We start from the raw sequence: 288,358 nt of genomic DNA, 5'->3' as shown, positions 1-288,358 counted from the left end.
GCAAGCCGTTCCACAGGACTACATCCAGCATCTCTACGCCGGCCGAAGTGGCCGTGCGGTTAAAGGCGCTGCAGTCTGGAACCGCAAGACCGCTACGGTCGCAGGTTCGAATCCTGCCTCGGGCATGGGTGTTTGTGATGTCCTTAGGTTAGTTAGGTTTAACTAGTTCTAAGTTCTAGGGGACTAATGACCTCAGCAGTTGAGTCCCATAGTGCTCAGAGCCATTTGAACCAGCATCTCTACGATCGTCTCCATGGGAGAATAGCAGCCTGCATTGCTGTGCGAAAGGTGGATATACACTGTACTAGTGCCGACATTGTGCATGCTCTGTTGCCTGTGTCTATGTGCCTGTGGTTCTGTCAGTGTGATCATGTGATGTATCTGACCCCAGGAATGTGTCAATAAAGTTTCCCCTTCCTGGGACAATGAATTCACGGTGTTCTTATATCAATTTCCAGGAGTGTATGTGGGCCATCCCAGGCATAGACAGGAACACATGCGAATATCTCTTTAACATCAGGAAGAACGTCGAGTGGACTGACTGAAGCATTATCTCACCGGTCACTGCCCGTACGTTACGTATCTATACAAAATCGAAAGATGTATGAATGGTAGTTGCGCCTATGGCAATGTGGGCATGCGAGGACACACACTGTGAGACAACGCGCTCTCTACAGGACACAATGGGTAATGGCTGTTCGGCAGTTAGGATGTTGGATTGCAAAGCAGCACTGAGGTGGAAGTCAATCTGGTACATCTTGGACGTAACTGCAACTACAGTATCCAGGAAGGCCAAAGAAAAACTTCATGAGGCAGTCACACATCATCGTCCTACTATCCTTACTAGAGAGTATAATCTACATATCGGTGACCACTGACTGAAACGGTCTCTCAAGAACGCGCGTTGGTGCAAACTATCACGAAATTGTGTATTCTAAGACCAGCTCCCTGGATAGTGAAACAGCTCGTTATAGTGGAAACGCTGCTAACGTGCTGCCCTACTCGCAAGGAACGAGCGGACAATGGCTGATGATCGAGGTTATATGAGGGCGAATTCCGTAAATGTGACACTCACCTACAGTTAAATTCACCACAAAAGATGAACAGAAACAGAACAGATTCTGTAGAACTAACGAAAATAATAGTAGTTCGCTAACTGATTAATGATTTTATTGTAATTTACTCGTCGTAAAAAGTATGAGTAGTATTAGCGTTTTTGTAGCAATTGCATTTTTATTACGGAATAAATTATTTATTAAGTATCAGAAATAAATAGTTAATATAGCGTGTGTATTTATCATTATCCACGAAGATGTGTATTGTATGGCCTACGTTTGCTTCTCAGGTAATATGGTGTAACTCTGAAGAAAAAATACAGATAAATTTGAAGCAGTACACAGATGTGCAGTTTATAATGAAATTTCAGGCAGTTCACTGACAATCTCCGACTAGCATTCAGGCCAAAAACGTGTACTTATTGTAAGCCGATATTTTACGTTCTTCAACTTAACTGAAAGCACTGTCATACCTTTAAAACGGTTATGTGGGATCTCGCTTGCGAGCGATCTCGGGTGATCATCAAAATCGTATTGAGCTGTTTGTGTGCTTGCAGTGGTGTTCGATTAGTGAAGATTGTATCCCATGAGCTTCGATTCAATTTGTTTAACGGTAAGTGACACCATTTTATAGCGAGACTTTCAGTGAAGTAGTACTGAGACTTACCGACTTGCCAGTCTATCATCCAGAGTTGACTGTATGCATGTTACGACTCACAACCGGCAGAGAAGAAGACCAGTAGGGACAAAGAGACAGCTTGACAAGGCACTAAGTAGCCATGTCTTTACCAGCTGTTCGCGGCAGTACTCCACACACAGTGATTCCTGAGGAAAAACTCGCATTGGCAGCATGTCCGACGTAGTATAGTCTCACGCCAGGAAAATTCCATACGTATCATTGTTATTAAGCGTTTAGTAAGGCAGTGGGATATTATTTTTAAAAGGAGCCAATACAGTGTCACCTGCCACATGTTTACAATTTCTTCTGAAACTACCTGTGTAGGTGTCAAGTGTAAGAATGAAGAAGTTAGTTCCGATAAATACGAATAGGACTGAATTCGACATAGAATGAATAAAGGATCATAAAACTACAATAAGCATACAGCCTTACATGGAATAATTACAACAAAAGAAGTATTTCCATCAATTCCAAATGAAGACACTATAGTCAGTAACCTTACCAGAGGCCAAGTATGCCTCAGAAACAACAGTAATCAAGAGAAGAACGGAAATAAAAGGAGATAAAAAAAAAGACACGAAAATACTGAGATCGGTCCACGGGGCGATTCAGAAAGGGAGCATGTGTAAAATGAAACCGACAAAAGAGCTGTACGAACAGCTACAAACAAAACCTGGAAAAGAAGAGCGAAGTCGCTTGGACACATACATAGTATGAACTGACAAAACAGATTGACCAAGAAGATTTTTACCACAATGATCACTAGTATAGTGAAAATCAACTGAAATATAAAACCATGGAGGACGTTAAGAAACAGAACATCTCCACAGAATACATAACAGGCACGAAAAAAATTCAGGGAAAAAAATCGGAAAACAGAAATTTAGCTAATGTTCAAAGAGAAGAAAATAGGAAAGAACATGCAGGCAAGAAGAAGAAGATGCACATTGAATATATGAGAGATTTTTGGAAAGACAAAATCAAAAGACGGAATAAAATGATATGAAAATTGATGGTGTTTTAGCGTTAGGACAATTAACAATAGTAATAATAATAATAATAATAATAAATTGACAGCGCCTAGTTGGTTTTCATCAAAAATTCTAGAGCAATAACCTAAATAGTAATGACTCTTTTGGTATAAAAATGACATGTTAATGCTGTATCCCACAGATCCAGTGATAATGATGTCGCAGAAGCATACATGGTCCCCTCAACAGACTCACACTGTGTGTTCCTTTTAACGACACGAGAGGGGCGCTGTGTTCGGTGCCATGCCTCTCGCCACCGACGTAACCGTTCCAGCCGCCTGTATCACTAACCCTTAATAACACAGAGATTCCTATCACTGTCACCCAGCCTAGAGCCTCGCTCTTTGCCGACGCAACTCTCTTCCTACGGACTTTCTTGGGCTGCGGTTTGGATTCAGGTTCTCACCATCTGTTCTTGTATGTTCTTCAACATTCGTTAGCAAACAGGGTAACGTTAGTCTACGTAACGAGAGTTCTTAGTTACTTCAGGATTATCTGTTTACTGCCTCATCCGGTGTAACAGTGCCCAACAAAGTTGTAGAGGAAAATTTTCTGCATGTTTAAGCCAATGTAATAATGGTCTGAAGTCGGTGATCTAATAAAAATCGTGAGTCCAAGCGTTATGACCACCAACTTGATAGCGTGCTCGTCCATCTTTGCAAGGTAATAAAGCTGGAAGTATGAGGCGCAAGATGTCTCCGTGCAGGCTACGGTATTCTGCGAATTACGGGCCGATGTTTTGTGGGTGCGGAGCTGTCGCTTAAGAGAGTCGCACATGTGTTTCATCGGGTTTACATCAGAAGAATCCGGTAACCAAGGTATCAACGTGAGGTGACTGTCACCCTCCAAAATCCAGTATTGAGCTTGGCGTGGCTCCTGTTCGTGCCATCTCTTATTTAACATCATGTTTTGGCCGCAGTGCCACCTAGTTATGTTAATTTTCCATTACTGGTGTCACTGATTTGCTGCTTTGCCTGTACGTGAGGGGCAGCAGCAGAGCTTATCAATTTAAGCCCTGCAGTATTATACGTTATCTTGTCGGTGGGTCCGCTAACTGTCGGTCGGTTGGGTTGTCGTCGGATCGTGAATGTTTGTAACCACTGCCTGTCTCAATTAAGCGAGCGTTAGTGTTTACATTACAGGGCGCCCCTCGAACATTTGGGCGCCCTCGTGTGTACTGCCTTATTTCTTAAAATTTGTTCTTGTGGTTTGTACTTGTATGGCTTCTAGTTGATTTTGCTTTAAATTGGAGTTGTTTTACCATTAAGGTCTTCAGCCTAGTTTACTGTTTTACGTAAGCCCTTTAGCATTTAAGCCCTTCAGCCGATTTTGAGTTTAAGCTGTCCGTTCTTAAGGCTTTCAGCCTAAATTAAAGAATTGTTTCACGTAAGGACTTTGGTATCTTTTTAAAAAATTAATGTTTTGGAATTTTTAAGTGTTTTGAATTTAACTTGTTTGCTTCAGCCTAACTAAAGAACTGGTTTAAGATCAGGCTTGCCTTTTAAATTTCTAATTATGTTTACGTTTTAACTTGTTTGCCTTCGGCAGTTTTTTAAAATTTAAATGTAGTTATGTCCCAAAGATTGCAGCTGCGTATTTAAACAACTTTTTTGGGCTCTTGCAATGTTTGATCAAGTAATAAAGTTGTATGTTCGATTGTAACTGACAGCCCCTTATTTTGGCCCCTTTCCACCATTAATTCTATCTTTCCTGTCCAGCAGGTTAAGCAGAGCATCTCAAGTATAGCACGATTCTGAGCTTATGTCTCAAATGGTATTCTGTCAGGTACCATCGCCGGTCAGGGAAGCCTTCAAGCGTGGAGGGATGCAAGTCGCGGTAATAGCGTTGACATAGTTCACAGTCATCATGATGCCTTCGATTAACACCACAGGTACCGTTTTAGCCTTGGTGAATGTCAACAGCGTAATATCTGTCCCACCTTTTACAACTAGGTACCGCGCGGAGTGGCCAAGCGGTCAGGGGTGCCTTGTCATTGACTGCGCGGCCCCTCCCGCCGCAGTTTCGAGTCCTCCCTCGAGAATGGGTGTGTGTGTTGTTCTTAGTGTAAGTTAGTTTAAGTAGTGTGTAAGACTGGGGACCGATGACCACAGCTGTTCGGTTAAAAAAAAAAGTAGGTGACATGGTCCCACTAATCCGCTTTCAAACATCGATTATCTCGAATGAATTTCCAGTCTACAGTAGAGTGTGCGCTGATATGAAACTTCCTGGCACATTAAAACTGTGTGCAGGGCCGAGACTCGAAATCGGGCCTATGCCTGGTCCCGAGTTCGAGTCTCGGTCCTGCACACTCTTTTAATCTACCAGGCAGTTTCATCGATGATCTACATCTACATACATACTCCGCAGTCAGTGCATGGTGCATGGCGGAATGTACCCTAAATCACTACTAGTCATTTCTTTTCCTTTTTCACTCGCAAATACAGGTGGGAATAAACGACTATCGTTACGCTTCCTCATGAGCCCTAGTTTCTCGTATCTTATCTTTGTGGTACTTGCGCCAAATGTATGTTGGCGGCTGTAGAATTGTTCTGCAGTAAGCTTCAAATATCGCTTCTCTATATTTTCTCAATAGCGTTCCTCGAAAAGAGCGTCGCCTTCCCCTCCACGGATTCCCATTTGAGTTCCCGAAACATCTCCGTAATACTCGCATGTCGTTCACACCTATCGGTAACAAATCTAACAGCCTGCACCTGAACTGCTTCGTTGTCTTCCTTTTTAATACTGCCCAATGCGAATCCCAAAAAGTCGAGCAGAACTCAAGAATAGATCGGACAAGCGTCCTACATGCGGTCTCCTTTACATATGAAGCACCCATTCCAAAAATTCTACCAATAAACCGAAGCTGACCATACGTCTTTCCTACCACACTCCTCACTTCCTCATTCGATTTCAAATCGCTTTGCAACGTCACGCCCAAATATTTAAACAATTTGACTGTCAAGTGAGGCACTACTAATGCTGTATCAGAACATTACGGATTCGTTTTTCCCATTCACCCGAATTAACTTACATTTTTCTACATTTACAGATAGCAGCCATTGATCAAACCAACCAGAAATTTTGTTTCGTTTAAGTCATGTACGGTCACCCCACGTCAAAGGATCACCAGCAAACAATCACAGATTGCTGCGCAGCCCGATTGCCATATTGTTTATGTATATAGAAAATAATAGCGGCCCTATCACACTTACATGAGGCAATCCTGACGATACCCTTGTATCTGGTGAACGCTCGCCATTGATGACTACATAGCGGCTCTGATCCCGTATTCTTTGGAATAGTAATCGACGACGTCGTTGAATCAACATGGGAAGAGGTAGGGATTATCTTCTGCAGACCCCGGAGTTCAATAATGTGAGCTGAACGGTGTGTTGCGAATTACTTGTGCCCACAACAACATCGTACTCTGTCGTCAGGGCTCCCACAGATCGCCGTGTGTCCTGCTTTACACATAGGCAAACTGTCTGACCTCCACACCTTCTCTTACTGAGGTGAGGACGCCCAACGTCTTCTCTCCTGTTTCTGGTTTCATCGCTCTTCAACCACTTTCCACAGACTGACGACAGTAGCACTCGAACAGCCGACCAGCATCACCTTTCCCGAGAAACTTGTACGCAAAAGTTGGGCGGCACCAGTGTATCTCTGTCAAAGCAGCTTATCTTAGTGAACAACCTCATTTGCTGCCGTATCACCGCTGGAGTTATTCGCTTTGAGCCTCTGCTCCACTTACATACTTTTCTAACGGCGTCGCATGCCCACAGTGCCACCGTGAGGCATGGGTTTCCGCAGAGTGCGCGGGTCATAACGTTTTCGCTCATCAGTGAAGTACACGATGTGACTCAGTTCCGTTAGGATTGCTTGCGGGAAATTCCATATTGCAGTGCTATCTCGTGGCGATTTGTGGCATTACGATGCTTGAAGTTTCAACAACAATCGTGTAGAAGGTCAACGTGCACCACATGTCCTGGCCGCGAATGTAACAGTACGTCTCTGACACTTGTCGGAAGATGGTGGTGGAGTAGCGCGGCAAAAACAAGTTTTTTGAGTCTTCCGCCGTTTGTGGCCGAGAATTCATCGAATTCGGCCCAAAACCCGAGACGCATGCTCACGATCGTTCCTCCACGACAACGCCCCAACCAACAAAGTGAAGGTTGTTACGAGTTTTTGGACAGCAGATCGCTCACAATCCTGGATTACCAGCCATATTCGCCGGAATTATCTCCACACGACTTGTCGTTATCCCTGAATTGACGCTGGCAAAGAAAAAACGCAATTGCTATGAAACTGATGACATACAAGAAGACTGTACTACAGTCTTAAATGCAATTAAAAAAAAAGTACTTTAAAACGTCCCCTTAGAAAAATTATACATGACTGTGTTTAAACTGACACAATATTTTTAGCGCAACGCAATCTGACTTTCAAAAATCCCTACAAAAGAATGGCCCTGACTAACATTAACCTATACCTTTCACAAATCACTTACCTCACAAAAATCTTCGTTACTCGAACTACTGCAATACAGCGAGCGCCACTACTGCCAGCTAAATAAAAGATTCAAACTACGGAAGGCACTAACTACTGATAGGCATAGTTAGCAAATGAAAGATTTTAATAGAGAACAAACAATGTATTTACGTTAATAGTGTTGAAAAATCGTAATATACATAGCAGTTCATGACATCCAGTCTTACAAATTTCAAAACTCCGCCATCTCTCTCCCCACATCCACCACTGCTGGCGGCTCATCTCCAACTGCGCAACGCTGCGCGCTGTTCACATCCTGCTGCCGCTGCCCAACACTACAATGGCAGACAACAAAGCAAACTAGCCACAGACTGCACACAGCACAGCCAGTGAGTCTCATACCGAGCGCTACGTAACGTTGCCAATAAGAAAACATAAACAGCCTACTTACAACTTTAGTGTCTGTTTCAGAACACTTCTAAAATGATTTTGGTTATGTGTTGCTTCAGGGGGAGACCACTTTGAATAAATACTGAATTTTTGTGTATAGAGTGAAGAGCCAAAGAAATTGGTACACCAACCTAGTATCGTGTAGGGCCCCCGCGAGCACACAGACGTGCCGCAGCATGGCATGGCATGGATTCCACTAATGTCTGAAGTAGTGCTGGAGAGAACTGATGCCATGGATCCTGAAGGGCTGTCCATAAATCCGTAAGAGTACGACGGGGTGGAGTTATCTTCTTAACAGTACGTTGTAAGGCATCAAAGATATGCTCAGTGATGCTCATGTCGGGGAAGTTTGGTGGCCAACTGAAGTGTTTAAACTCAGAAGAGTGTTCCTGGAGGCAATCTGTACAAATTCTGGATGTGTGGTGTGTCGCATTGTCCTGGTGGAATTGTCCAAGTCCGTCGGAATGAACAATTCACATGAATGGATGCAGATGATCAGACAGCATCCTTACGTACGTGTCTCCTGTCAGAGTTGTATCTACACATATCAGGGGTGCCATATTACTTCGACTGCACACGCCACACACCAATACAGAGCCTCCACCAGCTTGAACAGTCCCCTTCCGACATGCAGGATTCATGGATTCATGAGGTTGTCTCTATACCCGTACACGTCCCTCCACTCGATACAGTTTGAAACGAAACTCGTTTGACCAGCAACATGTTTCCAGTCATCAATAGTTCAATGTCGGTGTTGGTAGGTCCAGATGAGGTGTAAAGCTACCCTAACAATGTTGCCATAATTAAAAGCAATAACAGCATGACTGATCCCCGACTTTAGTGTCTTCATTTCAACAAAAACATTCTTTAGTAAGCGAGTCAAGATTATTGAACGACTCATCGGGGTTTTGAGTCTAACCAATTCTTCTTCAGTAATTCAGGATAAGGCAGGTATCTGTAAAAAGGTTTTATGATATCCATGAGTGCTGCTGGGATGGAATGTTTATGGGTGTATGAACTGTTTTAATACTGAGCATTGCGGAAATTGCACCATGAAGAAGGTTCAGAAGGGCAAAGATGGTGTACTAGTTTTTCATCAGTTGACGGCCTGTGGAAGAAGGTAGCCTATACTGCCTGCTTTATTTTCAACAAATCGTCAGTATTATTTCTAATGACCATCCCATGTTACTGCTGTAGTCCACCAATCATTTTGTCTGTTATGGTTTTACTATCAGAAAATTTTTGTCTCTCAAACTTTGTTTCAACTTCCTCAACTTGATGTCCTCCCTCTTCTGGACATGACCAAACATTCCAGTTTTGTGATAATCTTCTCACCATAACGCTGAGCGGTTACTACACTGTTATATGCTTTTGAGTCTCCATCAACTAAGAACTTAGTGTAAGACACTCCCCTTTCCTTCACAGATCGATTAAAAATTTCCAATAGCTGCAGAGGTCTCCTTATCACTACTTGTTCCTTATTAATTTATGTCACAGATACGCCCTTCTTCATTCCCTGATCTTCACTTATAACAATGTTTGGTTAAAATATGGAAATCTATTACCTTTCCAGTATCCACAATGGTCACTGTAGCAACGAAATTCTTCAGCAGCTTCGTTTGCAACACCCTTCATGCAACAGATTCCACAGCAGCTCCAATAAATCCTGCATACTGGTCGATTTTACAAGATGGGCGTGGCATATTCATCACGGCACACATTGTTTCTGCTGCAATGTGTCCTTCGCCAGTAGCTCTCAATCCATAAAAGAACCTAACATTTACTTCAAAATAATTATCTTTACACTTAGCAGAATTCCAAAACGAATGGGTATATTTACAACTGGCACAATTAATGATACGTTTCCTGGCTAGTTCATTTCATACCTCACTGTCTTCATGTAAACTAACTGGCCCTCCACATATTTTACAACGCACACATTCACCTAACACCCTTGTTAGAATGTGTAAATATATCAGAATATAACCTAATCTACCATTTACATCACTTTGTTTTGAGAAACCTGTGTATCAGAACTTTTTATTTCAATCTTCGAAGCACTAATGGGTGTGTCTCTACATAATGACGAGTTTGTCTGTGATTCATTGTCTGTAACTTCACACGCCACACGTTGAAAATAATGCTTCCCTTTATTCGAAAATGTTTTACCATAAGACCCACGTTTCATAAAAAAAAACTTCGTTTTTGCGTCATATTTTACTTTTCGAGAAAATTACCAATCTATTCGTCACTCTTCCTCGGAAAAACGTTAGCACTTCGACATACAACGCGTGTTTATACTATGAAACAATACGATACTGTTTTTTACAGTGCTGTCAAGACAAACACGTAATTCAACCATTGTAACACAGCAATCCACAGACTTGTATATAAAAACTACTGACTTTATTAGATCTTGAAGAAATGCAGGTAATAGCTTTAACATTTTCAACCGGTGTAGATTACATATAAAAAATAAAATAAAATACTGCCAATGTTATTTTATATATATATATATATAATTATATTCGGAAAATAGCATATTTTAAAGTGATATAAAAATCCGGAAACATGAATATTTTTTTTTCTTTCTAACTCCCATTAAATCTTGATAATCTCCCACTGCAGCAGTAGTAACCGATCTAAGAACTGCGCGAGGTACTGGTTGTCTTATAGAGGCGTTGCCCACTGCAGCGCCATATTCTGCCTGTTTACATGTCTCTGTATTACAATACGCATACCTCTACCACTCTCTTTGGCGCTTCAGTGTATAATCCATTGCTTTTAGTTTTCATATCCACAGTCCTAATGGAACTAGGATATACTGCAGATGTTAGCAACATCAACAAGCAACGCCTCATGTAAGTAAGTAGGAATATGGAAACTAACGAAGCTTGTGTGTGTGCATGTGTGCGTGTGTGTGTGCTCGCGCGCTCGGGTGTGTGGAGTGAACTGAGTGTGTAGGTGAAGGGGATGAGACGGAAACGGCAATGTCGAGAGGCGACGTGGACGCTGAATCATTAGTGCGCAGTTCTCTCGGCTGATAATGGCGCTATACGGGGGAATTGCGACGTCTTGAGTGCCGTGTAAAACGCGGGAATTAATTGTCAGTGCAGCAGCAACGACGACAGGTGCCCGTGGTGGCGCAGCGAGTTATGAAGCCGTGGCTGCAAGTTTAATGAGGAACCCGGCAGCCTGATCCGGTTAGTGGCTCTCAGCTCAGTCCCGTAGCTCCAGGTACCTTCATCAAGAGGCACCTAGCCGTACGTCGCTGTACGACCTCCTGGAGTCCACGAGAGACAGTGCTGCCACTGACGTTCATTTTTTTTTTTTTTTTTGGTAGTACAGGTGCAGAAACGACAATGAAACGCCCTTTCGGTAAAACCTTGAAGCTAGTTGTAAAGAAATAATTTCTTGATACCGGCTCAAAATTCTCTCTCTCTCTCTCTCTCTCTCCTATTCTTCGATATATCAGTACCAATTCTAAAACAATTCACTTTAAAGAAAAATTGCTATATTTGCTTTGAACCAAAGTATTTCCTTGCCTGTTAGCTCCAGTCTGGCTACCTGCGTATAAATCAGTTGCTGATACTTTTCGCTGATAGTGTAAATTATACATGCTATGGTGCGTTCACTGCTTCCAACTGAAAACACCTACGTATAATAAAGGGGGACCTGTGTGCTTATGTATGTTCCGTTTCTCCTCCTAATCTACCAATTTGATTTCCACAAATTTGGTAGACTTATCGCTTACTGTAGGGGAAAGAACCACCTCCGTGTTAAAGGGGTGAATAGTATCGTAGCTCTGGACACGCAAAAAGCCAGACATTATTTGAAAATTGAGAATGGGAACACCTGGTGGTTTGCAGCAAACTTTACACACAATTTCCCCTCCCTTCGTTTCCCCGGCAAAATAAAGAAAGGAGAAAAATTTTCGCTTTTTATGCTGGAAAACAGTCGCATCAGGCATGACCTTCTGATTTATTACATCTTTACTAATAATTATATTCGCAACACGTTTTGCAGACAGTATTCACATAGACGTCTGAATATAACTACTAAAACCTATGTTCTATGATACGTAGTTCAAGAGAAATGACGTCACAAACACTGAGGTTGTTGAAAAGCTTCCACGCCGTGTATGACATTTTATTTTATTTACTGTATTACTAACACTGTTCGCAACAGGCTTCGCAGACAGCATCCAAATATGTCACTGGATGTACAGTCGTGGACAAAACGAGCGAGACCCCTCGCCTTTTCGTTATGCTGATCCACACGGCTTTAAAGTCTGCTACACAGCATAACAGGCAAGGCGACGAAGTGCTACCAACATACTATGCACAGGCGTGAAATTGACAAACTATCTGAACTTTTTTAGACTGTTTTCCATAATTTGTAAGACTATATTAATGCTGATTAGTGTGTTAAATACAACACGTAAATATAAGACAGAACTGAAAGAAGTAACGCTAATTGGTATGAACTGGACAAATAAAAATGAATTTCAACTTATCGAGATGACTTAACTGTTTCAGTAAGACAAAGAACCCCAGATCGTTACGAAGTAGCAAAATAATATCCGCATTCGGCCGCGAAACGGTCTGTGTCAACGTTCAGACCAGTCATACTGGATTACCGTTGCTGACCTACCATGAAAGTGTGCAAATTTAGCAATGCGTGAAGATTCATAACGAAATTCAGTTAAAAATCATTCAGTGCCACGCTTAAGTCAATTCCATTATTGACAGAAGCGGTAAAAGTAGGCAGTAACATGTATGAAATTCTACAAGAGTGTCATATTGACATCCACAGAGCGCCAGTACAGAATAAAGGTAGCGATAAAACGTATTGGGTGCGCGAGAATTTCTTAAAATTGCTTTACTGATATTCTACCTGCCTCCATAGAGATTAGAACCGAAAACAAATCAGACCTTCCTTTCACTATGCTAGCAGACAACCCAGGTAAACAGCCCTCTATTATTACCCCAGACATGAACAAGCAGGCAATTTCGCAATGAAAATCTGCAGTTTCTGTTGCATAGAGCTTTCTGGACTCAAAAACATGAATTTTGTTCCTTTATGTCACCACTTATGTGACAATCATTCGGGATGATTATCGAAATAACAAATTACTGTTATTAGAGAGTAAATTTTGTAGGATAATTCTGCACCACCCCAGGAAATAAACGGCTACATAGCTGCCAAACGTATTCTGCATTTTTTCGAATTCTCCACTAGACTCGCCACAGACAGAAAACGTTCATTAGCCGAAGTGTTTCTTAAGCTAGCTAGCAATGAGAATGTTCGCAGTTCTAAAACGCGGTGGCATTAATACTGGGATGTGAATTACCACGTGTATAGGCAAATACATTCTATTTGCATTCCTGTAAACGTGATTTGGATCGAAAACGTTGCTACGATTAATATGCTTATGTATCGACAGCAACTAGAACATTTCGAATAAAGAGTAGCGGGTGTTATTTATGCGGCCCTCATCTTCAGTGTTTTCGTTGTTAGGATTTCGTCACCTAAACCGGTAAAAACGGAACCCTACTAGTCTCACTTTCTTGACCGTCTGTCGGTCTACCCAACCCTTAAAACCCGTTTACCTCCAGAACGGATGGACATAATAAGTGGAAATGTATCGCACTTCTTGCGGTAACCGGTCCCTTGGTGGAGTAAAAAAGTGAGCTTCTATGTCAACGCAATCAAAAGATACGACGGTTTATGTAAAGAAAATTTACACGAAAGGACAAAAAATGGCTTCAAGAACTGTGCGACCTAACTGCTTAGGTCATCAGCCCCTACACCTAGAACTACTTAAACCTAGCTAGCCTAAGGGCATCACAGACATCCATGGCCGAGGTAGAATTCCAACCTGCGACTGAAGCAGCCGTGCGGTTCGTCACTAAAGCGCCTGGGCCCGCATCTCGTGGTCATGCGGTAGCGTTCTCGCTTCCCACGCCCGGGTTCCCGGGTTCGATTCCCGGCGGGGTCAGGGATTTTCTCTGCCTCGTGATGGCTGGGTGTTGTGTGCTGTCCTTAGGTTAGTTAGGTTTAAGTAGTTCTAAGTTCTAGGGGACTGATGACCATAGATGTTAAGTCCCATAGTGCTCAGAGCCATTTTTTTTAAAGCGCCTGGAACCGCTCGGCCACCGCAACCCGGCGAAACCCTACTCACCTCATGTATAATGATAATGTATACTGTCTAGCTAGGATAAACTGTATTCGCCAGCAACTCAGATCGTTTGATCAGGGAACTTTTACGAAGCTACATTCAAACTTTTTTCGAAGTCGTCTGCAATATCCATTTATAAACACCCTAGGAACGTCGTATGCGATATCCACTTCTGAAGACGCTGGCAGATACTGCAGTACTATAACAAGTAGGTGGGAATTTATTGTTATTGGTCCACGCATGACACTTTATTTCAATATCAATTTAACGCGCCTAGGTATTTGTATATGGCTGAAACTATTGAACAAGAAGTAAATAAACAGCAAACAACTTCGATGTTTAAATCAAATGAAAGTCACATGTCGTATTTAAAACATAATTTCGTTGTTACATCTACATGACTACATCAACAGGATTTCTTGGCAATCCGGACTTACGTGCCTGGCAGAAGGTTAGGGTTATTTCTCTACCGTCCCACTCATTAACAGTGTGCGGGAAAAAGGACCACTTAAATTTTTTCTTGCGAGCCTTGAATTACATTATTACTATGGTTTCTTCCTGTGTAAGTTCCCGAGGAAATACCCTGATCTTGCTGAAACTTCGCTCAGTGAAAGCGGGGACAAAATAAGCGAACACGTGTCTCGGCTTATCTGCTTACACTCTACCGCTTCTGAGAAAACGACGGTCAAAGTGTTCAATGAGTTGTTGCTATAGTGTAGATACCTCTTAGCGGGTAAGGATTCAACTGAAGCGGTGGCTCTGCGGCTACCATAGCGACTTCGGAACTTTGCGCTGCGAGTTCGAAACCCGGTATTTCGCCGGCCGCGGTGGTCTCGCGGTTCTAGGCGCGCAGTCCGGAACCGTGTGACTGCTACGGTCGCAGGTTCGAATCCTGCCTCGGGCATGGATGTGTGTGATGTCCTTAGGTTAGTTAGGTTTAAGTAGTTCTAAGTTCTAGGGGACTTATGACCACAGCAGTTGAGTCCCATAGTGCTCAGAGACATTTTTGAACCCGGTATTTCCTTTTTTTTTCCCTCACTCTCTGAATTATCTACGAATGTTTATTCCAATTTATGATGAAACACTGTTGTCGTTATTCGTCAGTTAATTTACTGTGTAAAGAAATAAGTTAAAAAGGGAACACACAGTGCGTAGTGGGGCCATCACTCTGTTGTAGAAATAATTCAGAAGCCAAGATCGCTTAAATATTGTTTACTGGATAATCGGTTTCAACACACTAAAGGTGCCATCATCGGATCTGAATGTAGATTAACATTTATAAAATATTTGGTTATAACGATACATGAGGCAGCCCAGATGATTTTAGATCAGCTTGTCTCATTCGTTTATTACTTTTTAATTCATTAATTACACATAAAGTTAATTGGCGAATAATGACAACATTATTTCAACACAGAAAAAAACATTCGTAGATAATTCTGATAGAGAGGCAGGAAAATAAAATAATAAACAACCCAATATGGTCTCGAACACGGGAATCAATGTTAAGAAGGAACGACGGTAGCCACTGAGCCACCGCTTCAATTGCGTTCTCGGCTGCAGAAGGTATCTACACTAGAGCAACAGCGCGTTGATAACTTTGACCGTATTTTTCTTGGAAACGGTCGAGTGTCTGCAGATAAGCCGAAACACATGTTCGCTTATTTTGTCCTCTCCTTCACTGAGCAAAGTTTCGGGACAATCAGCCTACGACATTTGGCGAGTTCCCCTCGCTCGTCGAGTCGCTTCTTACGCCCGGCGAGAATTATGTATGCCTCCGAGTAAACTGCGCCACCTGGAAACACGGCGAGCGGGGATAAACACGTTTTCCTTCTTATAAGGCAACCTTCTACAGATAAAATTCACGAAATGTTCTTCAGGTTGCCTCAGATATTTCAGAAATGTTTCTTGCGTCAGGCCTGACGCATATGCAAAACGTAAACATTTCATTTCATGTAATATTTATCAGGATAAGACATGACAAGACTGGACCAGTCCCTTCTGAGAAAAATTAGAGATTCTAAGTTGCTCCACTATGTAATGACACGGATACGGGCTTGCGATCTCTCTTTTATGCCATCGATTTCCGTGTTACACATACTTGGCCACTGCGTTGCGGCTGCCATCTTGGAGGAGGCAGTCTGTTTCCTGCCAGCGCTGTTTCCGCAGCCAATATTAACCGCGACGAATCATTCAGTCAACGCTAAATGGCCCATCTGGCTGAGGCAGACAAGGGCGCTATAATACAACTCAATGCAGAGGGATCTTCAAATGCCGACATAGCAAGAACTATGGGTTTTCACAAGTCGACGGTAGCCAGGTGGATCAGACGAAAGGAAGAGAGTGGTAACCTGAATGGGAGGCCTCATGGCCGTCGCCGCAAAACAACAGCAGCTCAGGATCAGCAGATACGCCGTTTCAGTGAGAACCATCCATTTGTCAACGCACGACAAATCAGCAAATTCATGACGCTTGGAATGAGTTACTTGAATCTCCTAGTTCTGTGGCTCGAGTTGTGGGCTCAATGCCCAACAGACTTCCAGCTGTTGTGGAAGCCAAAGGAGGCTATACGCGATTTTTTTTTACAGAATTATATTTTATATAATTTCAAGTAAACGCAGTAAGTGGAATGGGGACAAACAAATTAATTCACAGCAAGATATGTAATATTTAATTTGATAAGAGAAGAAATACTCACCTTATATATTCATTCAGTTTCTATAAAATACGTGACACACGTGTGTATGCAAGAAGGGTACAAAACAGTTCAGCACAAAATAAAAATATTGAGGAGAAGCTCGCCGATGAAGACGTAATTGCAGAACAAAGGTTGGGCTAGAAGGAGAGGTAAGGAGGCCCGAAAAAGCAGAGCAAAATCAAATACCCAATAGACTTTGAGTCGTTGTCGCAGCAAATGGCGGTTGGTATATGCGATTCGGAGCAACTGTACAAGAATAGTTTTATTTACTGATTTTTGAGGCTTTACTTTGTGACGGCTAAACAGTGCTGCATCATGAGACCCACAATTTTTCCACATGTGGCTAAACATCAGAGCTGAAAAAGTTTTGAGAGGTACCGAAGTTCTCTGGAAGAGTAAAGTGTTTTAGACAAGAAGATGATTTTTAGTTCATTTCATTTTAACCATTCACACTATGCTTTGACATTCTAATCTTTGATTTCATTTTATTATTATGTATCTTTCCTTCAGTGAAAGTCAACGGTAGTGAGTTTCAAGATATGAAGAATAACTGGAAGTTTTTAATTTGTGGAATAGCGTATTTAGATCAGGAACCTAATCCAACTGCCTTTAATTTTATTCTCACGGATGACATTGGGACAGTAAATAACAAGAGAAATAACAAAACTCTCAGAATCAATATATAGAATTCAAGTGTCCAGTGGATTCAAAAGTTTGCTATAATAGCGATTAATTGCTTTTACAGACTCCTTCATGCCTACGTTTCCTATCTGACAATGTTTGAAACTAGGACTAACAAGGTAAACAATTTTTCCACAAATTGTCAAATTGGAAGTCGGAGAGCCAGTTACATAAATTACGATGACAACAAACGTTTTTCAAGTAAACTGATCACAGGAGGCATCCAACGCATTTATTGTGAGTTACATGCACAGTATGTAAACTGGCAACGCCACCAACACACAATACCACTAACAAGGGAACTTCCCCATCGCACCGCCCTCAGATTTAGTAATAAGTTGATACAGTGGATAGGCCTTGAAAAACTGAACACAGATCAATCGAGAAAACAGGAAGAAGTTGTGTGGAACTATGAAAAAAATAAGCAAAATATACAAACTGAGTAGTCCATGCGCAAGATAGGAACATCAAGGATAGGGTGAGCTCAGGAGCGCCGTGATCCCGTGGTTAGCGTAAGCAGCTGCGGAACGAGAGGTCCTTCCTTCAAATTTTCCCTCGAGTGAAAAGTTTAATTTTTATTTTCAGACAATTATTATCTGTCCGTCCGTCCGTCCGATGCGAGGTAATCGCGCCGTAGTATGATGACGCTACACCTAAACAAACATCGAAAGACATGACGTCAGTCGACTACAGCGCACGGAAGAGAGAGTATTCCTGCTAACGAGGCTCCCTGGCTGGCAGTTAACGGTTCGCTACTTTGGACGAGGGTGTATTAAATACGTGAGATGCATTGCGTGGGCAATATGAATCCAGCAAAAATAGCTCGTGACTTCAATAACAATGTCAATGAATATTTTCCGAACAGTAAGGCATCGGAAAGTTCCTTAAGGGATCGAACGATTATCGAACATCTGTATGATTATTTCCTACATTTGTTGATAAACAGTACGTGTGGTGATGATTGTCTGAAAATAAAAAAATCAAACAACTCACCCGACGGAAGACTTGAACCAACGACCTCTCGTTCTGCAGCTCCTCACGCTAACCACGCGACAACGGCGCTCCCGAGCTCAAGCTATCCTTGATGTTGCTTATCATACGCATGGACTACTCAGTTTGTTAAGTTTGATTATATTTTTCATAGGTCCACACAACTTCTTCCTGTTTTCTCGAATGATCTGTGTTCAGTTTTCAAGGCCTATCTACTGTGTCAACTTATAACTAAATCTGAGGAGGGTGCGATGGGAAGGTTCCCTTGTTAGCTATGAAACAACTGTAGCAAAACGGAGCATCCTCGTTATCCATGTGATGGATAAGACGACTAATTCGCAACATAAATGTCAATGTAAGCATCAGTTTCTGTTGGAACGTGCTTCCCGGACCAAATAACATACATTTCCTACGTCTTCAATGCGAATCATGTAGCAAATGTAATTTAAAGGACATAAAAATATCGAGTGAATTTACTAACATAATTATGAACCACTTGAATTTGCATTCAACAGGCAATGTTCAGAAGTCTGGTGCAGGAGTACTGCATGCTCTAATTCAAAACAACAAAAATCAACGGAGTAACTATTATTGAACGTCATCAGGTCACTCATCGAGCATTCCTATGCAGAACTGTTACTGGTGACGTGTTATGATGCCTTTAGCGTTAACTTCCTAAGAAGAAATGAAAGGCTGAGCCCCACCAAAAGACGTAAACTCGAGGAGAGAGTAGTGTGAACAAAATATTTTACATCTGATAAATCCAAAAGTGTGTTTTGGGCTACGAATTCTGCCCCCAGGGTGTGTGCAACACAGCTGGAATTTGTTGCCAACAACTGAGACACCTTTCGGTCACAGTGTAAGAAAATCGAGCAACAAAACTACATCACCTGTACTACTGCATGATAACGCACTATGTTGATTTGAGAAACAAAACTATCCAGGAGATTGATAGGAAAGTCGTCTCTCAGTCACTTGTATTGATAGGGAAGTCCTCTCTCAAGCACTTATCCCTCTCGTCATATATTTGTAAAATTTTACCTTTCCCACTCTTGATCGATCAACCGTCAAGGCAATTCATTTCTAGACGAAAATACTGTTTAAACTACTCTGAATTAACGACATCGTTAGAAACAGTAGGTTTCTACAGGCGTAGAATTTGTAAACAACTTTAGCATTGTCATATCGTTTTAGATATCGTGAAAGAAAATTCTGCTGCTAATTAATTTCTCTTTGATAATTACTGTTGCGTTTAGTAAACTAATGGAAAATGCAATTAAAATATTCACTGTACTAATACAAATTAAATTCAGCTTACTACAGAAACATCACGACGGAAGTCTATCTTAATAAAGCATTAAGTTTCTGTGAGACGATTGAGCCTATTTTAACACGAATTAGTAGGATATTACAGACTTTACACTTCGAAAAGATCTGTATTTATTTCATTTCCTGTACCATTCGTAAGTATTATCAAAATGTGACATTTCATAGATAAAATTATGTGTTCACAACAACAACAAAAATGTCGTCAGAAAACAAAAGTGGCGTTATGAATCTGGCAGTACCGTAAGGTTTTCGCTCTGACACTAAGAGTTACTGAAAGTAGCAAGACGAATTTTGCTCGAGCGTTGTCTTACGAGTCCCTTATTAAGTTTTTATCTGCCTGCTTGTAGATGTGCTACAAAAGAATTAAAAATCTGGCTTTCAGCAACTCTCGAAAGGCGAACAAAAGCAGCTTGCACCTGGTTACTAAGCATGTTACCTGGGAACTGGTTTTTTCTTAAAGTGGGAAGACATCCTTTTGTGGTTCAATTGGCAAATGTCAGTCAGACGTGTGACGTTAGTCTAACCGTTTCGGTGTGTTGAATTTGTACCAATGATTTTTCTACAGGTTTTTTCTGTCCCAAATAGAGAGTTGAAGTCTCCCATTAGTATCTTCACATCATCTTGGTGAATTTTGCTCATGGTATTTTCGAGTGTGTTCCAGAATTTTTCAACATTGTCGGTGTTTTTCTTATTTTCGATGTTGGTGGGTTCAAATGGTTCAAATGGCTCTGAGCACTATGGGACTTAACTGCTGTGGTAGCGGTCGCGCGGTTCCAGACTGTAGCGCCTAGAACCTCTCGGACACTCCGGCCGTCGATGTTGGTGGGGACACGTGCATTGATGAGTGTATATGTTTTACTGGGGCTCTGAATGACCATAGTCATAAGTCGCTTGTTGACGGGCCAGCCGCGGTGGCCGAGCGGTTCTTGGCTCTTCAGTCCGGAACCGCGCGACTGCTACGGTCGTAGGTTCGAATCCAGCCTTGGGTATGAATTTGTGTGATGTCCTTAGATTAGTTAGGTATAAGTAGTTCTAAGTTCTACGAGACTGATGACCTCCACTGTTACGTCCCATAGTGCTCAGAGCCATTGGAACCTTTTGATTGTCGATCGGTGTGATTTCATTGACAGAGTTGATAGATCGGTGTTCGAGAAATGCAATGCCGAAGATTGGTACGCCTTTCGCTACCTTTTGTTGTATTCTGCTCTTGAAGATGCAATGGTTTCCCTAATGCACGGTTTCATTGTCAGTTAGCCGTGGTTCTTGAAGTGCAAGGATGAGAATTTTTTGTCGGTCCATTTCTTTTGTGAGATTATTTAGTTTTCGTGTTTGGATCAAGGTATCAATGTTTACTTTTAAATGCATGTTTTTTGCTTGTAGGGAAATTTACCAGAGATCTTCGATATTCTCTGTCGTGCTAACCTGGACTCCCCAGAATCCGAAAATCCAACTGCCGCCTGTCAACAGCCGGGTTGTGTACCACCTGGGATAAAGTTGACTTTGCTTGCATAGTTTACGTTTGCTTGTGTTTCATTGGTTGTGCTTGTGTGATACCAGGACCGGACAGGACCAGAGGGTGTTGAAGCCTTTGAAAGCAAATATTTTCAGCCAAGCTCATTGAGCTAACAGACGGTGACCAGAGTAGCGGTGATTTTCACTCAGACGTGTCTGGATTTTGCGTTCAACGGATTGAGTAGCCGTTCAGGATTGTGTTAGTATTTGGTTCACCCCTAGTATTTGATTTCCTCGGTGCCACCCATATGGGGGAGGGTTTCCACTATCCGCCACACACGATTATTATTATTATTATTATTGTCATTATGTCTCAGCAAATCCGATATGGTGTATCTTCCCACCACTGAAATAGATGTGTATTGCTCGATTCAGTATTTCCATCACTTAAATGTGGTTTATAATTACGTTACATTGCTACTAGTAGCCATTTTATCACTTTTTATTAGACAGTTGCTACCTGTTACTCCATCATAGGAATTTATGTGCGAAGCATTGTTGCAATACAGACGTTCAAATTATCCGATTTCTGTAATTTCATTTCGATACCTGATCGTTCTAATCGGATTCAGCCAGGTAGTCTTAATGTGGATATCCGACCACGACTGTCATCATATGTTAGACTGTGTAAACCACATTCTTTATCGGACTGTTGAATATAGATCACTTATCTATGACAGGACTTGAATTCTTAAACACTGTGGAAAATAATAATCCGATGTGCTTATTACAAATACGTTATTTCAATATAAATATGTGAACTAACGAGATAACAGTTTATTTACAGGAGCAGAACTAAAGTTCAAATGTTCAAATGTGTGTGAAATCGTATGGGACTTAACTGCTAAGGTCATCAGTACCTAAGCTTACACACTACTTAACCTAAATCATCCTAAGGGCAAACACACACACCCATGCCCGAGGGAGGACTCGAACCTCCGCCGGGATCAGCCACGCAGCTCATGACTGCAGCGCCCCTGACCGCTCGGCTAATCCCGCGCGGCTACTAAAAGTATGCTCGTCCACAAAACCCATGTGGACAATTATCTGATAATCGGTCAAGCTTTGCTTTGTCGCAGCTTTTTAGGATACAAGTCCATTTACTTTCAGGGGTCTCCTTACAATTCTTGCAATGCAAGGTAATTGAAAAATCTCATCCACTCGACGCCAACTGAGGAACTGACTGGTGCATCTGTTGTTCAACACACAGTAGTTGTCACCCTCACTGGAATCAATGAGTGTGTGCGTGTGTGTGTGTGTGTGTGTGTGTGTGTTTGTGTGTGTGTGTGTGTGTGTGTGTGTGTGTGTGAGTTTTCGTGTTCATGCTCAATCTGAATCAATACTATTAACATTAGACAGACAACCGGCTATAAATATTGCATCAAATATGACTGTAAAGTATGTTAATGCGATGGGAAGTTACAAACTGAATTTTCACCCAACCCACGTCCTGCATATTACGTTAAGTAAGATGTATTAACTCCATAGTATCGTTAGCAGAGAGTGCGCTCTTGTTGTCGAGGCCTGCGACAAGCGCAGCTATCAGCAGTGCCCAATGCCGCCGCGATTTGTTTATGTTGGCTGAGCGTGGACACTGCAGCAGATGCTTCGTCATAAACAGAAAGAAATCACCTTGGCTCTGACTGCAGTGAGCGGATATCACTGCCTGCGTGTTCTTATAGTAACCAACGTGAGACTCTACTCACAGGTGCCATGGAGCAATTGCAACGAGTATCATGTCATTAGTCATGAGAATATTAACCAGTGATGAAATGTCCACTCTATTTGAATCCTAAGCAAATAGGAACCTTCTCACAAAGGAATGTGAGGTGATATCAAAATTTATCCAACATACAAAAATTAACTGCTGGACTTTCATGTATGCAGTAGTAGCACACAAGGAAATATTATGTCTTGGAAGCGTATATTTCATTTCCTCTTGTCATATTAACGTCCTTGTTTTAGAATGAAGTGAGAAAATTAACACGAAAAACTTAAGTTCCTGAGAAGCATATAAGTCATTTACTCTTCTCATATCATAGCTTTTGTTTTAGTATGAGGTAAAAAAATAAACAGTTTACGGCTCTGAAACATAATATGACACCAGATTCTTATCGTAGGCGCTATCGGAAACGCAAAAAGCAGGGAGCTGTCCATTCTTTTGTCCTAAAGTCTGTTTCCTTTCATGCATTACTCACGCTAGGAGGTTCTTATTTAAGGACTTGTGGGCATCAAGTTCTTCAGCAGAACAAGCCTTATGTTATTGTGCTAATTACGGCATGGAAAAAATGCAAAAAAGACGAGTTCCCCTAGAGCAGTGAGGATATTTGCACATGTCTGTATTCAGCAATGACTGCCAGCTGCCACAGCACTTCACAGAATCCTTGCGGCAGGCAACATAACTGTGCGTGCACTTCAGACTTCATTCAGTAAGACGTCAGGAGATGGTTGGAAACGTCTAATTAACGTTGCTTTCCGAGTCGTATTCAATCCAGAATGAGGTGTTATTAAGGTAGTTGAACGTTCTAGCAATTACACTTCTATAATTCCCATATGAGCATTCCGATAGCCAAAAGAACCCGTTAGTGTGAAAACATCTGGAACTGCATTAACATCAAACTGCGAGAACTCGAGACAATACGTGGACTCTTCTCTTCGCTAGGTGACCTATTAATGGTATTTAGGATTCTCTCCGTCCTAGGCGTAATGGAAATGGAACTTCAGAGGCGCTTTCCGATATTCTTGACAAACATGAGAAACTTGTAATCACTGCGAGTTACAACTGCGTGATGATAATGGTTCAGGTTGTCAGTAGTTGTGGTGGTGTTATGCTGTCAAACAGCTTACAGCAACGTTAATGGTGGCGCTCATAATTTAGCGCTGACTACCTACTTATGTAGAGATAGTGTTGTGGCGTCGTCGCTTGACTTTATTTGGCCTCAGCTTGAGTAATCCAACTTAAACGAACATAGTACTACATTCGCGGGCTGCTAATGATACAGTATGACTACAGAGATCATCGTGCGGATATTACATTAATTCTGCAATGAATTGCTTAAAAAATATTACCCTCAGCTATGCAGGTGGAATGACTCATTACGCAGGTACTCTATGTTGCACTTGGTTAAGTGATTAGTTCGCTGCAATCCTGCTTCTACTGCTTGTAAATACTTGTATACTTCAAAAATGGTTAAAATGGCTCTGGGCGCTATGGGACTTAACGTCTGAGGTCATCAGTCCGCTAGAACTTAGAACTACTTAAACCTAACTAACCTAAGGACATCAGACACGTCCATTCCCGAAACTGGAGTCGAACCTGAGACCGTAACTGTCGCGGGGTTCCAGACTGTAGCGCCTAGAACCGCTCGGCCACACTGGCCGGCATACTTGTATACTGACCATACGTTATTTGACTAAATATGAACTACAATCTAATTCGCATGTATATGACATGGGTTAGCGCCGGCACAAAGGTATGACTAAGGATTGGATGCCGTTGGAGTCCCGTTATTTTGATGGCAAGACAAAAGTTCGCAAATCACCTCTATCGCCTCAAAAAATATCGAAGGACCGACGTCCACACTGTCACAGCGCGTTGAAATACAGCAACGACGGCAGATGAAAATTTGTGACCGACTGAGCTTCGAACCTAGACCTCCTGCTTACTTGACAGACGTGCTGACCACTGCACTATTTTTTTTAAAAAAAAGTTTGAGAAGACTTTCCGCACCAGGTAGGCGGAGGCAAAGAGGGCAGGGGTCGAAAATCCGAGGCCTGGCCACAATGCCTCCCCCATACCTGTCACTGAGCAGCTGCATTATTCACATGTATTCCATGTTTGCTACTAATATATTCCTTTAAATTGTAGAACAAAATTGAAGTAGTAATTAAGGTAAAATAAATTACAGATTGTCGCCTCCAATGGCGTGCGTTCCTTGTGGAACATAACTTATAACAGTGAACAGGGTGACGGAAAAATACATAACAAACATTCATTCAGAAATATATTCACAATTTAAGTTATTATGCACTGGGTGCATATGAGGTCTGTACGGAAGCCATATATTTTTCAACAAATGAAAAAAATTTCGGAGCCGGAGGGGTTTTGCCAAATTAGAACAGTTCTGATTTTAGAACCAACGTAAAGGAATATTCCAGGAATAAAAAAAAGTGGAAGAATAGTGTTCTTCTTCTAATAAAAAAAACTGTCCACCTCTCCGTAGCCCACATAAAACAATAGATAAAAAAATTTGAAACCGTTCGTTATATTTGTTATTCTTCTTCAGCGTAAAATGTTATTCTGCAATATAAAACATGTACTCTTCTAAGTTCTAAGTTTATACCCAGAAGCCACGAATAACTGTTATTCTTTGTGGACGGGTAACTTTTCCAGTCGGGTTGTAAAGCTTCAAAATGGTTCAAATGGTTCTGAGCACTATGGGACTTAACTTCTGTGGTCATCAGTCCCCTAGAACTTACAACTACTTAAACCTAACTAACCTAAGGACATCACACACATCCATGACCGAGGCAGGATTCGAACCTGCGACCGTAGCAGTCCCGCGGTTCCGGACTACGCGCCTAGAACCACTAGACCACCGCGGCCGGCTGTAAAGCTTCAGTTACCGGTATATGACTTTCTGCGGTTCTGTTGATAGTGCTAATTTATTCCTAGTCCAGTTCCAAATTCTGAGTCTATTTTCACATAAGAAGGTGTGCGCTACAGTTTCTACAAGCCAACATTTGTCGCAGTAAGGAGATGGTCTCAATTTGATTTTTCATAACCGTTCCGCTGTGGGTATGGTTTCGTTTACAACGTCGCACCATGCGGCACTGACTCTACTTGGTAGAATTTTATTGTTGATATTTTTCCAGACGTTCCTCCAGTTTTTTGTAGGTCAGTGTAGACGATGTCTGGTAATATAATCATAGACGGTTCTAGTGTTGGTCTGTTATGGTGGAAGTCTTATACAGCCTTAATCGCCATAGTACTTTCGGACGTAATCACTGCAGTCAGAGCCAAGGTGATTTCTTTCTGTTTATGGCGAAGCATCTGCTGCAGTGTCCACGCTCAGCCAACATAAACAAATCGCGGCGGCATTGGGCACTGCTGATCGCTGCGCTTGTCGCAGGCCTCGACAACAAGAGCGCACTCTCTGCTAACGATACTATGGAGTTAATACATCTTACTTAACGTAATATGCAGGACGTGGGTTGGGTGAAAATTCAGTTTGTAACTTCCCATCGCATTAACATACTTTACAGTCATATTTGATGCAATATTTATAGCCGGTTGTCTGTCTAATGTTAATAGTATTGATTCAGATTGAGCATGAACACGAAAACTCACTCACACACACACACACACACACACACACACACACAAACACACACACACACACACACACACACACGCACACACTCATTGATTCCAGTGAGGGTGACAACTACTGTGTGTTGAACAACAGATGCACCAGTCAGTTCCTCAGTTGGCGTCGAGTGGATGAGATTTTTCAATTACCTTGCATTGCAAGAATTGTAAGGAGACCCCTGAAAGTAAATGGACTTGTATCCTAAAAAGCTGCGACAAAGCAAAGCTTGACCGATTATCAGATAATTGTCCACATGGGTTTTGTGGACGAGCATACTTTTAGTAGCCGCGCGGGATTAGCCGAGCGGTCAGGGGCGCTGTAGTCATGAGCTGCGTGGCTGATCCCGGCGGAGGTTCGAGTCCTCCCTCGGGCATGGGTGTGTGTGTTTGCCCTTAGGATGATTTAGGTTAAGTAGTGTGTAAGCTTAGGTACTGATGACCTTAGCAGTTAAGTCCCATACGATTTCACACACATTTGAACATTTGAACTTTAGTTCTGCTCCTGTAAATAAACTGTTATCTCGTTAGTTCACATATTTATATTGAAATAACGTATTTGTAATAAGCACATCGGATTATTATTTTCCACAGTGTTTAAGAATTCAGGTCCTGTCATAGATAAGTGATCTATATTCAACAGTCCGATAAAGAATGTGGTTTACACAGTCTAACATATGATGACAGTCGTGGTCGGATATCCACATTAAGACTACCTGGCTGAATCCGATTAGAACGATCAGGTATCGAAATGAAATTACAGAAATCGGATAATTTGAACGTCTGTATTGCAACAATGCTTCGCACATAAATTCCTATGATGGAGTAACAGGTAGCAACTGTCTAATAAAAAGTGATAAAATGGCTACTAGTAGCAATGTAACGTAATTATAAACCACATTTAAGTGATGGAAATACTGAATCGAACAATACACATCTATTTCAGTGGTGGGAAGATACACCATATCGGATTTGCTGAGACATAATGACAATAATAATAATAATAATAATAATCGTGTGTGGCGGATAGTGGAAACCCTCCCCCATATGGGTGGCACCGAGGAAATCAAATACTAGGGGTGAACCAAATACTAACACAATCCTGAACGGCTACTCAATCCGTTGAACGCAAAATCCAGACACGTCTGAGTGAAAATCACCGCTACTCTGGTCACCGTCTGTTAGCTCAATGAGCTTGGCTGAAAATATTTGCTTTCAAAGGCTTCAACACCCTCTGGTCCTGTCCGGTCCTGGTATCACCCAAGCACAACCAATGAAACACAAGCAAACGTAAACTATGCAAGCAAAGTCAACTTTATCCCAGGTGGTACACAACCCGGCTGTCGACAGGCGGCAGTAGGATTTTCGGATTCTGGGGAGTCCAGGTTAGCACGACAGAGAATATCGAAGATCTCTGGTAAATTTCCCTACAAGCAAAAAACATGCATTTAAAAGTAAACATCGATACCTTGATCCAAACACGAAAACTAAATAATCTCACAAAAGAAATGGACCGACAAAAAATTCTCATCCTTGCACTTCAAGAACCACGACTAACTGACAATGAAACCGTGCATTAGGAAAACCATTGCATCTTCAAGAGCAGAATACAACAAAAGGTAGCGAAAGGCGTACCAATCTTCGGCATTGCATTTCTCGAACTCCGATCTATCAACTCTGTCAAAGAAATCACACCGATCGACAATCAAAAGGTTCCAATGGCTCTGAGCACTATGGGACGCAACAGTGGAGGTCATCAGTCTCGTAGAACTTAGAACTACTTATACCTAACTAATCTAAGGACATCACACAAATTCATGCCCAAGGCTGGAGTCGAACCTACGACCGTAGCAGTCGCGCGGTTCCGGACTGAAGAGCCAAGAACCGCTCGGCCACCGCGGCTGGCCCGTCAACAAGCGACTTATGACTATGGTCATTCAGAGCCCCAGTAAAACATATACACTCATCAATGCACGTGTCCCCACCAACATCGACGGCCGGAGTGTCCGAGAGGTTCTAGGCGCTACAGTCTGGAACCGCGCGACCGCTACCACAGCAGTTAAGTCCCATAGTGCTCAGAGCCATTTGAACCATTTGAACCCACCAACATCGAAAATAAGAAAAACACCGACAATGTTGAAAAATTCTGGAACACACTCGAAAATACCATGAGCAAAATTCACCAAGATGATGTGAAGATACTAATGGGAGACTTCAACTCTCTATTTGGGACAGAAAAAACCCGTAGAAAAATCATTGGTACAAATTCAACACACCGAAACGGTTAGACTAACGTCACACGTCTGACTGACATTTGCCAATTGAACCACAAAAGGATGTCTTCCCACTTTAAGAAAAAACCAGTTCCCAGGTAACATGCTTAGTAACCAGGTGCAAGCTGCTTTTGTTCGCCTTTCGAGAGTTGCTGAAAGCCAGATTTTTAATTCTTTTGTAGCACATCTACAAGCAGGCAGATAAAAACTTAATAAGGGACTCGTAAGACAACGCTCGAGCAAAATTCGTCTTGCTACTTTCAGTAACTCTTAGTGTCAGAGCGAAAACCTTACGGTACTGCCAGATTCATAACGCCACTTTTGTTTTCTGACGACATTTTTGTTGTTGTTGTGAACACATAATTTTATCTATGAAATGTCACATTTTGATAATACTTACGAATGGTACAGGAAATGAAATAAATACAGATCTTTTCGAAGTGTAAAGTCTGTAATATCCTACTAATTCGTGTTAAAATAGGCTCAATCGTCTCACAGAAACTTAATGCTTTATTAAGATAGACTTCCGTCGTGATGTTTCTGTAGTAAGCTGAATTTAATTTGTATTAGTACAGTGAATATTTTAATTGCATTTTCCATTAGTTTACTAAACGCAACAGTAATTATCAAAGAGAAATTAATTAGCAGCAGAATTTTCTTTCACGATATCTAAAACGATATGACAATGCTAAAGTTGTTTACAAATTCTACGCCTGTAGAAACCTACTGTTTCTAACGATGTCGTTAATTCAGAGTAGTTTAAACAGTATTTTCGTCTAGAAATGAATTGCCTTGACGGTTGATCGATCAAGAGTGGGAAAGGTAAAATTTTACAAACATATGACGAGAGGGATAAGTGCTTGAGAGAGGACTTCCCTATCAATACAAGTGCCTGAGAGACGACTTTCCTATCAATCTCCTGGATAGTTATGTTTCTCAAATCAACATAGTGCGTTATCATGCAGTAGCACAGGTGATGTAGTTTTGTTGCTCGATTTTCTTACACTGTGACCGAAAGGTGTCTCAGTTGTTGGCAACAAATTCCAGCTGTTTTGCACACACCCTGGGGGCAGAATTCGTAGCCCAAAACACACTTTTGGATTTATCAGATGTAAAATATTATGTTCACACTACTCTTTCCTCGAGTTTACGTCTTTTGGTGGGGCTCAGCCTTTCATTTCTTCTTAGGAAGTTAACGATAAAGGCATCATAACACGTCACCAGTAACAGTACTGCATAGGAATGCTCGATGAGTGACCTGATGACGTTCAATAATAGTCACTCCGTTGATTTTTGTTGTTTCGAATTAGAGCACGCAGTACTCCTACACCACACTTCTGAACTTTGCCTGTTGAATGCAAATGTCGCATGATGGTAAAATGGTAATCTATCACATATATCAGCAGTCGAGACTTCCTTAATGTGGAAAATCATTCATGCCAGAACGATCTTTGTTAAAACACCAATATCTTTTTCTGGCGTATTTTTCCCAAAAGCACTCGCTCCAAACACAGTTCAAATCTTTCTAGCTGCCTCCTCTGCATTCACCCCTCTGTTATACCAAAAGTAAACGTTATGTTGCAGATGCTACACCTACTTCCACTTGGGACTCAACTTTGCAATGCTTAACTGTATTTCATGATTGTCAAGTATGCAAAATCCAGTTCTTAACTGCAAGTCGATAACTAGAACCTCAAATTCGAAAATGACAGTTGATACATACACTGAAAGCGCGGCGCTGCGTTCACATGGGCGGCCCCGGATTTCAGGCAGCGGGTGGCGTCTGGCGGGTGGCCGGTAGCCGCTGCAGCGCGAGGAAACTCTCGAGAGTAAGCTGTTATGATCGCGTCGCATCCACGAGCTGTCCTGCGGAGTTGTTTCTGGAATACTTGTTATTGCTGGTGGGTAGAATGTTTAGCGAATTATCTTCGATACTCAATCAGACTCATAACTTTAGACCGAAGTGTGATATTGAAATAAAGTGTCATGCATGGACCAATAACAATAAATTCCCACCTACTTGTTATAGTACTGCAGTATCTGCCAGCGTCTTCAGAAGTGGATATCGCATACGACGTTCCTAGGGTGTTTATAAATGGATATTGCAGACGACTTCGAACAAAGTTCGAATGTAGCTTCGTAAAAGTTCCGTGATCAAACGATCAGAGTTGCTGGCGAATACAGTTTATCCTCACTAGACAGTATACATTATCATTATACATGAGGTGAGTAGGGTTTCGCCGGGTGCGGTGGCCGAGCGGTTCCAGGCGCTTCAGTCACGATCCGGACGGCTGCTTCAGTCGCAGGCTGGAATCCTACCTCGGGCATAGATGTCTGTGATGCCCTTAGGCTAGCTAGGTTTAAGTAGTTCCAGGTCTAGGGACTGATGACCTAAGCAGTTAGGTCGCATAGTTCTTGAAGCCATTTTTTGACGTTTCGCGTAAATTTTCTTTACATAAACCGTCGTATCTTTAGATTGCGTTGACATAGAAGCTCACTTTTTTACACCACCAAGGGACCGGTTACAGCAAGAAGTGCGATACATTTCCGCTTATTATGTCCATCCGTTCTGGAGGTAAACTGGTTTTAAGGGTTGGGTAGACCGATAGACGGTCAAGAAAGTGAGACTAGTAGGGTTCCGTTTTTACCGATTTAAGTGACGAAATCCTAACAACGAAATCAGCTACGACAGCTACTGAAGATAAGGGCCGCATAAATAACACCCGCTACTCTTTATTCGAAATATTCTAGTTGCAGTCGATACATCAGCATATTAATCGTAGCTACGCTTTCGATCCAAGTCACGTTTACAGGAATGCAAATAGAATCCATTTGCCTATACACGTGGTAATTCACATCCCAGTATTAATGCCACCGCGTTTTAGAAGTACGAACATTCCCATTGCTAGCTAGCTTAAGAAACACTTCGGCTAATGAACGTTTTCTGGCTGTGGCGAGTCTAGAGGAGAATTCGAAACAGTGTAGAATACGTTTGGCAGCTATGCAGCCGTTTATTTCCTGGGGTGGTGCAGAATTATCCTACAAAATTTACTCTCTAATAACAGTAATTTGTTATTTCGATAATCATCCCGAATGATTGTCACATAAGTGGTGACATAAAGGAACAAAATTCATGTTTTTGAGTCCAGAAAGCTCTATGCAACAGAAACTGCAGATTTTCATTGCGAAATTGCCGGCATGTTCATGTCTGGGGTAATAATAGAGGGCTGTTTGCCTAGGTTGTCTGCTTGCATAGTGAAAGGAAGGTCTGATTTGTTTTCGGTTCTAATCTCTATGGAGGCAGGTAGAATATCAGTAAAGCAATTTTAAGAAATTCTCGCGCCCCCAATACGTTTTATCGCTACCTTTATTCTGTACTGGCGCTCTGTGGATGTCAATATGACTCTCTTGTAGAATTTCATACATGTTACTGCCTACTTTTACCGCTTCTGTCAATAATGGAATTGACTTAAGTGTGGCACTGAATGATGTTTAAGTGAATTTTGTTATGAATCTTCACGCATTGCTAAATTTGCACACTTTCATGGTAGGTCAGCAATGGTAATCCAGTATGACTGGTCTGAACGTTGACACAGACCGTTTCGCGGCCGAATGCGGATAATATTTTGCTACTTCGTAACGGTCTGGGGTTCTTCGTTTTACTGAAACAGTTATGTTATCTGGATAAGTTGAAATTCATTTTTATTCGTCCGTTTCATACAAATTAGCGTTTCTTCTTTCAGTTCTGTCTTATATTTACGTGTTGTATTTAACACACTAATCAGCATTAATATAGTCTTACAAATTATGGAAAACAGTCTAAAAAAGTTCAGATAGTTTGTCAATTTCACGCCTGTGCATAGTATGTTGGTAGCACTTCGTCGCCTTGCCTGTTATGCTGTGTAGCAGACTTTAAAGCCGTGCGGATCAGCATAACGAAAAGGCGAGGGGTCTCGCTCGTTTTGTCCACGACTGTACCAGCAAAATTATATTGTTGTATGACACACACTTCAGGAGATATGAAGTTACAAAAATTGGGCTGTGTGAAACCGAAATTGTACGTGGAAATTCACTAGAGACACAGGTGAAATATATGTAGAAATATGAGTGAAATGTATTCACTATGTGTGACAAGAACGTAAGCGAGGGCATCTGTGGCTAAAAATTTCCTTCTGAATCCGTGGGTAGATTTCAGTGAAACTTGGTACACGTCTTACTTACCGTCTTCAAAGGAATACTATCGGCGTAAGAATCAGTAACCTCGTCTTGGCGTGGGGGTGATAACGTGAGAGGAAAACGCGGAGGATAAAACGAACAGACAGAGAGGGGCAAGTAGGAGGTAGGCACAGATAGGGAAGAGTAGGAGATTAACAAAGAGAGGAAGTAGGAGAAGATGAACAGAGAGAGAGGAGGGCGAAGGTGGATACGTACAGAGGGGACAAGAACAGATGGACTGAGAGGGGAGTAGCAGATGAACATGGTGGGAGGAGCAGAAGGACAGGAAGAGACGCGGGGTGAGATTGACAGAAGGAGAACGTGGAAAGAGAGAGTGGGAAGAAGATGTGGGCAGAGAGAGGGTCAGGAGCATGGGGAAAGAGAGAAGTGAAAGGAGGCTATGGAATAATAGAAGACTGGAGTAACTAGATGTGGGGTACTCAGCTAATATAATACACAGGTTTATATTATCAGTATCCCTTTGCTCGCCCTTGTTATCAACGAAGTTTTCCGGGAGGGCATGACTCTTATTTTTTGCATGTCATTTTTCTCTCTTTTTTATACGATATGTAGTTTTACCCGTTGTGGAACGTTCGTCACTCAACTGCAAAAATATAAAATCACACGAAAAATTACGGTGTCGCTATTCCTGCTATTTCATTTGTTGTTATACATTAATGTACTTTTAGGTACTACATTCCCTTATATTTCTACTTCATACATTAGATGTCCCAAAATTACCGTCTTCATTATCTTTTTCGGGCGGTGATAGCAATCACATAACGATTTTTAAGGGGTGTCATTTTCACTTTAATAATATTTCATTTACTTTTTCAATTTTTATGTGTTACTTTTATAACTAAAGTACTCTCAACAGTCAAAAACAACAATGATATCCATTACAAAGTTCTTTTGCAGTTAACCATATATTCACTTTCATTTACCCTTGTAACGGTAAGTACACGAATAAGCGATAACTGAGTCCGCTTACAAACTGCATGCACATAAAATCACACATGACAGCGCTTCTGATGACAATTTACGAAATTTGCTTATAGTCTGCTTCGTTGTTTTCGAGTCTCCGAGATAAATCATATAGTGATACGGCTGACTCATCCACAAGAGGAACAAACATCGGCAGTGTGACTGAAGTGAAAACGAGAAGAGGTTTCGTATGTAAAAAATAAGAGTATACTGAAAACTGAACTTCATAAAAGAGCCGTCACGTAACCTGAAAACAGGTGGTTGATGCGGGCAAAATAGTTGACCCAAGAAGCTGATGATGTGTCAACAAACCATTTTTGTCTCCTGGACAAGGATTTCAGCTTGCGACAGAACAAACATACATCACCAACAACCGAGGCGAAAGAAGTAAACACACCATCACGTGATCTCTCAGTTACTGTAGGTGCAATGGATCACTAGTGAGTCCAGGGTATGGTGCAGAATTGGTGTCTACATTTCGCGCACAATATTTCGGTAACAGACCCAACCGTCTTCTTAAGAATCTGGTTGGAGTGCGCACAGCGAATATGAAAATCACAAAAACTCTCAAGAGCTCGCAGAAATATTTTGCATGAAATGTAAACAAAAGGTCATCAGAATTCCCAGAAACACATTGATAAACACAGCCCTAACTCTGGCAAGCTTCTATAACATCAGCGAAGCTACCCTGCACTCACCGGACTTAAACACACCTGTAGTTGGCACTATTAGCAACAGAAGCACTTAGGCTGTGGACGATCCTTCCTATCCTTATTAATACCGTCGATTAGCCCTCACTATCATACTGGGTCACACTCGTACATCCTGCTGCCCTTGTAGATACATCAATGAAACAAACTCATGATGTGATTAATAGCCATTCAAGACTCTTTCGATTCCGTTCGTGTATAAACGGTGGAGTAATAATACAGGCTGCGCTTCACTGTTGGAATGAAGTGTATTTTTTAAATTTTTTATTTATTTATTTCTGAGTCATCTATCTTGTGTATCGTTTAATGCTGCGCACCACGGATTACTCCTCAGCTCCAACTCTTTCACATCAGAGTTGAAAGTTAACCCCGTGGGGCTGTTATATATAATGATTGAGTATGTGTAACACACCCATTCGCTGGTTGTACCAAGGACCAATTTGGCTCACTTACACCACAGAGTGCACAAGGATACCAAACGTCCAGTCTGGTAAACCAAAAACGAATAAGTGTGCCCCCAGCAAACGAGCAGTCCGAGATGTTTGAAGTCACACTGTCGGTACAGTAAGAACCTCACTACAGGCTCTCTAGTCTAACTACACGCAAGTGAAGTCAGTCTGCCCGCATCTCGTGGTCGTGCGGTAGCGTTCTCGCTTCCCACGCCCGGGTTCCCGGGTTCGATTCCCGGCGGGGTCAGGGATTTTCTCTGCCTCGTGATGGCTGGGTGTTGTGTGCTGTCCTTAGGTTAGTTAGGTTTAAGTAGTTCTAAGTTCTAGGGGACTTATGACCACAGCAGTTGAGTCCCATAGTGCTCAGAGCCATTTGAACCATTTGAAGTCAGTCTCAGGACAGGCCCCAAGCACCAACCACACATGCCAGAGCTTCGACCAGAAGTTCTCTATCGGAGCAAAGTCCAGCATCCAAGAGCTTCAAACCTCTTCAGAAACGAAAAAATGCATTTTCCCGCAAAGTGCACGAACGACACCGCTTTCACGCAGTCTTGAGCCAATCATGGGGCTCTAGAGGCACTAAATATCCCCTCCCATACGACAGCACAACCTCATGTCAAATCAGGACAAGAGTTATGAAACCTGCGTCTCTGAAAAAAAAAAAGGAAACTGCCAATTAATGTTTTTTTTTTAAGTTTTCGAGGAGGTGGAAGATATTTTTCTCCAAAGTCACGTTGCTTCCCACGGTAACAAGTGAACAGATATAATCTTAAACATCTTTATCTAAATTGCGTGTGTCTTGGAACTTGTTAGTCCTAGCTGGGAGGTGTAATAAAGATTCTATCTCTAAACATTTCTCAGACGCTGGAGTAACTTATACATCCGAGGTAACAATGGATGTGGGTCACAGGCCTATTTGCAGCATTGGCGAATACGAAAACTTGTGAAATTTTATTACGCGTGGCTCTGCACACAATGCCCAGTTTACAACTACACAGTGTAGACACATCCCTTCAGTCTGTCGCTCCCAGCCCAGCCTTCCACCGGTGCCAGTGCAGGTATCACAGCATTATTCTGCTGGAGACCTGTCCTAATGTGGGGCTGCTCTGCCTGCGATGTACAGCTCTGGATCTGTCCAGCAAGATTTAGTGAGGGATGGGCTCGCCACCAATTGCTTTCAACTCCAAACTTGCCATTCCAATGAGCTAAGAAGCATAAAAATACTTCATGCTTTTAGTGCCCTACCAGACTCCATCAATATCTGTTCAGGCTGTTAATGTTCTAGAATCTCACTCAAGATGTGTCAGGATGTAATGAAATTTTAAATAATTTTCTGTATACGAAAGACGAGGGCTAGTAGAAATCCTTGGGTGACAGCAGAAATACTGAATTTAATTGATGAAGGATAAAAATGCAGTATATGAAGCAGGCAAAAAGGAATACAAACGTCTCAGAAATGAGATCGACAGGAAGTGCAAAATGGCTAAGCAGGCATGGCTAGAGGACAAATGTAAGGATGTAGAGGCTTACCTCACTAAAGATAGATACTGCCTACAGGAAAATTAAAGAGACCTTTGGAGAAAAGAAAACCACTTGTAAGAATATCAAGGGCTCAGACGGAAACCCAGTTCTAAGCAAAGAAGAGAAAGCAGAAAGGTGGAAGGAGTATATAGAGGGACTATACAAGGGCGATGTTCTTGAGGACAATTTTATGGAAATGGAAGAGGATGTAGATGAAGATGAAATGGGAGATATGATACTGCTTGAAGAATTTGATAGAGCACTGAAAGACCTAAGTCGAAACAAGGCCCCGGGAGTAGACAACATTCCATTAGAACTACTGACAGCCTTGGGAGAGCCAGTCCTGACAAAACTCTACCATCTGGTGAGCAAAATGTATGAGACAGGCGAAATACCCTCAGACTTCAAGAAGAATATAAAAATTCCAATCCCAAAGAAAGCAGGCGTTGACAGATGTGAAAATTAGCGAACTGTCAGTTTAATAAGTCACGGCTGCAAATTCTAACGCGAATTCTGTACAGACGAATGGAGAGACTGGTAGAAGCCGACCTCGGGGAAGATCAGTTTGGATTCCGTTGAAATATGGGAACACTTGAGGCAATACTGACCCTACGACTTATCTTAGAAGCTAGATTAAGAAAAGGCAATCCTAAGTTTCTCGCATTTGTAGACTTGGAGAAAGCTTTTGACAATGTTGACTGGAATAATCTCTCAAATTCGAAAGGTGGCAGGGGTAAAATACAAGGAGCGAAAGGCTATTTACAATTTGTACAGAAACCAGATGGCAGTTATAAGAGTCGAGGGACATGAAAGGGAAGCAGTGGTTGGGAAGTGAGTGAGACAGGGCTGTACCCTCTCCCCGATGTAATTCAATCTGTATATTGAGCTAGCAGTAAAGGAAACAAAAGAAAAATACGGGTAGGTATTAAAATCCATGGAGAAGAAATAAAAACTTTAAGGGTCGCCGGTGACACTGTAATTCTGTCAGATGCAGCAAAGGACTTGGAAGAGCAGTTGAACGGAATGGACAGTGTCTTGAAGGGAGGATGTAAAATGAACATCAACAAAAGCTAAACGAGGATAATGGAATGTAGTCGAATTAAGTCAGGCGATGCTGAGGGAATTAGATTAGGAAATGAGACACTTAAAGTAGTAAAGGAGTTTTGCTATTTGGGGAGCAAAGTAATTGAAGATGGTCGAAGCAGAAAGGATATAAAATGTAGACTGGCAATGGCAATGAAAGCGTTTCTGATGAAGAGAAAATTGTTAACTTCGAGTATAGATTTAAATGTCAGGAAGTCGTTTCTGAAAGTATTTGTTTGAAGTGTAGCCATGTATGGAAGTGAAACATGGACGATAAATAGTTTGGACAAGAAGAGAATAGAAGCCTTCGAGATTTGGTGCTACAGAAGAATACTGAAGATTAGATGGGGAGATCAGATAACTAATGAGGAAATACTGAATAGGATTGGGGAGAAGAGGAGTTTGTGGCACAACTTGACAAGAAGATGTGATCGGTTGTTAGGACATGTTCTGAGTCATCAATGGATCACCAATTTAGTATTGGAGGGCAGCGTGGAGGGTAAAAATCGTAGAGGGAGACCAAGAGATGAATACACTAAACAGATTCAGAAGGATGTAGGCTGCAGTACGTATTGGGAGATGAAGAAGCTTGCGCAGCATAGAGTAGCATGGAGAGCTGCATCAAACCAGTCTCAGGGCTGAAGACCACAGCAGCAGATACGAAAAGCAGGTGAGAGAGTAACTGGTCCTCTCCCAGAGTAGCACTTGCACCCTATGTCCTCAATTATTTGACATATGTATCCCTATCTCTCTCTTCCTCTGCATCTTCCTCTAGTACCATAGAAGATATTTCCTGATGTGTTAACAGATATCTTATCATCCTATCCCTTCTTCCTCTTGGCGCCGCGCGGGATTAACCGAGCAGTCTAGGGCGCTGCAGTCGTGGACTGTGCCGCTGGTCCCGGTGGAGGTTCGAGTCCTCCCTCGGGAATGGGTGTGTGTGTTTGTCCTTAGGATAATTTAGCTTAAGTAGTGTGTAAGCTTAGGGACTGATGACCTTAGCCGTTAAGTCCCATAAGATTTCAGACACATTTGATCATTCTTCTTGGTGTTGTCCACATGGTCCTCTCCTTGCCAGTTTTGTGTAGAACACCATCATTCCTTATGTTATCAGTCCACCTAGTTTTCAACATTCTTCTGTAGCAACACATCTCAGATGTTTCTACTCTATACTGTTTCTGTTTTGCCACACTCAGTGTCCCACAGCTTACAAATACAAACTTTAAACATAAATGCTCAGGAATTTCTTCTTCAAATTAAGACCTATGTATGAGGCTCGTAGATACTCCTTAGCCAGCAGTACGATATTAGCGAGTGTTAGTGTGGTTCTGATGGTCTCGTTGCTCCATCTGTCATGGGTTATTTTGCTGCTTAGATAGCAGAATTCCTTAACTAAGTTTCTCGCCGTTCTCATCTGTGCTACTTCTCATTACTTTCGCATTTCTTCGATTTACTGTCAATCTATATTCTGTACTAATTAGACTGTTCATTTCATTCAATAGTTATTGTGATTCTTCTTCACTTTCACTCAGGATAGTAATCTCATCAGCTAATCTAAACATTGATGTCCTTTCACTCTGAATTTGAATCCCACTCTTGATTCCTTATTGTATTTGCATCGCTGCTTCTTCCACGTGTAGACTGAACATAGGGGCGAAAGACTACATCCCTGTCACAGCGCTTTTTAATCCGTGCACTTTGTTCTTGGTCTTCCACTCTCATTTTCCCTCCTGGTTCTTGTACATATTGTACATTACCCATATTTTCCTGCAGCTAACCTCTGTTTTTCGGAGGTTTTCGAATATCTTGCACCATTCGGCACTGTCGAAAGTAATTCGGAAAAACCATGGAAAATCAAAATCGTCAAGTCTGCCGAATTCGAAATCAGCGAAGCCATGTAAACGAATAAACGAGATCCTATGTATCCTATATATAACAGGATCTCCTGCCACCCGCGATCAGCCTGAAGTGGCTTGCGAAGTCATCCATGTGATAATTTAGATGTGCTGTATATTGTGGGGAGTAGCGACCATACAACACTTCGTTGGAGGACACCAAAACTTACGTTCATATCTGACGATTTCGCCCCACAAGGAGCGACCTGTTGAGTTATATATGCTAGGAACTTCATAATTCATTGTGAAAACATTTTCTATACTCCGTAAGTTTGTATTTCAGTCACCAAGTTAACGTGTCTTTATTTTCCTTTAGCCTTGCTTCCATTACCAACCGTAACGTAACAATTGCCTCTCTGGAGCCTTTACGTTCCCTAAAGCCCAACTAAGAGTCATCTAATATATCCTGAATTTAATTTTCCACTCTTCTGTGTATTACATTGCTTCTCGGTACTATCAATTTATGTCGTTCCTAAGTGACTTTTGTTTCATTCCTACGTGATTTATTTTCCCTGAACACTTTTTTTATACTTCCTTGTTTCGTCGATCAAGCTGAAGTATTTGAGCAACCTGTATACTTGGGCTTCTAAGTTGTTTGTGCTATAATTCTCGTACATGACGACTCTTGCAATTTTGCTAACTGTGTGTATGATGTTTATCCGAAAAGTCTAATGATATATCGCCAGTCTCACACATTCTACATACCTAAATGAATAATCCTCGTGATCTTAGAAATTCTGATGGAATGTTATCTTTTCCTTCTGTCTTATTTATTTTTAAATCTTTGAAAGCCCTTCCAAATTCTGTTTTAATATTGGATCTCCATCTCTTCTACATCGCCTCCTGTTTCTTCTTCTATCACGTCATCAGATACGTCCTCCCCTTCATAAAGACCCTGAGTCTACTCTCTCCACCTGTCTGCTCTCTCGTTCACTTTTAACAGTGGATTTCCCATTGCACTCTTAATGCTACCGCCCTTGCTTTTAATTTCACCGAATGTTGCACCGACTTCTCTATAATCTGAGTCAGTCATTCCGACAATCATTTCTTTTTACATTGCTTCACATTTTTCATGTATCCATTTCGTCTTAGCTTCTCGGTACTATCTATATATTTCGTTCCTAAGTGACTTTTGTTTCATTCCTACGTGATTTTTTTCCCTGAACACTTTTTTTATACTTCCTTGTTTCGTCGATCAAGCTGAAGTATTTCTTCTGTGCCCATGGTGTCTTCATAGTTATCTTTCTTGTGCCTACATTTCTCTCCAACTTATGTGATGGCCCTTTTTAGAGATGACCATCCGTCTTCCAATGAAATGTTAATTGCTTTGTGGTTTGTTGCACTGTGTATTGTTAGTGTATGTGTGTACGTGAAATGAAATGTAATGCTCTGATCACACACAGACTAATTTCGTCGCGTCCTGTATTTCATGATTTAGGGTGATCTGGAAAGGATTATTGTCATTAATATTAGTATAATTTTGACGTGTTGACTGATGTTAACCCCGTCTCATTGGTTACTGGTTCGTAGAATTCTCCTCACCGTCGCGCCGACCTTACCCCGTAAAAGCTGAAACTTTCTCATAGATATTAATAATGATTCTTAGTTGAGTCTCATCTAGTAAATAATCTTCGGCGAAAACCCGTTTATTGTTCTTTGATGAGAATAATACTTTCGTACTAATGCAATTACACTTAATTAAATTAATATTCCATCCAGCCATTTCCTTTTTACAATCACCAAGCCCAGAACAGAAGAAGACCTCATAACCTCAGTCATTACTACTGTGTACAGAGATCATGATTGATCAGATATAATATTTAACCATTGTCCGCTACTGTGAGCGCAGTCATTAAGTAATGTCTTTGCTTGTCACTCTCGTTACATGGTTTTTACACACAAACACACGGTACAGAAATGATATATTACTTACGCCCCCCAGGAATACAGCAGAATGAAGACACAAATTGATGTTGAACATCTGCATCCATAGTCTTACACTCATATCTCAGATGGATATTGGGAAATAGTTTTTTTTTTTTACACTACCATCACTAGGAAATATCATGAAGTATGTTTCACTTTTTTTTAGTTTCTTTGATTATTTATCAGAAGAACTACTAATCAGTAATCATGTATATCACACTAATCGTTGACATAAGTATTATTTGATTCGACAAAAAGAACATTGAGCGCAGTTAGCTACATCTTTGCTCTTACCTGAAGATGAAGATTCAAATGGTGTTGTATGGTGAACAACTGCAACGTTCCACTGCAGTTCTCAAATCCGGAAAACACTACCCAAGGCTGTCCGCAGCTCGTGGTCGTGCGGTAGCGTTCTCGCTTCCCACGCCCGGGTTCCCTGGTTCGATTCCTGGCGGAATTGGGGATTTTCTCTGCCTCGTGATGACGGGGTGTTGTGTGCTGTCTTTAGGTTAGTTAGGTTTAAGTAGTTCTAAGTTCTAGGGGACTGATGACCATAGATGTTTAGTCCCATGGTGCTCAGAGCCATTTGAGCCACTACCCTAGGTTATTACTTACCTCTTCATTCGAGCACGGATGAACAGAAAACCGCATCGAGGCTTTTAGCAATAAGAGCTGCAATATTTATCAATGTGTTTTTAACATGTGTTATTGACTTTTAATAAAGGTAACATAAATACTGACTGTTGTAGCGGAATTCCGCTTTATGTAAGACACCCTTGTAGTTCTGTTTTCTCCAGACATGTTTTGGCTATTTTTTATGCTATATTCTTTCCGCTAAACTGTTACATTGTGTGTAGAGGAATGGTCTTAGCTTTTTGGGGTCTACCTCCCATCAGGTAGAAACAGAAAAGTTTGGTGTCTGGATAGCTTGAAGATGGGACATGGAACAATCGTAATATGGTACAAGAACTAGGAAACTCTGTAATTGGTGCCTCTAAGTTTTTTATCTACGTTCCCTTCTCACATGGCGAATCTGTGTTACTTAAATTTCAGTCTTTATTCCTGATCTAGCAGCTTAGCCAAAATGAATCGGTATGTTGCATCTGGTCTCCACAATTTAGCGAAAGTCTTAGGACACAAAATGCTTTCAACAGCTCTATGGTACAAAATGTTGGTCAGAGTTAATGTCCGCGAACTGCAACACACACCACTCGTGAAAGGGTAGTGGTCTACACCGTTACATCACATTGTAGTTTGGTCAAACAGACTTGATCACATAGCCTGATACTTATTGAGCGCTCATAATGGATCGCATTAAATTATATAGTATTATACTCTGCAAAAAATTAAAGAATAGATCCTAAAATTTTCTAATGTCTCTGAATAAGGTTCACACGTATGGTAATATGTCTCTGAACGTCATTGTACACACATAGTTCTTAGCAAAATATTGGCCAGTGATAAAACATTCAGTTTGAATATTTCTAGATTAAAGATAGTCCCTCATTCATTTTATCTACACGCATTATCTATAACTGATGTATTTAAGATAAACTGTAATGCATTTCTTTACAGTAGATACTTGCTTTCTATGGACTGTACCTTCATTTTTATATGCTCATATCTACATCTACTGACTCTGCCTATTGGGATGGATTTTTCCAATCTAAAGAACTTTAAAAAGGGCAATGTAGAGCCCAAGGTATTGAAAAAATCATCATCCATTGACTTAACTTTCGTTAATATTTAAACTTACTTACTCACTAAAGCTGATGTACGCTGAGATCTGGTGAACAGTGTGTGTACTGCTGTAAGAGCCTTCAGTGAGAATATTCTGAGGCTACTACCCTTAGACTAAGAAGAAAACATAATTATATACATATATACATACATAATTATATACATACATACATACATACATACATTAGTTGTTACCCTGCAAGTTTTACTTAAAACTACGTACATATTATTCACAACACAACAATAACAATGATAATAATAATTGTAGGTCATAGCAATGTAAAGCTCAAGTACTGTATGTTTTGCATTTTCTGGTTAAGAAAAATTGAATTCATACAGGAAAAAATTGTGACTAAAGAAAACTTTTCATTACCTTTCAAAATTAAAAATTCGGTTTCTGACAGGATCAGTCTCTGGGATAATAATGCTTTAAGTCCTGGTGTGGGTACACTCCTTTCACCTTCCCACTAGTAGGATAAAACAGTACATGTGCGCTGGTATTTGGTATACGATTATCTGAAAGAATGCCGAGTACATTGGTTGCAATTTCTTGTTCATCCTCCTGATGACGATGACTTGAGGTGACGTCTTCAACGCACTTTTATGCTGCAGGTGACACTTCTGTCCTCCTCAGTTGTCCGTCGCAGTATAGATGTTTTTTTCCTTTCATGGGCCTTGGTAATAATTGCAGCTAATGCTAATCGAACTTTGGCCTCCTTAGACTTTTCGGTATTTTGTATCTCTATTGGACAATTTATCTACTCATTATTTTCCATCTCATTAAACAGCATTTCTGCTGATGTAGCTTTTGTCGAAGTCTAACATACAATGTTGTAAGATTCTTTCAATGGCTTCAACTATTCCACTCACAGTGCATCATTTGGTGGCAAAATAATGTAAATTAATTCTTGAGATGGTATGTACACCACCTAGTTCAATTACGAGTTATTTGCCTCTTCATACCTGTTAGTGTCCTGGAAAGTCCCTTGCGAATCCCGCGTTCAAAGAAGAACAGTATGTCAACATTGGTCAAACTTCTATGTCGATAATGTCCTCTTCTTCACATTGCGTTCAATGAAAACCGTGGTACAGTGCAATAAAAGCAACTACTCTGGCCATCTCAGGACCTGTTTCCTGTCGACCACGTGTGGGAAACTACAGAAAGGGAAGTGTCTCGTGCGATACGCCAACCTACATCTTTTACAGAACTACGTGGGCAGGTCAAATAGGAGTGCCAGGACGTATCCCAGGACACTATTAGCCATCTGAGAACCGCTTGTGCTGTTGATCTGTAAATGTAATTATTTCATGTACTCCTTATGCACTCTTGCAACAATAAATTCGGAGTCAACTGGAAACCCCTAAAACGGTGTACTACTGTTTTGCGATAGTGTATTATTCACACCGTATGTCAAATACAAATGAACCGAAGATACCAGTGGATGCACTGTTCTAGAGCTGTCTTAATGGCACTTTGTATCAGCTTTCGGTAATCTCATAAGCGACCTCTGTTGCTGAAAATGAAGCAGGCTTGTAAAATAGAAAGGGAATTCATGTGTAATTGTGTGGAAAACAAGGAATAACACCGTCGTCTTTACCTGCAGATGTCAACGACGCATTTACTCTCTCTAGGGCGCTTCACTTTCAACCCAAAGCACAGGCACGAGGCCTAATAGTAATGATAAGACTTCTTCTTATTTCTCTGCCTCGTGATGACTGGGTGTGATGTCCTTAGGTTAGTTAGGTTTAATTAGTTCTAAGTTCTAGGGGACTGATGACCATAGATGTTAAGTCCCATAGTGCTCAGAGCCATTTGAACCATTTGAACTTCTTCTTAAACTGTGGCATTACAGCTTATTGGGAAGCTGGTCTCTGTTAGTTATTGCGCTCGATTTGTCCATCTCTTGCAGCTCATTTTCTTCAGGTACTCCATGACTCCATCTACCCACCGTATTCTCGGTCCAAACCGTCGTCATTGACCCCAAATAATATTTAACCTACTTCCATATGAATCATTTATGCCACTGTATGACTCATTTGTGCCCATCTCAATCTGGCTAATGTCATTGTTCTTCTAATAAATAGCTCTTCCTGCCCAGTGTACAGTTCATGGCTGTTCTTTGCCCTTCATCCTTCTCTTTCTGGTTAAGTCAACGATTTTTCCTAGTAACTTTCTCACAATAGCATCTAGTCTTACACTACTTGTTAATGTTAAAGACCGACATTCTGAAGCATGTTAAGCACTCCTCTTATTAGTGTTTTATAAGTGTTTAATTTATTGAAAAAGATAATAGCCTTGCAGTGGTTGTTGCCTGGAGGTAGAATGTGCCACATTAAAACTCGGCGAGAACTTTCCAAATGATTTATTGTTTCCAACCACAGTGCCCCTGTACACCTCGGTTTGTGTCACAGGGTCCCACAATGCTGAGGAAGCACCCCAGTGGCCCATGCAAGACAGTGCTGTGTCGAGCCAGCCTTGGCCGGCCCTCTGACTTCCGATGATGTCAGGAAGGCTGCGCCAGCAGCCGATTCAGTGACCACTGCCCTTGTTGTCTCAGCTCTGCTCCGCCGGGAGCCGTAGGCCAGCCCTGCTTCTTCCTCGCTGGCATAGCTGAGATCGCGGAGGAAATAAGCGCCCACGACCGCCATCCGAATCTGGGACCCTCGCCTTGGGATGTCTCCGGCGCGGGTCGGGAGCTGAGATGACTGCCGGCCATAGTGAGCCAAAGGGTGGCCCGCCGCTGGCTGCCTGCAAACCCCATTCAGCCTCAGAGGGTCGAACCAACAACCTGCCATGGACTAGTGTGCTGGCGCCCCATCTGTTGCTGCGTGTAGCCTGGTGGTGTGACACGCCCTGCCATCCAGGAGAGCTACCACACTTCAATGAATCTCTTTAGAAAACGGCACCTATTTATACTCGGCTGTGCGCCTCTGTTTTGCTAATGCTCCACTTTGGGTCACATGTGCATAACACTTAAGTTGGCCAGTGGCCCCATTCTGCCGGTGACTTGCACCATGGAAACTGCTGTGTGTGCCCTCTCTGGCAGTTTTACACCCCTGTGGCCTCTATTGGCCTTCGCAGCTGCGGGTATTCGTAACTGCGTAACTCACTGCAATCCAGCCTGTACCTGGCTGTAACTTGTGCTAAGAACATCGCACAAAACTAACTTTCCCCATCCTATAACGTGGTGCTACTACAGCCTTAAGGAAAATAGCTTTATGCCACAAAATAACCTCGGTTCTGTACTGTACAGGGGTTGAAAAAAAAAATGGAAACATTGCGAGAAATGGATGCATCAACACAAAGGCAGGTGCTAGCCAAGCGTGCAGGTTACAATGTAGTATCTGACTATGAATGGCACCTGTGCAATACCATTAACACAGCCCTACACATGCTATTGTCAGATGCAGTCTGAACAGTGCTCCACGGAGTTGTGAGTGCATAATGTAAGAGCTAATTCAATTCGAAACTTGGCAAGCTCCTGGTGCTAGTATGGCGGGTATTTCCGAATCATTTTAGCTGAAGTATTTGTTGTTTCAAGAGGCACTATATCAACCACTGTAGCAAGTGGACAGCTAAGATAAGAAGTGAGGAAAACATTCAAATAAGTGATGACCAAAAAAGAAAAAAAAAAAAGAAAACACATAGGGGAAATCGGAAAGCATTATCCGCTAAGTCACAACGTGGACGAAATTAGTTGTGGTGATAGATGGTCACTCAAGAGGATTGTGACGGAAAACAAGGGGCAACAACAGCTGCAGGACTGACAGCACCACATTAACATGAAGGCAGCTCTGTAACTGGGGCAAGCTGGAATTCCAAAATCACTCAACAGTATTGCAGACGTCTGTAACACAGATGCGTGGTTCAGAATCTATAAAACCCGGACATAAGAGCTGCGGAGGAAAGTAATTTGATCAGATGGGTGTCGTTTTAGACTGGTTCAACGTTCTGGCCAGGTTTACATCCCAAGAGTGAATCATTGCGAGGACTCGGTGATTCTTTGGGCAGTATTATCGTGGACTTTGGGTAGCATCTGTGATTGATAATGTAAAATTCTTCGATCCCGGGTGCGAATCCTGCGGCTGCTTAAATTTTAATTAATAATCAGCATTGGTGGTCGAAGACTTCCGTCATAAGCAGTCACCCTCATTCTGCCAACAGCCTTGTCAAAGAGAGTGGACGAGCGGACAGAGTTTCAGGGCACTCTTTTGTCCCGGGGCTGGGAAACTGCGCCTGAAGGCGGAAGAATCAACAAAGATCAACGGCAGGAGGCAATGTAATCCACTGCATTAATGATACGTAAAGTGTATCCATAGGACAGGTGGCCTGTAATTGAATTATGATGATCTCTCCTTAAGCAAAAGATTCAGGAATAGTCCCACATTCGGATCTCTGGGAGGGGACTGCCAAGGGGGAGGCTAACATGAGAAAAAGATTGAATGATCAACGAAATAATAACATTCTACGAGTCGGAGCGTGGAATGTCAGAAGCTTGAACATGGTAGGGAAACTGGGAAATCAGAAAAGGGAAACGCAAAGGCTCAATCTAGATACAGCAGGGGTCAGTGAAGTGAAGTGGAAAGAAGACATGGATTTCTGGTCAGATGAGTATAGGGTAAGATCAACAGCAGCAGAAAATGGTACAACAGGAGTAGGACTCGTTATGAATAGGTAGGTAGGGCAGAGAGTGCATTACTGTGAACAGTTCTGTGATAGGGTTAATCTTATCAGAATCGACAGGTCGACATTACTGAAAGGGTAATACACTATGCAAATGGAGATGAAAATCTAATAGTCATGGGGGAATGGAATGTAATTGTAGGGGAAGGAATAGAAGAAAAGGTTACAGGAGAATGTGAGCTTTGGACAAGGAGTGGGAGAGTAGAAAGATTAATTGAGTATTGTAATAAACTTCAGCTAGTAATAGCGAATTCTCTGTTCAGGAATCACAAAAGAAGGAAGTATACTTGGAAAAGACCGTGTGATATGGGAAGATTTCAATTAGATTACATCCTTTCTTACGGGAGTGCTAGTTCTGCAAGGTTCGCAGGAGAGCTTCTGTAAAGTTTGGAAGGTAGGAGACGAGGTGCTGGCAGAAGTAAAGCTGTGAGTACCGGGCGTGAGTCGTGCTTCGGTAGCTCAGTTGGTAGAGCACTTGCCCGCGAAAGGCAAAGGTCCCGAGTTCGAGTCTCGGTCGGGCACACAGTTTTAATCTGCCAGGAAGTTTCATATCAGCGCACACTCCGCTGCAGAGTGGAAATCTCATTCTGGAAACTTCCCCCAGGCTGTGGCTAGGCCATGTCTCCGCAATATCCTTTCTTTCGGGAGTGCTAGTTCTGCAAGGTTCGCAGGAGAGCTTCTGTAAAGTTTGGAAGGTAGGAGACGAGGTGCTGGCAGAAGTAAAGCTGTGAGGACCGGGCGTGAGTCGTGCTTCGGTAGCTCAGTTGGTAGAGCACTTGCCCGCGAAAGGCAAAGGTCCCGAGTTCGAGTCTCGGTCGGGCACACAGTTTTAATCTGCCAGGAAGTTTCATATCAGCGCACACTCCGCTGCAGAGTGGAAATCTCATTCTAGATTACATCATGGTCAGACAGAGATTCCGAAATCAGATATTGGATTCCAAGACATACCAAGGAGGGGATATAGACTCAGATCACAACATAGTAGTGATGAAGATCAGGCTGAAGCTCAAGACATTAGGCAGGAAGAATAAATACGCAAAGAAGTGGGATACGGAAGCTTTAAGGAATGACGAGATACGTTTGAAGTTCTTTAAGGCTATAGATATAGCAATAAGGAATAGCTCAGTCGGCAGTATAGTTGAGGAATGGACATCCCTAAAAAGGGCGATAACAGAAGCTGGGAAGGAAAACACAGGTACGAAGAAGGTAACTGCGAAGAAACCTTGGCTAACAGAAGGAATAGTTCAATCGATCGTTGAAAGGAGGAAGTTGAAAAATGTTCTGGGCGATTCAACAATGCAGAAATACAAGTCGCTGAGGAATGAAATAAGTAGGAAGTGCAGGGCAGCTAAGACAATATGTCTGCAAAAAAATGCGAGGAAATCGAAATAGAAATGATTGTCGGTAGGACTGACTCAGTATACAGGAAAGTCAAAACAACCTTCGGTCACATTAAAAGCAAGGGTGATAACATTAAGAGTGCAAGGGGAAATCCGATGTTAAGTGCAGACGAAGGAGCGGATAGGTGGAAAGAATACATTCAAAGCCTCTGTGAGGGAAAGGATGATGTGATAGAAGAAGAAACAGGAGAGGAGTTGATTTAGAAGAGATAGGGGACCCGGTATTAGAATCAGAATTCAAAAGAGCTTTGGAGAAGATCAAACAAGGCAGATGGGATAGATAACATTCCATGAAAATTTCTAAAATCGTTAGCGGAAGCAGCAACAAAACGACTATTACGTTGGTGTGTAGAATGTATGAGTCTGGCGACATACCATCTGACTTTCGGAAAAACATCATCCACATAATTCCCAAGACTGCAAGAAATGACAAGTGCAAGTATTGTCGCACAATCAGCTTAACAGCTCAAGCATCCAATATACAGAAGAACGGAAAGGAAATTGAGGATGCGCTAGAAGATGATCAGTGTGGCCATAGGAAACGTAAACACACTAGAGAGGCCATTCTGACGTTTCAGTTAATAAAGGAAGCAAGACTGAAGAAATATCAAGACACGTTCATAGGATCTGTCGACCTGGAAAAAGCTTTCGAGAATGTAAAATGGTGCAAGATGTTCGATATTCTGAGAAAAAGTGTGGGTAAGGTATACGGAGAGACGGAGCTGTAGAAGGCAAAAACTGCAGACGAAGACAGAGACTGGAATACATCCAGCAAATAAAAGAGGACGTAGGTTGCAAGTGTTACTCTGAGATGAAGAGGTTAGCACAGGAGAGGCATTCGTAGCAAGCCGCTTGAAACCAGTCGAAAGAATGAGGACCAAAAAATAAAAAAGAAAGAAAACGTCGTGTTATTCCATAGGCCCCATGGTTACTGTTCAAGTTCGCATTACTGCTAAGGATTATGTCACAACTTTTGGCTCATAGGGTCCAACTCTTTGGTACAATGCTTATTCCACAATGGTTATGCTGTGTTCCAAGACGACAGGTGGCATCGTCCAGGGCTGATTTTGTAAGCACAAGGGTGAACTGTAGCATCCCCCTCGCCACCAAGGACACATAGAAATACTGTTGAGCTTTTGTGGTCCACTCTAGGGAGAAAGGTACGTGATCCATTTCCATTAACTTTACTTGTACATGCCACTATCCTGCAGGAAGAGCGGTACAAAATTCCACGAAAAACCATACAGCACTTCTGTTAACAAAACCGAAACGACTGGACGCTATTTTGAATGCCAATAGTTTTTCTACACCGTACTACCCTCAGTAATGTGTTCATAGCGTTCCCATACTTCTGTGCATCCCCATAAATTTCTTTTCAATTTCATAAGAGGTGTCAGATATTTAAACAGCTAAAGTGTCTCAAAAGAATAACTGGCCAAAATAATAGAGGGTGACCTGTTTTCTTTATGCTATCTCCTAGAGGACATATATTTTTGTTTTCTGTTCAGTGATACCCAAAACCAAGTGACTTTATATACTGAAGAGCCAAAGAAATTGGTACACCTGCCTACTATGGTGTAGGGCCCCCGCGAGCACGCAGAAGTTCCGCAACACGACGCGGCAGGGACTCGTCTAATGTCTAACGCAGTGCTGTAGGGAACTGACATCATGAATCCTGCAGGGCTGTCCATAAATCAGTAAGAGTACGAGGGGTTGGAGAAGTCTTATGAGCAGCACATGGTAGGGCATTAGAGATATGCTCAATAATGTTCATATCTGGGGAGTATAGCGGCCAGCGGAAGTGTTTAAACTGAGAACAGTGTTCCTGGAGTCACTATGTAGCAATTCTGGACGTGTGGTATGTCGCAATCTCATGTTGGAATTGCCCAACTCCGTCGGAATGCACAGTGGACATGAATGGACGCAGGTGATCAGACAGAATGCTTACGTAGGAGTCACCTTTCAGAGTCGTATCTAGACGTATCACGGGTCGCATACGCCCCACACCATTACAGAGCCTCCTCCACCAGCCTGAACTGTCCCGTGCTCACATCCAGGTTCCATGGGTTCATGAGGTTGTCTCCATGCCCGTACACGCCCATCCGATTGATACAATTAGAAATGAGACTCGTCCGACCAGGCAACATGTTTCCAGTCATCAACAGTGCAATGTCGGCGTTGATGGGTCCAGACGAGGTGTAAAGCTTCGTGTCGTGCAGTCGTCAATGGCTTACGAGTCGGCCTTCGGCTCCGAAATCCGATATTGATGACGTTTCGTTGAATGGTTCACACGCTGACCCTTGTTGATGGTCCAGTTGTTAGATCGGTTACTGCTTCTACAGTGTCAGGGCATAAAGATTCAAGTGAGTTTTAACATGGTGTTATAGTCGACGCGACGCACGAGCGATGGGACACAGCATCTCCGAGGTAGCGATGAAGTAGGGGATTTTCCAGTACGAACTTTTCACGAGTGTACCACGATTATCATGAATCCGGTGAAAAGTCAGATCTCCGACATGGCCGCGGCCAGAAAAAGATCCTACATGAACGGGCCCAACAACGACTGAAGAGAATCGTTCATCGTGACGGAAGTGCAACCCTTCCGCAAGTTGCTGCAGTTTCACACTAGCAATACCTCCGCCGCAGAGTGAAAATTTCATTCTGGAAACATGGCTAAGCCATTTCTCCCCAATATCCTTTCTTCCAGGCACGCTAGTCTTGCAAGTTCCGAAGGAGAGCTTCTGTGAGGTTTGGGTGGTAGGAGGCGAGATGTTGCAGTAGGTGAAGCTGTGAGGACGGATCGTCAGTCACTTATTGCCTTACATAGGCTTTGCCGGCCGCTGCCTCGTATTCTGCCTGTTTACATACATCTGTATTTGAATAAGCAGGCCTGTACCACTTTCTTTGGTGCTTCAGTGTATAACGTCGCTCTTATTATTATGGATCACAAGTAACGCATATAGGCGAAAATCGTAATACTAGTAGTGTCCTTTAACTTTTATAAATAAAATAATTGTAGTTACTGGTATCTGCAGATATTTCGGTGGATGTCTATATTGGTGCGGGTTTTTATATGCGACGTAATTATTACTGCAGATATCTGCATTCGTGAAACCGTCTAGGGACAGTCGCATCGTGTGATGTAATCGAGTTCTAGATGAGGACAGTATTACAGAATATGTACTGCCGATAACGCCCTGAGTTGCATATGGAGTTCTCGTGTAATAGTCGGAGCGCACGAGCCCCTGGCTTTGGAAGTGCCGCAGTGGCATTCGCTTAACTTATGGAGGAGTAGATAGAACTCGGAATGCGCGCCGGGCCCGCGAGCTGTTTGTTACGGTTATAGCCCCGGTGAGTTATTCGGCTGCGGCAGCGCCTTTAATTGAATCTCATACATCAGGCTCCGAGGGCGACAGACCCGATGAATTGACTTCCCATCCGAGGTTTGATTTAGGGGCGCGTTGCATGTTGCAGTTTAGCCGCCAAGGTGTGTGCAGCCGCGGCGGCTCACCAGTGGTGTGAGGGGTGGAGGGGGAGGGAGGGGGTGGGGTGGAGGAAGGCGGTCTGCGTTTGATTTAGGGCAGCTAATTACCAACAGCAGGCGCTAGAGCGCCGGACGCGGTGCGTCGTGGCGGGTCAGGGCCATGACGCCACGATATACTGACGCGTCAGGTGCTCGTCGCAGGTGGCTCAGATGGGGTGCTCTTTGGAGCAGTCCATCTACAGAGGTGCCATGTTGGGTACGTTCTCGTTGTTGTTTCGGTCTTCAGTGTGAAGACTGCTGTAGCTCAGAATGAAATTTTCATACCGCAACGATATGTGCGTTGATATGGAAGTTCCTGGCAGATGAAAACTGAGTGCCAGACAGAGACTCAAACTCAGGACCCTTGCCTTTCGCGACCAAGTGCTCTACCTACTGAGCTACCCGAGAACGATTCACTATCCGTCCTCACAGCTTCACTTACGCCAATATTTCACGTCCTACCTCCCAAACTGTGTGCCCGACCGAGACTCGAACTCGGGACCTTTGCCTTTCGCGGGCAAGTGCTGTACCATCTGAGCTACCGAAGCACGACTCACGCCCGGTCCTCACAGCTTTACTTCTGCCAGTATCTCGTCTCCTACCTTCCAAACTTTACAGAAGCTCTCCTGCGAACCTTGCAGAACCAGCACTCCTGAAAGAAAGGATACTGCGGAGGCATGGCTCAGCCACAGCCTGGGGAATGTTTCCAGAATGAGATTTTCACTCTGCAGCGGAGTGTGGGCTGATATGAAACTTCCTGGCAGATTAAAACAGTTTTAATCTGCCAGAAAGTTTCATATCAGCCCACACTCCACTGCAGAGTAAAAATCTGATTCACAGAAACTCTCCTGCGGAACTTGAAGACTAGAGTGGGTGAAAGAAAGGATATTGTGAAGAAGTGGCTTAGCCATGTTTCTAGAATGAAATTTTCACTCTGCGGCGGAGGTAGTGCTAGTGTGAAAATTCCCGGCAGATTTCTACGTTAGCCTATCTAGTGCAAAGCTCTTGAAACCTATACTGACGGGAAAAAAATTCGCAACAAGAAAGAAAGAAGAGTAATTAAATTTCGGGAATGCTTTTGTCTGGGTAGCATATGTAAGTCAGTAACATTGCAAGGCAGGTTAATGTAAGCAGGAGATTTGCCATTGCAAATGTAAAATGCTGGCACAGTAACAGACGGTGTAACCGCCAGAATGTTGAATGAGAGCATGGAAACGTGCACGCATTGTGTTCTACAGACGCCGGATGTCAGTTTGTGGAACGGCGTTTCACACCTGTTTCACTTGGATGGTCAACAGACCGACGGTTAATGCTGTTTGTAGAAGATGCTGAAGTTTTCCTCCGATGATGTCTCATATGTGCTCGATTTGAGATAGTACTACTGACTGAGCAGGCCTAGGTAACAACTCTACACTCTGTACGTAATAGTGCTGGAAAACACTCACTCGGATGCCGTTCATTAATGGCATCACAATAGGTCGAATCACCAGACTGACGAACAAATTTGCAGCCAGGGTGCTTGCGATAGCCACGATACTGCTCGCGCTGTCGTACGAGATAGCACCCCAGACCACAATTCCTGGTGTAGGTTCAGTGTGTCTAGACCACAGACATGTTGATTAGAGGCCCTGAACTGGATTCCTTCTAATTAACAGAAGGTCATCACTCGCACCATGACCGAACCAGCTTTCATGGTACAAACACATCGGACTTCCACCCTGCTCATCAATGAGCTCTCGGTTGGCACTCACGAAGTGCCAAATTGCGGTGGTTTGGGATCGGTGGAATGCACCCTAAAGGTCGTCCGAGCTGTCCTTGATGTAAGCGATATGTAACAGTTCGTTGCGTCACTGTGGTGCTAATTGCTGCTCATCATATTGCTGCTGCAAATGTAGTACGATGCGCCACACCCTTACACCGAAGACGATTGTCTTCCCTCTCGGTAGTGGCCTTCCAGAGCCCGGTCTTCCTGCGACCGAACATTCTCGTGACCACGCTGCCACCAGTCATGTACAGTGGCTACGTTTCTGTCAAGTCTTTCTGCAGTTTCACAGAAGGAACATTCAGCTTCTCGTAGCCCTATTACCCGACCTCGTTCAAACTCAGTGATATACTGATAATGGCGGCTTTATCGTCTTAAAGGCGTTCTTGACTAACATCAACTGAGCAAGCGCAATCTCAGAGGTAACTAACGCTCAAGAACGCTACAACGTGTATTTAAAGCAAACGTAATTTTCATCCTCATAATGGCACTACTAGCGCCACTCTAACGCGGCTGGTGCGAAATTTGAATAGAAATCATCTTTCAGATGTAGAAAGACGACTAGGAACTTTCATTTATGTCGCACAATGACTTCTTCTTGCTGCAGCTTCCTCCGTCAGTGTACAACCGACATATACGTGAATCTCCTTTCAGCAGTCCAGTCGTTATCTCTCCTACGATTTGTAGCCCTACACAAATCTCTCCAGCGTCAAACTGACTATTCATTGACGCCTCAGGTTGAGTCCTGTCTGCCACATCCTTCTTTTAGTCAGGCTCCGCCACAACTTTATTTTCTCCCCATTTACATTCAGTAGCTACACAATGATTATCCCGAGCTACCGATTTAACCATCTGGATCGGATGACATAGCTGTGGTATTTCACAGAGATTTTGCTAAATGTATTTCTCTACTTCTACCAGTAGTACATCGTACTACTGGAACAATGAACAGCCATTGGGAAAAAGCACTGATCATTCTCGTTTTCAGAGAGTATCGCGAAACTGATGGTCGTAAATATAGGCGTACTAGGTGACAAACCATAGATGCCAGGTTATTTATTTTGCCAGTTTTCTATCATAAATAAAAACAAAAAAATGAACTTCGTATATAGTACAATATCGATAACATTTCATTTTCATTTATTCATGATCACGCCTTTGAAAAGTACGTTGGACGCAGCTTCTTCGCGTGTCTGCAACGCGACTTTGTAAGCGTTTCTATGTCAACGTCTCTTCGCAGCTCTGCAGATGGCTATTGTTTTCGCCTACAGCTGTTTGCGTTTCGCATTTAAAAGCTGTCAAAAGCGCTGCCAGGTTTCAGGGAGTTCCTTAAGGTGAGTCGACTGTAGGAGTGTCTTAGTAAAGTACATATGTAGGGAGGTGGTTCTTACCCCACAGAGATTGGTATCTGATAGTAAGGGATACGTGTAACGAGTTTGGTTGAAATCGGTCAAGTGGTTACGAGGACATGTCGAACACACATACGCACATACATACATAAATTTTGTATATACATTTTAATGTATCCTTTGTCTGGCAGTAAATAGCAAATATAAGTGATAGAGACAAATCCGCTCAGTGATATGAGGTGCATTAGTAAAGGTTTTGTCATTCAAAGGACACACCACAAAAGCGAAAGCAGCATGTATTTGCTCATTGATGTCAAGTGCATAAGTAAAGGTTTGATATTCAAAGAACACGCCACAAAAGCAATAGCAAGATGTAAACCTCATCGTCCACTTAACTAAATGACCTGTCTGATGCTCATTTAAATTGCGAAAAATAAAATATATATTCCCACTCATCGCCTATTTTATCAGGCCGTGGATGTTGAAGAACGTTCAGTTCTTCGATAAACGCGTTGACCATGAAAAGTATTACCCTAATTGTCATTTTAAAATGTGGTATCAAAACTAATTCGGACGTCGTAAAACACGTTGCAGGTTCTCATCGAAATGAAATGTTCAAATAGTAAGACGTGGTCCCCGATGAATCTGTTAGCTTTCTATGAAGGTACGTCATCCTTTCTGAAAGGTATTCTGATAGAATAGAAAATGCACAACACGAAAACAGATGTGAGGAATCTATAGGTGATTGCATTACTGCTAGACGCTTTTGGTAACTATGCCCAGTTTGTCTGTACAGCGAAATGTAACAAGTGAGAGTGTTTAACGGGGAGAGCTTCTTCTCTCAACGAACTTCTACTGTTTAACAACTGACTGACAGTTTTTTACATATCGATGCAGTTATCAAAATTTTATTCTTTTACATAAATTGTCCTTGTCATTTTATTCTTGTTGATTTGTCTGTTTCCTTCTTATATTGCTCATGAATGGGTTTCGCAGGTTATGGTGAGAACTAATCGTTAAGAAAAAAATTCGGTACGTAGCGTCGTTTCCAACTTGATTAGCTTCGAAGTTAGCCAATCAGGCCGTTGCGCACTGAGATTCCAACGGCCCTCCAGAAGCGGTATCGCCAAACGGCTTCTAAGTTTGGTTTCCTAAAACCGAACAAGAGAGTGACATAAAAAGTTGACGTGGGACGGTAGTAAGGATGATGGCTAAGCGGCCTCGTGTGTACCGTCTACGCTATGATAACAACACCATTTGCATCTGGCAGGCCGCTTGAATTTGCCCGCTCAATGGCTTCAAGCCTAACTTCAATGATAATTAACTTGGAAACTGCGCAACATATTTGTTAACAATTATTTCTCGGTATAACGTACCCTGCAACATCCTTGCAAGATTTTCAGTCTGTTTCTGACCACGCTGTATAAATACATGGCGTAGAAGATAATGTAAGAAGTCCTATGAGCCTCTTTTAGACAATACTGTGTCTGTATGACAATTACAGTACCAAAAGACTGAAACGCCAAATGACTTACCGAAGCTCGATGCTTGTGCAAATATTGGCAGTTGACTCTGAACGTAAATAAATGTAACGAATTGCCCTTAAATAAAAGAAGACATCCATTTTTACTCGATTACTCTCTTGGTGAAAAGTCATTGGAAGAAGTAACGAATGTCAAATACCTGGGAGTAACCATCAGGACTGACTTCACGTGGAATTACCTCATAAAAAATGGAAAAATAACAAGTGCCAGGTTGAGATTCACTGGAAGCATCTTAAGAAAATCTGATTCATCTACGGAAGCAATGGCTCACAAAGCATTTGTTTGGCCGAATCTTGATTACTGTTCGTCAGTGTTACCTACTGACATTATCAAAAGTAATTGAGGAGATCCAACGAAGAACGGCACGTTTCGTCCCGGGCATCTTTTAGTAAGCGCGATGTTGTTACGGAGGTGCTCAACAAACTCCACTGGGAGACGCTACAAGAGAGACATTGCATTGTGTATTACGGATAGGGTAACTGTTGAAATACTGAGATCGTCTCCGAAGAAGAGTTGGGGAACATATTAATTATTTCCACGTGTTTCGCCAAATGAAAACGAGTAGAAAATCTAAGAAGTTAGAGATCCTACAGAAATTTTTCGACAGTCTTTCTTCCCACGCACCTTTCGCGAATGGAATAGAGGTGTAGAGTCTATCCTCGATTTTAATTTCTCTTTATTAGAAGTGGTTTCCTTGGAATTACTAGCATGTATTTTATGTTCTTGTAGTTTCGACTATTGACAGTTATTTTGCTGCGCGGGCTGCCGAAACTTATCAATTACTTTCAGTATCATTTACTGATTTAATTTCGTGATCAAATTAGTAAATGTGATACTTAAAGATCTGTAACTTCTATTTGCCCCTTGTGATTTTTTACGGATTTTATTGGTTTAATTTTGTGGTCTAGATGCAATGTCATTACCCACATACTAGCGTAAATGCACATTGCAAAGAATTTATACAGTGTTTTTAACCAGTATGTTTCCTTAATATGCAATTAATGCTTGCTTGTTGCCCAACGACAATACAACACTATTTACTGTTTAGCAACGGATAACGAAAACCTCCTGAACATAATTTAGTACTACATCCACGTCACCACACACAACATTAAAAAATAGACCAATTTACTGTGGTGAAGTTGGCATCACTACATAAACTGGTCTTCATACTGCTGTAGTGCTGCAGTTCCGTTTCTTTCCTCCGTCACACGCACGAGGTGTATGTCACCATATTCTGCACACGTCAAACCAGGCATACTGTTCCACGGCTAGCACAACAGGGCTGATACGTAGATCTCTGAAGACAGAGGTTAGGGAGAACTGAGCCATACTCATACCATCAACAGCGACTACAAATATAAATTAAAACATCTCAGCTACAATCATGATACACATTGCAACTTCGTATATTTACACTAATGTTCAAGTACACTTAGCACAATAAAAACAAATATTAGCTTAATTGGGGTAATCTACTGAAGGGACTCGTATGGAACCAACCACAGCACACCAAATGTTCTTTATACTAAAACACACCATTATTTTGAGTCTCGTTATTTAAGATTATGCGAGTCCTTCCGCCCCCTCCCTCTCCAAGAGCATGTGCTCGTATTTTATTTATGTTTCTTAAGAAAGCTTTTGAGAATAATATTAAAACTGAGGCTAAAGATAGTAGAAAATCATAAGTATCATTTTGCACTAAAGTTATGCAAGTGTGACACGTAACGACTTTTTATCTAAGGTTCGCTGTTGTTATGACCAGCTGTAAGATAACATACACTGATGCTGACGTGAGATGCTGTCAGATGTTGGACAACACTTCATGCTGGGTACCTCGTAGGGCATTTAGCAGCAGATGAAGCGATGTGTCGACAATGAAGGTGGTCAATAAACATAGACGTCTACAAAAAGATAGGTTTCTCTACACTGTGTATGAACGCCTGTCTTCACATTGTGTTACCTGGGTAACATTTACAATAATCATTTTTTTAGGTGTATTGAAACTAGTATACTCAAGCTGCAGGTTATTCCTCATTTGTATCTTTACAAATGTTATGTTTGTTTGTTGTGGTCTTCAGTCCTGAGACTGGTTTGATGCAGCTCTCCATGCTACTCTATCCTGTGCAAGCTTCTTCATCTCCCAGTACCTACTGCAACCTACATCCTTCTGAATCTGCTTAGTGTATGCATCTCTTGGTCTCCCCCTACAATTTTTACCCTCCACGCTGCCCTCCAATACTAAATTGGTGATCCCTTGATGCCTCAGAACATGTCCTACCAACCGATCCCTTCTTCTGGTCAAGTTGTGCCACAAACTCCTCTTCTCCCCAATCCTGTTCAGTACCTCCTCATTAGTTATGTGATCTACCCATCTAATCTTCAGCATTCTTCTGTAGCACCACATTTCGAAAGCTTCTATTCTCTTCTTGTCCAAACTATTTATCGTCCATGTTTCACTTCCATACATGGCTACACTCCATACAAATACTTTCAGAAAAGACTTCCTGACACTTAAATCTATACTCGATGTTAACAAATTTCTCTTCTTCAGAAACGCTTTCCTTGCCATTGCCAGTCTACATTTTATATCCTCTCTACTTCGACCATCATCAGTTATTTTGCTCCCCAAATAGCAAAACTCCTTTACTACTTTAAGTGTCTCATTTCCTAATCTAATACCCTCAACATCACCCGACTTAATTCGACTACATTCCATTATCCTCGTTTTGATTTTGTTGATGTTCATCTTATATCCTCCCTTCAAGACACCGTCCATTCCATTCAACTGCTCTTCCAAGTCCTTTGCTGTCTCTGACAGAATTACAATGTCATCGGCGAACCTCAAAGTTTTTATTTCTTCTCCATGGATTTTAATACCTACTCCGAATTTTTCTTTTGTTTCCTTTACTGCTTGCTCAATATACAGATTGAATAACATCGGGGAGAGGCTACAACCCTGTCTTACTCCCTTCCCAACCACTGCTTCCCTTTCATATCCCTCGACTCTTATAACTGCCATCTGGTTTCTGTACAAATTGTAAATAGCCTTTCGCTCCCTGTATTTTACCCCTGCCACCTTTAGAATTTGAAAGAGAGTATTCCAGTCAACATTGTCAAAAGCTTTCTCTAAGTCTACAAATGCTAGAAACGTAGGTTTGCCTTTCCTTAATCTTTCTTCTAAGATAAGTCGTAAGGTCAGTATTGCCTCACGTGTCCCAGTATTTCTACGGAATCCAAACTGATCTTCCCCGAGGTCGGCTTCTACTAGTTTTTCCATTCGTCTGTAAAGAATTCGTGTTAGTATTTTGCAGCTGTGGCTTATTAAACTGATTGTTCGGTAATTTTCACATCTGTCAACACCTGCTTTCTTTGGGATTGGAATTATTATATTCTTCTTGAAGTCTGAGGGTATTTCGCCTGTTTCATACATCTTGCTCACCAGATGGTAGAGTTTTGTCAGGACTGGCTCTCCCAGGGCCGTCAGTAGTTCCAATGGAATGTTGTCTACTCCGGGGGCCTTGTTTCGACTCAGGTCTTTCAGTGCTCTGTCAAACTCTTCGCGCAGTATCGTATCTCCCATTTCATCTTCATCTACATCCTCTTCCATTTCCATAATATTGTCCTCAAGTACATCGCCCTTGTATAGACCCTCTATATACTCCTTCCACCTTTCTGCTTTCCCTTCTTTGCTTAGAACTGGGTTTCCATCTGAGCTCTTGATGTTCATACAAGTGGTTCTCTTATCTCCAAAGGTCTCTTTAATTTTCCTGTAGGCAGTATCTATCTTACCCCTAGTAAGATAAGCCTCTACATCCTTACATTTGCCCTCTAGCCATCCCTGCTTAGCCATTTTGCACTTCCTGTCGATCTCATTTTTGAGACGTTTGTATTCCTTTTTGCCTGCTTCATTTACAGCATTTTTATATTTTCTCCTTTCATCAATTAAATTCAATATTTCTTCTGTTACCCAAGGATTTCTACTAGCCCTCGTCTTTTTACCTACTTGATACTCTGCTGCCTTCACTACTTCATCCCTCAAAGCTACCCATTCTTCTTCTACTGTATTTCTTTCCCCCATTCCTGTCAATTGTTCCCTTATGCTCTCCCTGAAACTCTGTACAACCTCTGGTTCTTTCAGTTTATCCAGGTCCCATCTCCTTAAATTCCCACCTTTTTGCAGTTTCTTCAGTTTTAATCTACAGGTCATAACCAATAGATTGTGGTCAGAGTCCACATCTGCCCCTGGAAATGTCTTACAATTTAAAACCTGGTTCCTAAATCTCTGTCTTACCATTATATAATCAATCTGATACCTTTTAGTATCTCCAGGGTTCTTCCATGTATACAACCTTCTATCATGATTCTTAAACCAAGTGTTAGCTATGATTAAATTGTGCTCTGTGCAAAATTCTACCAGGCGGCTTCCTCTTTCATTTCTTAGCCCCAATCCATATTCACCTACTATGTTTCCTTCTCTCCCTTTTCCTACACTGGAATTCCAGTCACCCATAACTATTAAATTTTCGTCTCCCTTCACAATCTGAATAATTTCTTTTATTTCATCATACATTTCTTCAATTTCTTCGTCATCTGCAGAGCTAGTTGGCATATAAACTTGTACTACTGTAGTAGGTGTGGGCTTCGTATCTATCTTGGCCACAATAATGCGTTCACTAAGCTGTTTGTAGTAGCTTACCCGCGTTCCTATTTTCCTATTCATTATTAAACCTACTCCTGCATTACCCCTATTTGACTTTGTGTTTATAACCCTGTAATCACCTGACCAGAAGTCTTGTTCCTCCTGCCACCGAACTTCACTAATTCCCACTATATCTAACTTTAACCTATCCATTTCCCTTTTCAAATTTTCTAACCTACCTGCCCGATTAAGGGACCTGACATTCCACGCTCCGATCCGTAGAACGCCAGTTTTCTTTCTCCTGATAACGACATCCTCTTGAGTAGTCCCCGCCCGGAGATCCGAATGGGGGACTATTTTACCTCCGGAATATTTTACCCAAGAGGACGCCATCATCATTTAATCATACAGTAAAGCTGCATGCCCTCGGGAAAAATTACGGCCGTAGTTTCCCCTTGCTTTCAGCCGTTCGCAGTACCAGCACAGCAAGGCCGTTTTGGTTATTGTTACAAGGCCAGATCAGTCAATCATCCAGACTGTTGCCCTTGCAGCTACTGAAAAGGCTGCTGCCCCTCTTCAGGAACCACACGTTTGTCTGGCCTCTCAACAGATACCCCTCCGTTGTGGTTGTACCTACGGTACGGCTATCTGTATCGATGAGGCACGCAAGCCTCCCCACCAACGGCAAGGTCCATGGTTCATGGGGGGGGGGGGGGGGGGGACAAATGTTATAGAAAATGCAAAATTAAAACACTTTCAAGGAAGATCATTTAAATGAGATTGAACATAATGATATTTCTAATTTATATTCGGGTTACTCAGGTAACCACATATTACCATTAGAATAGGTATGAAGTTCACAAAAAATACATTATTTTATATAACATATTGATAGCTTCATTATTTATTAGACAACCGAGTAATAATATAACAGATATAGTCATAGATATTTGGAAAATATGTCAATTCATTACCATATGTGACAGGGTAAATTACACAATATTATATAGCTACCATATTTTACTGCTTGTTACTATGAAAATCAAACTTGGAATTGTTATTTATTCACAAAGTCCATAAACTGTTGTTGTAATTCAATGCTCACCACATATTGGTTTTTAACACTACATGCAACTTCTTCTTCTTTTCGACTTTCTTTTGTTTGACTGAGATGTGCATTCAAAACAGCTACAACGATTTTCATCCGTCCAGAAGCATCTCGGTTTGGCTGAGCCTCACCTTGTTCAGGAACAAAAATTAGAGGTCCTCCTATCTTGCGCTCAATACCCGATTTCACGGAAAATTTTCTCAAGCAATTAGTGTTTCATGATCTAGATTTAATGAAAAGCACTGCCAAATGTATTTCCAGAACCAGTAGAAACAATCTGCGTCTGTGAGTGACATCATTTGCTTGACAAATAATTAAGCCATCAATATCCAGAATATTGTTAAAAAGTGTTGGAGGCCATCTCTGTGTCGTCCTTCTTGCACTGTAATGAGAACACATCCTGTCCATATTATCAACGTCTCCTTTCGTGCTGTTATAATAACGTATAACATCTGGCTTTGAAGGTGGGCCAGAAGTGGACGCATCTTAATGCATTGTGGATAACCACTGCTTTCTTCTTCCTTTGAATATATGAACACAGAGAAACGTTATATTCACTGAATCCAAATAGAGGCGACAGTTCTTGGCGTATAGATGAACGTTGATTTCTAGCGGTATATAGGGTTTGTTTCTTTTCACAGCACCAGCTATGGACAAATCCCAAGTTATCAACAGCCTTACTAATGGTAAAGTTGTGAAAAGATTGTCAGTGACTATATTTGTGGCAGTCCCTTTGAAATGGTAACATAAATCTTTTACTGCCATCTCCACTTGATTAGCTTCTCTTCCGGAAGCAGATTCACATGTATAAATTTGCCCAGTTATTGGATAAGACTTTCGCGAATCACAAATCCACCAAACCTTTAAGCCATATTTGGCTGACTTTGAGGAGATGTATTGAATGAATTTGGTCCTTCCTTTGTAAGGAAAACGCTGCTCATTAGCAGTGAGGCAATCAGAGGGAACATAGTTTTTACGAAGATTGGAATTTAGCATTACAAATATGTCAGGCATTGGAGCAGCTTCATCAATTTTCAGATGTTCAACCCTAGTGTTCACATTGTCAAAGCTTGTAAATCAGCTTATCTGTCAAGAGCTGTTGAGGAGTAAGCTTGGACGACACAATACGAATGCATTTGTTTTCCACATTTCCTCTGTGTGTTGGTTACAGAATATTACTCCAGTGTAATCAGTATACCCAAATATACACCCAATTCTTCAGTTGTCAGTGGCTTCCACAATTTTACTGCTCCTTCTGGTTTCACGTACTATTATATCATACATTTCTTCTGTTAATATACTTTTGAAGATGCCTTTTATAGAGAGAAGTTTTGTTGTGCATGTTGGACCAGCCGTCTCCGGCAAAATATTATGCTCCAGAAACATTATTAACCCAAAATGTTCCTTGTGTCATTTAGTTCCATCTTTACCACGTAGAATGATTGCCAAAGATACAGGCGCTTCATTGTTTTCGACGGTTCTGCCATTTCCATCACTATATTATCACTTGTCTCTCTTTCAACTTCAACATCACTACAAGCACCAACAGTATCTTCACTATCTCTAGCTGCAGCATCTTCTTTTCTCGGAATCCATTAGTCTGTAGAGTCCTCGTCACTGAAATCTGTAGCGTCATCCTCTTCTGTATTAACACTAGACAATAGCTTTCTACTGTACTCTTCTTCCGCTCCATAGCTTAATCTGCTGTATACAGACTCAGAGAGTTCCAGTTTGCCATGCATGAGAATCCAGAGTTGAGGTTCACAGCAGCAAAGCTTACAGCATAATGAACACTTCATAACGTTGCGCAACAATAGCCAGCAACTACTAGAATGACTTGTTGCAACTATTTAGCGTATACCAAGAGCTGAGTGTTGCCAACCGTGACAGTATGACAATAAATTAATTGGTCTACGTCGGTAACCTGGTTATAGGACTAAGTATAACTTTTTGAGTGTGAACACAAGGGTCAATAACTGAGATACACATAGCTTCGTGTAACTGTGGGTTGTTCTGAGGTGCTGAGTTATGTACAAGTGCAAGTAAGGCTCTTCGTAAAAACAAGTAGTCTTGAAGGCTAATACACTTAGACAGACCTGACTATTAGTAATGTTTTTTGGCGACAAGCAAAGTCCTTGTATTTTACTCATTGCAGTCTTCTGTTTTAATTCTGAGAAGTCTATATAGGCACTGCATCAGGGGCAAAGCTCTAATAGTAGCTGCTTAAAGCCACGCGCCGGCATATCAGAGTTGCATCGAGTAAGGTCATCATGTCAATTTAGCGTCCTCTAGTGGCGTGTATGTTTGGCGCCCCCTCCCCCTTCCCATCGGAGACCACGAGCGATGGAGGAACGATCAACCGGACAGCGCGTAGGCGACAGGTTAAGAGTGACGTCTTTCGTGTAGCTGTGAGCAGCTCGCGACGTGCCGCGTGCGATCGACGAATATCGCATCGATACGGCAAGAAGTATCGACGTTACTGTAGAAATATCGGTTGGAAAGTCAGTACTCTAAATGCATAATGCCACAATCCCACTTGCTGCAATGTGGTTGCACTGGGGAACAAGACACGAGTAGGAAACGCCTGGCTCGTAACATCGTGTTCGATTTACTCAGACGGGTGTATATGGTTTCGAGAGGTTGGTATAGTAAACACCTTAGATATATCTGTACACCGTTGACTACCATAAGTCACAGAGTTCACTCCATTTGAGCTGTCGTAATATGACTTTGCGAGGGTTTGGATGGTCCTCATACCAGACTACATGTGCGTCAATAGCTGCCTGGAGACACTGGTGCCAGTTATTGTAGGAATGTCGTAAGAGCGTCGCCTTGCTAACGAAGCAACCAGCATTCAGATCCATCTCCGCTCTATGGAATCAGGGATGAACTTTTCACACACGACCAACAAAAAGTCATAACTCGAACCCGGGCTGCGAGTAAAATCGTTTTCACTTATATTTAAGAAAAGGAGTAGGAAGGATTGTAGAAACTGCAGGAGAGTCACAGTGGTACCACACTATGTCAAGGTATATATGGAAAGATCCTGGAGAGCAGAAACCGCACTAGGGTGGAGAACAAATTGAGAGAGAAACAGCTAGGCTTCAGAATTTGGAGGTCAACTGTTGACCTCATATTTTCCGTGAGGTTCTTCCAGGAGCACCACTATGAATATGGGAAGACTTTGGTATTGCCTTTCATGGCATAAAAAAAGGCTTTGATAGTGTCTGTGGAAGAAAGGTGTGGGAACCACTAGAAAAGAAGGAAATGAAGAAAGAGATAACAAGCAGGATGGACGAGATGTACTGTGGAAGTCTGAGTTGTGTGAAAGTGAGAAATGGAAGGACGGATTGGCTACAGCAAACAACTGGTGGTAAACAGAGCAGTGCATTGTCATCTCTCCTCTCCATTGTGGTTTCGGATCATATGATGACTAAGGAGACAGAAACAAATGGAGAAGGCAAGATGAAAGCAATAGTGTTTGCAGATGACTTGAAGATCAGGGGAAACAGGGAGGAGGAGATTTGGGAACAAATGGATCCTTGGGAAGAGCCCGTGAGGCAAATGGTATGAAATTTAATGTAAACATCCTGGTTTCCACTAGAAAGAAAGATATACCAGCTACTGTAATAACGACTGGAGATGAACAGTTGGAGATGGAGGAAAGAGTCAAGTACGTGGAAAGTGTGACAGAGGAAACTCGAAGAAATGAGAAATGGATCAGTGACCGTAGGAGATAGGTAGAAACACTCCTGTGAAGTGTTAGGAGCCTAGATTGAAACTAAGACGACCCACAGAAAAGAAGAGAAGTAATGTATAGAAATTAATACATCCAAATTCTGACCTATACATACGATATCTGGGTAATGAAGAAAGGAGATTAAAGCATGAGATATGAAATTCCACAGAATTACAAAGGAGCAACAAGGAGAGAGAGAGAATGAAGAATGAAAGGGTAAGGTAAATCGTGGAGGAGGAACCGTTGCAGAGCTGGATAGAAACATCAAGGTTAAGATCGCGTGGGCACATGAAGAGAATGGAAAACGAGAGGATTCCCATGAAGATACATGAGTTCTGCAGTAAATTTTAGCTAGTAGTAGTGAATATTTCCTTCAAGAATTAAGAGAGTAAGAGGTATACTTGGAGAAGACCCGGAGACACGAGAAGATTTCCGCTGGAATACATGATTGTGAAAAGGAGATTCCAAAATCATATTTAGTACTGTAAGGCGTACCCAGCAGCAGAGACAGAGTCAGTTCATAAGAAAGTTATGTTGAATAGTAGACTGAAGTTAAAGAGAATCATACGGAAGAATCAGTGTGGAAGGAAGTCTAATACTGAAGCACTGAGGAATGATGAGAAAAGTCGGAGGTGGGCACTGTGATAAGGAATGTCAGAGTAGGTATTTCAGCTGAAGAGGAGTGGGCATTTCCAAAAAATGGCATTCACAGAAGTTGGACAGTCCTTGGGTGACGGAATAAGTACTTTAGCTGCTCGACGAAAGAAAACAAAAATGTTGAGCAGAATTCACGAATATAGAAATACAATGCACTTGGGAATAAAATACACAGGAAGTGCAGGGAACCTAAGGCGAAATGGCTTCAAGCAAAATGTTGAGAAATTATCGTCAGAAGAACTGACTCAGGATATAGAAAAATCAAAACAACCTTCAGTGAAATTAAAGGCAAAGATAGTAACATTAAGAGTGGTATGGTAATAGCACTACTAAATACAAACAAAAGAGCGGGAAGGTGAAAATAGTACATTGATCGCTGAGGAGGAGGAGGATTTATCAGATGACTTGATTGAAGAAGAAACTAGAGTCGGTAAGGAAGAGATAGTGGATCAAGAATTACAGTCAGAATTTTTTTTAAAAAAAAGAAAGAAACCTCTGAAAAACTTGAGAAAAAATAAAGCAGAAGGACATAAAATATTCTATTTCTAATCTCAATGATGGAAATGGCAACCAAATGGCTATAAAAGTTAGTGTAAACTATCTACGAGCTTTTTACTGTACCATCAGACTTTCGGAAAAAGATTATTCGGATAATTCCGAAGTTAGCAAGGGCTGATAGACGCGAGAACTCTCGTATCGACAGCTTAACAACTCATGCTTCGAGGCTAATGAAGGGAATGATATACATAGGGATGGAAAGGAAAATTGAGGATCTGTTACGTGACTTTCAGTTGTTGTTTCGGAAAGTAAACTCACTACAGAGACAGTTGTGCCTTTGCTCTTGATAATAGACGCAGTACTGAAGACAAATCCAGAAACGACATAAAGTGTTTCATTCTAGAAAAAGTGTTCGGCAATGTGAAACGGACCAAGATGCTCGCAACTTTGAGAAAAATGGGTATAAGCTACAGGAAATGACGGCTGATGTGTAAATGTAGGAGAATCGAAAGGGAATAGTAGAATTGGAAAACAAGCACGAAATGCTCGGATTACGAAGGTTGTAGCCTTTTGCCCCTGCAGTTCAACCTATGAATCTAAGAAGCGATGACAGAATAAGTTCAAGATGCTGCTTCTATACTCACCGAAAGTGAAGAGAATTGCAGTATCGGCTAATCAGTACAGACTATTGACTGAGTATAAACCGAGAAAACGTGAGAGTTACGAAAAGTAGCAGAAACGAGAATAGCAACAAAGTTAACATAAAATTTGATGATCACGAAGTATACAAAATTAAGGGATTCTGTTACCTGGGAAACAAAAAAAAGGAGAAGAAGAAGAAAGAAACAAAACATGATGGACAAAGAAATGAGGAAAGGAAGACTTAACAACCGCACTAGTACAGGCGAAAAGGGCATTCCTGTGCAAGAGGTGTCTACTGGTATGAAACATAGGACTTAACTTGAGTGTTGTGTGATGTCCTTAGGTTAGTTAGGTTTAAGTAGTTCTAAGTTCTAGGGGACTAATGACCATAGATGTTAAGTCCCATAGTGCTCAGAGCCATTTTTGAACTTAACTTGAGCAACAAGATTCTAAAAATGTATGTTCTAGCACAACACTGTACGGTAGCAAACAATAAATAGTGGCCAACCCGGAGCAGAAGATAATCGAAGCTTTTGAGATGTAGTACTACATAAGACTGTTGAAAAGCAAGTGAACTAGTAAGATGTTGAATCAGGGGTTTCTCCATAGAATCGGCGATGGAAGGAAAGTACGGAAAACACTGATAAGAAAACGAGACACGATGATAGCACATGTGTCAAGGCATCAGCGAATATTCTCCATGGTGTTAGAGGGAGCTTTAGAGGGTAAAAAATGTAAAGAAAGAAAGAGATTGGAATTCATACAATAAAAAATTACGGACGGAGAGTCTAAGTGCTACCCTGAGATGAAGAGATTGGTGAACCAGACCAGACTGAAGACCCCTCACAAAAAAAAGAAAAAACAGTCGAGATATGATATCGAGCCTGAGTGTTCGTCAAACCAGAAAACCAAATACATTTACGTGCATTCCAGTGAACACGAATGTTGTCACATTGGAAGAGGCGAGGTTAGCAGTCGTCGGACCATACTTCTCGCTTTCAGTCCGGTTCTTTCCCATTTTTATATTGCTCAGCTCACAGCAAAGGTGTAGCTGTAAGTGAAGCTGATACCAACGGCTTTTAATTTAATTCACAATCTTCGTTCGGAAACTGCATCGAAGGAACCTGCATTAATTTGCAGCAGGTGCTTCACTCTGGTTTCAAATCCGTTTTGTGGACATTTTTGTCACTTACCACTTCTTTCTCCTCTAGCAGTGTAGGTTGATATGAAAAATGCCGAGTTGCTAAGTGGTTCACGATACGCGTTAAAATGTTCGTCACCTGTAACTGTCTGCTTCAGTCAGTAAAGAGGTCAGATGAAAGCAACGGCATATCAACTCCAGCAGGACCATGTCTAGTAAAACAATGGGGTGTTCAAAATAATCTTCGTGTTGATAACTGCTTTTCCTATGACTTCAATTTGTGGCTGTTGACCCAATTACGTGGCTGCGAGCTGTACACCGTTACCTGCAGACAAGTTTGATCGTCTTCGTTGACACACCAACGAATCAGTAACCGTCATTCAGAGTTCAGGCATGGGGACACCGGAACGAAACGGCTGCTTTCTGACATCCTGTCTCAACGTCGACTCATTTCACTGTGCTGCTTCCATATAACCGATTGGCGCCATTCTTTTCAACAGACGGCTAAACCGGTTCAAGTATCATGACTACGATTCCAGTTACACGTTGTATCTCTAACGGCCTCCATGGAAAAAAATTGATTTTCAATATTCTATATAAATACTGGCCGAATTTCAAACTTTCAAATTCTCTCATAATCTACTCATTCACATGTACAATCTTGTAATAAACGACTTAACACGTAAAGACAAGTATTACAGCAAGAATATATATATATATATATATATATAATGAGGCTGCCTAACATAGGGCGCTAAAATGACTTAGATTGCATTCCTCAGTTACCTGACAATGATAGCACTTAGTAAATTCCCACGATTTTGACGCTCAAATTTTCCTAGCTAACATATTCTATAAAATAATGAAAGAAAAACGTGTAACGGTCGCTACTTTTCCGCTATTCATGCAGCAAACTTCAGCATCAGCCACGAAGTTTTCATTTATTACTTCTATATTATTACTCTATTCCCCACACAATTTGTACTCAGTGTGCACATATATCACTGAATATATCTGCAAAATTATATCATTGTACGACGCATAATTCAGGAGATATGTCATCATAAGTACAGAGATTTGAGAAAAATTAATACGGAGTGGAAATTATCTAGACAATACTCAACTAGTGTGTCACCGTGAAAGCACCTAGCGATCTCGAACAATCTTTAGACGTAATTTCAGACCTTTTCCAATTTTTTTCTCGGATACATACTTAACGTCAAATATTTAGCAAGTTAATTAATTTATAAAGCAATCAGACGTTTCAAAATGAACGAATTCAGTTTTTTAAAGAATCGAAGGTTTACTGGTACACATTGTCTGGTATACACAGCTTGAATGCCAGGACAGTTGGCGCGTTATATGACAGCCGGTATCATCGTTACACTATCTCCCCTATCCTACAGCGCTCTAAAGCGACCAAAGAGCTCTTTTAAGATGACGAGTAGTATGGTTACCAGCGCGCATAAAATTTTGTTCATACTGTGTCTATTAGTTTATAGGATTTAATTTTCACTTTCAGCTAGTTTGTAATGAAGTCGATATAAACAGGCAGTAATGAAACTGGTCTATGCTATGCTTTCTCTACTGAAGAACACGATGCACTAGATCAGTATACAACATGCCCCTATCAAACTTGACGTACTATTATTTTTTACAAATCATTTATAAATTACATGAGCTTTACATAAAGTTCACACATGTCGATATAAAGTGCATGTACAAAGAGTTTTTATAATCAAACGATATTAATTCAGAATTAACCTGAATACCACATCTTTTTACAAACAATTATTTCTAGCTGTTCAAATTTTCATTTGAAATTATCGTTGCTATTATTATTATTGTTGCTGGTGCTGTCGCTGTTACCATTAGTAGTAGTAGTAGTAATAGTAGTAGTTTGATTCTTGAAAACATGTTGTAAGTGAGAATCCTTTTTGTTGGAATGTTGACCTGGCTACTACTGGAGTAGCTGTGGACTGTAACTTCTTTGGGAAAACGTTTTGGCAGGAATCATAGAATTACGTAGGGCAAGTTGGTGTCGTGTGGCTCATTTTGGACCTCATGTTATCTGGATATGAACAGTACAGAAAATTGCTAATAAAATGTGGAAGGTTGAAACAAAGCCTGTGACATTACTGATGTGCATAGATACTCACAAAAACTCTGGAACCGATTTTACGTGCAAGAATATCATCCAATAGAAAATGCTGTGCCGAAAATGGGAACAAGTAATAATGAACATGGAACAGAAAGTAAATGATCATTTTACATTTGTTCAAATTAAATTTATGGACAATCTAGCGTTTCCTTGTATATGTTGTCGAGTTATGACAAAATGGTGCAAACAAAAGCAAAGAAGATATTAGTGAGGTCTCTCTATTCAGAAACATATTTACATAAGTACAATTTTTAGAAATAGTAAAATTGGAGGCACGTTAGCAGATGCTTCATTTTCATTCCCTTTCTTTCGTGCACAGCCGTCATCTACATTCCTGGTGAACGCCACTCTAAAACGCAGCCGGGGGCATTCTCTGTCACCAAGTCTAGAGCTCACAGTTTGCTGTTGCTAGGGTAAATAAACTGCGGCGATCGACGTGCAGGCCGACGCCTCACAATGGGTGGCCAGCAGATGGTCCACTATTTGAGTGGAGGCCGCGTTTGCTCTGTGGGACCAGGTCAGCCGCGCGTCGCTCCGCTGTGATGTGCCTGATTTGGGCCTGCTAATTGGTAGTCGCTGTCCGCCTGGCGCACTGGCAGCCGGACGTCATACCTAACTGAACCCCCTCCCCATTTCCCTCCTCCCCCTCCCTCAAACAGGGGTTGCCACACGTCACGGACATCGCTATCGACCCGATCACTGTGCCACCTACCGCCGGCTGGTCACGCACAAAGCGTTCCGTGGCTAATGACACGTAAGAGAGCTGGTCATTAGAGTGCTCTCTTGTTTATTGCTAAATTTCTGCACCGGCACAGGAGAGCAAATTGGAATTCACTTAGTGCTCAAGTAACTTCACCCAACCTAGACCACTTACCTGTAAACGTAGAGTTTAGGGCGCATGCTCTTAGTGAGCTGATTCAGCGGAAGCAGGTAAATTACCTCCAGAAAGGCATATGCTGGGCAAGATTCAGCGGAAGCAGGGTAATTACAGTCCGAAAAGGAGATGCTGGGCAATTTCTAAGACATTTTGGTGCAGAGATCGACAGAGTTGCATGAAAAGGTCTTAACGCAAGAAGAAATTGCCAGCGCTCACTTGGGAGCGACTAAGTACTGTCCGGTCACAAGATTGAACAACCATCTTTTGCAGCGCCGACCGCTGCGAGATGCACAGGAAGAGAGCAGGTGAGGCTGTGGAAGTTACCAACAGCAATGTGGAGCCAGGCAGACTCCAGTGCTTTGGCCAGCTGCGCTAGGTTTCTCGGTCGAGTATCAAAGGCGCGAACATCCCAATCGGGTGGTCCCACAGATTCTCTATGTCGATCGAATCCGCGTAGTTTGATGGCCAGGGTACTACGGTAAAATCATCCTGATGTTCCTCGAACCACGCACGTACACTGCTATCTGTGTGCCACGTGGTATTGTCCTAATGCTAGATGCCATCGTGCCGAGGGAAACAAACACTACGGAGGGGTGGACATGGTCCCGAATGATAGGTGCATATTTGTCTTGATCCTTAGTGCCCAGGGATGCCACAAAAAATTTCCCAGACCATAACGCTCCCTCCTCCTATCTGGGTTCTTTCGATGATTGTTGAAGGTCCGTAGACACCAAACGCCATTTGTCCCAAAGAGCACGAAACATGACTCATCTGGAAAGGCCACCTGTCGCCACTCAGTGCCGTATTGGAGTACATATACCAGCCCTTGTCACCGATGAACAGCCGTCAGTATGGGTGCATGAACGGGCACCTGACGCGGAGGTCCATACGCAGCAACATTCGCTGAACGATCGTTGAGGGGACACTGTTGGCTGTTGGTAGTCCCTTGGTTCATCTGGGCGGTCGGTTGCTCGACCGTAGCACATCTCTTCGTCCTTGAACATCTCTGCAGCCGTCGTTCTCAGCCGTCGTTCTCCCCTCTCATCTGTGGCCCGTGCTGTGCAACAGTTCCCCGTGCGCTGGTTTTCGATAGCGCTATTTTTTCATTGAAGATATACTCTAACCACGACATCCCGCAAACACTTTACAAACTTACTCGTTCCGAAAAAGCTTACACTTTTAGTCCGAAAGCCGATTAATATGCTCTGTTGGACATTCGATAAATCGGTAAGATTCCGAGGTACGACAACGACTGCACTGTTAACCGCGTCATCAGGCACACTCTATATACCTTCCATCCGCAGTCTATGAGCTGTGGTGGTCAAATTAAGTGGCTGGACCGTTTATACAAGGGAACTTGCGGCGGAAAGGGGGACGAGACAAGACTTCCTAAGGGTACAAAAAGTCACCTTGTGGTTTAAGCTAGTGTACCTTACTTGAAAATCAGATAAAACTCTGTTGTTATCTACTTTTTCTTTCTTTCGAGGAATTGCTTGCGTATTTCCAGTTAAGTCCCACACAGAGGCAGAATGGAAGAATGCAATTTTATTGTGAAATTACAGCATAAATGTTGAATTTATTAGGATTATAATTTGAAAACTATGACGTAAAGTGGTTTAATGGACAGTGTAGAGTAAGGAATACGGATACTTTAAAAATATATGTGAAATTCATTTCTCTCAGGATGCCGGGCATTGAAGCCAGCAGCAGGCATGCCTGTACCTCGTCCACTACTGATTAACACAATTTCTATGCGTACCTGCAATCTAAGTGCCACTGTGGATTACTTGCAACAATAAACAAAATTGATCGCCCCCTTGCAATTTTATACTTTAACAGATCGTAACACCTACAAAAATGAAGATATTTTAAAACAAATTTCACATGTGTACACCTGAGGGTGTGTGAAGTCAAGATTGGCTGTTCATCTGTAATTTATTTTATGCCAATTTGTTAATGTGTGGTCATCAGAAAGATTTTTAGTAGTTGTTTTTTGTCTGGTTGTAAAATGATTGCTTCTCCGCTTCTTCATTTGACCTTATTGAGATTGAGATCAGAGTAAGGCAATGTTTTTGCGACGATTTTCCTTCATTATTAGTCGTTCTGCACAAATTTTTCAGAGCGAATGGCTCGTTAAATTCAGTGATCAGTACTAGTCTTCGTTGTTGTTATCAGATTGATCCGTGACGATCGTCCTAAGGGGACGTTTTTCTTCGGTATGAAGAATTCTGCGAGAATTTCGAGTGGTCGAGTAGAGAAATTAGCCGTGAGAGGTCGTGGTTGGGGGAATAACGAGGAGACGAGTGAGGACGGCGGTTGCGAGAGGGAGTGGAGAGGAGTAGTGTGGACCCGCACACGGTGTGGAGACCTACCCTGGGTCACTCAGCTGGTGCTGCCTTGGTTGGCAGCGGTTGTCTTTCACTGAGATAGTCTGTGGAGCTGTGAAGCGGTGGCCTCATTTCTATTCATTCCACTGTGTACGCTGCTCGATGGGGCCAATTCCTGCGATTGGAATCGGTGATCCTGGCTGTGCATTGGACAAACCTGAGTGCAACGAATGTTAATAAAGTGGCCAGTTGGATCAAAAGATGGTAGTGACTGTTTCTCACGAATCGAGCTTAATGCTTGGAACTGTGTACTCTGGTTAAATGTCACTTTGTGGTATAGCTTGGTCAGCTGAGTTACATGATCTAAACTGTTTGCATTCTCAACTGTAAACGCCCCCTTGCCGTGTTGTTCTTGCTGTAATTACATACAATGAACCTCATTAGTGATGACTGGCAGTGGCTTAGTACATTTTTTTCATTCTTGTCAGATAACGGAATTCAACCTTGTGTCAATGCTCATGGGCCATGCACCCCTTGAAGCAAAATAAGCTTTCGGTGTGGCCAGCTATAGATCCTTAGTAATCATATAGACATAGTCTTTTTTAGTGCACTACTCCTCGGGTCCTGTAATTGGTCGCCTTTCCGTCCATGTTGTTGGACAAGCAATTCAAGTTATTTATGGCGGTCCAAATGGTCTGGGCCGATCAGTTGATGGAGTAAGGAAACAATGTTGTAACAGTATTTGTATACCTGTGATACTGCTGTGACAATGAAGAACGTGTCTGCACCTTGACCTTGGATTATTACGGATTAAGATATCTAAATAATAGCTGTGTTAAAGTTGTCACGTCTAATGACTTGTTAAAGTAGCTTACTTAATCTGTTTCCCACTTGGTGATGTGTTAAGTGCGTGCCTGGCAGTATTTTCATACATTGTGTGCGAGTGCAATAAATTAGTTTAATCACGTTTTAACCTCTATAAGTTATTACTAGCCGGTTCATGAGTGTCGATTTTGCGATTTTAACCAGTTCTGTGTCTTGAGACATGAATTGACTAATGGTTTTATTTGTGTTGGTATATTTGATGTTATAAATTTAATCAGACATTTAGTGAACGTCACTATTCGTTAGCATCAAGTTTTGATACGAATTCAGGGATCTGCTAGTGGTTCAAGATGTTGATTGTCTTAATAGTTGCTAAAAATGTGAAGCAAACATCTTACTTAAAATGCTTTTTTCTTGGATAAGCCGTGGCGGCATTAATTTTGGCGGGAATGGCGCTCCGCTGGCTCCACTGACTACTTGGGCTGCCGATATTGATCCGGACCATATGTCTGGGAGCAGTGTCTTCGGTCGAGAGGTGAGCTGTTGCTTTCGGGCGGGCCCTGGTACTGCAGTTAGCTAGACGGCACGTGGCTGGCAAGTTGTTGGTTTTGGGGGACTCCTGCTGTCTCGTACGGGCCCGAGAAGCCGCGAGTGGTAAAATCGCTCGGAGTCAAGCTTTGCTGGCTGGATTAAGGACTGATAGCGGCGAGTAGCGGAAAGAGCAGCCGACGCCGTGTGCAACATGATCAGCAAGTTCTGCAGGCTTAAAAGTTTACGGCACGTGGAAGGTCACCTGCATGAAATGCAGCCGGCCGAAGTGGCCATGCGGTTAGAGGCGCTGCAGTCTGGAACCGCGAGACCGCAACGGTCGCAGGTTCGAATCCTGCCTCGGGCATGGATGTTTGTGATGTCCTTAGGTTAGTTAGGTTTAACTAGTTCTAAGTTCTAGGGGACTGATGACCACAGCAGTTGAGTCCCATAGTGCTCAGAGCCATTTGAACCATTTGAACCATGAAATGCAGGCAATAACACCCCTGCTTGGAATTCTGGAAGTCACGGCTACTTATACCTGAGTGGAATAATCCGTTATTTTTATTGCTACTTGTTACCACAAGGCCAAGTCTGTGTTAACGTGGAATAAGACCTGTAGTATTAAGGCTCCCCCAAGTGATAGTGTGAATGGTCATCGGTCAATAAACTGATAATAATTTGTTTTTCCAAGCCGTATTCCAGGCAAGCGTACTAGCATTTTATGTTGTGAAATGAATTGAAGAAATCGAAACTGCAACATAGTCTGTGCCAAAAGCAAGGCACTTTTTATTGATGAGTATGCCCTAGTAATAGGATTTACAGGCGCTGATGATCACCTTGTTAATTTTCAAATAAATTTTAGGAGCGTTAAGCTTGTAACTTATGTGAGTAGTCACTTCCAGAGTAGTCTACATCCTAGACATTCTCGTTTGTAGCCTTATTTGGACAGATTAATGTTCCCTACTGATGTGTGTTGGCAGGGTAGTCCTGGCAGTGGACGACGCTTTCCTGTTTCCTGGGCTCTGACCAGGGACGTGTTTTCTCTCTGCTGTGGCGACACTTCCGTCGACGCCAAGACTGGCCCGCAGTCAGGCCCGTCTACCAGCAGCCTCGTGTTGGCTCAAACTAAGTGAATTTGATCGTTTGACACGTGCCACGGCCGAGAGTGTCCAATTAATTCCAGAACTCTTGATCTATTCAATATTGTGAACTTAGCGAGCACATAAACTTCAAAGCGTGTTCTGCAAGTACTAGGTTCCTTGTCACTAAATTTGATCTTTAACTACTTGTTTAAATCTTGCACCCTTATTGCTAGTTCTGGAGCTTGTTAAGTTTTAAAGCCCTTTACTGATGAGAATGAAGTGTTGAGTTTTTCCTATTTTTCGTACACAAACTGCCTCCAGTCATTGTGAAACTTCCTTGCTTGTTGCCAGCTGGGGACTGCATATTTATTTAATGGTCATTGTTAATGTTTCTACTGGTGTGTGCAGTTGGGAGTAACATTTAAATTGCACGTCTTCCCGGCTTATCTTGTATTTTGGGCAGTTGTATATTTATTTAATGGTCATAGTCAACGTTTCTGCTGTTGTGTACCAGCTGGGAGTCACATTTAAAATGTATGCCTACCCAGCTTTTCTTGTATTTTGGCGGATGGTGTATTTTATTGCTTAAGGGATTTTATTAAGGCTATAAATTATTAAGGGCTTCCCAGCAGCATCATTCATTGGGTTGACTTGCTAGCACCGAGCGGGGTGGCGCAGTGGTTAGACACTGGACTCGCATTCGGGAGGACGACGGTTCAATCCCGCGTCCGGCCATCCTGATTTAGGTTTTCCGTGATTTCCCTAAATCACTCCAGGCAAATGCCGGGATGGTTCCTCTAAAAGGGCACGGCCGCCTTCCTTCCCAATCCTTCCCTAATCCGATGAGACTGATGACCACGCTGTCTGGTCTCTTTCCCCAAACCAACCAACTTGCTAGCATTAATGTATTTTGGGTGGCTGTTGTCTATTATTTAATGTTTTACCAATGCCTGGGAATTGTTAGTGCTTTTAGTGACACTCATTGCAATTTATCTTATTCGTAAACTCAGTTTGTTTGAACCAGCTTGCAGTCGTGCCTAGCTGTTGTGACTCCTTACTCGCATTTGCTCACTTATTTATGTTCCTTGATCTTTTTAAGATGTCATTTTTAAATATATGTGAGATTTCTCAATCTGTCGAGATCTGAAAAGATTCCTTACGATTTTATTATCATAAATACATGCTATATCAAATTAATACTGCTAACTGTTAAATAAATTTTCTATTAAAATTTTTTCTATTGTGAATGGTGTTGCTGCTGTTACCTTTGGGTTCCCCTTCCACTCCACAGCCCTTTTGCGGGCCTTTATCTTTCCCCTGGCAAAATTTTTTTCACTTATAATTCCGTGCTAACAGTTGTTTGAAATTATTTTTTCAAATATTGACCAACAACTGTATCGGGCTAAAGGCTGGTGTAGCAAAGAAAACGGACTAATAATAGTATTCCTCTGCTAAAGTTGCTAAAGCATTTGTTAAAAAGAGGAGGGAAAGAAGTTTTTAATAGTGCTGCCTCTTAGAAGTTTTTTGCCTAAACAGTGATTTAACTGCAGTAAGTTCATCATGATGGATGTTTGTCTGTTAAAGTTTATGCATATACCAGTGAAGCTTATTCTATATTTTTCGGAATAATTTAAATCTATTTTCTCTATTGAACTCAGTGTCTCTACTCCAGCAGCCCTGTTCCATTAAATTCTTCTTGATTAGTCAGAAGTTTGACGAGAAGACCACTGAACTTTTTAGGCATGTCTTGACTTCCACGTATTTTATTTTTAATGGAGAATACTACGAACAAACGGAGGGAGTCGCCATGGGTAGCCCACTCTCACCGGTGGTAGCGAATATGTACATGGAGAACTTCGAGGAGGAACCCCTGTCGTCATCCGTATGGATACCCACTTGCTTTTTCTGTTACGTGGACGACACGTTCGTCATCTGGCCACATGGTATGGATAAACTCCTTGACTTCCTTACACATCTAAACTCGATACACCCCAACATCAAATTCACTATGGAGACTGAAACGGAGGGTAAATTACCTGTCCTTGACGTCTTGGTCAAGAGAAGGGCTGACGGCACCCTAGGTCATGGGGTGTATCCGAAGACAACGCACACTGATCTGTATTTGCACGCAGACAGCTGCCACCACCCTTCACAGAGGAATGGGGTACTTAAAACTGTAGTACATAGGGCGCGCACTATCTCTGACGCAGAGAGTCTACCCCAGGAATCGGAACATCTGAGAACTGTATTTCGAAAAAATGGGTACTCGGAGTGGCAGATTCAACGTGCTCTCCGCCCAACCACTGCAGCCCAACCTGTTGAGATGGATAAAGTCACGAGGGAGGAGGTAGGCACTGCATTTATTCCATACACAGGCGCACTCTCGGGGAAAATCGCCCGCATTCTGAAGAAACACCGGGTCGGAACAGTGTTTGGTCCTCCGAATAAAACCTGTGCACTGGTGGGGAGCGCCAAAGATGACCTCGGTTTGAGGAAGGCCGGCGTGTACCAGATTCCGTGTCATATGTGGCAAGTCGTATATTGGTCAGACGATGCGTACCGTCGAGGATCGATGCCGTGAACACCAGAGGCACACTCGACTGATGTATCCGAGCAAGTCGGCGGTCGCTGAACATTGTTTGTCGGCAAATCACGCTATGGAGTATGACCGCATGAGGATTCTGGTACAGACGTCGAGATACTGGGACAGCGTTGTTAGAGAGGCCATCGAAATTCGCACCAATGACCACCTCATAAACCGTGACTGTGGCTATAATCTTAGCAAGGCTTGGGAACCAGCGATTGGGTTAATCAAGAGTAAATCGAGCAAACGTATAGTTGTGACGACCACGGAGGACAGAGCCATCACACCGACGTCATCTCAGACGCCGTCGCAATCTGTTCCACCGCGCGACCGTGGCGCGGGGCGCGGACGGCGGAGGGAGCGCGCCGCGGGCGGAGGGTATTTAAATCGGCCGCCGCCGCGACCGAACCCAGTTCCCTCTGAGCAGCCATAGCGTACGGATCTCCGTGCCGGCACGTTCACAGGAGCTCAGTCCGTCAGTTCACCTGATGATGGCGACATGTATGATCGCCGAAATATTGTGCCCGTTGGACAGTATAGACCGGCAGCACACCCGTGGATATTTTGATTATCATATACGCCGGGAGAAACTCAAGAATCACAACCTCTGAGAGGTTTTCAGGGAGACGGGAAAGACGACATCAACTTCCGGGCTGGAAGGCCGGTGCAGTGGCAGCGTCTCCGGTATTACTGACAACTTATTTTACGTGCCAATCATCTACTGTGGTAAAAATATCACACGGAACGAGAAAAATTTATGAAGGAGCATTTAAAAGATGATCACGTTCAAATGTATTACAAAATGGCTGCAACAACAGGCACCAGGCTCACGTGCAAGATTTTGCACAACGGTTACCAGAATGCATTTCAGTAACAAGTTTCGAACCAAACAATAGATCGCTAGGATTGGCAGCAGTGAGACAAGGCACGAAGTACAGCAGTTTCTACCGAACGGATCTAGGATCCCTGAGCTCAACTCAGACTTTAATTCACACACTGCATGCTGACGTTGTTTCTATTTTCCTAGTTCTCTGGCTTCATCGGGTTTCCCACAAAATCGTCGTTGCTGGTCACCTGGTTAATTTCTCATTTCGTTCAACTACACGAAAGAAATTTTAAATCAACAAATAACATTGCTATTTTATTACCTGAATCTTAGACATTTGCTCCTGGTTAAGAGTTTTCAGTTTCCTTAGAATGTTTAGTTGAAAGGTGACGCAGAAGCTTTGATGGTTTCATACTCTCACATCACAATACTTCGCCGCAAATTAAACACTGAGGTTTATTCTTCGTGACAGTAAAACCATACTTCAGATAACTGTCGTCATAAAGTCTATTTTTTTCCATTTTGATTCGCCTCCGCCACTGCCACTTGTACCAGACGTACAGGGCTGTACAGATCTTTTAAGAAATTTGTCCATTTTATGCTCGTTCAGAGCGAAGTGCGAAAACATTAATCACGTCCGTATTTGCTGGCGTATTCGGACAACTGATTGTAGGGCACGAAAACGCGTGACTATGCCCCCGGTGACCCCTTCTCAGAATATAACTATATGACTGTGACCTCTTTTCACACTGAACTTCAATTCTCATCAGTATAGTATCAATAGAAAGAAAATTAAATACGTTGCCTTTCAAATCACTGGCATACTTTCATTATGGTTCAGGGGGTCGCCAGAATGTTTTTCTTGGAAGAGGGTCGCGTATTCAAAAAGGTTCAAAACACTGGTCTAGGGTCCAAATGATATGGTCACGAGCCCAGGAAAGGCGCTGCAGGCGTTGCCGTAGTGTTAGCAAACGCACTCGCGTCGGTCCTCTGCTGCTACAACCCATTGACACAAAATTGTGCCCCACTGTCCTAACGAATATGTTAGTCGCACAGCCGACATTGAATTATGAAGTTATTCCATGCAGAGCTGCTTGTCGTTTAGCACTGTCAACTCGACGCAAACTCCTCCATTCTCGGTCGTTAACTGAAGGCCCTCGGTCACTGCGTTGTCGGTGTTGAGAGGTAATGCCAGATACTTGGCAATCTCGGCACACTCTTGACACTGTGGATTTTGTAATGCTGAATTTCATAGCGATTTCCGAAATGGGATGTCCCATGCGTCTAGCTACAACTACCATTCCACGTTCAGGGTTTGTTAATTGCCGTCGTGCGGCGGTAATCACATCGGAAACATTTTGACATGAAGCACCCGAGTACAAATGACAGCTCCACCAGTAAACTTCTATTTCATACCTTGTATAAGCAATACTAGCGCTATCTCTATGTGTATATAGCTATCGCATGACATTTGTCACCTCAGCATATATCAGAAAACTAACGCTGCAAGTCATTGTTGACGACACAACGTCAGAGAACTTTCTGTCGTAGGGTGGCGAGGAAACATACGACGTTGTTAGAGGAAAGCAGCCTCCAGGAGCTCCAGAATGCGCACGACCGCCGCAGCCCTCGACACGACCACAGCATGCACGCGCGCTTGCTCCCGGCTAACCTAATTACATTAATTCCCAGTCCCCAGTGAGGCTAGGCCGCGGTCATCCGTCGCGCCAATTACAGCCGTTAGCATATTGCATTAAACGTATGGCTATTGAATAGCAACGGGGCGCTCCGCGCGATAGCAGATTACCAGAGATAGTGGCGGGGAGCGCCAGGACGCGAACCAAAAACCACCGCCGTGCGCCAATAATCGTGCCCGCAGGTCGGCGCGATAACGCCCCTTTCCGCCTCCCCTGCCGCCTACCGACACAATCAGCATTATTTAGATCGCTCCGCCCCCCAAAAGCGCGGTAGCTTTCGAATTATTCTCTCGCCATGTGGAATTTTTTTATTTTCTTTTTTTATTTTCCGCTCTGCTAATGTCGCTATATTGGACGTCACTGCAGAACAATTCATTGTATAGCTACCGAAATTTTGTGCAAACCGCGAAGCCGTAAAACTGACAGGTAGCCTAATAATTAGCAGCAGGAACTTGAGCTCTGCGCAATGCTCCCATCCCCCACTGTCACCAGCTGCGCAACTACTCGTGTATAGAGCGTAGAGCACAGCGAATCTGAGTGAAAATCGGCAAAATTAAAAGCCAGTTCCACTTAAGATTGAGCTGTGTAATTGGTCTGTAAATATTTAGGGATTCCCAACTGTTCGGTAAGAATTCGAAGAACAACATTCAGGAACATACGGTGAAGGTTCTTCAGTTACTATAAACAAGGGTGCTCAGGATCTTCCGTGTCTGCGGCTACAATAACGATCAGTCATCACTCTATGAATATCCTGTGAACACGGTTTCCTAGTTCACAGTGATAGACTGGTAACATCAGTGGTTACAGCACAGACATTATCATGGACTAGGAGAGTACCTGTACATCATTCAAGCTATCGTGCATAGCAGTAACATATCTTCAATGTTGATACAAGACATATGCTTCCATGGAAAATTTAGTACTACTGATACACAAAAATGGTTCAAATGGTTCTGAGCACTATGGGACTTAACATCTGTGGTCATCAGTCCCCTAGAACTTAGAACTACTTAAACCTAACTAACCTAAGGACGTCACACACATCCATGCCCGAGGCAGGATTCGAACCTGCGACCGTAGTAGTCGCGCGGTTCCGGACTGAGCGCCTGAACCGCTAGACCACCGCGGCCGGCAGATACACCCTAAGACTGATCAGAAAAAGTATTCCAGTCTGTGATATTTGGGACACCTTGTGGTCTGATTCCCACCACCTAACCAGGTAAAACTGGCTATGTAACTGATGACATCGCCTCCAAATATACTGTGACCAGTAAAATCACGTGACAAAAAGCAGATATTCTCTGAAAAACATGGTTGAACTGGGCAGTACTCGGAAAGTTGGCGATCAGCCCTAAGCCCATCTCACACAGAATAAGGTTTGCCCTAAAGTTTGCTAGATGGTGCGTTTGACTGGTAGCTAGCAGAGAAGCGTGATGGCTGCCTTGCATGCTGAAACTGTCACGTGATGCAAGATTAGATGTGAAATCTAGCAAGCTCGCTTGGCTGCGTGAACAACAAGGGAAGCAAGCCATTCTGTCTGCATCTTTCTCAAACAGTTAGTAGAATAAAAAAAATTAATTCTACCACTTCGTGATTCATTCATCACCTTCATAATGAACCGTCAATCATTTCGTTAATGGTCATAGTTATTGTGATATTTTGCGAGTAAGTAAACTGCTGCAAGAAATTCGAAAGTTTGTTTCTAAAACAGGGGTAGCTAAGAATTTGCGGCTGGCGCACTTTACGTCAAAGGTTGGTGCATATGAGATGTAGATAAGATATTAAATTAATTTTTAACCTCGAAGGGATTTCTCTGTCTGGCTCCAATATCGAAAAAAACGAGTGCATATAAAGCACTCTGTCCCGAACGCCAGAATGAAATATTCGTACATACCTCTTACCACATAAGCGGTTGGGATGTCGAAACAAGACATTTGCAACTGATAGCAGGCAAGAGGAGTGTATTCAGCCATATGACAGATATATGAAACTTTAATATGTAATGCAAAGTCAAACAACTACAGGCTTTTCAGCGAAAAGATGTAATTTTTAAAAATAATCGGTAGATGTTCAAACGAGAATTGGTGTGGATATTCCAGCATATAAGTGAAGTTCCTACATATTTATTTTTATACTGACAATAAATTACTGATTTGTCCTTCCCTCGTTCGCTCGGTTAATGACAATTTTTCTCAAGGTTCTGCCACAGTTTTGCTGCATTATAAAGTTATCGATATTAATATTTGTAAACTCATAGCAGAAGGTATGAGTATCTATGACTTCAAGAAAATAATGACTGTTTATAACTTTCAAGCTGTCGTTATGTAATTGTTTTTTCTAATGCTATGCTCTGATTTCTTAGAAGGAGGGGAAGGAGATGGTGTAACTTACATAACTGGTATGTTTCCAATATCTTTCATTTTTCATACTGCGCAATGATCGGTTGCAGATAAGCATTGGTGAGGGGAAAGGATGTGAGTCGATGTGAACGTCGCAAGTAATTTAATTTTACACCATTTTAAATTTGGATTTTAAACACTGCGGTATGACTGGCTGGAGATATGATGCGGAGAGGCTATTTTCTATTATTATGTTATGATCGGTTGTAAAGAGAAGTGGCTACAAAGGGCAGCTGGTCTGTTTACATCATCTTGGGATGTTTACTACTGCGCTATGTTTGCCTGGTGATAAGGAAAAAGGATGGGAGAGATGGTTTTTAATTATTCAGTTAGACAATTTGGTTGTACCAGCCATCTTGAATTTTTGTAACGGTGCACTATGGTTGGCTGGATATACAGTGGGCTTGGATTCCCACTGATAAGGATGATGACGTTTCCAATAAGGATGTTGACGTCACGAGCTCAAGGTCATCCATAATTTCCTGCTTGACATCACCCATAAGGATGATGACATAACTGATGATTTCACTTCTCAAGGTCAGGGAAAGAGGGACAGTGTACAAGTGTGCCAGGTAGTGCATACTCATACTATTCAAAACCTTTTTCCTCACTTGTAGTAACTCATCGATGCAAAACGGCGGACATGAGAAAGCCGATGGCTCGTAAACCTATAGTATGCACAGAGAGGCGTGGGCGAGATCAGGTCTAAGGTTATCTGAAGAACAGTGTCTCGTAGAGAGTCGCAAAGCTGAAATGACAAAGGGCCGGAGAGATAGCGAGGTCGACATTAGTGTGTGGAGCCATAAGATGGTTCACTTTAGACTTTGGAGACACAAAAGGACACTGGTAAACCGTAGATCTAGCGTCTTTGAGCTGTAACCAAAGTGCCATGGATTCTGGATTCGAGCTCAGTCACTGTTTAAACCCTGAACGAAAATCATTCCAAAGGCAGCCAGAGATTTTCGGTATAAAGAGTCATCCTTGTTCAACAAACAGCCCCATCGAAGACAGCGGAGAATGACAAAGAGATTACAACAACCTCTAGTCCTTTAGTGGGAATCTCCACCCAAACGGAGACAGAAGCAGAAATGTTCAATGGCATGAGGATGCTAAGTGTAAAATAAACCACTGCATCAAAAATCCATAATGCTTATCTCGAGGGCCGGCCGGTGTGGCCAAGCGGTTAAAGGCGCTACAGTCTGGAACCGCGTGACCGCTACGGTCGCAGGTTCGAATCCTGCCTCGGGCATGGATGTGTGTGATGTCCTTAGGTTAGTTAGGTTTAAGTAGTTCTAAGTTCTAGGGGACTGATGACCTTAGAAGTTAAGTCCCATAGTGCTCAGAGCCATTTGAACCTTATCTCCAGGACATGTGGCCTGTATTGAGAAAGTGATACAATGGTCTGTCTGTCAGCAAAAGATTCCGGATTAGCTCCCCATCCTCAATCCAGGAAGGAACTGCCAAAGAGGAGGTAATAATGACAAAATCACTAAATAACCAACGAAAGTATAACGGTCTTCGATTCGCATCTGGAATATCATAGATCTGAATGTGGTAGGGAAGTTACAAAATCTGGGAAGGAAAATACCAAGCTCAGTATAGATATAATGGCGATCACTGAAGTGAAATGGAAGGAAAACAAAGATTTCTGGTCAGATTAAAATAGCATAATGTCAACAGCAGCAGAAATTGATAAAGCACCAATGGGATTAATTATGGATGAAAAAGTAGGGGAGAGAAAAGGATAACAGTGAAGATCTTAGTGGTAGGAGCTGAGACTGGGGTGATGCATTTGATGCCCTTCATGCTACGGAAACTATTCCAGCCATTTATGTAGGATATTCTGAAATATATATTGCCAGCATCTTACATATATGGTAGAGAGTTGACAGTTCGATCTGCGGAGTTTTTTTTCTTTTGTTTTCAAGCAGTCGCACACTTAAAAACCGCAAAGACGTATTCATTAAACTGAAAACAATTTATCTATATAAACAACCACTCAGTGAAGTTCATTCGTATACTCCCACGATATAAATGGACAAGAAATTCCAGGAAGGTATATAGGCCGTCTGAAAACGGAAAGGCGAGCAGCACTTATGGTGGGGGAAGTTGCGTTTTCCGGAAGAATGCTACAGTTGCCATATAGGATAATTTCGTCTCTAACAGTGTAGAGCAGTGCGTATGGATTTGCGTAGATTCTGCCTATGTATACTGGGAATTTCTTTACGCTGGAAATAGCGGTTTTCGAGATATTCAAGGAAAAGTTATTTTCAAACGACCGGCCACCGCTACGCTCACCCCCTTCCATATGACTTTTAAATTCTGACACTAACACTAGATTGCCATCGCATTACCGTTCATAAATTTGCCGCTACGTGGATTTTACCCCTAATTTCCTATTGTTGCCTAGGCTGTAATGCAAGAAAGCTTGTCCTCTCGTGACCTACCTCGATAAACTGTGTGCTCTACAGACTGCCTTCACTTACACGTTCTCATGAACACTCACCCAATGAAAACATGTTGATCTGTATAGCAGATAGACTCGTAGGCTATCAGTCGCCATCCATTATGATTAATGAATTCAAACACAGACCTAAATCACCGTTGAGACACGTACTAGTATACCTCACCAAAAGTCCGCTCAAGACCAGCCGGGTTAGAGCAGTTGGTACTGCCAGAGATGCCATGTCTGTGTACTAAGTTTCGCACTTCTAAATCATTAACAAAGTTTGACATGTATTTTCCCCAACATTATATTGCCTAAATTAAGTCTGCGGTCTTCTAAGTTATTTGACATGGCCCACCACGATTTTCTCTCATGCATTAACCTCTTCTTCTCAGGGTACCACTTGCACACTTCGTCTTCAGTTAATAGTTATTTGATGTATTCCAGTCCCCCCCCCCCCCCCCACCCTCCCCGTGAACCATCGACCCTGCCGTTGGTGGGGAGGCTTACTTGCCTAAGCGATACAGTACGTAGGTGCGAACACAACGGGAGGCCAGACAGACGTGTGGTTCCTGAAGAGGGGCAGCAGCCTTTTTAGTAATTGCAGGGGCACCAGTCTGGATGATTGACTGATCTGGCCTTGTAACATTAACCAAAACGGCCTTTCTGTGCTGGTACTGCGAACGGCAGAAAGCAAGGGGAAACTACAGCCATAATTATTCCCGATATTATGCAGCTTCACTGTATGGTTAAGTTATGATGGCGTTCTCTTGGGCAAAATATTACGGAGGTAAAATAGTCCCCCATTCGAATCTCCGGCGGGAACTATTCAGGAGGGTGTCGTTATCGGGAGAAACAACACTGGCGTTCTACGAATCGGAGCGTGAAATGTCAGATCCCTTAATTGAGCAGATAGGTTAGAAAATTTAGAACGGGGAAATGGGGAGGTTAAAGTCCGATATGGTGGGAATTAGTGAAGTTCGGTGGCAGGAGAAACAAGACTTCTGGTGGGGTGAATACAGGGTTAGAAATACAAAATCATGTAGGGGTAATGCAGGAATAGGTTTAATTGTGATGTGGTCTTCATTCCTGTTGATGCAACTTTCCATGCTACTCTATCCTGCGCAGACTTCTTCATCTCAAAGTACCTACTGCAACCTACATCCTTCTGAATCTGCTTGGTGTATTCATCTCTTGGTCTCCCTCTACGATTTTTTACCCTCCACGCTGCCCTCCAATACTAAATTGGTGATCCCTTGATGCCTCAGAACATGTCCTACCAACCGATCCCTTCTTCTAGTCAAGCTGTGCCACAAACTCCTCTTCTCCCCAATCCTATTCAACACCTCCTCACTAATTATGTGATCTACCCATATAATCTTCAGCATTCTTCTGTAGCACCACATTTCGAAAGCTTCTATTCTCTTCTTGTCCAAACTATTTACCGTCTATGTTTCACTTCCATACATGGCTACACTCCAAACAAATACTTTCAGAAACGACTTCCTGACACTTAAATCTATACTCGATGTTAACAAATTTCTCTTCTTCAGAAACGCTTTCCTTCCCATTGCCAGTCTACATTTTATATCCTCTCTACTTCGACCATTTTCAGTTATTTTGCTACCCAAATAGCAAAACTCCTCTGCTACTTTAAGTGTCTCATTTCCTAATCTCATACCCTCAACATCACCCGGCTTAATTCGACTACATTCCATTATCCTTGTTTTGCTTTTGTTGATGTTCATCTTATATCCTCCCTGCAAGACACTGTCCATTCCGTTCAACTGCTCTTCCAAGTCCTTTGCTGTCTCTGACAGAATTACAATGTCATCGGCGAACCTCAAAGTTATTATTTCTTCTCCGTTGATTTTAATACATACTGCGAATTCACCTTTTTCTTCCCCTTACTGCTTACTCAAAATACAGATTGAATAACATCGGGGATAGGCTACAACCTTGTCTCACCCCCTTCCCAACCGCTGCTTCCCTTTCATGCCCCTCGACTCTTATAACTGCCATCTGGTTTCTGTACAAATTGTAAGTAGCCTTTCGCTCCCTGTATTTTACCCCTGCCACCTTCCGAATTTGAAAGATAGTATTCCAGTCAACATTGTCAAAGGAAATCAAGACGCATTCGTAGGATCTGTGGACCTGGAAGAAGCGTTCGACCATGTCAGATGGAGCAAGATGTTCGAAATTCTGAGTATAATAGGCGTAAGCCACACAGAAAGTCGGGTAGTATTAAATGCACACAAGAATCAGGAGGTAAAAATAAAGCTGGAAGACCGAGAGTGAAGTGATCAGACTAAAAAGGATATAACACAGAGATGCAATCATTCTGCCCTACTGTTCAATCTACACACGGAAGTAGCAATGACGGAAATAAAAGAAACTCTCTGGGGTGGGACTAAAAATCACGGTGCAAAAATGACAACGATAATATTCGTTGATGACTTTGCTGTCCTCAGTGAAAATGAAGGTGAATAACATGATCTGTTGAATAGAATGAACGATCTAATGAGTACATAATATGAATTCTGAGTAAACCGGAAAAAGACAAAGGTAATTTGTCGGAAATGAGAATAGCGATAAAATTGCCATCCAAATGTGTGATCACGACGTATACGAAGTTTTGGAGACACCTCTACCTTGGAAACAAGAAAACCCATCTCGGACGGATCAAAAAGAGCATACAAGAAGACTAGCAGAGGGAAAGATGACTTTCTAGAACAAGGAATGTCTACCGGTATCAAACGTGGGCCTTAATTTGAGGAAGAAACTGAGAACGTACGTTTGGAGCAGAGCATTTCTTGGTGTTGGGTCATGGGCCATGGGAGAAGAGAAAGAGAAGATAATCCGAGCATTTGAGAAGTGGTGCTACAGAACAATGTTGCAAATTATGTGAACTGATAATACAAGGAATGGGAAAATTCTGCCCAGAAACGGCGAAGAAACGAACATACAGAAAACATTGACAGGAAGAAGAGACAACATGATATGGCATCAGGGAATAGCCTCCAAGGCGCCAGAGGTAGCAATAGGGGGTAAGAATTATAGGAGAAGGCAGAGATTGGAATTTTGTTGTTGTTATTGTGGTCTTCAGTCTAGAGACTGATTTGATGCAGCTCTCCGTGCTACTCCATGATGTGCAAGCTTCTTCAACTCCAAGTACGTACTGCAACCTACATCCTTCTCAATCTGCTTACTGTTTTCATCTCTTGATCTCCTTCTACGATTTTTACCCTCCACGCTGGCCTCCAATACTAAATTGGTGATCCCTTGATGCCTCAGAATGTGTCCTACCAACCGATCCATTCTTCAAGTTAAGTTGTGTCACAAACTTCTCTTCTCTTCAGTTCTGTTCAGTACCTCACCATTCGTTACGTGATCTACCCGTCCAATCTTCAGCATTCTTCTGAAGCACCACATTTCGAAAGCTTCTATTCTCGTCTTGTCTCAACTATATTCAATTCTATACATGCCTACACTCCACACAAATACTTTTAGAAAAGACTTCCTGAGACTTAAATCTGTACTCGATGTTAACAAATTTCTCTCCTTCAGAAACGCTTTCCTTGCAATTGCCAGTCTACATTTTATATCCACTCCACTTCGAACATAATCAGTTATTTTTCTCCCCGCTTTAATTCGACTACATTCCATTATACTCGTTTTGCTTTTGTTGATATTCATCTTATATCCTTCTTTCAAGTCACTACCCATTCCGTTCAGCTGCTGTTCCAGGTCCTGTGCTGTCACTGACAAAATGAAAATGCTTTGGCAAACCTCGAACTTCTATTTCTTCTACATGGATTTTAATTCCTACGCAGAATTTTTCTTTTGTTTTATTTATTGCTTGCTCAATATACAGATTGAATAACTATTTTTCTTCGATGTTTCACTTCCATGCATGGCTACATTCCATACAAACGCTTTCAGAAACGACTTCCTGACACTTAAATCTAAACTCGATGTTAACAAATCTGTCTTCTTCAGAAACGGTTTCCTTGCCATTGCCAGTATTCATTTTATATCTTCTCTACTTCGACCATCATCAGTTATTTTGCTCCCCAAATAGCAAAACTCATCTACTACCTTAATTCTCTCATTCCCTAAACTAATTCCCTCAGCGTCACCCTACTTAATTCGACTACATTCCATTACCCTCGTTTTTCTTTTGTTGATGTTCATCTTATATCCTCCTTTCAAGACACTGTCCATTCCGTTAAACTGTTCTTCCAAGTCCTTTGTTGTCGCTGACAGAATTACAATGTCATCGACGAACGTCAAAGTTTTTATTTCTTCTCCATAGATTGTAATACCTACTCCGAATTTTTTTTTGTTTCCTTTACTGCTTGCTCATTATACAGATTGAATAACATCGGGGTTGGGCTACAACCCTGTCTCTCTCCTTTCCTTACCACATCTTCCCTTTCATGGCGCTCGGCTCTTATAACTGCCATCTGGTTCCTGCACAAATTGTATATAGAGTTTCGTTCCCTGTATTTTACCCCTGCCACCTTCAGAATTTGAAAGACAGTATTCCAGTCAACATAGTCAAAAGCTTTCTGTAAGTCTACAGATGCTAGAAACGTATGTTTGCCTTTCCTTAATTTATCGTCTAAGATAAGTCGTAGGATCAGTATTGCCTCAGATGTTCCAACACTTGTACGGAATCCAAACTGATCTTCCCGTAAGTCAGCTTCTACCAGGTTTTCCATTCGCCTGTAAAGAATTCGTGTTAGTAGTTGAAGCTGTAACTTATTACACCGATAGTTCGTCAATTTTCACACCTGTCAGCACATGCTACCTTTGGAATTGGTATTATTATATTATGCTTGAAGTCTGAGGGTATTCTCCTCTCTCATACATCTTGCTCATCAGATGGTAGAGTTTTTTCAGGGATGGTTCTCAAACGCTATCAGTAGTTCTAATGCAATGTTGTCTACTACTGGGCCGTGCTTCGAATCAGGTCTTTCAGTGCTCTGTCAAATTCTTCACGCAGTATCATATCTCCCATTTCATCTTCATCTACGTCCTCTTTCAATTCCATAAAATTGCCCTCAAGTATATCGTACATGTATAGACCCTCTATACATATACTCCTTCCACATTTCTAGTTTCCCATCATTGCTTAGAGATGGTTATCCATCTGAGCTCTTGGTATTCATACAAGTGGTTCTCCTGTAGGCAGTATCTATCTTACCTCTAATTGTATATGCTTCTACATCCTTATATTTGTCCTCTAGCCATTCCCGCTTATCCATTATGTACTGCCTGTCAATCTCATCTTTGAGACATTTCTATCCCTTTTCGTCTGATTCTTTTACTGGCTTTTTATATTTCATCCTTTCATCAATTAAACTCAATATCTCTTCTGTTACCTAAGGATTTCTACTAGCCCTCGTTGCTTTACCTACCTGATCCTCTGTTGCCTTCACTATTTCATCTCTCAGAGCTACTCATTCTTCTTCTACGGTATTTATTTCCCCCATTCTTGTCAATCGTTCCCTGATGTTCTCTCTGAAATTCACTGCAACCTCTGGTTCTTTCAGTTTATCCAGCTCCCATCTCCTTAAATGCCCACCTTATCGCAGTTTCTTCAGTTTTAATCTACAGTTCGTAACCAATTGGTTGTGGTCAGAGTCCACATCTGCCACTAAATATGTCTTACAACTTAAAACCTGGTTCCTAAATCTCTGTCGTACTATTATATAATAGATCAGAAAGCTTCCAGTGTCTCCCGGCCTCTTCCACGTATACAACGTTCTTTCATGATTAAGATATGCTCAGTGCAGATTTCTACCAGGCGGCTTCCTCTTTGATTCCTTATCCCCATTCCATATTCACCTTCTACTTTTCCTTCTCTTCATTTTCCTACTATCGAATTCCAGTCCCCCATGACTATTAAATTTCCGTCTCCCTTCACTATCTCAATTTCTTTTATCTTACCTTACATTTTTTACTCTATTCGTCATAAGCAGAGTTAGATGACATATAAATTTGTACTGTTGTTGTAGGCGTCGGCTTCTTGTCTTCTCTTGGCTACAATAATGCGTTCACTATGCTTTTCATAGTAGCTTATCCGCACTTCCATTTTATTACCTATAATTAAGAAAAAAATTGGCGTTCTACGGATCGGAGCGTGGAATGTCAGATCCCTTAATCGGGCAGGTAGGTGAGAAAATTTAAAAAGGGAAATCGATAGATTAAAGTTAGATATAGTGGGAATTAGTGAAGTTCGGTGGCCGGAGGAACAAGACTTTTGGTCAGGCGAATACGGGGTTATTAATAAAAGGTCAAATAGGGGTAACGCATGAGTAGGTTTAATAATGAGTAAAAAATAGGAATGCGGGTAAGCTACTACAAACAGCATAGTGAACGCATTATTGTGGGCAAGATTGACACGAAGCCCACGCCTACTACAGTAGTACAAGTTTATATGCCAACTAGCTCTGCAGATGACGAAGAAATTGAAAAAATGTATGATGAAATAAAAGAAATTATTCAGGTGGTGAAGGAAGACGAAAATTTAATAGTCATGGGTGACTGGAATTCGGTAGTAGGAAAAGGGAGAGAAGGAAACGTGGTAGGTGGATATGGATTGGGGGTAAGAAACGAAAGAGGAAGCCGCCTGGTAGAATTTTGCACAGAGCACAACTTAATCATAGCTAACACTTGGTGAGAGAATCATAAAAGAAGGTTGTATACATGGAAGAAGCCCGGAGATACTGACAGGTCTCTGATAAATTATATAACGGTAAGACAGAGATTTAGGAGCCAGGTTTTAAATTGTAAGACATTTTCAGGGGCAGATGTGGACGCTGATCAAAATCTATTGGTTATGAAATGCAGATTAAAAGTGAAGAAACTACAAAAATGTGGGAATCTAAGGAGATGGGACGTGGATAAACTCACTAAACAAGAGGTTGTATAGAGTTTCAGGGAGAGCATAAGGGAACTATCGACAAGAATGGGGGAAAGAAATACAGCAGAACAAGAATGGGTACCTTTGAGGGATGAAGTAGTGAAGGCAGCAGAGGATCAAGTAGGTAAAAAGACGAGGGCTAGTAGAAATCCTTGGGTGACAGAAGAAATATTGAATTTAATTGACGAAAGGAGAAAATATAAAAATGCAGTAAATGAAGCAGGCAAAAAGGAATACAAACGTCTCAAAAATGAGATCGACAGGAAGTGCAAAATGGATAAGCAGACACGGCTAGATGACAAATGTAAGGATGTAGAGGCTTATCTCACTAGGGGTAAGATAGATATTGCCTACAGGAAAATTAAAGAGGCCTTTGGAGAAAAGAGAACCACTTGTATGAATATCAAAAGCTCAGATGGAAACCCAGTTCTAAGCAAAGAAGGGAAAGCAGAAAGGTGGAAGGAGTATATAGAGGGTCTATACAAGGGCAATGTACTTGAGGGCAATGTTATAGAAATGGAAGAGGATGTAGATGAAGATGAAATGGGAGATACGATACTGCGTGAAGAGTTTGACTGAGCACTGAAAGACCTGATTCGAAAAAAGGCCCCGGGAGGAGACAACATTCTATTAGACTACTGACAGCCTTGGGAGAGCCAGTCCTGACAAAACTCTACCATCTGGTGAGCAAAATGTATGAGACAGGGAAATACCCTCAGACTTCAAGAAGAATATAATAATTCCAATCCCAAAGAAATCAGGCGTTCACAGATGTGAAAATTACCGAACTATCCGTTTAATAAGTCACGGCTGCAAAATACTAACGCGAATTCTTTACAGACGAATGGAAAAACTGGTAGAAGCCGACCTTGAGGAAGATCAGTTTGGATTCCGTAGAAATATGGTAACACGTGAGGCAATACTGACCCTACGACATATTTTAGAAGCTAGATTAAGAAAAGGGAGACCTACGTTTCTAGCATTTGTAGACTTAGAGAAAGCTTTTGACAATATTGACTGGAATACTCTCTTTCAAATTCTGAAGGTGGCAGGGGTAAAATACAGGGAGCGAAAGACTTTTTACAATTTGTACAGAAAGCAGATGGCAGTTATAAGAGTCGAGGGACATGAAAGGGAAGCATTGGTTGGGAAGGGAGTGAGACAGGGTTGTAGCCTCTCCCCGATGTTGTTCAATCTGTATATTGAGCAAGCAGTAATAAGTACTTAGGTATACATAAACGAGAAATTTTTTTACCGAACATCTCGGAAATTACTTGATCGATTTACTTCAAAGTTCTAGGCCGAATTACTTCCAATTTCTAGAGTCAGATGAAACATTGAATAAAATTAATGGGAAATTAAATGACCGAGAAATGAAATTCATCGTGGTAAACTGACTGTTATTTGTACGGTGGAAATATTCGTCTTGGATACAGTACCGTCAAATGTCATTACATCGTAGGAGGAGCAAACTATGTATTTAAATTGCACAAAATACACACATTAAAAGAGTTTTGCATCACCCCTGTTCCCAGAACTCCTGAAGATAGACGTTGACTGTGGATATTGTATCACAGACACACTCCCTTTGACTACTCAGAGATGTCACTAAACCAGCTCAGACATGTAAACAGCCATGCATAAGCAGCGCCTAGAGACGGAGGCGGTCCGACAGCCGATCATTTCCAGTCTTTCCACTAGGAAGGAGGTACACGGCACGTGTTGTCTGTAGTTCAACCATGCCTAGACGGTCAATAACGTGATTAAATCTTATCCGCATTGTTCCTTTGTGCCAGGAAGGACTCTCGACAAAAGAAGTGTCCAGGCGTCTCGGAGTGAGCCAAAGCTATGTTTTTCGAACATGGAGGAGATACAGAGAGACAGTAACTGTCGATGACATGCCTCGCTCAGACCGCCCAAGTGCTACTACTGCAGTGGATGACCGATTATAGCTCGGAGGAACCCTGACAGCAACGCCACAAAGTTGAATAATGCTTTTCATGCAACCGCAGGACGTCGTGTTACGACACAAACTGTGCGCAATGAGGTGCATGATGCGCAACTTCACTCCAGACGTCCATGGCGAAGTCCATTTTTGCAACCACGACGCCATGCAGCGCGGTACAGATGGGCCCAACAACATGACGAATGGACCGTTCAAGATTGGCATCACGTTCTCTGCACCGATGAGTGTCGCATATGACTTCAACCAAACAATCGTCGGAGACGTATTTGGAGGCAACCAGGTCAGGATGAACGCCTTAGACATACTGCCCAGCGAGTGCAGTAAAGTGGAGGTTCCTTGCTGTTTTGGGGTGGCATAATTGCGGCCGACGTACACCGCCGGTGGTCATGGAAGGCGCCGTAACGGCTGTACGATTCGTGAATGCCATCCTCCGTCCGACAGTGCAACCATATCAGAAGCATATGGGCGAGACATTCCTCTTCAAGGACGACAATCCGCGCTCCCATCGTGCGCATCTTCTCAATGACTTCCTCAGTTATAACGACATCGTTCGACTAGAGTGGCCAACATGTTCTCCAGACATGAACCCTATCGCACATGCCTGAGATAGATTGAAAAGGGCTGTTTATGGACGACGTGACACCCCCCCCCCCCCCAAACACTCTGAGGGATCTACGACGAATCGTCGTTGAGGAGTGGGACAATCTAGACCAACAGCTTGATGAGCTTGTGGATAGTATGCACGACGAATACAGACATTCATCAATGCAAGAGGAGGTGCTACTGGGTATAAGAGGTACCGGTGTGTATAGTAATCTGGACCACCACCTTTGAAGATCTTGCTGTATGGTGGTATAACATGCAGTGTGTAGTTTTCATGAGCAATAAAAAGGGCGGAAAATATGTTTATGTTGATCTCTATTCCAATTTTCTGTACAGGTTCCGGAACTCTCGTAACCGAGGTGATGGGAAAACTTATGTGATGTGTGTATTAATAAATAATTGAAATCTTTATTCATTTAGCATCTACGCATATTTTAGAGTCAAATCATTTCTTGCAGAGAATCAAATGTACTGAATTGATAAAAGTGTGTGTTTTACAGTTATATTTTAGGTACATTATGCATTTCAGATATATTACTTTAATTTAAATTTAAAAAGGAACCAAAACATGATATATTATGTAATGTTATAACTAAGCTTTTGATTTTAAATTGGTGTATATTTGCTCAAGTCAAGACCAGAAGCCTAGAATCAGATTTTTGTGAACGCCGCAGGTGAAGACGCATACATGCGTCGCATCCCGTTGACACTCAGTGATTCAAATATGCCCTTCAATTTAAAGAGACTGCCGTTTCACCTGTTACTTGCATTCGCTATGAATGTGATCAGGGTACAGGCCCAATCACTTTGTGGACTGATATTAAACACCCCATGCACGCCGGGCACTGCAGGTAGTTAGTAATATTTACGGGAGTGACTTATACAACTTCTAAAACCCAAGTGTTTTTTTTTTCATATAGGTCAAACATTTTAAATAGATTACGCTGTTTGCAATCATGAACTTAAATTCGAAAAAAATTTCTGAAATTACGTTTAAACAAATGGGAGCCAGTAGTAATCACCTGTCACAGATCGTTGTAGATGACATGATATATTATTCAGAATTCTGAGTGTTTGTTTCATGAAACAGCGTCCATTCGCGTTCATCATATCGTAAAAGAAATCCAAGATCGGTATTTTTGTATTCTTTTGAATTGCTATCTCTAATACGATGAATAACAAGCTCGGCCGGTGTGCGATAAAGGGAGTATTAATTGCAGCTTATCGTATTGGACATAGATACTCGCCTGTGTAAAACAACAAATTTGGAACCTGCGGTAAAACAACAGGCGCGAGATAATGGAGATAAGCTGCCTGCCATTGAAGAGCGCATTACATTCTCAAAAAGGCTTAGCAGTGTGCTTGAAGGGAACTGGCAGGAATTCTATAACACTACTTACAAAACTTCACTTTTGAATACTTGCGCACTCTGTAAATACTTCATAAAAAAAATAATATATGGTGTGGCATAAACGAAACTTCTGTCCTTACGGTTTCGAAATATTAGTAGCATTCAAGCTCTTAAAGGGTCATTATTAAATGGTCGAACTCATACAACTTGCTTTCATGTATCTCGGGTGAATCGTCCCCAGATTTTGGGTACTCATGCGTAAATTTAAAATTATAGGATGTCAGTGTATTGAATGAATTTCTATGTCAGTGAGATAACACAATCCTTGTAATACGAAGGAGACGAGAAGAGTTTGACAATATACAATACTGTACAATAGAATTTTTAATATGCCTATGATTACTAATCAATGGTCACAGCAAATTCTGACAATATTCCATTTGTCAACAACGGGACGCTTGTGTGTACAATAATGCCAGTATAAAAAGTACTAAATTAAATGTTGTTTTGAACAAAGGAATGACTATTTCTCTGGTGAGAAGTGAAGGGTAAGCGCTAGTCATTGTTTCTTTGCTGTAACCGTGTCAGGTTATAAACTGATTCACCTCTACTCAGGTCTCTTGTATTCGGCTTTTGGAATTCACATATCTTGTAAGCGTTTTCCCCAACATATTGGCCTTTTTGAAAGGTGGTGAAACAGCAGGCACACTGCTGAACATAACTGATACTGATGAAGATATTTTGGGAAAATGAAAATAATGTTTTGAGATGCAGCTCTTTATCTTTGTTGAAAGGCGTAGATAACACACCTTAACAGCAAATGGTAAACAGGGAAATTCTAATTTCAAAGGATAAAGCAACAGAATGGAAGACAGAAACTCTACTTCGACTGGGTCGGCATACAACATGTAATATAGTTCACCTGACCCCACAACCAATAATGCATAACACTTCTTACATTTCAAATGAGTACTCTGCTTTCAAATGGTTCCTTCCTCCATATACTGAAAACATTTATTCACCCTACTAGTTCGTTGTTGTTGGAAAAGGTAAAATCGGTAATGTTATAATTGAAAAAGGTGTCACAGGTAATGTTACCGTTACAAACTGCAAGACATGTCAGCTACAGCGCATAGGCCTTGTTTCCTTTTAGGGTATAACCGGGGGTCAAATATTCCATACACAACTTGTTTCACTGTCACAAAGTACGTGAAACTTGATACCATACTTTCTGGCTGCTTACCCATATACCTGAGGAAAGAGCAATTCCCCCTGAATCCAAACAGTTGTTCAGCCACTGTAACAAACGTATTGGGAATTGTGTAACTTACGAAATATCCCTACTCATTTCTCCCGGGAATCCTTAATACGTGCGGACTTATCTTGTCACATGGACTTCAAATCGTGTAATTCTTTATATCTTTTTAAAATTTTCTAGTGGCATTGCAGCTCTGAGAATTGGGTGATCTTTGTATGCATCTTTCAGTAGAATCATTATGTGATTTACACACCACTAATATGAACAGAATTATGGGATCATCTAGGCCAAGAACTTCTAATCTTTTATCTCCATACAAACGCGTTCCGTCAACATTAGAATGGGTGAATATCAAAATGACTGGAACTCTGCGAAAAACAAGCCTTCCATTGAACCATAACTATTGGAGACCAGCAGGATTTCTGATTACACGTGAACATTAGCTTTCACGAAGGACACAACGCTTGTATCATACACCCCAAAGAAAAAGATTCGTGTGATTCTGCAGAGGGCGCTGCAACACGATGCAAAATTTGGTGACGGCACACGACTTTAGACTACACCTCTACGAAAGAGGCCATGGGCGCACTACACGACATGGAGGCGAAATATATAGGAAACAGGAAGAAAAGCAGGTGGCCTGTTGTTTTCGCAGATGTCATCGACGTACCTACATATAATCCTTAGGTGCTATTCATGGCTACTTACCCAATGGAAAGTAAAGACCCTACAGAGAAGAAGACAGTTCCTAGAAACTCTTGGCGATCATTAATGAGGAAATGGAGACACGAGGATATGTTCGTACAGGAAATACTGCAAGAGAAGCCATCTACATGGAAAAACTGATAACAAAAGTTCAATGAAATGTGCGAATCTAAATTTTTTTTTCAAAAATACCTTACATATATAATTAAAAATTTTTAGTAATAGCTAGGCAAAGGGTAGTGTAATCAACACACACATTATTTTAATACTCGTCTATTGTATTGTGGTACTATTCTCTTAAGCAGTATGAATGATTAACACATAAACTATCCAATCCATGATATTCGAGAGTTCAGTACACAAATAAGAAAAAGTATACCTACGAAACGGAAAAAACTGGCTCCAATTTGACCCAAATTTCTTGAGATCATATGAAAAATAAACGTTGTACTAAGACTAAGAGAATACTACAGAGTAATCATGGTGAAAGGAAGTGGAATACCGAAGTAATGAGGAATGGTGAGACGCGTTTGAAGTTCGCTTTGCATATTGATACTCCGTTCATGAGTAGCAGGGCAGCCAGTTCACTTGAAGAGGAGTGGACGTCTCTAAAAAGAGCAAACAGAGTTCTTAGAAAGACAAAAATAGATATTAAGAAGGAAACAGCAAAGAAGTGTTGGACAACAGAAGAAAAACTTCAACTGCTTGTCGAAAGAAGCAAGCACAAAAATGTTCAGGGAAAGACTGAAGTCCAGCAATATAAATCCCTTAGGAATGAAATGAATTATACGATGCCGGGGATCCTAGAAGAGATGACTGTAGGAAAGATATCAAGGAATCGAAAAACAAATTATCGTTGGGAGGACCGACTCAGCTTACAGAATATCAAAACAACTTCGTATGAAGTAAAAGCAATGTTTGTAACCTTAAGAGTGAAGAGGGAATTATATTTTTAAATGTAGAGAAGAGAGCCTACAGCCATGTATAAAGCAAAATACTTGTATCATTTGAGAGAATAAGGAACTGGAGTGAATATGGAAGAGATAGGCGATCTAGTATTAGTGTCAGATTTTAAAGGCAATGTGAAAGGCTCGAGTTCGAATAAGGCAGAAGAGGTAGAATAATATGCCATCGGAATTTCTCAAACCATTGGAAGTGATAACAAAACGACTATTGAAGCATGCTTGTAGAATCTATGGGTCAGACTTTCGGAAAAATATCGTCCCCACAATTCCGAAGATAGCAAGGGCACATAGGTGCAATAACTATCGTGCAATGTGCTTAAGAGCTCATGCATTTAAACTGCTGTCGAGAATAACATACATAAGAATGGAAAAGAAACTGAGGATATGTTTGATGACAATCAGTTCGGCTTTAGGAAAGCTATGATTGAGCAAGCAGTAAAGGAAACAAAGGAAAAATTCGGAGTAGGTATTAAAATCCATGGAGAAGAAATAAAAACTTTGAGGTTCGCCGATGACAGTGTAATTCTGTCAGAGACAGCAAAAGACTTGGAAGAGCAGTTGAACGGAATGGATGGTGTCTTGAAAGGAGGATATAAGATGAACATCAACAAAAGCAAAACGAGGATAATAGAATGTAGTCGAACTAAGTCGGGTGATGCTGAGGGAATTAGATTGGGAAATGAGACACTTAAAGTAGTAAAGGAGTTTTGCTATTTGGGGAGAAAAATAACTGATCATGGTCGAAGTAGAGAGGATATAAAATGTAGACTGGCAATGGCAATGAAATCATTTCTGAAGAAGACAAATTTGTTAACATCGAATGTAGATTTAAGTGTCAGGAAGTCGTTTCTGAAAGTATTTGTATGGAGTGTAGCCATGTATGGAAGTGAAACATGGACGATAAATGGTTTGGACAAGAAGCGAATAGAAGCTTTCGAAATGTGGTGCTACAGAAGAATTCTGAAGATTAAATGGGTAGATCACATAACTAATGAGGAGGTACTGACTAGGATTGGGGAGAAGAGGAGTTTGTGGCACAACTTGACTAGAAGAAGGGATCGTTGGTAGGACATGATCTGAGGCATCAAGGGATCACCAATTTAGTATTGGAGGGCTGCGAGGAGGGTAAAAATCGTAGAGGGAGACCAAGATATGAATACACTAAGTAGATTCAGAAGGATGTAGGCTGCAGTACGCACTGGGAGATGAAGAAGCTTGACAGGATAGAGTAGCATGGAGAGCTGCATCAAACCAGTCTCAGGACTGAAGACCACAACAACAACAATATGTACTTATTGTGTACATTAGAAAATATAGGCTATGTCCATCCAAATTTCATTAGGGGATCGTGTAAAAATTTGAACTAAATTGACAAAGTACTTTCTGAGATTTTTAATAATAACCTTTCCCCTTTGTGTCTTACACAGATAACTTTTTTAAAATCAGATTACGAAATCTTAAGTAGACAGTGATCTTCCTCTTGTCTTGAAGGCAAAGAGTACAAAATTTCATCAAGACTGGTATAAAACTGTTGATAAGTATGAATTACAAACAGACAAAGCAATGGACATTCTTACATATGAAGCTTTATTATAGATCACGGTTATAACGAGGTAACAGAACGTTGTCCTACGAACTACTTGTTGTTGTCGTCCTTGTGGCATTCATAGTATAAGGTACCTTGATATTCTGATGGAAAGAATAGACATTGGAACATTTGTTGATTAGCTATTTTCTGGATTTGCTATTTTGCCCAAAATTACTATTGTGTGACCATGGTTGCCCGAAAATACAGGTTACCTCTTACAATAAATTAGCAAATGGCCACTGTTAAAAATGCTGTTTACTGGAAATAAGTAGTTCCAGACCGATAGGTTACCTTTAGACCGCTGCCACATTTAGCGTTACATTACGCTGCATATGCGATCTTCGGTACAGCCTAAAACAGCGCAAGTGAAAAGGGAACTTTTAGTAAATCGGTCCAACAATATATTATAATAACTGAGATGAATGATTTCTTTAATTGTACTTCTGGATGAACAGACATTGAAGGCGATGTACATGCCGGCCGCAATGGCCATGCGGTTCTAGGCGGTACAGTCTGGAACCGCGCTACCACTACGGTCGCAGGTTCGAATCCAGCCTCGGGCATGGATGTGTGTGATCTCCTTAGGTTAGTTAGGTTTAAGTAGTTCTAAGTTCTAGGGGACTGATGACCAAAGAAGTTAGGTCCCATAGTGCTCAGAGCCATTTCAACCATTTTGAACGATGTACGACCATCCGAAATGAATTCACTGTATGCGAATAACTCGGCCTCAGCTGTATTAGGAATGGAAGTACTACCTATTGGTGACATGTGAAAGTTTGTGCCAGACCGTGGTTCGAGCCCGCATTTCCCATTTAACGCGAGCTGTCATCTAAACCATTAGGCTATCCGTGCACAAATTTTCATGTAACCAACATACGTCTATACCTAGCACAGATGGGGCCAAGTTATTCGCGTCCAGCGACTTTATTGAGAACTCAATTCGGACGGCTGTATTTCAACGTCTGTGTTTGTTCATTCAGACATGCAAGTAAATACACTCCTGGAAATGGAAAAAAGAACACATTGACACCGGTGTGTCAGACCCACCATACTTGCTCCGGACACTGCGAGAGGGCTGTACAAGCAATGATCACACACACGGCACAGCGGACACACCAGGAACCGCGGTGTTGGCCGTCGAATGGCGCTAGCTGCGCAGCATTTGTGCACCGCCGCCGTCAGTGTCAGCCAGTTTGCCGTGGCATACGGAGCTCCATCGCAGTCTTTAACACTGGTAGCATGCCACGACAGCGTGGACGTGAACAGTATGTGCAGTTGACGGACTTTGAGCGAGGGCGTATAGTGGGCATGCGGGAGGCCGGGTGGACGTACCGCCGAATTGCTCAACACGTGGGGCGTGAGGTCTCCACAGTACATCGATGTTGTCGCCAGTGGTCGGCGGAAGGTGCACGTGCCCGTCGACCTGGGACCGGACCGCAGCGACGCACGGATGCACGCCAAGACCGTAGGATCCTACGCAGTACCGCAGGGGACCGCACCGCCACTTCCCAGCAAATTAGGGACACTGTTGCTCCTGGGGTATCGGCGAGGACCATTCGCAACCGTCTCCATGAAGCTGGGCTACGGTCCCGCACACCGTTAGGCCGTCTTCCGCTCACGCCCCAACATCGTGCAGCCCGCCTCCAGTGGTGTCGCGACAGGCGTGAATGGAGGGACGAATGGAGACGTGTCGTCTTCAGCAATGAGAGTCGCTTCTGCCTTGGTGCCAATGATGGTCGTATGCGTGTTTGGCGCCGTGCAGGTGAGCGCCACAATCAGGACTGCATACGACCGAGGCACACAGGGCCAACACCCGGCATCATGGTGTGGGGAGCGATCTCCTACACTGGCCGTACACCACTGGTGATCGTCGAGGGGACACTGAATAGTGCACGGTACATCCAGACCGTCATCGAACCCATCGTTCTACCATTCCTAGACCGGCAAGGGAACTTGCTGTTCCAACAGGACAATGCACGTCCGCATGTATCCCGTGCCACCCAACGTGCTCTAGAAGGTGTAAGTCAACTACCCTGGCCAGCAAGATCTCCGGATCTGTCCCCCATTGAGCATGTGTGGGACTGGATGAAGCGTCGTCTCACGCGGTCTGCACGTCCAGCACGAACGCTGGTCCAACTGAGGCGCCAGGTGGAAATGGCATGGCAAGCCGTTCCACAGGACTACATCCAGCATCTCTACGATCGTCTCCATGGGAGAATAGCAGCCTGCATTGCTGCGAAAGGTGGATATACACTGTACTAGTGCCGACATTGTGCATGCTCTGTTGCCTGTGTCTATGTGCCTGTGGTTCTGTCAGTGTGATCATGTGATGTATCTGACCCCAGGAATGTGTCAATAAAGTTTCCCCTTCCTGGAACAATGAATTCACGGTGTTCTTATTTCAATTTCCAGGAGTGTATTATGAGCCGAGGCTGATGAAAGAGATAAAATCGTAGGACTCGATTCCTCATAGTCTCATTCTCATTGGTGCGGGGGTGTACAGTAAAACTACGAGTATTTACTGATGAATATAGTAGTCTATGGTATAGGTATGTAGACAATGTGACTTTAAGAAAGTTTCGGTCGGTCCTCGAGGCGTGCACGGACAGCCCAATGGTTAAGGGGACCACTCGTGAAGTACGTGTATACCCTCACGGGTGAGGCCAAGTTATTTGAACTCGGAGAGTTCATTTCGAATTCAGAACTGATTTAGATTGGTGTTAGTTACACAGGGCCAGTTAAAGTGCACTGCCGCACTGAGATGCCACTGTAGGTCCGCCGGCGGAGACGTGATACACAAAGCACGGGTCTCAGTTGAGCCTCCTACACCTGGCATCCACCTGGTTGTGGCGTCTCGGCCAGCTCAGTTGCTGCGGCAAATTTCTGCCAGCATGTCTACCATCCTGGCACCGCTGCCAGTCGAACAAGGGGGCTTATGGCCGGTCCCTCGTTGGGACGCCCGCAGAGCCACCATCCGCAGCCTGCCACTCACCTATGTCTAGTGTTCTTCGAATTCCACGTGTGTGCTATGGATAGTTTTGACCTCGAATCCTTTAACTACGAGATTCAAATGAGACCAGCAATTTGAGACAGTCTCTGTCAATACTATTCAAGCTGCTACCTGAAGAAAAACGTGTTCTTCACGACTTCTAAAAAGTTTCGGGAGAAAACAATCTACTTTGGGGAAAAAATGAGCTGGGTGTTTCAAAAACATTTTATTTTATTTCGCTTAAGTTTTGTGAAAATAAGTAGACGCATGGAAAAAAATTCCAGCACCACGAACGACGGTAGGTGTATTTCTACATCAGAATAATAGTAAGTGTCGAGTGACTAGGGCCTCCCGTCGGGTAGACAGTTCGCCGGGTGCAAGTCTTTCGATATGACGCCACTTCGGCGACTTGCGCGTTTATGGGGATGAAATGATGATGATTAGAACAACAAAATGGTGCAAATGGCTCTAAACACTATGGGACTTAACATCTGAGGTCATCAGTCCCCTAGACTTAGTACTACTTAAACCTAACTAACCTAAGGATATCACACCCATCCATGCCCGAGACAGGATTCGAACCTGCGACCGTAGCAGCCGCTTGGTCCCGGACTGAAGCGCCTAGAACCGCTCGGCGAAATCGGCCGGCTGATTAGAACAACATAGCACCCAGTCCTTGAGCGGAGAAAATCCCCGACCCAGCCGGGAATCGAATCCGGTCCCTTAGGATTGACATTCTGTAGCGCTGACCACTCAGCTGCGGAGGGTGGACATTTGAAAAATGATATCTATTTAAATTTTGCGGCAGTTGCATAAGAGTGGCGCTAGCAGTACGTCTAAGAGGATGAAAATCACGTTTGCTATAAATACGCGTTGTAGCGGTCGTGAGCGATAGTTACCTTTGAGGTTGCATGTGGTAACATGATGTTAATCAACAGTGCCTTTAGGATTACAGAGACGTTCTTATCAGCACGTCACTGAGATTGAACGAGGTCGTGTAATGGGGTTACAAGAAACTTAATGTTCCTTGCGCAATATTTCAGAAAGCCTTGGCAGGAATTTTGCCATTCTACGTGACTGCTGTCAGCGGTAATCACTAGAAGCCATTGTCTCAAAAAGACCACGCTCTGGACTGCCACTCGGCAGTACCTAGAGGGAAGACCGTCGTGTTTGACGTTTGGCTGTGGCGCATCGTACTGCATCCGCAGCAGCAATTCGAGCTGCAGTTGGCACTACGAAGTATTGCAGATCGATTAGTTCCACGACAGCTCCGAAGCAAACGCCGTGTAGCGTCAATTCAATTGATCCCAACCTATCACCGTTTGTGATCAGTGGTGTCAAGCGAGAGCTCATTGGAGAGCAGAGTAAAGCTCTGTGGTTTTTTTTGAAGAAAGCCAGTTCTGCCTAGGTCCCAATTATGGCCGTGTGTTTGTCTGCGGCCTAGGCACATTGGACCTACATCTGGAGTCATGGTCTAGGGTGCGATTCCGTATGACAGGAGGCTCACATTCGTGGTTATCCCACTCACCCTGACTACAAATCTGTACCTGATTCGACCAGTTGTGCTGCTATTCCAGTTGATGCTTTTCAACTGGAGAACGTTCGCCCACATACCGCTGCTATAACCCAGCAAGCTCTACATAGTGTGACATGTTCCTTCGATCTGTTCGATCACCTGACCTGTCTCCAGGCGAGCACATATGGAACATTATCGTATAATAACTTCAGCGCTTCTGCCGGCCGCGGTGGTCTAGCGGTTCTAGGCGCTCAGTCCGGAACCGCGCGACTGCTACGGTCGCAGGTTCGAATCCTGCCTCGGGCATGGATGTGTGTGATGTCCTTAGGTTAGTTAGATTTAAGTAGTTCTAAGTTCTAGGGGACTGATGACCACAGATGTTAAGTCCCATAGTGCTCAGAGCCATTTGAACCATTTAACTTCAGCGTTGTCCACAACCAGCATTAACAGTCCCTGTATTGACGAGCAAGCGTCGACTTCCATCGCACTGACTGACCTGTGCGACGTGATGCAAGCACGTTTCAGTGCTTGTACTCAACATTCTGGATGTTACTCTCGTTGATAATCTACAAGTATTCCTCATTTGTAATGGTTTTTCTCGCACTTGCACTATGCTGTGACCTTTTAACGTTAACCACTTAAATGTGTTACCTGATGAAATGTGCTAGCGAAATTTCATTACTCTACGTTAATGATTTCCTGGCGTTGGGATTTTTTTCCCATCAGAGTTAAAGGATCTTGTTTCATAAAACACTCCGCATGTCTGCTTACACTGCAAGCACGTATCGCCCTCCACTGCCTAATTACCTAACGCATTCATTAATCTTTAGAGAAGAGGGCAAAGAATTTCTGGGTTTCTTTTCGTCGTGAACTGTATCGCAACAAATCTGTAAAGTCAGAATCAGTTGCATACGTAAGGAAAGGTAAATATAGGCATTATGATTGACTCAGGCAGGGCCTAATTTCAGCCGAGAAACACCGGAACGGCGTTCTATCACCTCCCAATGAACTTTTTTACTCACTATAACAAGTCGGCAGTGGAGATTTAAAAGAGTAGTCATGTATTAAATCGCAACGTACGTATTCTTGTATGAATGAAGAAGGGTATTCTTGCACCTAAAACTAAGCGCTGCCATCAGGTGTCGTTTCTCAAGACCTTCGCCAGCATACGAGAACTAGAAGAAATCGACGATGCACACGAAGACCAAAGTAGTCGTATGTCTAGCGGCTGCATAATGAAAAATAGAAAAAGGCAGAAGGGAAATGAAGATGGCCTGTTAATAAGGCTGCTAACAGGAAATACAAAGAAGAGGGAATTACGCAAGGGACAAGCCGAAGAGGACGAAGACAAAATGTTTCATTGCCTCCAATAAAGAACCTTCAAATTATTCCCAAAGAATACAAATTGACCAGTAAAAGGAGAATCAGAATTGCCATAAATGGAGCCTTGTAAGTAGAATAAGCCACTCCCTGTTACAGTGAAATTCAAAACACTTACTATGATGCAGTTTCAGGACGGTGGTCACTTGGATAACGTGGGAATTATCGATCCTCTATTTCCTCACCACCTGTTCCTGGTATTCCTCTCCAACCACAAGTACTTGCCAACACAAGCAAAGCACATCCTTATCCGGGAAAGCGCAGCTACGTCTCCTGTTGCAGTACCAGTAGTGGTTCCGATAAATCAGGCGCGGGAAAACTGTTTTAAGAAATAAGACCTGTAAACAAATGGGGCAGTTCTGCTACTTTTTGTCTTGGACATAAGGGGCAGTAAAAAGGAAACGAAAAATGCGAAATAAAGTAAGTAAGTTTATTATTACTTCATTACAAAACGTCGTAACTGTTAATACATTTTCCGGCTGTGAGACAGAACTGCTACTGCCTTCGTGGAAAAATGTTTGCGATGCACTTCTTCGTCCGAAGAGAATCAACAGAGGCGAATCCATTTCTTCAGGGCACCAAAATGTAGGAATCGCATGGGAAGCAATCGAGACTGTATGGAGGATGCGGAAGAGCTTCCCAGCGAAAATTCTGCAAAGTATTCGAAACAACCTCGGCTGACCACATGGGGGTTATTATACTTAAGACATGAGTAAATTGTTTCTGATTTTATATAATTAATATCAGAGCAATGTGATTAATAAATTACAACTGCTCTTCACAGCAAAGTACGAAGAACCTCGTCATCGCTCACTAAGGAGGAGTGCAGTTTTTACGGGAAGAGTTTCACGCGCCCTCGCCCACTGTGGCATCTCCCTCATCTCCTTCCCCGTTGCATAGTCGACGATGACATTCAAATAGCGTGGCTGCAGCACTTGACTCCAGACCACAGTATTCAGCTGATCTCCAAGACTTCTGTGCTCTGATTGCCCGTCCACAACTTTTGTAAAGTTATTCTGTGTTTCCACTACCTTCATAAGGATGGACCGCCTGACGAAAATAAATCTACAAAAATTAACTTACTACAAACGAAAGAGCAAAAAAAAAAAAAAATGGAAAACATGCTAAGGCTATGAAATTCTTTTTTAACTTGCCATCTTCAATCAGAATAAAGTCTAGTTTGGATTTTAATTTCCAAATAGGAATATTGTAGGCCACGATGACGACCTCCCAATAGCTACAACTGTCTCTTTAACTGTTAAACCATTTCCGTTAGGGTAACATTTTATTTACACGTTAACAAACTTGAAATCTTATTTCTAAAAAGTAAATAGGAATATCTATATAAAAACTTAATTTTGATAATAAACTTGTTTATAACTGCAATAATCAGGTAAGTTTGCAGTCAAAGAATTAAAAATTACATCATCTTAAAGAAATGACGAATATGGTAGAGTTTCGACTATGTGGCTCCCGACTCTTCCAATTTCCATATTAGACAGCCTTCACGAAGATGTAACATTGTGGCTGTACCGCAAGTGGGCGTGTGTCCCGATTCCCAAATCTTGTGGAGGTGTTTGTTGCATAATGGAAAGGGCAGAGTTCCTTCTATAACTTGCACAGCTTCGCTCGTGAAGTCAGTCATTAAAACATTTATCTTAAAAGATACACATAACTTTTGTTCTCGGATAGGGTTTTCTGCAGTAAGTTTTAAAATGTAGGCTGCGGTTGCAAAAAGTGCTTGTTTGCATTAGGAGGTCAGAAAATATGAATTTTTACCTTGTTTCCAAGACATTTATCTGGTCACTAAAAGACAGATCTGAAGTTATGAACAGTCATAACTGTTGCTTCAGCTTTTGATATGATATTTATTATCTGCAGCGGTGGGATGGTGGAGAACTCAAAGCTGGTTGCATGGCTACTGAAACTGTTTGATGTAATGGCGATGAATCTGACATCAGTGGTGCAGTGCGGCGACCATACCGTGTCAGAAACGTGCAGAGAAGGAAGTAGATAGCAGCAGGGCCAGCGTAGGCAAGTCTGGGTGTTCTGCGTTACATAGCACAACACAACCATCGCAGCATTGGGTGGCAAGATGGCCTGATGTGTGGTGGAAACAGTTCACAAAGCAGTACCTAAGCGGTAGAAGGTGGTTAGGTAGTTAGTTAGTAACATGTTCCATGAATCATTTCGCGATAGATCGTAATGATGTGGAATGACTCATTATACATTCAAATCACAAATTAATTGGCACATACTGTTACATTCTGAACATCTATATATATATATATATATATATATATATATATATATATATATATATATATATATATATATATGCCAGTTACTAATTCCTACTCATCATCTTTTACACATTACAATAACAGAAATTCCTCTACGGAGCAGAAGAAGTTGTCAAGTAGAAACTTTCTCAGTTTATCAAATTTTACTTTGCTGTCTGTCAGATATTTTATATCACTGGGTAAATGATATAAAATTTTGGTTGCACTTCTGCAGCCCTTTTTGTGCTGAAGACATCCCGTAATCACATTTCGCCTGACTGTTTTTCGATATGTTACATATTTGTTTGTATGTTCCAAATTTTTTCATATTTTCTTTACTTCCCATACGTGGAAAATCAAAGTATATAATCCAATTATTTACGAAATATTGCTGTGTAGCGACAGGGGACTGATGTGGAACGAAGATGAATGACTACTTTTTAAAGCCGTAAAGTGTATGGTTTTAGTGTTGTCACTATGTCAGAGCAATGTGTGCGAGTATGTGTGAGTGTGTGTGTGTGTGTGTGTGTGTGTGTGTGTGTCTATGAGATGAAACTAAAAAAAAATGTATTAAAGTGATGTTTTTATAGGTTGCAATATGTGTTTCGTACCATAATGCATGTTATTATTTTTTTCCATGGGAGAAGATGCCATGGTCTTTAGTCAGGAAGTGGAGGATATGTTTTATGGATTATGGAGTGCTTGCGGAAATATCATTGGGTGCAATACCCTGCTGCAAATCGTATAAAACGGAACTGTATAAAATGTTGAAGCATTTTTCGGGTGTGCAGATAGGCAGAAGACAAGTCATACATATTTATGACTTGTGGTCCTCAGCTACGTAATTTCTGAAGATGCTCGCGTTGGTGAAAAGTAAAAATGAAGACAGTTACTTGTAGCTGGTCTACAATTTCAAGCCGGCCGAAGTGGCCGAGCGGTTCTAGGCGCTTCAGTCTCGAACAGCACGACTGCTACGGTCGCAGATTCGAATCCTGCCTCGTGCATGGATGTGTGTGATGTCCTTAGGTTAGTTAGGTTTAAGTAGTTCTAAGTTCTACAGGACTGATGACCTGAGATGTTAAGTCCCATAGTGCTCAGAGCCATTTGAACCATTTTGAACTACAATTTCAGTTCCTAACAGTCTCATTTCCCCTGCAGGTGAATACTTGTGCTTGGTAAAGTTAAATCTATATTCGATGTTAGCAAATTTCTCATTTCCATATACGCTTTTCTTGATTTCTCATTTATATCATCAATCGATTTACTGTCTAAATATCAAAACTCATCTACAACTCCTAGCGTCTCACCTACTGTAATGTCCTCTGTATCACCTGGCTCAATTCGACTTTAATCCATTACCCTATTTTTGCTTTTGTTGATGTTCATCTCATATTCCGCTATCAAGACACTGCCCTTTCCGTCGACCTGCTCTTCCAAGTCATTTTACAATGTCATCGGCATTCTTTGGTCTCCGTTACTGTTTGCTCAATGTACCGATTGTATAAAATCGCTGATAGGCTAAATCCCCGTCTCACTCATTTCCCTGCTTCACTCTTGTGCCTTTCGACTCTTCTTCTGGTTTGTGTACAAATGTAAATGTAGTTTCTTTTCCTGTAATTTACCCTTGTAACCTTCATAATTTCGAAGAGTGTATTCCACCTAATGTTATCATAAACTTTCTCTAAGTCTACAAATCCTATAAATGTAGATTTGCCTTTTGTTAATCTGTCTTCTGGCGTAAGTCATTACGTCAGTACTGCCTCGCGTGTTTTTACATTTTTCCGGAATACAAACTGGTTTTCCCCGATGTCGGCTTCTGCCGGTTTTTCCATTCTTCTGAATATGGTATTAGTAGTTCTGATTGAAAGTTGTCTGCACCAGTGCCTTTTATCTACACAGATATATCGGTTGTCTGTCAAATTCTTCTCACAGTATCATATGTCCCATGCTATCTTCTTTGCTCTTTCTGTAATAGTGCCTTTAAGTTCATTCCGCTTCTACAGTCCCTCTATTTACTACTTCAACCTTGGAGCCTTCCTTTCTTTGTTTAGAGACTACTTTCCAACAAACAGTATTTATCTTTGCTATAGTTATGTATTCCTTTGCAGTTCAGCATTTGTCCTCTTGTCGTTCCTGCTTAGCCGTTTTGCACCTTCTGTCAATCTCATTTTCTATTTGTTATTTTTATATATCTCCTACCATCACTTATGTCCAGTATTTTCTGGGATATCTAAGCTTTTCTCCTAGGCCATTTATTTTTCCGGTTTTATTCTTTGCTGCATTTAGTATTTCTTCTCTGCAAACAAATAATCGGTAGTTGGCGAAGCGTCACGCTCAGTGCAATGCGTTCACGTTCCGCTCGGTTAATCGTGAGCGTCAGTGTGAATAAATGGCAAAATCACTGTACGATTCCGTGATTATTATGACCAGTCAATGTAATTGTCCGTCTTGATCGTTGGTATATGTTTATTATTTTAGAAATTCTCCTTCACGCGTTTCGACCACAGCCATCATCACTGTCTGTCAGATAAACAGAGTAACAAAAATGGTTCAAACGGCTCTAGCCACTATGGGACTTAACATCTGAGATCACCAGTCTCCCTATAGTTAGAACTACTTAAATCTAACTAACCTAAGGACACCACACACATCCATGCCCGAGGTAGGATTCGAACCTGCGACCGTAGCAGCAGCGCGGTTCCGGACTGAAGCGCCTGGAACCACACGGCCACAGCGACCGACACAGAGTAACAACTAACACTTCTAACATAATTGCTATAATGTATTGCAGAGAAAAAAATGAAGACATACCGCAATTAAAATACTAGTTTCATTGTATCTCGTCGTTTCACACCTACGACTTTAACACGACTAGTGTTGCTCAGTGAAACGGCCTGTCTTAAATAACACTTTGTGGCCGATAGGTGACGGTAAAAGCAATACGACATGACAATGTTAAATTACAATTAAATTCTAAAAATGAAACATACAGACGTAACATGAAAGCATAAAAAAAGTAACGAACTGGAATTGTCACGTTAAAATTCAAAAGAATGTCTACAAATTGAGCATGCAGTCATTTTATAAAAAACTACGTATTAAAATAATGAAAAAGACCTTGTAAGGGTTTCACCACCCTGCTGGAGCAAATGTAATTTCGATGTATTGACCACGCGCTGCCTGCGACAGAAAATATCTTTGCTGCAATAGAGTCGCAGGACAGAGCAGTCTCGGCAGTTGTTGCAGTCGCTCGCTGCTACGCTGCAGTTTTAGTCTGTCGCTCGTACAGTGCTGTTCGTAGCCATGTATTGTAAGGTAAATTTTATTACTTTTATTGGCATGCGCGTAGTTAAGTCACTTGTCTGAGATGTTAATATGAATTTTTTTCAATCTTTTTGTGAATCGTCAGCACCAGTTAACCCAGATTTGTAATATTCAATTTTTCATATAATGGATTGCAGATCTCTAACAATAATATAAAAGATTTTTACAATATAATTTTTACCAGTCAACTAATAAAGGAAGCTATAATTTTGCCTTAAGTCATTACCAGTCCCGATCCAATCATTTATTTAAATTTGAATATTTCAGAAATTTTCGGAGATCATAGTCATGTGTTCTTTAGTAATCAGACGACCAGCTGTGCAGCTATGTCAATAAGCAAAGTCAGTCTTCTTAATGATTCTGATCTCCGACAAATGTTGTCCAGTATTATTAGATAGGCCATCATTGCAGTAAGCTGTGCCCCAGCGTTTTCCAGCGACACATTCATGAGGTAAGAATTTTTTCGGTTCATTCAGACTGATTTCACAGGGCCATGGCGTAGCGCTGCTTACGTCAAAATTTATCAGTTTTCATGAGTTACGACATTAACAAAAGAATGATCATTTTTATTATTTTATACGGGAAGGTTACAACCTGTCACGTTAAAAATTCAGATTTACGTCACACATTAAGTCTACAGTAACTTCATACGAATTAATCAGTAGAAGTAAAAATGGAGAGTTATATTGGTAAAGCATTTTAGCGCGTAGATGTAACATTATGTAAGGCAGAGTTTAACGTACCTCTACTTTTTTCTGTCGGGTATGTAAAGCTATATTGCAACCTCTATTTCCCTAAGTTGACGATTTAAAATGAAATGAGTTTATGTTAAAATAAATAGCAAGACACTGACATATTGACATTGAAAGAACAGTAGGTTTGGGCACGCTCGCCATTTCGCGGCTGTTACGTTTACTTCTGGCGCTGACGCGGCAAACGTAGCTATGTGTGCGGGCGCCCACGGCTGATGCTCACGTGATGGACAACAGGCAAGCAACCTTTTCAGCTCAGGCCGCCCAAATCGCTGCACAGCTTCTGTAGTAAGTCGTCGGAAATCTCGAAGTGACAGTTCAGTCTGAAATCATTTTGTTCATTGCCCAGACGTTGTAGTTCTTTTTTACTATGAACAAAGATGTCGATTTCTTCTGGTATGTCTAAGTTGTAGCTTTTACGTGCTTCGGTGTAATATTTCTAAATTATCTTGCAAATGGCCTGCTTTATGTTTATCGCTGTTCAAATGATTACACACGGCACTCTTGTTTTTATATGTGTGCCCTCTAAATTTAACTGCGACGTTCCTGCCAGTTTGGCCAACGTAAAATTTACTATCGTCTTGGCAGTTTATTTTGTAAACCGTAGAATTCATGTAATGATTACGTTTCACGCCGATTCTACGGTGTAGCCTTGCTGCGAAAGTTCCTTTGATGCAAAATCCACGTTAATTTTTAGTCTTTTTGAAACAGTGCCCGATTCTTTCTGAGTGTCTACCACTGTACATCATTGCTACATAATTTTTGTCGCGAAAATCATTTCACAGTCACTATTTTTATATCCGTTAGCCTTCGCCATTTGCGTGAGTGTGCTAACCTCTTTCTCGATTTCATCTTTTTCAAGTGGTAGCTTAAGGAGCCTAAGGATTACTGATCTAAAGTGAGATCATTTGCATATATTCGGATGGCTACAGCTGACACTTATAATCGTATTTGTGATGGTAGTTTATCTGTATCTTCTAATTAATGTTTGCCATCTTTTTCTGCAGCTGTCAAAGACGGAAAATTCATACTCTCCTCTTTTTGGAGCCCTGCCTCTGGCTCAACTTATAGACGTTAAATTGGATTTTAGCGTGACAATTTCTATTAGCTATCTTTTTTACTTTTGTAAAATGGGTGTATGCTTAATTTGTAGATGTTAAAATGAATTTAACACTCAAAAGCCATACTGCTTTTCCGACACCTAATAGCAACAAAATGCTGCTTAAGGCAAGGAGCCTCACTGAACACTACTAGTCATGGTGCAGTTGTGTGTTGTGTGAACTGTAGAGTTACATTGTATGGAGTTTTTTAAATGTGGTATGTCTTCACATTTTTTATATACAATGTATTATTGTAATTATTGTAGAAATATTACTTCTCATTCCTTATATTTGTTAAAATCTGATGGTGGTTGTGGCGAAACACGGCGCAGAACTAAAATCAACAGAACTAACTGTCATCAACATGAGGGAGAAAGAGATCGACGCGGGTGCCATTTCGGCGCTTAAGAAAGGTCTCCGTTCCAGCGCCTCGGAGCACCCTATCTGTGATAGGGATGCTCCACCCACTCTTTATGGACTACCAAAAATCCACAAAGCGGATTCTCCTCTTCGTCCCATTGTGAACACCATTGGGTCACCCACTTACAGATTGGCAAAACACCTATCCAGCCTCCTTGCACCGCATGTGGATCGTTTGGAACTTCCCCTTAGAAAAATTATACATGACTGTGCTTAAACTGCCACACATTTTTAGCGCAACGCAATCTGACTTTCAAAAATCTCTACAAAAGAATGGCCCTGACTAACATTAACCTATATGTTTCACAAATCGCTTACCTCACAAAAATCTTGGTTACTCGAACTACTGCAATACAGCGAGCGCCACTACTGCCAGCTACATAAAAGATTCAAACTACGGAAGGCACTAACTGCTGATAGGGATAGTTAGCAAATGAAAGATTTTAATAGAGAACAAACAATGTATTTACCTTAATAGTGTTGAAAAATCATAATATACATAGCAGTTCATGACATCCAGTCTTACAAATTTCAAAACTCCGCTATTTGTCTCCCCACATCCACCACTGCTGGCGGCTCACCTCCAACTGTGCAACGCTACGCGCTGTTAACAGCCAACTGCCCAACACTACAATGGCAGACAACAATGCAAACTAGCCACAGACTTCACACAGCACAGCCAGTGATTTTCATACAGAGCGCTACGTAACGTTGCCAATAAGAAAACCTAAACAGCCTACTTACATAGCCCCCATGCTCCCCACAAAAAATTTTACAAATTGTTTTGGGCAGTGGTCAATAATGATTTGATAAAATTTTTCATAATTACAATAACAAAGAAATCAAATGCACACACTTATTGATACAATGTTGGTCAAAAGCTAAAATTTTCTCACAGTCCATAAAAACAGTCCTGATCGTTCATCACAGTAAAATAGCAGTGTTTTTCTCAATGCCTGAGCAGTAGAAGAGAATGCACATGGAAGTTGTGGATTTCCATGCAGTCTTGAAGAAGTAGTGTTGTCCTTCCAACAAAAAGACAGTGCTGACTCTTGACATGCAGACAGGTAATGGGCCACAACAGAGCAAACCCACCGCAGAGTCAGTCAAAGTTTTGAAGAATATTGGTAGGTAGGTCATCACAGAGTAGACGCACTGTAGTCCTGGTAGAGATTACGGAATTGGTGGGCCACCAGAGGAGCAGACCCACTGCAGTCCTTGTAGAAATAATGGTATTGGTGAGTCATCAAAGGTGTAGACCCACTGTAGTCCCTGTAGAGATGGCCAGCAGCCATCTGCTGCGATTGTGCAGGTGCACAATCACCATCGAAGAGTCTTGCAGACGATATAGTAAGTCCGTAACCACCACTTGTGCACTCACAAAGTTTTTGGAATTGTGCTTAGAACCAGCAATGCTGTTATCCAGTCCCTTGCTGAATTTTTAAAACACGTGCAAACACTAACAGTCCCTACTTATCACATATTGTCCATATACTATGACCAACAGAAACGTGTGCAGTGAAATGGAACTTACAAGTTACTTAATTTGATGAACTGGTGACAATTACAATTTCATAACATAAGAATACAATTACAAAGGTACAAAATACATCATTAAAGAACATAACAATACAGATAACATTTGTAGTACAGGCTTTACAAAACAATCGAAATAACATATACATCAGTGTTACAGGAATTATGACATAAGTTCATACATAAAAGATCAGAATAACTTTTGAAACATCAACTTCACACATGAGCATTAAAGCAAAACAGAATAAATAATGTCTAAACATCTTTACAAAGAAAATAACATATTATTAGAAAAATTCCACAACATATATCATATCAGCTAAACACATAAAGACAGGAAAAACACAAATATACAGGAGTACACAAACACATAGCAGAATAACATAGGAGGAAACGACAGGGTTTGTTTTCAGTGTAACATTTGGTACTGCTGTATTTTGCAAACAAAACATTTTCTTTCTCAGAGATGTCCCTTCGTTCATCATTATTCCCAAAAAGTCCTATCTATACCTGCTTTCTGTAATTTTTTCGTATAACTTCTCAATGAATTTGTGCCAATTCATCGCAACTCATTCTCTTATATAGTCTACCCCCTCTTAAACTAACTTAAATCTACTGAGCTCAGATGCTAAACTAAGGGACAAGGCAATGCAGCAGCACAAAACAATTAACACAAACAGCAATGACAAAAAATGCAGATTTGCAAAGGAAGCAGCATTATAGAAATTAGCAAAGCAATTGTAATATTACAAGTAATATAAGGCAATGTGCAGCAAACAAGAAAAATAAATCTGGCTTAGCAGAGTAACACAAATTAAAATTCAGTAGCACTATGCCTGGCAAACAGCAGCAGAAAATGCAATAACTTATATCTAAACATGACAAAGCTCAAGGAGAAAAAATATTACAGTAAAAATGGCCATGTTTAATACCTATGTCACATCTTAACACTAGAGTGATGCATCACAAAAACTTACTCTGCAAGAAAGTTACCAAATCATTAAAAAAATTATTTATGCAATTCCTGTGAAGGGAAATGTCTATTTGTGCTCTCTTTTCTAAGAAAGTATATGAGAAACGTATTCTTTACTGGGTCTGTAGACAGAAAATAGTGATAATAATACATCTATTAAATTTTATAGTAACGAATGCTGCAGTGCAGCTAGAAACTAGATATTAAAGAAAATGAGCAAATATGTACAAAGGAAGACATGAAACATCATTCATTAGCCATATGGCATTTCATAAGGTAGTAAAAAAAATTTCTCAACTAGAAAGACAGTAGTCATAATCAGGTGTATAGACATAAAATATTTCTCGTCATTTCATTAGACATTTCAGTAAATATCATAAATTAAGAGCTCCACAGTGTTATCATATGTTTTCAAGTTTGAACGTGTCGTATTTGCGATGCTTTCTACAAAGGAATGTCAATATCGAGGATAATGGCCCCCCTTTTTTTTACCTGTGCCTCTGAAAGGCACACAAAAATGGCTTTTTTCCAGGCGATTGTTGCGCAGCTGGGTGCCCACGACGCATTACGTGCAGGTGGTCACTTAACTTTCTTACCAAAATATTTACGACACCAGTTTGCACTACAGTGACAGTCTCATATACAAATAAAATTTCACAAGTCGAGAAATTACAGTAGAAAAGTGTAGAAACAAAATCCTATAAATATAACAGTGTCCAAAAAATTTTCGACACCATTGTAATACATTCACGCATGTACACACATTTCATAATTCTTAAAGTACGATTCTTGGTTTCCAGCATCCTTTTTCATATATCAGAGACCCTAACCACTGTTCATTACTCCTTACTTTATTACACATATACATATTCGTCGACACTTCTTCAATATTTCATCATAAGAAATACGTAGCATAATCAAATTCCTCATATACGGTAGCCTCATCTTATTGATCATAAACATACCTCAGCAGCATAATACATATCGTCGTCGTAATAATAACATCATAACACCTCAGTCAAATCTTGAAAACGTTGTAAGTTTCAGTAATAATTTCAAAACCTAAAGAAAATTTTCTGCTCATTTAAATAGTGTCATCTACCTCAAACGTACTATAAAAATCATGATCCCATATCAAATATATCATTCAAAGCTCTCATAGTATCACAATGGTTCCGAAAAATATGAACAGTTCACAAAGTACAGACAAAATACAATTTCATAAGTATGAAATTATCCAACTGTGTAATTGCGTAAACATGTGTCACTGATGTAGTAAAAAAAATGTTTGTCTCTCAGTTAAATGATCAGATAGCTGTGTAATTTATGTGTTAGAGAAATATGGTACCGAAGTGTAAAGTTGTATAAGCAAATACCATACTAGCTAGGGCTCCTTGTGCTCGCCAAACACATGGTACACAAAGGAAGCGTGTACCCCCCTTAGGATTAATGTAATTATACCCTCAGGTGTTACCGATTACAGGAATGGAATGAAATGTATCACAGAAAACCTTTGTATCTTTGTAAATCAAAAATCTTTAAAAATAAATGTTTTAAGTACAAAATTAATCACTCAAATACGTGTACTGTAGCGCTAAACTGTGTGTCTTGTTGTAAGATAATCTCTGTGGAAGTGTCGTAGTTATCGTCCTCCGAAAGCTAAGTTCTGCAGAAGTCAATGTACTTACCTGATCATAACCGAAAGTGAAATTCTTTGCGTATAGATATCGTAGTTATTACGTACCTTACCGTAATCAGGAAGGTACTATAATGTAACGTATTGTTGTGGTACGGAGAAGGCTGTCTCATTGTAGCTATACCACAAAAGTTACTACTAAAACATGTTTCACTTTCCAGAATAGTACAGAAGAACTGTGCAGATGTAAAACAGAAACACTGAAAAAGCAACATTGTAAATTGTCACTCATTAGTAGCGATGTGATAAAATCGTGTAGCTGTCACATAAACTAACCACAGTGTCATCTGGTATCTCACAGAAGGTACTTTAAATCCAGAATGTATTTTCAAGTAAACCAAAATGTTGCATTAAAATCTCATTAGCAGTGCCGGTATATGTGAGCCTTATAGTCGTTACGTGATCGTGCAACTAACAAACAAGAATGTACACACACAGTAACACTGTGTCGTCTGTTCACTATAACAATGCACTCGTAACTACTGTCTAAATATGTATCCTAGGTTCTAGATTGGATAGTTGACTTCAAACACTGTTGCATGTTAACAGTTTCTAAGTCTAACAAAGCATACTAGTGATGTAAAATGAAAAATTTTATGGCAAAGACTAAGTTAAAAAGCAGATTATGTCTCAATATGAGGTTTTATATGTGAAGTGTGGTGAATTCCTTTACTCTTCATAGTATTCAGAGTTTGAACTTGAATGCAATTGTCATGCGGTATACGTCGGTAAAAAATACTGGAATTTTTCTCATGGTTAGCATCTATGTTATTTTTCTCTGAGCCAGCTGGCGCACGCGGCTGCCTGTGGTGCAAGTCATTGTCTGTTTCTTTGTTGGCGCGCGTCGTTATTGGGATTTGGAGACCTAACTTCTACAAATTCACCTTGTCGAGAGGGTCCTGCTCTGTTTGAATCCCGCCAGTTCTGATGCAATTCAGGTCTGTCGTTACGATCATATCGTCTGTCGTCATGTCGGTAGATTCCATAGTTTCTTTCTTGTCGGTCACGTGGTGGAGAATTTCTCCTTGAATCGTAACTTCGCGCTGGTCCGTTGCGTCTAAAGTTATTCTGTCTCCCTTGATAATATTTATTTTGGTTCCCATATTGTCTGTTTCTCTGATTGTTTCTGTGATAGTCATTACTGCAGAGAGGTGATCTTTCCCTGTAGTTATTAGTACTCTGCCAGCGGTTGTCATATGGGTGGTGTCTGTTTTGGTCACGATTTGTGTTGTGAGAATAGCCTTGTCGTGTACAGTTATTATTTCTTTCATCACGGAATTGCGACGGATGTGACCCATAATTGTCGTGTTCCTGTTTTCATGTTCCACGATTATCTGTGTCAATTTCTAATTCTTGTAAGAGTCCCTGAAAAGCTTCAACGTCCTGCCAAAATAATATGTCGTAAATGTTTAGGTAATGTGATTAAGCAAATGCGGATGAGTTCTGAGGGGCTGTATGGGTTTGACAGGTACTGATTCTTGTGCAACATGTCTTCAAAATTTTTCACAAGACTGGAGAATTCAGATTGTTCGAAATGTTTCATCATTATGATGCTATGTTTTACTCGGTCTTGTGTAGCTTGAGACCAATACGGTGAGAGGAACGTGTCATAAAATTCTCCTTCACTGTGACAATCGTGAATGACCGATCGCATTCTTACAGCTGGTTCATTCTCTAAGTAGCCACACATAAATTCTAATCTGTGCTGCAATGACCAGTTGGGAGGAAAACAATGAGAGAATTGATGAAGCCATGCTCGTGGATGAATGTCGTTGCCAGAATTCTTAAATGTTTTGAATTTACGTGTAGTAATGAACAGCTTATAGTCAAAATCACCATGTCGGCGAGTCGCACATCGCTCATTGTTACTTCGTTTCGGCGGTTCCATCTCAAAATTCAATGCGCCTTGCCAATTTCTTTCATAATTTCCGAAGTGTCCTGCGTTATTATTTTGTGGTTGCTCCGTATTTCTATGTCCCACTTCCCGTACTGGAGTGCAACTGTCCTCTGAAATATGTAATTCTTATATTACCTGTGCCAACTGATATTGTACTTCCCGGATTTCTCTTTTGTACTGTGTATTGATTTGACTTTGATTTTGTTTGAATTTTCTAATTTGTTCATACTCTTCAGTGTCCGTGAAGGTTACAGGTCTTGTGTCATTCAGATCATCATCTACCTTTGTAGATAAGTTAGTGAACTGATCCGAAAGTTCGGCTACTTTCTCCGATAGTGTACTTATTTCCTCAGTGTGTTTTTCTGAACCAAGTTTCAGAGTATCTACTGTGTCCTTTAAGTTTTCCTGAGTTTTTGCAAGTTGCGTAACCGAATCGGTAGATACAACTGAGTCAATTTTAGCTTGCAAGGTGTCGTGATTTTCATGAACAATGGTTTGCAGGTCTTTTATGGCTGCTTCGTGATTCTGTAATGCATTTTCATGCCGCGAAAAAATAGGTTGAAAATGCTCACAAATTTGTGTTTTTACTTCATTACAGACTTTTTGACATTTCGATTCAATGTTGTGTAACTCAGTACTTAAATCTTCACCTGTTTGTTCATGTGTGGTGTCTAACTTTTGAAGCATTTGCTGTGTTTGTCTCTGATTTTGTTCCACTGTGTCTAACTTCCGAAGATTTTGTTCCATTGTGTCTAACTTTTGGAGCTTTTGCTGTGTTTGTCCCATTTGGTTCAAATGGTTCAAATGGCTCTGAGCACTATGGGACTCAACTGCTGTGGTTATCAGTCCCCTAGAACTTAGAACTACTTAAACCTAACTAACCTAAGGACATCACACACATCCATGCCCGAGGCAGGATTCGAACCTGCGACCGTAGCAGTCGCACGGTTCCGGACTGCGCGCCTAGAACCGCGAGACCACCGCGGCCGGCTGTCCCATTTGTTGTATTAATTGTAATAACAATGCACTGGTGTCGGAAACATGTTCCTCAGTGCTTTTCGGCAGTGAATTTGCACCGGCAACATTGACATTTTGACAAGCAGGATGTGTGTCTTGACTGATTTGAGAAAACGGTGAGGACCCAAAACTTGATTCTACAGTATTTGCGAGATTGTGTCCTGTCATTTCGGATTCCTGAGGCGAGCCATTGCCGACCGATCGATCGATAATGCTTCCCTGTTCACTAATTGTTTCACTGTCTACGCCATTATTTGCCGCCCGCTCCATTTCCCTATGCACAATTACCAAATCACTGGTTTGATCATTAGTTCGTCTTCACTGTCATTTCTCAGTTAACTTTGGAGCCTAGTATTACGTTTTTCACACGCCATTATTGTCACAATATTTCACACGACAACAGAGAAAAGCACAATTTGAAGAGCAAAATAAAAAAAAACACATTAACATAGCACTGAAAATAATATCTAGTTAATTGCAAGCGCAGCTGCGAAATACTTGGTGCAAATCTACACGCATGCCACAACAACAATGAAAGGCAGCAACTACAAAGGAGATTCTCTCTACAATTACGCGCTAGCAATAAACAATAGCTACACTAATTGCACAAACTACAAGAAAAAAATCAGAAGATTCCAGTGAGGTATCCTCGGCTAAGGGTCGACATATGAAACTTCCCCTTAGAAAAATTATACATGTCTGTGCTTAAACTGCCACACATTTTTTAGCGCAACGCAATCTGACTTTCAAAAATCTCTACAAAAGAATGGCCCTGACTAACATTAACCTATACATTTCACAAATCGCTTACCTCACAAAAATCTTGGTTACTCGAATTACTGCAATACAGCGAGCGCCACTACTGCCAGCTAAATAAAAGTTTCAAACTACGGAAGGCACTAACTACTGATAGGGATAGTTAGCAAATGAAAGATTTTAATAGAGAACAAACAATGTATTTACCTTAATAGTGTTGAAAAATCATAATATACATAGCAGTTCATGACATCCAGTCTTACAAATTTCAAAACTCCGCCATTTCTCTCCCCACATCCACCACTGCTGGCGGCTCACCTCCAACTGCGCAACGCTACGCGCTGTTAACGGCCAACTGCCCAACACTACAATGGCAGACAACAATGCAAACTAGCCACAGACTGCACACAGCACAGCCAGTGATATTCATACAGAGCGCTACGTAACGTTGCCAATAAGAAAACCTAAACAGCCTACTTACATAGCCCCCATGCTCCCCACAAAAAATTTTACAAATTGTTTTGGGCAGTGGCCAATAATGATTTGATAAAATTTTTCATAATTACAATAACAAAGAAATCAAATGCACACACTTATTGATACAATGTTGGTCAAAAGCTAAAATTTTCTCACAGTCCATATCAAGTTTACGTTGGAAATCGAGAGAGATGGAGCACTGCGCTTCCTTGACGTCCTCGTCCAACGGAAAATCAATGGGCACCTCAGCCACAGTGTCTATAGCAAACCGGGACACATAGATCTGGATCTGCACGCTCTCAGCCACCATCATGCGGCACAAAAACGTGGTGTTCTGAATACCCTCGTCAATCGTGCTAAAGTCGTCTCAGACGCTGAAGGTCTGCCTTCCGGGAAGAAAGGTACAGCCACGGATAGGTGTCACAGGCTATATCTGGTGTGACACGCAAGAAACACAGCAACAGAGAAGAGAACTCCACCGTAGAAGAAAGCAAGAAACTTGTGTTTTTGCCGCTCTGTATTACAGTGTCGGGAATGATTAGCCGGCTCCTGAAGAGATATAACGTTTCATCGGTGTTCAGGCCCCCAGCAAAAATTAGATAGCTCATGAGGCCGGCCTGTGAAAGACGATCTAGGGCTTAGAACGCCTGGAGTGTACAAGATACCATTTCAGTGTGGCTGTTACTACGTCGGCCAAATAATACGCACTGTGGAGCAACGCCGAACGGTACACGAGAGGTGCTTACGCCTACGCTATCCAGAAAAATCAGCCGTGGCAGAACACGTCTTAGAAAATGGACACCAAATTCTATTCGACACAACTTCTGTCGTTATGAGGACGAAGGAATGTTAGGATAGCGTTATAAAAGAAACTATTGAAATAAAAATAAAAACGTCTGACACCACCATCAACAAGGACGGTGGTTTGCAGCTCAGCACAGCCTGGGACCCGGCCACCGGGGGGTTAAACGGGGGCGACGGACGCGGGCTGAAAACATTACCATATATAGCGAGGAACAGAGCACTAGCGACGATACAGCTAGCAGGGCGCCTATACACGACGCGTCCACGGCGACACAGTAGTCATTCTTACCGCTTGACAATGACTGAGGAGAGCTCGGTCGAAAGCTCGTGTGATTTTAACCACCGGACGTGGCTGGAAGCCCAAGAAAATTTTATTAACGTTAAAGAGTATTATTAAAACAATAAAGATATAACAGCGATCAAGATCGACAGTTACAATGGCTAGTGAAAATCATCACGTACTCGTGCCGATTTTATGTCACATTGAGAGACTGATGCTAATCATTACCCGAGTGAAACGTACGCACATTGCACTGAACATGATACTTTGCCATCTACGAACCATAATTAATCAGAATAATAATTAAAATAGATATTCTTGATTTGAATTAAATGACAGATAATTTAAACGGAGAGGGTTCTTCTGCTAGGCAGAAGGTCGGAGCAGAAGAAATACGAGAACTAAAGTATCTCTCCCTATTAATCCCTAAACCTCATTCCTTTCTTGCAACTTTTTTTCCGGTCAGATATTGCACGCCGTCTGCGCTTCCGTCGTTGAAGATGGTCGATCTCGTCATCCTTTCAGTAAGATTTTGATGAGAAGGTGGCGTTTTCGTCCAGAGAATCATTAAGTTACACACAGGAACATACAGTCTAGTATTGTTGAAAAATATAAAACATTAATATACAACGTGCATGGAAAAGTTATTTACGTGCAGAATATTGACAGAAGCTCCCGTCTCTAGTCAAGTGCGTTTAATGCAATTGATACACATTATATAGAACTACTGATCAGTCGTTGCTACATTGCCGTTACGTACGCTGTTCTCGCAGGTACAGTGTGGTATTAACAGGCTGTTTCAGCGAAGTTTACCTCCCTTCCGCTCGTGAACCGAAAAAAAGTTGACTATGTGTCACACAATGGGAACTGACGTGCCACACTGCAATGACCAGATCATAGAGCTTGTTACTTTTTATTGCAGCGCAATAACTGATTAAAAACGAGTGCGGCCGGAGGGGGTGGGGTGAGAGGAACGCCCGCCAAGTTAAACAGTTCAAATTCACAGGCAATTGTTCGAACGGCCAAAACAGCCGCCGGCCGAATGTTCATTAGAGCAGTCGGGTGGGGGGGCAGAATGCAGGCAGGAAATTGGATAATTTCCTGAAAGCGGCTCGGCGCGCATGCGCACTCGCGCGGCCACCGCTGCGCCAATCAAACACCGACGGCTCATCGGTGCGTCTGAAAGCGACCGCCGCGCCGCGCGCAGCAGGACAAAACACTGTCGCTGCCCATCTGCCGCGCTAATGACGCCTCCCAACGGACTGTCCTGCCTACGCCACTGCCGGCGCAGCGCGCGCCCGCTGTATGCAGGGACGCCACTGATGGAGTGCACGGTTTGGAGTGCGATTCAGCGATTCGCTCCCAGTGCTCTGCCCGCCCCTGCTACGGCATTCCCGACTCGACGTCGTACACCTCGTGGATGAATCGGCTCTGGCGCCTCACTGATATGTTGCCAAATGCGTTACAAAAGCGCAGAGGGCGAAGCAGTGCCTTATTTCCAGAATCAACATATCAGTCTGCAGTGGAGTGTCCGCTGTTTTGAAACTTCCTGGCAGATTAAAACTGCGTGCCGGACCGGGAGTCGAACACGGGAAGCTTGAAATGCTCTTACCGACTGAAATGTCTAGGCATGACTCACGACCCGGTCTCGCAGCTCCAATGCCGCCAGTAACTCTCTCCTACATTTCAATGTTCACAGAAACTCTCTTGCTGGATGAGAATACTTCGAGGAAAGAATGTTGCTGAATAATGGCTTACGCACAGCTAACGTAGGATATTCGTGTCGCTACCATAAGCTCGTTTAGTGAATTATGCGTCACTGACGACGGGTTTCGGTTAGTAAGTCGACGAATAAATACGTTGTAACAACAGGGGTGCCGAGCAAAATTTTACCAATGTGCTACGGACTGGTGGCGTACAGCCGTTGACTTACAAGGATAGTAATCGTAAATAAAACGAGTATATTAGTTTTACTTACATAAAGTGAACTGTTTAAATATATTTAAATTTTATAATTTATCATTTAACATTGCGACGAATAAAAAGAGAACGTAAGCGCTATTGCCTTGTTTATGCATCTTGTCCCACCGACCTTCTCACTGACGCTGAGGAGTTTCTTCATATCACGGTGAATAAAAAAGTTTTGAGAACTTACCATGTAACATACGTGCCTGTTTACCCGCTGCCACTTACAAAAAACATCAGTCCGATGTCTCGAACGAGTTATGAAATAAAAAACGACGTTTGTTGTGACCACACGATTCATGAAGGGCACAGAGAGAAATGATTGCAGTGTGCACAACCATGTGGTGGATACAAAAACCAATAACTCGAGAACAAAGTAAGACATCTTTCTGCTCTCAATTTTATCTCATCAACATTCCATACACAGCAACGTAGGGCTAAATTCAACATATGCAAAGTTTATTTTTTATTTCTGTTTCACACGTCTAGTTTCGGAAGACCAGATTGAGGAGCAAATCTCCAAGGTCATGGTACGTGTCAGTACATGAAATTACAACATAAAAGTAATAACAGGTAAAATAAAATGTTTATGAACCCAAAAAAGATAAGCCATAAGTTTATGTAAGCGCAGTCACCAATATAACATAGGAATCATCTTAATTTTTCAATGAACTCCTCTACAGAATAGGATGAGTGACCCATGAGGAAACTCGTCAGTTTCGATTTGAAAGCGAATGGATTACTGCTAAAATATTTGAATTCTTGTGGTAGCTTATTGAAAATGGATGCAGCAATATACTGCACACCTTTCTGCACAAGAGTCGAGGAGCTGCGATGTAAATATAGACTTGATTTCTGCCTAGTATTAACTTAGTGAAAGATGCAAATTCTTGCTAATAAGCTGATATTGTTAACAAGAAATGACAGTAAAGAATAGATGTATATTGACAGGCCAATGTCAAAATATCCAGATTAATGAACAATGGTCGATAAGAGGTTCGCGAAGTTGCACCGTTTATTGCCCGAACCACTAGTTGCTGAGCCAGAAATAACCTCTGAGAATTAGAAGAGTTACCCCAAAATATAATACTATACGTTATAAGCGAATGAAAAGAAGCTAAGTAGACTAATTTTCATTTAGAACTAACATTTACCTCAAACACCGCTTGAATAGTGAAAATGGCAGCATTACGTCTCTGAACAAGATCCAGAAAGTGGGTTTTCCACGACAGATTACTATACATCTGAACATCTAGAAATTTGAACTGTTCAGTTTCACTTACCACATAACCACACTCTGAAATTAAAACGTCAGGTTATGTCGAATTGTTTCTTAGATACTGTAAAAACTGAATCTTACTGTGATTTAGTTCTAGTTTATTTTGTACATGCCACGAAATTATGTCTTGAACAGCACTATTTGAAACAGTACCAACGTTGCACACATCATCCTTTACAATCAAACTAGTGTCACCAGCAAACTGTAGAATCACCTGTAGTACTATAGGGCATATCATTTATATAAATAAGGAACAGGAGTGGCCCCAGCACTGATCCCTGGGGTGCCCCCCATTTAACTGTGCCCCACTCAGACCCCACATCATAACCATTCTCAACACTGTGGAGAATGACTTTTTGCTGTCTGTTATTAAAGTCAGAGGCTAACCAGTTGAGTTACTCCCCGTATTCCACAATGGTCCAACTTCTGGAGCCATATTATGTGATCAACACAATCAAATGCCTTAGTTAAATCAAAAAAGATGCCTAGCTTTCGAAACCTTTTGTTTAATCCATCAAGTACGTCACAGTGGAAAGAGAACGTAGTATTTTCAGTTGTTAAACCACTTATGAAACCGAACTGTACGTCTGACAGCAAATTATGTGACATAAAATATTCAAATTCCTCAAGGTAGTGTTACAGGCCCTTTACTATTCCTTATCTATATAAACAATCTGAACATCCGTCTTAGATTGTTTGCAGATGATGCTGTCGTTTATCGACTAGTGAAATCATCAGAAAATCAAAACAAATTGCGAAACGATTTAGAAAAGATACCTGTATAATTAAAAAACTGGCAATTGACCCTAAATAAATAAAAGTGTGAGGAAATACACACAAGCGCTAAAAGGTTGTGTGCATTTTGGGGGAAGAGACCGAACACCAAGGTCATCGGTCTCATTGGATTAGGGAAGGTTGGGAAGGAAGTTGGCCGTGCCCTCTCAAAGGAACCATCCCGTCATTTGCCTGAAGCGATCTACGGAAATCAAGGAAAACCTAAATCACGATGGCCGGACGCGGGATTGAACCGTCGTCCTCCAGAATGCGGGTCCACTGCGCCACCTCCTTCGCCATGAGCGCTAAAAGAAATCCATTGTATTTCGATTACATGATGCATCAATTCCAAAAACCGCAAATTCAACTAAATACCTGTTGTTGTTGCTGTGGTCTTCAGTCCTGAGACTGCTTTGATGCAGCTCTCCATGCTACTCTATCTTGTGCAAGCTTCTACATCTCCCAGTACCTACTGCAGACTACATCCTTCTGAATCTGCTAGGTGTATTCATCTCTTAGTCTCCATCTACGATTTTTATCCTCCTCGCTGCCTGCCAATACTAAATTGGTGATCCCTTGATGCCTCAGAACATGTCCTACCAACCGATCCCTTCTTCTAGTCAAGTTGTGCCACAAACTCCTCTTCTCCCCAATTCGGTTCAATACCTGCTCATTAGTTATGTGATCTAACTATCTAATCTTCAGCATTCTTCTGTAGCACCACATTTCGAAAGCTTTTATTCATTTGTCCGCATCTCGTGGTCGTGCGGTAGCGTTCTCGCTTCCCACGCCCGGGTTCCCGGGTTCGATTCCCGGCGGGGTCAGGGATTTTCTCTGCCTCGTGATGACTGGGTGTTGTGTGCTGTCCTTAGGTTAGTTAGGTTTAAATAGTTCTAAGTTCTAGGGGACTGATGACCATCGATGTTAAGTCCCATAGTGCTCCGAGCCATTTGAGCCATTTTTTTCTATTCATTTCCTGTCCAAACTATTTATCGTCCATGTTTTACTTCCCTACATGGCTACATTCCATCCAAATACTTTCAGAAACGACTTCCTGACACTGAAGTCTATACTCGATGTTAACAAATTTCTCTTCTTCAAAAATGCTTTCCTTGCCATTGCCAGTATACATTTTATATCCCCTCTACTTCGACCATCGTCAGTTATTTTGCTCCCCAAATAGCAAAACTCCTTTACTACCTTAAGTATCTCATTCCCTAACCTAATTCCCTCAGCATCACCCGACTTAATTCGATTACATCTCATTATCCTCGTTTTGCTTTTGTTGATGTGCATCTTATATCCTCCTTTCAAGACACTGTCCATTCGGTTCAACTGCTCTTCCAAGTCCTTTGCTGTCTCTGACAGAATTACAATGTCATCGGCAAACCTCAAACTTTTTATTTCTTCTCCATGGATTTAATACCGATTCCGAATTTTTCTTTTGTTTTCTATATCGCTTGCTCAATATACGGATTGAATAACATCGGGGAAAGGGTACTGTCCTGTCTCACTCCCTTCCCAACCACTGCTTCCCTTTCATGCCCCTCGACTCTTATAACTGCCGTCTGGTTTCTGTACAAATTGTAAATAGCCTTTCGCTCCCTGTATTTTACCCCTGCCACCTTCAGAATACCTAGGAATTACAATTACGAACAACTTAAATTAGAAGGAACACATATAAAGTGTTGTGGAGTAGGCTAACCAAAGATTGTGCTTTATTGGCTGGACACTTAGAAAATGTAACAGATCTACTAGAGTAACTGCCTACACAAAACTTGTCTGTCTTCTTTTAGAGTACTGCTTCGCGGTATAGGATTCTTACCAGATAGGATTGACGTAGTACATCGAGAAAGTTCAACGAAGGGCAGCGCGTTTTGTCTTATCACGAAATAGATGAGAGCATGTCACTGAAATTATACAGGATTTGGGATGGACATCATTAAAACAGGCGTTTATCTTTGCGGCAGAATCTTATCACGAAAGTTCAGTCACCAATTTTCTCCTCGGAATGCGAAAATATTTTTTTGATGCCGATCCACATCATAATAAAATAAGGGAAATCAGGGCTCGCACGGAAAGATAAAGGTGTTCGTTTTTACCGCGTGCTGTATGTTAGCCATACAAATGAAGCTCGATTCTAGATACAAGTACGTACACTGATCAACCAAAACACTATGACCAGTGACCTACTATTGATATAAAACCGTCTAGACGACGGTGATACCTACCGAGAAATGACTGTCGGTCAGATACATGCACGGAGCATTTAGTGTGTAGAATGGCAAAGGAGCGCAATATGTGTTAGACCGAGGGCCCATAGGCTCGGCAGGAGCATTTATGAAACTACCTGACATGTTGGCTCTTCGAAGAGTACTGAGGTTTGCTTTCTTTTTTTTTACGACGCAAAAACGACAACGGTCATATACGCCCATGTCAGAACCGTGGAACGTAAAAACGAAAAAGGAGTTAGAAACAACTACACTTTAAGCCCAATCGACGGAAGGAAAACCAGCTAGAAAAAGGTCCATAAAATAAGCTATAGAGACAAATGGAGCTCCTGAAATAAAGATTAAATGCCCTTCACCATACTTCTACGACGGATAAAGAGTAAAACGCGGTCGGCAGCCCGCGCATCGTTCGCTAAAACGGCCGATAACTCAGACGACGGGCATAAATTAGAACACAAGTGATAAAAAAATGGCATTTCATGAGGAAATGGCGAACCATCAATTGGTGATAACAATAGGAACATAATGGTGGGGGATCAGCACTTAACAAATGGCGATGGCTAAAAAAGACAGTACCCAGTACGCAACCTCTTCTCGCGGTGAGAGTGCCGAGAGGAAGTCGGCCAAGCCGCTGGGAGAGGTTTAATTCCTCGGAGCTAGTTCCCATGAAGGGAAGACCAATGGTGATGTCAAAGTGACACTGCCTGCTAACAGGTGGCAACATAGAGATCTCTGGAGGGAATGGAAGAACTAGCGGGTGGAGGTACGAGGACTGCAGCCTTGGCAGCAGCGTCAGTGGCCTCACTTCACGTCGGACCGACCACAGTGGCTCCATCAATTGTAAGCAGGTGGAAGATTTCCTGGACTCTTTGACTATGGGATGGAAGGTATACAGCCAACAGGGACTCTGAAAAGCACTGAGAGAGTCGGAGTAGATGATGCGATTGAAAAGCCTGTGTCTCTGCATGTACTGCATGGCCTGCTACAGAGCGAAGAGCTCGGCTGCAAATAGTGAGCAGTGTTACGGAAGCTGGTACCGAAAATCGTCGGTGACAATGAGGAAAACACACCCGACACCACGGTGGATCCGAGAGCCAGCAGTGTAAACAAAGGTACTATCGTTCAGTTCCGTGCTCAGATCGAGAAACTTGCCCTGATAAAGCGAATCTGGAGTAGTGTCCTAGGTGAAAACGGGCCACCGCACGAAGCCAAGGTTTCACACCCAATGGGAAAGTGGCAGATAGCATGAAGTTAAGTTGCCGCCGGAACAATAGCCGGAAACGAATACCGACACGTAACAGAGAAGAGGGGCCCGCCCCAAACTATCGATCAAAGGAGTCATTGATGAAGGAGACATAGGATGGGTGGCCAGGCATGGCAGACAAACAGCATGCGTATCCACTGAGGATAAAATCACGGCTGTATGACAACGATAGTTCTGCAACTTCTGTATAGAGACTCTGAACTGGGCTAGTGTAAAAGGCACCAGTGACCAAACAGATTCCACGATGATGGATGCTATTGAGATGGCGTAAGATGGACGGGTGTGCAGTTGCATAAATCTAGTTCTGAAATGACAAGGGACCTGCAAAAATGGAGGAGTTTGGTCCGACCCGTTCCCCAGGAAGTACCGCAGGGGACGCGTAGGACACTGAGGGACGACATATAGTGGGCGATCAGTTAACACACGTGAGAGGACCAAGAAATTTTTTTATCGAACATGAGCCAGAGGAATTTCGTAGTCTCAACGAACGGAAGAGCAACATGCCCAGATGTAATGATGATGGAAGAAACCAACTGCACTGCCAGAAATTCATACGAAAGGTTTTGTCAGTGGAAAAGCGAAAGCCACTGTCGATGCTCCACGAGTAAAGACAGTCGAGACAAAGCTGAAGATGTCGCACAAGGAGACATGTCCATGAAGAACAACAACAGGTAGCAAAATCGTCAACGTATAAGGGAGCTGAGGATGTCCAGTGGGAGACAGGCCGTAATAGGGTTAATGGTGATAAAAAAGAGGATAATGCTCAGGACGGAACCCTCACGCACACCGTTTTCCTATATAAACTATCCAATAAGGCTGAATCTAAACGTATCTTGAAAACTTGGTCTTTTAAAAATTGCTGAAGGAAACGGGGCATGCGGCCTTGGAAACCCCAAGTGTAGAGAGGGGGGGGGGGGGAGGATATCAGCTCTCCAGCAAGTGCCGTAGGATTTCTCGAGATCAAAGAAGACGCCCACATCTAGTATTTCCGCAGAAAACCATTCATGACATGGGATAACAAAGTGACAACATGGTCAATTGCAGAACAGGGCGAATCCACATTGTGCAGTGGTTAGTAAATTGTTAGATTCCAGCCACCACACAGGCTGGGCATGAATCATAAGCTCCATCACCTTGTTAACACAGGAGGTAAGAGAAATGGGTGGTAGCTAGAAGTAAGGTGTTTGTCCTTACCGGACTTAGGTATGGGTAAGACAGCGGTTTCACGCCAGCATCTGGGAAACAGGCCGTCTGCCAAGATGCGATTGTACTTATAAACCAGAAAGTGCTTGCCAACAAGAGAAAGGTTCTATAAAATCTGAATGTGAACATCGTCCAGCCCTGGGGTGGAGGATGGGGATGAAGTGAGGGAATGATCTAACACCATTATAGCAAATGCGAAATTGTAGCACTGTCGATTCTGAGAAGACAAGGCTATCACTCGAGCCTCCTCCCCTAGTTTCTGGTGGAAAAAGGCAGGGGGATAGTTGATGGAGCTCGACATCTCCACAAAATAGAGGCCCAAGGTGTTGGAGATAGCAATAGGATTCACTATGACATCAACAGCTACCGTCAGTTCAGAAATTGGGAATTAACCTTGGCCCCAGAGATCTGGGGAACTCTAAATGGAGCTATTAAATGAAATTAGGGTAGCTGTTTTCCTTTGCCGAAGAACACGACGACACTGAGGATGCAATTGTTTATAACCAATGCAGTTTGCCATCGTAGGATGATGGTTAAAATGGCGGAGAGTACGTCTCCGCTCGCGAATTGCGTCGCAGCACGCTTCAGTGTACCAAAGGACAGGGAAAAGATGCAATAAGATAAAGTGCGAGAAATGGAACATTTTTGGCAGGAAGGATAACGTTCGTAATGTATTCTAGCTGGTCATCATAACTGGGAAAATACTGTTCATCGATGGTCACCAGGGAGGAGAGAAGCCTCCAGTAGGCCCTAAAAGTTGCCATTTGGTTATGCACATAGGTGAGGTAGGAGGAAACGGATAGTACAAGGGAAATAGTCGTTCGAGTACGTGTCAGAGAGAATGGACCACTCGAGACAATTGGCAAGCTGGGCAGTCCAGAAGGAAAAGTCCCAATGGCAGTAAATATGCGAGAAGTCTGAAAGGACTGGGTGCTCCCATGTTAAGACAATCAAGGTTAAGTTCATTGAGAAGGTCACTCAAGAGGACGCCTCTTGGACAGGTACTGGGAGCACGTCAAAGGGTATGGTGCACATTAAATTCACTGAGCAACAGAAAGGGGTGAGGGAATTGTCCAGTAAGCTGGAGGAAGGCTGCCTGGTGACACCGAATAACGGAGGGGTGTAAATGGTACCAAGGGAAAAGGTGAAGTGAGGAAAGAAGATGCTAATTGCAGTAGCTTAAAACTGGGCAGTCAGGGACATGGTTTGACTGTGAACGTCATCCCAGATGAGCAGTATGACTGTCCTATGGGATGGAATGCCGTCCTCGAAGGGAACGTCAAAGCGGACTGGAAAGAAATGCGAGAGGTCAAAGCAGTTGTGAGGAAGAAGTTTTGTTTCCCGGAGGGAGTAAACAATAGCAGCAATAATTCCTCTTTGTTGGATTTAAGGCCACGAACGTTCCATTGGAGGAGAGTCATGAGAAGGAAAGGGGAGGAGGGAAAAAAATGAAGGGGCGTCTCCTCAGCAGCTGCCGTGTGCCAAACTTCGATGATTCACTGCTACAGGGTGCAGAGGCTGGAGGGCCTGCTCTATAAGATCGACAGAGGTTTCGCCATTCTCCCTCTGACATTCTGTAGAAACAATGGCAGAAAAACGGTTGGTAGTGCTCATTGGCGACACGGATGTCTGCCGGGTGAGGGTATCACGTGAAGAGGATCTCTGAACCGGCAAAGGGGAAGACCATTTGCCTTTCTTTGATTTAGTGGACGCTTTGCGGGCGGAAGATAACGATTCAGATGTCTGTGGGCTGAGGAGCACAAAAAGTCTTCACGGGCATATTCCTTTTGCCCTTACCAGCCTGTCAGTTGTGTAGAAGGTGAGTTCACCTCGTGAGGCAAAAATTTGATGGCTTGATGCACAGCAGGAAGAGGAGGAGACAGGGATGCTACCATGACACTGGGTGATTTTACAGAATGGTGCTGAATTTGGGGTCGTATGTCTGCATGGTCATGTCCTTCATGGAGCGAGATATAGCAAGAACAGTACTGTACACAGCAGATGATAAAATGCAAAGTTTCCGATTGGCCAACAACTTGCGAGCGACAGAGTAAGGCACCTTTTCCTTCACCCAGATCTCCTGGAGGCCCACTCATCAAGATACACGAGGCAATCTCGGTAAGAAGCTGCATGGTCGCTATTGCTATTGGTACAGCAGGGAAAACGAGGCAGCCTCGTGATCATTCGTACCACAGGTCAAATATTTGGCTGGATGTTGACAGGACATTCGAGTGCGGTCGTAATGATGACACTGGCGTGTGCGAACTGTGATAACTTCACAGCTTGCTTTGATCTTTGATGGAAGCACTGCTCCATCAAACTTGAGAAAATGAGTGCATGTGGGCACTAAAGACGCATCTACCTTTTTCATCACCCAATGGACTGCAATGACACCCTGATCAGAGAGGGATGTTTGGATTTCTACCTCAGTCAGACCAGCGAGTCACCTTGCTACTCGAACTAACGAATTCAGCGTTTGATGGACCTCGACACAAACAGGATAGCTGTGGAGCATCAAAGTTGCAAGCAGTTGTTGTGCTTGAGAATCAGTAGACTCTGAAAGCAAAGTGCCACTGCATAAACGAGAGCAGGGTGTCGCAGAGCTGCCAATAGCATCAACAACTTTCTGAATAACAGATTTACCATAGAAAAGGACTGACCGTTTTCAATATGCGAAACCACGAGGAATTTTGGGCAGCTGAAAGGGTCTCTAAATCTTTAGTCTCAGTCTGTTTACTTCTAGTCGACGGCGACTGTGAAGAAGATGATAGGTGCACTGCAAGAAAATCTCCCATGACTACTAGCACCTCCAATTGCGTGCTCTTTCCAACCGGAGACATACCTCAGAGGGTGGCGGATCTGCGTTAGGTGATTGTTCACATCTCAGGTCACACCTCCTGAACACCTGACAGATGGACCAATTGGCAATCTGGAAAGGTAAGAGCTCAGGCAGTCACCCGTCCCTGGGCCTGGCCTGTACCACGGGGTACATGTTAACTCTACCTGTCGACTAGGGGCTGGTAATTATGCGTTATCCAGTCCCCTGTTACGCATCATAAGCGTGCGCTGGCCTTCAGGAGAGCACAGGGAGGAAGAATAAAGAGAGGAACCTCCTCTGCGAAAGGACAGCAGAAGGGGGATGAAGAAAGGAAAAGAAACAAAGAACAGTGGAGAGACTGTTCTGATGTCAGGCTACTGAAAATGCAGAACACATTCCCAAAAAATCCCATACCCGTTCCTCTAAGGAGGGGAAAAAGAATAGGTGGAGGAAAGACGTGCATCACTGAAGGGAAAAGATATTGTAATGGCTGAGACCCCATGGTAGCCAAACACTAACCCGCCAGAGCGGCGAGCCCCCTGGGGGTGGAGTGCTGTGGTGAGTGTCTTCAACACGTGGTGAGTACAAGGTGAAAACACATCGTGGGGTTGGGCGGCCACCCCTCGTTAGAGATTTCGGTCGTTTTAGGCTGGGCAGAGTGTTAAAACAGGACAGGCGGAGAACTGTGGTGGAACTAACAACAGTCTTTAATGCTGTGCTGAAAACAATTGCGTTTGAACACACAGTTTATCGAACACAATTAACAAAAGGCCTCAGCAGCCGACGACCCACGCATGTGCCAATATCGGTAATTACTACCGAAATGGGCACGTGGCCAAAGGCACTAGACGTTGGCGCAGTGGGAGAGCACTGCATTGTCTGGTGAATCACCACACTTTCTGCATCGTACCGATCGGAGAGAGCGAAATCATCGTCTTCCATGTGAACAACTCCTTGACACATATACTGTGGGACGGAGACAAGCTGGCGGATGCTCCACTGTGCTCTGGGGAACATTCACGTGGGCATACATGCGTCCAGTGGAGCTCGAGCAAGGCACCATGATAACCGAGGACTATCGAACACTAGTTGCAGACGACGTACACCTTTTCGTGATGATCATGTTTATCGACGGCAGTGGCATTTTTCAACAAGATAATGAGCCATAGCATAAGGTCAGGAGTGTGATGGAATGGTTCGAGACACAAAATGGCGAGCTCCAATTGACGTGCTGGCCCCCCTATTTGTCAGGTCTGAACCCCATCAAACACATCTAGGATGTGATAGAACGTGGCGATGGAGTTCATCGCCCCTCCCGGAATTTACGGGATTTAGGTGACCTGTCTGTGTCGATGTGGTGCCAACAATCTCCAGCAACCTACCAAGCCCTCATTTCATCCATGCCGCGACGCGTCGCCGCAGTTATCCATGCCAAAGTTCGAAATTAGGTAGATGGTCATAATGTTCCAGCTCACCAATATATAAATCCTCGATGTTCAGCGTGATCTCAGGCAATCGAAACCATTAATAATATACTCGCAGCTGTCGAATCGAAACAATTTTTACTGAGGATGGGGAATACGTTGACACGTTGTAGGAAAGAAGTATGAATATGGAGGAGAGATTATAAAATGGTACAAGAAAAGAACAATTTGCACACTGGAAAATAAGTGGAACTACCATCACCGTTCAGATATTATCTGAAAGATTTCTTTTGAAATCCTCTCTTTCAACCACACGTGAGACTTACTAAGAAACTTCTCTAAAAAGGGTTATTTTTACAGCTTGTATAAAAAATATTGTGGAATGTCTAGAGTAGCTGGGGTGAAAGGGCGGGGTGGCAAGAGCATACTGGTCCCTAAAGCAGAAATTCACCGTTGCCCCACAGGCAGCTATACGTCATCGTCCTCTCTCTTCTATTCTGGAACATCGTGGCAGTCGGACGTTTACAGCTTGAGATACTGCGGTAAGTTACTTTAATACGTTTTCGATGTAAAATTTGTATAGTTCTGATTGAGTGTTAGGTGAACCTAAATATATGTAAAAATTAGATAAACTCGGTAGTGGAACTGGTGCCTGTAAGCTTCGAATATCCTGTTTGATCTCCCCGAATTTAGTTGTCTTTGTTACCTATGGGCTCCCGAAGAAGAAAATAGCAGAATGGGATAAAAGTGAGGTTGGTTAATGAGGTACAATTTCGCTCACCACCACTGACAAATCAACATTGAGGATTAGGCGATGTTGCGTATTCTAGGACTGTCATTGGGTGGCGCGGACACACATACTCTTAAGAGGCTAATCGTCCTAGGAACATACTACCGAAATCCCCAGACGAGAATATGAGATGCTGTTTTTGCTACATGTCGTTGCCCATTCTCACTGCGCACAGAACACACATACTGTTTCGTGGGCTTCTATATTTTGCCCACTCTACGAATTCTCCAGACATAGCACAGAGTGATTTGTATCTTTGACCTTTAATGAAGAAGTCATTACTTGACAGCAACATTTATAGTGACAACAAGGTGGTTTTCAAGGTATAACTTCTGGTGAGCAGCCAAGATTTCCAGTAAGCCAACCATCGCTGGAAAAACTAGACCGCAATGAAGGGTGAATATGGAGAGAGCGAACAATGCTATCACAAACTTTCGTGGACACAGACTCCTTTTCCCGATGTAATAACTGACACTTGTAGAGTATGTCCTGGTATTATCACGTGGGAATTTGGTAACTTCGTTAACATTAGCAGGGTAAGGTCCGTAAAGCAATGCAATTCATTTTACTATTAAGTGACTGTTCGTTGTAGCACGTTCGTGTCCCTTGGACTAAATGGCCCCGAGAGAGAACGTTCAGTGTCACAAAGGTTCCGCTGTCACCCACCGCCAAGCAATGATTGCAACACTATCGTTCATTTTGTGACACTACTCTTCTAGGCTGTATTATGACACTCGATGCAACAGACGAGCTGACAACGGTATATGATCAAGTTCTCCGCCAGACTTTGGCAAAATTTATTCTGTTATCAATCAGTAGTCATGTTTGTTGATATTGTCAACGCTGGAGACAAGACATCTGTCGTAATTTTTATATTAACACTAGTACTAGACTTCGCCGTATCCCTGGTAGTACCATGTGGGTCATTTTTGACCCACAGTAAAAAACCACCGCTTATTGGTATTTGGGTGGTGATTTGAGCGTCTTCATTTTGACAATACGTCCCTAACATGAATAATGCACGGTCAAAAAAAATTTTCAGAAGTAAATTTTTTTTATTTTCAATTTTACAGAAAAAATTCCGCAATATTTTGTCAATGGCCTTTAAAAACCATGTTATAACGTTTTTCACTATCAAAAGATTGAGGCAGAATCAAAACATATTGTTTATGTATTAATAGTACTTTTACTTTTACGAAAAAGTAAGATATGTACCAAATATTTGTGAAAGATTCGAAAATGCAGCAGGTGACTACAATGCTCTGCGTGTTTTCTTGCTTATTGCAGTCAAGGAACTAAAACATAAGAACAAATAACTTCAGCCTATAATTATAAATATTTGGAAACATTTAAGAACAATGACTCGACAGAATTGTCTAAGCAGTGATTCTCACATTCATCAAGAGTTTTTGCTCGGCAGCGTTTGCACACACACTTCGTGCACTTGAAGCATACGCTTGATGTTTTATTTCCTTAGTTGTTTTGTTGTTTGCAGGAAATCTGAATTTGACAAGACTTTCTTCTTCCATTTAGTCCAGTGCCGGTATCGAGTGCCTGAAAGGGGAGACTGACTTCTCTCTGCGGTTTGTAAGAGGCAGCAAGCTCACTTGTGACTCTGGGGATAAAGTCCTGAATTTGACAACTCCGTTCCCATATTGGCCTGCGCAGGTATCGAGTGCCTGCAAGGGGAAAGACTGGCTCCTGCCTGCAGTTTGCAGAGGGTAGCAAGCTCATTTACAATTCTGAGAGCCGCGTGGGATTAGCCGAGCGCTGCAGTTATGGACTGTGCGGCTGGTCCCGGCGGAGGTTCGAGTCCTCCCTCGGGCACGGGTGTGTGTGTTTGTCCTTAGGATAATTTAGGTTAAGTATTGTGTAAGCTTAGGGACTGATGACCTTAGTAGTTAAGTCTCATAAGATTTCACACACATTTTGAACTATTCTGAGGATAAAGTCCCGACGTGAAATCTTCTTAGAGGTAAGTAACTTAAAAATTGTGTGAGCATTGATCATGGCAAGGTCAACAACATTGTAAAAGACACGAAAAGGTCATCGGTGGATGCCAGCTCGGACACTGTAGTGTCTAGCCATTTGGTCAACTATATCGACACCATCTTTCGTTTCATTATAAAACGTCACAGTTTCTGGAAGTTTCTTCTCAGTATTCTCATTCATCTGACATGCAGCACGCATGCTACTCAGGATAGTGAAATTTTTTCGTTCTTTTTCCCTTGATATGCTGTGAGAAGGTTGTCGTCTGACTTGTAATTGTGTTGCATACAATGTGTCGTCTCCACTTCGTGCTGCAGGATGGACCTCCGTGAGTGATCTCCAAAGAGCTGCTACTACAATTGTTCCTTTTTGTTTCAGCTCAACTTCCAGTTTCACGGAAGCGAAGAAGTTGTCAGTCGTGACGATCCGTAAGGGTGACGCACCTTACATCTGCTGTTATGTAAGAGAACTGTTAGCAGTGCCCTAGACAGCAGTGTAGAAGGGGACGGGGGGAATCCCCACTGTATAATATGTTATTCTGTAGGTTCCCAGTGTGACTCCGTAGGTCTACATATGGCCAGTCCATAGAAAACGGAAAGCCGTCCTGATATAAAGTAACTTCCGACCTCCGAATATTTTTCGTTCGTTTCGGAGCCTCGACCAGAAACTACTTAGTGTCTGGAAACCGGTGTCATTGGTGTCAAGCGAAGGCTCATTGTAGGGAAGAATGCGAGGTCTATTGTGTTTTCTGATAAAAGCTGGTTCTGCCACGGTGCCAGTCATGGTCTTGTGCTGGTTAGAAGGAAGCCAGTCGAGGGCCAGCAACCAACGTGCTGCTAGACACGTTAGACATAAATCTGAATATATGGCCTGGGGTGCGATTTCGTATGACAGGAGAAGCACTCCCATGGCTATCCCACGCTATATGACTGCAGATTTGTACATCAGTCCGGTGGTTCGACCTGTTGTGCTGACATTCGTGAACAACATTACAGCGGGCGTCTTCCAACAGGATACCACTCCCCCATGTACTGCTGTTGTAAGGCAACATGCTCCACACAGTGTCGACATGTTGTCGTGGCCTGCTCGATCACTAGATCTGTCTTCAATCTAGCATATATGGGACATAATTGGACAACTCCACCGTCACCCACAACCAGTATTAACAGCGCACGTGTTGAGCGACCAAGTGCAGTAGACATGGAACTCCATCCCATAAATTGACATCCGGCACCTGTACAACAAAATGCATGCACGTTTGCAGGCTTGCATTCAAGGGTCTAGTCGTTATACCGCTTATTAATCTACTAGTATTTCACATTTACAGTGCTTACGTTGACCTGTGATCTTGCAGTGTTAATCACATAAATAATTGGTGATCAGAAAGTCAGTATAAATTTTAAAACTGAATAAATCACTGAATAATGTAGATAGAGAGGTAAAAATTGACACACATGCTTGGAATGACGTGGGGTTTTATTAGAACCAAAAAAAAATAAAAAAAATTCAAAAAAGGTCCGACAGATGATGCTTCATCTGATCAGAATACCAATAATTAGCATAAAAAAGTAAGACAAAGCCAAAATGATGTTCTTTACAGGAAATGCTCTATATGTCCACCATCATTCCTCAACAATAGCTGTAGTCGAGGAATAATTTTGTGAACGGCACTGTAAAGCATGTCCGGAGTTATGGTGAGGCATTGGCGTCGGATGTTGTCTTTCGGCATCCCTAGAGATGTCGGTCGATCACGATAGACTTGCGACTTCAGGTAATCCCAAAGCCAATAATCGCACTGACTGAGGTCTGGGGACCTGGGAGGCCAAGCATGACGAAAGTGGCGGCCGAGCACACGATCATCACCAAATGACGCGCGCAAGAGCTCTTTCACCCGTCTACCAATATGGGGTGGAGCGCCATCCTCCATAAACATCGTACGTTTCAGCAGGTGTTTATCAGCCAGGCTAGGGATGATGCGTTTCTGTAACACATCGGCGTACCTCTCACCCGTCACGGTAGCAGTTACAAAACCAGAATCACGCATTTCCTCGAAGAAAAAAGGCCCGACAACGGTAGATTTGATAAATCCAACCAATACCGTGACTTTTGCGTCGTGCAGTGGAGTTTCCACGACAGTTCTAGGATTTTCGGTAGCCCAAATTCTGCAGTTGTGGGTGTTGACAGACCCTCGGAGCGTGAAATGAGCTTCGTCGGTCCACAACACGTTACTCAACCAATCGTCATCTTCCGCCATTTTTTGAAACGCCCACACAACAAATGCCCTCCGCTTCACTAACTCGCCAGGTAACAGTTCATGATGCCGATGGATTTTGTACGGATAGCATCGGAGGGTACGCCTAAGTGCCAACCAAACAGTAGTTAATGGAATGCCGGTGCGACGTGCGACTGCATTTGAGCTGACTTCCCCGTGCATAGACGAACCCGCTAGTCTCAATTTCTTCCTGAACTGTCTCAGCAGCATTACGCCTCGTGCTCGGTCGGACACTACGCGGTCTATCGTCTAAACAACCCGTGGTTTCGAACTTCGAAATCATTCTCACCACAGCTGCATTTGTCAACGGACCTTTACCCGTTCGAATCCTCTCCCTATGGCGATAGGATCATAACGCTGAACTAGCACACTCCCCATTGTGATAATACAGCTTCACTAAAAGCGCCCTTTCAGGTAACGTCAACATGCTGCGACTGCTATCGCATCTGATTCTCTCTCTCATTACAGCTCCTTTTATACACGATTATCATGCGCAGTCACTGACGTTTAGCTGTCTAGCGCCACCTGTCGGTCATTTTGTGAACTTTGTTTTTTTTTGTTCTAATAAAACCCCATGTTATTCCAAGCATGTGTGTCAATGTTTACGTCTCTATCTACATTTAAAAAAATTCTGTGGTTTATTAAGTTTTCAAATTTATACTGACTTTTTGATCACCCGGTATGTTACCTATAGACAAGTAATCCCAAAATTTCATTACTCTACATTAATTATTGTTTGGTTGAGAGGTGGCATGAGCCTCCTCTCCTCTATCTATCTTACTCTGAGTAATTCGATTTTCCTCTCTAATTGCATGTGGTGAAAAGTCGCTAGTCCTTCACACGCGGACTTCCCACGCAGCGTTTCTCGTCACCCGGGTGGTCTGGTGACAGGCGGGTACTGCTGAACTTGAAAGGATTAAGCCAACAGGTGTGAGGGAGTCGAGTGGATGCTTTCCAGACGCCGACATTGTCATAAGAGCGGCAGCAACATGCCCACAGGGGTCTGACGGAGCGGCTGGGCTAGACATTCCGTTACTTCGCAGAAACTTACTAAAAACACTTTCTGGCGGGCTACCAGCGAGGCGTGGGAATGACTTGTGTTCCCAGGCAGTCTTAGCGGGCAAATTCCCGCGTTTTCTGCAAAATCATAACTGTGACTGGCTGGCTCAGGGGATAGCTCAGTGACGTAGCAAAATCGGCGCAGAAATTGGCGCGAAGTACCTCCATTGGTGGAATAGTAGTGCGTCGCCAATAGAGTGGAATTATCCGCCGGTCTCGAGTTGCTGATTGGCACGTTTAACCACGGCCACTGTCGTGAGGGCGGGAATGTTCTGTGTTCGGTTTGTGCAGGTACTCTCGAGAGTGTCGGCTCTCGCCTTTCGGTGGGAGTAGGTTACAAGACTGAGCTCTCGCTGCTCTGGACAGCCTGCCTTCCGTCGGCTGTCTAATATACTTCAATTTAATTGTAACTGTTTGACGAAGTTGCTGAAGTTTCTACTTAAACGTAACTTTCCGAGTACAGTTGGCAATTGAGCGTTCTGTGTACAAGCGGCCTATGTTGTCCCTCTTGAGCAGTTTTGGCTAAAGTGGACTGTATCGGAGTTACTGTGTACTTCTTTTGTTAAAATCACTCACTGTGCCGTCAGTGCTTGTGTAGCGAGCCTTCTTTGTCTCCCTCAAAAAAATGGTTCAAATGGCTCTGAGCACTATAGGACTTAACTGCTGTGGTCATCAGTCCCCTAGAACTTAGAACTACTTAAACCTAATTAACCTAAGGACATCACAAATACCCATGCCCGAGGCAGGATTCGAACCTGCGACCGCAGCGGTCGCGCGGTTCCAGACTGTAGCGCCTAGAACCGCTCGGCTGTCACCCTCAGAGGCGTATTTGTGTTGCTAGGAAGTCTTTAGTCTGGAACAACCAGACCAGGAGAATTTGTTTCGGGCTATACTCGCGGCATTATCATCACCATGATGGGACGTCGAAGCAACCAGCCATCGCCTCCAGTACGCCAGATCGTGTCCTTGCAGTTAAGAAGACAGCTTGGTAATGTATGTCCGCAGCACCGGTAGATTAGGGAATTTTGCTCTGTGATAATCAGAGCTTAGCAGAGCGCGCCTGTTCCCGTCTTTTCTTACGTGGTTCTGTCTTGGATGTTCATTGTCTGAGTTCTCACTACTGTAGTAGCAATTAATGTTGGGTTGGGTGGGTGTTTCTCTTAAGATTTGATTTGCAAGGAATTGGCTCCACATACCACTTGGTCATAAACGTCACAAGCTAGTTTATGGACAACTTCACCTTCACAACATTTATTTGAGTATCCAAATTGGTGTATTGTAATGTTTAATGTGTTTTTTTTATTTTGAGTTTAGTCATAATAAATCAAATTGTTATTTTGTACAGAACTTTCATTCTGTGAATCGGTAGAGCGACCCTTTTAGTTCTCACTATGTTAATGAAACTTTCCTTTATCTAATTAATTTCTATTCCATTAAATTACTGCAGGTGCCAAACTCTTTTCTACTCCACTTGCAGGGTCGATTACACTCAGTTCGCGTTTCTTCTTAATCCATGTGGAACAGGAGAAGTCGGAGTTAGAAAAGGGGGGGGGGGCGCTTAGAGCATCATTTTCGTATGAAGATTCTAGAAGAATTTAGTGTTAAATGCACTGCTAGTCCTGGCACCTCGCATGGTGTTGTGATTTTTTTTCCGTCAATTATCTGCATTACTTTGTGAACATAGCTTGTACTTCAGGGTACTTTCCATCTCTATTATGAGCTATTCTTTCCGGCAGCAAGATGTAGATCCTATACTTCTGCCTCTCGTTTTTGTTCTACCTGTGTCTCATTGAATGGAACGGTTAGACTTTCCAAGCATGTAGGCTCAGGTGGCTGTAGGGCTGAGCACCTCCGAAAGGGAAAAGTGAGGCCTGGGCCGCGTGCCAATGCCTCTTGCTCACGTTCCTCCCGTGTGGCCCTGCCATCGCTCCCTACACGTCCCCCGCCACCAGTACCCCCTTCACCCCACCGATCGCCGTCCTACGGCACATCTACAAAACGTACACGCGCGGGCGGGCGATGCGTGGCCGCCGGCCAGCAGGGTTGGTGGGAAGGGGCTGAAACATTGACAAGCAGGTAATTGTGACTGGACAGAGGGTCCGGCTCTAACGAGCCGCTTGTGGACCGTTGCAACGCTCCAATTGTTCGCGCAGCGCAGCGCAGCACACAGCACGACGCCGCCGCCGCCACCGCCGTCGCGCGGCCAGGGGTGGAAAGTTAACATCAGCAGTTCAGCGGACGCACCACGGGGGGTGGGAGTTGGTCGAGGGTGAACGGAGGGAGAGGTGGCCGGGTGGAGTGGGGCGGTGCGACGCCACTATTACTACTGCCGGTCCGGCTGCCGCGCCATGCGGAAAGACTGCTGAGAGGGCACGGCGCACGCGAAAATACCGAAAAAAAGAGGTAAGTCAAAACAAGAGTAGCGAAACAATGTCGCAATCACGGGACGAGCGCCGGCCGGAATACTGCCTCGTTGCGGGCAGCCTGCCATGCAGGGGCACGGCCGTTCGCCAGCACTCAGGGCCGGCCGTAATTGTGGAGGCAGGGCGGTGCACCAGTCGCTAGTTCCGTGCGACAACGGGACACGCAAGCTCAGCAACGGAGAAATTTCACTGAGGTCGGACATCGAATGAGCGGCGGAAACGAACGCATAACGTGTCCACATTTCCACTTTGACTTTCCAGGGCAGTACTATAACAATTTGAAGCAAAATTTCGTAGTCACAACTGCCAAACCGGTGATGTTTATCTGCTATAAGTAATCTAGATTCAATACGTTGCTCCGTTTCCGAGTTATTAAGCATAGAATTTAGCCATTCGTGGCGTCGCGCGCTCGCATTCAAGCGGCCTGCAAGGGGCGGTTTTGCCCAACGAGTGCTTTGTCTCGTTAGCTGAAACTTGAATTTAAGCGCGTAACGATCTGATTGGCTAACTTCAATGCTAAATAACTCGGAAACGTCGCAACCTATGGCATTTTTTCTTAACATTTATGTCTCAGTACAATCTACCCTACAACATCACGACAAGCGTAAGCGTTTCAGACATTTTCTGACTACCCTATATATATATATATATATATATATATATATATATATATATATATATATATATGTGTGTGTGTGTGTGTGTGTGTGTATGTGTGTGTGTCTGTGTGTGTGTGCGTGTGTGTGTTAGGAAGTTTTATTCTTTATTCTCGAGCAGTGGAATAACACGTCGTGGATGCTTTATGGTGTTCTAGAGCTGTTGATCACCATACCTATTGCAATTTGCAATCGCGAATGAGGCACATAATGAAAGAGTTCGAATATTTTCCATGCGTTAAAATTTCTGTGTCTTCGTAATACCGATCTCCATTCGTCACTAGAGTAAACTAGACGCGTTTTGCTCCCCGAGTGACCCTGCATTTAGAAATGTTGTTGAACTGAGCTTTTGGTGAAGAGCGGCCTTATTTCTTGCGACGCTTTTCGCAACGTTTATTCAGTATTTTAGAAGACGTAAAACTAAATGCTCACAATGAGCAGCAGCACATTTTTTTCCCATAATTTTAGATTGGAAAGGATTCTAAACATGTAACAACGTTTGAAAATACATTGCTCGAGTGCATTGTAATCGAGGTTCCTAGAGAGTGAGTTAAGACTTCGCTGATGCATTCCAGTGAAGCTGTTCATTCTCTTTGAAGGATTTGGAATTGAATCTTTACAACCAAAGTGACAATTCACTCAGTGTTATGGTAATATTTTTAGACTTAGAAGGAAGGTGGAGCACTTTATATTCTAAAAGGGCCACCATTAAGGGACATAAAGACGCAGTGATGATGAGAGAAGCGGTTTATCGACATGAAAAAGATTTCGATCTTCCCCTCTTCTTTAGAACTAATTCAACCATTCATCTGTGTCTAAATGATTGCAGTCTATACTTACGTAGTAAATACTCTTCTGTATCACTCTCGAATAGCACTTTCGCGAAAGGAACACGTAAAATATTCCTTGTAAGTTCTAATTAGCTGAATGGCTATCGGGCCGTGCGGCGACAGTTCAAGCAACTGCCACTAGTCGACGCTACAGTCGCCGAAAATTCCGAGATGCTGATGGCGGGAAATTAAAAATGTAAGATGCAGCTGGAGGGAAAATGAACAACACAGTGTAATGCAACTAGTCCAGCTGGGCTAGTGACATAATAAAAAAAAATCCCAGTTGGCCTGACTACCTCACTTGAGGAAGTGGCCACTATGGCGCTATGTTCAAAAGTATCCGAACGATCTGAATTTTAGGCCATGTTAAACAGTATCAAAATTACTTGCATTATTTATTAAAATATGTAAGGGTTGCAGCTTACAGTATTTCCATATGTATATTATTCATCAGTGCATTGTTCGTATGCATCCAGATGACCTGAATTGTGTAAATTGTCATGTACGAAAGTATCTGCATAGTCTGAATTATTTGTCAGAAAACATATTTCGTTCATTAATATATTATCGAAGGAAAAGAAAAACCCAAAAAATAAACAATCAAAAATACTCTAGAAATAAATCCAATTACAAAAATGTTACTTCCTGAACATCATAATAACAGATCTGTCTTATTTTAATTCCAAAGAAAGTTGGATTCATACGTGGTTAACTGTAGACTTTTAAGCCATTCAACACTACCTTGCATAATGGCAGATAGCAAAAATCTATAACTCCCCTTCATAATTTGTATTTATAAGGAATGTATGTTAGAACCAGTTGCTACCCGAAGTTGTAGTAGTAACTCCGGTCGTATTCCAAACACTTTTCATACACCTTTCAGCATAGCCTATGACATTTACTGTGTCTATGGCAAAAGAAATTACAGAGTTTAAATTGGTCCACTGAACAGAAGTATGTATGAATAATTCCAGAAATTCTGAATGGCTGCTTGTTGCAAATGATGCTTTGTTGCTCAATAGGTGTAAATACACTACTGGGCATTAAAATTACTACACCAAGAAGAAATTCAGATGATAAACGGGTATTCATTGGACAAATATATTATACTAGAACTGACATGTGATTACTATTTCACCCAGTTTGGGTGCATAGATCCTGAGAAATCAGTACCCAGAACAACCACCTCTGGTCGTAATAGCGGCCTTGTACAGAGCTTAGATGGCGTATACAAATACAGCTGCCCATGCAGCTTCAACACGATACCACAGTTCATCAAGAGTAGTGACTGGCGTATTGTGACGAGGAAGTTGCTCGGCCACCATTGACCAGACGTTTTCTATTGGTGAAAGATCTGAAGAATGTGCTGGCCAGGGCAGCAGTCGAACATTTGCTCTATCCACAAAGGCCCCTACAAGACCTGCAACATGCGCTCGTGCATTACCCTGCTGAAATGTAGGGTTTCGCAGGGATCGAATGAAGGTTAGAGCCACGGGTCGTAACACATCTGAAATGTAACGTCCAATGTTCAAAGTGCAGTCAATGCGAACAAGAGGTGACCGAGACGTGTAACCAATGGCACCCCATACCATCACGCCGGGTGATACGCCAGAATGGCGATCGCGAATACACGCTTCCAATGTGACTTCACAGCGATGTCGCCAAACACGGATGCGACCATCATGATGCTGTAAACAGAACCTGGATTCATCCGAAAAAATGACGTTTTGCCATTCGTGCATGCAGGTTCGTTGTTGAGTACACCATCGCTGGCACTCCTGTCTGTGATGCACCGTCAAGGGTAACCGCAGCCATGGTCTCCGAGTTGATAGTCCATGCTGCTGCAAACGTCGTCGAACTGTTCGTGCAGATAGTTGTTGTCCTGCAAACGTTCCCATCTGTTGACTCAGGGATCGAGACATGGCTGCACGATCAGTTACAGCCATGCGGATAATACGCCTGTCATCTCGACTGCTAGTGATACGAGGCCGTTGGGATCCAGCACGGCATTCCGTATTACCCTCCTGAAGCCACCGATACCATATTCTGCAAAAAGTCATTGGATTTCGACCAACGCGAGCAGCAATGTCGCGATACGATAAACCGCAATCGAGATAGGTTCAATTCGACCTTTATTAAAGTCGGAAACGTGATGGTAAGCATTTCTCCTCCTTACACGAGGCATCACAACAACGTTTCACCAGGCAACGCCGGTCAGCTGCTGTTTGTGTATGAGAAATCGGTTGGAAACTTTTCTCATGTCAGCACGTTGTAGGTGTCGCCACCGGCGCCAACCTTGTGTGAATGCTCTGTAAAGCTAATCATTTGCATATCACAGCATCTTCTTCCTGTCGGTTAAATGTTGCGTGTGTAGCACGTCATCTTCGTGGTGTAGCAATTTTAATGACCAGTAGTGTATGTACCTACACAGTTACAGTATTACTTTTCTGAAAAAAAGAAAACGAGTGATGTCTCCGAGTGCAACGCATCAGTTAGAATTTCCCTCATAGTTGCCTACAAATTAATCTGTAACAGTGCAGAACCATGGCGTCCCGAGACGTTACCCTCGGACTCCAAGACGCTTCAAACAGCGAAGTATCGACACACGTGATGAATAGGCCACAGCTGAGAAGTTCATGTGACGTTTAAGGCGGTTTAATGATGTCAGTTAAGCACCAAATTTCCGCAGAATTATGCTCAGCGCTATTGTAGATCTGTCACTGGGGGCAGGGGGAGGGGAACGATGGTCGTCACAAACCTCTTAGCTACACCCCTTCCTTTAACGCCTTTGCGCTGAAGGTCTGAACCCCCAGAGTTGAAACCACGTGTTTTTCTTATGGGTGGTCGAAGAAAACATGTCAGACACATCGCCGCTTAGATTCGATATGAAAAGTCCTCACAGGGTGCTTCAAGGGCGTGAATAAACCAACTTCTTACTCGGCACGTTAATTCCCATGAATTTTACTGTCGAAAACGAAAGTTTACATTGCGACTAGGTCTTGGATGACGCGTAATAGGTTGATTATAATGACTAGTATCACCATACATCTCATTCGCATGTGCCGATGTAGGCACTGTCTCACGAGGTGAATTTCTTGTGACTGCGACTTGCTGTTTCAGGTCAGAGATCTGCGTATTTACGACCGCACGCCAGTCACGTAAGTCACGGGTCAATATCTGTCTCACCCAAAGGAGCTCATTTAATATTATCTCACCTCAAGTCACTGGTTCAGATAAAACTTACACGTTAACGACTGCACAGCTATACGAATTTCTTTTCGTCCTTTTCAAAAATGTCGCCTTTTTTTGTAATACATTCACTGAATGCTTTGTTAACCTTTTCTTATTTAACAGACAGGGTTTGTTTATTTTCTGTTCTTGCTCTAGTGACAAACTGTTGCGTCAGTTTTGACTTATTTGTTTTCGTTGTAGCTTCTGGTCTGTAGATTGTCTTGTAGACCGAAACCGGTTGCCTGAAACAAAATTAAATATTCTGATCGATTTGGACTGTTTTTCATTAAAATATCAAGTATTATCGCTGTGGTTCCTCAATGACGTCAAAATTTATTTTGCCTCGACAGGAAAATATATTTCGAATCCTCATTCATCTCGATAAAGAGAAAAGAATAGGCTCATGTAAATATCCTTTTGAACGTAATCACGAATCTCCCTTCCAAAGCTGTTCGGCCGAGTACTTGGGAGAGTGTCTCGATCCATCATTCTACAGGCGTAGTGCATCGAAAACAACTTTCACTTACGAATCGGACACTCAGTTTTACAGATGGTTACGATAATTTTGATTGATGTTCCACCCAGTGAAGCCAACCGCCTTGCCGCAGCGGTACCACCATTTTCCGTCACATCACCGAAGATAAGCGCTATCGGGCTTGGATAGCACTTGGATGGGTGACTCTCGAGGTCTGCCGAGTGCTGCTGGCGAGCGGCTGCACTCAGCCATAGTGAGGCCAATTGAGGAGCTGCTTGACTGAGAAGTAGCGGCTCCAGTCACGAGGGCTGACAATGACCTGGAGAGCGTTGTGGTGACCATATGCCATTCCATATCCCCATCCCGTGACCTCTACCGGTTGAGGATGACACGGTGATCGGTCGGTACCGTTGGGCCTTTCGAGGCCTGTTTGGACAGAGTTTCCGTCCAGATAGACACAAAAACATTTTGTAGAGTCGCTTGAATTGTATTCTGAGTAAGATCTTACACGTAGGAAAACAGCAATAAAAGGTGTATCGTGCACGCAGAAAAAGTGCAGTAAAATGTGCACACCATTAAACCTAACGAGAGGATAATATATCAGTATTATAATTTCGGAAATTTCTTTTTGTAACAGCGCACCTTGTTAACTGTCGAACTAATTTCAAACGATGCTGACTTTTGAAAGAAGCTTGTAAAAATATGTTACTCTCTTTAATCTCAAAAATCTTAATGTTTCATTTATGTGCATAGTTAAGTAATAATAATACTATTTAAATGAAATTTTCAATTATAAACGTCTGTTCGACTCCCAAGGGAACTTTATTATGTCAAATCGTTCTTGTACGAGTAGTAACCATCCAACTACACTGTCTTTTTCCTTTGGTGCCTGGATGACCTCAGAGCACTTAGTAGCGAGGGCACAACAGAAGTGGAAGCAGAGTGAGACTGGTCTGTAGGTAGTGAAGTCGCGCAACTCATGTTCCCGTCTGCCTCGATAGCTGCCCGATCAGCACTGCGGATTACTAAGCGAAGGGCTCCCGTTCGATTCCTGACCGGGTCACAGATTTTGTCCGATCGGAGACTGAGTGTTGTCCGTAAAGTCGTATCGTCATAACTGACATTACTGTTGAGATGGCTGAATGGGCTCTGCCGAAAATTATATACATTAAAAAAAGTGGCTCTCTCATGCGTACATTTAAAGTATTTTGTAAAGAGCGACGACGATTTTATTAGTTTGTCTAGGAAGTATGTGACAAGAGTTTATTGCTTTGCTTTTTGCAAGCGCCTTATATTTCTTCTAATATTCTTTGAAAAATCAAGTTTTGCTTAGATATCTGAAGACAAGGACTATGAAATGCAAAAGTAATCGCAAAAGGATATTAGCGACATAAAATTAGCCCATGGCTGAAACAAAACTCTTGAATGAGTTTATTTTTCGCATGTCTTTTGGTAAGAGCGTAGCTCTGTATATTTTTCATATATCGTCTTCCTCAGTTTGCCATAGAGAGCACAATAGCAGTACGCCATTAAGGCCATCTTCCCACCACATAGATGATGTATTGCTCTCTCTGGCGATAGTAGGATTTTTGTTGAAGGATTTCATTTACGTCAGTTATAATTAAACTAAACTGATAGCCATATTGTAGAGCCCCACGCTCCAGCAAAACTATCATTAACTTAGACAGAGAGATGTGAGAGTAACGTGTGAGAGTTGGCACAGTTGTAGCTCGTTTCCAAATCGGATTTTTCGTGGATGCAAGAATTCCCGCACATATGTTGGGGCGATGTAACTGCGCCACCCTCACTTCGAAAACCATAGCTCCGGATAGAAGCATAGTAACCCATAATTACCCGTATTTACAGAGGGGTGAAGAAATAGTGTGACATGTTCGCCACAACAAACTACGACTACTCATCAGCTACAATGCAAGAACTTTAATTTACTCTCGCAATACAAGGTGTACGGAGACTAAAGGTCATCTCAGAGCACATACTCTGATTATGCCTGGGTACAATATACCTACATGGTTGCAATTATTATATGTTTCAACAATGCTTACACAATTACCCGATCCTATTACCTGCATCACTTTAGAAAAAAGTGTTGATTTGTTATTAATCTACCATTTCAAAAAATGTAGTCATCTGAAACGACGATGTCAATATGTCGTTTCAGTTTTGTTTTTTTTCTCAACAAAGTGCATATGTTAATAACTACCACTGATGAATATATTTAAGTGGGACTGAGTGCTTTTTAACTTGCTATGACTAACTTCACTTCTAGTGAATTCTATCTTTAACGTCCATAACTTTCAATAATAATGTCGGAATAAGTTTGTCAAACATAATCGTTACAAAGCTACTAGTTATGATTTCTGCTTGTATCAATCTTGTTTTTTAAGTAACAGCACAATAACAAAAGAAAAGCTTGTATTAAGATATTTCAGCTCATTACAAAAGAAGCAGAAAGAATTTGTCGCCTTAGAACCGGCAGCTGTCATATTTTATATTTAGCACTTTTTCCAGAGGAACATACTAACGTTAAGTTGGCCGTTGCTCTCAGCCTGACGCTGAATATTCACTGCTTGTTTGGTGGCTCTAACGAAGTTATCAAGGCTGTAACATAGGTAGGCTATGAAGTGTATTGTTTGTGCGTGTTTCGCTAGGAAAGGAAAAAATCAAATGTGTGTGAAATCTTATGGGACTTAACTGTTAAGGTCATCAGCCCCCAAGCTTACACACTACTTAACTTAAATTATCTTAAGGACAAACACACACACCCATGCCCGAGGGAGAACTCGAACCTCCGCCGGGACCAGCCGCACAGTCCATGACTGCAGCGCCGCAGACCGCTCGCCTAATCCCGCGCGGCTGGGAAAGAAAGCTGAACCTGATATCTACTAAAAGTTTCTGAATGAAATATACCATTACCTTAAACAATAGATTCAGTAGAGGCTTATGCTCGGTTACAAGTGGTCAACATTCCCATCACTGACGGGTCCTCGTTATCGTAAAATGTTGTCAGTCCAAATGGGTCATTAGAATCGGTTAAAATCTAAATTCATGGTTTGTTGCGAGTGTAAAAATTGCAGTACACTCAGCAGTATAGAATGAGATTTTCACTCTGTAGCGGAGTGTGCGCTGATATGAAACTTCCTGGCAGATTAAAACTGTGTGCACAGACCGAGACTCGAAATCGGGACCTTTGCCTTTCGCGGGAAAGTTCTCTACCATCTGAGCTACCGAAGCACGACTCACGCCCGGTCCTCACAGCTTTACTTCTGCCAGTACCTCGTCTCCTACCTTCAGGAGAGCTTCTGTAAAGTTTGGAAGGTAGGAGACGAGGTACTGGCAGAAGTAAAGCTGTGAGGACCGGGCGTGAGTCGTGCTTCGGTAGCTCAGATGATAGAGCACTTGCCCGCGAATGGCAAAGGTCCCGAGTTCGAGTCTCGGTCGGTGCACACAGTTTTAATCTGCCAGGAAGTTTCACACTCAGCAGTATAGTTCGCGTGGTGAAGTCACGGGAACAGACGCAGCTATCCACTGTAAAAGTGACTACACGTGTGTTCATAGGGGAGGATACACATGGTGCATATGTTACTAAATATTTCACTAGGAAAAAAGAGGGTGATGTTACAACCGGAAAGTAAATACAGTATTATAATGAGATGAGAAAAGAAGACGAAATGCAGTACTAGCGTGCGCCACTCTTTGGTGAAAGCTCACGGGCTGAACTGCTGTGTGAGTGGGACGGAGAGTGTGTGAACGCCTGCTCGTACGTGTACGTGTGCGTGAGTGTTGTTTGCGCAAACAACGGCGCCACTACTAGTGCGCAATCACGACGGCTACGGCAAATAACGCACTTCCGCGCCGCTCAAACACGGCCACCATTGTGAGTGCTGCCTGTTTGACCGACTTCACTTGTTACCGACCAGCCTCTGCGCGCCGCAGCTGCGGGGCTGCCTTCGGTGATGGAGTAAGCAGCGCCGTACCTGCGCCGGTACGAAACTAACAGAAGCAGCGATGTTTATCGTTCGGTGCAACGTAAATATGGACGATATCTTTCCATTCCTTTTAAAGACCTAGTAAGTAGTGGCATTTTCTTTGAATTATTTGGACGATTTTGAAAGAAGTTTTGTACACTACTGGCCATTAAAATTGCTACACCACGAAGATGACTTGCTACAGACGCGAAATTTAACCGACAGGAAGATGATGCTGTAATATGCAAATGATTAACTTTTCAGAGCATTCACACAAGGTTGGCGTCGGTGGCGACACCTACAACGTGCTGACATGAGAAAAGTTTCCAACCGATTTCTCATACACAAACAGCAGTTGACCGTCGTTGCCTCGTGAAACGTTAGTGTGATGCCTCGTGTTAGGAGGAGAAATGCGTACCATCACGTTTCCGACTTTGATAAAGATCGGATTGCAGCCTATCGTGATTGCGGTTCATCGTATCGCGACATTGCTACTCGCGTTGGTCGAGATCCAATGACTGTTAGCGGAATATGGAATCGGTGCGTTCGGGAGCGTAATACGGAACGCCGTGATGGATCCCAACGCCCTCGTAACACTAGCAGTTGAGATGACAGGCATCTAATCCGCATGGCTGTAACGGATCGTGCAGCCACGTCTCGATCCCTGAGTAAGCAGATGGGGACGTTTGCAAGACAACAACCATCTGCACTAACAGTTCGACGACGTTTGCAGCAGCATGGGCTATCAGCTCGGAGACCGTGGCTGCGGTTACCCTTGACGCTGCATCACAGACACGAGTGCCTGCGATGGTGTACTCAACAACGAACCTGGGTGCACGAATGGCAAAACGTCATTTTTTTTCGGATGAATCCAGGTTCTGTTTACAGAATCATGATGGTCGCATCCGTGTTTGGCGACATCGCGGTGAACGCTAATTGGAAGCGTGTAGTCGTCATCGCCATACTGGCGTATCACCCGGCGTGATGGTATGGGGTGCCATTGGTTACACGTCTCGATCACCTCTTGTTCGAATTGACGGTACTCTGAACAGTGGACGTTACATTTCAGATGTGTTAAGACCCGTGGCTCTACCCTTCATTCGATCCCTGCGAAACCCTACATTTCAGCAGGATAATGCACGACCGCATATTGCAGGTCCTTTACGGGGCTTTTTGGATACAGAAAATGTTCAACTGCTGCCCTGGCCAGCACATTCTCCAGATCTCTCACCAATTGGAAATGTCTGGTCAATGGTGGCCGAGCAACTGGCTCGTCACAATACACCAGTCACTACTCTTGATGAACTGCGGTATCGTGTTGAAGCTGCATGGGCTGTTGTACCTGTACACGCCATCCAAGCTCTGTTTGACTCAATGCCCAGGCGCATCAAAGCCGTTAATACAGTGAGAGGTGGTTGTTCTGGGTACTAATTTCTCAGTATCTATGCACCCATATTGCGTTAAAAAGTAATCTCATGTCAGTTCTAGTATAATATGTTTGTCCAATGAATACCCGTTTATCATCTGCATTTATTCTTGGTGTAGCAAATTTAATGGCCAGTAGTGTAATTATAGCACTACAGAGCTAATGTATGAAAGCTGCCTGCGACAATATGAATTGCATCATACAGTGGAAGTATGGAAACACTAAAAAAACTACATTTTACCATACCTAACAGGGTGTAGGAAACCCGTTGCGTTCAAGACAACTTCTAGTCGTATCGGAATTGATAAACACAGGTCTGTATGGTTTTGAAGGGAATCTTATACCATTCATTACAACAGCAAAATAGTGGCAAATTAAGGTATCGGTGGTGGACGTGGATAGCGATCATGCACTCATCTCTCCAACGTAGATCACAAAGACCCAATGACATTGAAGTCTGGTGACTGTGGTTGCAAGGAAGATGCGACAGTTCATCCTCCTGCTCACAAAACCAATCCTGGACGACCCAGGCCGTGTGGTCGTGGAACACAGCATCGTCATAAGGGAATAAACACTGTACCATGGGATGGACCCGGTCATCCAAAAGACTCATATAATCCTTAGCAGTAATGCAACCTCGCAGAGTAAGCACGTGGGTCATGGAATGCTACTAAACCCCGGCTTGTTCCACTCTTCACACGTAAACTCTACCAGAAGTAGCGAACAGTGTGAAACAAGGCTTATCCGACCAAACAACTTTTTCCCATAGCTCCGTAGTCGCGGTCTTACCGCTTTGGCATCATGTTTTCCTGTTAGGGTCATTTCCATCACCTGTGAGCGGTTTCGGAATTCCAGCACACTCTGCAATTCCGTACTTATGAAGCTGCCGTCTAGTTGTCTTGGTGCTGACAGGATTCGCGAGTGCGAGATTCGCTACTGCAGTGACTTTTGCAGCTGTCTTCCTCTTATTTTTCGTCACAACCTTCATCAGTGACTGTTCTTTACCATCACTCTACACACACTTTCGTTCCCGTTGTCACTACAGATTATGTTCTAAAGTTTTCCGTATGTAGGTTTCTAGCTACCAGCCGCGAATACATTCCTGCGCAAAACCTCTTCATTTCATTTATTTCAGAGTAGCACTTGCATCCTAGATCGTTAGTTATATGTTCTCTGTACTATCTGAAGCTCCCTCTAGTACCACAGAGACTATTCACTGATATTTTAACAGATGTCCTAAAATCGGGTTCCTTCTCCTTGTCAGTGCTTTCGGTATGTTACTCTCTTCACCCATTCTGCGGAGAACCTCTTCATTCTTTATCTTATCAGTCCACATAATTTTCAACATTATTCGGCAGCACCACGTCTCAAACGCTTCCATTGTGCTCCAAACGCATATTCTCAAATACATCTTCCTAAAATTAAGTCCTGTGTGTGTCACCAGTAGGAATGACGTCTGCCTGTACCAGTCTCATTTTTACGTCCTCCTTGCTTCATCTGTCATGGTTAGTTTTGTTTCCAAGGTAGCAGAATTCCTTAACGTCATGTAATTCGTGATCTTCAACTTTCATGTAATGTTTCTCGCTCAGGTCATTTCTACTAAATATCATTGCCTTCGTCTTTTTCTGGTTTACTTTAAATCTATATTCTGCGCTCTTTAAACTGTTTATTGCATCCAACAGATCCTGTCATTTTTGCCTCAGTTTCACTGAGGATAGCAATTTCATCATCGATTATTATCATGGATACCTTCTCCAAAGGAGACGGAGTAAATATGCCGGAATTGGAATCAAGAACTACAGCCAACATGACTAATATACAAATAGATAATGTAGAAATAGATATTTTCGGTGTATCATAGCAGCATGAATCACTTAATAAAGGCAAGTCTTCCATTCCAGATTGTATACCAATTAGAATCCGAGTACTGTGACAGAATAGCTCGGTACTTATCGATTATATAAAACGCTAGGTCAACAAAAAATCCGTACCCAAAGCCTGGAAAGTTGCACAGTTCACACCAATATTCTAGAAAGGAAGTAGGAGTAATCCATGGAATTCTAAACCCACATCACTGATGTCTATTTACAGTAGCATTTTGGAACATATACTGTGTGCACACATCATGAATTATCTCTAGGAAAATGGTATTTTGACACATAGTCAGCACAGGTTCAGAAGATGTCGTTCTTGTGAAACACATCTAGCTCTTTATTCTCAGGGAGTAATGAATGATCTCGACAGGGGATCTGTAACTGATTCAAAGATTCTAGATTTCTTAAGGATTTTGATATAGTTCCTCACAACCAACTTCTAATCAAACTGTATGACTACGCAGTATCGTCTCAGTTCTGCGACTGATTCGTGATTTCCTGTCTGAAAGATAACAGTTAGTAGTAACTGACGGAAATTCGTCGTCTTCTCCAAAGAAGACGGAGTAAATATGCCAGAATTGGAATCAAGATTTACTGCCCTGCCGCCGTTGGATAAGCAGCTGCAGCAGCAAGTCGTATACTCTTACCACACTTATTTGTTACATAGTTTAATTCTTAATTTCTTTGCGTGTTTTTGGTACTTGCATTGTTTAATTCATAAATTTCGGGCGTATTATAGTATTTGAGAGTGTAGCATAGCGTTTTAGTACCCGAATAGTGTAAAATCGCGTAGTCTCCTTCCGCCGCCGAGCAGTGTGTCAGCAGTGCGCAAGTAGCAGCATTACTGCATCTATTAGGCAATCTTGTATTTTAATAACCGTTTAAATTTTGTGTCGAATTGTTTGTGCTCTCTGTAGATTAGTTCAGACGTTCTTTGCACAACAGTTTTTAGCATGGATAGGGACTGCAACTGCTGTGTTCGGATGCAGGCTGAGTTGGCATCCATTCGCTCCCAGCTTCAGGTAGTGTAGGCTTCGGTCACACAGCTTGAGGCTGTAGCCAATGGGCATCACTGTGGGGGTCCGGATGGGGGTTTGTCGGGGACGGCCAGCTCGTCCCACGCATCGCCCGGTTGGACTAAGACTGTGGCTGCCCGGGATACTGCCCACATTGGGGCTGATCCCTCACTTGTGGTAGAGTGGGAGGTCGTCTCGAGCTGTGGCAGGGGGCGAAAGACATTCTGGAGGGCTGAACGGAAGGCCTCTCCAGTTTGTCTGACGAACCGGTTTCAGGCTCTGTCTCAGGTTTATACTGATCTTCGACAGGACATGGCTGCTTGTCCTGTTCCAGAGGTTGCCCCTCAGTCTGCAAGATCCGGGCGCTCGCAGAGGGTGGGCTTACTGGTAGTTGGGAGCTCCAACGTCAGGCGCGTAATGGGGCCCCTTAGGGGAAAAAAACCAATGTGCACTCCGTGTGCATACCGGGGGGAGTCATTCCTAATGTGGAAGGGGTCCTTCCAGATGCCATGAAGAGTACAGGGTGCACCCATCTGCAGGTGGTCGCTCATGTCGGCATCAATGATGTGTGTCGCTATGGATCGGAGGAAATCCTCTCTGGCTTCCGGCGGCTATCTGATTTGTTGAAGACTGCCAGTCTCGCTAGCGGGATGAAAGCAGGGATCACCTACTGCATCATCGTCGACAGGACTGACTGCGGACCTTTGGTACAGAGCCGAGTGGAGGGTCTGAATCAGAGGCTGAGACGGTTCTGCGACCGTGTGAGCTGCAGATTCCTCGACTTGCGCCATAGGGTGGTGGGGTTTCGGGTTCCGCTGTATAGGCCAGGAGTCCACGACACGCAGAAAGCGGCTATACGGGTAGCAGGGGTTGTGTGGCGTGGACTGGGCGGTTTTTTAAGTTAGATGGCCTCGGGCAAGTACAGAAAGGGCAACAGCCTCAAAGGGTGCGGGGCAAAGTCAGGACATGCGGGGACCAAGTAGCAATCGGTATTGTAATTGTAAACTGTCGAAGCTGCATTGGTAAAGTACCGGAACTTCAAGTGCTCATAGAAAGCACCGAAGCTGAAATCGTTATAGGTACAGAAAGCTGGCTGAAGGCAGAGATAAATTCTGCCGAAATTTTTACAAAGGCACAGACGGTTTTGAGAAAGGATAGACTGCATGCAACTGGTGGTGGCGTGTTTGTCGCTGTTAGTAGTAGTTTATCCTGTAGTGAAGTAGAATTGGATAGTTCCTGTGAATTATTATGGGTGGAGGTTACACTCAACAACCAAGCTAGGTTAATAGTTGGCTCCTTTTACCGACCTCCCGACTCAGCAGCATTAGTGGCAGAACAACTGAGAGAAAATTTGGAATACATTTCACATAAATTTTCTCAGCATGTTATAGTCTTAGGTGGAGATTTCAATTTACCAGATATAGACTGGGAAACTCAGATGTTTAGGACGGGTGGTACGGACAGAGCATCGAGTGACATTATACTGAGTGCACTATCCGAAAATTACCTCGAGCAATTAAACAGAGAACCGACTCGTGGAGATAACATCTTGGACCTACTGATAACAGACAGACCCGAACTTTTCGACTCTTTAAGTGCAGAGCAGGGAATCAGTGATCATAAGGCCGTTGCAGCATCCCTGAATGGAAGTTAATAGGAATATAAAAAAAGGGAGGAAGGTTTATCTGTTTAGCAAGAGTAATAGAAGGCAGATTTCAGACTACCTAAAAGATCAAAACGAAAATTTCTGTTCCGACACTGACAATGTTGAGGGTTTATGGAAAAAGTTCAAGGCAATCGTAAAATGCGTTTTAGACAGGTACGTGCCGAGTGAAACTGAGAGGGACGGGAAAAACCCACGGTGGTTCAACAACAAAGTTAGTAAACTACTGCGAAAGCAAAGAGAGCTTCACTCCAAGTTTAAACGCAGCCAAAACCCCTTAGACAAACAGAAGCTAAGCGATGTCAAAGTTAGTGTAAGGAGGGCTATGCGTGAAGCGTTCTGTGAATTCGAAAGTAAAATTCTATGTACCGACTTGACAGAAAATCCTAGGAAGTTCTGGTCTTACGTTAAATCAGTAAGTCGCTCGAAACAGCATGTCCAGACTCTCCGGGATGATAATGGCATTGAAACAGAGGATGACACGCATAAAGCTGAAATACTAAACACCTTTTTCCAAAGCTGTTTCACAGAGTTAGACCGCACTGCATTTCCTTCTCTAAATCCTCGCACAAACGAAAAAATGGCTGACATCGAAATAAGTGTCCAAGGAATAGAAAAGCAATTACAATCACTCAACAGAGGAAAGTCCACTGGACCTGACGGGATACCAATTCTATTCTACACAGAGTACGGGAAAGAACTTGCCCCCCTTCTAACAGCCGTGTACCGCAAGTCTCTAGAGGAACGGAGGGTTCCAAATGATTGGAAAAGAGAACAGGTAGTCCCAGTCTTCAAGTGTCTTCGAGCACATGCGCAAAACTTTAGACCTATATCTCTGACGTCGATCTGTTGTAGAATTTTAGAACATGTTTTTGCTCGCGTATCATGTCAGTTTTGGAAACCTAGAATCTACTATGTAGGAATCAACATGGATTCCGGAAACAGCGATCGTGTGAGACCCAACTCGCTTTATTTGTTCATGAGACCCAGAAAATATTAGATACAGGCTCCCAGGTAGATGCTGTTTTCCTTGACTTCCGGAAGGCGTTCGATATAGTTCCGCACTGTCGCCTGATAAAGTAAGAGCCTGCGGAATATCAGACCAGCTGTGTGGCTGGATTGAAGAGTTTTTAGCAAACAGAACACAGCATGTTGTTATCAATGGAGAGACATCTACAGACGTTAAGGTAACCTCTGGCGTGCCACGGGGGAGTGTTATCGGACCGTTGCTTTTCACAATATATATAAATGACCTAGTAGATAGTGTCGGAAGTTCCATGCGGCTTTTCGCGGATGATGCTGTAGTATACAGAGAAGATGCAGCATTAGAAAATTGTAGCGAAATGCAGGAAGATCTACAGCGGACAGGGACTAGGTGCAGGGAGTGGCAACTGACCCTTAACATAGATAAATGTAATGTATTGCGAATACATAGAAAGAAGGATCCTTTATTGTATGATTATATGATAGCGGATCAAACACTGGCAGAAGTTACTTCTGTAAAATATCTGGGAGTATGCGTGCGGAACGATTTGAAGTGGAATGATCACATAAAATTAATTGTTGGTAAGGCGGGTACCAGGTTGAGATTCATTGGGAGAGTCCTTAGAAAATGTAGTCCATCAACAAAGTGGGTGGCTTACAAAACACTCGTTCGACCTGTACTTGAGTATTGCTCATCAGTGTGGGATCCGTACCAGATGGGGTTGACGGTGGAGATAGAAAAGATCCAAAGAAGAGCGGCGCGTTTCGTCACAGGGTTATTTGGTAACCGTGATAGCGTTACGGAGATGTTAAGCAAACTCAAGTGGCAGACTCTGCAAGATAGGCGCTCTGCATCGCGGTGTAGCTTGCTCACCAGGTTTCGAGAGGGTGTGTTTCTGGATTAGGTATCGAATATATTGCTTCCCCCTACTTATACCTCCCGAGGAGATCACGAATGTAAAATTAGAGAGATTCGAGTGCGCACGGAGGCTTTCAGACAGTCGTTCTTCCCGCGAACCATACGCGACTGGAACAGAAAAGGGAGGTAATGACAGTGGTACGTAAAGTGCCCTCCGCCACACACCGTTGGGTGGCTTGCGAAGTATAAATGTAGATGTAGATGTGTGAAACTGGACTGATATCTGATTTTCCCCAAGGAAGTGATACAGGTCCTGTTCTGTTCCTAATCTATATAAACGGTTTAGGAGACAATGTGAGAAGCCATCCGATATTGTTAGGAGATGATGCTGCCATTTACCGTCTAATAAAGTGATCGGAAGGGCAAAACCAACTCTAAAATGATTTAGATAGTATATTCGTATAGTGCGAAAATTGATAATTAGCACTAAATAATGTGAGATGTGAGGTCATTACTGACAGGAATCCTTAAATTTCTGTAATATGATAAATTACGCAATCTATAGGCTTTCAATTCAGCTGCATACCTAGGAATCACAATTACGAACAAATTAAATTGGACGATCACGTGGTTAATGTGGGGAAGTTTCCCGCTCGCTGTTCGAGAGTGGAACGGTACGAAAATAGTGTGAAAGTGGTTCGATAAACCGTCTGCAGGCACGTAAGTGTGAATTGCGTGGTAATCACGTAGACGTAGATCCTGGTACCCCGAAAATTAATTCGACACCTGAACCTTTATTTTATTTCCGTCATTCCTTCTTCGATGTGTGGATTGAACATGAGGGATGAAATATTGCATCCCTGTCTTACACCCTTTTCTTGTTTTTCCAGTCTTATTGCTCCCTCTTCGTTCTTGTACATTTAGTATATTGCCAGTCTTTCGCTATAGCTTACTCCTTTGCTTTTCAGAAATTCTAACGTCTTACAACATTTTATACTGCCGAATGCTTTTTCTATGCCGACGTAACCTATGAGCGTGTCTTGAGTTTTCCTCAGCCTTGCTTCCAATGTCAAGGGCAATCAATGGACTGCCTCTCTGGTGCCTTTACCCTTCCCAAAGTAAATCTTGGCTACCATCAGCATTTGTACTCAAGCATGCCCTTCTCTCTGAGTTTCCATAGCATTCTGCAACCCCTGTATTGCAAGATTAATAATGTTCTCACTCTCCAAGCTCAAGTAGGAGACGAAAGTAGTTAACAACCGTGGGGCAAAACACCTTCCTGCACTTTCATGGTGACCTGCTTCTTCCTCTATGGCAGTACTGGTGCTAGAAGGAAATAGATGCTACTCTACTGCTCAAGGTAATACAGTCGTGGTAGAATCAGACAGCTGCTGTGAAAAGTTACTTTACTTGGATGTACTATTGTTTTTTATTATTGTTATTTATTATTATTATCAAATAAATTTCCCCTTAAGGAAAGCGCTGAAACACAATCAAATGTAATGGCATTTTTTCTCTCTCTTGCGTTTTTCTTCCTAAGAACCTGTCATATATTCACCGTGGTTCGTCTTTCTCTCTTCTGTCCACTTTTTTACTGTTTTCTTCTCTTTGGGCGTTTCTGCTTTCAGATTTTTTTGTGTGTATTTTCCCTTGTCGGTCACGTCTTCTGAGGAGGTGTTCAGTTTCTTGAGATCTTCCATGGTTTCCTTTACCCATCTGCTTTTCGCTATATTGGTTGTCACTACGTAAAACATTTTCTTGGTCAGTATATGTCCGTAGATCTCTGCCCTTCTCTTCCTAATGTGTTTGTAATCGACTCTGTCTGTTCATACAGTCCTTTTGTCAGTCTCTTTATCCAGATCCTCTCTTTCTGAACCAGCCCATATATCTTCCTCAATATTTTCCTATCTTGTTTCTCCTTCTCTTTCATTTTCTTTCTTCCCTTGATTACTGTTTTTGAGGCATACAAGGCCTCTGGTAAGACTATTGTAGAACAGTGTCTTAACTTGACACTCATCGAAATGGCTCCACCATAAGTCGGCAAATTTTTGTTGTTTTGTGATCCTTTCCTCATTAGATGTCAAGTTCAGTCCTGTTTTCTATATAAATTCTCCCAGGTATTTGAAAGTTACTACTTGTGGTATTTTCCCATACTTCGTTACTAGGGTGTGTCTGTGAGGGATTTTCTGTCCCTGCACTGCCTTTTTTCATACGAGATCTGTAGTCGTGTTTTGGCTGAGATTTCGCATAGGTTTCTAGAGCTTCTCTGGCTTCTTCTCTGTTACTTGTTATGATGGCTATGTCGTCAGCAAAAGCCAGACCTTTCATGCTTGACGGTCCTTCCCTTGTATATCTCCATCTTTAGCCCAATGACATCTTTGAGCCATGTCCTGATTATTTTCTCCAAAACCGGGTTAAATAGAATGATTCCGAGATCTCTCCCATAAACTTCATATTGGACGTTCTATTTGCTAATGTTTCCTGGATTAACTTAATCATATTGTCGTCCATCTTCATTTCTTACGGTGTGTTGAAGAGTGTTTCTCTATCTATGGAGTCGTAGGCCTTCTTGAAAACAGCGAAGATTATTGCCATGTTCTTGGACTGTCCTGTTGCCAATATTGTCCTCAGGCGCCAGATCTGCTCATTACATGATTTTACCTTTCCGAATTTCCTATTTGTGGATCTGTCTCAGGCTCTAGGCGATTTAATAGGGCTCTGACAGAATTTAGTATGTCAGAAGCAATAGTTAAATTCCTCTGTGGTTATTAGGGTCTGTTTGGTCTCCTTTCGTGCGGGGGGGGGGGGGGGGGGGAAGAAATGTATTAGCTCAGACTTTCTTTTGTCTAGTACTTTTTCTACTTACCATTGGTTTTTGATGATTCTGTGTTTTCGCGATCCAATTTCCGGATTTCCGAAATCAGCCATCTTCTCCAAGTTCTCTGTGAGTTTTCATTGATGTTATTGTTTTCACGATCTCCTCGTGCGTTGACGGTTTGTAATCGACGTTAGGTTGCGGCTTCTCGAACTCAAAAATCTTCATGGGTTTATCACAGTTAATAATATATTGAAGTATTGCGCTAGTATTTCACAGTTTTTTTCTGGTTTCTATGGAGTGTTCCATCTTGTCTTTTGAAGCATAAGCTCGATGGCTCTCCTCTCGTATTTTCTCTGATTGTTCTGTAGACATTTCATGTGTTATTTTTGTGGAAGCTCTCGCCTATCTCTTTCAATCCATTGTTTTTGTAACCTTTTTCTCCTCTATAGAATATCTTCTTGAATTCTTACCATTTTGCGGATGTTCTGTTAGTGGTAAATTTTTTCCCGAATTTTGTCTTCTTTGGCTCCGCCATATGTCATGTGCCACCCTTTGTGTTTCCTTTTCTCGGTGGTTGCCCCAATTTTATCAGTTCCTCCATTTTTTCTGATAGTTCTGACCAGTAGTTACTGTCCATTTCGTTTTCTGTTATTTGTTTCTTGTTTTGTTGTACAAACTTTCGGTCTCCTTTAGAAGTTCTGTTAATTCTCTCGATTTGTCTGTCGTTTATAAATTTCGCTTTTATTTGAAGCAGCTGATGATCGGATTCCAACCATTCTTTTCTTGTTCTTACATTCATATTCTCTCTGGTTCTTTCGTGGATATTTCTATGTGCTCCATCTGAAATTCTGCTAGGTCGCTCTTGAAGGTTTGTAGTTTCTTGTGTCGTTTCTGGAACTGCGTTGACATCATTTTCAGGTCTAAATTCCTACAGAAGTTTGTCAGGTTCTCTCCAACCTTGTTTGTCTTATTTTGGATCGTGTGTTTTCCGATTGTATCTTCGAATTTTTTTCCAGCCTATTTGAGTATTACAGTCTCCTTGTAACACATTCACTTGCTTCATGTCGATTTGATTGAAAAATGAGGCGCTAGGCATGGAACCGGCAGTGGCGGAGCCGACATATTAACACTGTGTACACATTAAAACCTCCCTGAGAGTCAGATTACCCATGTCCAACAATTGATTTCTCGTAATCATATCGATATTTTGCATGTCGTGATAGCCGCTCATTTTAACATAATATCGCATGATAATTAGTTGGAGGTCATGTTACATCATGCAATACATGTCGTACAGTTTTCATTTCGGCACAGATGCCGCAGTCGAAAATCCATTGCAGGTATTTACGACTAAAAATCACTTACTGCACGAATAGTTTCAAAGTAAATGTAAATGCGAATGTGCGTCGCCTTTTACATTCGTACATACGCACCTATCGTAAATTACTTACTACTCCGATTAAAAAACTTTTATCTCAGCACTCTCCCCCATGTTAAAGCTAGATAGCCAAATTCTACAAGCCTACCCCACCTACGACGGGAGTTCTAAAAGTAAGCTTCACATTATTATAGCAGGTCAGGTAACTTCTATTATTTTGCGACATCACATTAGAAGTGACAAAGATATATGACACTATTTTTCAGCTTTGTCACCAAGTCTCTTTAAACAACGGTTGACATGCTCTACCAACCGTGCAGTTCCTCGACAACAGAAATCCGTTCTTCGATTATGGAACCATTCGTGGACAATTGTGTTAACTTTCTTAAGATCGAAAAAAATGCGATTGTGTCGAATAAGTTCCTCGATTGCCTGGGCGCTGTCGTCCTTTCTTTCCGACCAGCAGTACTTACGTCTTGTGCAGTCTTGGTCAAATTGTGGGCACCATTTCACTTCGGCTGGACGCTTTATTACAAATCGCCCAGAATTTCACCGTGAATCGATGAGCAATTTTTCCTGTGTACTTTAACTCTGATGTATGTTTCCAGCTGTCGCACCATTTCAGTCCTACACTGTAATGCATATGTTATGTGTACGGCAGGAGAACCGTGTCAACACGAATCCCAGAACACGTACTGTTTTCTGACCATTCGCCACTCTTGTTGCGCAACTGTGTTACCGGCGGATGACATGCGTAACATGCTTTCGTAAAGCCTCTCGCAGAATACTTCTGCTCGACAATCCGTGCCCAAGCGCGTACAAGCGTACAAAAACCTCGCCACCAGCGAACTTTTGACAGCAGCGTACGATTATACACAAGTGGCACACTTTGAAAGTTGTTTTTACATTTGGCAATTTGGTTAGTTGTATTTCATCTACTCGAGAGCAACATTTTCTGCTGTCTCTAAACCCACTGCTATAGCTCCGTATGTCTACTGTGCCGTCTGCGATGGTAGTCCTTTCTGCCGACGATATCTTTGAGGCGGTGCTGCCTCAGTCAGCGAGGAGGCGAGGCGCTCAGACACTGAGAATGGTTTCCATGTTTCGGAGGGCATTTAAATCACTAACTAGTTACTGTATCCTACATGCTTTTTTAAATATATATTATGGACCCAGTTTTTAGTGTGACTGTGTTGATATCACCACATATCTCATGTCACCTTCATTGATTTGTCCCATGTGAAATCTTCGTGCTCCCGAGATCTAATAATGAAGTAAAAAGTTAAAATGAAATCTCCTATCTTTATATTATTTTCATTCCGTTTATCAGTTTAATTAAATGAATTACCATTTGTACAAAATTGTAGCAGTGAGTAGGCACGAAGCCTTACAGCCCTGATTCATATAAGAAACTATATATCCTCATGGCTCTGAGCCAATTCCTAGTTGAATAATTACTGCTCCTACTTAAAGTAACCATTCTGATACCAAGCAGTCTTTTGCATTAGTAAATTATTTACAGTGCAGTGAAAATAAGTTTTCCTCGAGATTCTCTGGAGAGCAATAACTCCCCACTCTGCCTGCGGACATTATTCAGGCTCGGTATATATCACATACGATATTCCCAGAGGCTCAGTCTTTTGTCCGTTATTATTCCGCATCTATGTAATTGATCTACCATCTAATATACGACAAGCAGAATTTGTTCTTTCTGCGGAGGACTCTGGTATTGTAGTTAATCTGATAATTTACGTAGCAACAGAACTAGCAAACAACGTTCTTAAGAGCATCATTGACTGGTTTTCTGCAAACGGTGTCACCCTCAATCTTGATGAGAAACAACGTATTCAGTTCGGCACATCTAGAGGAACTACACCAGCCATGAGTGTAACACAAGGTGAAAAAGTAAAAACTAGGGAGAAAACCTCAAAATTTTTTCTGTCCACATCCTGAAACTTCAAAAACAAGTTATTACGCCGCATTTGAATTTCACATCAGTAAGTTGACAGATTTTGCACATTTTCTTTCACTACTGCCATACGGAACAATGTCTTCATTGCTCAAACACGTGATAGAAGAATAATATGTGGTGCTCACCCATAAACACCTTGTTAGGTATTTTGACTACTGCTTCACACTGAAGTATGTTGTAAATAACCCATTGTAGTTGAAAAGCAACAGTGATGTAAGAATTACAGCACACATTCAGTGGTATAAAATACGTGCCAGACAGCAAAGCAAAACTTGATAATGAACTATAAAAATTTCTTCTTGGGAAATCATTTTGACAACTCCTCCTACACTGTACAAGAATATATGTTATTGTAATGTGTAAAAGGTGATGGACAGTAGTTACTAACTCACATCTCTATGGCTTTTCTTAACGAAAATTAAAAAAATTCTGCGTATCCACATGTAGGCATATTTAAAAAAAAATTTTAATGTGAATATAAAGTTACTCATTTTACATCGTTACAGTTTATCATGCAAATTATCCATGGAACATGAAACTAACTAGTAACATAAAAACGTAATTCTTACTGAAACTTCATGGCAGAATAAGACTGTGCCTGACCGAGACTTGAGCTCGGGACCTACGCCTTTCTTGCGCAAGTGCAGTATTTCTTACTGCTTAGTAAGAAACTTTTCCTTTCTTTTCTTGTTTAGCTTAATTATTTTACAATGTAATATGATTTCCTTCGTAACCATTTGCTGTTCCTACTTTTATGAGAGTTGTTTGCTCTCTTTCCCACCTGTTACCACTTTACAGTAGTTTCAGGATTCTAGTAGTCATTAATCTGAATGTAGTGCCGCTAGCCAGTCTCTGAGCAAAAGCTATAAGTCTTTAACAAAAACAATAAGAGTTATTGAGAAAGCCGCCACAGAGCGTACATTAGCAGCCACGGGCCAGTAGGCAAGTGGCGACATGTGGGACACAATGATAAAGTCACAAATAGATTGCAAGGCCAGAATAGCCGAGAGGAGCAATAAAGCGCACCTGATACTGGTAGCCGCAATGCGAACGGACTGACGTCACCGTAGTAGGGCAAGTCTCTTGTTATAAATGATAAGAATAGGTGCCAGGTTGTACTGAAACACATGCGCTCCAGAGGCATATAAATAAATCCGACCTTTGAGGCAGGGATTGCTTATCGTAGCTGGAGACAAGGAGCACCATCATCACGCCAGCAGCAGCCACGGGTTCGACACTAGGATGTACCTGTCGCCAGTGCTAAATCCTTCACAGGGCTTGCTGCCACAGCTCTGCCAACATGCCACCCACGCCTGCAGCCACTGACACTGAATTCCTTATAGGACTTGGAGCCGCAGCGCCAGCTGCCATCCGTGTCCTGCCAGAAGCATCTCTACATGTCGCTCTGGTGACACCGTCAGAGAGGGACCAGCATGCCTTGAAGCCGCCGAGAGAAGAAGAGCGCCATATCGTCAACAGGCATTTTGTCTGAAGGCTGCTGGCCTACTACGGGCCTGCAGTCAGCATTGCATAACGTCAGCTCAGTATCCAGGGTGAAAGCCGCCACCTGTATGTCGGTGCCAGCCAGGGAGTCATATTTGACTTGGTGAGCGATGACTGGAGTTAAGTAAGGTCACACTTTACTGTCAGCCCCGTGTCCACTTGGTCCTCCTGTACACCACTCATAACATGGAACCTTTGTGAAGTACCCTGAACCATTTCATTTCACTGATGATTGTATCAGTGCTCTTGGGCTTCCTGAAAAAGCTGGAACAGACATTTTCCTTCTTTTTTTTATTAACAGGAGATAAAGAAAACTTATGGTTCCGAGCAACTGTAACATTATTTTAAATTTCATTAGGGAGTCTATCACATACAGTTTCCTTCTGTGTCTTGTGCTTCTTTGTCATTACCTTTACACAGTTATATCTACATTTATACTCCGCAAGCCACCCAACGGTGTGTGGCGGAGGGCATAATGTCATCGACATTAATCTTTAATTCGCTTTTTTATTTAATATGATAGGCTTCTGTGGGAAGGGCCTACTCTCTAAATCATTAACAAAAATGTCGGCCAGAGTCCCCATCAACATTTCTTTCATGGTTACTAAATCCTCTTAAGAAAATAGTTGCCATTAACCTGACTTCCTGTTTAGAGGGCAATTTGCAGATTATAATACTTCTCAGTACAGATTGCATTTAACTCTATTTTGTATAGATGACTGATTTCAACAGTACCTCGTTGTCATCTTCGGATCTCACCTTTTTCAAGACTATGCCATATGAGATCCGAATATGAAGCAAAGCTCAGTTGGAACCGGTCATAAATTCAAAATAAATAGTTAAATGTGAGCTTGGCTCTGAAGTATTTCTTCAGATACTGAACATAATCGAAGCACAGTACAAGCTCTAGCATAACAGCGGCGCGTTCAGTTTCTTTGAAACGTTAGCTTCACTTCACAATTTTCTGGATGTAATTGATGTATTGCGATGTAACCAACGCCATTCGTTTCGTGACTTTTCATGTTATGTCTTGCATTAGAAATAATACGTGGTGTCCATTTAAAAATCTTAACTTTGCTTTGAAAATAACATTTGCTTATGTTTTAGAATGGTATACCAGGTATGTCATACCTGTGAAAGTCTGTTTGCCCTTGACTGATCTTTTCTATTATCATGTTTTCCTTTGTAATGGATAACATTTGAAATATTGGGATTTTGGGTATTAACCAGTCTTATCAAGAGGTGCAACGGTTACTCCAGTCGAGACCTCTATGTCCCTAACATCCTTAGAAAACTGTTAAATATCTTAATATCATATATTGGTTTATATGTGTGTGCACCTCTCAGAAGGTTTTCACGTAAGCTACTGGTTTAGTTATTTGGCCAGGACTTGTTACTAACTGCAGGTCTTATGGACTTGTTACTTCGGTGTAGCTAAATTTGCAGACGACGCTGATAGGTGGAGGGATTCATCATTTTCATTCTTTGTTTCTCTTTTCTGTATTTGAAAATAAGGGTATTACCATAATTTTTTTACATGCCATTGACTGGTATATGGTCACAGCATGCTGAAGGAATTAAATTAGGAAATGAGACACGTAAAGTAGTAAAGGAGTTTTGCTAATTAGGGAGTAAAATAACTGATGATGGTCGAAGTAGACAGGATATAAAATGTAGACTGGCAATGGCAAGGAAATCGTTTCTGAAGAAGAGAAATTTGTTAACGTCGAGTATAGATTTAAGTGCCAGGAAGTCGTTTCTGAAAGTATTTGTATGGAGTGTAGCCATGTATGGAAGTGAAACATGGACAATAACTAGTTTGGATAAGAAGAGAATAGAAGCTTTCGAAATGTGGTGCTACAGAAGAATGCTGAAGATAAGGTGGGTAGATCACGTAACTAATGAGGAGGTATCGAATAGGATTGGGGAGAAGAGAAGTTTGTGGCACAACTTGACTAGAAGAAGGGATCGGTTGGTAGGACATGTTTTGAGGCATCAAGGGATCACAAATTTAGCATTGGAGGGAAGCGTGGAGGGTAAAAATCGTAGGGGGAGACCAAGAGATGAGTACACTAAGCAGATTCAGAAGGATGTAGGTTGCAGTAGGTACTGGGAGATGAAGAAGCTTACACAGGATAGAGTAGCATGGAGAGCTGCATCAAACCAGTCTCAGGACTGAAGACCACAACAACAACATGGTCAGAGGATTTTTTTTCATTTTAGTGATGCTGTCATCTGCAAAACAGATTTGATTTTCCTGTATGTTCTCGACATGAATAATTACTACTACGTTTTCTTGATCATCTTTGGTAGTTATAGCCCTGTGACGTTCAAACTTCTTATTTAAATTTAATAATCCATATGTCTTTTGGATTCCCAGACTTAATCTGTTTCTTTCTGTGAACGGAATTTCATTTACTTTTACTGCAGTGTTCACGTTCTCATGTTTGTTAAGTTTAGGTATATCAGAATCAAATTTTATCTCAATAGTTCAATTATGTCAGTGTTCAGTTCTGGATTAATACCACAGTGAAGACTTTTGTTTGGTCGATGTTATTTCACTGTAATTTGTCGATTTTTCCCCTTTTTATAGGCTGTAAATCTTAATTCCATATCATTTCGTAATTATTTGTTGTTCATTGTCTATCAATTCAACAATCCTCAAGAAAACATGAAAATGGTAGTGATGAGAGTACAGTATCTACATGAAATTGCTATATAAATTCTAGTTAGTTACCGCTGCATTTTGCGTTTATAAGCTTCCTAAGCTCCACAAATTCATTTCTCTGTGGATGCAGATAGACACACTTTTAACACCAGTAAATATTACGTTTCATGTTCACAAAACTTTCAGATCACTAATGTCACTTAAGGCCCTTAGTAACGAATGTAGAGATACAGATACAAATGCAAATATGTCGTTTAGCGGTACACCAAAACTTGTATGCTACATAAATAACACAGCTTTAGATATATTCTTAATTTTTGAGGTACTATATTTAGATACGATCTCTTCCTTAAGCAACGCTTATTAATATCAGTATTCTTAATATATTTCATGATTTTCAGTTTCATTCTACAGCAATGGAACCTCTTTCATGACCAGAAATGTCGTTTTTCAGCCCTGAAAATATGAAATGTGTATAAGAGGATGCTATCTTTTCTTGTTTACAGGTTTGATAGTATTGATCTGTCAGCATCGCAATTTTAATTCTTTTAAAAATTGTTTTGGCTGTTGTCATTTTCACACAACATTACAATAGTGTGTATATTTAAAAATCAGCTTCATGTACATGCAGTAGGACTATTACTTCAGATTCATTGTTTCCGTCAGACGTAAAAGTAGACGCTACGCACGTGAGCTGTATGGCAGACAGCAGGTTATTGTTAGACGGCATTGGTGGAATGGTCAATTGATTCTCCATAGCATAGAGTTAAATATAAGTGTGTGGTCATGGTAATATCGTTATAGTATAAAACAATGAATGGTTATTTAAAAAAACATTGCTCCATATGTAAGAATAATCTGTCATATTCAGATCATGCGTACGCAGTACTGAGTTTCTCATGATGAAAATCATTCCAGAATGTGTGCAGCAAATTAATCAAGTTATGTATCTATACTAATGTATAAAATTGGATCATTGTTTAACTTTGTTGCGAAAAATATCGGGAACTTCTTGACTTGTTTACTTAAAATTTTTACTCATTACTCTACTAAATGTATCTCTGGTACAACAGATACTGAAAAACGACTTTCACAGGTATGACATACCTGGTATACCATTCTAAAACATAAGCAAATGTTATTTTCAAAGCAAAGTTAATATTTTTTAAGTGGACACCCCGTATTATTTCTAATGTAATACATAACATGAAAAGTCACAAAACGAATGGCGTTGGTTACATCGCAATACATCAATTATATCCAGAAAATTGCGAAGTGAAGTTAACGCTTCAAAGAAACTGAACGTGCCGCTGTTGCACATCCAGAGATGTAAGAGTAAACTGCATGTTGGTCATAAGCGCGATGTGATTGACGTAGTACGATACAACAAACGCTGTACTTACTAGTAATTACACTGTTATTAAGTGAACCGGAAACAGTACAGATATCCAATCACACATCTACGTACAACCATAATTTATCCCTCTATTAGATCCTTGAACGGTCGTTAATTACATTTAACCTGGCCGCTGATATCTGCTTTGTGTTGCCATTATCTCCATTCTAGTACGGCAGTAAAGATCAACAAAGCATGAACGAGTAAACCATTCCCTTACATTTCATTGTGTGTCTCGACATCTGTATTGTTTTCAATCTACTTAATAACGCTTTAAATACCAATAAGTAAAGCGTTTGTTGCATCGTAGTACGTCAATCACACGGCGAATACGAGCAACCTGTGGTTCACACTTGAATCTTAGGATGTGCAATACCGGCGTGTTTCATTTATTTCCAAAGTTTAAAATGGTCCTAAATGGTAGGTCGTCTACTACTCTTCACAGATCGTGGGGTCAGCAGACCTGTCCGCTCTGCAAATGGTGATCTCTGGCATCTCTGCCGAAAGAGCTTAATTTCGGGGCACGCACAAGTATTTTGGATCACTATTGCAGTAGGCAAGAGACAGTAGGGATTCGACCGTCGATGAATGGAAACATGTCAGCCCTTTGAGTGAATGACGTTTCTCCTCCACTAGGTCGCTGGTCGTCTCCACAAACTCCGTCATCGAGGAGAACGGCTGCTGGAAACGTGCAGCGCGTCACGGACACAGGCTGGTGGGAGCAGTATTACACTATGGGAGAAATTGTACAGCGTTTGAATGGTACCTGTGGTACTAATCGAAAACACGCTGACAACAGCGATCCACCTGCATCCCTTCATGCCTAATGTCTTCCCCGATGGCGATGTCATCTTTCGGCAGTATTACAGTCCGTGTCTCCGAGTCAGAATCGTGCTACAGTGGTTTGAGGAGCGTATAGTGAACTCATGCTGATGTCTCGGCCACCAAATTCGCCTCATGTACAGCCTGTCGAACCCATCTGGGTCGCTCTCTGGCTTCATCAGCGAGTACGCTAATCAGCGACCCGTTATTTACGCGAATTACAAGACATGTGGGGTAGACATATAATGCCTCATACCTCCATAAACCTACCAACAAGCTGTCGGAACCCTAATACGCTGAACGAGTTATGTATTTCGTTCAAAAGACGAACAAAGAAGCTAATCAGCAAGTAGTCGTAATGTTCTGGCCCATTATTGTAGTTGTCCACTCCTGGTAGCTGAGTGGTCAGCGCGACGGAATGTCAAACGTAACGGCCCGGGTTCGATTCCCGGCTGGTTCGGAGATTTTCTCCGCTCAGGGACTGGGTGTTGTGTTGTCCTTATCATCATCATCATTTCATCCACATCGACACACAAGTCGCCGACATGGCGTCAACTCGAAAGATTTGCACCAAGCGAACGGTCTACCCAACGGGAGGTCCTAGCCACACGGCATTTCCATTGTAGTTGATTTTGTCGATAACGTTGGAAGTAGCATCAGGATGTTTGAAGATAATGCTGATGTATTCAGACATATGCTACGCTCAAATATTATAACAAAGTACAAGAAATACTGGTAGACTGACCCATTATAGTGCGATCACACGATTGCAGAACAATCACTAGACGCAGTCCCATCCATTAAGTATCTAGGAATATGAGTATGGAGTGGCCACATATAAGTAATCGTAACTAATTTGGCTTCCAGACTGTTATTCATTAGAAGAATCCTCAGGAAGTGCAGTTCACCCGCTAAGATGGCAGCTTACGAAACTCTTGATAGAATCGAGAAGTGAATTTAGTCTGGGATCCTTACCAGATGCTGCTGATATTTATTTATTTCATTTACTTATTGGTTTCTTTAGACACATGTCCTATATAATAGGTCGTGTTTTTAAAGTTTTCAATGTTATTACATATTTTTATTGATTACACAGTTATGCCTTGGCGTAATAATAGAAATAATAATAATGATAACAGATAAAAATAGAGTCTTGGTTGAGGAGGTTTTTATTTTCAAATTTCAATGATGCTTTTCTCCTGTACTAAGCATCTTCAAATCAGGTACAATGCAAAAAGTTACAAAAATAAGTGTAGGGAAACGTCCTGATCCCATCTCATAGAAGATCGTGATCTGTGGGGAACAGTTTTTATGAAAACTGACAGGAACTGGTCACTGCACACACAACTCACAAAAATTATTAAACGATGCGAACACATCGACAAAAAGTGAATAGTTTATCAAAAAGTACAAAATCCAAATGCCTGTCAAGTGGGTTCCTGAAAAGAACTGGAATGGTGAAAGACTGCAACGAAAAAATTTTAATGTTTGATCAACTGAAATTAATTAAATTCGAAGTGGCGGCTAAGTAGACCGTGAAAATAAATACCGAAATATCCTTTAATTACCTCACTCGTTGCCACGCGTAAAGGACACCGTACGGGGCACGAACAGATGCGCGACAGAGCGTCATGGAATGGTAGCACAACAGGAACGAGCAGCCCTCCTGACAAACATAGGATGCGGAAAATCGTGGTAACCGGGTCTCGAGTGCAAGTAGTGCAGCAGAATCAGACATCTGACGTTGGGCAACATGTATGTTATCCATTAAGCAGCACCGTATTCGTCCACTGAACATGAAACAGCCATATAAATTTAAATGTGCATAATGTCTAAAATAACAGCCCAAAAATATGACTAAAGTTAACTGGCCTCTATCTTATAAAACAATTACGTCTAATGAAAAGTTGGGCATAAATTTAAAATAGCAATAATTAAATTATACCTTAAAGATAAGGAAATGAAACAAATAACAAAAGAGATATTACCTTACTTCACGATAATTTCTTTAAAACTGTAACAGTTGTCCGCAGCTCGTGGTCGTGCGGTAGCGTTCTCGCTTCCCACGCCCGGGTTCCTAGGTTCGATTCCCGGTGGGGTCAGGGACTTTCTCTGCCTCGTGATGACTGGGTGTTGTGTGCTGTCCTTAGGTTAGTTAGGTTTAAGTAATTCCAAGTTCTAGGGGACTGATGACCATAGATGTTAAGTCCCATAGTGCTCAGAGCCACTTGAACCACTTTAACTTGTAACAGTTACATCAAAAACTCACTGAATGTTGCTGCTTATCACTGAGGCCGCCGTCAACATCAAAAAACGTGCGTTTCGTGATCTCAAATTTCTCACGTAAATTGAGTTTACATTCCTGAAGAGTTGCCTAGATTGAAAGTAATGAATCAGAGGACCCCATATCTAAGAGCACAATTGTACTATTTGTTCAGTGATCAATGACATTAATAACTCACGGGACCCTGCATCAAAATTGCTTTTGCGTATTTTGGAAAAACAATTTTATTTCGGAAATAATTACTCTATTCGTAATAGGAAGTACCTCGTGGACCTACTCGTATTACACTGACATTATCTTATGGCAGGCTCCTCTCTATTGTATGGGATGAATTATTGAACTATATGAAAAAAACGTAAATTAGTTGCAAACTATGGCGTGCACTAACTTTATTCAACACTTAACGGTTTTGGGGTTATTGATAAACGCCTTTTCTTTAAATATATCACCACAAAAAGGAGTCGCATTTCCTGAGGTCCGGAGAATATGCTGGCCAATCGAGGCACATATCAGTGGCCTCTGGGTACTCCAGAGGTAGAAATGCTGTTCCCAAAGTGCTCCTCCAGGAAATCAAACACTCTCCTGCTTCGATGGGATCGAGCTCCGTCTTGCATGAATCACATCTTAGCGAAATCAGAGTCACTTTGGATAACGGGGATGAACCCATCTTCCATAACCTTCACGTACCTTTCGGTAGTCACTGTGCCATCAAGGAATGTCGTACCGATTATTCCGTGACTGAACACTGCACACCTCACAGTCACCCCATTGGGGGTGAAGAGATTTCTCGGTTGCGAAATGCGGATTCTCAGTCCCCCAAATGCGCCAATTTTTCTTTTTGACGAACCCCTCCAACTGAAAGTGGGCTTCGTCGCTAAACCAAACCGTACAGCGCATACTAGTACCCTTCATGACCCGTAACCAACCGTACAGTTTGAATGAACTAACGCAAACCATTCAAGAGTTATGACGATTTCATTTCATGTAGTTCAATAATTGTCACCCTGTATCTGGACATAAGAAATCTCCATGCAAATGTGTCTTAGACTAAACTATTTTAATTACTCGACATAATGTTTCAAGCATGGCCGCTCCGATACAGTTGAATTCATTTCAGATCGATTCCGTATTTCTGGATTTCCGGAAGGCATTTGACACTGTACCACACAAGCGGCTCGTAGTGAAATTGAGTGCTTATAGAATATCGTCTCAGTTATGTGACGGTATTTCTGATTTCCTGTCAGAGACGTCACAGTTTGTAGTAACTGGTGTAAAGTCATCGAGTAAAACAGAAGTGATTTCTGGCTTTCCCCAAGGTAGTGTTATAGGCCCTTTGCTGTTCCTTATCTATATAAACGATTTGGGAGACAATCTGAGTAGCCGCCTTCGGTTGTTTGTAGATGACGCTGATGTTTATCGACTAATAAAGTCACCAGAAGAACAAAACAAACTGCAAAACAATTTAGAAAAGATATCTGAATGGTTCGAAAAGTGGCAGTTGACCCTAAACAACGAAAAGTGTGAGGTCATAGACATGAATGCTAAAAGGAACTCATTAAACTTCGGTTACACGATAAATCTAAAAGCCGTAAACTCAACTAAATACCTGGGTATTACAGTAACGAACAACTTAAATTGGAAGGAACACACAGAAAATGTTGTGGGGAAGGCTAACCAAAGACTGCGTTTAATTGGCAGGACACTTAGAAAATTTAACATACCTACTAAGGAGACTGCCTACACTACGCTTGTCCATCCTCTTTTTGAATACTGCTGCGCGGTGTGGGATCCTTACCAGATAGGACTGACGGGGTACATCGAAAAAGTTCAAAGAAAGGCAGCACGTTTTGTATTATCGCTAAATATGGGACAGAGTGTCACAGAAATGATACAGGATTTGGGCTGGACATCATTAACAGAAAGGCGTTTTTCATTGCGACGGAATCTTCTCATGAAATTCCAATCACCTACTTTCTCCTCCGAATGCGAAAATATTTTGTTAACACCGACATACATAGGGAGGAACGATCACCAAGATAAAATAAGGGAAATCAGAGCTCGTACGGAAAGAAAGAGGTGCTCATTCTTTTGCGCGCTATACGAGACTGGAATAATAGAGAATTGTGAAGGTGGTCCGATGAACCCTCTGCCAGGCACTTAAATTAAATTTTCAGAGTATCCATTTAGATGTAGATATAGACAGAAATTATTTCGCTACTTAGAGTTCTTACTTCTCATAATAATTTCTCTATTAAGAAGGCGACAGATTAGCAATGGGCAGTTGCCTCGCAGGTTTTTTGGCCGATATTTTCGTCAGTTACGTTCAACAAAATTATTTCAGGAATATTTTAACACAGTGCTAGAAAAGTTTGGCTTACAAATCTTACGTTGACGACGTATGCATTCTTTCCAGTGATCAATCATCTGAAACACAACTTGCCAAGTAACTGCACCCGAAACTGTCATTTACATACAAAGTCACGGGTGGAATGGGTACACTAAATTACTTAGATCTCCAATTACAATTTATAAATAAAATAGTTGTTTTATGTCTACAGAAATCCAACCACTAGTGATTCCATCATGCACGCTCCATCTTGTCATCCACGGCGTTAGAAACTGAGATTTTTCAGCTTTCTGGTTGATCGCATTCTTCGTCTCCCTCTCGGTCTGCTTAGCTGCCTTATCAAATCAAATACATTCCAATTTATGAAACATTAAAATTTTTTCACTGCTATCTTCCATTGTTCAGATTTTTTTGCGGGAACAACTTAACAGGTATTAGGGATTTTCGACTTCTTGCATTGTAGATAATCTGAAGATGCTTACTACAGGCGAAATACGCCATTGAAATTTGAAAATGAAAACCTCCACAACCGAGTCTGTATTGTTATCCCTCATTTGACGCTGCTTGCTGTACCAGCCACAACGGTGGAATAGAAGAAATTTGATAATGATAATAATAATGCATGAAAGTATTATGTATCAATACCAGTATTAGTTGAGAGACTATATTTGCTACAGGTAGTGAGATGAAAGTTTAATAATAAGAATGAATGCTGGACAGACGCTGTCTACCAATAAGAGTCCTTTAAAACTAGGATCTAAGGAAGAGGGCTATAGTAGAGAGGAACATTTCGGATGAACACTATCGCCTTAAAAAAAGTATTGGTGCATTTAGATACAAATGTGAAAATGCTCCGGAATGGCACCACAGCACGGTATTAGTGTGTCTTTTTATGTGTTTGAAAACAGTCTCGAAAGAACATCCGGACTGTTTGCGGCAATGTGTTGCACTTTATGTGTTATGCATCCATCTCTTGTCTCCCAACTCCTCATCTCCATCGCCGAGGTGGAGGTGGATGTTGTAGTGAAAAAGGGCTGATGTGGTACTGTGGATTTTGCCTCAAGTGACTCTGTGGTCTTGGTTGGACATGCATATTCTGTAACGCACCGTTGGAATTCATGTATTTCACAACACTGTATACACTCGCCAGCACTCACTTATTCAGAATGACGCTAATATGGTGATGCTGTGGCTGATGAATGGGATTTTGTATTTGCGTACCCTGGCAAGTTTTTCTTTTTGATGTCAGGAACTGGTATTAGCAGCATTGTGTATTATTGTCCTTCATTCGTTGTTTCTTATTAGGTCGTAATGTGGCTGACTAGAGTACGTCTACACGACAGCCTTGTTGCTGGCACGTCGCTGATCGCCAGTTGTGCTGGGAGCCTTCACACTGCGGGTGTTCGGATCTCTAGCTGAGTGGAATAATTCCAGTGAGCGAAGCAAAAGCTATATACTATGCATCGACAGATGATAATAATTGTGGTTCGTTGATAACAAAACTGTGGTGATTGACAACGAGAGAAAAGGAGAGGTGTGAATGCACCCTTCAAATGCAGACAATCCAGGTACTTTCAGCAGTTGTAACAACAGCTCAGAAATTATTCAGACCATTTCTCAGCAAGTTACGACTGTCGTAAGAAAATTTATTTGAAATATTAGTGAACTAGAATAGTGTAATATACGAAGATTGGACTCGAAATTATTAACCTAATTTTTGTTTGTAGGCCTACTCACCCTGGGTTAAAATCTCATTAGTTTTTGTCACGTCTACTTCATGCAGATCTGTGCCTTGTAGGTTTCTGTGCTGATAATCTAACGAAAATTAGGTGAAACAGAGGAAATAGTTTCTAAAAAGAGTCACACGTAATGATGCCCATCATCAAGCAGTTACGATAATCTTTATGCACTTGGTCTCAGACAGCTTCGTGTGAAAAAACTGCTGACATAAGCGCCCACTTAAAATTATGACTTATAGTTCGTACAATAAAAGTGTCTTGAGTATTGTCGTCCCAATGATAGGATACTGGGAAAATTCAGTCGGTCTGCAAGTGATTGCTTACAAAAACCTCGCCTGACCCTTCCTAGTATCTTGTTGAATAGTATTGGAGAAATACCAATTAAGAACATCAGGAGACACTGGAAGTACACAAAGACGAGCAGAATCGATGATTACATCTTCGTTTGATCATGAGAGCGTATCATGGAAATTCAGAAAAACCTGAGCTAGAGGATGAAGTTAGACAGAAACTACCGCTCCATAGAGTATTTACAACGTTGCAAGCACCAGTATTAAGTGAGGAATCTCGGAATACATTCCATCTCCCCGCGTGTCTATCTTGCAGTGATTTCGAGGAAGAGATTAATCTAAGTACATCTTGCACAATGGTATTTAAGAGACCATTCTTTGCAGCGCTCCATGCCTTTCATATATGGTACTAGGGGAAGTACCTTATGCCACGTAGTTTACACTAGTGTGCAGAGCATGGATGAAGATGTAGAGGTAGAAGGAGATGTACACTGTGTGATAACCGCACTTGGAGGAAGAAACACGGCATTGCTAAAGTGACCATGAAGCGAGTTTCAGGTGAAGCGGCGATGCTCGCGGCACGAAACACAAACAAGCTTGATACGTTAACTTGAGCCACGCAGGTTAGCTGAACGGTCTTAGGTGCCTTGCCACGGTTCGCCAGACTTCCCCCTTCGGAGGTTCGAGTCCTCCCTCGGGCATGGGTGTATGTGTTGTCCTTAGCGTAGTTAGTCCAAGTTGCATTAAGTAGTGTGTAAGCCTAGAGACCGATGACCTCCGCAGTCTGGTCACATAGGAACTTACCACTAATTTCCGTTTCCATCACCTGGTGAGGATCGTAGCTAGCAGCGGGGCGAGCAACGATCGGTGGGCACTAAATGGACTGGTAAGGTCCAGTACATTTGTTTCATCATTGCTAGACCTCGCTTGCGATTAGCGAGGTGCCAGAAAAGGCGTTTCCTTAGTTTCAGTTGGCTCCCTTATTCCATTACAGACTCCACAGTTGAAGCCAGGTGTTGCCATATGACCACCCTGACAGAGACCCTTGTCTGTCCTGTTAAACCTGTATGGCTAAACTGGATACGGGCTGTGTCTCATTAGGTAATGTATCATTCTCTGACTGGGATTTTCATGGCCAAGCGCTAGGCATTCTTGAATGCAAAGGATAGTTGGCAGACACTTAGACCCGTTTCACTGTTTTCCCATGAATTCATTTTCAAACCCAGGAGCTGGGAGCTGGTGGCTATCCTTTGTTCTAAGATTTGTTTGACTTTCATCAAATCCCTTTTACATAACCGGCAGGAGGCTAGGTTGATTGCTAGGATCATCAGGAAGGCATCACTTGACCTGGCCCTTGTGAGTATGTGAACCGCACTCCTCTACGCACGTTGCAGGACATGCCAGTTCCGCGTGCGTAGAAGTATTTGCGCACGGATACTGGCTGCATAGCCTATTATGGACGTGAAAAAGGCATCACGATGGGTTCCCACTGCTTGCAGCGATAACTTATACTTTTCTCTTGAGGCGCGGTCAATTTTGCAATTACGTTGCTTGATTTGTTTATGACTGTCTGGGTGTGTTGGGTGAAGTTACGCATTTCGTCTAGTTGACCCAAAGCTATAGCATGACTGTTTCTCTCGTGAAAGAGCTTGCTGATTTGGCTGTAGGAGCTCTATGTAATGAACACATTTAAGGAGTATGTACGTTGTTTCCTGTGGGGCCATAGTTAATTTGATGTTCAATACTAACGCTGGTTTGGGGGACTGCTGTTGATAAATGAAATAGGAAAGATCCAGAGAATATCAGCGCATTTCGTCGTAGGCTTATTAAATAAAGGCGACTGCCTCGTGGAAGTGCTCTGTCAAATACAGACGCAGACACTACAAGAGAGGCGATGTGCATCATGGCGTGATTTCCTACTGCAATTCCGAGATTGTACTGCCCTGGAAATTTTCAACCATTTTATTACATCCTTTTACGTGTATCTCGTTAGAAGGCCATGAAAGTAAATTTGAGAGCTTTCATCTCTCTTGGGAAATAAAGATGTTACACAAAGATTTCTCCGACATACAACGTAAGATGGCTGTCGGAGCATATATATAGACGTACAGCACGCAAGGTGTCGGTTTCGACGCCCAATACACCGCCCGAAAAAAAGTTTGGGCACCCTTTTAGAGGTTTCCAATTTATTGTTGCTACTGCGCATATGGAGTATATGAAATGATTACATTTCCAAATCAATAGCACAGGCGTTTCTGAGGAACTGGGTATGGACCCATGCTGTAACGCCCCTATTAGTACGTGGTGTAGCTTCCATGAGTGGCACTGTTGTACTACTAACGCAGCACGTCTAACTCGTGTGGCTCTCTTCCGAAGGCACCATCCCGCCACCCGGGAGGCCACCGATTCACACCTTTCAAACTAGCTCAGTTGGCCCTAGGATGCATGAGGGCGTTTTCGTGGCATGGTTGGCCGCTTGCTTCACACGTTTTCACTATACTGAGCCTTCTGGCTCCCTATTAAAGGCTCGATGATGATGGAGTCTCAAACTCCCTGACAGAGCGTAGGGGGCGATGCGGGAGACCCGCACCGCTGTACTAGGCAAGGTCCTAGCGGAGGTAGTTTGCCACTGCCTTCCTCCGACCATAATGGGGATGAATGATGATGATGATGATGACGACATAACAACACCCAGTCATCTCGAGGCAGGTGAAAATCCCTCATCCAGGCGGGAATAGAACCCGGGACGTTGAAAGCATTATCAGTATATACCGTCATTGGAAGAAAATCGAAGTCGTTTCTGCAGATGTACTGACTTTTCTCCGGCAGTGTATATCCACGAAGCTTCTAGCTGTAGTCGTATGTATGTGTCACAGTGGAGCTGTGTTTGTTTCCTTGGACTTTGGAGTCCATACGAAATAGTAGGTCGAACTAATGCTGCACAATATACTAATACCATGGGTAACGCTGTGATTCCACCATTGCGATAACAATTTACTGAGGATTTAACCTTTTACCACCAGGAGCTATCTCCAATACAGCTATGGTGGAGGAGTGGTTAGCAGGACAGAACGAGGTTTCACTTCATCTATGCTTTCTAGGAGGGACAATAGGACGACAGACGATAGTTAGTTAGTTACATGTTCCATAGATCATTTGAACGATTCTTTTATCCAAATGATGTAGAACGACAGTTTAGAGCATATTTATATATGATTAGTTTCAACACTAATAAACACCACTTCTTTCTTTACTGGCTACTAGTGTTAAGTAGAAATTCGTTAGTAAAATAGAAAGAGTTGTCCAGGAGAAACGATTTTAGATTAGATTGAATACTTGCTTCACTACCTGCAAACATATTGTGTTATTGGGCAAATATTCAAAATTTCTTTTGCTACATATTGAACTCCTTTCTAAGCCACTAACAGCATTAGCAATGAGTAATAAAAGTCATTTCTCCTTCTAGTGTTGTAGGTACGGACTTCACCGTTCTAAAATTTTGATGGATTACTTATGACGAATTTCATTAGCGAATATATGTGTTGTGGCTATGCAGTTCAGCTGCCTCGCTCCTTGAGAAGGCACCGACACGATGTCTGTGGGTATCACCACATATTATTCTTCTGCTCGCTTTCGTACAATCAGTGCTTTCTTTCCAAGTAACGAGTTTCGCCAGAATATTATTCCATAACATCACTGACCGGAAATGCATGCGTAACCAGCAATAAATAAACCAACATCTGTATTTTCATCCCATATTTATTGCAGAGGCAACCAATTTGACATTCCATTATGCCATCATCAGGCCCTCTGTGGTAATATAGTTGCTAAGCGTATATTGCCGGACAAAACATCTTACAAAAGCGAACCAGCATCCGCACCGGCGTATGTAACACAGCTATACGCTCATAAAAAAATCTGATCACTGGAAATACAAACTCAGCCACTATGTTACCATAGAGGGGCTGACGATGACGTAATAGACTGCCGAAACCGGCTGCCTCTCGAATGAATCAGAGACGAAAATAGGACTGTTGGTTTAGTTATTGCTGGTTATAGAATGAGGTTTCTCATCGCGACTGGCTTTGTTCTGCGCCCGATTGCAGCCGCACTGAAAACGTACTCGTACATGCGGAGGAGAAATAAACCATGCAAGTCTTACCTGACCACACAAAGTCCGCTCCAATAGCTGAATGGTCAGTGCGTTGGAATGCCGCGCATGGGGGGCCCGGGTTGTATTCTCGGCTGGGGAGGGTGATTTTCGCTTCTCAGGGGCTGAGTGCTGTGCTGTCCTCATCATCATTCATTCCCCATTGCCGACGCGCAAGTTGCCCAATGTGGCGTCGCAATCAGTAAGACTTGCACTTGGCGGCTGAACTTCCCGACTTGGAACTCCCGGCCACTGACCCCATACGCTCATTTCCATTTTACCACACAGTGAACTTCAGAACTCTGCCTAGCTATTTGAGAGGCAGTAGCAGCAAGAGAGAGATTCATTACTCACATTATTAAATGCCCTCGATGCAAAATGCTGATGGTCGCTGAACTGGAAAGCCTTCGGAAATTATATACATGCTTTTTAGACGGAAAAATTATAATCAATGGACGAATCGTAGTATTGAGTCTGCGTTTTCCATACATTAAGGAAATTAACACAGAAAATAAAAAAAAATGTTCCGTAAACTAGTTTGGGTCGAAAATTCTGCTGTTGTTAGCTGCTTTGTTGGCTGCAGACTACGACACCGAACTGCGAAGTTATTGCTTGCTGTTATTCCCCACTTGAAACCGGATCACGACTGCAAGTGCCTTTCCCGGGTCTGATAACTTAGAAATGACGCAGAAGAGATTTTTATGCGGTTTTATAGTGTGCGTCCTTTGTGGTGTATGGTGGAATTTCTTCAATTACAGCCACAGTAACCAGTGAACTTTATTTAATGATTAGTACTGTGTACTATGGGATGTGATTGGGTCCTGCGTAGCATGACATAGTTCAGATTCCAGCCGTTGCCACATTTAGTCAAGTGATTGACAAAGTAAACTACATTATACACTCCTGTAAATGGAAAAAAGAACACATTGACACCGGTGTGTCAGACCCACCATACTTGCTCCGGACACTGCGAGAGGGCTGTACAAGCAATGATCACACGCACGGCACAGCGGACACACCAGGAACCGCGGTGTTGGCCGTCGAATGGCGCTAGCTGCGCAGCATTTGTGCACCGCCGCCGTCAGTGTCAGCCAGTTTGCCGTGGCATACGGAGCTCCATCGCAGTCTTTAACACTGGTAGCATGCCGCGACAGCGTGGACGTGAACCGTATGTGCAGTTGACGGACTTTGAGCGAGGGCGTATAGTGGGCATGCGGGAGGCCGGGTGGACGTACCGCCGAATTGCTCAACACGTGGGGCGTGAGGTCTCCACAGTACATCGATGTTGTCGCCAGTGGTCGGCGGAAGGTGCACGTGCCCGTCGACCTGGGACCGGACCGCAGCGACGCACGGATGCACGCCAAGACCGTAGGATCCTACGCAGTGCCGTAGGGGACCGCACCGCCACTTCCCAGCAAATTAGGGACACTGTTGCTCCTGGGGTATCGGCGAGGACCATTCGCAACCGTCTCCATGAAGCTGGGCTACGGTCCCGCAAACCGTTAGGCCGTCTTCCGCTCACGCCCCAACATCGTGCAGCCCGCCTCCAGTGGTGTCGCGACAGGCGTGAATGGAGGGACGAATGGAGACGTGTCGTCTTCAGCGATGAGAGTCGCTTCTGCCTTGGTGCCAATGATGGTCGTATGCGTGTTTGGCGCCGTGCAGGTGAGCGCCACAATCACGACTGCATACGACCGAGGCACACAGGGCCAACACCCGGCATCATGGTGTGGGGAGCGATCTCCTACACTGGCCGTACACCACTGGTGATCGTCGAGGGGACACTGAATAGTGCACGGTACATCCAAACCGTCATCGAACCCATCGTTCTACCATTCCTAGACCGGCAAGGGAACTTGCTGTTCCAACAGGACAATACACGTCCGCATGTATCCCGTGCCACCCAACGTGCTCTAGAAGGTGTAAGTCAACTACCCTGGCCAGCAAGATCTCCGGATCTGTCCCCCATTGAGCATGTTTGGGACTGGATGACGCGTCGTCTCACGCGGTCTGCATGTCCAGCACGAACGCTGGTCCAACTGAGGCGCCAGGTGGAAATGACATGGCAAGCCGTTCCACAGGACTACATCCAGCATCTCTACGATCGTCTCCATGGGAGAATAGCAGCCTGCATTGCTGCGAAAGGTGGATATACACTGTACTAGTGCCAACATTGTGCATGCTCTGTTACCTGTGTCTATGTGCCTGTGGTTCTGTCAGTATGATCATGTGATGTATCTGACCCCAGGAATGTGTCAATAAAGTTTCCCCTTCCTAGGACAATGAATTCACGGTGTTCTTATTTCAATTTCCAGGAGTGTATATGTATGTGACACCGGCAGTCGAAATTGTGAGGACTACAGTCGTAACATTAGAACTGAGCTTTCTTATCTGTAGCCAAGGTAGCTGACGTTCGTTTGTGGAACTACCTTAATGACAGATTAGTTACCGTTAATGTAGTATTCGTACTTGACAGTGTCTGTATAGTTCAGTGCAAATGTTCTTTAGATATGCATCGAGCTATACAGACACTGTCAAATACAGATACTGCTCTAGCTGGAATTCATGGCAACGCAACACAAACGGATGAGAAAAAGTGTGCTTCTCCATATTCGGGAAATATACTAACGGTGAGCGAGCATTATGGGCTGTAGACACTATGGAATGTGGATGTTCGAGTCAATTCGGGAGGCTTGCACGGTTAGCCGAAATGGTTAAGGCGGCCGCTAGCGATAAGTGGGATATCTGGTTTAGATTCCCTGTCCGGTACAGAACTTTATAGCAAACAACGTAAATTCAATATCGTACTCGCATTTTGCGAATACATTTCATAATACATTAGTTTGTATTAATTTCCTACCAAAATGCTTTTCTTTGCTTAAAAGGTTGCTTTTATTGATCAATGTAACAAATGTTGGTGAGCTAAAGTAATCGTCTCACAGATAATGAGTACAGGCAAATGTTCAATAGAATTGGTTTGTCTGTACATCGTTCCCTACGCATCAGTATACAGTGCGTAATTTCAGCACAATATTGTCCCCTGCAAGCATCTGTGTTAATTTCGTTCCTATAACATGTCATCGGTTCTAGATCGCTGTGCCAATTCTAGTGAAGATTGGCAATGAGTCTTTCACGATCGATATACACGGCCATAAATTTTAGCCGACGCCAACATGGAATTATGTTAGTCAGATTAATGACTTACGAATCGCTGCCCAGCTGGATAACCTATTCCGGAACGACACATAATGTGTAGCTGATAAATTACCCTGTCATTATCTGCGATGAAAAATTATGCCCATAGCGTCAGTATGTGGCAGAATGTCAACGGGGAGAGGAAAATGAACCGCGTAAAATCATGTCTCTATCAGTAACGCACTAAAGCTTTTGAGCCTTCAGGGCAATTTCGTGTACGAAAACTGAAATTTCACTAAAGTTTAATTGATATACAAATATAAGTGTTGGTCAGATGCAGGTCTACGTGAACTAAGATTAGGGCTGCTTACCTTCACAGCAGCGGTTGCCAAACTTTTCCTCCTACGAAAGACTTGAAATATACTATTACTTTGATATACCACATTGTTTATTTTGAAGATTAATAACATTTTGATAAAATGGGAAAAACTAGATTTGTTCAGTAATTACTTCTATTTTAAATAATAACTGCTTACACAGAAATCATGATAAAATTTGGAAAAATAGTTATTTCATGAAACTGTCCAATAAAAAACGCCATATTATTACTTACATTTATTTCACTTTCTGCGGAATTCAGTGTTCCGCCGAACACAGTTTGGAAACGCTGCGTAGACCTTGCCCTCATAGGGCGAAAGTTTTAGTCAATGGCTATAGTAGAATTTCTACAAATCAAAATATTTTGGATAACCGATATGGGAAGATTGTTAGTGGAGTTGGTTTACCTTCTCGTGTAACAGTTAGGAAAATTAGGAACTAGTCAGCGTTATTAGATAATTAAGACCGATGGCACATACTTGTTCAAATGGTTCAAATGGCTATGGGAACTACGGGACTGAGGTCATCAGTCCCTTAGAACTTAGAACTACTTAAACCTGACTAACCTAAGGACACCACACGCATCCATGCCCTAGGCAGGATTCGAACCTGCGACCGTAGCGGTCGCGCGATTCCGGACTGAAGCGCCTACAACCGCTCGGCCACACTGGCCGGCTGCACATACTTGTAAACGTGTAGAATTCAAATAATAAACAATTACTATCTGGCACAGGTTGTGATAGGAAGAAAGCAAGAAGCGGAACTCCATCTATTGGAGAGTTGTCGAGAGAAAGGAAAACCCAGCTAGAGATAAAGGACATTCGGCGTGTACCATTTGTGGTATAACAGGAATTCCAGTACACTAAAAATTCACATAATTGTCGTAAGCATCGCGGTAGGAATAATTATACGACAACATAAAATAGGAACTGTCAAACTAAACATAGCACAGCAGGAGAGGTGCGCTTAATTATGTTTCAAAATGGACAAAATTCTCTGATGGGTTGTTAGAGAAACCATTGGGGGTGGGGCAAGAGGGAAATATCCAATCGATTAAACCAATCGTTACTGGTCAGATGGGGCAAAAATATATTAATATTTTACATGATCTTAACAATTACATAGGTGATATATAAAAATTTTACCAGCAACTTGTGTCATAACGTAATATTTGGAGCCAAGGGGACCCCGGAAAATTATTACAGGAAATATTGGTTCTAAAATGAAAGGATTATAACTGAAACAACGTACATCAGTAATGAACTTTGTAAAGACATCTTTAATTTCGCGAATTCATTGGATAACGAGGCATCAGGCCATCACTAATTTTAGTAACTATCCCCTGTCGCCGAGGTTGCTTAGGCACGGCTGTGCAATGGCGCTCGAGACGGATGTCCATGCTATCCATGCTTCGTGCCGGCATCAGGCTCGCCGTCACCAGTCACCATCATACAACACAAACGTAACACTACTCCATGCAAGCGTCCATTGCACTCACATACACTCTAAAAATAAACACATACCACATCTCTCTGATACGCACAACGGGCCAATTTTCGTCCAAGAAAAATGCCCTTTCCAGCAGGCGGCTGGAAAACAGCAACCAACAATGACTGTGTACCCCTGTCCAATCTTTCATAGACTGTTAATACCTTACGTAAATGCCACGTGCATACAAAATGTGTAATCCTGTCTAATCATTCATAAACTATTAATACCCAACGTAAATGCCACGTGCATACAAAACATTTTAAGTGAGACATAGTGTCGTATCAAAAAACTGTTTCTCCCGGAAAAGGTCACTTAAGCGACATAACATACGACATGGATGTGTGACCTTCCCTGCAAAATGTATTGTGCCGTTAGCGGAGAGAAAATTATTATACCACTCATTTGCGTATAATTATTGATATTAGGAGGTGCAAGCACGCTACTAATACCGATTTTGATTAATTGTAACTGTGTGTAATGTAACTGAAACTATTATTTGAAGTCTATCTAGTATTAAATCCCAGAGCGTAAGGTGGATATGGCATTTAATCTGTATCTAACACTCACACGTAAATACTCTACACTGTATTTTAACATTTCCTACCTGCGTTATCATTTTGATAACTTGGTTATATCCGCCATCCAACAGCTGTTTTCCGGAAAAGAAAGAAAGCTGTTTTTAATTCACCTTACGACAATGCTCTTAAATACTAAAGTATGATAAAACGATCGCCAAGCTCTGAGTGATCTAATATTGTGTTTTGACGTGAACTTGACTGAACTACTCTGGAGCACAATTTCTTTTAGCAATACAGTTACTTGAAAATAAAGGTGGATGCAAGAATTATTGTTTCGTAAGTAGCACTATAGAATTAAGTTTGAATTTGAGATTATTTAACTACTGAAAATATTTTAAATATTTTATCTGAACCTGAAAATTATTTCAAACAAAATTAGTGTCAGCAAGAAGAAAGGCTACCAATGCAACACACTGACACACTGTTTTGGCTGAAATAGTCTGTAATAATTTTGTTACTATACAGTTCACAGACATAATCGTATCAAATGTGCGATTTATGAAATCGTATTGACACAAATCATTAATTAGAAACGAGAGATAGGAAATAGGGAAAATTAAATTTAGAGCTACTGCTGTGGATATAAAATATATCTTGTTCCAAGAAAGCACTGGTTCCCACTTGCAGTCACCCCGCTGAGTTACCCCTGAACATGTCTAATTAAATGAAGAATAAACTTCTTGCCTTGTTGCTGATATGCTGTCCTAATTAGTTGCGGCAATGAATTATGAAGATTTTATTTGCTTCTCTGAGAGTGTAAATTAGTGTGGTTCACCAGGACGCCTTCCTGAACCATTGTTCCAACTGCAGCGGAGGCTCGAAAGTTCGATACTTCAAAAGCCTGCCGGCCGTAGTGGCCGAGCGGTTCTAGGCGCTTCAGTCCGGAACCGTGTGGCTGTTACGGTCGGAAGTTGGAATCCTGCCTCGGGCATGGATGTGTGTGATGTCCTTATGTTAGTTAGGTTTAAGTAGTTCTAAGTCTAGGCGACTGATGACCATAGATGTTAAGTCCCATAGTGCTTAGAGCAATTTGAAACATTCTTTTTCAAAAGCCTGGAAATTCTCGCATCTGTCAACAATAAATTTTAGAGACTAATTATAAATGTGTAAGCAACAGCCACACCACTATATAAATGATTCGACGCACATTTAGGCACAATTTTAAAATCAAGTCTCCGAACATCAATAACACTTCTTCACTCTGTCTACTCTTCGTTACTGTGCACACCATTTGGTCGTGAAGATCATCCGATGAAGGTGCTCCAAAAAACCCAATGTGGTTATACATTGAATGAATCTTTCAAAAATGACTAACAAAACATAATTTCGTGGTAGTGTAACATTCGTTTACATTTTTATCATCGTCGTGTGTTCACATTTGAATTTCTATTAAAAACTTTTACTGAACATTCATTTATGTAGTTTCAAAGGCAGCGATATCTCCCATCATTAGAATATCGCTATTTTACGGTATATAGCTTAAAATTTGTGCCGTTTTATTACATTAGCGACAATTTTTTCTCTATACCCTCAATTATATCTTAGCACGTTGTGACGTAGAAACGAGTGCTATATCCTCGCACTAGTATGCACGGCGTGCCACGCCGGGACGATTTAAAGAGTGCTTCTTTAAAGTTTCGAGATCAGTGTTTGTTCCTCGCATAGTGGATTTGAGTCTAACTACTCGCGAAACTGTTACCATTAATGGCTGAAGTGCTTCGACGGACACATATCAAACTATTTCCTTCTACTATATTCGAAGGCTGATACCGTTGTCTCCCTTCTGTCAAATTGAAGCACACATATTTGATGCTTCCACCGCACAGCGTGCTGGAGTAGACGCACTCGGTATACTTACATCTTTGACGAGACCTCCACCTGAACACGTCATAGTCTCAATGGTTGGTCTAGAGTCCAAGCGATAGAGGCTGATCGCAAGAGGCTAGTAGCTGCATATTTCGTTCACTGCACAGTGAGTGGGGTACTAAGGAAAATTTACTCCGCTGTAAAACATTTTTAAAACAAAACGAATTCGACCACCACAAAAGCGAAGTGAGATGTATGTGTTTTGTGGATGGTCTTTGAAAATTGATCTTAGCTAACAATTTTTGTTTAACTTTCCCAGTTTTATTTGCCGTTGCAGTGTTGTCTGCCTCTGGTTATGTTCTCCACTGTAACGGTGATAGCTTGCCTTCCAGAATGGTAAAAATAGAGAGAGTCGATCTTGACGGTCAGTGACAGTTAGTGGCAGAAAAAGTGAAAATGAGATGAGTAGGGCAGAAGTGGACGCTCAAGAGAGATAAGACCATGAAAATGAAAAAAAAGAAAAAAACAGACGAATAGAGACCATACATAGACATCTGAACTCTCCCAGACCGGTAAACCCTGAGGCGCAGGTATAGGGCAGGATGCATTTTGGGCCGAAAAATTAAGCACGTGGGTACAGGGAAAAATTAAGTCCAACCCCCAGAATTTGGGCTGCCGAGCTACAGAGGAAGAAAAAGCGGTGGGAAAGAAAAATGAAAGGAGATTGTGTAAATGAGCGAGGTGACAGTGGCGGCAGAATATACTGTAAATAAATGGGACAAAAAAAAAACAGTGGAAATGAGACATATAGAGACAATGGGAGAGAGAAAGATGTTGAGTGTGAATGCTACTACAAAGAAAGTCGTGGTAAAAGGATACAGCATTTTCTGCGTTAAGAGAGTGCGCACATGTCCGCACGCCAAATTTTTTGGTGAGGAAGACAGAGTGAGCATTGAGGAAAATGGTTCCCCACTTTCCTGTCAGAGGAACTTATTCGCTTCGACAGGAGAATTCTTCAAATGGTTACATACCTTTAAATGTTTCCAAGTTTTTTGAAATAATTTAAAATGTTTTTGTAGCCAGTTCAGTGCTCTGGAAAAATGTTGAATCTGCATCATGTAGCAGGCAGTGTGCATGTCAACACTGTTCATTTATTTATTTACTTATTTTTTATTTACATGTCAACTTCCGTAGGACCAAATTGAAAGGTCATGGAACGTGTCAGTACATGAAATTAGAACTTAAAAGTAATAACAGATAAAAATAAAATGTTTATGTACCAGAAAAAAAGCCAATCCTTAAGTTTAAGTAAACGAAATCAAATATACAACAAGAATCAGCTTAATTTTTCAAGGAACACCTCGACAAAATAGAAGGAGTGACCCATGAGGAAACTTTCACTTGAAAGCGCGTGGATTACTGCAAAGATTTTTTAATTCGTTTGGTAGGTTACTGAAAATGGATACAGCAGTATACTGCACACCTTTCTGCACAAGAGTTAAGAAAGTCCGATCCGAATGCAGGTTTGATTTGTACCGAATATTAGCTGAGTGAAGGTTACTTATTCTTGGGAATAAGCTAATACTGTTAACAAGAAATAACGGTAAAGAATTTATATAGTGAGAGGCCAATGTCAAAATACCCAGACTCGTGAACAGGGGTTGACAAGAGGTTCGTGAACTTACACCGCTTATTGCCCGAACCGCCCGTTTCTGAGCCAAAAATAATCTTTTAGAATGTGAAGAGCTACCCTAAAATTTAATACCATATGTCACAACAAAATGAAAATAAGCAAAGTAGACTAATTTTCGTGTCGAACGATCACTCACTTCAGATACCGTTCGAATAGTAAATATGGCAGCATTAAGTATCTGAAAAAGAACCTGAACGTGGGCTTTCAACGACAGTGTATTATCTATGTGAACACCTAGAATTTTGAACAGTTCAGTTTCAATAATCATATGCCCATTCTGTTATATTAAAACGTTAGGTTTTGTTGAATTGTGTGTTATAAGATGTAAAAACCCTTACTGTGGTGTAGCGTTAGTTTATTGTCTACAAGCCATGAACTTGTCATGAACTGCACTATTTGAAACCGGACCAACGTTGCACACAACATCCTTTACTAACTAGCTAGTGTCAACATCAAACAGAAATATTTTAGAATTACCCATAATACTAGAGGGCATTACATTTATATAAATAAGGAACAGGAGTTGCCCCAACACTGACCCTTGGGGCACCCCCCCCCCCCCCCCCCACTTGACTGTACCCCACTCAGACTCCACATCACAGCCATTCTCAACATTATGAATAAGGACCTTTTACTGTCTGTTGCTAATGTAAGAGGTGAACCATTTGTTAGAATATAGCATTTCCAGTTGTTAAACTGTACATTTGATAACAAATCGTGTGATATAAAATGATCAATTATCACTACACACACAGCCTTTTCAGTAAATTTATCAAACACTGATGGCCTAGAAATAGGTCTAAAATTGTCTACATTATCCCTTTCTCGCATTTTCTTAATCGGCTTTACTACTGTATACTTTAATCGTACAGGAAACTGACAATTCCTAAAGGAAAAATGACAAATATGGCTAAATACAGGTCTACCGTGTCCAGCACCGTACTTCAATATTCTGATAGGCACTCCATCATCCAGAATCCTTAGTCTTCAGTGATTTAATTTTTGACTCAATCTCCCTCTTATCTTTATCTCAGAGGAGTATTTCAGACATCCATCTCGGAAAGGCATGTGCCAAGAAAGTTATATGATGCCCTGTAGAAACTGAATTTTTATTTAATTCACCAGCAATGCTCAGAAAATGATTGTTAAATACTATTCTATTTCCATACCACATACTCTCTGCCTTCCTAATAGCTTTTTTAGGCACCTCACAGTACTGTTTGTAATGGGCTGCTGTAGCTTGATTGTGACTACTTCTTACATTTGATATAACTCCCGATTAGTTCTACGTGATATTCTTACCCCACTAGTCAACCACCAGGGCTGCTTTTTATTGCTTGTACCCCGTTTAGAACGTTCTAATAGAAAGCAACCCTCAAAGAACAGAATGCCCATCTAATAATCAAGAATGAATAAAAATATTGTCTGTGGCAGTGCTGTGGAGAAAACACGGTCTGCATGAGATCATTTTTTCTCAGATTTCCCTCACAACCACATGCTAAATTAAGTCCCCAATTACAACTAATTTAGTACTATATTTGTTCAGTGCAGTGCCGTGATACGTCTATGGACTCAAATGGAACACTGTTTTTTTAAGAACACAACCACTCCCCCACCTCGCAAGGAACTCCTTGAAAAGCAGTCAGGTAATCCGTATTCTGGTATACCGGTAAAAATAAATAAATAAATCCTCTAAATTCTAAAATTATTTAAGTGGTGCTCCGACATACCAATAATTTGAGAGTCAACATCTATAAGCAGTTCACTAACTTTATCTCTAATACCTCTAATAAAAGCCAGCTATTTGCATTAATGCACGTCTTATAAATTCTTTTAGTGCCTGTTCAGCACGGGATGGTAATTCACATGTATCTGTGTTAAGCATGACGGTCATAATCCTGCGTAGATTTTATTGCTGTTTTTAAAGTGCAGCACCGAGTTCGAGTGAAATAAAATAACGTGTTTTTTTCAGGTAAATAGGTATTTACTGTCAGTTTTGATTACCAATAATTAGCTCTCTATCTTTCTGTTATACAATTGCCCCAGGCACTTTCCACCAGTTTGAATGAGAAAGTGAAATACCTAAGAAAACTAAAATGGTGTATTTTTGGATGCTTTGGTAAAGCGATATCTCTTAACATCTTTTACCTGATCCCTCCACACATGGAACGTCCATCAGTCTCTACATCATTGTACAATACAAAACCTGGACATTCCCCAATATCTCTCAAACAAAAGTATAAATAATTAACTAATCGCAACACTAAATAATCGCACAAGAGAGAAGTAGTATTGTAAGACGAAATAGGGACGATTAAATAGTGTATAGGAAGAACATACGCTCGAATACCAATGTAAACCTGCTAATGAACTGTGTGTGTCCTAAATCACTACACTGCTTAACTGCTTTTTCCTCTTTCTTGTTAATGCTAAATGGTCCATTATTTTGAAAAAATCAATCTAGGTGCTTATTCAAGTTGTGCATAACTTATCTTCATCTATATAATCTGTAAAGTAGTGGGAACTACATCAATTCACCCCTCATACTCAGGGGCAGTATTGATGTTTTTTACTACTTTATACTGTATCTTAAAAACGTACGTACGTTTTAATTACGTTTTTAAGACTTTTTGCTACAATTCGGTCGGTACATTTCTTCCTAGTACGAGTTACGTTTGTCAAAGCTGAGATCAATTAGTGTCTCTTTCAGTGAATAGATGGGGTCGTACGTGCTAACCCAACGCGTTGAAATTATTGTCTTTTGCGTTATCTTGGAAGTACTCAAGAACTAGTTTTTAACTCCTGCCGACGTAACACGATACGGTCAAGAAAACTGAGGTTGTTCTCCACTGTTTCGAAATACAGGAGTGTTCCTTAATTAACTACTTAGCCTCGACATCATCTTCAAGGTTGTTGACTTGATTCTTTTCTCCACATCATATCATACGCAACTTGTGTGGGATACTCCGTCATAGCCTTCGTCGTAATATTTGCTCGAATTAGCTGATTTCGTTGTATAGATTCATCTGATTTTCGACTCCTACTTCAGACTGATGTTTGACCTGTGATTTGTTGTTAAATGATCCGAATATCTTACGTTAGAATAGTCTCCAAGGAGTCTTTGATTACATTATTGTACAAAAGTACTTCCCTTTACTGATAATGTTGATATTTTTAGTTTTCCATATTGCACGTCCTCTTAGAGTAAACAATAAATCGCGAAATTACGCTTTTCTCAACAATATACTGTTCCCTGGAAAGGCCCAAGACGTTGTTTATCATTAGTTTGGGATGATTCGAATGAAAGATAAATAATTCCAGTATCACTTAACATGTAATAAGTTACTGTTCTCTGATAACTTTGGCAAACATCGCTATACGAAACGCATCTACTTTGCGTTCTCCATTATGATACCAATTGTTCCTTTAATTTTTAATTTTCTTTATTCTGTTAATCGAATTACTGGACCACGTACGATATAAATCAGATAATTGCTTCTATAAAATACAACGTATAACTTTACTTCGTCTGAATCATTCAACTCAGGAATCAGAATGCCACACTTAGTTTTACTCATAAGAAATTTTATATTATTATTTCACGATCAAATTAAGGATAGATTAGAGTCATAATATATAAGCCATGGTTCTCGTTTAAACTATTGATTGGAATTGTTATCTTGGCTGACAAAGTAAAATAAGAACCAAATGCACTCAATGAAAGCACATTCATCAACATACTACACTGGCAAGTTCCGTACTCCACAAAAACGTTACATTAAAGTTAACAGCATACCTATTCGAAGTAGTGATAGGGGACAGCAGGAACATGTTGAGGAAACAATATATGATTTTATATGGAAGTCTTGTAAGCATACATTCGTTCATGCATCAAGAAATAGAAATTAATTTAATTTACCACTCACGTTAAGCACTATAAGACCTACGGTATAATCAGCAGAGGACTCATAGCTCAACCCTGAGCGACTTCCAGACCACGAAACACATGAATTTCTGTACTGCGAATTGAGATATATCCAACCATAAGCAAAGAATGTAGTATAGGTATACTCTAAGGCTGAACACTTGGTTGATCACACTGCTAAGCATACAAAGAAAACCTGTCTCTTCCAAAACGAAATTCAACTTAAAACTGGAAGATTCAACTTAAAACTGGATTTCCAATACATTACTTGTGTACTTAAGGTGCGGGAAAGTAACCGAAAAAATAGTGAAGCTATGAATAAAATATGAAAATGCCCCCAAGCCACTAAAAATTCATAGTTTACATGGCTCCAAAATGAAATAATATGTGTAATAATAATAATAATAGTACCCCCATGAAGATTCTACTCAGTAACTTTAGATCTATATAATTATTGACAAGGAATTGAGATTTGGTAGACTTCGAATGAGATGTGGTCGAATACTCTGTGGTCTATAGAGAGAAAACTCGTCTCTTCCACAACAACCTGTGGAGGTTCCCAAATTTAAGCTGTTTTTTGTTGTGGAAGATACGAGTTGCTTCAACACTAAATCATTTACTTAAAGGTAAATAAGAAATAGACTCAGATCCTGCCATCTCCCATATGAAATGGAAGCTGAATAAAGCCACCTACTTTCAACCTTTGAAGTCTCATGGAAGTATAAAACTTCATCCCACTCTTGTAGCTATTGCATTTCTCGAATTATCTACGAAGCATCCGAAGGATACCTATTCTTACCCGATCCAAGCGGCACAGTGCCGAACTTTTACTCGTTTACCGTTGCTTTTATTTTTATCTAACTGGGCGCTGTATGGATTTTCGATAAATTTCCAGAAAAAAACATCAAATACGTACAAATAAAACTTCTGTACCATAAATTCATAATTACCTAACGCATACAGGTTGTTTACTTCGATTTACTTGGGAAACAGTGCTCTCAGAACGTGTCAGATTATCTGGCTGATGTTATAAGCAGTGACCTCAAGACAGGCAGAGAGAGCCAGGACAAGCTGAATGGAAGTGTGAATTACGGACAACACCAGCCGACATCCATTTTCGAGACAAGCTCGTAGCCACAACAAATACAGTGACTTGGTTTTCAATTGGTCTACCGATAATATATATTTTCGTATGGCTATTAGTAGCATGAAACAACTAGAAGCACACTGTCATCCACCATACCAACATTAACAGTTTTCTTTTACAGCTTGCAGCTGTGTGAATTTAACTACCCATCAAAGTGTCACAGGCTGTCGGCAACTGCAATCACCCAATTCGTCTTTATTATCACACCTTCTCGATCTCAGGGATATGTTAAATGAGTTATTTCCGATCTTCGATCTAAATTTGTTTTTGTGACAAAAGCTAGTGTGTTCCTTTACTTAGTGAAGGGTGGAATAAAAGGTCGTGTCTTCTTCTGAGTGTTTAAAATAACTTGAATTAAATTATTATGAAGATTTACTTTGTTCATTTATTTTATTTTATTTACTCCTTACCATCTCGTAAATTTTAATATTTTTCAGCAAATATTCGTTGTTAGTCGTCTTATTATTATGATGACATGAACCGGCCGCCATCGTTGCAGCCTTAAGTGCTCACAGCCAGCTACTGAAAACGAACGTCTTTTCATTCGACTGCTTGGTAACCAAATGCGATGCCGCTTTAGAAGCGTCATTTTACGGCAGATTTAATTCTGGCACACAAAACCATTCATTTTCACTTGGCCACGCGTCAACGTGTTGAAGATACGCCTAAAAAACAGGCTCCCCCAATTTTCGTCATTCACCTCATCATTGTCTCTACTGACTTCTGTATTCACCACAACAAATATTAACAACTTACTAACTGGAAAGAGCGATTATAATGTGAACATTTATTTCGAAAATTAACGGCTTCCGACACAATAGCTGAGAAACTGCATACGAAACTGAGAATCTTTGTATTAGCAACGGCAGCAACTACGTAAATGTGCTGGATATTTCGGAAATTTAACAAATGACGACATAGCAAACGTTATTGCTTTGAAGATCTTAACAATCAGAAAAGATAACCGGTTTTTGATCAGTCAGCGTTTGAAAACCGCGTCGCGGTACGTGTGTGGAATGAAGCATCAGTTATTTGAGAAAGAGAACTGACCGAGCGCAGGCAGGCTAGAGTGAAACGAATAATAAAATCAGCAAATCAGTAAACTACAGATGAATGTACTTAAAAAATAAATGCTACAAACAAATTCATTTGGAATAAAAGAAAAGAAAAATTCACTACTTGTTCAATGCCGATGAATTTACGCACATTTCGGTCATTTAACTTACTACGGAAAAGGACAGGAAAAAGTTGTTCATTATGATCGCACTGAATGGCTTTTCTGTTAAATAATTAGTTTCTGTCGAAACCACATAAAATACGATCGTTTATAGAGGTGCATGTTTTGACTGAATATATTTTGGAAAAATATCTCTTTTACTTACCGTATAGGCTTAAGATATATGAGATTATTATATAAGCAGTTTTCTAATTAAATAAGAATTAGCTCCACAAAGAACGCTGTTGTGCAGTATCTTTCAGTGGGCCAGAGGGTTCCACCATGAAAGGTGAACGGCAGAAACCATTTGCGGTTTGTAAACGTTTACGTTCCTTGATGCAGCTCAACTGCGAGCACAAAAACAGAGTGCAGTTTCTTCTGTTACAATTTTCCTGACTGAAATGTATGTCCGAGCATGTTCCGGCGTCGCTCCAGAGACAGAAGGTCCGTATTTGGACGACGGGATGTCCATTTCGATTTCGTGCGTGTGGCTTTATAAACAATGAAATATCGTTTATGGTCCCTGAAAATTGTACTGTTGACTTAATCTTTCGAATCAACAAATTAAAACCGTCACTAAACTAAATCGTGAATCAGAAGCAACAGACGAAGATACATAGTGATTCTGTTACTAACCGTCAGATCCCAAAGTCTATGACTAATGTTACTGAACTACTCTTTCATAATAAAGTAAGATTATATTTAAACAAATGGACGTGAGTGATAAGTTCCTTAAGGCAAATACTTGACAGTGGATCTAAATGAAGATGTAAAAGCTCTATACCTAGTTACTAAACGAAACGTAGTTAATTATCCGACTGAGACAGTTACTACGTTTATGTAACACCGTGACAGATAATTTACAAAAAAAAGGGGAACAACAGCTACCTATACTATAAGAAAATGTGAATTCTCACATCAACTTGCCTCACACGCTTAGAAAGTAGAAAGTTGATAGGTTGTATTATTAAGGTTAATATAGCAATACACTATTACTAATTAAGTTGAAAGTAATAAAGTTTTTCGATAAAAAGATACTTCTGAATAATATTTTTGAGATAAAAACTAAACACGATATTATGCGATTCTACGATTTTTCAAATGTAGAAGTACCTCTTCCACTTTTCCTAATCAGTCGAATTACGAAAAACAAATTCTTTTGTGTAAACAAACCAAAGTAGAGGGTAGGGCAGGGAAACAACCAACCTTGAAAATTAGGAGCCTTCGTAGGCGTCATGCATTATTTTTGGAAGAAATGCGATGCAAGATTTATGTAAGCATTCTCAAACTACATTAAAAATAATCAAAAATTATATTCAAAAAGCCACCTTAAATCAAGCAGATGAAACCTGAAAAACAGATATGGAGAAAAAGCTTTTTGTGCTGCAAGCATGTGTTCTACAGCTGATCAATACAATAAAGAGATAAGTAAGTTTCTTTGTTAGCTGTCTGGAAAACGTAAATATTAGATAATTTTTGTGCAAGTTATATCGTAACAAAAAGTAGAAATGGAGCATGGAACAAGACTGAGGCAAGGAGAGGACTGGACAATACTCTTCTAAGAACGAGACTGGCTGTGAACTTTCCAGCCATTCTGGGAACGAGACTTAGCGAGATCGTAACGATCATTCCAAGAACATGACTGGGCCCTTTCACGTCTTCTCTCTTAAAAAAAAACTACTATAGCTGTTGCCGACTGCCCCTTCGTTAATTGTTGCTTTTATAAAAATTGTTTTTGCTCCTTCTGGTTTATTTAATTATTTTTAATTATTATTGGCGTAACAACGCATATATGGAAAGAGTGACGTGAAATTCTTTTAACAATGCTGTGCTTTTAATTGCTTTATCATCGTTACCTTTTTTTAGCAAAATAAAATGATGGAAGTATTATTGTTCTGAATCTGGCCTACAATTTAAAGAACGATTTTTAGTAACTGCAACTCATGCTAAGTATCAATATATCTTTCCTACTTCATAATTATTCAAAGTTGAAATTAATGTCCTATGATCACTGATGTTACAGTTCGTACGATCGTTCACAAATACAAGTTTGCAGTGGATTTTATTTCTTACTAAATGCTATTTCATACCACGGCTAGCCCAAGAACATGAGACTCTCATTAAAGAAAATTACGTATTCACTATAAAATTTAGCCAGATCAGAACGGAGCACAGCAAGTTTCCTATCAGATTCTTTAGGTACATAAAGTTATTTGCACTGAAAATTATATCCTATCAGCAGCCCGCGTCAACCTGCAACACATCATAAAATCTGCTGATCTTCACTGCCAGCCTGGGAGCTAAAAGAAATAATATTATTTTTTACTATTATTTTACCGCTTCCTTGCGGTATACTCGACTATATTGTAAGTCGTTTAAATACGCCGCGGCAGCGGCTCTTCTTTCTCCACACAGCTCAGCTCCACAGATAATATTTTTATATGGCTGAAAAATATCTTAACAGGATGGGATAATAGGCAGGCACACTTTAACGTTTAAGTAATACAAGTTTTCATTTAAACAACTCTATTTAAACATTTAAATATCTTAATAATTACAGACCTGTGTACATTCACGCGCAATGGCGTCCAATTCACAATCTCGACAAAAGAATGCTATCTTCGCGCTCTCGACAATAACAGGAGATCTTTCTCTCACAGCTTTCAGATTAAGAAGCCAAAGACATTGCTTTACATCATGCCTTATATACAAATTCATTTGGTGATCTTTGTACAACATTTATCTTCTGTGTCGGTCTTATTACTCGCCGACACAGACGTTCTCAAAAATAAAAAATAAAGAAAATAATACATAATTTTACATAATGACACAATATGACACATCTAATATTTTAATTATTACATAATATATTGTCTTTGTTTATTACAAGACGTTACACTGCCCCCTGGCAGCATTTGACTAACGATGAAAATGTTCGGCAATATGCTGCCACTAACGTCTGTCTTGTTTATGGTTTATTACTTTGGTTGGAACATTCACTTTACACTACTCAGTTCTTTTACACGGTAGGTTTAATTACACTTCGTATACTGTTCTTACACTTTGCGAGGTGACCGTCAACCTAGTCCCAGGGTCATTACATTTATTTGGCTCCCCCATTCGGGCTACGTGCGATCAGAAAACCTGGGAAAACTGCGCCGGAGCCATGGTCATCTCACGAAAAGTTTAGACTCTATTCAATGTCCACATATAACAAAGGCTATTTGTGATAGCATGCTACACTTTTAGTCTCTTTGTTATCAATATACTACTTGTATTTTGGATTGTTATGAAAGTCACTTATTACGCATTTTTACAATAGTATAATGAACCGTCTTTGCACTTACTCGCGACAGTTGGTTTAAAATGTCTAGCATTCGTGCGAGTACCTTTCATTAACATGACGCAAACATATTAGATCGATACATCACTAAATCCATGAATATTGTGAGTTCGTGTTGGATAACAACAAAAAAAAAATGTTTATCACGTCATTGCGTGTCCATTAAACACCATTCATGTTAGCACATTATACATATAGTTAATAGTTCATTTGAATGACAACAATGTGGTATGGAGCTGGCGGCGCGAAGCAATTGTTGAGTAGCGTCGTCTGGAACGCCGCGTACCGACGGCCGCTGGGTTCGACGACCGGCTCTCAATAACAGTGAGGTCGTGCTAGCGTGGCGTCCAAGCAGTCGCGAACCGCGCTGAACCATTCGCTGTTGTCGGCGAGTGGCAGTGGTTTACCGCAACCGGCTGGATGGCGGCACGGCACTCGTCTCTGCTTCTCCGCATGGCTCCCCGTCGTGGCGCATGAAACAAACATTCCACAACGGTGTACTGTCTTTAAGGACACAGATTACTAGCTGTGGAAGAAGAGGCAATTTGTTAAAAGCGTTTATTGTTCAGTAAGCCGTCGCTTCACTGGTATGCACAGGATGTTTTGTCGTGATAACAGGTTTTTTGTGGCATCGTGACACTGGTATTCAGAGTTCGTCACACGCACATTGTACTACACGTTTTCACTCACTTCCACGGTTGATACACTGCCAGAGCGTCTTTCAACACGCGAAAATGGTTCGTTACACTCATACTACATGTCTCCGTTGAGCGATGTTTGTGTAAATCGTCTCCGAACGGATCAATAACTACTGTTTTTATACACTGTCTATTGTTCGTTGAGCGCTGCACTAGGACAGTCTATCACTCAACACTAGATTTATCGACGTATATATTGGTGCAGATACAACAGTCATTTTCTGTCCCTACTACACACAATATTCCGTCCTGTCCTTAAGTGTTTATGCACACAGTTTATTTTTTAACACCTTTTAACTGTTCTTTGCATAGTCACTCTGATTTACATAGCATTTATTTGTTTTCACTTTATCACAACATACTCTTCATATTGTTGCTAGGCGTATTTGGCCCTTTGTAATTTTTTTTTTTTTTTTTTATACATATTTTTTTTTTCTTAGTGTAGCTTGCCTGATTATCACCCATCTATCAAACAGATTTTACCATGTGCATGACAGCTTGACTCGGGCATATTGTTCAATAAATACTTCGTTCAGCAATAACATTTTTTTTAATGATTTTTCCTATATGACTACAGTGTAGGTTCTGCATTGTCTGACTTAACTCGCGTATCGCGTAATGAATATTCAAGGTCGTGTACCAAGTACACAGGCTTCAATTGAAGCATTGCTACATACAGAACGGAGTTTCCACGGAACGGGCTCGTTTTTAATTAGGTTCTGCTCCAGTGTCGTTCTCAAATCACTACTGGCAGCCAACATCACATTCCATCATTGTTGCCTATTGCAAAGTTAATGTCTGGCTAGTAAAGACTCTCTCTCTCAGGGTTTCTTATCCTAATACAATTACAGCAATTCCCTTACTCTATAAGATTGCATCATTAATTGCACTTACACACTACACATAGAAAATGGTTCAAGAAATTAATCCTTTATACAACAAGAAAATTGTTCATTTTTTAATAAGCACATAATATCTTAATGACTAATTGTCTGTAAACAAAATCTGTCCTGTGTAAGCTATTGCTCACTTTCTGATTCCACTTCCTCCCAACTTCATTACACACAAATTTCTTTCTAAATACTAACACACTTATATTCTAAAACACAATTAAAATCTTTTTACACCTATTACTCTTTATATGTTATGTGTCACTGAATAAATAACTTCACGTCTTTACGTGGATATAATCCTTTGATCTTCCCCGTATGGGGATGTGCTAACGAATAGCTACTAATTCCCTCCTCGACCAAGGGATGGAGTAGGTTGCACGACAGTATGTATTATGGGGTATCACCTCTATGTGATAGTGGTACCCTTTGACTATTCCTGGACGGTCGGTAAATACCATAGTATATTCCGATAGCAGCTGCGTCAACTGTTGCTTTTGCGTATCATTTAAACCTTCCGATTCGTGCACTTTAGTCTGAAATGCCTCAACATTTGTTTCGAAATTTTGATCCTCTAAATTCGGGTAATAGAGGTCTGTTGCATGTGAAAAATCATCGATGTGTAGTACCCAAGGGTTCCTACCTTTGATATCGATTCGATTACAGTACGGCACAAGTACCTCCTTCGATTTCATCATAGATAATTCAATCCTTCTACCCCTATTAATTATGCTTAGTTTCCCCACGGAGAGGTCGATCAATGCGTCCCTCTCACGGAGAAAATCTACTCCCAGAATGCAGGCCACCTTCAATCCTTTAACCACGAGGAACGAGCTCACTATGGCTTCGCCCTCCTTATAAATCTCCACCTGCACCTGGTACTTAACTGATTGACTCTGTGCACTAATGGCTCCAGACACCTTACAATTATTAACCGGGAAGGTCGGAATACTATGTCCCTTTCCCAGTGCTTTAAATAGCTCCATACTCATCACACTTACTGAGGCACCTGTGTCGATAATTATGTTTACTGCAACATCATTGATTCTAGCTTCAATAATAGCTTGCACATTTTCGTTATTATCCTTCTCACATTCGTGCGGTTCGTTCAGCAGATCTTTATCCATACTGACACCTTCGTTGTATCGCAGCATGCGTATCCCAGGTCTATTACTGTTATTACTCGAGTTGCTCTCACTCCATCCCTCGGCCGTCGATGGAGAGCATATCGAGGCCGATTCTAGTTTGTTGGATTAGTTACTTGGGAGGTACTTGGACGGCTATTGTCCGCGACCTCCACTATATGTACGTTCTGATCTGTAGGCCGCCACGGCTGCGCAATAGGCGCGTTTTGCGGTGGTGGTCTATTGTTGTCATACCGGTCACTAGCCTGTTGCTCTGGGCTTCTACACTGATTCTGTTGCCAATTTCGATTACTATCATTATAATTACTCTGCCACTGACCTCGCGCATTTTTCCAGCGGTTGGTCCCTGACATTCCGGATTCGTATCTGTCGTCAAATCGACGCTTTTTGTTATAATTTGGTTGTCCATACCCGTTTTGGCCTCTACCGTTACTACCATTTTGCGATTGTTCTTGTCGCTTGCTACCACCCCCACCATTTCTATGGTTGTGGTTCTGTGCACTACTGTTTCTGTCGTGATTACATCCTGACCCATTATTCCGCAAATGGTCGCACGCCGATTTTACATCTTCCTGTATCAAATCTATGGAATCTAGGACCGACAGGAAGTTTTCCATGTCGCTTTCTGGTACATGTATTAACTTCTCCTTGATCTGAATTGGTAAATGGGATTTGAGTAGTCTTATTATGTCTCTCGGTGATATAGGCTCGTCCCAGTAGCGTGTTTTGTTTATATATTTTTCAAAGTACCGCCTCAAATTCCCAAGACGGGGTGAGTACGGTTCGGGATTATATACCTCTTTTCTTAGTCGCTCTTGTATACACGGCGACCAATATTTCGATAAAAATGCCCTTTCAAACTGTTCGTATGTCTTGCAGCTGTCTGCTACTTCTGTAGCCCACAGTGCTGCGTCACCTTGAATGTACGACATTACGTATTGGATTTTCTGTGTTTCGTTCCATACACTGGGTAAGATATTTTTAAAGCTTTTTATAAATACTACTGGGTGTACTGATTTCCTTTCAGTAGTAAATGTTTGAAATTGTCTATTTTTAATTAAACTTTCTTCCACTAATATTTTTGAACTACAGGGGTTTGCTGCTGGGACATATGCTGGGTGCTCCGAACCGGAGCTACAGCTCTTCGCATTATCGACTACAGATTCCCCATTGTTGTATCGCATATAAGCTTGTGCGTTGCCAAAACCATGGGCTGTTGGCGACAGAGGTTCCTGTTCCACTTGTTTCCTGCTTTGTGCTAAACCCTTCTCCAGATCGGATATCCGTTTGTTAACATTCACTTGCCACTGCGGAATATCCTCACTGAGTATTTGTTTAATGGTTTGCACATCGTTCTGTACCTGACTATTTACGGCGGTACTGAACGATTCTGAATCTCTATTTGCTATTGCTGCTTCTACTTTAGACTTAATATTCGTGTCAATCTCAGTCTCCTTCACTTCTATCCATGATTTAAATTCTGTTTCAATTTTATTTGCCTGTTCATTCCACTTCTGCTCTACAAGCTGTGTGGAATCTATTTCTAGCTTTTCTACTCTGTTGGCTAAGACACCTATTTCATCTACCATGTTAGTGTTTGCTACTTGCAGGTGGGTGACCTGTTCAGTCAGCTCCTGCACGGCCTTAGGTATCGACTCGTAATTCTTTTTCATATCTGCTATCTCTTTTTTCATATTTTCTAACGATTGCACAAGTTGCTGGTCCCGCTCGGCTTGCTGGCGATCTCGCTCGGCTTGCTGGCGATCTCGCTCGGCTTGCTGGCGATCTCGCTCGGCTTGCTGGGCAAGTAAATTTTCTTCTAGCCTGCGATCTCGCTCAGCTTGCTGACGATCCCGTTCAGCTTGCTGGCGATCTCGCTCGGCTTGCTGTTGCGCAAATTTTGCCTGGTAATTTAGCACACGCTCTAATATAGCCTGAATTGCATACCCACCAGGCAGATTACCACTCTCTGGTTCCTGCTTTTCTGGTGGTGGTACAATTTCTTTATCAACATCGACTTGATGACTAGTGGGCGGTGGCACTACTTCCTGTGGCCCTGCCCCCACATTTTCGCCAGTTATATCTTCAAAGAGAGTACTAGTACTACTTGAGGCACCCGGTTCCACATTTCCTTCACTAGCTAATTGTTGTTCTTCAGTATCCATATTGCTTGGACGTTGACTACGCAACTTAACCATATTCCTAAATTGCTTACTAAAACACAAAATCTAACAGTTTTTCCCCTTGCACACAAAATACATCACTTTATATACACTACACTGCACACTAAAAATTACTATCTACATCAACTTTGTCCTGTCACAATTACTAACATCAAACTACGTACAATATACACACCACTAGCGATATGAGATTACTTCACTGGAGCTCAACTTCTACAAACAGGACAACTACACTGTAGTCTTACCTTTAGTTTCTATTATCTCGGGGTTCGGCTGCCCCCGGATTACGTAGTCGTTAGAGCTTCTCAGTACAATCAGGATCGTCTTCTCAAACTCGCTTGCAGTAGTACGTTTTGTCATGAAAGAGTGTTTGAACATTCATTAATACATAGCATAGATCATGATATACATACATTTAACACTAAATACATATACATATACACCTACATAACAATAGACACTGAAAGAAAATACATAAAATTTTATAATTGTGGCCACTGCAAATTCGGGCCCCGCGTTTTTGGGCGCCAGTTTCACGTCTTCTCTCTTAAAAAAAAACTACTATAGCTGTTGCCGACTGCCCCTTCGTTAATTGTTGCTTTTATAAAAATTGTTTTTGCTCCTTCTGGTTTATTTAATTATTTTTAATTATTATTGGCGTAACAACGCATATATGGAAAGAGTGACGTGAAATTCTTTTAACAATGCTGTGCTTTTAATTGCTTTATCATCGTTACCCTTTTTTAGCAAAATAAAATGATGGAAGTATTATTGTTCTGAATCTGGCCTACAATTTAAAGAACGATTTTTAGTAACTGCAACTCATGCTAAGTATCAATATATCTTTCCTACTTCATAATTATTCAAAGTTGAAATTAATGTCCTATGATCACTGATGTTACAGTTCGTACGATCGTTCACAAATACAAGTTTGCAGTGGATTTTATTTCTTACTAAATGCTATTTCATACCACGGCTAGCCCAAGAACATGAGACTCTCATTAAAGAAAATTACGTATTCACTATAAAATTTAGCCAGATCAGAACGGAGCACAGCAAGTTTCCTATCAGATTCTTTAGGTACATAAAGTTATTTGCACTGAAAATTATATCCTATCAGCAGCCCGCGTCAACCTGCAACACATCATAAAATCTGCTGATCTTCACTGCCAGCCTGGGAGCTAAAAGAAATAATATTATTTTTTACTATTATTTTACCGCTTCCTTGCGGTATACTCGACTATATTGTAAGTCGTTTAAATACGCCGCGGCAGCGGCTCTTCTTTCTCCACACAGCTCAGCTCCACAGATAATATTTTTATATGGCTGAAAAATATCTTAACAGGATGGGATAATAGGCAGGCACACTTTAACGTTTAAGTAATACAAGTTTTCATTTAAACAACTCTATTTAAACATTTAAATATCTTAATAATTACAGACCTGTGTACATTCACGCGCAATGGCGTCCAATTCACAATCTCGACAAAAGAATGCTATCTTCGCGCTCTCGACAATAACAGGAGATCTTTCTCTCACAGCTTTCAGATTAAGAAGCCAAAGACATTGCTTTACATCATGCCTTATATACAAATTCATTTGGTGATCTTTGTACAACATTTATCTTCTGTGTCGGTCTTATTACTCGCCGACACAGACGTTCTCAAAAATAAAAAATAAAGAAAATAATACATAATTTTACATAATGACACAATATGACACATCTAATATTTTAATTATTACATAATATATTGTCTTTGTTTATTACAAGACGTTACAGCCCGACCGTGCTGATCGTTCCAGGAACGAGAAAGGTCACGAACGTCTCATCAACAAGATTGGCCGTGATCGTTCCGATTGCTACAGGAATGAGATCGGCACCAACTATTCCTGAAGTGAGACTGGCCCTGATCAGATTAGAGACCATTGCAGGACCAAGACCAGTTCCTAGTGTTCCAGAAACGGGACTAGCCATAATGATTAAGACCTTTCCAGGAATCAGCTGGCCGTTAGAACACTCTTCATTCCAGGAATGAGACCACCCTCGCCCCTTCCAGGAATAGGACCAGCTGTGATCATTCCCATCATTCTGGGAACGAGACTGGTCACGACCCTTCCGATCATTCCAGGAACGAGAGTGACCCCCAAGTCCAGGAATGTGACTGGCCGCAACCATTTCAATTATTCCAGCAAATAGACTGGCCATGACTGTTCGATCTGGGAATGAGACCAGCAGAGACCGTTCGAAGAGAGAGTGACCCCGACCATTCCAAATGTTCTGGGAATGAGACCGACCACGATGGTTTCGATCATTTCATGAACGATAATAGCCTGGACCATTCTGATAACGAGACAGCAATGACAGGAGTAAACAGTATACGATTGTTCCTTAGAAGCTTTCCCTCGATCCTCCAGTTCACTGTAGTGAACAATTAGTTTCGTTCCATTGGTCAATAAACGACCCTGCTCTAGTGTACTTAACTCTAGGAAGGGTTGGCTGATATGTCAACATGTGTCCACGAAGTAGGCAAGGATACAGTGAGAAACTGTCGATCCTACATCTTGCACGGATCACAGATAACAAAACACATAGCTTCCCTCTTATCGTCAATTGAATAGCCTTTGAATACCATTTAAAACAATCTACATCATTTCATTTAAAAACATTCTTAAGGTCTCCTTTCACACAGGAGTGATGAGGATTATAAAAGCAATAAAATTACGACTCTCTCTGCGTATTGCAGTATGACGAAAACTTAGTTTCTGTATTTTGAAAGGCTCACAAAATAAAAGAACACTTCTAAGGTGATTCATCAAATATGCAGACAGAAAAGTTTAGATATACAGAGTATTGGAGTGTTTAAAGGCAATAAAAAACGCTTTTTTATGTAACAGAGGTGTTCTATGTCCCCCTAGGGTCCATCAAAGTCTGGAGCTAGTAACGTTCGGAGACTGTGTACAGACTGCTGTGTGGTGTAAATTTCTTTGGAGATGTTACTGAAAATGTCCGTTTACCGCAGTGCACAACTGACATCTGCGTTATAATGAGTGCCTAACATGCTAAAACCAACCCTGTGTTCCAGGATCAATACCTGGAACTTCGGCCATCTCATTTCCTCGATAAATGAAGATAACAGGAGGTCAGCAATGTCTCTAAACTAATATTCATCAAACGACAGTTTGAACACCATCTCTGAACATTACTTGCATGAACCTTCATGAACCCCTACCGGGGAAACGGTGAACCTGCGACATTTTTCTGATATACTGAAGATGTTTCTTAATCTCCTCTCAACACGTTATAACTCTGTACACGTAGTCTTTTTACACCCTACATATGTCGTGTTCGGATATGGATACTTACTTGATACCTGATTATGTGGCTGGAATATGTCGGTATTTATTTTTATTTATTTATGTAATCTGGACACATTAGGGCCTGCAGTCCCTCTGCTGCATCGTTTTTAGATCATAGTTACCCAAGAAAGAACCATAATATTACTATGGCACGTAGTAATAAGATGACATTAATGTAATTAAAACTGATACGAGTATGTTTAGAGGAAATGTGATTAAATAATACTGACTGAGAACTAACAAACACAAGTTATAACGGTTAAATACCGTCTTTTGCGACTGTGTTAAAGACTAATCAAGACTAAATGCGTTTCACTTTATTTTAAAGCATTTTCAGTAGTCACTGTAAGAACATAGTTGTTCTCATTAATTTTTTCTGGGATCAAGAACAGTTCTCATGCTTTTACTTACTGCTATAAAAGGTATTAAATATTACCGTGACCCGGTTTTCTTATCTGTTTCTTAGGCAATTTTTCAAATTTTTCTACAAGTGTGTGGCAGATTTTACCACACATCTCTTTCAGTGCACTTAATATGTTCACCTCTGCCATCTATCCATTTTGAGATCTTCGTTTTGATGTGCGGAATGCGTTCACCTTTCGTGTAGTTTTGGTGGCAGCAAGGTCGGCTGTTGCTGCTGGGTGTGTGTATGTGTGCGCGTACATTTTTATTTATTTATCGATTTTCATCTTATTTATTTAATTCGTGTGTGTGTGTGAGTGAGTGAGTGTGTGTGTGTGTGGGGGGGGGGGGGGGGGCGTGCGTGCGTGCGTGTGTGCGCGTTTGTATGTACTTGTATTTCTGTAAAGATAGCTAATATTCCAACATCTGTTTCTGTAAATTACTTCTTTACTATGGAAGGGTTATGTGTGATGTACGTTGGAGATAATGGCTACTTTATGTGATATTGTATTGTGGTGTACAGCGAGGAGCTGTTCTTTATCTACTATACGCTTTGTTAGTTTGAATGACATTGGTTGGTGCTAATAAATACTAGCCATCGTACTACTACTGTTTCTCCTGCTGCCGATATAACAATGGCAATAACTATAACGATAACAACAATAATAAAAATTAGTAATAGCGCCAGATACAAAAAGTACTTGGAATGTAAAAATTATTTCGGTCAGAGCGAATGCTGAGGAGACGATGTTTACGAACAATGCACCAGCATGATCGGTGGGGAAGAGGATGACCTCGTTGGAAACAGGCTTGTGATGTAGTAATGACTGTATGAGTGCGAACAAGGGCAAAGGTATACATCACTGTTCCTTCAGTAAATACGCCATTTACTTTCTTTTGAAGCCTAGATGTTATTCATTTCTATAACGGCGAGGAGAAAAACATTACATTCAATTGACTTACAAGACTCAGAGAAATGTTTGGTACATCGAGTGACCATGTTTCAAACTGACGTCAAAAATCGTAATGTGGTTGCAATGTACCGAAACAAGATTACGCAGCCACCGCGGTGGAAACAATACTGACGGAAGAAATCACAACAGCAAAAAATAATTCATGGAGCGTATTGAAATTTCGGGAATACATTTATCTAGGTAGCATAGTTAATTGATTACCGCTGGAAGATCACAGGTTAATGTAGGCACGATGTAAGCTATTGCAAATATGAAATTATGGTTTATTAATAACCAGTGTAACAGGCAGAATGTTGAATGCAAGCATGCATGCATTGTGTTGTACAAGTGCCGGACGTCAGTTTATGGGATGGAGTTCCATGCTTGTTACACTTGGTTGGTCAATATAGAGACGGTTAACACTGGCTGTGGATAACACTGAGGATGTCGTCCGATGGTGTCCCATGTGAACTCGACTGGAGACAGGTCTGGTGGTAGAGCAGACCAGGGCAACGTGTCGACACTCTGTAGAGAACGTGGAGTTATAGCACTGTGTAGCGAGATTTATCGTGTTGGAATCATCCCCCTGGAATGCTGTTGACGAATGGCGGCACAACAGGTCGAATGACCAGACTGATGTACATATTTGCAATCAGGGTCTTAAGGATGAACACGCGAGTGCTCTTGCTGGCATAAGAAACCGCACCCCGTAACTCCAAGTGCAGGTCCAGTGTGATTAGGACGCAAACAGGTTGCTTGCAGGCCCTCAACTGGTCTCCCTCTAACCAACACACGCCCACCAATGGCATAGAGGCAGAATCAGCTTTCATCAGAAAACACAACAGACCTCCACTTTGCCCCTCGAATAAGCTCTCGGTTGGTGGTTTGGAGTATGTGGAATGCACGCTATAGATTATCTGGCTCGCTGCTGTCCTTGAAGTAACTGTGAAACTTCCCCTTAGAAAAATTAAGAATGACAGTGCAGGAAAAGCTCTTACTTTATTTGATTTTCAAACAGCTGAGCAAAACTGAACGTACTCAGACAGTTCTCTCTTAAATTATTCTGATCATCACTAAACTGACACACAATATTTTTAGCGCAACGCAATCTGTCTTTCAATAATCCATACTAAAGAATGGCCCTGACTGACAATAACGTATACCTTTCATGAATCACTTACCTCACAAAAATCTTCGCTACTCGAACTACTGCAATACAGCGAGCGTCAATATTGCCAGCTAAATAAAAGATTCTAACTACTGAAAGCACTACTGGTAGGCATAGTTATCAAATGAAAGATTTTGATAGAGAACAAACAATGTATTTACCATAATAGGGTTGAAAAGTATATATATATATATATATATATATATATATATATATATAATTTTGTGACATCCAACTAAACAGATTTCTTTTTTCTGACGGACACACGTCCAGATCGTCCGCTCCAATCTCTGGCATCTTTCCCCCACATCCACCACTGCTGGCGGCTCACTTCCAACTGCGCAATACTACGCGCTGTTCACATCCAAACATCCAACTGCCCAACAGTATACAAGCGAATATTCCAACAATCAGTCCAACCAGCCACAGACTGCACACAGCGCAGTCAGCGATTTTCATACAGAGCACTACTTGCCGTTACCAACATAAAAACCTCAACAGCTTACTTACAACTGATTTGTGACAGTTTGTTTCGTCACTGTGGTGATAACTGCTGCTCGAATTGCTGCCGCGGATGTAGTTCGATGCGCATGAGCCATATGCCCAACGCGATGATCTTTCCTTTCAGTAGTGCCACGTGGCCTGCCGGATCCCGGTCTTCTTGTGCCCTTACGTTCTCATGAGCACTGCCGCCAGAAATCACATACAGTGGTTACAATCCTGCCAAATCTTTCTGCGATATGACAGAAGGAATCTCCACCGTCTCGTAGCCGTATGCACGACCTCGTTCAAACTCAGTGAGATGCTGACATTGGGCGCCGGCCATATGGCCGAGCGGTTTTAGGCGCTTCAGTCGGGAACCGCGCTATCGCTACGGTCTCAGGTTCGAATCTTGCCTCGGGCGTGCATGTGTGTGAGGTTTAAGTAGTTCTAAGTTCTAGGGCTGATGACCTCAGATGTTAAGTCCCATAGTGCTCAGAGCCATTTGAACCATTTTTTGCTGACATTCGGGTCCTTGTTGCCTTACAGGTATTGTTGACGGACAACTCACCACGTCCAAACTGAAGGATGACTAACGGTCACGACCGTTACAGTGTGTAATTAAAACAAACCGGATTTGTATCCTCATAGTAGGGCTGCAAGGGCCACTCTGAAGGGACTGACTGGAAATTTGAATAGATATCATATTTCAGATTCTAACAACCCTACCACAACAAATGTCAAAAATTAATTATGGTTGTAGTGTTACTCACGCTGCTAAATACTGCATTTTCGGGCAACAACAAAGTTATATTATGTGGCAGGTGTCATTAGAGCACAGTTAATAAAGTCATTTCTTGAAATGATGGATAAACTAGGTACTCATCTTTTCGTATTTCCCACGCTGGTCTCGTTGTGAACTCATGTCTCAATCGTCGAAAATCAAGGTGGTGATGATTCCAAGCTCGGACGCAAAGAGATCTAGGCGTTATTCTGCGATATTCAAAAGTTTTATAGATGTGTTTCATAAACTATTCTTGAAGATTAAACTTTTGCAAGTTAGGACAATGTTGATGTATAAAAGTAATCAGCATTCCGAATTTAAGTTACATTTCTTTTTTATTACTTTTGTTGCAATATCACGTAACTCGCTCCAATATATCACTTCACAATATAAAACATATTAATGAAAATATCTTCCTCACTGTTAAAGTTCACATTTCATAAACTGACTACAATTTGCGTCTTTTTGACATGACAACCAAAGCTTGACTCTCTAATAACCGCCTACGCGCCCACAAAATCAGAGTTACAAGTACGTCAAAGATCATAGTGACAAAAGAAAGAATACACGTAAGAATAATATCATTGCAATATATACATATCGATGTATAGTACCTCTACATTAATGAAATCAAATCTGAATGTTGTCACAGAAATATGTTAACTATTTTACAGAAACACAGCTGGTATCGAGAGGTTGAGGTGAGGTGCCGTAATGGTTACATAATTCAAGTACCATTACAAGAAATAGAAACACGACAAACAGCTTTCGTTTACGTCGCACATCTCCTTCTTTGTGTTACGATTTTTCTTCTGTCAGTGTATTTTGAATGATTTTCGTAGACGAAAATTTGTATGAGTCCAAATTGGTCGCATTTGAGCTGTCAGATAATCCGACACTCTAGCATCCGTAAGAGGCCACGAAAGGAAAAATGCGTGGCCGCAACTAATTCTCAGAGGAGTGTCGGCGCGCCGGCGGACCCGACGCCTGGAAGATGTTCCCTGGGGTGGTGGAGAGGGGCGGGGGGGGGGGGGAGGGCAGGAGGCCAGGGTCTTTGAAATTCGGGTCCGCCCTCGGGCGCTGCGGCTGCGGCCACGGCCGCCGTGCCGCACCGTACGTGATTCTTTTCCCAGTTCCGCACCGCCCTGCGCCGCGCCGCGCCGCGCCACGCCGTCTACGCGTTAAATGGCGCGTACAGTATTCGCTTGTAATGGCGCCCGGCCGCCCTACCATATTCCTCGAACGTGCGGGATGCGCCGTAGGAACTGCGGGAACCAAGAAAGGGAGCCCCAGAGGATGGCAGGCGCGGCGGCAACGGAAATCGACGGCTCTGATAGGGATTTTCTATAACGCGCGGATATTGGAACTCGTTCGTGATTGCCTGCTCGCCGGCTACAGTATAAAAGAGATTCCGCGGATGTAGTCAATTACGTTCGCGGAGACCGCGCGCCCATTTCTTCCGGTGGACGCTGCGATCCCATCGCCACTCTCTCACCCGTTCCAGAGAGTACCACGTATTTTTAACATTTCAGTCCTTGCTCGTTAATATTGACTCAGTTATTATATGTTCTCGTCGTGTTCTATAAACACCCACATCTTCTCGCCATCGGTCACAAGTTCTACTAATACATAAAAATTTAAATTTAGGTTCACACACTCTTTTAACATAACTTTCACTCTTTAAAATGTGGTTTCGTTCATTTCTCCATTTGAGAATAAATTTCACACATCAAAAAATGGATTGCATCACCTCGATTCCGAGAGTTCCTAAAACTGTATACAAAATTGGAATAGAGATAAACATTTTTATTGCTCATGATTGCTGTATATACCGGTACCTCTAATATGCAGTAGCACTTCCTCTTGCACTCATGCATGCCTGTGTTCGTCCTGGCATACTATCCACAAGTTCATAAAGGCACTCTTGGTCCAGACTGTCCCACTCCTCAACAGCGATTCAGCGTAGATACCTCAGAGAGGTTGCTGGGACATGTCGTCCATAAACAGCCCTTTTCAGTCTGTCCCAGGCATGTTCTGGAGAACATGCTCGCCACCCTGAAGGAAGTTATTCACAAGATGTGCACGATGGGGTCGCGAATTGTTGTCCATGTAGACGAATGCCTCGCCAATATGCTGCCGATATGGTTGCACTATCGGTCGGAGGATGGCGTTCACGTATCGCACAGCCGTTGCGGCGCCTTCCATTACCACCAGCGGCGTACGTCGGCTCCACATAACACCACCCCGAAACACCAGGGATCCTCCACCTTGCTGCACTCACGGGACAGTGTAGTGTTTCTAACGCGTTCAGCCTTTCCAGGTTGCTTCCAAATACGTCTCCGACGATTGTCTGGTAGAAGGCTTATGCGATAGTCATCGGTGAAGAGTAGGTGATGCCAATCCTGAACCGTCCGTTCGGCATGTAGTTGGGCCCATCTGTACCGCGCTTCATGGTGTCGTGGTTGCAGAGGTGGACCTCGCCATGGACGTCCGGAGTTAAGTTGCGCATCATGCGGCCTATTGTGCACAGTTTGAGTCGTAACACGAAGTCCTGTGGCTGCGCGAAAAGCATTATTCAACAAGGTGGCGTCGCTGTCAGGGTTCCTCCAAGTAATAATCCGTAGGAAGCGGTCATCCACTGCAGTAGTAGTCCTTGAGCGGCCTGAGCGAGTCATGTCGTCGATATTTCCTGTCTCGCTGTATCTTCTCCATGTCGGAAGAACATCGCTTTGGTTCACTCCTAGACGCCTGGACACTTCCCTTGTTCAGAGCCCTTCCTGGCACAAAGTGACAGTGCGGACGCGATCGAACCGCGTTGTTGATCGTCTAGGCACGGTTCAACTACAGACAACACGAGCCATTTACCTTCTTCCTGGTGGAATTACAGGAACTGATGGGCTGTTGGACCTCCTCCGTCTAATAGGCGCTGATCACGCATGCTTGTTTACATCTTTGGGCGGGCTTCGTGACACCTCTGAACAGTCAAAGGGACTGTGTCTGTGATACAATATCCACAGTCATCGTCTATCTTGAGGAGCTCTAGGAGCTGGGGTGATGCAAAAAATTTTTTGATGTGTATACAGAGTAACATAGCTAGATTTATCGTTTCTAATGCCTTTTTGATGCACACACTTCAATAAATTATAAATAACTATTTCAGGGTGTATGACGTTAATATTTCACTACTGCAATCACTAGAATACCGTAGGGTAGGCACAACTGAGGGCATGTGCGTAAAAACGGGCTAACCCTCAAATCCAAGAACTTTGAGATAAGTGTTGTCATCTGTTGCTCAGTGTGGAAACTATGAAAACTGACATTGGTCTTACCCCTAAATATTCTAATGTGGTCTCTGCTGCTGAGTGCGGGAAGTATCAAAACTGGCATTGGTCTTACCCCTAAATATCCTAATGTGATGTTTGTACATAGAGGGTACTCTTGAATCCAATCACATATTCATTATACTAGCTAAGTACCCGGTGGTTCCTGGTTATATACTTATTCCAATTCTCTGTTAGTCTACTCCCGCCTTCCGCTTCTGTGAGTCCTCCACCCCTTTATATCCATCGCTTCATCCCCCTTCTCTCTGTCCATCTTCTCTTCCGCCCTCTCTCAATCTGCTCCTTTCCCTTCTGTCCATTTCGTCCCCTTCAAGTTCATCACCTCCTATCCACTCTTTATATCCATCCCCTCCTTTACCCACTCCTTGCCCATCTCCTCTCCACCTGAATCTGTCAATCTCTAATTTTTGTTTTTTACTTCAATCAGCTGCTTATCCACGTGAATATAATGTTTTTCCTACAGTGATTTATTTATTGTCTACCTAAGCAAGTTTGAATACAAAAGAAGGAAATAAACAACCCATTGACCGTAGCATATAACGAGCTGAAACATGTATGGATGACAGAAATGTGTATTGGCACTGTCTTGCATCCAGTGAAACTTGGAACCCAGTTTTTCATTCCAAGCGCAGAACTTAAAAGAGCCACAACATGCAAAAGACGATTCGCTCGTTTCCCATTTTTGTTGCTATTTTCAAACAATAACAAGCTTAGCATTTCGGGTTGGTATGAATTATCACTGACACACGATATTAGCGTCAGCAGCTATTTACAAGGTAACACAAATTTACCATTTTACTGTCTAAACGTGTATGGTTGCAGCTGTTACTTGACACAAATCTCAGGCGAACTTAGTTGCATAGCCTCAGAAACGCAAAAGCAGTACATGGAGAGATGTTCACAGAGTATTGCAATTGCGCCGGTACAGTGACTGGCATAACAGCCACTTGCAGCACGTACAAATTCAGATCGATAGTCATAGGAATATACATACAAATGAACCATAGTTTTTAGAAACTTGTATCACACGGAACTGATTTTGTAGTTCCGCCTGCTGTACAGCTCAAATGAATTTCAATGCAAAGGGATGAAGATGTCGTAAGTACCGATCTCTTCCACGTCATTCCACTCTAGATAGACGTATTTCGTTCTTGTCAGTCAACATTATTCTGTACAGTAGTACGTTGTATATTATTGATGAAGGAGTCTGCTGAAGGTTAAGATTTTTCAAATGTCTCCTTACTGATAAAACTGCCATAAGTTTAAGCATTTGGTTCCCACCTCTCGATCTCTGTGGACACATTGATAAAAGCGGCTCCTGGTAAGTATAAGAGAGAATCCTGTGTAGGAATTTTGGCGAGAATATTACGTGAAATAAATATAGCGCATGTACATGCAAGAATAAATTGATAGCTGCTATGTAAAAACGAGAAGATGAGGGTTACATGTTCACATAAAGAAAGTGGATTAAAGTTTTGCATTCGAGTTTGCATGAGTCCACCTCAGGGATTATTTCATTGTGTGGGAGATGGAAGCGGTAGAAATTGGCCTTTAATTGATGTTAATGAAAGGAATTCGGAAAATGCTGGCAGGAGGGTAGGACCACTATCAGATGAAAATTAAATATATTTGACAGACGTCTAGAGCTTTGTATTGAACGTAAGCATGACATACATACGAGTATACAGAGGCCAAGAAAATCTGAGAGTATGGAACCCTCTTTTGTTACTAGCGGTACCGTATGTTCAGCAATATTTAGATTTGGCCCCCACTTCCTTTGGAACTATGTACTGAGCGTATCTCTCGAAGTTAAATTACAACGGGACGTTGTAATTACATACGAAAGGTATAATACTGCAGTCAGGATTGACTATTTAATTATCCTACTTAATTAAGAAATGTTATTGTGAAAGTATCGGACTACTCAACGCCGTGTTATAACAAAATTTCAGGTACACGCAGTTATAATACTTCACTTCTAAGTGTACAGACTGATAACAAGAAATTAGACACAAAGAGAACTGTTACGCTAGTTGGAAGTTCCACGTTTTTATTGCTGATGATGTAATATATATTAGCAGTGAATCACACAGTAACCTAGAGTCGCAGTACATATGGTAAGTGCTCATAAGATCATAAACTACAAATCACGAATTAACCAACGTAAGTATTTGCACACATCATACAGTGCAGCTCACAAATACTTTAATTTACTGCAGTAGTGGAACACTGCTTTCGTAAAGAAACTTTATACTATAGAGCCACACTTCGATCAGTAGTCGTAATACTTCATGCTGATGGGTTGTAAGAACTGTCAATAAAGGACGCGAGTTAACTGCATCGTATTTAACTCTTTAACTGCAGAACGTCGACGAAAATGTTTATCAAGGAACTGCATTTTACAAAGAAACAGAAATTAGGAAATCACACGAAGGTTTTTTCATAAAACTGTTCCCACAGCATCTGAAGATAGCCTTTGTAGGCAGCAACCGGTTATGATAGTGTCATAAAAAAGTGATTGATCTAAAAATAAAAAAATAACAATAATCTAAAACAAAACTTAGCTGAATTGTTGCTGTAACTGTCGCGGTTCAGTGGTAGGTAAACAATTCTCAAATTTTCCATCATTCCTTCCTTCGGAAAGTTATTTTCAATAGTGGCCAACCTAATCTTCAGGCATTTCCATGTATAGTCACATATGGGTGTCTTTCCACGTGCCTTTTCTGGATCGTCACAAACGCACACAGCCGTTATCACCTCTCACAGTTCAAAAATGGCTCTGAGCACTATGGGACTTAACTCCTCAGGTCATCATTCCCCTAGAACTTAGAACTACGTAAACCTAACCAACCTAAGGACATCACACACATCCATGCCCGAGGCAGCATTCGAACCAGCGACCGTAGCGGTCGCGTGGTTTCAGACTGTAGCGCCTAGAACCGCTCCAGAACAGCGGCCGGCTACCTGTAGAAATATTTATTGTTGGGTCTATAGTTGTTCTTACCCGCACGCATTCAGGTGACACGTTCGAGCTACTTTACTGACGAAGGACATTATCATTTATTTCTGTGGGAACTGAGGTTCAGTACGTACCTCAACCCTCTATCAGAATGTACGTAAATACGATGAACATACGGCGTTGTTAATATACTCCACAATAAAAATGGGGCTCGGTGAAATGTAATGCCTCTGAACTTTCTTATGTGAAATTTCTTAAAATTTTTAAATAAAACAAACTATATTAACATTGTACACATCCATTTTTCACGTCTATATTTTTGTTTCTCAACACATTCATCCTGGAGAGAACAGATTTCTCCCAACGAAAGACCAGTTTGCTGATGTCACTATAGAATGTGTTACTTTATTCCCGGAACCACAGTCTTACATTTGTTTGTACAACGTCGTCACTATAAAAGCGCAGTTCTGGGCGGTGTACTTACGTTTCGGTCGTTCACTGCAAGCTGTGTCACGTATGGTAACGTTTGTACCACTGTTTCCTCCATTAAGCCTAGTCTACACGCCGACATTGGGTTGCGCCACTCGTTGCGTGGAATGAGTTGCACGCAAGTGGTTTCGTATTTGATTGCGGACACGGTGACACCACTATACACTTCAGTTTCGTCGTTTTGTGGGTCCCTGAGTCATGTCTGAAATGAAAGTTTTGGCAGCTGCACATCGCACGAGTTGTGATGGAGTTAAAGCTTGTTGCGTGAAATCGCTGCATGAGAAAAAATAACAAACGTGTTTCGATTCGTGACTGTAAGAAGGAAAGACGTCAGCTCGGTTGCTCAGCATCCTTGCTGAAATAATTTATAATGGAAGATCCAGAACTGTTCACGTTTCTTCTAAATAGAGTTGATTATGCGATAAGGAATAAAGGTAGTGTAATGGATGAAGCACTATCGCCAGAACTGAAATTACATATCATATTGCGTGCATTAGAATCGTGAACATTCGGCGCGCTATAAGATACGGTTTTATTTGGTGATGGCGCGTTCTTATTAACACCAATAATTATTAACATTAACAGTAATAATTGGTGGTGGATAGTGTTTAACGTCCCGTCGACAACGAGGTCATTAGAGACGGAGCGCAAGCTCGGGTTAGGGAAGGATAGGGGAAGGAAATCGGCCGTGCCCTTTCCAAGGAATCATCCCGGCATTTGCCTGAAACGATTTAGGGAAATCACGGAAAACCGAAATCAGGATGGCCGGAGACCGGATTGAACCGTCGTCCTCCCGAATACGAGTCCAGTGGGCTAACCACTGCGCCACCTCGCTCGGTAACAGTAATAATTATTAACATGAGCAACAATAATTATTCGAAGCAGGCCATATTAAGAAGAGAATGGTTTGCAAACTACTGTCTTGAAGGTAGATCTGTACAGTGGCAATATTTCAAAATTCTAACCTATGTGAATGGGAAGCACTGCAGCGACGTTTTAAACAGATGAATATCGAGTAAAGAATGCAGCTTCTTGAATTTTTATAGCCTTCTCTCCTGTCGACAATATTCCTTAACAAAGAGTCGGCCAACTCGAACGATGGGATTTTAGTCTTGTAGACGAGAGCATTGACACAGCTAGAATTGCACGTGGTTGGTTCTTTCTTAATTCAGGTGTATATGTGCTCCTAACTCAATAAATTTAGCCCTGCAGCTCAGATATTGTCACACCATCTATATTATGATCGTACATGATGGTCTCAGCGGCACCAATAAGTTGCTTATTTTTGTTATCGGCGTCACAATATATATCCAGAAAGCGAACATTATTCTGCGTTCTCCACTACATATTTAAGTTTGTCTACCCTCTACGAACACACATAACCTCAAAACTCACGCAAGTAGTGTCGCCAAAGTTGGAACACGCCGAAAGTGTTTAGTTTCACCAACGAGTTGCGCAAACGAGCGGCGCGCATGCGCAGTGGCCGGTAGTGCAGTTGCCTGCAACCTAGTGTCGTCGTGTAAACTAGGCTTTACGAACACGAACAACCCACCGTCACGCATTACTGGTGTTGGTACAATCATCATCATTCACAACTTTCATTCTTTTATGCATTTAAATGGAGGGAAGTTGTCTGCAGTTAGAAACTCGATTACAGCATCTTGTTTCTCAGTCACCGACATAGCTACATTCCACACAATCTTCTTATCACATATGAGGAAACTCGATATTACATGACCGCCAAGAACTCCCGAAGGATATTGTAAAAACCATTCGAGTTTACGGGTTTTAGAGCGTCCACTGATATGTGGTTCCCCGCCGAAAGGGGGTTCTCATGAAGTTCAGAGTCTCAGACGTGAATTTTAGTTCTATAGGGAGTGTTATTCCGCTCTGTTAGAGTTCAGCAAATCATCGTAACAATATCATTTTGCAATTTCAACATTTTGTTCACGTGTGACCAGCAACATTTTCATTTCATGAATTGTGGCGATTGGTTTCGAACGGACTGGAAACTAGTTGCCAAAATATATTTACTGCCACTGTGGCAGATTTGTAGCAAACTGTACATATGCCGATTTTCACTGAAGATATAGTCTTATTTGATAAGTATAATTTAAATAATGTTTGCAGCGACCTGTTACAAAACGACCATCTTGGTTACTCTTAAACTTGAACTTCAACTTCCCGAAATAGAGATTATTTTTCTACTTTCAAGCTTTCCTGATTGTGTTACAATTGTGTCGGAGATGGCAATGCGGTGAAATCATTTGAATCGAACAGAAAGCTTCTTGAAAAGATGCTATAAAAGTATCCTTAATCAAAGTCAAACGAACGTGATGGAGTTACTTGAATTAAGAAAGGTGATGCTATAGGAATAAAATTTTAAAATTTGAGAATTTTTAGGTAAGCTGAATGTACAGACGGCATATGCTATTCGGGCAGCAAAACAACAGACGACGAAAGCAGTATAAATAATGTAAACTGTGCTAGAACTACTATTCGTAAAAGCGACAAACGTTAATATAGAATATATATTTCTGTGATAGGTATTCATTTTAGAACTAGTTTCATCTATAGTGTGATATTGTATAGAAAAGAAACGTAGTTGGTGGACAAATGGCTCTGAGCACTATGCGACTTAACTTCTGTGGTCATCAGTCGCCTAGAACTTAGAACTAATTAAACCTAACTAACCTAAGGACATCACACACACCCATGCCCGAGGCAGGATTCGAACCTGCGACCGTAGCGGTCACGCGGTTCCAGACTGAAGCGCCTTTAACCGCACGGCCACACCGGCCGGCAGATGGTGGACATTATGAACTATTACATAATAGCGGCTTTTAAAAAGTAGTGTAACAGATGCCTGCTAAAGATTGGATTGGTATGTCCGATTACTAATGAGGGGACACTGAACAGACTGGAGAAGAAAAGTGCTCTATGAAGCAACTTCAGTCAAATAAGTAATATATTGATAGAACACATCCTTAGGAATAAAGGAAAACTTAGTTTTGTTCTCGAAGGAATTGCGAGGGGTAAAAATTAGAGATACAGCCCAAGGTATGAAAACAGTACGCGGGTTAAAATCATTGTAGATTAAGACAGTTTTACGGAAATGAAGAGATTTACACATGATATACTTGCGTGTAGAGCTGCATTACATCAGTGTCTGAACGTCAGGAACAATGCTAACAGAAGTACAGGACGTTGATGCAAACTCGAGCCAGTCATCTTACAAACACAGATTGTGCGACAGGACTGAAACCCTACGAGTTACCTGAACATCTGATAATCTCTTATAGTACGAAATATTAACTAGTAGTCAGTCGTATGATAGCAGTGTCTGGTTTGTAGTGATCGCATTAGAGTTTTCTCTGTGTAAACGAATGGTAAGCGAGTTATTAATGCACCAACAGAGGCCCCTTTGTTAAGAATTTGCACTGTACATTGAAGACAATGCTCGGAATATTTATATGTACCCAGGAAGATAGGGTGAAGGTACGTCAACATTTCACTTATAGTGGATACCGGGAGTTGTTGGCATTAAGAGCAAACGAATAGCCAATCAAGTGGCTAAAATGACGCAGCATCGGCTTCCCAGAGACACACCCCTACCATACAGCGATTTTCACTGTAGTCCTCAACCAAGGAAAAACGGAAAGGACAATGTTGGCTGTTACGGAGATTCAACTTCGCACTTGGTTTCTGAAATCGGCTCTCACGACATTATAAATTGTTACTATTATCAGTCGAAGAGAAGGCCACACAAATACTGACAGAATGAAGCATTTCTTAAAATAAATGCCGTCTGAAAACTTTGATTCCTTCCTCATTGCCGAATACATCTTACAGATACTTGCGAAATGTAGAAAACATATTCACCGAAGAGCAATTTTACTGTATAATATTTTAAAAATAAAGTGTTATATTTCTTTTAGAGCAGCTCTCAGTTCCATGGACAGGTCCGATGCCAGATGTATTCGCATATCTCTATTAAACTGTCTTTGTAAATGATAACTTTAAAATTTGATGAGCTTTTTTAATGATTCATTATCTGTACGTGCTGTTCCAAGAGCAATGTCCGGTAGTCAGGGGTATGACGGGAATGGTCATTCGAAGGTAAAACTGTCTAGTAAACATGGGCTCCTAAACGCATTCCGTAAGAGCTATGAGAAGTTCTTCGTCTTCGATACTATGAAACAAATCTTGCGACTGAAAGCTCTTTGCTTCCCGTATTTTGAGAGGTGATAGTACGGACCAAATAAAGAAAAATTTTGCCAGTAAAAAAGGACTCAAAAATACATACCTTAAGATATACGAGCATTTGTTTAGTAGAATAGTTGCGTTTCACAGCATCGAAGGCGAATAAGTGCTCTTAGCATTTAAGTTATGTACTGTAGATCCCTTGTTTACTGGACATTATTTTCTTGTTTTGCTGTGTAATTGCACGTCTCAAAACACGGGAGGAGAAGAGTTTGCAGTGTCCAAGATTTGCCTGACAGTACCGCACATGAAGAATTGTTCATAGATTTAAAGGTATGGTTTTTAAATCCCATGTTTACTAGACGTTTTTGGCCTCGAATGGACGTTCTAGTCATATACCTTATTATTAAACATTCCTCCTGGGTCATCCTGTACACGTAATTCGATGTTGTATTAAACATCTTTCAGTTGTATTGTAACAGCCAAGTAGAGAATAAAGTACTTGTCGGTTAAGTATCTCTCATAACTGCGGTATATACACTCAAGCTCATAAATTAAGGATAATTGCAGAATGTGGTCCAACACAACGTGGCCCTACACAAAACTGGCGCTAATAGCATAGGCACATAGGAAACACACACGACACAGATCTGTAAGTCCACGGTATTGGTGATAAATTGAGAAAACCGTCCCAAAACACGTGTGCTACAAAACGCCACTGTTTCCTGCGCATGTACCTCGACATCAATATGGGATATGATCACTATGCACACGTACACTGGCAGCACAACGGTTTGTCATTCTCTGTATCAGGTAGTCGAGAAGATGCTGGGTTATAGTCTCCCATTCTTGCACTAGTGTCCGTCGGAGCTAGTGAACTGTCCTAGGCGTTTGAAGACGTGCAGCGAATCGTCGACCGAGAGCATCCCAGAAGTGCTAGATGGGATTTAGGTCTGGAGAACAGGTAGGCCACTCCCTTCGCCTGATATCTTCTGTTTCAAAGTACTCCTCCACGATGGCAGCTCGGTGGAGCCATGCGTTACCATCCATCAGGAGCATCAGGAGGAAGGTGGAACCAACTGCACCCGGAAAAGGCGGACACACTGGTGCAAAATTACGTCCCGATACACCTGACCTGCAGGGGTCTACGTGCACCAATCATAATCCCACCCCACATCATCAAACCACGACCTCCATCCAGTTCCCTTTCAAGGTCATTAAGGGGATGGTATCTGATTCATGGTTCACGCAAGATGAAAACCTGGTGAGACTGTTCAGACTATACCTGGACTCGTTCGTGAACATAACTTGAGACCACTGTTCCATTTACCATGTTCTGTGCTCTCGACACCAGTCTTTACGGGCTCTCCTGTGACCAGGGGTCAGTGGAATGCACCTTTCAGGTCTCTAGGCGAAAGAACCATGTCTGTTCAGTCGTCTGTAGACTGTGTGTCTGGAGACAACTGTTCCAGTGGCTGCGGTAAGGTCCCGAGCAAGGCTACCCTCAGTATTAGGTGGCCGTCTGCGGGCACTGATGGAGTGATATCGGTCTTCTTGTGGTGTTGTACAGTGTGGACGTCCCATACTGTAGCGCTTGGACTCGTTTCCTGTCTGCTGGAATCGTTGCCATAATCCTGAGATCACACTTTGTGGCACACGGAGGGCCCGTCCTACGACCTGCTGTGTTTGACCAACCTCCAGTCGTCCTAGTATTGTACCCCTCATAACGTCATCAATATGTGTTCTTTGAGCCATTTTCAACACACAGTCACCTTTAGCACTTCTAAAGGTCTGCACACTTACTCGCTGCCCTGTACTTTGACACGCACCAACACACCTCTTCGTATGTGGACTGATGCCAGCACCACCGTGCGACGACCGCAGGCCAAATGCACCGCATGATCATATTCTGAGGTGATTTAAGCCCGCAAACCGCCCATCAGAGCGTTGTTTCATCGTGTATCAGCATTATCCTTAATTTATGAGGATGAGTGTAGTTTGTTTAAGACGTCAGACAAATGTTCTGCTTATGATGTGTACGAGTTCGAATGCGATGGTAAGGAGAGGCGGGCTACAGATTGGTGTTAACACACAGAACAGAAGACTTACGTAAGATGGGTTTCTCCAAGCGTACGAAGACTCATTACAAACAATGCAGATAATGCAGCAAGGAATAGAGTTCAGTTCTCAGTGTCAGCATGGAACAGACTCTCTGAACTAAGCACAGAGAATAGTGTGAGGGCCGGCCGGAGTGGCCGAGTGGTTCTAGGCGCTACAGTCTGGAACCGCAAGACCGCTACGATCGCAGGTTCGAATCTTGCCTTGGGCATGGATGTGTGTGATGTCCTTAGGTTTGGTAGGTTTAAGTAGCTCTAAGTTCTAGGGGACTGGTGACCTCAGAAATGAAGTCGCATAGTGCTCAGAGACAATTGAACCATTCCGTAGTGTAAGAGCCGCGACTGTGGAGTACGTGCATCGCGACACGTAGCAAAGAGGCTCGAAATGTCAATGAGCTGAAAGGCTGCCGCGGGGATCTTACATGGCGGCGGCAGAGAGAGCTCGTAGTCCAGGGCCACTGAAGGTGTGCTCGGTGAGCGTACTCCATTGGGTCCGCCGTATCAAGAACGACCGCTATCGTCGTCTGACGCAAACTCGCAAATCCATCGCCATCTTTGACGCCCGTGGAGTTGTATAGGTAAGTCAGACCACAGCTTGCATCATTATCTGGCGTAATTTTATCTGTTGAAATTGATTTTACCTTAAACCACTAATAAAATATCAAACTTTTGTTTAGCCTACCTGCTGTCGACAGCTATAACATCTGTAATGGAGTCTAATGCCGTCATTCACAGGCACGGTACTTTGAAAGCCGCAAAAAGTACGCCAGTCGCGGGTTAATGTGCTAATTCCGGTCGGGGAATGGTATTCATGAGAATAGATTCCTTAAACCACATTTTCCTTAATCTGGCGATTTAGCGTGAACTGTGAGCGCTGATGACGGCGATAAGTATCGCCAGTGCTGAGGTAAGTATCTTTGGAGTTGGAAAAGTGGCATCCTTTACGCGCCCCGGAACCCTCTCACCCTCTCACCCCCTTCCATAACCCGGCCTCCCACCACGCCCCCACTTCCGGCAGCCTGCGAGGCGACTCTCCTCGCGCGTAGCAGGATTAATCAAACTGCCATGCAAATGCGGTGCTAACAGTTCGCCATTCCGCCAAGTCAAATATTTGCGCTTTTACCCCTGAGCCGCCGGCAGGCGAGTGTATAGGCAGCCGCGGGCGGAAAGAGACAGCCCGGCCCGGCAGCGGGTAGATAGCGCGCCGGAGCCACGCGGGCACAGCCGGGCCGGCCGGCCGCACGGCAGAGTACTTTGCAATGCAGAGGGCGGGCCGTGCCGCAGACCCGGCCCCACTCAGCGCCCGCTTATTGGCGGCGCAGGGGGCCGTCTGCACGCTGCTGCTGCTGCTGCCCTGATGAAGCTGACAAGACGCCGTACCAGCGCCTAATCTCCAGCTGGACGAGTCGCCTGCGTATCCCCCGCACGGTGGCCTCCCCCACTGCCAGAGCCTTTGTATCCCAGGCGGGCTCAGAGAAGCGCAGTAACGTCTCTTCTGAAATTTGACCTGTTCGGCTTCATTGTGAGATACAATTTAATAAAAACTTTATCGGCATGCATGCGACATCAGACACAACTGATAAAAAAATAAAGAATGATAATTAAATCGACAACATAACTGCAAACATCTGTTGATATACGTCATTGGGGACATGTTGAAAATGTGTGCCCCGACCGGGACTCGAACCCAGGCTCTACTGCTTACATGACAGACGCTCTATCCATCTTTTTTTTTCTCGATTTAGTTCGTTGCGTTTGGTCTAGGCGGACGTCACAAGACATCCGTTCAAGTTGATCGTTGATTATTTGACTCAGTTTTTTTTTTATTACACAGAACACATAGCCCTGTGACCGAACACGCTGAGCTACCACGTCGGCTACTGAACCACCGAGGGCACAGAGGACAGTGCGCCTGCAGGGACTTATCCTTTGCACACTCTCCGTGAGACCCACATTCCCAACATGTCCACTCCACTACATTCGTAGTGCGCCTAATACTCGTTACTCGTGGCAGATTAATCTATCAAGTCCCGTACGAGTTTCGGCATAACGTGTGCGTTCGCACGAGAGGGTCAACGGCCGGGTAGCCATATTTTAACTATATATGAAGATAGTATCTGTTCCCAAAAGAAAAGATACTACTGATGACGGTGCAGCTTCTCTGGAATGAAATGATAATTAAATCGACACGCTAGCTGCAAACAGAAGTTGATGTACATCATTGGGGACATGTTGAAAATGAGTACTCCTACCGGAACTCGAACCCGAGTTCTCCTGCTTACATCTGCCACGAGTAATGAGTGTGATGGGCAAACATCTATTAGGCGCACTATGAATTTAGTGGTGTGGATATGTTGGGAATGTGGGTCGCAGGGGTAGCGTGAAAGGGATAAGACCCTACAGGCGCACTATACTCTGTGCCCTCGGTGGCTCAGATGGATGCCGGCATGGTGGCTCTGTGTGCTCGGTCAGAGACCTGGCTGGCATCTGTAATAAAAAAAAAACTGACCGAACAAACTGAGCTACCATGCCGGCATCCATCTGAGCCACCAAGGATGTATACATAAAGGAGGAGATGAATAATGAATAGAGCGTCTGCCATGTAAGCAGGAGATCCTGGGTTCGGGTCCCGCTCAGGGCACACATTTTCAACATGTCCCCAATGATGTATATCAACGCCTGTTTGCAGCTAGGGTGTCGATTCATTCTAGAGAAGCTGCACGGTCATCAATGGTATCTGTTCTTTCGGGAACAGATACTTCTTTCATATATAAAAGTAAAAAACCTCGCGTACTATGCTTATTTTCATTTCATAACGTCATCGAGGGTCATTATATGGGCAAATATCAAACTAAGCTACATTTTCCGAATCCAAAAACGTGCAGTACGAATTATTTGTGGTGTGAACTCAAGATTGTCCTGAACAGGGCTGTTTAAGGAACTGGCGACACTACCTATTGCTTCCCAATATATTTAATCCTTAATGTGTCACTGAAAGTTCATCTCTTTTTTCTTCTTCAAACCAACAGCCCAGTTCATGCGATGAATACTAGAAACAAGAATAACTTTCACGAAGGTTTAAAGACACTTATTATGGGTCAGAAGGGTCTGCTTTATTTAACAATACACTTTTTCAATAGCATGCCAGCAGCCACAAAAAGTTTTACTAATAATATAAGTTCAGTTTAAGAAGAGTAAAATACATATTGCTGGACACCTCCTCCTACTGAATCGCTGGATTTTTTAGCAGAAAGGACTATGTTATTAATAATATCACAAAAAGTGAATATAGCTTCCAGTCTGACTTGTGTACAAATTTTGTGCAATGATGCGATCATTGTAAATAAGTGCTATCAACTTTTAATCACTTAATTTTTTTATTTGATGATGTGTGGATACAATAGCCTAAGAATTATCATATGCACCTAAGTGTATTGAACATTTCATAATTGATGACCGTTTTTACATCCTTTTAAATGTACATACGCTGAAGCTTGCTTTTTTTTTTTGCGTATTCCACACCCACGAGGTCAGTTTAATTGGGTATTGTGGAAGATACATTACCATAACTGCTCTTATTTATCCCAGAAATATCCTCACTATGACTCAACTGGAACGAAATATACATCTAATGTACTACAATCTACGTTCCAAAACGCCGAGCATTAAAAGAGGGATTTTTAGGTCCTCATACCTTACGTTCTATTGTTGATAGAAAGGTAGGGTCAAGTGTTTTCTATAGCCCACGACCTGTTTGATAGGACTAATGGAGGCACCATTGGCTCATGGCAGTTATTCAGAAAAAGCCAAAAAAGGTTTTTTCTATACCTTCACCGTCATCAGCAGACCAAAATAAAGCCAATTATTTCTAGACGATATACACAACTTGTGAGTGTAAGTTTTACGACATATTCCTAAGATCCCTTTCAGGCTTTATAATTTTCTTGTCTTTATCCGTTTACAAGATACAGAGATTCAAATTTACGTTACTTATACTTGTAAAATCCGGTGTGAGACGAAAATGTTTACAAAGCTAGGTACCACGGAGAAACGTGCTATTAAATGTCTCCGTTATCACCTACGAATCCCATGTTGAAGTTCTGAAGCACATGCAAAATATTTTTGAACGTAAAATCCGATATGACGTGTAAAATTAGTTTGGAGTTATTTTCATTTTAAATCAGTTGTTGTTGTTGTTGTGGTCTTCAGTCCTGAGACTGGTTTGATGCAGCTCTCCATGCTACTCTATCCTGTGCAAGCTTCTTCATCTCCCATTACCTACTGCAACCTACATCCTTTTTAATCTGCTTAGTATATTCATCTCTTGGTCTCCCTCTACGATTTTTACCCTCCACGCTGCCCTCCAGTACTAAATTGGTGATCCCTTGATGCCTCAGAACATGTCCTACCAACTGATCCCTTCTTCTAGTCAAGTTGTGCAACAAACTTCTCCCCATTCCTATTCAATACCTCCTCATTAGTTATGTGATCTACCCATCTAATCTTCAGCATTCTTCTGAAGCACCACATTTCGAAAACTTCTCTTCTCTTCTTGTATAAGCTATCTATCGTCCATGTTTCACTTCCATACATGGCCACACTCCATACAAATACTTTCAGAAATGACTTCCTGACACTTAAATCTATATTCGATGTTAACAAATTTCTCTTCTTCAGAAACGCTTTACTTGCCATTGCCAGTCCACATTTTATATCCTCTCTACTTCGACCATCATCAGTTATTTTGCTCCCCAAATAGCAAAACTCCTTTACTGCTTCAAGTGTCTCATTTCCTAATCTAATTCCCTCAGCATCACCCGACTTAATTCGACTACATTCCATTATCCTCGTCTTGCTTCTGTTGATGTTCATCTTATATCCTCCTTTCAAGACACTATACATTCGGTTCAACTGCTCTTCCAAGTCCTTTGCTGTCTCTGACTGAATTACAATGTCATCGGCAAACCTCAAACTTCTAATTACTTCTCCATGGATTTTAATACCTACTCCGAATTTTTCTTTTGTTTCCTTCACTGCTTCCTCAATATAAAGAGTGAATAACATAGAGGACAGGCTACAACCATGTCTCACTCCCTTCCTATCCACTGCTTCTCTTTCATGTCCCCCAACTCTTATAACTGCCATCTGGTTTCTGTACAAATTGTAAATGGTCCTTCGCTCCCTGTATTTTACCCCTGCCACCTTCAGAATTTGAAAGAGAGTATTCCAGTCAACATTGTCAAACGCTTTCTCTAAGTCTACAAATGCTAGAAACGTAGGTTTGCCTTTCCTTAATCTAGCTTCTAAGATAAGTCGTAGGGTCAGTATTGCCTCACGTGTTCCAATATTTCTGCGGAATCCAAACTGATCTTTCCCGAGGTCGGCTTCTACTAGTTTTTCCATTCGTCTGTAAAGAATTCGCATTAGTATTGTCCACCTGTGGCTTATTAAACTGATTGTTCGGTAATTTCCACATCTGTCAACACCTGCCTTCTTTGGGATTGGAATTATTATATTCTTCTTGAAGTCTGAGGGTATTTCGCCTGTCTCATACATCTTGCTCACCAGATGGTAGAGTTTTGTCAGGACTGGCTCTCCCAAGGCCGTCAGTAGTTGTAATGGAATGTTGTCTACTCTCGTGGCCTTGTTTCGACTCAGATCTTTCAGCGCTCTGTCAAACTCTTCACGCAGTATCATATCTCCCATTTCATCTTCATCTACATCCTCTTCCATTTCCATAATATTGTCCTCAAGTACATCCCCCTTGTAGAGACCCTGTATATACTCCTTCCACTTTTCTGCTTTCCCTTCTTTACTTAGAACTGGGTTTCCATCTGAGCTCTTGATATTCATACAAGTGCTTCTCTTTTCTCGAAAGGTCACTTTAATTTTCCTGTAGGCAGTATCTATCTTACCCCTAGTGAGAGGAGCCTCTACATCCTTATATTTGTCCTCTAGCCAACCCTGCTTAGCCATTTTGCAATTCCTGTCAATCTCATTTTTGAGACGTTTGTATTCCTTTTTACCTGCCTCATTTATTGCATATTTATATTTCCTCCTTTCATCAATTAAATTCAATATTTCTTCGTTACCCAAGGAGTTCTACTAGCCCTTGTCTTTTTACCTACTTGATCCTCTGCTACCTTCACTATTTCATCTCTCAAAGCTACCCATTCTTCTTCTACCGTATTTCTTTCCTTCATTCTTGTTAATTGTTCCCTAATGCTCTCTCTGAAGCTCTCTACAGCCTCTGGATCTTTCAGTTTACCTAGGTCCCATCTCCTTAAATTCCCACCTTTCTGCAGTTTCTTCAGTTTTAATCTACAGTTCATAACCAATAGATTATGGTCAGAGTCCACATCTGCACTTGGAAATGTCTTACAATTTAAAACCTGGTTCCTAAATCTCTTTCTTACCATTACATAATCTATCTGAAACCTGTCAGTATCTCGAGGATTCTTCCATGTATACAGCCTGCTTTTATGATTATTGAACCAAGTGTTAGCTATGATGAAGTTGTTCTCTGTGCAAAATTCTAGCAGGCGGCTCCCTCTTTCATTTCTTAGCCCCAATCCTTATTCACCTACAACGTTTCCTTCTCTCCCTCTTCCTACTACCGGATTCCAGTCACCCATCACTATTAAATTTTCGTCTGCCTTCACTATCTGAATAAATTATTTGATTTCATTGTACATTTCTTCAATTTCTTCGTCATCTGCAGAGCTAATTTTCATATAAACTTTTAATACCGTAGTAGGCGTGGGCTTCGTGTCTGTCTTGGCCACAATAATGCGTTCACTATGCTATTTGTAGTAGCTTATCCGCACTCCTATTTTCCTATTCATTATTAAAGTTACTCCTCCATTACCCCTATTTGATTTTGTATTTATGATTCTGTATTCGCCTGACCAAAAGTCTTGTTCCTCCTGCCACCGAACGTCACTAGTTTCCACTATATCTAACTTTAACCTATCCATTGCCATTTTTAAGTTTTCTAACCTAGCTGCCCGATTAACGGATCTGACATTCCACGCTCCGATTCGTAGAACGCCAGTTTTCTTGCTCCTGATGACGACATCCTCATGAGTAGTCCCCGCCCGGAGATCCGAATGGGGGACTATTTTACCTCCGGAATATTTTTACCCAAGGGGATGCCATCATCATTTAACCATACAGTAAAGCTGCATGCCCCCCTGAAAAATTACGGCTGTAGTTTCCCCTTGCTTTCAGCCGTTCGCAGTACCAGCACAGCAAGGCCGTTTTGGTTAGTGTTACAAGGCCAGATCAGTCAGACATCCAGACTGTTGCCGCTGCAACTACTCAAAAGGCTGCTGCCCCTCTTCAGGAACCACACGTTTGTCTGGCCTCTCAACAGATACCCCTCCGTTGTGGTTGCACCTACGGTACGGCTATCTGTATCGCAAGCCTCCCTACCAACGGCAAGGTCCATGGTTCACGGGGGGAATAAACTATACAAATTTTGCTGGCCAATACATTTCTTCTCATGTCAATTACATGCCCTCCTGCAGCAGGCAAAAGAAGGGAATCAGGGGAGAAACGCTACTGTTGAAGTAAAAAAAATGCGCGTAAGTTCCTCTTTTTTTAAAAGACTCTGACAGAAAAGTGGGGCAGTAGCAGTCTCATCCACCTTCCTCAGCACCTTCAAAAATTTTCACAAAATTTGGCATGCGAACGTATTTGCGCTTTTTTGTGCTGATAGAGAAGGCAGTGTCAGAGGCGAAGAGAGGGAAAAGTAACAAATACTGTAAGAAAATACAATCCTGGAAATGGAAAAAAGAACACATTGACACCGGTGTGTCAGACCCACCATACTTGCTCCGGACACTGCGAGAGGGCTGTACAAGCAATGATCACACGCACGGCACAGCGGACACACCAGGAACCGCGGTGTTGGCCGTCGAATGGCGCTAGCTGCGCAGCATTTGTGCACCGCCGCCGTCAGTGTCAGCCAGTTTGCCGTGGCATACGGAGCTCCATCGCAGTCTTTAACACTGGTAGCATGCCGCGACAGCGTGGACGTGAACCGTATGTGCAGTTGACGGACTTTGAGCGAGGGCGTATAGTGGGCATGCGGGAGGCCGGGTGGACGTACCGCCGAATTGCTCAACACGTGGGGCGTGAGGTCTCCACAGTACATCGATGTTGTCGCCAGTGGTCGGCGGAAGGTGCACGTGCCCGTCGACCTGGGACCGGACCGCAGCGACGCACGGATGCACGCCAAGACCGTAGGATCCTACGCAGTGCCGTAGGGGACCGCACCGCCACTTCCCAGCAAATTAGGGACACTGTTGCTCCTGGGGTATCGGCGAGGACCATTCGCAACCGTCTCCATGAAGCTGGGCTACGGTCCCGCACACCGTTAGGCCGTCTTCCGCTCACGCCCCAACATCGTGCAGCCCGCCTCCAGTGGTGTCGCGACAGGCGTGAATGGAGGGACGAATGGAGACGTGTCGTCTTCAGCGATGAGAGTCGCTTCTGCCTTGGTGCCAATGATGGTCGTATGCGTGTTTGGCGCCGTGCAGGTGAGCGCCACAATCAGGACTGCATACGACCGAGGCACACAGGGCCAACACCCGGCATCATGGTGTGGGGAGCGATCTCCTACACTGGCCGTACACCACTGGTGATCGTCGAGGGGACACTGAATAGTGCACGGTACATCCAAACCGTCATCGAACCCATCGTTCTACCATTCCTAGACCAGCAAGGGAACTTGCTGTTCCAACAGGACAATGCACGTCCGCATGTATCCCGTGCCACCCAACGTGCTCTAGAAGGTGTAAGTCAACTACCCTGGCCAGCAAGATCTCCGGATCTGTCCCCCATTGAGCATGTTTGGGACTGGATGAAGCGTCGTCTCACGCGGTCTGCACGTCCAGCACGAACGCTGGTCCAACTGAGGCGCCAGGTGGAAATGGCATGGCAAGCCGTTCCACAGGACTACATCCAGCATCTCTACGACCGTCTCCATGGGAGAATAGCATCCTGCATTGCTGCGAAAGGTGGATATACACTGTACTAGTGCCGACATTGTGCATGCTCTGTTGCCTGTGTCTATGTGCCTGTGGTTCTGTCAGTGTGATCATGTGATGTATCTGACCCCAGGAATGTGTCAATAAAGTTTCCCCTTCCTGGGGCAATGAATTCACGGTGTTCTTATTTCAATTTCCAGGAGTGTAAATAGTGGTTTTGTTATAGGCAGATCTAAAGAGTCATTGGCAATGTGAGACATAAAGAGGGCCACGGTGATAGTGCAACATAGTTGACAGTGTCAGAACAGCGGTAGGAAAAGACCGGTGGGAGACAGTGCCAGAGGGGGAGGGGGGAGCGGAGGAATAAAGAGAAAGTGAAAGTGGGCGAGAGCCAGTTATAATGAGGGAGAGAGTATATGACAATGACAATGACGTAGAGATATAGTGACAGTGAGAAGATACAGCAACAGTAGGAAGGACGTAATGAGAAAAAAGCAGTAAGAGAGGGCAAGAAGGAGACAGTGACAATGAGAGGAGACTGTAGTAGTTGGACAGAACGAAGAGAACTGTAACTGTGACGCAGGAAACAATGACAGAGAAGCACAAAGAGATAATGACAATGAGTTGGGCTGAGAAAGAGCAACTGGGATTGGATGGGTATGAACGACTTACAGAAATGGACTAGTCGGTGTGAATAAATTACAATAAGGGGGCTTATGGAAGTTTGAACTGAGTCGCATGTCTCAAAAAGCGCGAGTGTGTGCGCATGCCAAAATTTTTGGGAAAAGATTTAATGGTGCTGTGGAAGGTAAAATGAGGCAGTTAGTACTCAACTTTTCAGTCAAACAGAAATATATTCGAATTTTTTTCTGCTGCGACAGGAGCATATTTCCAGTTGTACGCGTAAAGTCCTAGACGACTCTTAACTATACACTATCTAATCCAAAGTATCCAGAAAGTGACGTGTAAAGCGGAACTGACCACTATAAGTGTCCAGAGGGGAAGTGCCCGTATAAAAGGAGGTGGGCAGTAATGTGATCTCAGAGTCTTCCGGGGTGGAATGACTCAATAAAATCTTCTGTTTTCAGGCCTCGTCAGTTTCAATAGAATTCTCGAGCTTTCGATGGCTAGTTCCTCCTGACAACGAGGGCGGAGCTAGCCATCGAAAGGTCTAGAATTTTATTAGAATTGACACGCCTTGAAAACCGAGAAGATTTTATGCAGTAATGTGGTGTCAGTAGAGAATCAATAACAGGATTATGCGTCGGTCATGAGAACTCAGTGACTTCGATGGCAGACCAGTAATTTTACGATACCTGTGTAACAAATCCATCACGGACATTTGAATCCTTCTAAGCAGACCAAATTAACTGTTGGTGGTATAGTTGTGAAGTGGAAACACAAAGGATTAACGACAGCTAAACTAAAAGAAGGCACATCTTACGTGCTGCCATATACAGACCGTCAAGCAATGTAATTGTTAAAAATTACACGAAATTTTGAAGTTGCAGCAGAGCCATCGACGTACCTCCGTGGATGTCAGAGAGACCTTTACCGGGTGACCTTACCTAAGATCAGATCACTTTCCTTAGAATCAAGTGAACTTAGCTACAGGCGCCAGGCAACAGATAACTAGTTTAATTATTAAACTGGAACGACCCCAGAATACTTGAAAAACGGGTACTTTAACTCACAAGGTGACAAAATATTTTCATCAAACTAATGAATGAAAAACTGTCACTATAAGCCCTATTTAATACAATTAGCTGAAGACTTCAAGTTAAACACATGGGCTCAAGGGTATAAAATCATTACGTTCATTAAATGATAGGACCAGTTACAATGGAATTAAAATATCAGGCCTTGATAAAGTCAGATAATGAGGCTGAGGCGAATATATTAAAGGATTAAGTTACCAGAAGTCGCACATTGATTGCTGAATGTTGATAAGTGAGGAAAGAAATACGGGAAGAATCATACATGCACGTACTATCTTGAATCAACTCATGTTGAGTTCGACATTGCTAATAAATATACATGGGTTTCAATTATAAAAATCCTAACGTCTATCTGGAAATTCCGCACACATCCTATCATTTGATTTGCGAGTGCTGCAGTGCTCACCATACTTAGCATTACCGGTGCCTGTGGTGGCTGAAAATCCCAAGGCATGTGGCCTGCACAAAAGGCTGCTCTCCCTCAGATTCTGGAATCGAAATCCTTTCCTCTGCTGGATAATCCTCTGTCGAGTCTCGGACGGAAGTAATTTCCATACAGCGCTCCCACCAAGGAGCTGAATTTTTACTGTTTTCTGATTGTGAGCCTTATGCATGATTTTTGGTACCAATTACAGTGATTCTACCGAGTTGTGACCAGTCAGGTCTGTTATAATAGTGCAACAATGTCGCTTCCGTATTTAGATTTAAGGTAATTAACCAGTCGAAAAAAAAATGGTTCTGAGCACTATGGGACTCAACTGCTGAGGTCATAAGTCCCCTAGAACTTAGAACTACTTAAACCTAACTAACCTAAGGACAACACAAACAGCCATGCCCGAGGCAGGATTCGAACCTGCGACCGTAGCAGTCGCGCGGTTCCAGATTGTAGCGCCAGAACCGCTCGGCCACCAGCGGCCGGCTTAACCAGTCGTCTGGGCTTTTAGAGCTGAAGTTCAGAACCAAGCACCTTCTAACTCGCTTCATCTCTTCTGTTTCGCGTTTTAGCCAACCAGGCTTCCCCATGCACACACAGCGATTTCAGTTCTCCTATTCCAGAAATTATTTATGGTATCCAACGTCAGATGCTCTTGTTGTTTTTTACCTGTGTCAACAACGAGGCAATTAACTTGGTGCCGGTCAAAAGGCTGCAAGTGCCGCGTTTTTAAACACAAATGAGACCCTACCTTGCACTGACGCAGCCTCCCCCCCCCCCCCCCACCAAAAAAAAAATCACTGAATTCTCGTGGCACGTCTCTTTGGCACCAGTGGACTGCCTATGCTAAAAATACTGTACAACTTTCCGCAGTTTAGGATCCAAGACAGAGGATGCCTCTCCAGCAAAGCTTGGCCCTCACGCCATATACTGGTCCCAAGTTGCTACCTCTTATCCTACTTTCCTTGGGGTGTGTCCTCTGCAAAAGCCTGCGGCCCCTCTTAAGGGTCAGATCCTGACTCTCTCTGCCCTGCTTAATTGGTATCTGCTCAGCTCGCACTACATTTAAATAGACTTCTAGAAGAAAAATTTAATGTGATAAAATAGTAATTAGGTATGGCAATAACTGGGCAATGGCCTTGCCGCAGTGGATACACTGGTTCCCGTGAGATCACCGAAGTTAAGCGCTGTCGGGCGTGGTCGGCACTTAGATTGGTGACCATGCAGGCCGCCATGCGCTGTTGCCGTATTTCGGGGTGCACTCAGCCTCGTGATGCAAATTGAGGAGCTACTCGACCGAATAGTAGCGGCTTCGGTCAAGAATACCATCATAACGATCGGGAGAGCGGTTTGCTGAGCCCATGCCCCTCCTATCCGCATCCTCCACTGAGGATGACACAGCGGTGGGATGGTCCCGGTAGGCCACTCGTTGCCTGACGACGGAGTGCTTTTTATGGCAATTACTGACATCAGCACTAATCACGCTTATACTCTTATAACTATCTCGGGGATGAGTTAGATGGGCTGGATTTATTATTTGTTAGAGTCTGATTAAGGAACATGGCAGTGTCAACAAAACATGTAAGCGGAATGAATCTTTCGTGAGTTTCAAAGTGGTACTAGCCATCCAACTAGTACAATGGCTGCATGAAAGGAGTCAGAAATATTGCTTAAGCTAACATTTTCGTAGTGAATGTTAAGCCATGCTCGTGGAGACGTAAAGAATGATGCCAGTGCAGACTGATGAAACACACTATATCCTGTGGCAGTCCAGTGGAAGGCTTTCTATTTGGACGAAGCTATCTGCCGTCATGTATAGCATTGAGGAAGTGGTGTAACGGTGTGAGGTGTTTTCATGCTTGGGATATGTTCCCTTTATTTCGCGTTAAGGAAACGCTTCATGCGGAAGGTTATGATACATTTTACAGAGTTGTGTACCGCGTACGGTCAAGGAAGATTTCGGTGACGATAACTGTTGGTAACAGCATGACAATGCATTCTGTAATACAGCATTGCTACGACTAAACAGTTTGTGGGCAGTAACATTCCGAAAATGAACTGTCCTGCCTACTTTGGAATGAATTAGAACGCCTGGTTCGCTTCACGCCCCACCGTCCAACTTTCCCCATTTCGGCTTTTGACGAAAAATGTGCTCCTATTCTTCCACGGACATTCAGACAGCTCGTTGAATGTCTCCTCACCAAAGCCCAAGGCGTCATAGAGGCAAAGGGTTGACACACCAGTATAAAAGTCCATTAACAAGTGTCTGCATACGTTTGCTCAGACTGTGCGTCCCTACTCTACATACTTCCAAACCAAACATGTATTTTGATTTTAATTTTTGTATCAAGCTGTCAAGGTTGCCGCCTAACGGCCACCTTAGACAAACCTCGAAATGATAAAAAATCATTACACAGAATGCCTAGGCTGCAGACTGAGGGGGGGGGGGGTTAGTCTTAAGCAGTAAGTAGGTTTCCGACAATTATAAACAAGTTAGACTCCAGTATTACTGAGATTAAGACGCTTACAAGGTAAGACTGATAGAGAAAACAGGAAACACTGCAAGAAGATCTGCGCATTTCGTTACGGGTTAGTTTCGTAAGCGAGGAAGAACCTGGGAGATGCTTATCGAACACAAGTAGCAGACTCATCAAGAAGAGCATGGTGCTCCACGGTATAGTGTACCATTAAAGTTCATTGGGCGTCAACGCGTTCGATTCTCGTACGTATATTTCGTGGAAAGACTACAAATCTAAAATTGATGCAACTTTTCTCATACGGTGACACCTTTCGGAAATGGAACATCAAAGAATGTAGCGACAGTGGACATTGAGTCATTTGTGCGCTTTAAGTATGAAGATGCATTCCTGTGTTTTATAAAAACAATGTCCTAATGTACTGCAGCCATAGTGGCATCGTCAAATGTTAAATGCAAAATCAGCACCAAAAAGCCACTATGGCTGCAGTACATTAGGACATTGTTTTTATAATTCACAGGTATGCCTCTTCATAGTTAAGGCGCAAAAATGTATATATATATATATATATATGTCAGTAGTACTTTTCATTATGATCTATTTATTGTTTAGAAGCTGTAGCCAATCTGCGAGTGTATTTATGTTTTTCCCATATTTTTTGCTACAGAACTGAAGATGGTCATTATAGACTGAAACCGGTAATCTGTGAACAAAAGGTCTGTGACCATAGATGCAAATTAAAGGAAATTTATTCTGTATACGTGTCACTGTTTTATTCACAACAATGTCACAGCTTGGGAAAATCAGTCTTGTGAAATTATAGAACGTGCATTGTTGTGTACTGTTTTCTTCACTCCGAAGAACAATGTAGTTCCCCACGCTAGTCTGTTCTGTGCAGGTCTCTTAACATCTGAATAACTACTGCATTCTACATACATCTGAAACTGCTTAGTGTAGTCGAGGATTGGTCTCCCCTCACGTTACCCCCCCCCCCCCTCCCCCTTTCATTTCTCTCCACCACCAAATAGGCCTTTCCTTGACGCCTGAGGATGTGTCCTATCAGTCTGTCCTATAGCCAGATTGTGTCATAAGTATCTTTCCTCAGTAATTCCATTCAGACCTCCTTATTAGTTATTCGATCTACCTACCTTATCTTCACCATACTTTTGCAGCTACTCATTTCAAAAACTTCATGTTACGCTGAAACCTCACTCTGAGTAAAAAGTACACTTGACCAAAACAGAAAAAAGTTGTAGGAAGCAATTTCAAATACCTTGAACGTAGGATTTCATTACGAAATGAGATAGTACAAATCGAGTTTTCCATTTAGAATATAGGGTAGCCACTACAACATTGGACTCACATAGACAGTGTTCGGATATTCCCTTTACAAAGTTCTTGGTCTTGTAAGTACATAAAATTTTGAACAAATTTACCGTTTCCGTTGTACAACGGATTCAGTTCAAATATGTAACAGGTCCTCGTCTGCTGAGGCAAAGAGAAAAGAGTGGTTTGTGCTGTTGTGGAATAGGGTGGACAAGATGACATGTGCTACGTCACAGGTCGATTGACTTCACCTAACGTCGGCCTTGGTACAAGACTCCTCTAGAGACAAAGGAGGATCTGCTGGCACGAGTTCTGGCCACCGCACTAGAAACTGAAGAGATATCAGATTGGATGGAGAGTGTGTGCTTCATAGGTACAATGTTTGTAACGAAGTTAGTGGTCGCCGCAACGAGCCGCCGTTGTAATGCATCAATACCAATCTGTACCTACGGCAAGCTGGATTCTTTTTTGTTTCAGAATAATGTACACACGTAATGTCTAAGTGTTATTACAAAAGAACGTCTTTAAGTGATAAATAGATGTTTCGTTACGTTTTATTTCAAACTGTTACCTAATCATTGTACTTAATCAGTCCAAATTCAATTCCTCAAGCAAAAGTGGATGAGTTAGACATCTGAATTGAAACCGTCGTAGAACAGAAACGGTACGTTTCCGAATGTAGGTTCCTATTCGAAATATTGTGCACTCACTCCGCTCTATAAGTCTTAGAAGTCTGTAACGGGAATTTCCGAACACCATCGCACCTTCATTATCTTCATCCATACCTGGTTTCCACAAATCATTTTAGGTGAACAGTGGGATGGATCCATCGAAATATCATCCACTACTAACATAGCATTCAATTTTAGAGTTACAGGAAGCGTTTGCATGTCGTCTAGTGATGATGAGAGCGGATTATGCACTGGTTGCTTTAAATTAAACAAACGATATCCGTACAACTTCTACGCTCAAATCTGTGCGATTGGACAGAACGAAAGCTCCTCCCACACAGCATAAAAGCATCTAAAATAACATTAGCAGGACCAAGGAAAACGCTATCACTGGACTAGGAAACCAGATACAACAATGCTGAATCAGTTTAATCGTACACAGATTTTATAAAATCTGGCTCTGTCAACCTACGATATATTATGACATCAATTTCACGTAGACACTATTCCTTTTACACTGTTATATGAACTAGTACGTCCAAGGCCTGTAATTGTTTAATAGATGAAAAGAGTAATGCTGCATATTCATAGTGAATGAAACATTTCTCTTTCTTTCAACACTTCAGTCTTACCAGAGGTTTTATGTTGCCCGCAACGAATCCTTCGTCCGTGTAGACTTCTCCAGCTGAGAGTAGTATTCGTACTCAAATTCCTAAATTATTTATTAGACATATCCCGATATCTGTATTCCGCTACAACTGTCGCCCTACAGCTCCCTCTGATACAGTGGAAGTTGTAAACACATATCCCATCAGCCCGTCTTTCTTGTTAGTGCTCTCCATAATTTCTTTCCTTACCAATACTACGAAGAACCTCAGCCGGCCTAAGTGGCCGAGCCGTTCTAGGCGCTACAGTCTGGAACCGCGCGACCGCTACGGTCGCAGGCTCGAATCCTGCCTCGGGCACGGATGTGTATGATGTCCTTAGGTTAGTTAGCCTTAAGTAGTTCTGTTCTAGATGACTGATGACCTCAGCAGTTAAGTCCCATAGTGCTCAGAGCCATTTGAGCCATTTTTTGGAGAACCTCATTTCTTATTTTAACAGTCCACCTAATATTGAACATCCCTCAACGGCACTAAGTCTCAGAAACTTCGATTCCCTTCCTTTCCGATTTCGCACAGTCCATATTTCATTTCTAAACAATGCTGTACTCCTTGAGGTCATACTCAGAAATTTCTTCTTCGAAACGCCTATTTTTTGTACTAATAGACTTCTTTTGGTAAGGAGTGCTGTATTTGCTTGGCCTAACCTTATTTCTATATCCTGCTAGCTTGGTCCATCACTGTTATGTTGCTTCCATGACAGCAGATTTCATTAACTTCATCTACTACGTTGTCCACAATTTTGATATTAAGTTTATCACTAATTATGCTACTAATTAGTGTCTATCTTCGGTCAACCTTCAGGCCATTTTCTGTACACAGACTGTTTATTCCATTGAAAGTGTCCAGTAATTATCCTTGGCTTTCACTGATGATAGCAATATGGATAGCCAATTAGATCATTGATGTCTTCCTAAATTTTAATCATCCTCCTGAATCTTTCTCTTATTTCTGTCATTTCTCCTTCGGTATATGGGCTAAGAAGTATGAGCGAAATACTGTATCTCTGCCTACCACAGTTTTTAATACAAGCATTTCTTTCTTGGTCTTCCATTCTCATTTTTCCCTTTTGATTTTTGTGCATATTGTATGTTACCCGTCTTCCCATGTGACGTAGAAGAATTTTCCTGAGAATTTCGACCATGTTGCACCATTTTACATAATGGGACATTTTTTTATATTACGGCAAATCCTATAATCGTGTTCCGATTTTGGTTGCGTTTTGCCTCCACCTTCAAGCGCAATGTTAGACGTGCTAAAACGTCCCAATATGTTGTCATAAAATGCAGTTCGACGAAATATATATGAGACTGTGTAAAATAAGCAGAACACGTCATGTGAACGTATGGAAAAACTTATCATCAAAAGTAATTAATTTTGTGAAACTTATTAACATACCGAACGATATACGTCTGTAAACATATTATGGTAACTGTATTAATGAAAATCATTATCCATGAGTTTTTTATTTATAGAGGCGACAATGTACTCTCCCCTTCTCTTGTTCGTCGTCTCTCTTGTTCTCTGATTCTCGTAGATATGATAACAACTTACGTAGCCATATCAGGTCCGCAACCGTATATGTAATGAATTAACTGTTAAAATAATTGTTTGAAAGTGCTTATTTCAGCCTTTATTCCGTAGTTTTGTGTGCCCTGTGTCAAATATTTGCATTATTTCAGCATTCATAGCAGGCTGTCAGAAAAGCAATCAAGCAGTGGCTTATCGACCATATTGTAGCTATTAAGCGGCAAAATTCAATTTAAACCTTTTTGTTTCCAGAACCACTCATATCAGCGCAACAAATAGTAACACTTTCTTTCACAGGACTAGGCGGGCCTGACACAGCGAATATTTTCTGGTTTTTCCAAGCAGGTGGACTTGTGATATTGCCCTGGCTACATGTAACGAAGAGTCATTACAATTAATTTCTCAGTTAAATATTACAAGAGCAACTAAATGAGAACTGAAGTTCATCCGAACTGTTTTCTCTTTCATTTCGGTGAGATTTTCACGTAGAACTTTGTGTTATAATGTCTGTCTACGACGTAACATGTTTGTTAGGACATGCCACAGATGTGTGTTATACTAGTTAAGACAAAAAATACTATTAACTGCAATAATTCCTTACAAGATTCAGGGAAATAATCCACTTGAAAGTTAGAAACGGCACGTTACGTATGTAGACTTAAACTCAATGAAAATACATTAGCCGCAATTTCTATTAACAGTTGCATACCAACGCACTATTTTGCACAGGCCAATGTTGATGGGAGGGGTCAGCAACTGACCCCACTTTCTCTATCTACGATAAACCGTATGATTTAAGTATGAAATATTTTTGGTAGACTAGAATTTAAAAATATTTATTATTATTACTGGAAAAGGGCTTCTGGGACGTTTTTAATAAAAAATATTCCTTATAAAAGTCTTTAAAAAATTATAAAAATGATTTTACATTTATTTATGTTAATTTAACAACTGCAAGAGCTACTCGGATTCACATTCAGAATACTTTACGAAATGAACTACTACTTCTTTCTTGGTGTGTGCAGGGTAGATATACTTCTTGCAAGAAGTGCCAGCCATCATGTAGTTTCGGTTCTTGCTTCCGGCACGTAAGTAGCAGCGTCCTTTCTTTGCCAGATTATCCCCAGTTGCACGTGTTACTTTCCGTCGTGGCTCTGTAATTATGTTTCCTCTGCTTACAGCACTCGATGTTGATTACACTCATACCCAAAAGTTGATAACGTTTTAGTGTATTTTGAGTGTAGGCCGACAGCGTTTTGAGCTCGTCTTTTCATGTTGAGATCGCAAAGTTCCAGAACAAGATCCTTTAGGTACTTCTTTCTTCTGGAACTCTTCGTCGGGTGATTCTTTTCCCATTCCTTGCGTGTATCTTGAAATATAACATAACGAATTCTATGCTACAATGCCAATCAAGCTGCAAAACACCGCCCTTGTCCATCGACGCGTTGCTCGACGGCAGCTGTACTTTCTTACACACTTATCGATTGTAACCACTCCAGACTTTGTACAGTTGTAGAATAGGATGATGTCTGGCTTTTCTTCCGTCGCATTCATGTCGTGATGTAGCGTTGACAATACTGTAACAACCTTTCCTTTCTTATGCACATAACTGACTAAAGTGGCATCTTCACTAAACGCAAACCGGCCTGTTCCCGGTGTAACTTCTTTTTAAAGAAACATGACGCTTTTCTGTAGGAACACCGCGTTTGTCACTTCGAATAGTACCACCTATAGTTAGTTTTTCTTTCGAAAGATCGGACGCTAGTGGAAAGGAAACATTTCTTCCTGATTGTTTCAAGTCAGACATTTCAATCAACCTTCTATTTCAGAGCCACTGTTATGATCCAGCATAGGGATCCGCAGCGAAGCAGTATTTCGTATTTGAGTCACATAACATGTTAACTTCTATTCCATATTTTCCTGGTTTTGGTAGAATACTATTATAGCCTGAATGGACATCGTCCATGGAAGGTCACAATTTCTTCATCTACCGTATGTGACTCACAAGGATTATAAAACTCAACAAATTTATTAACTGTCATGTTCCATATATCCGTGATAGGAGCAAATTTGTCGATCTGTTCGAGTTAGAGCATCGTTAAAGGGTAGGCTTTTTAGTGAGAGCCTCCGTCTATGCTCCAAAAATAGTGATCGGTATATCGGAACGTTTTCTTTACTAAATATATCACTTTCGCTGTCATGGTTCTGTCTATGGATTCCACAGTTCAAAATAATTCCAATTGCTGACACAATTTATTCTCCTTCAAATGCTTTCAAATTTTTCACGAAAATATCTTCAGATGATTCCCTAACATTGCCTAACTTTCGTTGGTATGCATCGAAATGTTATCCAAGATGTTATCATCAAGGTACATGAGAATAGCTTTACCTGGTGTATCATGTTTTTTTTCCCTGGCTTTGTTCCTTCAGGGGTCCTGATTACGTCAGCAGCAAACCTCCTCCTTTGATTAACTTGATGATCTGTCTTTCGCATCATACCTCATGAATCTACAATGTCTTTTTCAATGTGATCAGTTTGTGCATTCGACCTTGGTCACCTTCTTGTTGCTAGCATATCTACAAAAATGTGAAAGCAGAACCGAACACTAGCACACAAGATACTCATCTACCGAGACAGACATCCTAATGTACTCCAAAATTTCTGCAAAAAGTAATGAAAATCAGTATGTACCCTGTTCATTTTTATCCAACTCGCTGCTGTCAGAAGCTAATTGATCTGGATTTTAGATGACCACATCTTCAGTTTCATTGCTTGAAAATTCAGATAGTCCCCCAATAAACTCATCGTCTGGATTCTCCAGCAACTTTCTTATTTTTTCATCTGTCAGTTTCATCTTTCTGTATATTCTGTCAGTATGCCACAGAGATATTAGCTTCCCCTCACCACACTGTTTACCGGTTGATTGCGGGTGGTGACGGTTGAGCTGATACACCTTCAATTACAACAGTCACTGTAACTCGACAATGAATGTGAACCAAAAGCTCTTCTTAATATCAATTGTAGTAAGAATCATTAAGATAAATGTCATGTGTGTATTAAATAAAATACTGAACACAACGGGAGTTGTAGCCCAAAAATTACGTTGGAGTCGGTTATCGAACCCTCCCGCCCATTCGTACGTAACTGTCGATGAATTTTAACTACGGCTCGCCTAAAAAGGTAAATAATAACCATAAGTAATAATTAGTAATCACTGAAACATTGTCTCATTAACAATAAGATTTTAGAGACGTAATACTAATTCACTAGAGCTTCTACCTTGCCGAAAGTCAAACTGATTGTCATCTAAGGGGCCGTAAGTTTTCTTTTCTATTGGTTTGTAAATGATTCTTGTTATCAACTGATGTTTAGCTGTTAAACAGACTGCCTGATAATCCTTCCACTGCTCTACTCGTCCAATCTTCGGGACTGTGTGGAAAATATTAACATATGTCTTCAGACTTGTAGATTATAAACACGAATTTGGTTGTTGTTTGGTTATCATATCACCCAAATATTTTAGCAATTCCGAAGGAAGGTTCTCAATATCTTCCGCTTTATTTTGTCTCTGATCTTCCAAAGCTCTGTTAAACTTTGGCTATACTGGATCCCGTATATCTTCCGCACTGATTCTCTTTTTTTCTTCTATGACGTAATTAGATAGTTCCTCCACTCTGTAGATGTCTTTAGTGTACCATTTCCACTGATCTCTCCCGTGAGTTAACTGTGGAATTCCTCTTGCATTCTTAACGTACAGGCCTTTCCATTTAATTACATTGAAGGTTGTTTTGACGTTTCTCTATGCTGAATGAGTTCTTACAATGACTACTTCTTTTCTGTTTCCATACATTTTATTCCGCAGATATTTCACCCAATGTATTACATTCCTAAGTGAGTTATACTGCTGTATTCCCATCTCTACACAAAGATTTTTGATCTTCCTTCGTTCATCGATCAAGATAAATATTTCTTATGTTACCCAAGGCTTCCCCATAGGCACCTTCTTTCACTTGAATCTTTCTGACAGTTCTTTTTAGAGATGTCCATTCTTCTTCAACTAAAATATCAGCTGTGGCATTTATTAACTCATTAGGTACAGCATCATACACAGTCCACACTCCTTCATGTTACCTCCTGTTAAATGCCTGAATAACCGCCTTTAGCTGTGTGCACGTGCAAGAATAGAGTCAAAGAGGATCTACTGTATAATGCACCGACAGGGATGTGCAGCCATGCTGACTCGAGCGCCGTGCACAGTTGCGCAACGTTTCACGGTTGAGGCTCTAAGGCACGAATGTTAGTTGACAAGGTACTGTTTCTGAAATTTTTAGTATGAGTGAAAGGAACACTTTACGGTTTCAGTGCACACTGTGATATGCAATGAAGTGGCTTTCCCTGCTATGACTATTTCTAAATGTTCTCGGGTACTCAGCAGGTTGGCGTCTTCCAAATGATGAGGTATTTCGCTATTCTGACTTGCTATTTTCTTCATGCGGTCCTGATGACTGATTTGTGTTTCACTGGGAGTCGTCATTTATACTCTCTCCCTCCCGCTGTCGAGATCATGTCAGTGTTAGGAATGCGCCACCAATGTAGAACTTAGCGGGCTTGGTGGAGGGTAATAAAATGTACTAATCAAACCCACCTGACTATCTTAGTAACTGGCAGAATGCTGAATTTAATTTCAATACCTACTCGAGTAGAAGGGTGCCGCTTTCTCCATTTACAAGGGCGGGTAGCGTGGCAACGGCCATCTGGTGTTTGTGAAACGCTGCGAGCGCCAAAAACCCAGATATTTCACAATCATGAAAAGGCAGTCAAGGACATCCTTGCTAATTCGATGTCGTTGGTACATACTGTTATTATCCAAATCAAATTTATATTGAGGTGACGTGGGAAGAAGGGTTGGTTAGCCACGAATAAAAATAACAGAACTCTAGCAACCTCCAAATGCAATTGAGAGACGCTATGTCCTCTAATAAACGGCAGTTTCAACAGCTGGAAATTTATTGCTACTGTTGTATCTGGAACCTACTGTTTAATATGAGATCACACGAAAACAGTAGTATCAGCCAAACGTCCGCCCTTACGTGTCCTGTATGATTGCTCTGTGAGCCATATTAAATATAATTCTTCTTACATATCACGAACTCACACATTTGGTCGTTTTGTATAGGTAAAAAAAGGACAAGTAATATGTATAGAAACTGTAACTTGCATTAATCAATTTTCCATTGCCATGCGTCTGCTCATAATTAAGAGAACAAAGGCTCAGGATTCAGCACTTTCATAATGCGACCAGTCGGCCACCTGTTTCGATAAACTTAGAGGACACGAGCATTAGAAATGCCAAGCCATACGTGGAAATCACTTTACCATCATGCTGAGACAACATAATGACTTGAGAACCCGGGTCTAACATCGTTCTAATAACCGTCACATTGAGATATGATACGTCTGCACACAATCAATGTCACTTCCTACCCGTGCACATTACTGTGTGTAATATTTGCGGAATAACCTGTTGCTACTCAGATGCAATTTCGGATATTCGATACACTGTCCTAAAAGTGAAAGTACTCCGAAAGCACTATATTACATCACAAAATGAACATTTTGCTCTAGCGTTCGTATACGCGGCCTACCTCTCAGGCAGCCGCTGTCGAGACTTTTCACCGAGCTTGGAGCCTCCCCCCCCCCCCCTCCCCGGAATATAGCCTTCCGTGGCCCTGAGCAACAGTGAATAAATACGCTTTTGAAAATGAAGGAAAGCATATGACTAGAGTCAAAGGAATCTGACGAGATAGGTATTTTCCTCTCTTAGCTTCTTTAGATCACAATTAAAATTAATAGTAGGCCTAATTAACCCTAGGACTATTTTAGGGCTTTGTTGTATATCTCAACCTATCGCAAAGCAGACTAGTAGGGGGATACCCTTTCGGCATCGTCATTCCGCTTTCTCTTAAGCTGTCGGGAAGATACTTCTGGAAGAATTCAGATATTTTCTGTCATTCCGCTCAAACGCCTCGGCCATATTACTCGCAGCTACTTCACTCTTACCTTCCCGCTCTGCGCCGTTTTTACCGATTGAGATAGAGAACCTTAAAAAGTACGCATGATAAAATTTAAGGTTTTAATATTTCACAAGAGAATCAAACAAAACTTGGGATGAAATTTGAACAATCTCTAGGACAAGGAATAAAATACGTGAGGCTATTTCTGGAGTTCTGTATGGGTGAGATAATAATGTTTTATGTATAGAAGTTAAAATGAAGGCTTTTTGACGTATCGAAAGTAAGAGGGAAATTGGACACAAAGAGTAACGTGATCACGACCGAGAATCAGCTGCAGCGAAATTTCACTCACAAAAAACAATCCCTCCCGCTCCCCCTTCCTCGCCACTCGCACGTAAACACAAACACACACGTTCACATACAGGGGACCCGATTGACACAGTGACTGGCTTTCCCCATCCGTGCGGTCCCAGTTCCTCTTTCTGTCCCCGGTCCGCGTTTTGTTACACACATACACACACATACACCTGGAAGGGCGTGTCTTTTGGCCGTCGCGTGTGTTAGTTTCCCGTCCGGTTCCAATAAACATCAGTCGGCGTTACTTTGAACGGGCGTGATTCACAGGCTCCATTATTCGATTGAGCCGGGCGCTATTGTTTCAAAATTGCTGATTCCGGCTGACCGGCAGCGGACGGGCTCGCAATTGCTTTCGCAGAATTGGATTAGCATTCCGGCGTTCATTTTCCTTCTCCCGTGTGTCGCCTGCGCATCACCGCTCGCCACTGCCGGCACACTGGATCGCGCGGATACAGCTTTAATTTTGCGCGGACAATTAATCTGGTCACATCGATCGCCTAGCAGTCCAGCCGCCCATCTGGTCTGCAGCCACTTTGTCTGCTATCCGCACTCGCAATTAAAATAGTAACGTAATCCTGACGATGTGACTGCCAGCCGAAACGTCACTTGTTCCACAATTGTCACAGTCAAGTACACACTGTGGAAGCTCGTCTCTTGTGTCTTGCGGTTGTGAGTACATCGGGAAAAAAGTTTTCTTTTTCCTTTTTGTAGGTTTATCAAGCTTCAGGTTGGTTTGCTGCGGCTGACCACAAATTTCTCTGTGCCAACCTCTTCATCGAAGAGTCTGATCGTGTTTTATCATTATATGCACAGCTATGCTGACAACCGCAAAGATTTCCATATCCTGTGTATTCTACACTGACTTATCAACGAAAACAGGCTCTCATTCTTCTCCCCAACCTTAACACTCTTATCTCAATAACACGTTAGAAACAACTGCCCTCATTAGTGCAAAATGGTTTTTAGGCGGTTATCCATCTGTATCGGCGAATGCGGGCTGGTTCCCCTTATTCCGTGGTGAGTAATGGCGGTGTACGTGTAGCTGAGGCGAAATAAGAGGAACCAGCCCGCATTCGCCGATACAGATGGAAAACCGCCTAAAAACCATTCTTATCAGCAACATGGACGCATGAGATGCTAATGTGATTGTGCAATAATTCATGCAATTGCCGGCTCCTGCAATTTTCGGAAAGGTGTGAATGATGTTTCCTCAAAAGCCTAATGTTATGTCGACAAGGCCATACAGTCTACACATCAACGTGAATAGTCGTTTTGCTGCCACTTCGGGAATGATTTTAGAAATTCCGATAGAATGTTATCTGTCAATTTTTCCGTATTTGATTTTAAGTCTTTCAAGTGTTGTTGTTGTTGTGGTCTTCAGTCCTGAGACTGGTTTGATGCAGCTCTCCATGCTACTCTATCCTGTGCAAGCTTCTTCATCTCCCAGTACCTACTGCAACCTACATCCTCCTGAATCTGCTTAGTGTATTGATCTCTTGGTCTCCCTCTACGATTTTTACCCTCCACGCTGCCCTCCAATGCTAAATTTGTGATCCCTTGATGCCTCAAAACATGTCCTACCAACCGATCCCTTCTTCTAGTCAAGTTGTGCCACAAACTTCTCTTCTCCCCAATCCTATTCAATACCTCCTCATTAGTTACGTGATCTACCCACCTTATCTTCAGCATTCTTCTGTAGCACCACATTTCGAAAGCTTCTATTCTCTTCTTGTCCAAACTGGTTATCGTCCATGTTTCACTTCCATACAAGTCTTTCAAAGATCTTGTAAATTCTGATCCTCACATTGGATCCCCTATCTTTGCCCTGTTTCGTCTTCTATGACGTCATCAGACATGTCCTCCCACTCAGAAAGGCCGTCAGTGTACTTATTCAACCTATTCACTCTCTCCTCTGTCTTTAACAGTGGATTTTCCAGTGACTCTTGATGTTATCGCCCTTGCTTTTACTTTTCTGTATTCTGAGTCATTGTTTCCGACCATCTTTACATTTTCGATTTCTTCTCATTTTTCATGTAACAATTTCACCTCAGCTTCCCTGCAGTTCCTATTTATTTCATTCCTACGTCACTTTCATCTCTGTATTTCTGAATTCCCCTGAATAGTTTCGTGCTTCCATTTTTCTTCGATCAACTGGAGTATTTCTTCTGTTATCCATGGTTTCTTTGCAGTTGGCTTCCCAGTACCTACGTTTTTCTCTCCAACATCTCTGACAGCCCTGTTTATAAATGTCGATTCCTTCTCAACTGAAATGCCTGCTAATCTATTCATTATTGTCGCAGCTATAGTCTCAGAGAACTTAAGTCATATCTCTTCATTCCTTCGTGCTTCTGTATCACTCTTTCTTCCTCAATGATTCTTTGTGACTAGTTCCTTCAACTTCAGGCTACTCTTCATTATTATTAAATTGTGAGCAGAGTGTATATCTTATTATGGGTACGCTTTACAATCCAGCATTCGATTTCTAAATCTCTGTCTAACCGTGATGGAGTCTGAAACCTTTCCTTAACTCCCTGTCTTTTCCTCCTCCTCTTGTGATTCTTGAATAGAATATTCGCTGTTACTAGCTGAAATTTATTGCAGAAAATTAATTTTTCTCCTTTCTCATTCCTACTACCAAGTAAATATTCTCTCGTAGCCCTTCCTTTTATTCCTTCTCCTACAACCACTTCACAATCTCCATGACTCGCAGATTTTCATCTCCCTTTACGCACTGAATTACCCGTTCAGTACCTGCGTGTACTACGTCTCTCTCTTCAACTAATGTTTGCGACGTCAGCACGTATACCTGAACTATTTTTGTCGGTGTTGATCTGCTGTCGATTGTGATGAAAACAATACTATCACAGAACTGTTGGCAGTGGCTCACTCTCTGCCCTAACTTCCTACTCATAACGAATCCTATTCCGTTATACCACTTCTTGGTGCTGATGATTTTAGCCTATGCCCATCTTTGTTTTATTTCCATTACATGTCACTTGTCTCCACTATATCCGGATTGACCCTCGGCATTTCACTTTTCAGATTTTCTAAGTTACCTACCACGTTCAAACTTCCGACACTCTACGCGTCGGCTGGTAGAACGTTATCCTATCGTTGTTTATTTAGTATTTTTATCATAGTTCCCTTCCCCTTGGGAGATCCCTCCCAGAGATCCCAATGGGGACTAGACCGGAATCTTTTGCCAATGGAGAGATAATCTTGACTCTTTTTCCATTAGAGGCCACATGTCCCATGGATACACTTTATGTGTCTGTAACTCAGCGGTTCCCGTTACCTTCTGTATCCTCATGTTGTTGATCATTTATGATACTTCCACATTTAATGGGGAGTTTCCCATCTCAGAGGCAACAGAGTTCCATGAAATTCTGTCCGCTCCTCCACTCTGTTTACATGGTCGTTGGCAGAACTAACCCTGACTTATTATGCCTAAAGTCGTCAGCCGCTATTGCTGATGACATTTTTTCAAAATTTAGGAAGTGGTGGTGGTTCGAACCGAGTACCGGGGGCATTGTGATTACAAATCAAAGACGCTACCACTTTTTTCTAATATGGTACCCAGAATATTTTCGTTTACAGGGAAAGATATTACCTTCTTTTCTTTTTTGGTGGGTGTATCTCCTTATCTAAATGCAATCTCCAAAATAAGAAAAGAAGAAACTAAAATAAAATGTACCTCTACTTGCCACCGCCACTTTGGCCCTACCATAAAAAATTAGCTAACCCTCTTCAGATGTTGCCCCTAACTGTTCCCAAACTACTCCCAAGGCGATAGGCCCGAGACGGTAATTTTATTTATTTGTATATTTATTTTTAGTACATGATTATAAAGAACAAACGTGTACAAATGATAATTCTACGGGGTGTTCAAAAAGTCTCCCCGCAGTGTCCTATGATTTTTAGCCGCGCGTGCTGCAGTATCGTTGGGCATTTATTGTTTCGTTGAAAAATATGGGACCCACAATCCGACGTCTAGAAACTGCAATCCAAACTCCTATTTCTACAGAATGAAGTGGTTCCTCATGAATACACAATGGATTTACAGTACTCCACATACGAGAATTTTACGAGTTCATGGACCCGGATAAATAAAACCACGCCTTATCAGTGAAAAAATTTCATTAAGATCATCCCTTCCATTCTGTTAAACGAAAGCTTTGAACCGTTGACAATAATGCAGTTTCTTGCCATGATCAGTATTTTTCAGTTAATGCACGACTGTCACTTTGTATGGGAAAAGTTCTAATTTTTTCCTTACAGCTGTGTGGGCCGTTCCGATCCTAACATCGATTTCCTGGGTGAGTTTTCTTACTGACTTCTTGGAACTCATGGACATATTATCGGAAATATCGAGTAGTTTATCCTCAGGCAAAACGCTAGGACGACCACTTCTCGGGGCATCTGTCACTGAAACCGTACTTCCAAATTTATTAATCAAATCTCGCACAGTATCGTGATATGATAGTGTTGCCTCCGGGAAATTAAATATTTGACGAACTGAAACTGTGTACTTGTTCGACTAAAAACAGACGTTCTTCAATGGTTCGCATTTTAACACTGACAAAACCAAAACAAACGAACAAAAGAACTAAAGGTTCACGTCAACACGTAACGACACACACCAACGATACTAATGACGCTGGCTGAGATAAATGAATCAGTGGAATGTTAGGATAGTCCACTTGAAGGGAAGTAAGCGAGGCAGACGGACAATCATACGGCACGCACGGCTAACAATCATACGGCACTGCGGTGAGACTTTTTGAACACCCCATATAATACATAATGTTACAAAAAATTTCGTTCAAAGCGTAAATTAAAATAACTTTGTACTATGCCTTGCTTTATTTCAGCTAAAAGATACTTTCTTCAAGTAACGGTGCACCTGGAGTTTTAATGACCACTGCCACTGGCGTTCTCTATCTTCTACAACATTGCCTAAAGTTTTTACTACAGGCTCATGCTGCATCACTAATGTTTGAGTGAATGCAGCGTTCCATAAATTAGCCAGTCTCTTTCCTTCTCTTCGGTATGCAAGGCATGCAGTTCAAGTCATTCCGTCTTCGATGTGATGCTGCGTGGAGCGCCACACTGAGCTGGGCATTCCACAGCCAGCGGAGGACTTACGAAACCTTAGACAACGGGCCATCCCTTTTGCAAGGTTACGCCTAGATATTTATGCGACGTGACTGCTTCTAGGAACACACTACTAATGCTGTATTCGAACGTTATGGATTTGTTTTTCGTACACATTTGCATTAACTTACATTTTTCCACATTTAGAGGTAGCTGCCATTCATTACACCACCTAGTAATTTTGTCCAAGTCATCTTGCATCATTCTACAGTCACCCAACGACGACATCCTCCCGTACACCACATCATCATCAGCCAAGTGCCGCAGATGGTAGCTCACTCGGTCCGTCAGATCATTTATGTATATAAAAGGTACAGATGTTCAATCACACTTCCTTGGACACCCCTGTCTCTGATGAGAACTCGCCGTGGAGGGCAATGTATTGGATTCTCTTATTTAATCTTCGAGCCACTCACATATCTGGCAGTATTTCGTATTCATACCTTCGTTAACAGTGTGCAGTGGGGAACAGTGCCAAGTGCTTTTCGGAAATCTAGTGATACGGAATCTGTCTGTTGACCTTCATCCATAGTTCGCAGGAAATCGTGTGAGAAAAGGGCAAGCTGAGTTTCACAGGAGCGATTCCTTCAGAAACCAAGTTGATTGGTGGACAGAAGATTTTCCCCTCTCAAGAAAATTTATTTTATTCGAATTGAGAATGTCTTTTAGAATTCTGCGGCAAACAAGTGTTAAAGACATTGTTCGATAATTTCGCAGGTCCGTTCTTTTACCCATCTTGTACACGGTAGTCACCTGCACTATTTTCCAGTCGCTTGGGAAAGGCAACTTTTACTTTCAACTCTTTCAGTTGTTTCTCTACGCCAGGTATGCTTACTACTTTACTTTTGCTTTCTTCTACTGACACACCAGATATGTCAAAGATTGACTGGATGGAAGCTTCAGACCTACTTAGCGATTTTTCGTAACACCAGAATTTTGTCGGGTTCTCGGAAAACTCTTTGGCTAAGCGATGATGGTGGTTATTGCAATCGTCACGCACCGATTTTTTTACAAATTCATGAATTCCGATTATCTTTTGCCTGTTGTTATTTGCGTGTTCTCTTTTAAACCAAGAGTGCAACAGCCTTTGCTTTCTCAACATTTTACAGATTTCCTTGTTAAACGACGTGTGTCTTTTCCGTCCTTAATCCAATTACTCGACACATTGTTCTTCATAGCACTATTAACAGTCCGTTTAAACTTTGTCAATAATTGCTCTACGTCCATAACAATTCCTTTATGTCCATCATACTGGAACTAAATTATTCGCTTCATTCTCTAAGGTGGTTGCTATCGACTGCTTATCTAGCTTATTTAGCTAGTATACTCTCCAAACCTTGACTGACCTATTAACTTTAGAAACCAATGTCACATTGACGACAATAAGTTCATTAATCCGTGCTTCTATACTGACATCGTCGGTAAGGTCAGGCCGGTTCGTAGCTACAATGTCTAAAGTATTTTCATGGTGTGTCCGCTGAGGAACTAGCTGCTCAAGACAGTTTTCGAAAAACGTGATCAAAACAAATTTGATCAAACTAACTTTAAAAGCTGTTTGCCTGTACCACCAGCAATGAATCGAGAGACTTCATTGTCTCTACTCGGTAGGTTAAAATCACCTCCAACTAATGATGTGAATATTCTCACGCTGCCAACGTAGAATTTCTTTGAACGACTAAAACTGTTGCAACGGAATCGGGTGACTGATTCAAACATCTAACAAATAACTTGATTTCATCTGGACCTGTTATAAAAGACCAAATAACTTTACTGTTACTTCAAATTCGAGTTCAATAGAGACAATATTTAAGTCAGTTGCAATGCAAACTCCCCTCCTATGGTGCCTAATTGGTCTTTTCAATATGTGTTTCATCAATCTTAAATATCTCAGAGCTTTCTATTTCGGGCGTTCTGCGAGTCGGTGCGTGGAATTCAGGCGTTTGAACGTGGCAGGAAAGCTGGAAAATCTGTAAATTGAAATGCTAAGGCTCAATCTGTAGTAGGGTCGGTAAAGTGAAATGAGAAGAACTCAAATATTTCTGATCATATGAGGACAGTAGACTGAAGAGCCAAAGAAACTGGTACACCTACCTAATACCGTGTAGGGCCTCCGCGAGCACGTAGATGTGCCGCAACACGACGTGGTATGGACTCGACAAATGTCTGAAGTAGTGCTGGAGGTAATCGACACCATCATCCCTGCAGGGCTGTCCTAAAATCGGTAAGAGTGCGAGGGGTGGAGATCTCTTCTGAATACCACCTGCGAGGAATCCCAGATATGCTCAATAATGATCATGTCTTGGTAGTTTGGTGGCCAGCGGATGTGTTCAAGCTCAGAATAGTGCCTCTGGAGCGACTCTGTAGCAATTCTGGACGTGTGGGGTGTCGCATTATCCTACAGGAATTCCCCGTCGGAATGCACAATGGACATGAATGGACACACGTGATCATACAGTACGTGTCACCTCTCAGATTCGTTTCTAGACTATCAGGGGTACCATCTCACTCCACCTGCACACGCCCCACACCATTACAGAGCCGCTACCGGCTTGAAAAGTACCCTGCTGACATACATGATCCATGGATTCTTGAGGTTCTCTCCATACCCGTACACGTCCATCCGCTCGATACAATCTGAAACGAGATTCGTCCAATCAGGCAACATGTTTCCAGTCCTCGAAAGTCCAATGTCGATGTTGACGGGCCCACGCGAGGCATAATGCTTTGTTTCGTGCAGTCATCAAGAGTACACGAGTGGGACTTCGGCTCCCAAAGCCCATATCGATGATGTTTCTTTGTATGGTTCGCACGCTGACACTTGTTGATGGCCCAGCATTGAAATCTGTAGCAGTTTGTGGGAGGGTTGCACTTCTGTGACGTTGAACGGTTATCTTTAGTCGTCGTTGATCCCGTTCTTGCAGGATCTTTTTCTTGCCGCAGTGATGATGGAGATTTGATGTTTTACAGGATTCCTGGTATTCAAATTACACTCGTTAAATGGTCGTACGGGAAAATCCTCACTCCATCGCTACCTTGGAGATTCTCTGTCCCATCGCTCGTGCGCCGACTTTAACACCACGTTCAAACTAACTTAGATCTTGATAAACTGCCGTTGTGGCAGCAGAAACCGATCTAACAACTGCGCCACACGCTTGTTGTCTTATCTAGGCATTGTCGGCCGCAGTGCCGAATTCTGCCTCTTTACGTATCACAGTATTTGTATACGCGTGCCTATACCAGTTTCTTTGACCAACAGTGTATATATCAACAGCAGCAGAAAATGGTAAATGGATGTAGGATTCGTTATGAATAGGAAGGTAAGACAAAGAGTGAGTTTCTGTGAACTGTTCATTGACAGGGTTGTCCTCATCAGAACCGACGGCAAACAGAGATAGGCGCAGTATATGAGGATATTGAACGAATAATTCTGTTCGTAAAAGGAGACAAAAATCGAATTGTCATTTGGGGTTTGAATGATGTTGTAGGGGAAGGAGTAGGAGAAAGGGTTACAGGAGAATATGGGCTCGGTTTTAGCGATGAGAGAGGAGAAAGACTATTTGAGTTCCGCAATAAATCCCAACTAGTAGCAGGGAATACTGTGTTCAAGAAACACAAAGGAGATATACATGGCAACGGCCGGAAGATACAGGATGTTTTCCGTTATATTCATCTTTGTCACGCAGAAATTCTGAAATCAGATATTAGATTGTAAAGCGTGTCCAGGGGCAGCTATAGATTATGATCACAATTCAGTAATGATGAAGAGCCGGTTGGAGTTTTTGAGATTAGTCAGGAAGATTGACTTCACATAACAGTTGGACACGGAAGTTCTAAGGAATGGAGAGATACGGTTGAAATTCTCTGAGATCTATAAATATAGCGACAGTGAAAAGCCCAGAAGGTGAAAACACGTCTTTAAAGAGGCAATCACTGAAGTAGAACAGGAAAAGGTAAGTGATGGTAACTGAGAGAAACCATAAGTATGTAAGGTGTCAGGCAAATCCAACACCTTCCATCAAAACCCTGACATGATAAGCAAATCCAGTAGTATGTCACATAGCTCCGAATAAACCGTGACATTAAATTAACCAAAGTAATAAGAGTAACGAGTGAGCAAATGGAATACCACAGACTAACACAAGAATGCCTAAATGCATGTCATACCTTCCCACCGTGAGACAGACGCAGTTCCGAGAGGAGCAACGAAAACAGAAGCCGAGAGCAGAACCGTGTTAAGCTGGAATGCCCTTCAATAAGGGACGGACACCCACGTCTCCAGCTAACCGCTAGGACCACCCCAGCCGCAAGTTTTAGCGTGAGACTTTTTCGCATCTCTGTTACGTCAGGACCACCCCCCAGCAAATGTTAAAAGATAGAGCCCACCAGAAGAACAGTATAGATCTTACAATAACACTAAAAGGAACACACCAGCTGCAAGTTTCAGCGTGAGACTTTTTCGCGTCTCTGTTACATTGCAAACTTTAAAAACATTGCCCCACCAGGAAAAGTATAACGTTTCTCATTGGATAGACAGAATTTTTGTAGGCGGAGCTTAAGGTTAACATTGAGACCCTGACTGGTCAGATGAAAACACAGCCAGATACTTTTTTTAAACCAACTTCGGTAAATTGTAGTAAGGAGAAGTTAGGAGAGAGTTGCTTCCGAGACGGCGAGGTGAGCGGAGCTGTGCTGCCCGCCGCCCCCTGACGAACACCGACAAGGTAATGAACGCACGCGATGCCATCATAACAGCGCATAAAGCTTCACTCAGAACTGCAGAGGTCTCATCTGTTACACCCTCTTTTTGCGTAATACTAGTGTCGATCGTCAATTAAAGCTCATGGTGTTCACATTTGCCACTTGAAGTAAAAATCTGAAACGCAATGATTTTTCTGTTATATAGTTATTGAGAAGCCACATCAGCCACTGTAATTTACGACAAGTTAGATAAGTAATTAAAGATAATTGAGGGTCACTGTAGACCATTTTGATAGTTTTCTCTCTTGTGAAACTTAATTTAAACCTAGATTATAGATGTGATATGGCATAGGTCATCCTTCGATCCATTGTAGAACTTGGAAACCCACTCAGGGAATATTCGTTCACATTTTTTTTGAACGCAGTTGGTTTTTATCATCCTGTATTAAAACATTTCCTTTTATCAATAGTGCAATTTATAAACAATGTTTTGTGAGTAGAATAAAATTTCCAATGGTAAACTTAACTGCTTTTTCGACGTTATTTTACCAGCGAACTATAGATAGGAAAGCCTTGAACCCCTTCCACTAAATGTAGTTAGTATTAAGATTGTTTTACAGGGAGTGCAGTGGAGCTGACACTGAAATCATTAAGTATTTGGTTATATCATCGCTAGTCTCACTGAACTCTTCTGAACTCTACATGTCATGTGTGGTCTGGCGTCTCCTTACCAGCAACAGGTCCCAGGTTCAAACTAGGGAAATTCCTAAAAAACACACTCAGAGCATCATTGCGCGAAAGTGGTAGGGAGACAGGATATAGAACAAACAGACACCACGCAGAATGTTAGAAGTAACAGAAAAAATACTTCGGTTTATCGACGAAAGAAGGAAGTACAAAAATGTTCAGGGAAAATTAGGCATACAGAAGAGCAAGTCATTTAGAAATGAAATCAAGGAAGCGCATGGAAGCTAACGAGAAGGGGCTGCAAGAAAAATGTGAATTACCAGAAAGATAAATGATTATCGACAGGACACACAGCGTACAGAAAAGTCAAAACAACCTTTCATGAGGTTAAAAGCAAGGACGGTATCATTAAGAGTGCAATTGGAACTCTACTGAGAAAGCGGGTAGCTAAAAAGAGTTCATTGAAGGCCACTGCTGGGTTGCAATTTGTCAGATGACGTGACAGAAGAAGAAGAAGAAGAAGAAAAAGGAAGAAGTCGATAAGAAAGAGATAGGGGATCCAGTGTTAGGATCATGGTTTAAAAGAGCTTTGGAAGACTTAAGATCAAATAAGTCAGAAGGGGAATATAACATTCCACTGGAATTTCTAAGAGCATGGGGCAAGTGGCAACAAAACGGCTCTTCACGCTGGTGTATTGCATATAGGAGACTCACAATATACGATCAAACGTACGGAAAAACGTCTTCCAATCAGGTCCAACAACTGCAAGAGAAAACAAGTGCAAGATTTATCGCACAGTCAGCTTAACAGCTTGTGCGTCCGCGTTGCTGACAAGAATAATATGCGTAAAAATAGAAAATAAAACTGAGAATTCGTTAGATAACGATACGTTATGATTTAGGAAGTATAAAGTCACCAGAGAGGCATTTCTGACGTTGCGGTTGGTAACTGAGGCAAGACTGAAGAAAAATGAAGCCATGTTCGTAGGGTCTGTCGACCTGGAAAAAGCGTTCTACATTGTAAAATAAACCAAGAGGCGACACTATGAACGGAAGACAATGAATGACGTGCTCAGATTAAAATGGACATAGGACAGGCTATAGTCTTGGCCCCTCCCATTCGGTCTATAGATCAAAGAAGCAATTACGGAAATAAAAGAAAGACTGAAGAGTGAGATTAAAATTTAGGGTGAAATAAAGTCAACGAGAAGATTTTCTAGTCATTGGTCAGTGAAAATAAAGAAGAATTACAGGATCTTCTGAATGGAATGAGCAGCCTAATCAACAAAGAAAATGAAATGAGTGTAAATCGAAGTAAGCCAAAAGTGGAAAAAAGATAAAAAAAAGCGGCAGAAATAAGAATAAAGACTAAGTAATTAAGATTGATGATCACAAACTAAACGAAATTGAGAAATTCTTCTACCTACTCAGCAAAGTAACCCAAGACCGACGGAGCAAGGAGGACATAAAAAGTAAACTAGCACTGGCAAAAAGAGCATTCCTGGGCAACAGAAATCTAATAGTATCAAACATCTTAATATGAGGAAGATATTTCTGGGATCTTATGTTTGGGGCACATTAGTAAGTTTTACAGATACTTGTACAATGGGAAACCGGAAAAGAAGAGAATCGAAGCATTTGAGATGTGATGTTGCAGAATAATGTTGGAAATTAGGTGGGTGGGTAAGGTAAGTAATGGGAAACTTGTTTGCAGAATCGGCGAGGAAAGAAATATATGGAAAACTTCGACAAGAAGAAGGGATAAGAATGTAGAAAATCCGTTAGAACATCAGTGAATAAATTCCATGGTATCAGAGGGAGCTGAGAGGGTAAAAATAGTAGGGGGAGGGAAGAGACTGGAATATTTCCAGCATATAATTGAGGTTGTAGTTGCAAATGTTACTCCGAGATGAAGAAGTTGGCACAGGCGAAGAATTTATGATGTCACAAGGTAGAAGGCTGATTTGACGATTCTTTTGCCTATTATTGAGAACTAAGTCCTGTGTTTTTGGATTTTGTAGTTAATGAGACCTAGATCAGTGTGTATTTAAGAAAATTCTCACATCCTGCAGGAATTTGTAATTTCATTTTGTTGACCATGTGAAAGAGATACCCTTGCTTCCCTCATGTGCACAATAGACCACTGAGCGTCTGGAGGTGTGTTTGAACTGATTAGTTACACTGGTCAACTGTGAAAATGCTTCGGAGATGAAGTAGCCGATTGTTACTAATTTCAAGGAGCTGACAAGAACATGACATTAGTTTCTGATGATTGGTTCGGGTTTCAAAGAAATACAGTATCGCCGGATTTGCCCAAGTGTGCAAAATAAGAGTTCACGACAACAGCAGTTGTCTGTTTATTTAATAAACATCCATTGTTTGGCGGTCAGCTACATCACCACTAATACCGGTAGCACTACAATACTGCCAAAGAAAATCAGCAGTGTCAACAGTGAAGTCAGTTTGGCAGGTTTGCCACTAATATAGTGGTTTCTTCAGTGGGTAAAATCTTCCTAAATTTACATTTATTATATGGTAGTTTAGGGGTTTATAAACAACTGTTATGGGTGTCAATATATTTTTTATACTGAAAATATAATAGTTTGAAGATTATTTTATCAGCATTTGGTGGTTTTGCCTGAAATTAATTAGCATTACTTTAGTTTGTATAAGAACTTCGGCAGGAAAAATATGTTGTGTAATGTTCTTGTGCAGATACAATTAGCATTTCCAGAGATGTTCATGGTGCTAGCCAAAAGTGTTCACTGTGCACAGAAAATTAATGTTTGCAACGATGTGACCCTTGACCATCAAAGAAGTAATTTCTTGAATTTCTTGGCCATCAGAAAAACAAGGCCTATCAGAAGTTGTATGTTTGTATCGTCGTAGTGAGAATTAGCACTTGCAAATGCGATCGCGGTGGCATGTTTGGCGAGTCAGTGTTTATCTATACTGACTAGAAACACGTCGCGTAAACGTGTGAACAATGCGGACAGTACTGTTGTTTGTGGTGAGCCATTATTTTCCAATGAAACACGGAACTTCACGACAATCTTAAAAAAAGCCTACAATTTCTATTTTGGTTGTAGAGTGGAAAAGAGGTGGGCACCACAATACTGTTGTAATACATGTTCTACAAACTTGCAGAAGTGGCTGCATGGCAAAATACCAACATGCTGTTTGACGTAAATTGCTGCTTTTGCATGATTCCTCAATTGGACTATCATTTATCCGAATATCCTTGCAGCTATTCACCCTGCGCCTGAAGAATTACCTGTTCCACAACCTCCCGCATCTTACTCCAGTGGTTCATCCGACAAAGAGCAAGAATTTTAAGCTTTCTGAGAGAGCAAGAAGTAGCTTCCAATCACCCGTATATCCAATTACAAAATGACTGATATATAAAGAAAAACACTTGGTGTACAAAACTTCTTCTGAATGTTTAACAGTAATATAACCCACAATGTAGCATCTATATTCTGGCTTGAGCCTTAATGCTTTGCAATGCTGTTTCATTTTCTGAATAGTTGTAAACCAGAAGATAGTAGCAATCGGATGACAATTTTTCAGAGAGACAGACGACAGGAAATAAATCTCACTAAATCTGTCCGCTTGCCATTACGCGTATCAGTAATAACAATGCACAACGGAGTACATCATGTCGATGTATACACCATCTTTTGCTTGGTGAACCGTTAATCACGTCTGCGTCAGTCCTCTACCGACGAATAAGAGAAAAGGTATAATATGTAGGCAACTCAATTTCCAAGTAGAACAACAGTATTAAACTACGAAATTCTGTACGTCTCCAATATGTACTCCATGGACTTGATCGTCTGTCGAGGAGATTATTGGCTCTGCTTTCGGTGCAAGGGGCGCAGAACGCTGTCTTTGAAGTTAACGAACTTTCGCAGGCAATTCGCCACTACGGCTAGAGGTACTTCCAGAGTTTCTTTCCGCGAAGAATGCAATAAAGCTAGCAAATTGCTCTCTTTTCGGAGAGGATAACTGCGTCTAACATGTCATTCGATTTTTGAACGACAAGGGGGAGAATGTTTACGCGGACCTAAAGCGGTGAGTAGGAGGGAGATGAATTTCGTTTTGAAGCTCACATCAAATGAGAATGGTTTGTTTTTGTTATGTCTTTGGACTCGTTCGGAATATGTTCATTAGCACCTGTATTCTTTACTATGGCCGTAACTTAAAAAGTAGAAACGGAAAACATTAACACAATGAGAGAAGCAATGCTCCTTAAGTACGCTAGAGCAGTATTGTTTTTATAAGGTGATTGAGATTCGCAACAGTAAACGTAGTGATTTATGATCTTTCTCTCTTTGTCCTTTGCCTCTCTGGTATTTCACAATTTGAATATATCTGCTCAGGTGCATTCAAGATAGCTGTTACCTCAGTATCACACGGTGTAGATTCATTTGAAACGTTGAAACGTCCCCTTTTGAAAAATTATATACGAGACTGTGCTTAACCTGACACACAATATTTTTAGCGCAATGCAATCTGACTTTCAAAAATCCCTACAAAAGAATGGCCCTGACTAACATTAACCTATACCTTTCACAAATCACTTACCTCACCAAAAATCTTCGTTACTCGAACTACTGCAAAACAGCGAGCGCCACTACTGCCAGCTAAATAAAAGATTCAAACTACGGAAGGCACTAACTACTGATAGGCATAGTTAGGAAATGAAAGATTTTAGTAGAGAGCAAACAATGTATTTACCTTAATAGTCATCAAAAGTCATAATATATATAGGAGTTCATAACATCCATTCCTACAAATATCAAAACTCCGCCATTTCTCTCCCCACATCCACCACTGCTGGCGGCTCACCTCCAACTGCGCAACGCTACGCGCTGTTCACATCCAGCTTCCGCTGCCCAACACTACAATGGCAGACAACAATGCAAACTAGCCACAGACTGCACACAGCACAGCCAGTGATTTTCATACAGAGCGCTACGTAACGTTGCCATTAAGAAAACATAAACAGCCTACTTACATAGCCCCCATGCTCCCAACAAAAAATTTTACAAATTGTTTTGGGCTGTGGCCAATATAGAATTGAAAAATCTTTTCATAATTGTAGTGAGAAAGATATCAAATGCACACACTTATTAATACAACGTTGGTCAAAAGCTAAAATTTTCTCACAGTCCATAAAGACAGTCCTGATAATTCATCACAGTAAAATTGCAGTTTTTTTTCTCAAAGTCTGAGCAGTAAAAGACAATGCACACGGAAGTAGTGGATTTCCATGCAGTCTTGAAGAAGTAGTGTTGTCCTTCCAACGGAAAGACAGTGCTGACTCTTGACATGCTGACAGGTAATGGGCCACAACAGAGCAAACCCACAGAAGAGTCATTCGACGTTTTGATGAATATTGGTAGGTAGGTCATCACAGAGTAGACCCACTGTAGTCCTGGTAGAGATTACGGTATTGGTGGGCCACCAGAGGTGCAGACCCACTGCAGTCCTTGTAGAAATAATGGTAATGGTGTGCCATCAAAGATGCAGACCCACTGTAGTCCTTGTAGAGACGGCAAGCAGCCATCTGTTGCAACTGTGCAAGTGCACAATCACCATCGAAGTGTCTTGCAGAGAATATAGCAAGCCCATAACCACCACTTGTGCACTCACAAAGTTTTTGAAATTGTCCTTAGAACCAGCAGTGCTGTTATCCAGTCCCTTGCTGAATTATTAACACACGTGCAAACACTAACAGTCCCTACTTCTCACATATTGTCCATATACTATGACCAACAGAAACGTGTGCAGTGAAATGTAACTTAATTTGAAGAACTGGTGTCTATACAATTATAACATAAGAATACAATTACAAAGGTACAAAATACATCATTAAAGAACATAACAATACAGATAACATTTGTAGTAAAACAGGCTTTACAAAAGAATAGAAATAGAGATATACATCAGTGTTACAGGAATTATGACATAAATAAATATATAAAAGATCAGAATAATTGTTGAAACATCAACTTCACACATGAGCATTAAAACAGAACAGAATTAATAATATCTAACATCTTTACAAAGTAAATAACATATTATCAATGCAAATTATATTTGAGGATAACAATATTCCTCCTCATAGTTCATGTAGCTGAGTATTAGAAAAATTCTACAACATAAGTCTTATCATATAAACATATAAAGACAGGAAGAACATAAATACACAAGGGTACACAAACACATAGTGGGATAACACAAGGAAAGGACAGAGTTTGTTTTACTGCAGTATTTTGCAAACAAAACTTTCTTTACTTCTCGGAGATCTCCCTTCGTTCTTCATTATTTCCAAAAAGTCCTATGTATACCTGCTTTCTGTACTTTACTCGTATAACCTCTCACTGCATTTCTTCAAATTCATCACAACTCATTTTCTTATATAGTCTACCCCCTCGTAAGCTTAAATCTACTGAGCTCAGATGCTAAACTAAGGGACAACGCAATGTAGCAGCACAAAACAATTAACACAAATAGCAATGACAAAAAATTCAAATTGGCAAAGCAATTGCAATATTACAACTAACATAAGGCACTGTGCAGCAAACAAGAAAAATAAATCCGTAGTAAAACTGGCTTAACAGCGTAATACAAAGTCAAATTCAGTAACACTATGCCTGGGAAACAGCAGCAGCAAATGCAATAACTTATACCTAAATATGACATAGCTCAAGCAGAAAAAATATTACAGTAAAAATGGCCATGTTTAATACCTATGTCACATCTTAACACTAGAGTGATGCATCACTGTAACTTGCTCTAGCAGACAAGTTACCAAGTCACTGACAAAAATTATGTATGCAATTCCTGTGAAGTGGAAATGTCTTTTTGTGCTCCCTCATTTTTTTGGAGTACATCCATCATAAAGTTATATTTTACTGGATCTGTAGACATAAAATATTTATATTAGTACATCCATAAAATTTTATTTTAACCAATGCTGCAGTACAGCTAGGCACTAGATATTAAACAAATTGAGCGATCTCTCAACTAGAAAGACAATAGATGTAAAAATGTTTCTCATCATTTCATTAGGCATTTTAGTAAACATAATAAATTAAGAGCTCCACAGTATAATCATATGTTTTCAAATTTGAGCGTGTCGTATTTGCGATGCTTTCTAGAAAGGAATGTCAATAGCGAGGATAATGGCCTCCCTGTTTTTTCTACCTGTGCCTCTGAAAAGGCACACATATATGGCTTTTTCTCCAGGTGTCTGAACAGCTGGGTGCCCACGACGTATTACGTGCAGGTGGTCACTTAACTTTCTTACGGAAATATTTACGACAGCAGTTTCCGCTACAGTGACAGTCTCATATAAAACTATTTCACAGGTCAAGAATTTGCGTTACAAATCTGTAGAAACAAAATCCCATTGATATAACAGTGTCCAAAAAATTTTCGTCGGCATTGTAATACATTCACGCATTTACATACATTTCATAACTCTAAAAGTACGATTCTTGGTTTCCAACAACCTTTTTCACAAACCAGAGCCCCTAACCACTACTCACTATTCCTTACCTTATTCGTCGACACTTCTTCAATATTTCATCATAACAGATACGTGGCATAATCAAATAACTCATATAGCATCAGCTTATTGATCATAAACATACCGCAACAGCATAATACACATAGTCATCGTAATAATAACATCATAACACCTCAGTCAACTCTCAAAATCGTCGTAGCTTCCTCCAATAACCTAAAAAAAATTCTCTGCTCATTTCAATAGTGTCATCTACCTCAAATGTACTTTAAAAATCATGCTCCCATACCAAATACATCATTCAAAGCTCACATAGTGTCACAATGGTTCCAAAAAAATATGAACAGTTCACAAATTACAGACGAAATACAATTTCATAAGTATGAAGTTATCCAACTGTGTAATTGCGTAAACATCTGTCACTGACGTAGTAAAAAAAAAGTTCGTCTCTCTCAGTTAAGTAATCAGATAGCTGTGTAATTCTGTGTTGGAGAAATATGGTACCGATGTGTAAAGTTGTATAAGCAAATACATATTAGCTAGGGCTCCTTGTGTTTGCCAAACACATGGTACACAAAGTAAGCGTGTACCCCCCTGAGGATGAATGTAATTATATCCTCAGGTGTTATAGATTACAGCAATGGAATAAAATGTATCACAGAAAACCTTTGTATCATTGTACTTCAAATATCTTTAAAAATAAATTATTTAAGTACAAAATTAATCACTCAAATACGTGTCCTGTAGCGCTAAATGTGCGTCTTGCTGTAAGATAATCTCTGTGGAAGTGTCGTAGTTATCGTCCTCCGAAAGCTAAGTTCTGCAGAAGCCAATGTACTTACCTCATGATACACCAAATTTCAAGTAAACCAAAATGTTGCATTAAAATCTCATTAGCAGTACTGGTAAATGTTCTAAGTGTGTGAGCCTTATAGTCGTTACGTAATCGTGCAACTAACAAGCAAGAATGTACAAATAACAACATTGTGTCGTCTGTTCACTATAACAATGCATTAATAATTCCTGTTGAAATAAGTTCTCTTGGTTCTTGTCTGGATATTTAACTTCAAACATTGTTGCATATTAACAGATTCTAAGTCTGACAAAGACTACTAGCAATGTAAAGTGAAAAGTTTTATGGCAAAGACAAAGTTAAAAAGCAGATTATCTCTCAATAAGCGGTTTTACATGTGAAGTGTAGTGCAATCCTTTACTCTTCCTAGTACACAGAGTTTCAACTTTAACGCAATTATCATGTGGTATCCGTCGGTAAAGAATACTGGAATTTTTCTCAAGGTTAGCGTGTATGCTATTTTTCCCTGAGCCAGCCGGCGCAGGTGGATGCCTGCGGTGCGAGTCATTGTCTGTTTCTTTGTTGGCGCGCGCAGTTTTTGGGATTAGGAGACCGAACTTCTACAAATTCACCTTGCCGAGAAGGCTCTGCCCTGTTTGAAGCTCGCCAGTTCTGATGCAATTCAGGTCCGTCGTTACGATTATATCGTCTGTTGTCATGTCGGTAGATTCCATAGTTTCTTTCTTGTCGGTCACATGGTGGAGAGTTTCTCCCTGAATCGTAACTGCGCTCTGGACCGTTGCATCTGAAGTTATTCTGTCTCCCTTGATAATAATTATTTTGGTTCCCATATTGCCTGTTTCTCTGATTGTCTCTGTGATAGTCATTACCGTGGAGAGGTGATCTTTCCCTGTAATTATTACTACTCTGCCAACGGTTTTCATATGGGTGGTGTCTGTTTCGGTCACGATTTACGTTGAAAGAATAGCCTTGTCGTATATTATTTCTGTCATCACGGAATTGTGACAGATGTGATCTGTAATTGTTGTACTCCTGTTTTCGCGTTCCCCGATTGTCAGTGTCAATTTCCAGTTCTTTTAACAGTCCCTGAAAAGCTTCAATCTCGTCTTTGCAACGTCCTGCCAAAATAATATGTCGTAAATGTTCAGGTAATTTGATTAAGCAAATGCGGATGAGTTCTGAGGGGCTGTATGGGTTTGACAGGTACTGATTCTTGTGCAACATGTCTTCAAAATATTTCACAAGACTGGAAAATTCAGATTGTTCGAACTGTTTCATCATTATGATGCTATGTTTTACTCGGTCTTGTGTAGTTTGAGACCAATATGCTGAGAGGAAGGCACGGTAAAATTCTCCTTCACTGTGACAATCGTGAATGACCGATCGCATTCTCACAGCTGGTTCATTCTCTAAATAGCCACACATAAATTCTAATCTGTGCTCTAATGACCAGTTGGAAGGAAAACAATGAGAGAATTGATGGAGCCACGCTTGTGGATGAATGTCATTGGCAGAATTCTTCAACGTTTTGAATTTACGTGTAGTAATGAACAGCTTATAGTCAAAATCATCGTGTCGGCGAGTAGCATATCGGTCATTGTTACGTCGTGTCGGCGGTTCCATCTCAAAATTCTGTGCACCTTGCCAATTTCTTTCATAATTTCCGAAATGCCCTGTGTTATTATTTTGTGGCTTTTCCGTATTTCTAAGTTCCTCTTCCCGTGTTGGAGCGCGAGTGTCCTCTGAAATATGAAATTTTTGTATTACTTGTGCCAACCGATCTTGTACTTCCCGGATTTCTCTTTTGTAGTGCGTATTAATTTCATCCTGATTTTCTTTGAATTTCTTAATTTGTTCATACTCTTCTGTGTCAGTGATGGCTGCAGGTCTTGTGTCATTCAGATCATCATCTACCTTTGCAGATAAATTAGTGAACTGATCCGAAAGTTCTGCTTCTTTCTCCGATAGGGTACTTATTTCCTCAGTGTGTTTTTCTGAACCAAGTTTCAGAGTGTCCATTTGTGTTGAAATCGTATCTACTGTGTACTTTAAGTTTTCTTGAGTTTTTGCAAGTTGCGTAACCGAATCGATAGATGCAACTGAGTCAATTTTAGCTTGCAAGGTGTCGTGATTTTCATGAACAATAGTTTGCAGTTCTTTTATGGCTGCTTCGTGATTCTGTATTGCATTTTCATGACGCGAAAAAGTAGGTTGGAAGTGCTCACAAATTTGTGTTTTTACGTCATTACAGACTTTTTGACATTTCGATTCGATGTTATGTAACTCAGTAGTTAAATCTTCACGTGTTTGTTCAAGCGTGGTGTCTAACTTTTGAAGATTTTGTTCCATTGTGTCTAACTTTTTAAGATTTTGTTCCACTGTGTCTAACTTTTGAAGATTTTGTTTCATTGTGTCTAACTGTTGCTGTGTTTGTCTCTGGTGTTGTTCTATTGTGTCTAACTTTTGAAGCTTTTGCTGTGTTTGTCTCTGATTTTGTTCCATTTGTTGCATTAGCTGTAATAACAATGCATTAGTGTCTGGAATCTGTTCCTCTACGCTTTTCGGCAGTGCTTTTGCATCGGCAAAATTCACAATTTGACAAACACAAAATGTGTGTTGACTTATTTGAGAAAACGGTGAGGACGCAAAACCTGAATCTACAGTATTTGCAAAATTGTGTCCTGTCATTTCGGATTCCTGAGGCGAGCTATTGCCGAGCGATCGATCGATAATGCTTCCCTGTTCACTAATTGTTTCACTGCCTACACCATTATTTGCAGCCCGCTCCGTTTCCCTACGCACAATTACCAAATTACTACTTTGAACATTAGTTAAATGGTTCAAATGGCTCTGAGCACTATGGGACTTAACATCTATGGTCATCAGTCCCCTAGAACTTAGAACTACTTAAACCTAACCAACCTAAGGACAGCACACAACACCCAGCCATCACGAGGCAGAGAAAATCCCTGACCCCGCCGGGAATCGAACCCGGGAACCCGGGCGTGGGAAGCGAGAACGCTACCGCACGACCACGAGATGCGGGCGAACATTAGTTATTTCATTACATGGTGGCGCTAACACACTGCTTTCGTCTTCACTGTCATTTCTCAGTTTACTTTGGAGCCTAGTATTACGTTATTCACACGCCATTATTGTCACAATATTTCACACGACAACACAGAAAAACACAATTTGAAGAGCAAAAATAAGAGAACACGTTAACATAGCACTGAAAATGATATCTAGTTAATTGCAAGGGCAGCTGCAAAATACTTGGTGCAAATCTACATGCATGCCACACCTGTTTTACTGTACAACAATGAAGGACTGCAACTACAAAGGAGATTCTCTCTACAATTACGTGCTAGCAATAAACAAAATCTACACTAATTACACAAACACAAGAAAAAATCAGAAGATTCCAGTGAGGTATCCTTGGCTAAGGGTCGACATATGAAACGTCCCCTTTTGAAAAATTATATACGAGACTGTGCTTAACCTGACACACAATATATTTAGCGCAACGCAATCTGACTTTCAAAAATCCCTACAAAAGAATGGCCCTGACTAACATTAACCTCTACCTTTCACAAATCACTTACCTCACCAAAAATCTTCGTTACTCGAACTACTGCAAAACAGCGAGCGCCACTACTGCCAGCTAAATAAAAGATTCAAACTACGGAAGGCACTAACTACTGATAGGCATAGTTAGGAAATGAAAGATTTTAGTAGAGAACAAACAATGTATTTACCTTAATAGTCATCAAAAGTCATAATATATATAGGAGTTCATAACATCCATTCTTACAAATATCAAAACTCCGCCATTTCTCTCCCCACATCCACCACTGCTGGCGGCTCACCTCCAACTGCGCAACGCTACGCGCTGTTCACATCCAGCTTCCGCTGCCCAACACTACAATGGCAGACAACAATGCAAACTAGCCACAGACTGCACACAGCACAGCCAGTGATTTTCATACAGAGCGCTACGTAACGTTGCCAATAAGAAAACATAAACAGCCTACTTACACATTTTGTATGTGCATTCTGAGGTCACCAAGCAGACGATGTAGTCTCGCCGCTTCGTGCCACCGTTTACGTAGTTGTGGTGCTCTACTCTTCTAAACTATCATAAAAAATCGGGTAAAACTCTCAATGTTAGGCAGTGTTGTCCTTGTACCTCAATAATCTGAACACTACTCTGGTCATCATCTGTGATCAGAGGGCCCACTACAGCCACGAATGTGGTACATGTCTAAGACTGTGCGACGTGAGTCACCGTCTTTCTCAACATAGGAGTCTTCATTATATTTTGAGGGTGGACAAATCGTTCACAGCTTTTCATCGTACTTGATTACCGAAACTCAATCTCCTTAGGTAATGTTTCACTCTCTTTTGTTTATGCATTGCTTATGTAATTGATTGTTTCAGTGCATGTGAGAGCCTACAGGAAGAAGAGACATCTTTCGTTGGAGAGTTTCTTGCTATTAACCCACGACTGTTAATTTTTATTAAATTATTCTTGGAATATTTTAGCAAGGGAGAAAATCAGCGCAGTTTTTCGCGCCTGGTTTCACACTAATATCACTATTATTAACACTGTCGCCATGGAAATAAAATACCTCAAGTCTTATTGTGGGCGTTTGGACGACGGAATACAAGTTAACGAGGAGGACGTGTTAGGCTCGATAAAAAGGTTAAAAACTAAGTTTAACTTCACCTTTACTATCTGTTGTATAACACATAAGCAATAAAAATTAACTGCACCAAAATCTACATCTACATATATCACTGTAAAGTATTCGTTCCAGAATGACTTTTATCATACAGTGCCATTTAGAAAGGAAGAACGTCTATATTCGCGATCTTACTACACGTGGACAGCAGCACTTGGTCAGACTATTATAATATACTACACACTATATTTAAACTTAAGTAGTCACAACAGCTGTAAACAGGGCCACACTGTTGCTGGTATACTGCTCTCATATATCAAGACAGAGTGGCCTCATGGCGCGTTAGGAAAAGGATCAGGTCTGTGAACTGTTCAAGACGCTTAAAATAGACTGGATTGACTATTACAGAAATGTGAGGGTCCGAAAGAATAGAAGTAGATACCAGTCTTCATAGAATGTATATGATATACATAGATTATCTATTCTATCGCGATATTCCAAGAAACTCAAGACGACATGCACGAACGTATCGCGCTTGCTTGTAATTCTCTTCAGTAGGCACCACTGGAACCAGTAAATAATTCCTTCATTCAACGAGTGCACCAGTGTACCGGTGTCCAAGGTCACCACTTTGACCACCTTTGAATGTTCTACTCCTGGGTAATGGTACGGGAGAGTCAAAGTCAGCGTAACGTTATGAATAGTACTTGCATAAAATATTTTGTGAGTATTCTATTCCTGCCAGCCTAATCCACACAGGTCGTCAATGATATTGTCGTTACTAAATAGTTGTCTGTTTAAATTTATTTCAGTGAAAGTGGATCTGTAACGTTAATTATTTCCATTGGTGCGCATACCAGATCTTAAGAGCTGGTAGTTGCCTAAAACTAACTGTCGGCGACAAAATGCAGCTGCGCGAATGCATAGAGAAATCTGCAAGAATAGTTTTTAAAAAAATGCTCTCTCTGCAACTTATTGCTATCGTAAACTCTATGAACTTTGACGAAAAACTGATTACTTTTAAACTGAAGTCGGTTCCTATGAAATTTAATTAAAGAAAAAATCTATTTTCTACACTATTTGGCTTACAGGGTAACTGCGCAAACTACTCTCGTAGCTGCAGTGTGTCTCGCTAACAGAGCTGCAAACTCTGAGATACACAAAGGTGTTATACGCTCTCTAAAAACAATTTTATCATTCTTGGCTCATTATTTATTATAATGGTTATAAATAAATAGAAAAATAATTGAGGCTTGGGAAGCGGACAACAACTTTGGGTTAACTGAACTTAACATGGATCTCATATCATTTGACTTTATAACATTTAATGAAGTTTCGAAAATAGTTAAGATTTCTCTGTAATCAAGTAACTATAATCGAAGAATTCCTAAATTAAACTTCACATGTATAATCTTTTCTTAAACAAAGTTCCAAAATCTAATTCTTAAATTCATTTCCCTCGCAAATATTCATAAATCCCAACAAAATTATGAAAAACATTATTGATCTGATATCTTATGAACCATAAATGTTGCAGCATCAAAAGACTGCGGCAAATAGAAAAAAAACTTGATCACTACCTGTAACCCATTCTTCACAACGAATATAATCATACCAATGTAAAAATCAATTATTTTTCTCTCCACAATAAATATTCGGTTGACCCATAATGTAATTTTAAAAAGTCTTGATTGCTTCTAAACCAAAACTCGCCAGTGCACATCCAACACCGAAGCTCGACTGTCTGTCCCTTCTCTCCTCTCGATCAACAGATAAATCTTTGCTGAACAGAAATCACTTATAACTCATCTCTGTCCAGCGAAGATTTCTGCTAAGGCTTCTGGCGGATGTCTAAGCAATTCAAACCGCACGAGATTGATTCCAGTATCCAAAACAAGAAGAATTCCTACGAATATTTACCTATACGCCTTTCACTGTTTCTCGGCCTCTTCGGTTACAATTTCGTATAATGATATTTGTAATTAACAGAGATTAGACAGCACAATTCGCTAACGAAGTTAAAACGTACAACAGATAATAACAAATAAAGAAATGATAATTGTAATAGCATGAAAAGATAACACGAATCACAATATTTACAAATTGTTTTGAATCGTCATGTTCAAGGACATTAATAGTCATCGACGAGCGGTTTTAAATCATTGTGCACAAGCGCACAAACAATCCATGACAATTTTTTTAAAATTATTGTACACAGGTGCACCAACGATCCCATAAACATCAGTGTGCTCAAAGGAGCAGCAAGAAAACAAATGTGGCATTATCATTCATTGTAACTGGTTGATTGTTTTACTCTGCACATAGTATGTGAGTCCACTGTTAAGAAATTTTCTACGTCACAAAGATAAAGACAGAACTTCACTGAAAAGTTTTTACACCATTTAAGAATTATGATGCCAGCGTTGAATTATATACGCGGTGTCCCATTTATCTTGACCACCCTAATTAACTGTTTGTCCAGATGCAAATTACAAAATGTTTCAAGCAAACATTCTTTGGCCGTCATGGGGAAATCAATCACCATGATTGCTTTCGTCGTAGCTTTGTATTTTACAACGATATGAACAGCGATATGACTTTCTTAAATGGCACCCTATATTTTTTATTCGGTAATTCATTTCCTCTCCTAAATACTTATTCAAAAATTTGTCACAGTGTACCATTCACTGAGACACAACGTTATTAATTACATAACAAAAAACTGACTTTGAGCCCGGGATTACAAACTCGTTCACTTGCTGGAGTTGTCAGGAAACAAATGAAAATCAAGTAAGAACATAACACAAAATTGACTATGACTCTCCTGTACCATTTCCCAGGAGCAGAACATTCAAAGGTGCTCAAAATGGTGACCTTGGACAACGATACACTGGTGCACTCGTCGAATGAAACAATTATTTGCTGCTTCCAGTGTTGTCTCCTGAAGAGTATTATAAGCAAGCATGATACGTTCGTGCATGTCCTCTGGAGTTGTATAGACAACGTCTTTAATGCATCCCCAAAGAGAAAAGTCCAGAGGATTTACATCAGGAGACCTACCAGGCCAAGTAATTATTCCAGGATTTACATCAGGAGACCTACCAGGCCAAGTAAATGTTCCTCCTCTACCAATCCATCCGACAAGATATCTTCGGTTCAGAACACTCACGTGCTCGCAAGGCATTGTGTGCTGGACATCCATCGTGTTGATGCCACATAAGCATTCCGGTTCTTAGCGGTGCTTCATCCAGAAGAGGAGGAAGAATTCATGTGTGGAAGTTGGCATACGCTGTGCCGTTTAGTCTACTATTGATGAAATAAGGGCCAATAATTGTAGTATCAAGCATCCCACACCCGACGTTAACTGTCCATTGACACTGATGTTCCACCTGTCTAAGCCATCGTGGGTTGTCACTCGACCAATAATGCATCTTCCTTGTATTTACCAGTCCTTTGTTAGAGAAGGAACATTCATTGGTAAATAGAACATTGGAAAAATGTTCGAGTTGGCGAGGATTTGCTCCTGTGCCGACTGACTGAACTGTATACGATTCTGGAAATCATTCCCATGCAATTCTTGATGTAGGTGTACGGGGTAAGGATGGAATCGGTGTCTTGTAATAATACGAAGTACACTGGTTTTTGGAATTCCAATCTCGTGTTCAAGCTGTCGTGTGCTCACATGCGGATTCATAGCAACGGAAGCGAGAACAATAACTTTGACAGTTTGGTCTGTGCGAGTGCTACGACAGTTACGTTGTCGTGGGTTGAAAGTTCCCGTTTCATGAAACGTCGTAACAAGACGAGAAAACATCCGTCGGGAAGGTGGGTTCTTGTCAGGATATCGCTCTCTGTACGGTTACGCTGCCTGCGTAGCATTTCGCCTACCTTCAACAACAACAACAACAACAATACTAAAAGAAACGTTATGTGGGTGCAATTTGTAGGAAGGACAGCCTTTTCTGTATGCCTGCTCTACACAACAGTATTTAAAAGGACTAAACTACTGTACTAAATGTACTCGTACCTAAGAAAACTGTATTGCAATTACTGTTCTGCTACCTTACATTCCCCATGGATGAGTAGCATTTCTATCTTCCATAGGTTGGTCTATATTCTAATCACACAACTCTTTAACTGACGATGGTTGATGGAATGATGGGTGGGCATTCTACTTATGTTTCCATTTGTCCCCTGTCAACGTCAGCACGTGGATGTGTTCCATTACCGCTAGTACCTGTACTAAGCGCTGGGAGCGTCCATTTCAGTTTTGTGTTATGCAGTTAATAACGTTTTTTTTTCAGTGAATGGTACATTGTAATACATTATTGAATAGATATTTAGGAGAGGAAATTAATTACCAGATAAAAAATACAGGGTGCCATAAAGAAGTCATACCATCGTTCATATCTTTGTAAAAATCAAAGCTAGAACGAAGGCAATCATGCTGATTGATGTCCCCCTGACGACTAAGGAACATTTGCTGGAAAGATTTTGTAATGTACATCTAGACAAACAATTATTTAGGGTGGTCAAGGTAAATGGGACACACTGTATATTCAGTGAAAATCAGCGTTAACCTAGGTATACCCAGTAGGGTATACGCAGCACACGACTAAAACAAACTCGTCGAAGTGTGTTTTCAAGTAAATATGTTTGGACGAATGATCAGTACATAAATATTGTATGATTTGCATCAACGTATACGTTTATTTGTAAGAAGGCTAAGATGACATTCAGAGGATGCAGTAATGTTCCATAAATATTCCATTGAGAACTCAAAGCCAGTGTCTATCAGGACAGTAATGTACTGTTCCATAGCAAGTCGGTAACGTAGCATTAGTTCCCCAGATGTGAGTGGAATAACAGTACAAATCAATCTAAGTGATCTAACATATCGTTGTTGTAGAAAAACGTCCATTCGTTGCGTCTCACAGGTAGAAGAGAATGCTTAAATTTTTCAGAGACTCAGCACAAACATAATAAACAAAAATTGTTACAAATTAGAAGACACCTGAGTTACAATAAGAATTCGAATATTCATTTGTTATCATATGGTTAGGTAAAGAAGTACCTAAAGCAACTTCCCATAAAGGATGAGTTTGGTAGTTGCAATGAAGATCAGTCCAACATATATAACTAAATTTGGAAAATCACTGTAAAGGTCGCATTACCATTACACAGTATTCTGCATAAGTAAACATAAATAAATGTTGTATGCATACAGGACATGAACTGAGAATAAAAATCTTAGAATTATCCTACAAATATCTATCGCATTAAATCTACTGAAGTGAAAGGTTCTTTAAGTTGTCTTATTTACAGTGCACAGTAATAAAAAGAAACATAATACTATTTCCTACAAAAATTCCTAGGTCGAGCAACTGCTCAGAAGGATAGTCGGTGCTAAAGGAAATAAAGGTTTGTGGACAAAATTATCGTTGTACCTATTAAAAGAAATTAATTACAGTAAATGTCAGTCGTCAGTCCGCCACAAAACATAATGAAATTGAAAATGTGGCTACAGATACTTATTTTATGCACGTGCTAAACAATCATTATCATCTAAAATAAGTGCTAAGCATACCCCAAACACAAGAAAGACAATGTGGAAAAAAAAAGTCTTATAGCTATATATATAAAGGGTGATCCAATGATAATGACCGGGCCAAATACCTCACGAAATAAGCGTCAAACGAAAAAACTGCAAAGAACGAAGCTTATCTAGCTTGAAGGGGGAAACCAGATGGAACTATGGTTGGGCCGCTAGATGGCGCTGCCATAGGTCAAACGGATATAAACTGCGTTTTTTTTTAAATTAGGAAGCCCCAGTTTTTATTACATATTCGTGTAGTACGCAAGAAAATTTTAATGTTTCAGTTGGACCACTTTTTTCGCTTTGTGATAGATGCCGCTGTAATAGTCACAAACGTATGCCTCACAATTTTATATGAACAGTTGGTAACAGGAAGGTTTTTTAAATTAAAATACAGAATGTAGGTACGTTTGAACATTTCATTTCGGTTGTTGCAATGTGATACATGTACCTTTGGGAACTTACCGTTTCTGAGAACGCATGTTGTCACAGCGTGATTACCTGTAAATACCACGTTATTGCAATAAATGCTCAAAATGATGTCCGTCAACCTCAGTGCATTTGGCAATACGTGTAACGACATTCCTCTCAACAGCGAGTAGTTCGCCTTCCGTAATGTTCGCACATGCGTTGACAACTGTCCCCACAAAAAGAAATCCGGGGACATCAGATCCGGTGAACGTGCTTCGACGACCAATCCACCTGTCATGAAATATGTTATTCAATACCGCTTCAACCGCACGCGAGCTATGTGTCGGACCTCCATCATGTTGGAAGTACATCGCCATTCTGTCATGCAGTGAAACATCTGGTAGTATCTTCGGTAGAACATTAAGTAGAAAATCAGCATACATTCCACCATTTAGATTGCCATCGACAAAATGGGGGCCAATTATCCTTCCTCCCATAATGACGCACCATACATTAACCCGCCAAGTTCGCTGATGTTCCACTTGTCGCAACCATCGTAGATTTTCCGTTCCCCAATAGTGCATATTATGCCGGTTTACGTTACCGCTGTTGGTGTATGACGCTTCGTCGCTAAATAGAACGCGTGCAAAGAATCTGTCATCGTCCCGTAATTTCTCTTGTGTCCAGTGGCAAAACTGTACACGACGTTCACCGTCGTCGCCATGCAATTCCTGGAGTATAGAAATATAGTACGGGTGCAATCAATGTTGATGTAGCATTCTCAACACCGACGTATTTGAGATTACGGATTCTCGTGTAATTTGTCTGCTACTGACGTGCGGATTGGCCGCGACAGCAGCTAAAACACCTGCTTGGGCATCATCATTTGTTGCAGGTCGTTGTTGACGTGTCACATGTGGCTGAACACTTCCTGTTTTCTTAAATTACGTAACTAGCCGGCGAACGGTCCGGACACTTGGACGATGTCGTCCAGGATACCGAGCAGCATACATGGCACACGCCCGTTGGGCATTTCGATCGCAATAGCCATACATAAACACGATATCGACCTTTTCCGCAATTGGTAAACGGTCCATTTTTACACGGGTAATGTATCACGAAGCAAATACCGTCCGCACTGGCGGTATGTTACGAGGTACCTCGTACTTACACGTCTGTGACTTGTTACAGCGCCATCTATCACAAAGGGAAAAAAGTGGTCTAACTAAAACATTCAAATTTCTTTACGTACTACATGAATATGTAATAAAATATGGGGGTTCGTATTTAAAAAACACAGTTGATATCCGTTTGACCTATGGCAGCGCCATCCAGCGGGCCAACCATAGCGCCATCTGGTGTCCCCTTTCAAGCTATACGAGTTTCGTTCTTTGTAGTTTTTTCGTTTGATGCTTATTTCGTGAGATATTTGGCCTGGTCACTATCAATGGACCACCCTGTATACGGTAAAGAATAATTGTACCAAATAGTTAGTGAACATACACTCCTGGAAATGGAAAAAAGAACACATTGACACCGGTGTGTCAGACCCACCATACTTGCTCCGGACACTGCGAGAGGGCTGTACAAGCAATGATCACACGCACGGCACAGCGGACACACCAGGAACCGCGGTGTTGGCCGTCGAATGGCGCTAGCTGCGCAGCATTTGTGCACCGCCGCCGTCAGTGTCAGCCAATTTGCCGTGGCATACGGAGCTCCATCGCACGGATGCACGCCAAGACCGTAGGATCCTACGCAGTGCCGTAGGGGACCGCACCGCCACTTCCCAGCAAATTAGGGACACTGTTGCTCCTGGGGTATCGGCGAGGACCATTCGCAACCGTCTCCATGAAGCTGGGCTACGGTCCCGCACACCGTTAGGCCGTCTTCCGCTCACGCCCCAACATCGTGCAGCCCGCCTCCAGTGGTGTCGCGACAGGCGTGAATGGAGGGACGAATGGAGACGTGTCGTCTTCAGCGATGAGAGTCGCTTCTGCCTTGGTGCCAATGATGGTCGTATGCGTGTTTGGCGCCGTGCAGGTGAGCGCCACAATCAGGACTGCATACGACCGAGGCACACAGGGCCAACACCCGGCATCATGGTGTGGGGAGCGATCTCCTACACTGGCCGTACACCACTGGTGATCGTCGAGGGGACACTGAATAGTGCACGGTACATCCAAACCGTCATCGAACCCATCGTTCTACCATTCCTAGACCGGCAAGCGAACTTGCTGTTCCAACAGGACAATGCACGTCCGCATGTATCCCGTGCCACCCAACGTGCTCTAGAAGGTGTAAGTGAACTACCCTGGCCAGCAAGATCTCCGGATCTGACCCTCATTGAGCATGTTTGGGACTGGATGAAGCGTCGTCTCACGCGGTTTGCACGTCCAGCACGAACGCTGGTCCAACTGAGGCGCCAGGTGGAAATGGCATGGCAAGCCGTTCCACAGGACTACATCCAGCATCTCTACGATCGTCTCCATGGGAGAATAGCAGCCTGCATTGCTGCGAAAGGTGGATATACACTGTACTAGTGCCGACATTGTGCATGCTCTGTTGCCTGTGTCTATGTGCCTGT

The sequence above is a fragment of the Schistocerca nitens genome, chromosome 8 (assembly GCF_023898315.1).
Source record: "Schistocerca nitens isolate TAMUIC-IGC-003100 chromosome 8, iqSchNite1.1, whole genome shotgun sequence".
Taxonomy (NCBI): domain Eukaryota; kingdom Metazoa; phylum Arthropoda; class Insecta; order Orthoptera; family Acrididae; genus Schistocerca; species Schistocerca nitens.
The sequence above is the reverse complement of the archived record's forward strand: the minus strand, read 5'-3'. Positions refer to the sequence as shown.